The sequence below is a fragment of the Eretmochelys imbricata genome, chromosome 7, assembly GCF_965152235.1.
Source record: "Eretmochelys imbricata isolate rEreImb1 chromosome 7, rEreImb1.hap1, whole genome shotgun sequence".
Taxonomy (NCBI): Eukaryota; Metazoa; Chordata; order Testudines; family Cheloniidae; genus Eretmochelys; species Eretmochelys imbricata.
In genome coordinates this window covers 23,208,828-23,497,185 of record NC_135578.1, presented here as the reverse complement: position 1 = coordinate 23,497,185, position 288,358 = coordinate 23,208,828, and the positions used below count along the sequence as shown (strand labels likewise).

Sequence of the window (288,358 nt, the reverse complement as noted above, 5' to 3'; positions counted from 1 at the left end):
TAAATAAAATAAATAAATACATAATAAACAACTTACTCTTGAGTTGTAAGCATGTTCTGTTTGGGCTAGAAGGCCAGCAGCAAAGACTTTACAAAACTGTTCGATATATGCACCTGCTTACGAGTGGATATTTTGTCCCATATTTCTGTAGTAGGAAAAGAAACCAGAGGTTTTACCTGACAGCTTTTTACAATCCAGCCAGTGTAAGGTATAATACAGTCTTTTTTTTCTCCGGGCTTCTCAGATCTCAGAAGCATGTGCCAAAAGACTGTCAACTTGTTAAAAGTACATTAATGCAAATTCCAGAGCTTTCAGTTATGTTTATGCTAATAGAAAGCCTCCCGCTCTGTGACAGGCCCAAGTGAAGAGTCAGTAACAGGAAAATTAATTCCAGCTGTTGAAATTGATTTAAAACTAACTTATTCATAATAAAAAATAAAGCATTCCTGAAATAAAAAATAATTTAAGAAAAGCACAAAATCATGTTTACTGCATGAGAGCTGAATAGGTTCTCCTGTTGGGAAGAAATCTTCCAAATTTAATCAACCCTGGTTAGAAGAAAGCTCAGACTTGTTATCGGGTTGTAAGTGTAGATTAACATGAAAAGAATTAGCTACGTGTGCAGCCAGATTTTGCAAAGGAAATGCAGGGCTTTTTGTCTATGTATTTTTGTTTTAGATTCCTTGTGTCTAATCCATAGGCAGGGAAACCAAATCCTGTCGACTGTGGGACAGGTAATATTTCAGAAAGATAATTGTTGTGTATTGGGGAATACCAGGGTTCCTGAATGACAAGATCATTTGCATCCTGACCAATATATATGCTCAATACCTTTACATTAATTTTGGCTGTTTATTTCACTTTGAACCATTTTTAATGTTTAGATAAACCAAATCCTGAGACCAAACATCCCCAAACTCTGGTGGGGTTCAGGATCCAAATCTAGATCTAAATTTCTTGTCTGGCCTGTAATCACCAAAATGGGCCAAATGTTCACCCCCTGCATCTAAACATCACAGCTCTTCTTTGTAGGGGTGGGGGAAGGGGCCTTCAAGCTCTGAAGCAGGATGCACATTCTTCAGATGGGGCGATGGCCAGTTTTGGTGCATTTCATTCATAAGATCTTCAGTGGATGGCTTTCTGGGGTGGCCAATGAGCACTGTAAATTCAGACGATGTTCTTCAGTGAGCACCTCCGTTCACCACTTCAGTGAAATGCGAGAGCTGCTCCATCAGGGGAAGAGCTGTCTTTGCATTAACCTGCTAGCACTGTCCTTAATGCTGACTTTGACCTGTCAGTTTATAAGGCTCAATTATGTAAGGTGCTGGTCTTATTCCTGCTGCCATCAAAAGGAGTTGCCAAATTGAGCATTCAGCACCCAGAATTGGGGAAAGACTTTCAAAGGAGCTGAGCTCCCATTTAGGCACCTACATATGGGGCAGATTTTCTGAAGTACTCAGCTCCCAGCAGCTCCCACCATGACCCTCCTGGCTAGCTTTAAAAAGAACTCAGCAACCACCAGGCTGAGCACTTGTGAAAAACGGAGTCCTTATTTAGGTGCCTAAATAAGATGAGCTCCTTTGAAAGTCTGGCCCATCATGCATGTCTACCACCATGGCATCTAGCTGCCAGTATAAGAATCATTAGCAGCAATTCAATTATGTCACCTAGGTAGGACCACATGCTCTGCTCTTCCCTAGGAGACTGACCCAAAGCCCTTTGAAGTCAATGCAAGTCTCTCCATTGACTTTGATGAGCCTTGGATCAGGCACTAGCGGAAGATCTTGTTTTTAATTATGAAAGGACCTAGTAGCCTTGAGCCGTCTATTTCTTTGCAGCTTTCATCCTGTTGGGAAGCTTCAGAACTGAAGCTTTTTGTAAACATTTGCTTTTTGCCTGCATTTACAAGTCTGCATATTTTCATGGGGGGAAGGGGGTGAGTCACGGATTCTATGATTTACATGGTTTTTAAACAATATTCCTGACTTATGACACTGAGGAATTTTTGCGTGTGGGTGGATATGATGGTAAAGAGATGGACCAATTTCACTGAGAATTCTGAGAGCAGCCAAGTCAAACCCAGGGTTGCATGGGAGGCTAATAGAGAGCAGGAGCGCAGCCATAACATTGCAGGGAAGAGAAGGCTAAGGAATTTGTACTGTGGGCTTTAATTCCCTCTAGGGAAGAGAAAGTTTCTTTGGAGCGCTAGGTTGAATTTCCAAACTTCAACCCTTGAATGTCAACTACTTATGTTCCAGACTACCTATTTAGCACACCACAAGCCCGGTTACTTAGAATAAAACAAGGAAATAAATGTTATTCAGGGATGAAACAATGCCCATGACACTTGGCTTTTAAAAAATACATTTACGATATTTCCATGAGCACCCCATGACTCTTCCTATGACATACCATGACACAAGGGCCCTGTTCATTTTTAATTGAAGAAATTGTGGCTAGGACTGTCAAGTGGACTTCAAAAGGACGATTCACAGTTGTATCTATCATCTAGAGTTCTTCACACAATGCACAGTCAACCTGTGGAACTCCTCACCAGAGGATGTTGTGAAGGCCAAGACTATAACTGGATTAAAAAAAGAACAAATAAGTTCATGGAGGATAGGTCCATCAATGGCTATTAGCAGGGATGGGCAGGGATGTAAAACTGTGCTCTGAAGTGTTCCTAGCCTCTGTTTGCCAGATGCTGGGAATGGGCGACAGGGGATGGATCACATGATCATTATCTGTCCTGTTCTTTCCCTCTGGGGCACCTGGCATTGGTCACTATCAGAAGACAGGATACTGGGGTAGATGGACCATTAGTCTGACCCAGTATGGCCATTTTAATGTTCTAGAGTTAATTTATGTGGGTAGCATTACAAATTAAGCATTTATGTGGGAAGCATTACAAATTAAATACAAACTTGATTAGTGGGGGTGGAGGAAAAAATATTACCCTTTGCAAGACCAAAACGTCCCCATCTAGCAAAGGGAAATTTTACTGGCCTAGACTAGGAAGGACTTGTGTGTAAAGGCTGCAGTGTAAATAAAAAAGAATATTCTCCTTTGGGACTATAATGTCACTCTTGTTGGTCCTTATATAGGCAGACACCCACTGAAGTTAATGGGCCTTAGCCTTTTTGAGAATGAGCCGAAGGGAGTTAGGTTGGAAAACCAGAGGGAGCTGGATTGCTAGCTGCCTGAGGCTCCTCTGGAAATCCCAGCCCAAACCCAGTATTGCAAATCCAAGCATTCCAATCTCCTGTGTTGGGCCTCCCAAAAATCAAGAGATTGGCTTAAAAATCATGAGATTTTAAATAATAATACATGTTGGGTTCTTTTTCTTTGCCTTCTGATTTCAGAACCTTCCAGATGTGCTCAGGACACATTTCCACACTTCACTCCACAACCATGAGGGCTAGAAACTTACTTTTTATTTTTAATGCAACTCAGATTCTCATGCAATCACTTACCTCTCGGAGGTGGGGCCTTAAGAAAAACTCCAAATATCACTAGACTGCCGATAAAATCATGACAGTTGGCAGTACTGCAAATCTTCAAGTCCTAAATGAGTTTATATTCATTTAGTGGGAGTTTGACTGGGGTAAGAACAGAGTGAAAATCAACCTCAGGATTTGGCCTAATGTGTTTATCTGCAATATCTTCCTTTCGTTCTTAATGTCACTTTAGCATCAGATTGTTGGCTGGCTTGGAGGACACTGATTTTAGACCTGTCAAACTTTTCAGATATGGAACCCTCTAAGCACCAGCCCATTCGAGCCTCTACAGAGACACAGGGATACATCAGATATACGGCTGGGAGACGTACTCCCACAGGAACTAAGGAGACACTGCAAACTTCACCACCTTTTGTTCCAAATACAAGGCACATTTCTTCAATCTTGCCTTCACGTAGGTAAACGAACCGCACAGTGTACATATAATTTTAAAACAAGCTCACCAAAATAAAGCATTATACTAATTTTTCCCCTGGGGAAAAGATGGGGGAAAAAACGAGTCCCATGTAACAAGTATTAGTTAAGCCATTTAATGCTCTACTGGAAGGTGCTCAAATACCACATCCTCACAACCACCATAGTAAGAACCAGAACAGAACAATGACTATGTAACATCACGTGTGCTGTGAAGTCAGTGCATATCAGCCTATCTTTTAAAGAGAAAACCAATCTTATGCCCTCATTTCATTTTATACTTCCAAGCAGATGGTCTCCAAAATAGGAGATGCCCCTGAATGGACAAGAAGCTCACAGGAAAACACCCTTGCCATTTAAGTGTCTTTTTGTCTGCGCTTGGATAGTTTGCAGATACATTGAACACCAGGTTCCCTGTGAGCTGACTCTGCAAGAAGCACATGCTATCTCACTACTCTGACCAGGTCAAATCCCACCCACTCAGCCACTTTCATTAATTTCCATTTATTCAATTTCCTCACCCACAAACCTGGCATAATCTCACCACCCCCTCAAAGCTCCACCCTCCCTTCCTTCCTCCCCAGTCCTCTCTCCGACTACAGACCCCTCCCTCAGCATTGTAACTGCTCTCATAATTACTCTGCAATGTCAATTATTTTTAACTAAAGGCCATTATAATTCCCAGAGCTGTCCGAATGTCCTCAAAATAGAGAGAGGTACAGTCCCTAATTCTGATCTCAGATTAGCACATTATGATTTTTGACATAACAAGGAGTGATCTTTTACAAACATGCCTAATTATAGTTGGCATTGTATGGAAGCAGCATGTTTCATCAGACAGGTACTGGACTGGGAGTCAGGAGACATGGTTTCTATTACCAGCTCCAATACTGACTCACCAGGTGGCCTTAAGCAATTCACGCAACCATTCTGTGCCTCAGTTTCCCCACCTGTAGATTAAGATTAATCTAATCATACCTAAACACCATGTAATGTGCTTTGGAGGAAAGTGCTATAAGAGAATCTAGTATTATCATATTTAATGCAAAAAACTTCATTTCTGCAACATCCGGGTTAGGAATGTAACTAAACAAGAGTAAGGAAACAAAACAAAAGTTAAAGTTCTCACAGTAACAATTTATCCACACACACTACACCTCAATAATATTTTCAGTTACTACAAATTGTAGGCCAAAGCTTATCAGGCCAAATCCTGAGGCTCTTATTTCATTTTTATTCAGCCCTTCCCTCAGGTCCAACTCCCACTAAAGTTTGTCTGAGGACGGTCTGAGTTACACAGGTGTAAGGCCCTCAAGATTTAGTCCATGGAGCATATGCAGTGTGGGCAGATTAAAAGAACTTTTCCATTTACAATTCCCCTTCCATGGCTGTTAAACAAAACACTTTGATAGTCAGTGTGCTGGAGGTGTGCACGTTGTTTGATAACTTACAGAGAAGGAGAAATTTTATTACCTCTGTGAACTCTTCACCACCGCTGCAAAGTCTGAGTAGATGCTTAAAATCACAGGGAGGACAGGAGTGGGCAGGATGCCAAGCACACAATGCCATGCCTCAGTCAAATCAGCCTTGCTCTACACTGCAGGATATTCCACTTCAGAAGCTTGGGGGCGGGTGGGGGCTAGGGGGGAAATAGGGTGAACGTTAAAACCAACATCAGTGTCCCCCACAGCTGATTGGCAGCTGAACACTTGAAAGTGTTAAATATTCAATCTGTGCAGCACACTTACACCTCCTACTGGATTAGGCCTTCATTTCAAAATGCTCTAGTCTTGGAAGGGAAAAGAGCTGAACTCTTTTACAAGGCATTAAGTTTCATTTGCAATTACTCTAGATTTTATTGCTCTATTGAATATAACAGGTTCTCCAACTTGGCCAGTAACATTGTATCCATTTCCCTTTTTAATGGAGCTGTTTTGTTATTCTTGCCTTATTAGTCTTTTCCCTTTTGCAGCCTCTAACTGGATTTTGCTGGTGTCCCAGCTTTTCATTAGGCTCCAGGTGGCTACCAAGGAATGTGATGTATTTGATTGCTGAAATGGTGTACCGGGAATGAAGTAAATCTTTGATCAGAAGCCCAAGACATTACTTCACTATCAGTGACAACAAGCCAGAGAAAGACTCCTGAGTGAGACCTCTGGCTGAAGCAGTACCTGACCAGTTCATCCTGGATGATGAAGAGGAGAGATATTCTTAGCTAACAGAACTACTTCCCTCTGCAACTAACAGTGACCTTGATTCTCACCAAATCCTATGGCAGAAGCCATAACAAAGAATTTTTTACCATTGTGAGCTGAGCCGGATACATGGAAAGGAGCAGAGCTGAGAAAACATCCACCCTGCAGTGGGCCTGATACAATTGCTAATGAATAAGATGGTGGATTGAACATCCCCCATTGTAATTTGTCACAGTTCAATTAGTTACTGGGTGTCTAAGTGTGCCCAGCGTCGCACACAAGCAGAGAAAAATATGGCTCCGTCTCCAAGGATCGTAGAAGGGAGATTAGGATGTTGAGCCCCTTGCAGGATGTACTCAGTAACTCAGAGAACTGTGCCCTAAATAAGACAAACAATACAGTTTAGACACATAAGGCCAGATTTTTAAGTGCCCACTCCCTAGCATTGGAGCTGGATTGTCAAAAGCATTCAGCATGCAGCAGTTCCCATGGGATACTTATGATCAGCTTTTAACAAGAGTTCAGCACCCAAGGTGCTGAGCTCTTTTGAAAATCTAGGCCCAAACATGATTTTGGAAAATCTGGTGTCCATGCACTAAATACCAACAGGTGAAAGTTAAAATTTGAAGGGCATGCAGAATTCTCTCTCTCTCTCTCGGTCAAATAATGAATTTCTTTCTACGATGGGTCAGCACTGAAATGCTTTATGAGAGAAGTACATCTGAAGAAGGGATTGCACTATTGGACTAGAGAGAGAGGATAGTTGTTAGGTGGAAAAGGAGGGAGCTCGAAATGGATCTGGTTGGGAATATTCCTTCCCCAGAAAACGTCAACTGGTCAAAACCAAAACTGTTTGTAGGAAAGGATCATTTTCGATGAATGTCCTGATTTGAGAGGGAAAAAGTTGACAAAAAACTTTCATTTTTCAGTCTGAAATGGACTTTTTATTTTGAAATCTTAGTTAATTTTATCCTCGAAAAAGACTAAAAAAATTAAAACTTTGAAATCAAAATGAAATGTTTCAACTGACCTGACCAGATGTTCTCCCCCGCCACATTATCAGTTCATGAAAATTTTCAAGATTTTGAGTCTTCATCCCAGTTCAGAACAGGAAAAATGTTCAAAAACCCAAAAATTCTCATGGAACAGGAAAACCATTCCCCATCCAACTCGTTTCAAGTACAGGGGATGGCAAGGGGGTAGGAGTTTTGAACGTGTATACCATCAATTATGACAGATAGAGCAGAACCACAGACTCACAGTGGCCTTACAGGCTGACCCAATCAAATACAGGCGTATACAGGCCTCCTGCTGATCTCCCTACAAAGCATGCCTCATGCAGATTACTTGACTCAGAATGGGATGAGGAGGAATGCATTATAGATAAGCCACAACACAGCTAAGATGTCTTTTCTTCTCTGCACTCTCCTTTTATTTCATTAAGTTTTTGTCAGGGGTTCCTATGCCTTCATGCTATGTCATAGGTAACCATGAAACAAAAAGCAGATTCAACCCCAGAGTCTCCTATTCGGGTAATCCACTGAGGTCCTAACACCCAAACTCCTTCATATAGCCCATTGTCTCTGTCATTTTTAGAATCCATCTTACCTCCAGTTATACCTCCAGGTATCTAAGGACACTTGAAGCAGCTGGGGCATCTGAACATGCCATCTGTCTCCAAGTCTGAATCTTTCAGATGCATTCTGGAGCACACAGAGCTGTCTTCTGAATCCCAAACAAATACATTAATTGCTTTCAATTTATCAGTCTCAAATCATTCTGTCTAATTACCATTCATCTAGGGTTTGTTTTTTTTAATGGTTTATGGGTATTGTTGGTAATCTTTTAATTTCTCATTAAAAACAATATCTTGTACGCACCATGTGTGAAAAGCCCTAATCCGATAAATCAAGCAAGAGTAACACAGTTAAAAGGAAATCAGTGGAACAATATTTGGGTTTATATATTTCTGCCAGTCAATTTGTAATTAAAAGTTGCTACTCTAAAAAACACAGTTGTTGCTGTGAAAGCCATTATCAGTCGGCATTTTCATATGAATACTCCTTTAATTAATTAGCAAAAGTAAATACGTTATATATCAAAAACGCTTTCCCACTGAACCCATGTGTTCCAGAACAAAAGGCTTAATAAACCACACAAAAGAGGGACAAAAATTAGCTGATCCCATCCTCTCCCCGCTTTTTAGGTGTAGAGACTTTTAAAGTTCTCCAAGATTTCCCCACTCTTATTTTGAGAGAGAGAGTTTGTTTTTCTTTTGGGAGGGAGGGGTCTAGACAAACACAAAACACACACCATTCAAATTAAATGATTTGGAAATTAGTTTTGCTGGTTTTTAGAAAACAAGAGTGTTTATGATTATTAAAAAGCAAGTGTAGTTAGGATCACGTACAACACGGTCCCTCTGGAACAAGTTATTTACTGAAGATGGAGGGCTTGATTCACAAAGGGAAATGATGTGTCTGAAAAATTCTCAGGGGTTGAGGGTACTTTCCGGGGACTGGAGAAAATGCTCCTCTTACCGCAATAGACTTCGGAGGCAGGCAGGAGTAATGTCACCACAGGCAGAGAGCTACTTAAGAACTTAAAATGGATATACTGCATCTCCTCTCAGTGGATCCTGCAACAAGGCACAAAGGCGCATCCTTCACGCTGCTAAAACACGAGGTTCACCTCAGCTCAGATTTCCCCTGCCCCTTGAACATGTGTTCGTGGAAAGAGCTGCGAACAGTGTCCACTTGTGAGGCAGGATGGGGGGAGAGAAGTGAACAGCTTAAGGAAGGTCGGGCTCCACGTTCAATGCCCTGGGGACTGTGCTGAACAGCCAGAAGATGCCCTAACTTACACTGCTGGAAGGCACTGTAATACCACAGTGATGAGTGTAGGACAAGCATCTGAATAGACAGACCGTATTGAATGGGACTCCAGTCTGTTTGTCTGTCTGCTGAGTCATTCCACCAATTTCCGTATCCCAAACCTTTGTGTAGACTTATTAACAAGTGCCTTTCACCCAGCAATGAAATGCAGCCACCGCAGTGGGCTCAAACTCAGCATCTCTTAAACAGCAACAATTCAGGACAGGAAGTGAAGAATACCATATAGCTGGGATTAATTTTGTTGACAAATTGCCTGAGCTAGAATTTGGCTTTTACTTGTCCTTTCCATGGCAATACTGACATTTCATCCCTAAGGTAAAGGTAAAGACCAACAGTGGAGGTTGGAATCAGTTTAGTTGGACCGAGTAATTGTTTGGCCATTAACAACAGGTGGAGACATACAAACAATGATAATTAGACAGGAATCAAACCTTGCACATTCAACCAAACCTTTCTACAGCTATCTCTTCCTGCCCTCCCCTCTCTTCACACCACTCCATTTGTCTCTTCCACCTAATCCTGGCACCATGCCATTTTCCAGCCCAGCCCATATGCCCAGCAGATCTCCTCCAAAGATAAATGCCAAACTTCAAACATCTCCCCTCCTTGAACCTTTCTCTATTCTGGAATGCATGCAAAGCTCTCATAGCCACATCCCACTCTGTCTCTCTGCTGCCCTTTTTTTTTTTTTCATACTCTCTCTTTTCCCTTGTGTTTTTAGACTATCTTCGCTTTGGAGAAGGGACCTCATTCTTTTGACTCTGACCCATCAATGTGAAGTACCATGCTCATCAACGGTGCTACATACATTATTGATCCCACCAGTTCAAGGTTGAGCTAACCATCCAAATATTTCACCTCCACTCATATAGCAATCCATCCATTGCGAATGCAGTTCCCTTGCTTTCTGGGAGTGAATTTCTTCAGGCTCCTTGCATTTCATCCAAGAGATTCCATGTGACCCATTTGTCACCTCACCAGGTGCAGACCCCCCGCACCCCCTCAAGCAATGACCTTGTCTGAGCTCACATACTAAATACATCTGGATCACTCACTATTTGAAGGGAGACCCACCTCCTGCAGGAAATTACATTTGTATTTCATTAAGTGGACTCTCTCTTCCAAGTCCCTGCATGGTTTGGGAGGCCACAATTCTACTACCTTTCAGACAAGGCAAGGAGTTCCAAATCACGTGTGACCATAAAAGATCCCATGGTGCTTTTCACCAGTTGAGATGTTAGCTCCTGTTATTCTAGTTTTACTTGGGGAGCTAGTTATATCCTGGTGACAAATCTCCTCCGGTAGTTTTAACTGGAGATTGTATTATTCCCCACTTCCTGAGGTAAAGTGTTGTATGGTGTTGCTGTGCATGGTTTAGCACCAGCTGTGTTCCTCCCCAGTGGTGGCTGCATTTCAGCAGTAGATGAAGGGATTTCTGTAAGCAAAGCTGTGAAGTACATTGGGCTGAAAGGCGCTGTATGATCTCATTATTAATAGCCCCGATGAGTGGCGTTTTAGCGGCAAAGGACTGTTTGCCTGATGCAGTCCTTCAGTGCAGACATTCCTTTTCCCTTCACATGACTGCACTGATTTTTATCATTGCTATATTTGGTTCAGCCGCCCATCTGGAAAGTTCTCGCCTCCCCCGCCCTCCATAAATAACTGAACCCAGTTCCAACCAAAGGCAGTTCACGGAGTCAGCTCCATTGGCCTTTGGCAGTTCTTCCAGGAATTGTTAGGGTTTTCACCAGTCAGGAAAAGGCTTTGATGCTTTGGAATCAGGATTTTATGAAGATCATGTTGTAGGGTTCAGCCAACTCCTGAAGTGTCAGACATGGGGCACCCTTTCATCTCATCTGTGGAGTGGGGGAAAGAGGATCCTCCCACTGACCAGAATGAAGGTTGGGGTGGGGGCAGCATCTCAGAGATGAAGGTTCATCCTGGAGGGGAGGGTTTCTTTTTGTCTTGGTACAGTCCACTCCCACATTCCCATCATACTGGCTGCTAGCGTCCTATCTGTCTGCTCTCTAGACTACATCAGATAAGAGGCCAGAGAACAGCATACTCACTCACTCTGGTTTCAATACTCTGCTGCAGGGGCCCCCCGGGCTCCTCTTCTTCACCCTCCCTTCCTAGCTGGCTTTGGCAGAGCTGAGCAAGTGAGTGTTGTGGTAGGAGGGAAACCTGCTGCTTCAGAGGACTAGGGACTAGTCCTAACACAAAAAAATCAGACCACTGTGAAGAGTTTCATATTTCACAGTGTGCCTCCAGTGCCCCCTAGGGAGTGGGGAAGGAAACCCTCCAGATTTTCATAAGGATGTGGGAATTCCTATATACAGAACAGATCAACAGTCCGTGTAGTCCAGCACCCTGTAACTGACAATGGCCAATGACGGGTACTTCAGAGGAAGGTACAAATCCCTAGAGACCAGTAGCATATGATGGGGGGAGAATATTTTCCTGCCCCGGCTAGTGGTCTGCTTAAGCCCTCGGAGCCCTATTGGGGTTGCCATCCTAGCTAGTATCATGGCAGATGATAGTCATATACTGTGACTAGTCCTTTCCTGAAATGGGTTTATCTATTTGCCTCAATAAATCAGTCACTTGAAACCAGCTAATGGGATATTTGCTGAACTCTGAAGTGCTGATCTGGGGTGACAGGCAACTACAAGACATTTCAACCAATTACTAGGTAGCCTTGAAGTCTTCTCACATGGGCTTGAAAAAGTTGAGAGCATAGCCATGTTTTCTCTCTCACTCGCTGTCTCAAAGGTGAAGGCAGCTGTGGTATGTTCTCACCTGAATGTGAACATTAGCTACTGTTGGTCTGTTCTTTGTACTTCACCAGTCCCTATCTACTCATGAACCATCCAGAGTCCTTTGCAGAGTGTCCAATTCACTCAGTTTTGCTATTCTCAGTTTCTCTGCAGAGCCTTAATCATGTTCTTCCACTGGGATTTGCATGGGGTTGCACCATTAATCACACCCATCTCTCCCCTGCACTGAACCCCACATGGATTGTTCTAACCAATGCCAGTGCTCAGAGACTGCTGCTGCTGACTCAGTCTATGAGATGGCAAGCCCGACTAATGGACCCAAAATTTAGCCCACAATGTAGCATAGATGTCTATGGCATACGCAATTAGACGGCAGTAGGAGAAGACCTGCATAAGCCTACGTCTTGATGCTGTCCAAATTTTCCCATTATCTGGCTGAAATATCAACTGGATCAGGGTAGCTAAACTCAAACTAACAGAAAGAAGAGGATGCATCTGATGAAGTGGGCTGTAGCTCACGAAAGCTTATGCTCAAATAAATTTGTTAGTCTCTAAGGTGCCACAAGTCCTCCTTTTCTTTTTGCGGATATAGACTAACACGGCTGCTACTCTGAAACCTGTCAATCTAACAGGTTTGTGTAAGCAGGCAGCGTTCCCACCCCGCTCCTAACAGATGTTGCCAGGGTGTCTCCCTGAAGGACTTCTCTGCCCTTGCCTCTCCCCATAGTGCGCTCAGCCGCAAAAAAGGCTCGAACTCATAATACTCCTGATTTAAAGCTAATAGGACCCACTTGATCTGGTTGCCAGGGTGAGTCAGCAGAATCTCTCTGCCTCTCTGTGCAAAATCCTAGCACCTGACACCCTGTCACAGTCTCCTCTCTCTCTCCGTCACAGAATATAGGCCATTCCACACTATGACAGAGGACATGTCGGATACTGAACTGATATTATGCTTGGTTCCATCCAGAAGGCCAAGAAACAGCTGATGCCACAGCACTCTGGTGATAGCATATAGAATAATTACTGAATGCCATTCTTCAGATAGAGAATGATTCTGTGCTCCAAAAGGAGCAAAAATAGGGGGGAGAAACATATCCATGGCCTCAGCTGCTGAAAAGAGCACAAGCTTAATAGCAACAATAGCACAAAATGAAGTTACATGCTAAAGGGGAAAGGCTGCCCTCGAACTTCCCATGCCAATGTGCCTCACATTGCATCATTCATAGTAGCCACAGCCAAACACGAACGAAGGCCAGCTTGAGGCTGACTGAACGTTTGACCCAGTGTGCGTGATACATGCGAATAGCATGTGCAAGGGGGTTCTGGGTTCTATGGCGGGGAAATGTGGGTGCCGGTGCTGGTGTGGCAGGTGTATGAAGAGATGTTATGGGTGAGTATTTTATGATGATGGTCATGCACATTTAACATCTCTTTCCTTTGTCGGATGTTTTCCTTTGTCAGTCTTCAATACGTTTCGTGCACAGTATCAGTATCATCTCTGTGGACCATGTGGATGATGAACCAGTCTCCAAGGGACCTGGACTGGGCTATGTTCTACTCATTTCTGTACACCAGATTTTGCATGTGCACCTGACAGGACACATTCTGTGCATATAAAACCCTCTGTGCATTCAAATTGGGTGCCTACTTTCATATGCACAGTCACAAGCCTTTACTGCTTTGGTCAAGCACAAGTTACTGGGATCAATAAAGGGGTAACTGGATGAAATGTAATGGCCTGTGATATAGAAGAGGTTAGAACAGATGATCTAATGGTAACTTCTGGCCTCAAAAATCTATGCCTATATGCCATGCTGGGGGAGGGGGGCGGGGGAAGAGGCCAGGGCTGAAAATTTGCCCTGAGGGTGTTTGCAGAATTCACCCTAATGGGGAATAAGAGGGGGGCTTGATTATCCTTAAAACATAGTTGTGACAGGTTCCCCCCAGAGTGCCACTTGGAACTGGGGTACCACTGAGCCCTCTGACCCACCAGCCTGGGCTCCCTCTTACACTGTGCTGCTGTGACAAGCTGAAAAGCCCTTCAAGCCTGCACTTTCACCAGCATTCCCACAGGTAGGGACACACCTAGCTGTAGTTACATGCAGGCTCTCTAACCACCAGCCTCGGACCCCAGAGCAGTACTGTCCTGCCCTGGTCAAATCTGGCCAGTATATAGGTTTAATACCCGGTCAGCCTCTCCCTCAATGTGAAGAGGACCATGCACACTTGTAGTAACCAAGCTGAGATTTTCCCCAGACACCTTAGTCAAACACACACTGGTTTGGATTAAAACATAAAATAAGTTTATTAACTACAAAAGGGTAGATTCTAAGTGATTATAAGAGATAGCAAACAGATCAAACCAGATTACCTAGTAAATAAACAAAACCGCAAACTGAGCTTAACATACTAGATAGGTAGGAGATAAATTAGCAAATTCTCACCCTCGTGATAAACAGGCTGGTAGATTCTTAAGGCACAAGCTGCCTTTGCTTCGCAGCTTGGGTTTCCCAGGTTTTCATACACAGGCTAGAAATCCCTTTAGCCTGGGACCATCATATCCCCCCAGTTCAGTCTTTGTTCCTCAGGGTTTTCCAGGTGTGGTATTGTACGGGGAGTGATGTAGCATCATGGTATCATTGCTCCCTTTTATATCTTTTCCCCACTTGCTGGAAAGCTCTTTTCCTGTGACCTGGGTCAAACAGTTCCCACTATGTAGTGCTATCTCTGAGAGGTTTCTGTTGTACACAGTTCCTGGGCTAATCCTTGTGCTTTTGTGCATTTCCTCAATAAGCCACTAACATTGTTTGGCCTTTTTGCTGTTGTACCTGAAAGGCTGCCTGTGGGTGTTATCAACTTCACATGTTTCAGTAATACATACATAGCCAAACTTCATAACTTCACATACGACGATAGCACATACAATCCAACGAGCTATTAATGTCTAACAGATCAAGACTTTTAGAATGAGACCTGACAAGGCATACTTTGTGCAAAACATAACCTAATTACAGAATAGTGGTGAATAAAGGGGTGCCAGGGTGTCACAGTGGCATTGTCAGTTTATGGGAATCCCATTTCTCTCTATGCATGACACAAACAGAATACGAAATATAGTAGACACCAGGAACCCACCCCGCCCATCCACTCTCCCACCAACTAGTCAATGTTTGGTGCCACTGAGTGTTATAATGGAATTTCTGCACAGCTGCTGCTATGTCTAGACTTGTGAGGCTTTGTGGGCCTGTTATTTAAATTGAGAGGAAGGAGGGTTATGGCACTGGACTGGGACTCGAGATACCGAGTTCCATTCCCAGCTCTGCCACATACTTCCTCCCCGTGTGACCTGGAGAAAGTCACTGAACCCCTCTGTGCCACACTTCCTCAACCGTAGAAAAGGGACAGTACAACTTCTTTTGTCCATCTTATCTATTCCGTTTGTAAGCTCTTCGGGGCAGGGACTACATGTATGTACACTGCCTACGTGTGTGTACACAGGGATCCAGATCTCAGCTGGGGCTGCTAAGCACAACATTCCCCAAATAATTAATAATAAAGTTCTGGCAATTCCAAACACTGATCCACAACTGCTCACTGGTTTTCGTTGCAGGTTGGGATGTTATTCTTCACTGCAGACTGTGAACGTGGGGAAGGGAGGAGATTCCCTATAATTCAAAAAAACTGCATAAAAGACAGTTTGAGTCCTTGTGGTTGTATATTTCCTTTAATTAGTTTATGCACAGTGCATTTGCATGGAGGATGCACAGCATGTGGACGGACTTAATTAGGAGAACAATGCATTCCTTTTAAGATAATGACTTGAGGATTAGGAAAATTATTATTCCAGATCCATCCATGGGTCATTTGAGGTTCAGTATCCGATGAACTTTTAAAATACATTAAGGTCAGCAGTTTGGATACAGTTAGTAAGTCACTTGATTTTACTCTTGCTTAAATAAGTAATTATAAATAGTGACTGCATCTGTCAACCAAATTACAAAACAGCTTGGGTCATGATAGCATCAGAGAGAGACAGAGAAATATGCTACCACACAAATATGCAAAGAGACAGACCTGCTAAATTGATCTACTGGACCGGCAGACGTGACATTTATTTAAACTTGCACCTGCACTTTCAGAAGTACGTCACCTGCTGCTGTGGTGACCAGGGAGGAGAGAGATCACTTGGTCCTGTCCCCTCCACTGGGCTTTCGTCTCAGATGTGCAACTTCTCCTTTGTAGAGATGTCCAGTCCCGTGGTACTGAAAGAGAATTAGATAAGCCATTAGGAGGCTGTTTGATTGTCTACGTGAAATGAGAGTTGATGGCTCGCAAGTCCATTTCCTAGTGAACAGGTGCCCTCTTTCCAAGGTACAAGTGCTAACCAACAGCCTTGTTAGCAGACTCAGTAGAGAGGACAAGGAATGAATGGGCACAACCTTACCCCTCCTTCCATCAGGTGAGCAACCTAGATCAATGCTGAGTCACAATGGGAGGTGACAGAGCTCACCCTGCTGCTGCCCATGCTGTACCTGTTCTTGGGATGGGCAGAGGACTTCAGGCCCTGGGGCTGTGGTGGCTAAAAGAACACTGGGATCACAATTGGGCTTGTAAGGTCAAACACTAATCCAGACATGGAGTAACTACAAATGACAGCAGTACCCAAACCTGCGTAAAACAGTAAATGGTGCAAAATACATCATTAAAATAAAACCAGTGAAGCAAATGCTGCAATAACCATCCAGACAGGCAAGATGGAGGCCACTCTGAAACCCTCCCCCCAGCTTTACCACTATAGGTTTCTGTGGATGTCAGATGAAAGCAATTTTCCATTGTCTCCCACTTAATATCACTCTGCTCTCATGGGCATGGGAGATCTTGTTTATAGAGGAACTCAGACTGCTCCTATTTCTCAGCATGCCCCAGCCAGGGAAAGAGGCCCCTGGTATAATGACCATCTTTACAAGGACTGATTTTCCCAGCCTGCCTTGAGCTACAGCTTAACTAGCAGTAGTCTGGGAGCAAGTCCTGTCCCAAGCTCCAAGTAACAGTTTCCCCACCACAGGTGAGCTCCATGTGTGGAGTGACTCTTCTCCCTCAAACTCCCAGAGGAGCTGGATGTGAAGGCCACATCCAAAGATGACAGGTGGGAAATTCAGGATACTTTTGTTGCTTGCAGCACACGGTGACTACAGCAGCTCTTCAAGTCTTGACCACAGTGAGGAGCGTTGACCCTTCAGATGATATGAGAAGAGGGGAGATAAGCCCCATCCTGGGTCTTAAAAGCAGAGCTGTACCACATTTGCCAGAGACCACCCTCTCCCTGTCAGCGAGGGCCTCCCAGTCAGCTCTCAGCAGCATAAACCTTCACTTTAAAAGGAGAGAACCAATTTGGAAGGAGGACGAGGTTGGCTCTTTCGACAGCTTTAAATGGATCCTGTTTAACAAACATGGTATTGCTTCTCTTCACTTGCCCTAGAATGATAAGGAAGTTTTCTATTCAAATGCAATGAGTGTGAATTAAGCAGGGTGTTTCAGAAACACGGACAACAAAGGCTTGGTGAAACCATCACATACAATATTACTGTTAAAGTTGAGTAAAGAGCAGTTTTGGAGGAAGGCAGACAGGGCTGCTTCCTCACATACCTCCCATTAAAAGCCTTTGGCTTGGGGCAGCCATCTGTTCACGTGCACAAAAATCTGCATTTTACATGCAGGAAAAGAACAGGAGAGAGAAGGAACTTCAAAGCAGTGTTCCGTGGTTTTAGGCAACTCTGCCCAAATCGTCCAACTAAGTGAAAGGAAATGACATCAGCACTGACTGAACTTCATGTTGGCAGCAAGGAAGTGTCACACAGGTGAAAGGAAGGGGCTTTGGCTGGACCTAGAGGGTTCATAGGTTTGATGGAAGGGGAGAGAATACTCACATCCGTGGATTTAGGCTCCATTGGAGCCACTGTGATAAGAAGCACTGGCTTTTAGATGAGATACAGAACCCCAACCACCTGCAGCTGATGAAAGGCAGCATGGTAATTTTTGCATGAGCCAGAGCATCAGCCCAGGTTTCTCTGTGTGGCCGAATTCTGACTTGAGTAGTTATGAGCTAACATCCTAAGTTCCCCCTGTTGTTTTAGTTGAAGATGCTGTCCCCTGTTTCAATCCAATGAATGAGCAATAATGCTTGTGCAAAACGGCTGCCCCACTCTGGCCCTCAAGTGGCTACATTTCAGCAATGGGTAAATGAACTCCGTATATGGTGTATTATAGACTCATCTATATAGGTTCTCATACAGACTCATCACTGTAGCACTCCCCTCTTAGAAAGGAAGGGGGAGTGACATGGGGTCTTCTCCAACCCACAGGAGTAGCAACAAGGCCTCCTAACCCTCAGGGGCAGCAGAGGTCCCCTGTAATCCCAAGAGAGGCAGGGATGGCAGCGCATGGCTTCTCTTTACTTACCCCAGCAGCCAGTGTTGATGGTGGGGGATGCTCACTTCACTCTTCAACTGTGGTCACACAAAGACCCTGGTAGTATTGGTGTCCCTGGGACCCCACAGAGCAGTTGGCCCCTGGAGGAGTTCATAGTTAACACCCTATGGAGGTTCCTAGAGGAGTTCACATATCTCAGAGCAATTGTTTCGGGTTCTCTGTGGACTCAGGCAGACAGTGCACCAATTACGCCCAGTTCACATACACTTGTGAAAGGATGCCATGAGATCAACTAGTAAGCACGAGTGGGTAGGGCCTCTGTCTTATGACTCATCTAAAAATGGCACTTCCACTAACATAGCACCAAAACGCCATAAGTGGGCTATCAGACAGTGTAAAGTGTGTGACCTACTGAACACTCCCTCATGCAGCACCTGGTCCCAGCACTGCTTAACTTACAAGATCCAATAATCTCACAGCCTGAGATAGGACAAGATGCAGAGATAACAGGCTAGCAGTCTGCACAGTATATTAATGTGTGTGTCTCGTTACTACCAGGGAACATCTGACAACATCATGCCAATTTTCTGCAAAGTGCAAAACTGGTCCATGGACAAACGTGGGTTTGGGAATAACCAGGGACTGGTGCAGAGAGGTAGTTTGGTTGTGCCATCCATCACTTCTACTACCAGGAGCTGCAGCTTTGATTATTAACTGGGCCAGTCAGCTAGCTATTTAAATGATTCCCAAAAGTCATTAAGAGCCCAATCAGATATGCAGAGCCTGACTAGCATAGGAATGCAGAGAGGGAATTATTTGCATAAACTATACTTTAGAGGAAAAACTCTATATATTTCATGTTTCAGGCTACGAGGGTACCTGGATTTAATGGAGTATTTCAACAAGCAGAGCCTGAGCAATGCTAGGCAGCACATTAAACATGGAATGGAGTAAAAAAACAAAATGCCAAACAAGTCAATACAGGGAGGAGGGAAAACACAGCCATCCCATAGCTGTCAGACTGCAGTTGGGTTCTCAGCAAGTGAATCCCATCTCAGCAGCCAGACTCCCTACTGAAGAAGTGTAGCCAAGAGACTTACTTTACATACCATAGTAATCTCCTGTCCTTATTCATAGCTTGCAAAGATGAGCTAATGAAACAAGTAAAGATGCGGATACACACAACTGTCAGAATGTGTCTGCACCCAGCAAGGCACATGGCAAGCTCCGCTCACAAACACATAGCCCTTGGATACACAACCATGCATATACTTTGAACACAAACATCTGCTTTAGCTCATAAAGCATGAGGAACAGAACTCTCAACTTTCTGCTCTAAATCACTGACTCGTCCCTTAGTTATCATGAGTAAGACATCATATTATCTCTTTTGTACACTGCAACTATTGGAGGGCAAGAACACTAGAGAGTTAAGCAGGTCTGAGTCCATTCAGTAGAGGGCAGTGCTGTGTGCACATACCCCAAAATGGTACATCATGACAGATCTGTCTTATTGGTGCATTTGTGGCAGTCACAGAGGGGTCTTGACTTGATGCCTTCCATGCAGTACTGCAGCTGTCTCATGAACAATACCATGTAAGATCCTGAGTCCTGGTATGGAATTTGACCCCACAATTACAGTTGTCTACCATCATGCAGGTTAGGTCATGGTGGATCAGGGGGTGGGATTATTTGAGGGGTCTCACCCAAGAATCTAACTCCCCCCAACCCCTCTGCAGGTTTAAGTAGACCCGCAACAACTGAATTCTGACAAACTGTAAATCCCTCCCCAATACCCACAACCAGGAGCGCTGGAACAATTTGTACAGTGGGGGTGCAGACAGCTATTGCACCAAACTGTAAACTCTGTATATGATGGAAACCACTTCTAGCCAGGGGTGCTGCCGTATCCCCAGCACCTCTAGTTCCAGCACCTATGCCCACAACTCAACCATGGTTTCCCCAAAAGTGGGCCAGGATTCACGACAACTAGAAATCTGAGCTTAATAACAGAATATGAAGGCAGGTGGACGTGATCTCTCGTCATGCTTCGTGGAGAGCTACACAGGACCTGGTGGGTTCAGAGGTGAGAGCTATCAGTTCTGTCACACTGACTTTATGGCCTTATGGTTAAGACTAGGAGCCCTCCTAACCTGACTAGGAACCAGTAGCCAAGGTATCTTGGGGCTAGTCACTGAAGCTTTTTATGCCTCAGTTTCCCTGTCTGTAAAATGTGGAGAACGTATAAGTGATCTATTTCATATGGGGGATGAGATTAGCTCGTTCATGTTTGTAAAGCACATGGAGATCCTCAGAGGGAAGGTGGTATAAGGAGGGCAAAGTACTATTATTACTGAAAACTCAGCTCCTCCTGGGAAGTTATTTAATTAAAACAATAATGCCACTGGGCAAGTGTCTAATGAGCCAGCTCTATACAGTACGTTTATATTCTTTTAAAAAGAACGATGCTTAAACTAGTCGCAAAATACCCCTCCTTTCTGCTAGCCCGGCCCTCTGTGCAACCACGCATCAGGCTGCACAGTAGTTTGCTGACAAATTGGTTCATGTTATAAAGACAATAAAGGCATCAAGTTACTTTGCACTCCTTCCCCCTGGAAGCAGCGAAGCTCTTGCAAAGAGCGATTGCAGGGTTTTGGGTGTGTGTGTGTGGAAAGACAAGCCCCAGAGACCTATCAGCCAAGGCACGGATGGCTCTAGCCCCCGCTTCCTGGCAAGTTCAAATTGCTGCACTGACCTCATCACTATGCTCTCGTCAGTTTTTTTATGGCAGGTGGCTATGGTGAGACCCCCCGTGGGTCCTGCAAAGTGTTGTCTTCCTCTACCTGGAACTTTATCACTACACTGTGCTGCCAGGCACCATGAAAGAGAGGCACTGAAATGTACCCATGGTTCTGTATGGTCTGACGTTCAAAGTGTAACAAATGGAGATGAAGGCACCCTCAGAAACCCATGTGCATAGGGTAGATAGGGAAGAAGGAGCCAGTGAGTGGCCTTTACTACAGAGGGGCTCAGACTGCAAACTCTGGATCAGACCTTGATTTCTAAGACCCCAGCATCAGTGAGTGTTTGGATCTGGGATTTGGCTCCATAAAAATGGAGACCACTCACAAAACTCAAATCTAGACCTACCATTAGCTCTTATTTCCATTCCACTCTGCTCAAGTTTTTGTCGTGTGTCCACCACTGAAATATCTGAGCAACTCCCAATAGTTAAACGCCATTCAAGGTGACTTACGTCAGTCAAATTTCCTCTCCACTCCACCCCACGGGGGAAATGAGGTACGTGAGATTGTGTTTGTTCCTGAGGTGACAACAGACTATTAGCTGCTGTGTAGGAAAGCGAGGTCAATGGCGTGGGATTGACTTTTAAACCTGAGGGTGGAGAGCTCTGTGATTGTTCTGAGCTCCAATACAAGTAAATGACAAAGCCTCAAGAGAGCCCCATGTCCTGCCCACAAAGCTCCATCTTGGAAGCAGACAGTCTCATTGTTCCCAGGTAACAGAGCTAACACAGGCAGTTGAGGTTGTGGAGTGCAAGACAGCCCTATAGACATGCTGAATCCAAACCACTGGGGCCTTAAAAATAAGTATAAAAACCTTAAATCTGACTCAGTATTCAACAAGGAGACAGAGGAGTGAGCAGAGAACAGCAGTGATGTGCTCTTAGTAACTTGTGTTACTGACGGGGCACTGCTGCATTCTTTCCGAGGTGTGTGCTGTCAAGCCAAAGCCTCTCCCTCACACTAACCAAGGCTGGAGGTAATGAAAGTGTGTGTGACTGAGGTCATACTGTCACTGGATATGATGGGCCACAGTTGCCATACTTGCTGTCAGTGGCAGACTGATTGCTTTGTAGCTGATGGCTGGGTGAGCATCCTTTTCCAAAGAGAGTCCAGAAGGATTCCTAGACTGACTGCAGGCTAACCTGACAACTATGGGCACATACGTCCTGGATTGATGGAGATTTCAGCAGCATGGCAAGTCCTTCAAACTCTTTCCCCTCTACCTAAAACACAAAACCTCCATCATGCTTGGATCTTACTTCAGCCAAAACTCTTTCATTCCTGAGCTGGTTTCAGCCAGACACTGTCATAGCTGGGTGACAGTGGTGTTTATGCTGGATATGAAGAATAAACTGAGTGCTGTCTACATATTTTTGGCCTTTGAGCCCATGGGTTGCGCATTTTCCCCTACCAGTTGCATGCAGATATTGAACAACACAGGAGAGAAAACTGAACCCTCTAGAACGCCAAAGGTGAGAGCAGAAGAAAAGTTCCTCATCGCAACCTTCTGGGAATGGCCCCAGAGGAAGGATTAAACCCATTTCCCTTTACCCCTGCCACATCTCTTAAGCCAGACACTGGAACTGATGTTGCAATGCATGCATAGAGGACCAGCACTGACATTCAAGCTCATCATCACCATTTCTGAATGCACGGAGGTGTGTGGACGTTACAGGAGGGCTTTTGGTTTGGCCCACTTGCACAACTCAGACCTAGATGATGGTGCAGACTTTGACCATCCCCCGTGTTTGGGGAGTTTTGAATCTGGGGTTTGGTTTCAGCCTCTCCTCATTAAAGGACTACGGATTTCAGACACGTGTCTGCTGGTTCAACACACCGAAAAGCACTGTGGGCCTTCTTGCTTCAAGTGCCACAAGTTTGGATCCTAAAAGAGACTTGCTTAAGACTGATGCCCCTGAGCTTCCTAACTGCCCGTTTCCAAGGTGGTCAACAGTGAGTGACTCTGCGCACACCAACCCCTAGGCACAAATACTAAGGTTTGACCCAACAAAGCACTTAACCATCTGCTTGATGTCAGTGGTGCTACTCATGTGCTTTGCTGGATTGTGGCATTTGTGGGCAACAGCTGTTTGGGAGTTTGCAATTGTCCCTTGCCTGTTCCTCTGGGGATAAAGGGGGTGTAATTCCTTCCCAGGAGGTGACTCCAGAAACCTAGGGGTAGAAGAATAATCAAGAGAGAAAATATTTCCTCCCAAAGCAGTTATCAATCATTACATGATCATTCATAAATAATATATTCGGAGCAGGTCAGATTTTAATATACTGGATCCAAACAGCATTTTTAAAGTCCCTCCAGCCCCTGTGAGCTTCAACAAGCCCAGCAAAGCTCTTTAGTGATCGTAACAAATGTGTCAGGCTCTACCCTGCTATTGACTCGCTTTCGGAAACATAAGTTAAGCTTTAAATCTATATTTTATATATAATCAAGCAGCCAAATCAGCCTTTTGATATAGAACCCAAAATAGCCGCCATGTCTTTATCTTGGAAAGCAGCAGGGCCAACAAAGCGACCGCCAGGGAAATGACAGTTCTTCTTTATTATCCTCCCTGATAGGGGAGATGAGGAGATGGGCGCTATCAAAATTTCTGGGCCTTTTTGATAAAAAATAATTTAAGAGAGAGCTCTGCAGGAAGTGCAGGAAGGTTACAGATTGAGCAATCGCCCCTTGAACCCCTCCTTAAAAGGTGCACTGGAGACAGCATCTGAAAACAGAGCACATGTGTCAGTCGTGCATGTGCAATACGAAAGGGACCCTATCGGGTTAAATATCACATGAAAAATTCCCTTCCCCTGGTGACTAACAATATCTCAGACCATTAGAACTGAAAGGGGTTGCTTTTGTCTGTATAAGTCCGCGTGTAAGATCTCTGGAGGTGCAAATGTGTCTAACTATAAATGCAAAGCAAAAGTAAAGGCACGGTCTTCTGAGCCATCCAGAGTTTTGGTTCAGCCCATTATAGAGTTTGGGATCCAGATCTGAGCTTCTCCAAAATATAGAGAGGTTTAATTTTGGGGTTGCGGCTTGGCTCCATCTTATAGCCAGCTACAGAAATAAAGAAAACGATATCAAAACTAATTAAAGGTAAAATGGATTTATGTTTAACTTTCACCATTTAGCCTGGTATGAATGCCCCACGAATCAATGCGTTTTTCTCTGGTATGAATATCCCACAAATCAACAAGAGACAGGAAATTTAAAGTTGAGGCTGGCACCTCCATCCATAATTCACGCTGTCATGGAGCGAGAATGGGAGGGAAAGACCCAAAGGGCACATTCTAAGTATTTGGAAAAATTGGGGCAGAAAGGGTGATGCTAAAATTTTTGCCATAGTCTCTGGTCACCTTATCCCACATGGACTCTGGCAATGTTACAGACCAACACCTCACTATGCTCACTCTCAATGGACTTTACACTAGCTCCTAGCTCTCTCTTTATGCCAGAGTCCTGGAAACCAGATCAGCAGGAAGACAAAGGTTTTTATGTTTATCTGCTGCTTCTTATGCCAGTCTCCCATTACTGCAAGTTGCTTCCAAGCCATATGGTTGTCACTTTGGAAACTTTTTACCTTTAAGGTCTGATCTCAACATCACACTCAGTCACTGGGTACCAGAAACAATGTCATAAGACTGTCATGTCCCCATCTCTGTATCACAATGTCATGATGAGAGCACATGAGGGAAGCTAGTTGGGGGTGACCTAATTAATTATCACAAGGTTTCATTCAGAAAAGCCCTGTTACACTGACTGCAAGGAGTTTAACCTGGTTTCTCCACTTAAGTTAACTCATAAAAATGTAACAGCTTCACCGCCATGCCTGCCCCAAGCAATTCCCCAAACTTTATATTCAGAAAGAACAGGGTTTGTTTGGTTGTTTTTTTAAAACATGTCTCTTGGTTCTGTCTGGGAGTTGAAGAGGAAATATCATGCAGAAGGATAATCTGGCTGAGTGGAAATAGCTAAACCACTTGCACAATAGACTGTTCTGCTGAGATTTCTCCAATTTGGATAAATTCCAAAAGAGATAAAGCCCTGGTCAGTATGAGAGTAGGAAGCTGAAGACTGAGGCCAACATTTTTCTACTTCAGTTTTTGGGTCCCCAACTCTCATTTTCAGAGGGCAGGTATAATATAGTAATTTTTTTTTTTTTTTTTTTTTGCAAATCAGTCCTCTTTACGATGTCTCAAGTAGGGCCCACAAAAATCACAGCCTAGAGAGAGAGCATTTACAGAACACATTTGATCATAACTCCTATTTCCATAGCCCTGCTATTTCAGCTCGGGGTACCCCTGCACAGCTCAGCCAGTGCACCTCAGTCCTGACTCCACAGCACATTCTATTCTTCCAGCCCCCAGATTCTCCCTCGCTGTACCAACACTATTCCAGGCCATGAAGAGTCATGAAAAAAAGGCCACCAGTTGTCTTGACTGGTGCCCTGGTTTTGTGATGTGCCCAACAGGGACTATTAGCATATGAGACCGTGAAACTCACTTCAGCAGAGATTAAACAAAAATAAAGATTTTGACCCCCGGGCCATGCCTCCTGACCATGAAAACAGAGGTCATCAGAAGAAAAGAAACTAGAACTAAAGGACACCTATTTGGTCTTGTTCACCCCTGTCCATTACAGGATTGTCCTGCACAGTGCTTCACCCAAATCAGTCTATAATAGTATTTGTGCACCAGGCACATCACCACATTTTGTCCATCATTTACCCCTCCAGTGTGCATTGTTAAAAGTCACAAAGGCTGGTTAATTAGCCCCTCATGTCTCTCTTCGTAACCCATTGCCTGTCTGGTAGCAAGCAAGGCCAGCTACACACACGCGCACGTCCTCCCCTCTGCAAAAATAACAGAGAGGTTCCTCCTATGCAATTATAGCTGGGCGCCCCCTAATTCTGATCTCGAGCATTTAATGCTCTCTCTCTAGGGTCTACACAATCCTGCTCTAATTTTGCCAGAGGCCTTTGTATCAAAGGCCAGAGCTGTGTGAAAGGTGATTTAGCAGAGATGGAGTTGGTGATTATTTTCAAAGGAACTGCTGCGGCCCCACCACGAGGGACACTGCAGCGCCTAGATAGGGGGCCCTTATCATAGTTTCTATTCTCAGATAAGATTATGTTTCCTTTTTTCATCCTCCTTCCTGAATCTTCTTGATAATAATTGGGGGCCGGTTTAATCAAGGAGGTTGAAATAACCAAAAGGGTTACGAAGGTGGTGGTGGGGTGGACAAGAAAGGGGGCCAGAAAAATGGGGAAGGGTTTGGGGGGGGAAGGTTTCTGGTCTGGAAAGTTGGGTCAGAGTAACTAAAACAGAAATCAAGCTAGCAGAAACAGGGTTATTTTGATGGGAACAGCTGTTAAACTGCAACCAAACAAAAAGCACATGCAGCCAATGTTCTTGTGGTCAATTGTCAACAACAAAAACAAAGCAAATTGTTCACATGCCTGGGCCGCGGCCTAACCAAATTAGAGCAAAAACTGGACAAGGATAAGGTGACATTCCACCTCACAACAATGGGCTAGCCCTTTTGTGAACCTGTCCTTTATTTTATTTTATTTTTTTAAACAAAAATCATTTCTATGAGATAAGCAATATCAAATTAGGTGAGGGGGTGGATTTGGTGGCAGGGAGTCAGGGAGACTCCATTATGGGTTTAGTTGATTTGGATAAGACATCAAACTAAGAAGAAACGGGAGGTGAATGATGATCTCTCTGCCTCTCACACAGAGGCAGGCCTGAACTGGGAAGCTCAGATCTGGGAACATGGGAGCAGTGGATTCAGCTTGGTGCTTCAGTTGAGCCATTCATTAATGCTCACTACATGTATAATTTCTATGTGGCCATGTTATACCATACCCAGTAGTGTGTGCCACCATGGCCTGCAATCGCCTCAGCTTTCATAGACTAATCAGGATCAAGCGTGATCAGTATTTGGATGGGAAACTCTCAAAGAAAACCCAGTCTTGGCTATGCCACAGGCAGTACTCTTTCCTCAGAGCCAGCACTGCACCAGTGCCCCAAACATTGTGTTAGAGAATGCTGGGCTTTTTGTCGCGGGGGAACCAGATTTCAGACAGGATGTAAATCCAAGGTCTTGGTCATCTGTTGTCATTACGTCTCTCTCAAGAGCAGGGGTGCTAATCCCAAGAACCTAGTCAAATTCAGCCTTGTGTAAGCAAGAGTCCACCTCTCTACAATTACCTCATGGGCCTCACTTCCCCTCAGACCACCTCACTGTGTCGGGCCACTGTTGCTAACACTCCCATATGCCACCCCAGAGCTTGCTGCACGAGTGATCTCTATATATCCCAGGCCATTGTACAGCATTTTGGGATCCTTTCTGCTGAAAGGCACCACGTAAATCCAGTCTTTAGAACAGTACGGAAATCTCACTGGGGTGCCCTTCTCCAGCAACGGTTTGTAAAACAGGGGGATGAAACCCTGCTCACCCCAAGCTTCTCCTTCACTGCTCTGGCCTAGGCAGCCCCCACTGAAATTTAACATAGAAGATTATGGGGGCTAGAACTGAGGCCTGTACTTCCATGGCCAAAAAACAGCACATACTGGGAATCCTCAACCTCACTACTGGGGAGGGCGGGGAATCAGCTCACTCACAGGGGCAACACAGTGTGAGTGCATTGTCTGCGAGAGTCCCCAGACCAAGGAAGGTTGCTGCCTAAATCACAAGTAAACCCTCACCTCTCTTCTACAGTATGTGCTCAAAAGAAAAGGCTTGTGACATGAGTGGGCTGGAGCTGAGGGTGGATTGTGAATGTTTGTCAGGCTACTTTTGGCCACTGTTGCTCAAGTCCTCATTTTCTGCTTAGCCTCTCAAGATCGAGCCAGACCAGTGAAATGGTGACCCACCTCCTTCACAGAGAGAGAGTCCACACAGAGCCACCAGAGAAGAACTCGTGCCCTGCAAGGCACCAGCGCGTGGAGTTCAAAGCCAGGCCTGTCTGACTGGAAGACAGTGGACGGCAGCTTAGCACAGAGCTCGTGGTAATAAAGTCTATTTGAAGACTCTCAGTGAAAAGTGTGTTCCTAATAAAGGATAACATTTCATGGTCATTATGCGATACACTTAACTTTAAAAGGAACAAAAATGCTGAGAAAGTCATTTTCTGAAAAGGGCTCTCGGATTTCATTACTGTGGGTCAAGAGCCTGGGGAGAAGAATTAAAGAAAAACACGAACTTGTGCACAAATTAATTAAAGATATTTCCACTAATAAATTGTCCCTGTATCCCAAGGCAGAGCCTTCAGTTTGCAAAATGTGGTAATATTCAAGTTGTGGTTTTCTCCACCAGGCGAACAGTTCAGCAACATTTAAAATCAAATGAACACAGCCTTGTGATTCAGGGTTTGGGGGTTTACTTCCTCCCTTCTTCAGCCCATAGAAAATTTCTGGTATTTGAACATATTTCTAAGAAAGAAAGACAAATGCCCTGTTAACCCCTGAGAGAATGAAACTGTTATGAACTTTTCTTCCCCTCCCCCACTCCAAGCCTCGATGCAGTCTGTTTCTCCAAGCAAGTTCTCTTTCCCTCCATTCCCACCAAAAATGTGAAAGATTCAGTTCCCTTGTGATGCAAGGATAGTGCCAATTGCTGTAACTTGAGTCAATCTGCGCTACAAGTCAGGGGGGAGCGGAGGGGGAATGACAAACAAAGGAACGAAAATAGAATTATTGAAAGCAGCCTTGCTAGGACTGGGCAGTGGGACAGAGACAGTCATATGCCGAGGGCCCCTGTTTAGGAAGGGACAGCTGAGGCAGAGGGAGCACACTTTAATAGTTAGAAAAGAAGGACTCCTAGTCAGAACACCTAGGTCTTGGTCCCCGTCCTGTCATTAACTTGCTGCGTGACTTTGGAAAAGTCCATGTCAACTCTTTGTACCACACTGGCCCCATTTATAAACTCGGGATAATGCTTACCCCACCTCATCGGGACTGACCCTAAAACACTTTGAGATCCTCTGCTGAAGAGCAAGCATGATAGATACAAGGGACTGTGATTAGAAGCTGGGTTCTTTTTCTTTGCTCATTTGTTTCTATAAAGAGGTGGGGCTGGATGGCTCAGGGGATTGGTACCTGGCTACAGAGCCTTCTAGCTATATATCACAGGATCAGAGCAAATGAGAGTTGTTGCTACCATCAGTGGCTGTTTGGTGGCTTGTGAGAGGAGTGAGGTGGGGCTCAAGTGGGCCACGGAGACTGAAACACACTCTTATCCCGCAAAGACGACCCCCTTCCTGGTTGTTGGGGGATGGTCAAAGTTTGCGCTGCCACTGCCCATGCTGTACCTGTTCTGTGGCCATCTAGAAACATTCCGTTTCCAGGGCTGTCACTCCAGTGTCTTTCGCCAGGAGGAAAGTCACAGAGTACATGCAGGTTTCAGAGTAACAGCCGTGTTAGTCTGTATTCGCAAAAAGAAAAGGAGTACTTGTGGCACCTTAGAGACTAACCAATTTATTTGAGCATGAGCTTTCGTGAGCTACAGCTCACTTCATCGGATGCATACCGTGGAAACTGCAGCAGACTTTATATACACACAGAGAATATGAAACAATACCTCCTCCCACCCCACTGTCCTGCTGGTAATAGCTTATCTAAAGTGATCATCAAGTTGGGCCATTTCCAGCACAAATCCAGGTTTTCTCACCCTCCACCCCCCCACACAAATTCACTCTCCTGCTGGTGATAGCCCATCCAAAGTGACAACTCTCTACACAATGTGCATGATAATCAAGTTGGGCCATTTCCTGCACAAATCCAGGTTCTCTCACCCCCTCACCCCCTCCCAAAAACCACACACACAAACTCACTATCCTGCTGGTAATAGAAGGGCCTGTTTCAGTTTGGTATGTATTGACCTGATCCCATTTGGCCATCAGTGGTTCTCACACTGATGAGAGGCTGAAAAGGAAGGAAACTGCTTAAAGCAGTTCTTTTCCTTTATTTTTTTACCCCCTCCCCCCACTTAAATTTCACAGGCACCTGAATCTGATCATGGCTTTCTCCGTCCAGTGTAAAGTTTAGTCTGAGAAAGCGCGCATACCACAATGAGTTGGGATAATATTAATGTATAGTATTCGAAGCCCCAGGGCCTGTATGTTTCATTAATTTCCTCCCCATTAAAGTAAAACGAGGATATCCTGTAGAGAATTGCAGTGAACCATTCTGACTGCAAAACTCGTCCTGACCTTGCTAAGAAAAACAGACAGAAGGAGAAGGAGCAGCTGATCACAATATACAGACACCCAAATGAAATACACTAGCTCAGCTCCCTTTGCACTAGTACTACTGTGCAAATATTTAGCTTAACAGGATGTGAAGAGATGGACAGCGAGCATTACAAAAATCAGTTTTTTTATGTGAAACATTTCCCATAAATTCTTTGCAGAGCGGTAACCTTGGGTGAACTTCCACTCCAGGATTGAGTAGCCAAGAGGTTTGGGTTGCACACGAGTCATTCACATGGCTGCCTCTCTCTTTATGGTTGGGGCAAATATGCCAGCCAGCCAGCTCCATCTCAACTCAACCAGCCCTACATGGCTTGGGTCCCAAGAGATTGCCTTTCTCCACTCATGGTCCATCATGGTGGATGATGTCTGCTAGGACACTCTAGGGAATAATCCATTGATCTAACTGATAGAAATCTCACAAAAGGCCAGTCACTTCTGGAATTTGCTTCCCTTGATGGCCTAGCAGAATCCAGGGACTTTAAAGTGCAGTGCTGTGGCCTTCACAACATTTCTGTAGGCCTCCCACTTCTTTTCTGTCCCAGCAGTGAAACAGCTTGTTTGTGGCCTCATATCTCACCTAGACCACTGCAACTTTCTCCTCCTTGTATGTCACCATGTACTCAAGTCACCCTCCCTCTCCCAGCCCTTGCTCCTAACTTTGGAGTCAATCCACTGGGTTCACATTGTCCTGAACATCAAGTTCAAATCAAACACCTTCTTTGTGTTTCCCAGGCCCTTCATCATGCAGCTCCTGCCTGCACCTCAGATTTGGTTTCTTTGCATTACCCCCTGCCCACCCTTCCTTCTCTGGCAGTGATACCAGCTTTGATCCCCTACATCTCTTCCTCTCACAGAAGAGGGGGTCTCTGTGCCCCTTGTATTTGGTGCACTCTGCCCTGAATCTGTCCTCCAAGCTCTCTCCCTTCTCACATTCAAATCCCTCCTAAAAAACTCACTTCTGCCATTTGGCTGCCCAGAAGAGGAGGGAAGGTGGGTGGGTAATTAAAGCTAATAGAATCACCAAGATGTGCGCACACCTTACTGAATAACCAGGTGGCCATCTTATCATCCCCTTCTGCAGCTCTGGCCTGTGACCTGAATTGGTGCCAGACAAACTTTGCAAGCTAATCCAAGGGTTCCTCCCTACAAAATCCATTCAGCTGGAGCCCTCCCCAACCAGTCCATCCATGAACTTTTTAGAGTCACAGCTTGATGGGGCTCCCTTTGAACTCTGTGTCCCTTGATTTGGCAGCCTCAGCTGACCCTGACTCAAGTGCACCTTCCCTATTGCTCCAGGGCGCTCAGCGTGCACCAGAGAGAGAGGGACTGAAGAGATTTAAAAGGGGTCCACATCTGCCAAACTCTGAACAACATAGCAAAACATCATTGCAAAATTCAGGCAAGCTGCCTGCAGTCCTGCCTCTTTCTGCCTCTACTGGGGCTACAGTAAATCATTTCAGGCAATTGTTGCCTACTTTACTCTGCTAGTTCTTCAATTCTATTTGCCCTACATTCTTGAAGTCCCATCTGATGTGTTCCAGGGCAAGGCAGGGGAAAGGGCAGAGAGCCTGGGAGCTATTCTTGCCTGGTGCCACTGCCAGCAAATCAGCCATAGCAGGAAACTGTGCACCCAGGCTGAAAAGGGCTAAAAGGCCCTTCCAAGGCTTCCCTGTGCTAATTGCTTATTTGCATGACAATGTGTTTGTTGGGAGAAGCATGACAGCTGGATGGGTCTAACCAGTCACGTGAACCAAGAGCCACGTTCTAACAACAGCCGAGAAACAATTTTCTCCCTAGGTGGTCGCCACCAGAACTGCCTTAGTGGAGACCCAATTTTGATCCTCAGAAGTAACTGTCACTTGCTTCTGAGTCAGCAGGAGAAAAGGGAACTGGGGAGGCTTGCAGCATGTCCAACCTCTGGAAATAAGGGGCAGCTCAGATAGCTCTGCACTGGTCCCCTTCGCACTGTTAGCTGACCTGCACAGCCAGACTCCAGAGGAGACCCCACCCTCAGCTGCAAACATAGCAGCTGTGTGATGCGAGGTAAGTGGGAGAAGGGAATGGGAAATACTCAGCTGGACTGTGGAGGTCTCCTCCACCCCAGGTATGGGAGAATGTTTATTCACTGCTTTTTCCCTACTCACTGTTTTGGCATCAGCAGGTCTATAGAGGCAGCGAGTGACACACCAGAGCAGTGGTTACTGCTGAAGGTATTAGGACCTTGGTATCTGCTCAGTGAGATGGCAGCCAAGGAGGATCACACAAATTATAGCCTTACAAGCCTAAACAGGATGAGTGCTAGTTAAATTATTCCTTAGCGTACAAACCCCTTGGGATAAAATCACAACTGACCTGGATCTAATGATCAAAACAGTTCAGTTAACTGCCCCCCAGAACCCTGAACTGAATCCCTGAGACTTCAACCCCAAATCAAGCCCCCAGCCTTCACCCCAAAACTCTGACTAACCCTCCTCCCCCCCAAAGCTTCACCTGCACCTTCACCCATTACTTTTTTATTTGAGGGTCAAAAATTACTCAGTTTAAATACAACAAAATTCCCCCATCGTCACAGCTACCTCTGAGCTTCCTGGCTTCAGTTTCTATTTCTTATTCCTCCCTGGCCTGCTCCCTACCCTTCCCCTGCTTTCAGCTTCATGCTTCCCTTAGTCTGGGCCTCCCTCCCTTTCCCCTTGGGCCAGACACTCCCCACCTCACATATACACACTTAATTCACACTGCCCACCCCGTTTAAAACTAGAGACGGGCCTGAATTGTGAAGTTCCGATTCAGACATCCCAACATTTCAGTGGATTCGGGACTGGGCGTGTCTCTGCTTTAAATGCCCCAATTGCAAGAGGAATATGACGTCTGAGCATTACAGTAATATATATGATCATTAATAATGAAAGGCTCTCGGTATATGCCAACGTTTACATTAGCACCGCTTAGATTGGAGCACGACCGTCATCCTCATATTCACCTGTAAACTACCTAGCCCTCATTTGGGACTATCTAAATATTTTCTCTGTCTCCATAGATCTTTGCCTCCAGCCAGCTCTGGGTTGGGGAGGGGGTCAGGACATGCTTGTGATATGAGACACCCTAGATACAACTGTCTGATGCTGCTAACATTTCTCAATAAAAAACAGCCCTCAGCTCTTGATTTGAAAAAGGGGGAGGGAAGAAGGTGTGTGGGGGAAATTGTCTTAATTAAAATTCTCCCTTTCATCCCAGTAATTACATTCAAACAGGCGACAGCAGCATCGCCGCTTGTCACTGCGCCAAAAAAAAAAATAATTTGATTTGATCGCCAGGACATCGTGTTGCATAGAAAATAAATTTAAAAAAAAAAACCTGCCAGCAATTAAAAAAATGTAATTATTTCTGAAACACTGCAAAGAAGGGAAAAAACAGAGAGAAAAGAGAGAAAGAGGAGGACGACAAGGAAGGGGACCCACTGGCAGATAATGTGCAACTAAGGATGGAAACACCTGTAAGCCAGTGGAGATCTAGCAGCTATCAGCTCTGGCTGCATTCCATATCCATTAGCTACAGGAGGCTGCTTGGGTTTCTGGAAAGGAGAGTGTTAGCTCTGACAGCCGGTGAAAAGCTGATGAAAACGTACCAAAGGGGCAGTCACGGAGCTGCCATTTGATAAAGGGGTGGGGGGGGGGGGGAGAACAGAGAGGAAAGGGAGAGAGAAAAAAGCCAGGAGTAAATCAGTCTAATTAATGGCTTTGCTCATTTATCGGGGGCAAATGCTAATTATTCTTTTTAATCACTTTTCTGCCACAGTTGCTCACTCTTTCTCTCTCTCTCTTTTCTTTTTTTAATCCAGCTCTGCTTAGCGTGAGGCGCTGGTGGAAAAGGAATTGAAGCTCCAGGCCTATAAATAAGAAAACTACAGAGAGAGAATGAAAGACAGTGAGAGAGGGGGAGAGAGAGTGAAAGCGCCCCATTGAACACAATCAGATCTCTCCCCACTATGTGTCTCAGCAGTAACGGCAGTGCAAGAGGTGAGGACTTCAGCTGACTCCTCGACCCTACCCCCATATGCTGTCTGCATGCAGGGAAAGCATTGCACAGTGTCGCCTATAGGGGAGAGAGCAGGGGAAGTGTTCACCCCTGGAAAGCAGAGGCCCAAACCCTTTGTCAGGAGCAGATCTCAGCAAACGCTGCTAGACAGTGCTTGAGAGAACTTCCCTTCGAACTCCAAACTGCTGCTCTAGTCGACAAGGTTTATGCCCCTTGTTATTCACTATCATTTGCATGAACGGGCTTCTGTTGAAGCAAATGTTTAGGGAATGGCTGCTCTTTCCAGGAAAATCCAGATTTACATACATACAAGAGCTTCTGTGCGTGGACATGAGTGTTTATCATTTCCCTGTTTAAAAGGCTCAGGCCAAGAGTGTCAAAAACAATGAGTGAGTTTGGATGCCCATCTGAAAACACCTTAAAGGAGCCTGATTTTCAGAAAGAGGGCACCCACCCTCTTCTTAGATCCCTTTATGTTGGGCACCCAAAATCATAATTACTCCTGAAAATCCTGTCCTCATTCACCAAGTGGGGAGCAAAAAATGTACCAAATGACTTTGGTGACCAAGGAGACAATGAACAGAATGACTGAACAATCCACAGACAGCCCCATAGACTCTCAGTGATTCAACAAAACCACCAAGCAAGTCCTAATGAAGAACAAATCCACATGCAGAAGTCAATGTCAATTTGCAAAATAATCACCAATAGAAAAAAGGGCTCAGTTCATGACAGATATTATTTGTAGCAAGTAATTTGAACAGCATTAGTCAGGAGAAAGAGACAGACTGGAAAGAACTGCCCAAGCTATGTAGAAGCAAATATTATTACAGATTGGACAGAACTGGTTTGGGGAGTGGAGTACAAACCAAGCTGCTCTACAAACAAAACCCATAACAGCATGCAAAGTCCAATGTTGCCCTCTTCCTGGGGTTTGGTTTAATTTAAGAAAGAAAACAACAGTAAGGTAACAAGGGTTCATCCTTCAGGACTGCTCAGCCCACATCTTAGATCCTCTCTCAGTAAAGAGCCCTTGTACTTGGATGAGATAATAAGCCTCCGACCTCAGAGAGTCAACAGAACCAATTTAACCCTTTCCCACCAGGCTAAACACCTGTTACCAAGGTGAGGTGTTTCAGGCAACCATGGGAATCCTCTTACAGGGTATTCTGGTCGCACAGCAGCATTCTTAGGTCACAGATTAAAGGTCTCACATAAGAATGTAATTGAACAATCCAGTTACTGCACAATAAATCCCCTGAGCATTAGAATTGTGTCCATAATAGCTGCTAAACTTTAGTAAATGAGCCCTTAATCATTCATTGGTAATTAATTAATAAATAATTGCAGCTAGATAACTGTCTGAAGAAATCTCAAAAGCTATATTATATTAATTAAATACAGAAGTCTGAATTACACAACTTCTCACCAAACACATTCAGATTTTTAAATTTATTTTGTTTCAGCTTCGAGTTCACTTTCTGCAAACATTCCAGTGACTGAGACTCACTGGTGAAAGTGTCAGAGTAACAGCCATGTTAGTCTGTATTAGCAAAAAGAAAAGGAGTACTTGTGGCACCTTAGAGACTAACCAATTTATTTGAGCATAAGCTTTTGTGAGCTACAGCTCACTTCATCGGATGCATACTGTGGAAAGTGTAGAAGATCTTTTTATACACACAAAGCATGAAAAAATACCTCCCCCCCACCCCACTCTCCTGCTGGTAATAGCTTATCTAAAGTGATCACTCTCCTTACAATGTGTATGATAATCAAGGTGGGCCATTTCCAGCACAAATCCAGGTTTTCTCACCCCCCGCTCCCCCCACACACAAACCCACTCAAAGCATGTTTCAGAGTAGCAAGTAATTGCAGGAACTGGATTTGTAATTTACACACTCAAGTGCTTCCACACTCATCCAGTGTAGGAACAGAAAGGACCTGCTGTGACTTTTCTGACTAATCCTAACTAAGAATATTCAAAACTCAAGAAGTCAACTCAGGGAGCCTGAGCTTCAACAAGAGATTCATCATATAAATAAAAACAACAGATACATACAAGTTGGGAGGGGTTGCAAGCACTTTGGAGGACAGGTTTAAAATTCAAAATGACCTTGACAAATTGGAGAATTGGTCTGAATTCAACCAGATGAAATTCAATAAAGACAAGTGCAAAGTACTTCACTTAGGAAGGACAAATCCAATGTGTAACTACAAAATGGGGAATAACTGTCAAGTTGGCAGTAGTGCTGAAAAGGATTGGTGAGTTACAGCAAATCACAAACAGAATATGAGCTGTCAAAGTGCTGCAACTGCAAAAAAAGTCAAATATGATTCTGGGCTGTATGAACAGGAATGTTGTATGTAAGACACGGGAGGTAATTGTCCCGCTCTACTTGGCACTGGTGAGGCCCCAGCCAATTCTGGGCACCACACTTCAGGAAAGATTTGGACATACTGGAGAGAGCAACAAAAGTTTAATTGGAAACTTTAAAAAACAAGTTTGGCAAACACCTGTCAGGGATGGTCTAGGTTTAGTTGGCCCTGTCACAGCGCAGGGGGTTGGACTTGCTGACCTCTCAACTTTCCCTTTCTAGAGGTGTTTTCTCACATGACAGAGGGTTGGTTTGAATCAGAGTTTCTCAGACCTGCAAACCCTTTTGTGTATCCTGTCACAAAACACGTATATCCTCAAAGAACCAGGAACTTGACTTCAAAGTTGACACCACTTGTAGCCCTTTCCAGGCAACTGTAACCAACATGACATTAATAAATTGGCACCCTAGCACCAATTTATACAGGTGTTTTATATAATGTCAGATAAGGATACTGCAGATGTATCTGACTATAGGAGTCACAGGGTTGCAACTGAAGGGGAAGTAGCTGGATGTCTGCAAGAGACGGTGTTTCTGGTCTCAATAGTCCTGATCCAGTCTAGTTTGCAAAACTATTCAGTTTGGGTCTTGATTCATGCTTAGATGGATGACAACCTGCTTTTCTAGGCTTCATCCTTCTTCGTGATAGACATGGCAGTTCTAAATGAGTTTATGAGTTTTTTGGGAGATCTGAGTCTCAGCCCTTCCCTCCTGAAACAAAACAGTTGTGCAGTTTCACCAGAAAAAAGAAAACATCATGCCAAGGTTGAAAAAGAAGGTTAAAGGAAGTAATATTTGGGGGGAAGGGAGAAAGCAAAATGAAAGAAGATGAGAGTTAGAGGGTTGGATGAGACCTGTTCTGCAGCACTTACTCCTTATCACCTTAGCCCTGTCCTGCTCAGAGGCGTTCAGGCCAGAAGGGATCATCACCATCCTCTAGTCTGACCTCCTGCACATCGCAAGCCACAGAACCCACCAACTCCTGGACTAGACCCAGGGCCTCTGGCTGAGTTACTGAAGTCCTCAAATCATGATTTAAAGACTTCAAGTTACAGAGACTGCACCATTTACTCTAGTTCAGACCAGCAAGTGACCCTTCCCCATGCGACAGAGGAAGGTGAACCCCCCCAGCCTCAGCCAATCTGACTTGGGGGAAAATTCCTTCCCAACCCCAAATATGGTGATCAGTTAGACCCTGAGCATGTTAGCGTGACCCAGGGACCTGGGAAAGAACTCACTGTAGTAACTCAGAGCCCTCCCCGTGTAGTGTCTCATCTCCGGCCATTGGCAAGATTTGCTGCACCTACACGAGCTCCCCTGCACTGTGCTCCCTAGGTCAGGCTCATACTTTCATAGATTCATAGATATTTAGGTCAGAAGGGACCATTATGATCATCTAGTCTGACCTCCTGCACAACGCAGGCCACAGAATTTCACCCACCACTCCTGCGAAAAACCTCTCACCTATGTCTGAGCTATTGAAGTCCTCAAATCGTGGTTTAAAGACTTCAAGGAGCAGAGAATCCTCCAGCAAGTGCCCCGTGCCCCATGCTACAGAGGAAGGCGAAAAACCTCCAGGGCCTCTTCCAATCTGCCCTGGAGGAAAATTCCTTCCCGACCCCAAATATGGCGATCAGCTAAACACTGAGCATACGGGCAAGATTCACCAGCCAGATACTACAGATACTGCAGCACTGCACAAGCTCGCCTGCGGTGCTAAGGTATTTCTTCCTCCTTCACCTCATGCCTGCCTTGCAACATTACAGAAGCCTCATAGCTTTTCCCTTCCCTCCCTATGCTTTTCTCCACAGCACAGACCTGCCCTACACTGTTATATTTGCCTCCCCTACCTTACAGCCTGGAGGGGCTCCATACCCAATCTTGGGTCTGTGCTGCAGTATTAGACGACTACCCCCTTCTGTGCTATCCCCTCGACCAGCAATGCAGAATTACAAGGCTTCCCCACCTCCCTGCCATGACATGCTGCGTAGCTTAGATGGCAGAAGCCGCGGCGCAGAAGCTCACAGGTAGGGAGGATAACGCAGGGGAATATGCCTGGGGCTTGAGGGGGGATGAGAGGAGACTCAAGGAGGAGTAAGATGTGACAATTGTAATTTAGAGGTACTGCTTAAAAACAACCAGAAAACCATCAGCGACCCAGGAAAATGGTGCCATAGCTCAGCAGTTTTCTTGGGCTGCACAGATACTGTACTACGCACCGTAGTGAGATAATTTCATCCAAATGTGCAAATATGCAAAACAGATCACGCAACGGGCTCAAGCTGAAACGCAGTCAGTAAAGCGACGTCCAAAACTCCCCCTCTAGGCTAAACGAACAGCAAGACTTTGCTGCCCAAACTCTTCCAGCAGCTGGCTCACAACTCGTCTCCAGTCAGGGCAGGGGGGTGGGAATCTATGCTGCATTGCAACCTTGGTTCGCATTTACCCACCTCGACACTGACTGGACTTGAGCAGAACTGGAGGGAGAAAGGGTTAGATTTTTTCATCCCAACTGGCAGACAACAGCAGATTTCATTTCAACTGGCTGTCTCTTACACAGGCTACGCACATTGTGTGCCTGTTTACAAACACACAATGTATATACAGTACATATATAAACCACCCGCATGCCACATGCAGGGAGAGAGATTTAAAAAGAAAAAATGTCTCTCTCCCCAGATACTGTAGGTTCCCCTGGCCTCTCATTTTTATTCTGCTTTATCTATCAAAAATATATTAACCCAAAAGCCTGTTTCCATCAAAGTCTCGATTCCATGAACATTTAAAGATAAGCCTTATCTTATTACTGGTGCATTAACAACAGAAATCTAAAGGGCTACTGCCAATCATCCGCTTTTCTCTTTTCTTCTTCTTCTTCTTCTTCTTCTTCTTCTCAGAAGCCGCTTTGCAGACAGCTTGGCTGGAACCTCACAGGAATTCAGGCAGCGCCAGACACACACACACGCCAAGAAACCCTAAAGGCACAAAATACATGGTGGCAACCTCATGGGGATTCAGGCAGGGCCTGGCACACACCCCCATAACTCCCCCAAAGGCACAGAGAAGCTAAGAGAGCTTACAGAGATTTAGGCAGTGCCAGGCAGGCATGCCCAAAGAGACAGAGAGCACCTGGCTGGAACCCCAGAGGGATACAGGCAGGACTGGGCACACATTCCCTTACAAGCACCGAAAGGGCAGCTGGCACCTCACAGGAATTCACATATACACACACCCTACTTCTACAGGGTATGGTCTTTTAACAGATGATCTCAAAGCACGTTTCAAAAGGGAAGGATGAGGAGGCAGCCACAGGGAGAGTAAGCAGCTCCTCCAAGTTCACGCAGTTGATCAGGGGCTGAGAGTGGGAAATATAACCCTAGTCTGCTTTCATTGCATCTATCTTCTATTACTACCTTTTCCTCACTGCCCATATTTCTTCTTTTCCCCTGTACCCAACCCCTTCCATGTCTTCTGTTTAAATGGTAAGAGGATTTTTTTTAGTAGAATGATTGTCTAAAGTTGTGCACCATCCAAGTGTTTGGCAGGGATGTTTGGTTGAGTTTTTAAAAAAATCTAGATATTGTAAGGAAAGTCCTAGCTGTAATGCAGGAGTCTTAATGGGCAGAGCTAAGATTGTGGTGGGAATCCTTAAATCTGAATTCTCTGCTTTGTTCACAATTAAATTATCCACCTTAACTTTGCAGCGATGTGGCTTTTGCTGTTTAATTAGAAGTTTTAATTCTGCAAGGAGTGTCACTGGGAACCCAAGCCAAAAATAACACAGACAGTTCCAAAGGCCCTTTGAAAAGCTTTTATATAAAAAAACAGAGCAAACAGCTGATCCAAGAGTGATAAACCTAGGTCTTCTGAAAAGAGTCGAGTGCACCTGGAGTGCAAGGAGTCAAGGCTACGGATGAACAAAAGGCATGATGCAGCCCATATCAAAACAAAACAAACAAACAGCGTCTCGTGGACAGGGCTGGACTCTGCACACAGAAGTTTCTGCTGGACACATTACTGGATACCTCTACTAATGTATTGTGAAATGGTCACCATCAGGGAACACAAGGCCCAGAAGCTGACCTTTTCTGTACTTTCTCTAATCTCAGCGTCTCCTGAGTTAGGCTGTTTGCCACCTATCTGGATAGCTCCAGGATTGCAGAAGCTTTGAAGTGCCTATTTAATTTGGGCCAGCACACGTCATCCTATAACAAGACTGTGTTGTGCCTGGACATGGTGGCATTACAATGCAACGTCACAACATTGCACCGAGATGAAACAAGGCAATCTTCACAACGGTGGTTATCATGTGGCCAACCAGACCTCCCAACACTATATATCTGCTTTATTTTTAAGGAGGTAGCAAAGAGGCCACACAGGGCTTCACGCTTGCCTCTTTCCTGCCCAGCATGCCATTGCGAACATCAGGGATGGTTCAGGAGTTTTGGATCAAGCCCAAAACTAAAATGAAACCTTCCAACCTACGACATCTTTTGGAGACACTGCTACACCTCACTCAGCATCTCTTATTGCTTGTTCTTCCGGGATTTCCTGAGATGCTCTGGTCTTCAAGTCATAATCTTAATGCAGGAGAGCCTGTCACAGAGATGCTAGAAATAGAACAGATATAATACACTAGGCAATCTTGTCTTTTCGCACGTCTGGCCAATGCAAGCTTGTTCCCCATTGTGTACATTTAAATAGTTAGTGCAGTCTGATCATAACCTCCCAAATGACCAGTGCTTCCACCTCTCTCTCTTCCACAGTCTGAGAGGACATTGGTCGGAACCCATTACTGAGTAAGTGGACGGCAGAGCAATCACAGCCTATGTCCAACTGAATTTTTACAGATGATAAAAAGGGCATCTATCCACACATGCCTTAAAAAAATCAACAACCATTAATCCACAAAACAGGACTAAACTGCAGCAGCACAAATAAGCATAACCCACTACCAGCAAACAAGACAACTCAAAGTTCAAACCCCATTCCCCCCTCCCACAATTCCACATTTGCAGATGCCTGTGAAAAGAGATGAGCTGTGCAGCATACACCAGGGTGGATAAAAATCAATGATTTAAAAAAAATAAATAAAAAAAATGGATCTTTTTGGATAAAATGCTTTTTGAGGAAAAAGCCTATCTAAAGATAGTTTTAATTAAGATACATTATAGCTCAAAGATATCTCATCATGGAATAGGGATTATAAATTCTAATTCTATAGTATGAGACAATATAGTCATGTAACGTTTAAGAAAAGTTTTGTAAATGAGTTCCAATAGTTCATGGATTAGGGACCCAATCTTATGAAGTTCCATGGGCTTCTGTATAGATTATTTAGGTTAATCTTTCTATCTACCCAATGGGACTCAGTGCTCAGTCTAGAAAATACCATCAGAGATGCTTAGTTTTGCAGTTCTCAAACTGTGGATTTGGGTCTTCAGAGACAACATGCTTGTTAACAGCAAAAATGTTTTTAAATAAATAAATAATATATAGAGGTGAGAAATAACAGACCTCAACCCTACTGTCCCGCTGCAAATTTGTGTACACAGAGTCAATCCCTTACCTCTCTCTAAAAGTGAAAAGTTTCAAAAAGTTCAATGAATAGAAGATTGTTGGGGGTGGAATAGATCTGGACAAAGAGAAGAAGTCTGGAGATAAATGTAAGAAGGGATAGACAGGCAGTAGAAACAAAAGTAAACCAGTAGTCTTGAGGTCTTTCTGAGAGTAGCCTTCATTGATTTGAGATCTACCATACCATTCTCTCACCAGAAGGGAAAACCTATAATGGCAGCAGGCTGTAAAAGAGACCCAGTTTGGGAATAAGAACCATTCAAGAAATATATGTTTGCTGATGATGTTTTAAAGAAAGTCATACCAGTGAACTGCTGGAAATCAATTAAGCACTTGGATTCAGAGACTGTTGAAGTGATAATCTGACTTTTAACAGCAGTAACTTCTTCTGCCGGCGTAGAAAGAATATTTTCTTCCTTTGGACTAATTTATTACAAATTGAGAAATCATTTGGGACCTGAAAAAGCAGGAAAGCTTCTTTTTCTTTTCCAGATTATGAACAAACAGGAATATGGAGGTGAAGACGACTGAGTTAGCTGCAGAAGCCAGTATTTTAAATTTCTCATGTTGACCTGGTGACATAGTCAATTTAATTTTTGTTTTTTTTAAAAAATATATTTCATTTAACTATTTTAATTAAAAACAATTTTAACAAAAACAAACCTGATTTTAAAAATCTTGAATTTTAAAAATCTTTGTTGTTTAAATTCAAAAATTCATATGTTTGTTTTGTTAAAATATTATGTTTGCTGTTGAATAATAAATCCAGAATACATAACGTTGTTGTTTTAGTTAAATAAAACAATTTAAATGTCTGTCTGATGATGTTCTCCTCCTAATACAGCACGTCAAGAAAATCCTCCAAATATTAATGATTAACGTGTTGAATTGGAGATAGTTCACCTCCCAGTGACTTCATAAATATCTGCTTCAATTACCTTTGGTCAATGAAATAACCAAACAATCATTCATTTACTGATATAGCTGTAAAACTAATCTGAAAAGTTTTCAAAATAAATCACTTTAAAAATGAATAGTGTGTACCTTCTAAATATGAAACCTACATCTATCTCTGAGTTGTGAAGAATATGTATTAAGGTTATAACAACCAACAAAAACACACTTTTATGTAGAAATCCATGGTTAAATTGAGTCTTCCTGACTAGTGATTTAAATCAAATCCACCCTGGCATACCCTGAAGGACCTCAGACTCTGGCTGGTTTGGACCACCATGGGGAGTGAATTCCAAAGCTGAGGGGCCTCCAGAGGATACCCTGGAAACAACCCCTTCTCATGTGTGCCACAGGGGGCTTCAGCTTAAGCATCTCTGATCTCAGCTGTGGCAGCACTGCAAGGAGAAAGAGGGGTAGGGTGGGGGGGGAGTGTCTCTGAGGTAGGCAGATGCAAAGCATGTAGGGCTTTATAGCTCAAACCATCTGTAAAATGGGGGTAAACACTCAGCTCTCTCAGGTGCTGCTGCCAAGCTTAAAGTCTGTAATATGCTTCAAAAGCAGGAGCTGCTAGAGAAGGAAAAAATCGTTACCCTGGATGATCACACTTTGTTAACATCAGACCACCTCAGTTCAAGGTAAATTCATTTTCAGTTGACAACAAGACCAAGCCACCAGCCGGAAGCAGAATTCAAAATAGGCTGAGTTTTATGGCTGGGGGGAGAATGTAGAAATAAACTGTAGCACTTGAAAAAATATACCGTAGGGATGTGAAATTAACCAGTAAAACACTATAGATGTTTGTGCATGTTGGGTGTTTATTTTTCAATCAAGTGCACATGTCCAGATAACGACAGGATGTTTGAACTGTGCACATCAGGTCTTTACTCTCTGCTTATATTAATGTCATTCACCATCAGACCCTAGTGGAAGATAAATAGATTGAAGGGAGATGGGGAGGTATCCGAGTTTGACATCGCTTCCTCCTCATTCTGTTATTGATGCCTTAAGAAACAAAATCCATTGACCTCACCATCAGGGGAGAGAGACAGACAGACAGATTCAAACCCACAACAGAAGGTGCAGAACAGAGTGATTCAGAAGCAGCCCCAAGATGCTTGGAGATGGGCACTCTTGAGACTGTGGAAGAATTAATGCAATTTCTTGTAGTCTGAAAATGACAAGCATACAAAGTAACTGAAGCTGCTCAAGCCAAAAGGGAAGAGATGAGCCACTCACCTATCATGCAGCATGCGTTCCAGAGAATCTTAAAGGGATTGCCGGTCTGCCAAATCCTTCCTAATGTTCACATCACTGGACTTCTTCACCACTCAGACACCTTGGAAAACTCTGAAGCCACAGTGCCAGGTGGTAGCCATGGGCCAAGCACACAATGCAGGGAGAGGGGTTTACAAGTAGAAAGGTGGATTCAAGCAATAACAAACATTCTGAAGTCAATCAAGCAAAAAGCACCTGTAATATCTCCTCCTCTTGCCCCTCCTTTAGATTCTTGGCCAGGACTCTAGAACAGGGGTGGGCAAACTATGGCCCTACGTTTTAATCCAGTCCTCGAGCTCTGGCTGGGGAGCAGGGTCCGGAGCTTGTCCCACTCTGTGTGTACAATGGCTCCCAGAAGCAGCAGCATGTGGGGCAGCCAGGGGGCTCCACACACTGGGGCAGCCAGGGGGCTCCACACACTGGGGCAGCCAGGGGGCTCCACACACTGGGGCAGCCCTAAGCGCCACTCCCACAGCTCCCATTGGCTGCTTCTGGCAGCTGCTTGAGGTAAGCGCTTCCCAGAGCCTGCACCCCTGGCCCCCTCCTGCACCCCAACCCCCTGCCCCAGCCTGGAGCACTCTTCCACCCTCAGTCCCAGCCCAGAGCACTCTCCTGCACCCCCAATCCCGCATCCTCAGCCCCATCCCACAGCCCGTATCCCAGCCTGGAGCCCTCCCCTCCCCCCCACCCCAACCCCCTTCCCCAGCCCGGAGCCCCCTCCTGCACCCCAAATTCATTTTTGGCCCCACCCCAGAGCCCACATCCCCAGCCGGAGCCCGCACCCCCTCCCACACCCCAACCACCAATTTTGGGAGCATTCATGGCCCGCTATACAATTTCCATACCCAGATGTGGCCCTCGGGCCAAAAAGTTTGCCCACCCCTGCTCTAGAACCACCAAAGGAAAGACCAGTCCCCAAAGAATCCTTTTTAGGTGCCAAGTCCTCTCCCAGCCTGCACAGCACCCATTGCAGCTGAGGACAGGATTTGGGAGTAGCCAAGTCTTCTGCTTTTGGTTATATTTTGCCATACAACTGATTCATAATGCCACAGGTCCTCCCCCTGAAGAGATGCACACTACTGCTCAATTTGAAAGCCTCTCGCTGCAGATTATCCAGAGATCTGGGACACAACATAACACCATGACAAAGGTGCCATGAACACTGGGGCTTAGGCTACAATCCATTAGCATTTCTTGTGGATTCCTCCTCCTTTCTGTTTCTCATGCAATTGTAATTAACGGGCAATAGAAACAGCCCCATGCAAAGGGTGTGGCTGTGTGAAAGGATTGGGCAACATTTATCATCCTCATTCAGCCTGCTCCCCTTTCTGTTCACTCCCACAGGGACACTACTGTTATTTAGCAATGTTAGTCGCTAGATGCCCCATGGATTTGAGCTGGGATTCCCAAAAGTGCTCAGCATTGCCCTAAATTCTGTTTAATCGAAGTCAGTATTAAAACTCCCATTGACCTCAGTGGAAGCAAAATTAGGGCTATACTGAACACTTGTGAAAACCCATCCTAAAAATATAAGTTACTGCCAAAAAGGTAGGACATTCCTGCCCTGCTTCCATTAAGTTGATTGGGGGCTTGTGGGGAATTCCATAGGTGTCAACGGTCTTAAAGCATGTCTCTTGTGCCACTCACTGTAGGTCAAGAGATTTAGTCAGCATGATCTGTTGTGGGAGAGAGCTCCATAATCCTGGGGGCTACACTGAGACTGTCCAGCCCCCAACTGTCACAAGTTCAAACTTGGGCTCCAACAGTTTAAGTGCCTCTGTTGCATGTAGCTAACCAGGACAGGAGTGGATAGAGAACAGCTATTGAAACAGCTCGGTCCTGAACCATTCAGGGCTTAGGAGGACCAGAAATAGGCCTGACATTTGATTGGTACCTAACGTAGGGTGCAAAAGAAAAAAGTTACAGTGTCTTTGTGCTGCTCAGTTCTACTCTCAAGCCTTTGTGACATAACAAACCACTGTCCTGATTGCTATTGGGAGATCACTCACCATGACTAGAAACTCCATTAAAGGAACCAAGAAGCAGGAGGAGGTTGGTTAGGAAGGAGTCACTATTTACACACAGAGTACCTTGGTAAATCAGCTGTGATTGAGGAAGAAAAAAAGATTATGCACAAGTCCCAAGGATATCCCCAAAACCTAGGGTTGCTTTAAAACAGCCCACATGTGACCCAGACAGTTGCGGTACTGTATGGCAATCAAAGAGAAGAGATGTCCAAGACTCTCAAAGAAAGTGGCAAATTACGATTAAATTATATCACTGGGTCAGTGTACAAAACATGGCCTCAAGGTATCCGAGACATGGCAACTCACTGGCTGCCCCACGTGCTAAACTATTGATTATACACCCAGTACGTGGAACAAAGGGATAGCGTAGCAGTGAGCAGAACAGAGGTGTAACTGCAGCTGAATTCTTGCTAGGTCAGGGTCTCCCCAGCCAGCCACCTCCCTCACATTAACAGACACACACACACACAAGATTGATATTTGAATTTTAAACTCAAAAGCCCCTTCATTTTATTTTACCGAGAGATGCGCCTTGGTTCATCAGAACTAACATAGCTATAATTTGGATAGTCTGAATATTTGCCAGCAAACTCCTCCTGGACCTAGACTCTTCGGGGTTGAAGGACATTTGAAAGGCCACTTACCCTGGATTTGCAATAATAATAATAATAAGTGTATTGGGTTTGGCTTTAGCACTCTGATATCACAAGGTCTTAATGAACTTAATGTAGAGAACACACAGATACACAAACATGACAGTTGTCCAATTGCTAGAATATTACTTATATACAAGGATAAACTCAAAGCCTTTCACTTCTAAAATTTAGTCATTGATGTGGATTATTCAGGCTTCTCAACAATTCAAATAATTAACAGCTCCCCACTAGAAACATATATAGTTCCTTTCTGTTTGGCAGCTACAGGGTTAAAGAATCAGATAAGATAATGAACAGTCACCTGTCTTTCTGACAGAACAGGTCTGTTCATTTTAATGACAATCTTCACTGCAAGAGGGTGCATGGGGGTTGGTGGGGAGGGGGGAGAGGAAGAGGATTAATTCCTTTTCTTTTAAGACTTTGAAAGGAATTAATCCATGGACATAGCTGAAGGGGTGGGGGCAGCATAGGTTACTGTCCCCATGTCCTCCATGTTTGTAACTAGAGCAGCAATTCCCAGGGTTCTACAATGTAGACACTCATGGCTCCCTAATTTCTGATCATCAGCCAGGGCGGGGGAAAGAGCTATGCATGCTCATCCCCATCAGTACCCAAAGGTTAGCCCTGACCCAGGCTTAATGCAGTGCTCTCAAACGAGTTTCCCACCGCTAGGCCCCTGAAAAGCAACCTTGTGTCTCCACTCCTCACCAGTACAACAGGTGCAGGGTACGAGCCAGGAGTCCTCGATTCAAGCTTTTTGTTTCAGTCTCATCATTTCCCATCGCAAGCCGGGTGGGGAGAGATAAAGGCCGTCAGTCTGTCTGCAGAACAGGCTGGCTCTGTTTGCCTTGCGCCCCAGCGAATAGAAGCTGCTAAGCTTTAATGGAGCACTCAGGTTTCCATCGATGCCAGCTGCAGATAGAGCGGCCCAGTGGCAAACAAATTCAGGTCCCCGGGGGCTGCTCAGATTCTCCCCTCATTTGTTAGTTTATGTGTAAAGTACAGTCAAGCTAATTCCTGCTTGCGTGGCTGGAAAGATACATTTTCCTGCTCTTTGGGTTCACTAAAAAAAAAAAAAAAAAATGAACAAGTGCAGGAGGGCTAATGGAGTAAGAGCATTTCCCAGGGCTCAAGCAGCAGCAAACACCTTCCGCTGGGGATTCTCTGAGGAACACTCCATGCGAAGGTGAAGTTGTGCAGCTCTCTGTAATAACCAAGAACCATTTGTTACACAAAGGGGCAGGAGCTGTCTTAATAGCTACATGTTCAGATGGGCTTAAATCCAATAGCTTCTTGTGGCATCAGCTGTTGGATTTCTTATATGCTTAATAACGTGCCAGTAAAAAAGGAAGGCATAAGTGGTACTGGTAAGGGCATTATTTGCATACAAAATATTAATGAAGCCATTTAAATTGGGGCTGTAGGCATCACATCAGGGAAAAGGGTCAGACTCACCATCACTTCAAATCCCAGCTTAGAATTCATGTGAAAATGATGCCCAGCAACACGCCACCACAGCTTTGCACGGAGATACCACATCTAGTTGAAATTGCGGGGGGAAATTTAAGTATGTAGATGGCAATGTAGCTGAATTGAACTGCAATTGTATCTGTCCATCTAAATACTCATGTGGCCCGCGTCACCAGAGTATCTGAATGCCTCAAAATCATATAAATCCCTAGGAGGCAATCGCCCAAATCAACAAAACTTCATGCAGTTTAGATGTAAAATGTGGATCCAAATCCAAGCTGTAAACCCCTCTACCCCACTTAAAAAAATGTTCAGGGTTGTTTTGATTTAGGCTTGATAATAGAGACAGCAGAGATGAAATTTGGGTCCAGAATGGGGTTCAGATTCCAGTCACCCCAGAATATGGGGATGTTTGGGTTTAGGGTTGTAGTTAGTGAGAGGGACAACCCACTGGAATGGCAAAGGGTGCTTCTTGGATGGTAAGCCATCGAAAACCCAGAGTGTGGCCAGGAGTGGTAATGGGGGTGCAATAGGTGGCATTCTTCCATCTGATTCAGTAATCATGAGGCATGATGTTTGGTCTAAGATACCAAGTGTCATCTTCCAGATATAGCATTAAACTGAGCTTTGCTTGGGAACATTAAAAATCTCAGGATACCTTCAAGACAGTGTGGGAGTTATCACTTGTGTCAGACGAAATTCCATCCCTCAAGGAGGAGGATGGTCCAGGGCACTGGATAGGACTTGAAAACCTAGGTTCATGTTCCATGGCAGCCAGAGACTCCCTGCATGACCTTGGGCAAATCACTTCTTCCAACCTGTGACTCATTTCCCGCTCGTAAAATAGGGATAATACTTCCCTCCTTCATGGGGGTGTTGTAAGGATAATATCCATTAATGATTTTGAGGCACTCAGATACTCATGTGGCCTGTGTCACCAGAGTATCTAGATAGACAGATACAATTGCAGTTCAATTCAGCTACATTGCCGTCTACGTACTTGAATTTCCCCCTGCAATTTCAGCTGGATGTGGTATCTCCGTGCAAAGCTGTGGTGCAGTGTTGCTGGGCATCATAGCATGATGGGCATTTTCTACTCCGGGGGCAGGGGCGGAGCTGCATTTCGGTGCAAGCTGCATTTCGGTGATCAGTGAGGGGATTCCGTTGCTCCACATCGCCACATGGCTTTACCTGGATTTTATTTTTATGAGTTCAGGATGATGAGGCACTCCAAACCACTAAATACCTACATATGACAGAGCACTGTCAGAATTTACAGGCAGGAGCCACCAGGTATTTACATTAGAGCATTCCCAACAAGAACATTTAAGTATCAGTCCACTTTTCAATTGTGGTTTATTTTCTACATCACAGTTCATTTTCTATTTGTTGCAAACAAATGAACACTGCTATCTCCAGTTCTCCAGGGAATAAAGGCAGCAATTAAAGAGAATAAGGAAATTATGGAGAAGTTTAAAGATTTTGCTGAGGCAGTCTTACCACAGAGGATGTTGGCGAGATACCTACCCAAGCCCTATTGTTTCAGGTAAGAAGATAATATACTGTCAGCGACTGAGGTGTCAAACCAAACTAAAGAATTAGAAGAGCAGTAAGTCACCACAAATGGTCTATATCCAAAAGACTAAAGGAATGAGCTGCTAACAAAAATATGCACTCTCATTAAAATCAGCTACTATACTGGCAGATAGCAAATGTTGTGCCTATCTTTAAAAACAGGGCTATGAGTGATCCTCGGAATTACAGACCAGCAAGCTTTATTTCAGTGCCAGGTAAACTGGTTGAAGCAATAATTAAAACCAGAAAAATAGAAAACCTAGATAAACATGATCTGAGGAGTGCCAAACCGGCAAAGTTTCTGCAAAAGAAAATTGTGTCTCGGTCTACTGGAATTCTTCCAACAAAGCTGCAAAATAATGGATAACTGAGGACCTGCTGACAATTTGGGCTTTCAAGTGCCTCACAAGAGACTAAGGAACAAAATAAGTAGTCACAGGGTGAGTTGTATAGTCATGTCATGGATTAAAAATTGGCTAAGAATCAGAAAACAAAGGGTAGGAATAAATGGTCCAGTTTCAACATGATGAAAGGTTAACACTGGGGTTGCTCCATGAGTCCATACTAGCACTGGTATTGCTTACTGTATTAAGGATCTGAAGTGAGGAACAGTGATGTGGTAAAATTTGCAGAGGACACAAAATTAAGTTCATTGAGGCTCAGAAGATGAGGAGGAACTTCAGAGAGACCCAACAAAGCAAGGTGAGTGGGCTAGGGTAAGGAAAACAAAATTCACCGTTGACAAAAGCAAGATAAATCACATAGAAAGAATAATTTAAATGGTCAAACAAATTGTTGAGTTCTAAATTAACTGTAATGACTCAGGATAAAAGATCTGGGCAGCACTGTGGACAGCTCAACAAAATGTGATCAATCCACAGCAGGAGTCAGAAAAGGTAAACAAAATATTATGATGCATAGGGAATGGTTAGATAATAGCCAAGTATTATAGAGCTATTATATAATTAGTGGTACATCCCTTTACTCGAAGTATTGTGATCTGGTTTGGCCATCCTATTTTTAAAGAGATATTTTGATTGAAAATTATTAGAAGCACAGAAAAACTTGCCTATGAAGAACAAGTTAAAAGATTTGCAATGTTCAGAAAGGAGATGAGAAAGAGGGGATGTGGTAAAGGTAAACAAAATAATGAATGGTATAAAGAAGGCAAATCAGATGTTCCTGTTTACCCTCTCATAATGCAAGAATTATGAAACTGAAAGGCAGAAAATGTAAAAAACTGATGCATTTTACATAGTTGCATAATTAACCTGTAATATTCCATGTTACCAAATATCTTTGAGTCTCTGTGTTTAGCAGGATTTTTTAAAGGATTGGATATTTGTGTGGGTAATGAGAACATCCACAGTTACATTAGAGGCGATATGAATCCTCAAGCTTCAGGACATAAGTCAACCAACAATTGACTGGAGTTTGGCAGAAACTTCCCCAATGAGAAGGTTTATTCCATAATTTTCCACTATGGGTTTTTTTTGTACCTTTCATGGAAGCACCTGACACTGTCCCCTGTCAGAGACCAGATACTGGACTAGATGGACCACTGATCTGATCTTCTCTGGCAATTCTTATCTTCCTGTGAATCTGTATTGAAGCAGCAGGAAGGAAGGCAAATGAAGAAAGAAGGGAGCCTGAGGAATATGTAAAGCACATCTACCCTCAAGGGATGTTCACACCAAACATGCACGTCATGTGCTTTGCACAGTGTGTAATAGATGGCTGACATCAGCAGATAAAAGAGAACAAGAACTCCCCACGCAACTCTCTTCTATATTGCTAGGCAGGATTGAAAACTGGAACTGATGTAAACTGCAAATATAGCAACTGACTCCAAAGATAGGAAGGGATTCCTGTCCTGCCTGGAAGTAAAACATAACAGCGTTAATCAGCCAAAGGGAAGGCTGATCCAGAGCCAGAGTGAAATCAACACTTCCCCCCATCTGCCATTTAATTCTGAACCCTGGTCTTTCCAATCTGTAGATTTTCATAGGTTTCATTTAAAATGGAAAGAGAAACCCACGCACCCTGGAAGTGACAAGGGCCAACCAGAAAGATGCATGTTATTTAGCAGAATGTTTCTGATGACCTGGCACAACAAGCAAAAGATAGCTGCAGGCAGAAGGGTGCGAGCTAATCCCTGCTGTGTGGCTGCCCTGTAGAGACAGTTGATCCTTCTGCAATTCTGAACTGCCAGTCACAGCTTCAACATCTTAATACATAGCATGTAGTAATTAAAATTTCCAATTAAGAAGAAAACTAACTAGCAAAACGAATGTTGTAAATTAGCAAGCTTTAGGTACAAATTGAAGAAGGTTTTTGTTGCTCCTTAAAAGAGCATGTTATGTTAGCATTTGAAGTAAATGATTCTGGACAAAGCTATTGTGACATCCCTTGTACCCATTTTAGTAATGTGATACAAGTAATGTTCTCCCAACACGTCTCCTTTGTTAGGGAGCATGGCCTCCAATAAAGAATTCATCTCATCATCTGCCTATGAAATCAAACAAGAACCGAGCATAACTGGACAGATTCTTTATGCATTGTCCCAGCAAAAGGGGATGCCACTTCAGACTTGCTTCTACTTTCATCCCAGGAAAGAAACTAAGAGACTTTGACGGAATCTGTAGGTACAACCCTTAAATTCGGTAACAGTGAACACGAACCTGGGCTTGAGTGTAACAGGTAAATGAAGGGACCCCTGCACAAAGGAGGGAGGATGAGACTTGAGGTCAGAAGACTCATTCCCAAATTCCCACCTGACCCATTGAGTAACTTTGGGCAACTCACTCAGCTAACACTGGTCTTTGCCTTCATTTCCCCATTTCTACAATGAGAATAGACTCACCTGTAGAACATGGATTTTGTGAAGTTAAATTCCTATACGTTTTGTAAAATACTTTTGAGTTTCTTGGATAGAAAGTGCACGCCTGCTGGAAGGTCGTTCAAGTCTAATCACATAACACATTGTATTTAAAGGCATTTTTCACATTAAAAGACTATTCTGCTGCTTAAATGTTTGTGTCTAATATGTGTTTGTTATTAAAATAGCATTACTTTATTAGATATATATATGAGCTTGTGTGTGTGCGTGCATGTGTGAAGGCTGGGTAATTTTCTTCAACTTTCAAAATTTTTGATGCTCATAAAAGCAAAGGATTCATAGCCCTGGCTAGAACCAGGCAGAGCAAAGTCAGATGCTCTTAAAGATTCTTCTACACAGCTCAGCCAATGTATTTCAATCCTACACTGCAGATACCTCTGTTATTTCAATCTTGGGCCGCAGCAGGTCTACAAATGCATCTCAGGCTAGGCCTGCACCATCCTCATTTATCAGCTCTGCTAGTGCACCTCATCCCTGACCTGTAAGACCACTTAGCCAGTCATTATTCTAGTCCTACACTTCTGCCTCAGACTGCCAGTCATGCTGTGCTTTGGCAATCGGTGTGGTAGTTCTGGGGGATGGAACTAGACTGCGTCCAAATAATTCACTTGTTCAGATAGGCTATAATAGAGATCAGACCTCTGGAGTTTAAAAGGCTACTGCAACAACTGAGATATGTAGCACCCTGGGGTTCCCTCCTCCCACAAAGGTTGCTTTCCCTTGACAGAGCTTCTGGACTGCAACATTTTAGGGAAGGCAGAAATCATCTTAATAGCAGCTCAAAACCACTTAAAATACCTTTGAAGAGAGAGAACATTTTTAACAGAATAATTCTCTTTTGCATAATAACAAACACATGAAACACATTGGAGCTCTCCCAAATAAACATCCCTTCAAATCCATCCTGAATACTTAACTCTTTTGCTCCACTTCCCAAAGCCAACCTCCACCTTTCCTGTCCTCTAACACAACATGGACTCTCTGCTGTCTAGTTTCTCCCTTGCACATTTATCAACAGCTTAAACTAATCTTAATTCACACAAAAATTATATTTAAAAAGGAGTCGAGATGCTTGTATGACAAAATGTGTGTCTTGTGATCCATCACTGTAACTTCCATCCTTCCCATACAGCCAGCCCTTGTGTTTCTCACCCTTCACTTTCCTTTGGCTAATTTAGGCCTCATTTTTATGAATTGCTGAGTACCTTCAGCTCCGATTGATTTCTGTGAGACTGGTAGTCTTAATATGTTATGAGGTATCATACACACTTCCGGCGCTATATAAATTATGAACAACAAACAGTATTGTTAATTCAACATCACATCACTCCAATATTAGAAATCTGATGAGTCATTGCTTTAACTTTGATACATTACCCTTACAGGAAGTTGCAGCAGGGTACAATAATCATTGTAATTAACAGACACGCCCCCGCCCCCACCCCCATCACCTACATTTAGATACAAAGCAAAGGATGGTGGGAAAAGCTTTCCATTCAGATCTCCCCTTCCGTCCAGTATTCACAAGCCTCTCATGAGGACACCACAAAACTGCATAAGTAGCTTCTTCAGAGAGCATCCAGGTATGGGATGTAAGCAGTGCAGGTCCCATTGCAATGAGTTATTATTGTCTAGGGAGTTTAATTATTTTCCCATTCTTTTTAAATAAACTCTTCACTGTTTTCTAATCGTGTTAGAGAGATAAAGAAGAAACTGAATAGAGAAATGACGAGATGGCAACGTGGGCTCCATTTGCCTCGGAGATGGATAGGTGCATTATACAGAATAATCCCCAGGACGTGGCTTCTGATCTAATTAGACAAACATTAGCTCAGCTCAATATACAGAACCCACAGATGTACACAAGCTCAGGGAATGGACATGTCACCTGATCGGAACTTCTCCATCATCCCAATGGGGATGTCGGGAGAAGATTTTGACAGCACAGTACAGCTATAACATGGAAACATAAGGATAAATTACAACTCAATGATCCATTCCTGTTTGTTAATAATAGGCAATAAGGGCTGGAATGTAAAATTTGGACAGAGGGTCTCTGTGAGACCAAAAACAGTTATATGCTAGAACCACGTTCATTGGGACACCACTCCCCTATCACTGTGGTACTGATCATCCCGGCATTTGGGCTTTGGAAATGTTTAGTTCAAAAGTGCCAGAGCAGTAAGAGACATCAGCATACAACTTGATCCCCCTGCCCTTCCACTCTCATTTCACTGTGGAAAGCCCCATCCCAAAATATTAGACATAACCACAACAACATCCTATTGGTTAAATCTGAACTTGGTAACCTCTGTTGGACCATCTCACTCTGGAGAAAAGATAAAATCAAAATTACTCAGTATTCACTTACAGACTCAATGCCACGTGAAACTGACTGACACCAAAGTTCCTGAATGTTGGTGAGCTAAAGATGAAATTTCACAAAAACTGACAGCATATAAAAATTCCGCCCCCCCCCACCCAAAAAAAAAAAACAAAAAACCAAGAACACACACATACATTCAGGACATGCAATATTTTTAGATGTGATACTGCTGGGAAATTCACTGGCAGACTGCACACAGATGAACACTTTTTCAGGTCTCTCACACACCTAACTCAGCCTCAAGAGGAAGTGGCCTACTAGGCACAGCAAGCATCTGGTTCAAAGAAGGTTACACACCACTGAACCATTACTACGTCATCTTTTATAAGAGGATTTTTATGCTTTGGGTGATAGACAATATACACATCTTAAACAGGGTCCTGATATAAGCTGTTTGCCTTTTTGCAGGGGCATTATACTTAAATCTGAAGATTAAAATCTATTTCCTTTCCAAAAGACAATGGCTTCTCAAATAGTTAAAGCAGAGCTGAGGTTTCTTATACTCACTTTTGCTTTGGATACATGTGATATCTTCATATCAGATCAAGGAAACTAAACCTCAAACTCAGGTCTCAGATGAGCAAATGAAGAAGGAACGGTTACTTACTCTACAGTAACTGATTCCTTGAGATATGTCATCCACATAGAATCATAGGACTGGAAGGGACCTTGAGAGGTCATCTAGTCCTGTCCCCTGCACTCATGGCAGGACTAAGTATTATCTAGACCATTCCTGACAGGTGTTTGTCTAACCTGCCCTTAAAAACCTCCAATGATGGAGATTTCAATACCTGCCTAGACAATTTATTCCAGGGCTTAACCAGCCTGACAGTTAGGAAGTTTTTCCTAATGTCCAGCCTAAACCTCCCTTGCTGCAATTTAATCCCATTGCTTCTTGTCCTATTCTCAGAAGTTAAGAACAATTTTTCTCCCTCTTTGTAACAACCTTTTATGTACTTGAAAACTGTTATGTCCCCTCTCTCTTCTCTTCTCCAGACTAAACAAACCCAGTTTTTTCAATCCTCCCTCACAGGTCATGTTTTCTAGACCTTTAATCATTTTTGTTTCTCTTCTCTGAATTTTCTCCAATTTGTCCACGTTTTTCTGAAATGTGGTGTGACAAAGTTCCTCCTCTACCTTGGTGGGTCCTGCGCTTATTGGTGGATTTTGCTCACCTCAGAGATTCACGGCAGCCCTCAGTTTGGCCACTTTCATGGCTCAAATCTGCCGTTCACTCAGATAACCTCATCACTGTCCAGCATGGGGAAAAAAGAGTAAGAACAATCCCCGCAGTTTCTGCTGATCCACCATGTGGGTTGGGGACCAGCTCAGAGACCTTCACTTCTGGTGGAAGCTCCTGTGTTGGGTCAGGAGTTGGGAGGTTTGGGGGAACCCGGGCCTGACCTCTACCCCGGGTTCCAGCCCAGGGCCCTGTGGACTGCAGCTATCTAGAGTGACTTCTGGAATAGCTGCACAACAGCTACGATTCCCTGGGCTACTTCCCCTTGGCCTCCTCCCAACACCTTCTTTGTCCTCACCACAGAACCTTCCTCCTGACAGCTGTTAACGCTTGTACTCCTCAGTCCTCCAGCAGCACATCCTTTCACTCCCAGCTCCTTATGCGCACACCTCACTAACTGGAGTGACAGCCTTTTTAAACCAGGTGTCCTGATTAGCCTTACTTAATTCTAGCAGCTTCCCAGTTGGCTACAGGTGTCCTAATTAGCCTGCCTACCTTAATTAGTTCTAGAAAGTTCCTGAGTGTTCTGGAATAGGCCCTGTTATCTTACCCAGGGAAAAGGGACCTGCTTAACCTGGAACTAATGTATCTACCTTCGATCACCCTCTTGTAGCCATCTGGCCTGACCCTCTCACAGTGGCGCCCAGAACTCGACACAATACTCCAACTGAGGCCTAATCAATGCGGAGTAGAGCAGAAGAATTACTTCTCATGTCTTACTTACAACACTCCTGCTAATACACCCCAGAATGATGTTTGCTTTTTTTGCGACAGTGTTACACTGTTGACTCATATTGACATGTATTCCACTTCTGGCGTGTATTCACCCCACAAGTGCAAAATGGGATTGTTTTGGCCAGCAGTGTCTGTTGGGGCAGTGCCTGTGCCCTGGATGATCCCTGCCTCCCCATATGAAAGAAATAAAGGGCAGAGCAGGCCCAACTATCCCTTAGTTCCTCAGAAGCCAGGTGTTATGGGACTCAGTAGTAGGGATCATAGAGTACACATGGATAACATATCTCGAAGTTACTGTAGAGTAAGTCACTGCTCTTTCTTCCTTGAGTGATTGTCCACATGTATTCCACTTCTGGTGATTCACAAGCAGTGATCCCATAGTCAGGAAGTATGTGCTCAGAGTCTATTTAAACAATGATCGCAGGACAGAAAGAATGTGAAAGAAAGCGTAGAATCAAATAAAGCAGTGGTTCTCAAACTTTTGGACTGGTGACCCCTTTCACATAGCAAGCCTTTGAGTGCGACCCGCCCCCCCCCATAAATTAAAAATACTTAAATATATTTAACACCATTATAAATGCTGGATGCAAAGCAGGGTTTGGGGTGGAGGCAGACAGCTTGCGACCCCCCCCCCCCCATGTAATAACCTCTTGACTCCCTGAGAGGTCCCAACCCACAGTTTGAGAACCCTTGAAATAAAGTAAAAATCTTCAATGAACCAAACCGTACTATAGAATCTCTATGGATAGTAATTCCATGCTGATAATAAGAATATAGCAATAGGGATATATTACAGACTACCTGACCAGGATGGGGATAATTACTGTGAAATGCTCAGGGAGATTAGAGAGGCTATTAAAATAAAAAACTCAATAATAATGGGGGATTTCAACTATCCCCATATGACTGGGTGCATATCACCTCAGGAAGGGATGCAGAGAGAAAGTTTCTTGACTCCTTAAATGACTGCTTCTCAGAGCAGTTAGTCCTGGAACCCACAAGATGAGAGGCGATTCTAGATTTAGTCTTAAGTGGAGCACAGGATCAGGTCCAAGAGGTGAATATAGTTGGATCACTTTGTAATAATGACCATAATATGATTAAATTTAACATCCTTGTGGCGGGGAAAACGCCACAGCAGCCCAAAACTGTCACATTTGATTTCAGAAAGGGGAACTACACAAAAATGGGGAGGTTAGTGAAATAGAAATTTAAAGTATCAGAGGGGTAGCTGTGTTAGTCTGGATCTGTAAAAGCGGCAAAGAGTCCTGTGGCACCTGATAGACTAACAGACGTATTGGAGCATAAGCTTTTGTGGGTGAATACCCACTTCGTCAGATGCATGTAATGGACATTTCCAGAGGCATCTTGCTTGCATATTTATACCTGCCTCTGGAAATTTCCACTACATGCATCTGACGAAGTGGGTATTCACCCACGAACACTTATGCTCCAATACGTCTGTTAGTCTATCAGGTGCCACAGGACTCTCTGCCGCTTTTACAGAAATTAAAAGGTACAGTACCAAAAGTAAAATCCCTGAAAGCTGCATGAAAACTTTTTAAAGACACCATAATAGAGGCTCAACTTAAATGTATACCTCAAATTAAAAAACATAGTAAGAGAACCAAAAAAGAACCACTGTGGCTAAACAACCAGGTAAAAGAAGCAGTGAGAGGCAAAAAGGCATCCTTTAAAAAGTGGAAGTTAAATTCTAATGAGGAAAATAGAAAGGAGCATAAACTCTGGCAAATCATGTGTAAAAATACAGTTAGGAAGGCCAAAAAATAATTTGAAGAACAGCTAACCAAAGACTCAAAAAGTAATAGCAAAAACATTTTAAAGTACATCAGAAGCAGGAAGCCTGCTAAACAACCAGTGGGGCCACTGGTCGATCGAGATGATAAAGAAGCACTCAAGGATGATAAGGCCATTACAGAGAAACTAAATGAATTCTTTGCATCGGTCTTCACGGTTGAGGATGTGAGGGAGATTCCCAAATCTGAGCCATTCTTTTTAAGTGACAAATCTGAGGAACTGTCCCAGATTGAGGTGTTATTAGAGGAGGGTTTAGAACAAATTGATAAACTAAACAGTAATAAGTCATCAGGACCAGGTAGTATTCACCCAACAGTTCTGAAGGAACTCAATTGTGAAATTGCAGGACTACTTACTGTAGTCTATAATCTATAATTTAAATCATCTTCTGTACCAAATGACAAGAGGATAGGTAATGTGACGCCAATTTTTAAAAAGGGCTCGAGATGTGACCCTGGCAGTTACAGGCCTGTAAGCCTGACTTCAGTACCAGGCAAACTGGTTGAAACTATAGTAAAGAACAAAATTGTCAGACACATAGATGAACATAATTTGTTGGGGAATAGTCAACATGGTTTTTGTAAAGGGAAATCATGCCTCACCAATCTACTAGAATTCTTTGAGTGGGTCAACAAGCATGTGGACAAGGGGGATTCAGTGGACATAGTGTATTTAGATTTTCAGAAAGCCTTTGACAAGGTCCCTCATCAAAGGCTCTTACACAAAGTAAGCTGCCATGGGATAAGAGGGAAGGTGCTCTCATGGATTGGTAACTGGTTAAAAGATAGGAAACAAAGGGTAGGAATAAATGGTCAGTTTTTAGAATGGAGAGAGATAAATAGTGGTGTCCCCCAGGGGTCTGTACTGGGACCAGTCCTATTTAACCTATTCATAAATGATCTGGAAAAAGGGGTGAACAGTGAGGTGGCAAAATTTGCAGATGATACAAAACTACTCAAGATAGTTAAGTCCCAGGCAGGCTGCGAAGAGCTACAAAAGGATCTCTTAAAACTGGGTGACTGGGCAACAAAATGGCAGATGAAATTCAATGTTGATAAATGCAAAGTAATGCACATTGGAAAACATAATCCCAACTATACATATAAAATGAGGGGTCTAAATTAGCTGTTACCACTCAAGAAAGAGATCTTGGAGTCATTGTGGATAGTCCTCCGAAAACATCCACTCAATGTGCAGCGGCAGTCAAAAAAGCGAATAGAACATTGGGAATCATTAAGAAAGTGATAGATAATAAGACAGAAAATATCATATTGCCTCTATATAAATCCATGGTACACCCACATCTTGAATTCTGCATGCAGATGTGGTCACCCCCATCTCAAAAAAGATATTGGAATTGGAGAAAGTTCAGAAAAGGGCAACAAAAATTATTAGGGATATGGAACAGCTGCCGTATGAGGAGAGATTAATAAGACTGGGACTTTTCAGCTTGGAAAAGAGATGATTATCGGGGGATATGATAGAGGTCTATAAAATCATGACTGGTGTGAAGAAAGTAAATAAGAAAGTGTTATTTACTCCTTCTCATAACACAAGAACTAGGGGCCACCAAATGAAATTAATAGGCAACAGGTTTAAAACAAACAAAAGGAAATATTTTTTTCCACACAACGCACAGTCAACCTGTGGAACTCCATGCCAGAGGATGTTGTGAAGACCAAGACTATAACAGGGTTCAAAAAAGAACTAGATAAATTCATCCACCAATGGCTATTAGCCAGGATGGGCAGGGATGGTGTCCCTAGCCTCTGTTTGCCAGAAGATGGGAATGGGCGACAGGTGATGGATCACTTGATGACTGCCTGTTCTGTTCATTCCCTCTGGGGCACCTGGCATTGGCCACTGTCGGAAGACAGGATACTGGGCTAGGTGGACCTTTGGTCTGACCCAGTATGGCCGTTCTTATGACAGCTCTACCAAAGCAGGGATCAGGTTTGGAGGCTCCACTAAACAGTAGTGCTAGGTGAAAGTGGGGATTGAACTCCAGATAACTGCACTACATATCTAAGAAACTGGAATTCCTTTTAGAAACATTGCCGAGGTTGTCTGGACCCCAGTGAAATGGGCTCTAATCTGCAGAACAGATCTGAGAGAGCCATTTGGACAGTCTTTGGGTGGATACAAGTTGACCTTTCACCCTGTCAGCAAACACTAGAAACAGACTGGAAGAATTTCCGAAAGATCTTGTCCTGCTCAGATAGCAGGAGAGGGCTCTAATGACCTCAAAAGCGTGAAGTTTAACCTCTCCTTTATTATAATGGAGGCACAGCAAAGAAAACTATAACACGGACCACTTGGTTCAAAAATTTTGGCTGAGGTCTTAGTGGCACGTCCTGATGGACTACTGTATAAGGCGGTCCCGCTATGAGGGCTTAGATCTCTCCTACTTGTCAAGCTGAATTTATAGCCATAAAAAGGCAATCTTCAAAGACGTGTGTGTGACCCTAAGATCCCCTCAATGCCTACTGGCAAAGGGTTCACTGTCATGTAACAGCAACTTCTATCAGGCCACAAACTCACTACACCTAACACATTGCTGTTGTGGTATTTATCTGTGAAGAATGCTGTGTAAGGTACCAAAGGAAAACTTGTGTCATAATTGTCAGCATAATCATTGTGTAATGTATGTTTGGATAACAATTAAAAGGTTGTATGTTTATGCCGAAAAGACGTTTAAACCAAGCAATCCAGGCAGGGGTGATAAACAAGGTTTTCCTAGATGAAGGAATCTTGATTTACTTGTCTGCCTAGGCCTCTATCATAAACTGAGAATTGTGCAAGTCAAAGCAAGCTTCATTTGCATAGTAAATCCACAAATTAGCAGAAGGATGAGAAAACAGCATCAGCAGCACAGCGTTTGCACACCAGCAGGGGTGAAGGACTTTGTCTTGGGGTACACATCAAAAGAATACAGTTCAAAGGTTAACTGGACTATAACAGGGGGAAAAGACACTGGACCAAAGAACAGAGGTTTTTGCATGAATGAAAGCTGGATCCTGGCCCGGGGGAAAGGGCTTGTGACATTGAGCGGAAGCTTTAGGTGAGAAACTGCCTTAGATAAGGATTGAGCCTAAATTAAGTTTTAGTTACCAGAAAGCATGTTATACTTTTGTTGTGTTTATAATCATTTGTTTCTATTATCTTTGCTTAGTATCACTTACATCTCTGTCCTTTATTAATAAACTTATTCTTGGTTTTACTATTAAGTTCATCCCAGTGAGATATGTAAAGTGTGAATTCACTGCTGAGCTAACAGGCTGGTGCGTATACTTTCTCTTTGGAGACAGCAGACTTGGTAATTTCTGTGAACGTCCAGTGACAGGGACTCAATACTACAGAAGAATGGTCTTAAAGGAGGTTCGGGGACTAGGAAGTATTAAGCATTACCTGCAAGGCAAAGAAGGCTGGCAGATTCCTAGGGAATTTGGGTGGCTAACAAACTGTGATGACAGGGAGCTATCACTCAGTTTAATACCAACAAATCTCTCTTTTGCTAAGGCAACAAGATCATCAGAGAAAGTGTCACAACACAGTATAAAGGTTGCTAGATGTTCCAAGGGGGATCCAATAAGCATGATAACACAGCACTGAAGTTGCAGAACGGTGAGGTGTTTCTGACTGGAGGAAAGTCATGAATGAGTGCTTGAGAAATCTAGCAACTGTTGGGTATGAGAAGACTCTGCCCTGTGACAGGAGGGTGAGGAGCAGATAATTGAACTCTTATCAAGCTAATGGATAGCTCAGAGTGTTTTAGGGCTAACAGGGATTCCAGCATAGCTGCTATAGAGGTTTCTAAAAGAGGTATGTATTTTTTTATAGAGCCCAAATAAAGAACTATTTCCATTTTACTCCACAAGTCACTCTAGTGGAGTCTTACCTGCTACAAGCCTAAAGGTTACAGACTTTAGCAGAGCAGGATCTGTCTGTGCAGGTTAGACAGCCAGTTTCTAGGCTGTCAAGTACAATAAAAACAGGCCCAGGAGCAGGATCTCTCGCCCAGTCTGAGTGATCACATTGTGCTGACCTTGAAACATGACAGAAGGTCAGTGTTGACAGATTCATCAGAACTGAATACAAGAACTGCCTGGGTCATGCTGAGGCTGCCTTCTGCCAAAGTTTCCTTAGGCCCATTGGAATCAGCGCAATAGATGGGTAAACATACATAAATACTGGTATTCAAGGGATGAGGAAGGTGTCCGACAGACAGCCTGGACTTGATCCCCCCCGGAGTAAAACAACCAGCAAGTTCTGGTCTACAGCAAACAGCTCTGTCCTTGAATATTTCCCCTTGCAGAAGATGGTCTGCAGAACTGAGTCCTTGACAGACCACTTGTGATTGTCTGAGAACTGTCTATTTAGTCGATCTACAATGGACGATGCAAAGGCACATGACTAATATGATGTGACGATGAATGCACCAGTCCAAGAGATGGATTGATTCCTGGAAGAGTAGAATTGATTGTGCCCCAGAAGCCTAAGTGAGGCTCTGACTGATGTGGTTTTGGGTAAAACTTGAGTTGACTGATAAGGGTCAATATAGTGTGGGGCCTATCCGGGGGGAGGTAAATTCTTGATGCTGTGGAATCCAACACTGTTCCTACAAACTTTGAATAGGAGTGAGATTGGATTTCTCTCTGTTGACTTTGAGACTAAGTGAAGGAAAGAGTCCCAGTTACTTGGATGGAATTGTTCATTTGTTGAGGTGATTGTCCCTGAGTTAGCCAGTCATCAGGGTACAGGCTGATATGTATCCTTTGTCTCCTTAAGTGAGCTGACAAAACTACTAGACACTTGGTGAACACTCTTGGAGCTGTGGAGAGACCTAAGGGAAGCAGTCACTTTCCCACTAGGAATTTGAACTATTTTCTTTGGGTTGGGTGAACTGCTATATGGAAACAGGCATCCTGAAAACTGAAAGCCACAAATCAGTCTTGAGTATCTAATATGAGGATTATGAAAGCTAGGGTCACCATCGTGAACTTGTAACAATGGAAGAATTTGTTGAGATGTCAAAGGTCCAGGATGGGGCGTCAACCGCCTTTTCTTCTTTGGAATTAGGATATAATTAGACTAAACCCCCTGCCCTGAAACTCCACGGGGCATCAGGGTTCGAGGTGCAGCCCAAATGGACACTGCTATTCAAAAGAATCCAATCTCATGCACATGGGGTATATGCACACCAGAAGTGGAATACATGTGGCCACTAGTCAAAGAAGAACTGATTTTCCAATATTTTGCTTTAAAATTTATTCTGGGTCTTGGCTCCACACAGACTAATATTTACATAGATTTCCTTCTTTCCCTCTCCCAGGTTCAGTAGCTTAGAATATTGTGTTCATATGTATTTGAAAATTTTGAGTCTACTTATATAGCCTTAATGATTTCAGATCTTAAACTCATTTAACATTAACAGGCAACTGAAAGGCTTTTTATTTAAAAACGAAGATAAAAATAGCTTAGAATACTATTAATAAAAATCAGTTTCTCTGCTGTCTTTCATCCTTCATTTCACAAGATCCCACATTTCTTTACATAATGTAAATATAGGGACTGACCTCTCAGCACTGAAATGCAGCCATCTCTGGAGTGGAACATGGCTACTGTAGGGTAATGCAGCATCCTTACAAATTCCTGTAGTGTTATGTTTTCATTTTTAGTCTGCCACCCTGTGATTACTCAATGTTACTACACTAATGTACATGTAATGTGCTTAGTGCTAACAGATGAACACACACATTGCTCAAACGTCTCCATACTGCAGCAATGTGGATGGTTCTTTTTTTCCTGCAGTCACCTAGCTCCACTAAATTAACACCACAGACAAGGGGTGAAGAAAAAAACTATATCCAAAAGAGACTCTACAGAGAACTTAGGTAGGCAGAACATAATTATCTATGTTGGAATTTGGCCACAATACCAGGGTTAGTATCTCTACTCGAGTGAAAAGTACAGCAGGATCTTCGATGGTCACATAGTTAGTCAGGACCTGGGGTTAAGTCTCATCTAAAAGTCAGGACATTCAATACCAGAGCACATCCCATCACTGGGCTGGGACACAAGTTTAATCTTAACTCCGAGTGAAGGATGCCACCTACTGAATCATTAATATCACATCTTGCAGTGTTTGACCCCATTACAGTAAGGGAACTGATAGGATCACAGTCCAGACTGGGACGGGTACAGTTTGACACTAAAATAAAATCTAAAAATAGACAGAATACATTTAAAATATAAGGCTGTTCGCTCTTGAACACAACTTTATGCACCTCCTTCACTCCCACAATCCAAGTAGGCTGCATTAAACGTTGAACACCAGCATGAATGTAATATTTTCTGGATTTTCTCAGCCTCTATCACAATCTCAGCAATTTCTTAAAACCTCCCTTTATTTGTATTTGATTTTTGGGTTAATTATAGCACATTGTCTCCTATAATATGTACTAGTATGGTACATTCTGCAACATTTAACCCCTTTTCCCAGTTGTCATTCGTTAGCTTCACAGCTTAATGACACAGTCAGAAGATCACACTATGACCCTGTTAAAAAAATTTTAATGCCATTTTTACAAATTACAGCATAATGCACCGATTACCAGGATGAAAGCAAAGTCTCGGCGTATGTCTGGAGACCAAATAAAAGAACGTTTGAACATCTGTTCATCCTACAAATGCCTTTAAATGCTTTGATTTTCCCATAATCATTTTGTTCCACCATTTCACCCTTTTCTGAATGTGTATCCAACAGCCTCAGGACAGCAGCCAGAGATCTGCAGTAACAGCACGTTATAATCAAAGTTCCTGGGCACACTTAAGTTTTTCTCTTCGAGTTACAAGGGGGAAAAAAACAAGTTCTCAGCATATATTACCAACTCTTGGTCCTATAAAATACAGTGCTCTGCTAGATGAGCAAAGTGAAAGGACAACACTCTCTTCAAAAGGGGTTTAAAATACAGAATTATAAAGCACTAGAATACTGTTCAGCTGAAGAGAGGGTTATATTGACTCAGTAAGTATTCCAAATCTGAAGAGGAGTACTTGTGGCACCTTAGAAACTAACCAATTTATTTGAGCACGAGCTTTCGTGAGCTACAGCTCACTTCATCGGATGCATACCGTGGAAACTGCAGCAGACTTTATATATACACAGAGAATATGAAACAATACCTCCTCCCACCCCACTGTCCTGCTGGTAATAGCTTATCTAAAGTGATCATCAGGTTGGGCCATTTCCAGCACAAATCCAGGTTTTCTCACCCTCCACCCCCCACACACAAATTCACTCTCCTACTGGTGATAGCCCATCCAAAGTGACAACTCTTCACACAATGTGCATGATAATCAAGTTGGGCCATTTCCTGCACAAATCCAGGTTCTCTCACCCCCCTCCCAAAAACCACACACACAAACTCACTATCCTGCTGGTAATAGCTCATCCAAAGTGACCATTCTCGCTACAATGTGCATGATAATCAAGGTGGGCCATTTCCAGCACAAATCCAGGTTTTCTCACATCCCCCCCACCCCCATACACACACAAACTCACTCTCCTGCTGGTAATAGCTCATCCAAACTGACCACTCTCCAAGTTTAAATCCAAGTTAAACCAGAACATCTGGGGGGGGGGGGGTAGGAAAAAACAAGAGGTAGCCTATTTCCTCTTGTTTTTTCCTACCCTCCCCCCCCCCCCCCGATGTTCTGGTTTAACTTGGATTTAAATTTGGAGAGTGGTCAGTTTGGATGAGCTATTACCAGCAGGAGAGTGAGTTTGTGTGTGTATGGGGGTGGGGGGGATGTGAGAAAACCTGGATTTGTGCTGGAAATGGCCCACCTTGATTATCATGCACATTGTAGCGAGAATGGTCACTTTGGATGAGCTATTACCAGCAGGATAGTGAGTTTGTGTGTGTGGTTTTTGGGAGGGGGGTGAGAGAACCTGGATTTGTGCAGGAAATGGCCCAACTTGATTATCATGCACATTGTGTAAAGAGTTGTCACTTTGGATGGGCTATCACCAGCAGGAGAGTGAATTTGTGTGGGGGGGTGGAGGGTGAGAAAACTTGGATTTGTGCTGGAAATGGCCCAACCTGATGATCACTTTAGATAAGCTATTACCAGCAGGACAGTGGGGTGGGAGGAGGTATTGTTTCATATTCTCTGTGTCTATATAAAGTCTGCTGCAGTTTCCACGGTATGCATCCGATGAAGTGAGCTGTAGCTCACGAAAGCTCGTGCTCAAATAAATTGGTTAGTCTCTAAGGTGCCACAAGTACTCCTTTTCTTTTTGCGAATACAGACTAACATGGCTGTTACTCTGAAACCTATTCCAAATCTGTATGTTTTCAGATGGATCAAGTTCCAGAACAACTGACTGGCCCATTCAGACTGCCCTGAAGAATACAAGAAGAACTGGGTGGAAACCAAGAAGGAATTCAAAAAGCTAAACAGAAAATGCTATGTAACAATACATACCTTGCACTGACTGGCTGACTTCCATCCAGAAGTATCAAAAAGTCCTTTACAAAGTGTACAGTCAAGAATCACTTACCCATCACCAAAATGCTACTACCTCTGGTGTGGAACCCAGCGGCCAGCAACATTAGTACACAGCAGAGTTTAGGATAACACACACAGACTACCATGTCTTATTGAAACTCATAAGGGTATTTTAGGATTGGCAGTTAATAACCCAGTTCGGTATTTGTTGAGGACACCAGAGCCAAAACCTCTGCACTTCTAAACAAAACAAAAAAACCCAAACAAAAACATTCTTAAACGTACTAAAAATTCTTTAGTAATTGCAAGTGATCAAAACTTCACTTTTGAGTTTCCCTGAAATTATACTAGTAATTCTTAGATTAAGCTGATATAATACATAGGCATTCCCTCTGTGTCATCTATTTTACAGTTTTCTAAAATACGCATCACCATAGTATCTAAGTGCTAAACAGGAGTGCAATATTGAGTAAAGGATGCAATATAGGATTTGATAATGACTTAACAGAAAGAGAATGCAATAAATATTCTTATGGAAGATTGTCTTGGGGGGTGTATATGAGAGAGGAGGGTGGTAGAGAGGACACATTTTCCTTATAGGAGGATACATTTTCCAGCAGGGCTGGCAGCACAAGTCATATTAAGCCGTAACTGGAGTTGCCTGCCTAATTCCTCATGGATCACACTGAAAGTGTACCCCATCATCTTAAAGGATGTGCTAAAGCTTTGGCTGGGACTCACTCACTCAGCAGAAACTGTTTGGGATTATTCCACAAAGCACTTCCTCTGATCTGATTTAAAGGGACACTGTGTCAAGCTAGTTTAGGCACCAAATTTGCCCTGCCGCAAGAATGTTTAGCGGGAAATGTCCTCTGGATATCAAGTTTTTTGCTCCCTCCAGTTCATCCCTGTCACCAAATAAATAAATTCTACAATATTTTGCTCTGCTGAAAAAAAGCCACCAAGCCAGCAGAAAGGGCACAAGCTAACCAACAACCCCTATTCCCATTACTGGATGGCTGATTAATAATGCTTTGGAAAACAAGAGAGCAAATGATCTGTTATGGTTATTTATTTATCATCAAAGAAATACACTTGCTTGGTGCATGTGGCTCCATCTCATTCTCATGGCTGGTCCCAGCAACCACACTACTTACTGACAGCAAATACAGTTACTCCTTTTGATCAAATGGCAGGGGTGAATGTTTTGGCATTGTAAAACCTTAGTTCAAGCCCTGCTCAAGAGTGTAGCATCTGAATGTGTACAGCCATTGTTAGTATCAGAGTTAGGGTGGCTTATGCTCTACAAGAAACAAATAAGGGACACTGGAGAACTGTTATCCCCAGCTTTTATGAGGTTGGGGCAAGAAATCAGAAGTACCACCTATGAGAGCCCTTCTAAACAGCTAATAGTTTCTAAAGCGCCTTAGAGATCTCTAGTTTAAAAGGCCTTATAACTGTAATCTGCTATTTTAATTTTAATGAAATGAAGCCAGTCACTATTTCCACAGGCAACTTTCTGTTTCATTCTCACAAAACAAGCACTTTGGTTACAAAAATTAAAGCAGTTCCAGGGCATATTTTCTTAGCAAGGACCCAGAATGTTTTAGCCTCCCAATTTCCTAAAGAATCAAGTAAATAGCTAGCAGACTCACAAAAGCTGTGTGAAATATTGTAGAAAAGCAGTTCTGAACTGACAGACTAGCAAACATAACAATACAGGCCATGAAATTATGTGCGTACGAGGATGTTCTAACAGTGCAGACTGTCAAGATATAAATCATTTTTCCAAAACTTCCATACCTGTCTCTTAGACAGCATCACACATTATTAGATCTGAAAATCTAAAACATCTATTTTAATTTTACCATTTAACCAGTAGACTGGTTAATTTCATTTACTAGTTACCATAAAATTTCCCAAATGCGACTGGGTTTGGATTTTCCACCTTGCTGCAGAATGCTTAAATTAAAAGAAATTTAAAACATTTCACGAAAACATTTCTATCAACCGTAAAACACAATAGTACAAATTGGCAGGTGATACGTGCCAAGAGGGACAGCAGGGAAATTCAAATAGCAAAATCAGAATGAACAAAGATTTTAGAGGCTAAGCGCAGTCATGGGGATAGGAGGACTTTCCAGCTTCAATCCAGGGAGAAGGCACCCTTAACGGATGTTACTGAGATAAAAAAATCTTTCAAAGTCCAAGGTTTTCAGACAAGAAATATGTTCCACCTGAATTCATTCTGGTGTGTAAGCCTTTTAAGGACACTTCAGACATCAGCTAGAAGGCCTCTTCCGGCTTCTCAAGATTGAACCATTTTCTTCTGTGTATCAAAGACATATCTTTTAAAGAGAAGGTTGATAGTAACAGGTTGGGCTGAGTCAACCTTGCTGCTTTCATCCTCTTTGGCTGTATCTCCCTTCCCTGCCTTGGATTTCTTCTTGGAGGTGACAGTGAGAAGCACCTTTGTATCTGGCTTGAGTCCATCTGAAAAAATCAAGAACATACATGACAAAAAACTCTGGCAGCATTTCAATATTACAAGTGAACATCTGAAAACAATGAATATATGAGTTCATCATTGCAACATACCTCATTTCAAGGATTTATTGGCTAAAACTAAAATTATGACAATCATTCAAAAGTCCAGATCAGAATAGTTATTCCCCACAATCCAAAACAGTCTCCTGCATCCTCATTCCCAGATCCATATTCTTTGCAAGCCCTAATACAGTTACCCCCAAACCATCTCCTTCCGAAGTTCTGAGGGGATAAACCGTGGTGGATTTTTAACAAATCAGATCAAATTGCCTGATCTAGGCCTTTAAAACTCTGCAGACTTCCCTCTTTATCCTGCATGGATGCTTTCCAGCAGCCTCTTCTTTCTTGTGAGTGGATTTGTGGCCTAGCATTTTTAAAAAATCAAAAAGAGTCACATTTAACCTTGCTCTATTTCTGAGATGCAAAACCAACTTGTCAAAAAAAAATTCATACAGACAGCTCCCAAGAACATAAGTGACAAATCAAAAAATTAAAATCCTGAAAAAGTGTAGCTCCATAGGCACCAGAGGTCTTGAATACCTTTGGTCCATTACCTAGACTGGCCAAAAGTACACTGCTCAATACACCACAAGTAAAGCAGTGTTGTTTCTGGCCAAAGCACCATATATGTTAACGGGTTACAATTTTTTTTTTTTTTTTAACATGGTCAATCCTTAAGAAGATCAGAATTTGGGGGAGCAGAAAAGCATGTCTGGAAGTTTAAATACTATGCTTGAAAACGATTTAAACCGTCTGTGTTCTAACAGGAATATCTGCCCTTTTCTACCTAAACAGCAGGGGTTTTATTTACTATTTTAATGTGTCACATTGGTGACATTTCAGATAAGAGATACAAAGAAGTCAAGTCCAAATAAATGCTGCAAGACAGGGGAGATACTGCTCCTTGGAGTCTTGAAGCCTTTTCTTTCTTAAAGCAGATGACAGAGAACCTCTGAGAAGCATACTCAATGCCACCTATCTGCATGCTCCAAAACGTAGCTCTCTGGCATTTGGCCAGTTTCAGTTCAGGTGTTTTTAACCTGTGGTGTCACGTAACCTTATCTCAAACACTTAATCAGCTTCTCCCACCTCATTCTGAAATTCAGAGACGGAGTCTCATATCATGGCCTGACAAAAAGATTGAGATGCTTATGATTTACTGGAGACAGGAGGTCTACAAGCACATGTGATTTGCTCCGTTACAGACACATCTAGTGGGCATTTACAGCTAATTGTGGGGACTCAGCACCAGAGCCACCTTCTCTTCTTGATAAATTGCTCCAAGAGGCATTCACAATGTGCTGCAAAAGCGGGGAAGAGTGAGGGGAAATCACAGCAGTAAGAGAATAGGAAATAAGCAGGTGCTGCAGCAAAACCATGACACTGTCAACTATCCCCCTTCAATTCCTGTAACTGGGGTTCTGAAAACACTGCCAAATCCTTGATACATGGTGCTCTAACATGCAGACCACTCAAATGCTCCAAGTTGTGGGGAAGTGAGGAGAGTCAGGTGCTCTCTCCAAACACAAAGGGATGTGGGAGTATGGGAGAAAAGGAGCACATTATATAGGTACATAATTTAAAAAATACATGGCCTAGCGTAGGGGAAGTCAAATGTCAGGGAGCATTAACTTTTCATACATTCTACAAGACCTCCTAAAATATACATGAATGACCAGTAAAAAGTTTTCTTCTTCTATCTTCAGATATCGGAATAAAAAAAGCAACACTTATTTCATGTGAAAGTGACTAGGTTAGTTTCTCCCCAGTGGCTGAGAAGTTTGATGATAATTATCCTTGCATGTGTGAGATACAATTAATAAAGTTAGATAATACAGTAAAACCCGACCTCAAACTCGTACTACACTGTATAATTGTTTTTGTTGTTGCTGATTTTTATAAAACCCAAACCCAAGTGCTGTCCACGTAAAACCTATTTTAAAAAGTTTTTACTTGCATTATGACCACCTTTCATCATTAAAAATGAAAATTTCATCATTTCATAGAAAATATCTTTTTACATTTGGAAAGTACCTAGCACATTTTGAATGCTGGAAACAGCAGCAATAACAACAGAGATGGAAAAAAACTATTAGCTGATCCAGCGTAGCTCCCTGCCTTTGCAGGATTTGTTCCCTATTGTACATTTCCATTCTTTTGACCAATCTCATTGCAAATGTCCCTAACTTACAAGGCTTCCTGTACTTCTCCCAGGGAGCCTATTTACTTTTCAGACTTCACTCAGTTTAGACAAGGAAGCTATGCTGTTTAGTTTCACTTCGGTTACTAGTCAGTTTCCCTTTCTTGGTCTCATCATGAGTATTATGTTGCTGCAGCTGGAACATTGCTGCTACCCGTATTAGGAAGATGTTTAAATCCCAATCTTCTCAGAAAGACCCATTTTCATTAGTTAAAAAAGATCATGAAATATTTCAAGTCATATTACTAGGTTGTGCAAGAAGCATTTTACTTTAAAAAAATATTTAATTTGGGAGGTTAAAACTTGACAACAGTGGCCAACATTTTCTATCTTGGGTGTCAGAAGCTAGCTACCTAATTCCATACTCAGGAACCCTTCCTCTTGGTTGAAACAGAGTTTAGCACAATAATGCCCCCAATCCTGATCATGGCCTCTGGGTGCAATCACAATATTTAATATTAAACAACAGGAATAGGTAACTGGCTTGAGTTTCAAAGGTGCAGTACAATCACAGTTCCAAATGAGCAGAGCATCCATAACTCCCATAGAAGCCACTGAGAGCCTGGGGTGCTCAGCACCTTTGAAAGTCAGGCCATTCATACAGGCCACTGCCTAAATTTAAGCACCTACATTTGAAAATTTTTATTTCAAGTAAAAATGATGAAAAAAGGAAAATGGAACCGCACAAAGTGTAAAGAACTACGGGGGGGGGGCTTTTTTTTTTAAGCAACCTCCTCCCCTATCCATCCAGAAAAACTAAAAAAGAAAGAGAGAGGCAAAACTTTACCTCCTCTGTAGTCTCCACACCCATTCAGATTCAAACAAGGCATTATGTGCAAGAAGAGTTAGCAGGAGAGATGGAAGAATGTGGCAGTTCCTACAAGTGAAATCATGGGCTGCCAGCCAAATGCAGCTCAGGTATTATTAAACTTGCAAGGTATCTAAATTACTTAATCAGATCCCATGGCCCTCATTTTGCAAACAGATTAGGTGGCTGGCATCATACCCTGACAAATGGCAGTTGCTGTTTTTTTCACTCTGGTGCCAGGAGGTCTATGGCTGAAGAGGCTCTATGATACAGAGCAGCACAAAGGAGCAAGCAGAGGGAGACAGGCAGAGAGGCACAATCTAGGTTTCATCTACCTCCGTGGATTTCTCGCGTTACACACAATGCATACTTTACATTTTACAAAACCCAGGAAATGAAGGGAAATATATCTGTCACCGAAGAAGACATCAGCCCTTTAATAGCTGAAATGACGGATATTTTTAGATGAAACTCTAGTTTAACTTACTTACATTAGGGGTCTAATCTCTCCTGAACAATGACTATGTTAGCTTGAATACATAGTGAGAAATCTGTTCCATTAATTAAGTGCTGCCTGTACTAGGATTTGTAGCAAATGTTAATAGATTTTTTTCCTTCCTCTGTTGGACCATTACTTTATTTTGCCAAGTTGCTAATGGATTAAATTGAAAAGGTCTGTGTGTTAAAAAAGACTTTAGCTTCAAAGTTCTAACAAGCACCTTGCCCACATTGCTGGGAAACACCTACATATTAATATTATTAACGGGCAGTCCTCAGAGGCATAATAGATAGCTGAAAGCTTAGCGAATTCATTCCCACCCATCAACCTGCCTTCATCACTAAGTCTATAACATAACTCTCCAAGCCAGACCTTATTTAAAATGTATTTATACTGTAGACTAACCTAGGTTAGAGAAGGAAATGTAAATATACAATAGCTCCTATTATTATTCTGTTGTAAATACTATGTCAGGACTCACATACTAACTATAAGATTCTTCTATTTTAGTGAGGACTAAAGGATTCATCCCAGATTGTATATTTCACAATTCCAGAAAATGGAAACTTTGCAAGCAAACAAATGCGGAAAAAAATCCCACCAGGAAAATTAATTTCAAAGCCTCAGAATGGCTTTATACAGCAGAAAGATAACGATTTTTTGGAACAATTTAATATTTCAACAATAAAATTTGGTTTTGCCCTAATTTGCATTACATTAGTTTTAGTATATAAAACGTTATTATAACCCAGATTTTTACAATTGCACAGGCAAAATTCTTGTCTAGTTTTCAACAAACGTGCTAATCACAACAATTTGGTACACAGATAACATGCAACGAAATTCTGGGCTTGTATTTCTTCTTCCTCTTCTCCTATCAAATTCCTGATACTTAGTATCTACCCAGTCAGATCTGGCCATAATTCAAAGGCTGTGCCAGATGGAGTTTAAGGTTCCCCTGATGCTTCATCATGGCATGATCATTTTCTTCTTCATACTGTGGCAGAGCTCTGACCTTGTCTCAGTGGGTCCTGTGCTTCCTGGCAGATTACGCGAGCCTCAGAGGCTCACTGTGACCCTCTACATAGCCCTTCTCCCTCTCGAGGCAAGGGTCACAGCCTACTGAGCCATTTTCATCATAAGCCAGCAAGGAGGTTGGTGAGAGAACTCCCACAGTCTCTGTTGTCCCTACGGGCTTATTCCAGAACAGTTTAGCCTCCTGTCCTGATAGGGGCCTGTCTTCCCCTCCCAGGAGGTGTTTCTGTAGTGGCGAGCTGGGGGAAACCCAGGCCCGCCCTCTACTCTGGGTTCCAGCCCAAGGACCCTAATGGCAGCAGCTGTTGGCAGCCGATCTTTCACTGCCAGAGTTGCTACATTTCCCTGGGCCACTTCCCCACAGCTCTCCCGCTTCTCTCTCTCAACGCCTTCTTCTCTTAACCCTTACCTTAGGGCTCCCTTTCCAGTGGCTTGAGGGTGTCTTCATTACCCAGCCCTTCAGCTGCACTTCCTCTCCTCTAGCTCCCTGGCTCTCCTCAGCCTGACTGGACTGAGCCCTTTTATAGTATCAGAGGGGCCTTAATTAGAGTCAGGTGTTCACATTAGCTTAACAGCCTCACCTGACTCTTTGCAGGTTAATTGGAGTCAGGTGTTCTCATTAGCCTAACAGCTTCAACTGACTCTTTGCAGGCTAATTGGAGTCATGTGTCCACCTTAGCCTGGAAAAGTCAGGGAACAGAAAACTGCTTATCCAGTGGCCAGTATATCTGCCTTCTACGACTCTGCTGTACCCAAGTGGCCTGGGTCGATCACAATACCTACCTGATCCCTCTAATAGGGTCTGATCCAAAGCCCAGTCACATTGATGGACCTTTTCCCATTATCTTCAATGGTCTTTAGATCAGGCCTATAGGGAAGAGATGACTTCATTGCTCCTAGCCAGTAGCCAGGATAGCAGATGAGCATTTTCCCACAATACTGCTCTGCAAGTGGACCAATTAAGAGGTGTTGGAAAATTCAAATAGAAATACCATTAAGTAAAAACAAAACAAAAGTAATCCTCTGCTGCATACAAAATTTTATGAATGATTCTTCATATGTTCATTTATGATTTAGGTGCTGGCTAATACAGGTCAAACAGGTGGCAGACTCCCTCCAGAACTCACGTGCTGAGAAGATACGTGAGGAATGAATGCCAATTCCTCTATGCAAGTGATCCTCCCTCTGCCTCATCAGATCCTCTTTCCAGCTTGACCCACTGCCTAACTCAAATCAATTGCTTCACTTCCACTTGATTGTATTCACTCCTCCATCTCCTATCCCCACTGTTGTATATTTTTAACCTACTACCTGTAAAAGACAATTACCTGTTCCATAACTGGTTTTGTTCGAGAGGTGTTGCTCATGTCTATTCCATATTAGGTGTGTGTGCATGCCACATGCACCAATGCCGGAAGTTTTTCCCTCAGTGGTATCCGTAGGGGACCGGTTCTTGCGCCCTCTTGAGTGGCATGCCCATGCCGCAGTATAAGGGGCACCACCGGCTCCCCGCACCCTCAAACTCCGACAGTGGGGAAGGAGGGTGGGTCATGGAATGGACATGGGCAACACATCTTGAAGAACACCAGTTACGGACAGGTAACTGTCTTTTCTTCTTTGAGTGCTTGCTCATGTCCATTCCATATTAGGTGACTCCCAAGCAGTACCAACGAAGGTGGGTAGGAGCTCATGGATGTGTAGATTGCAACACAGCTCTGCCGAACCCAGCGTCATCTTTGGCCTCCTGAGTGATGGCATAATGTGCCATGAACATGTGAACCGAAGACCACGTCACGGATCTGCAAATGTCCTGGATAGGAATGTGCACCAAGAAGGCTGCCGAGGATGCCTGGGCTCTGGTCAAATGGGCCTTTACGTTCGGCAGCAGTGGGACCTGTGCCAGCTTGTAACAGGTCTGGACGCAGGAGGTGATCCAGTTGGAAATCCTCTTTGAGGACACCGGAAGGCCCTTCATCTTGTCTGCTGTCATGATGAAGAGCTGGGTCGAGCTGCAGAAGGGCTTGGTACACTCCAGGTAAAACGCCAGGGCACGTCTGACATCCAAGGCATGCAGCCTCCTTTCCTTGCTAGTGGTGTGCAGCTTGGGACAAAACACTGGGAGGAAGATGTCCTGGTTGACATGGAAGGAAGACATCACTTCTGGCAGAAAGGCCAGATAGGGTCGCAGTTGAACTTTGTCCTTGCAGAACACGGTATACGGTGACTCCGAGGTCAAGGCTTTAATCTCCAACACTCATCTCGCCAATGTTATCGCCACAAAGAAAGCAACCTTCCATACAGGTGGGAAAGGGAGCAGGAGCCCACAGGCTCAAAGGGCAGGCCCATAAGCCAAGAAAGAACCAAGTTAAGGTCCCACTATGGGACAGAAGCCCGGACCAGTGGGAAAAGCCTCCCAAGGCCTCTCAGGAATCTGCTCAACATGTCATGTGAAAACACTGTCTGACCTTGGATCAGTGGGTGGAAAGTGGAGATGGCTGCAAGGTGCACCCTGGTGGAAGAGAGGGCCAGCCCTTGGTTCTTAAAATGAAGCAGGTAATCTAAGATAGATTGTAAGGAGGAGTGTGACGGAGAGATGCTATACTCAGACACCCAGTGGGAGAACCTCATCCACTTGGCCAGGTAGGTTGCTCTGGGGGCTGGGGAAGATACTGAGGCCAATGGCTTGTCTGAGGCCCCCACCACTGACCTGAGCCCTTGAGAAGGCTGAATAAAGCTCCATGGGTACAAGGCAGCTGGCCAGTGGCCCTGGGGCCATGGGTTAGATGGCGGTACTGCCGACACTGAGGGTACTGCCGGTGCCAGGTTTTGGCCAGCCAGCTACAACTCCTGTCTAGTGCCAGAGCTCAAGGCCAAGTGGTTGCTCTCAGGCGACCATGAGTGAGTAGATCGGCGATCCCGGTCACTGCAGTGCCAATTGCTGTGCCTGGATGGGGAGCTCTCCACTCAGGATGAGTCCCTTCTGCGGGTCCTCAGAAACCGGCGGCATTCAGCGACGGTGTTCCAATGATCCACACCTCATGCTGCTCGACTGGTACCGGGATGTGGAGCGGGAGCTGGAGTGGGTCAGTTTCCAAGAAGACTCTCTCTCCGATCTAGGAGATCAGTGACACATACCGAAGAGCTGTGGACCGATGATTCCACTCCTGAGACAGACTGTCCCGGGCCTATGACCGGTGACGAGCCATGGGTGAAGCACTGGGCTGGGTCTGGTGCTGTTAATGCTAGGAAGGGTGGAACTCTGCAGGCCTGTACTAGGTCACCGGCGTGGCATGCCTCGAGCCCTGCGGGTGGTGCCCCAAGTCCAGAGACCAGCGAGGGCTTTGCCAAGTCTGCCTCTCTGCCTTCGAGGACTGGTAGCTCCATTTGGGTAAGTGCTGGCGGGACGTCCCCCATGATGGGGAGCAGTGCTGCTGAGATGGGGACCTACAGAAAGGACTCAAGGAGGGTTTACCCCTAGACCGGGGTACTGCCACAGCAGGTGTGGGCGGCACTGGTAGCACCAGGATATCCTGAACTGCTTGCAAGGCCTGGGATGTTGACGGGACCTCTAGCTGGCAAAGGCTCCCATCACTGTCCGGCATGGCAAGTATGGGTTGGGGTGGGCTGGACCACTCGACCAGAGCTGGTGCCTGACTCCTAGAAGGAGGTATTGAGATGTCCTCCTGGGGCCTTGGCTTCCCTCCTGCCCTCTCCTTCCCCTTGCAGGATGTAGGAGATCTTCCTCTCCCTATCTTCTTTAGCCCCTTGGCAGGTGCCAGGGAGGGGGATTGGCGCCGGTGGGATGCTGCACACCGATGCTGCAGTGCTCGGGACAGATTCAGACCTTGACTGCTCCGGTGCCGAAGTTAGCACCAACTCCTTAGGACCACCTTGAGACGGAAGTCCCTCTCTTTCTTAGTCCGAGGTTTGACAGACTTGCAAATATGGCACTTGTCGCTTATATGCGACTCGCCAAGACACCTTAAACAACTATTATGCGGATCGCTAATGGGCATTGGTTTCTTGCAGCGATCATATGGCTTAAAGCCTGGGGACCGGGGCATGCCCCATCCCTAGGCTAAGTCCCGTTTGGGACCAACCAAGTAAAAACACTCTAACATACTAAGGGAAACCGTTAACTATGAACAACTGTTTTACAAGAAAAGTTCAAAATACTGAACAAAGCAAAAAAAGGCTAGCCGAAGCAGTAGATGCTCCAGCACCGTCACTGGTGGCAACAATGAACTGAGGGTGGGGGGAGCCAGCAGCGCCCCTTATACCGTGACATGCGCACACCACTCTAGACGGCACCAGAGCCGGTCCCCTACAGATACCACTAAGGGAAAAACTTCCAGCACTGGTGAATGTGGGGAGCACACCCTCCCAATATGGAATGGACATGAGCAGGCACTCGAAGAAGCCTTGCTTCTTCTTGTTCTTGTGGATCCCAGTCCACACCTTCAAATAATCCTTTATCCCATTTATTACTCCATTCCTCCTATCTACATAGTCTATTGTTCTCCTGTGTTTTCTGTCCTTTTGTTTTGCTGTCTTCCACTACTCACCATTTTCTCTGACCCTGAAAAGGTCTCCTAAGATGGACTTGGCTATTTCCCCTGAAGTCTAACCCGGTGGTTCTCAACCTGTGGTCTAAGACTTCCAAAGGGGTCTGCACGTCCAATTGAAATTTTTAGGGGTCCACAAATGAAAAAAGGTTGAGAAGCTCTTCCCCCTCCAGCTCTCCTCTGCTTCCTTTTCTCTTTCCACCTGGCCATTTCTCTCTACCTCATTCCCTGCTCCAGCTTTCCCTCCTTCTTTTCCAGGTTTCCTCTGCCTCCTCATTCCTACTCCAATCTCAGAGGTCTCCTTTACCTCCAGGAATGGCTCGTCTCCTTTCGAAGACTAATAAAATGCTGAGTGCCTGGAAAACTGTAAAAGGCTTAATGCTACATACTTTGCGGAAAGAAGTAAAACAATGGAATAACTCCTTTGTGCCTAGCCAGAGAAGGGAGTAACAGCCAAGGCACTGACTAATCACAATATTGTGAACATGAGGAATGATATACATATGGGGCATGCCTTCTAACCCAGCCAAAAGAGAGGAAAATGTATACGGCTGAACTTCAAACCCACCTCCCTGAAAGAGGCCTGGGTGCTCCCTGCATCAAGTAGCTGTTCCATTCTTTACTGCAATGACAATTACAATGACACCTAGACCTGATATCACAAATTTCAATAGCTCTTTTCATACTTAAAGATCCCAACATGCTTTATATACTGCATACTACCTAGTACAGTTACTGGGGACCCATAAATATTTCAGTATCACTAATTTCTGCTGGAACTGGAACATAGCTGCCTCCAGACTAACGTGCAACAAGGTGGACAGCCAGCAGGCTCTATTACTGGGTGGGGTTGAATAGTGTGAAATTTGAACCAAAGAGACATGGGCAAACTTTTACATTTATGTTTTGTGGGAATTTTAAATCTAATCAAATACCTGCACACGTTAGAATTGTCTACTTTAGAAAAATCAGTTACCATATTATCGGAACTATGACCAATGCTGCAACTGCACAAGCGATACTATAGATATGCCTCAGGCGTTTTTAACACCATGTCATAGAAGCCTGCTCTAAGCCAGAGCCCTGTCTACACTAGTGGCTTAATACTAGTGCATCTGCAACATGACTGGCTGTTACTGGAAGATGGGTAGTACTTACTCTGGTGCAGGTGCATTTATCGGTGCTAGAGCCTATCCTTGATTTGTTGCTGGCATCTGCAAACGCATTATGTGACTCCCTTCTGGAATTCACAGCATCACTTGTGAAGAGATTCAGGAGGATGAGAGACAGCTTTTTCTGTTGAGTAGATCTACCAATATCACCTTGTGCTGTGGCCCCACAGATCTCACAAACTAAACAAGATAGGGCAAGAAAAGTCCCTGGATGGGAGACCTCCAAGGAAAGCACAGGAGCTGCAGAAAGGCATCCTGGTAATTTAGTGAGTGTCAGTCTTCCCTTGGAATCAATATTGAATGAATGCCACAACATAGTAGTAGGGTCTACATGCTGCTAGGCAGGACCTGTCTTTTAGAAACATAAAACCAAGGTCCTAACTGCCTGTGGTGATGAAAAATCTCACAGCACTTTTCACAAGAATAGGCTGCCCCAGTGTCCTCACCAAATCATGACTTGGATAATTATATTCTGCCTACAGCAGCTAAATTACTCCTTGAAGTTCCAACTAGATACAGTATCACGACATGTCCCCAACTACTATATAGTTTTGCTAGGCACTGCTGAACAGCTGTTGTGTTCCACCCCTGAGCATGCTGCATTTCAGTGGTGAGTGAACTGAGCGCTTGTGTGCAGGCTTCTGGAATGAAAGGCATTATTATAAGAGTTGTTATACTGGAACTGGAATTATCAAGTGGATTTCATTATGGTCTTCTGATTATTAGGAAAGAGCTGCTCTTTCTTGGTGAGGAAGAAAGAAGCTGTTTTAATTCTGGAGAATGACATAGGTGAAGTTCAGGCCAAAGCTGTATTTGGAAAACTCTCACATAAAGCTGGACACAACCCTTTCATGCACGGTGCCAATTCTACACAATGGCTTGAACTGCACTCTCCGGCGGTCCTTAAAGGCACATTCTGTATCTTGGCTTTCACTGCTAGCAATCAAGAAAGAATTCAAGAAAACAAAACTGTTTCCCAAGCACTGTTTGCTGGTGCCATAATTAATATAATCAAACAATTCCACAAATTGCTTCCAATTGCTGGCGTCACTTTTATGTTCAGAACCAGACTTTCAAAGAAGGGCCCTTCTTGTCCTACACCCCTACAGAGGTAACTCGTGGTTCACACAGTGGTAACAAGGCCTCACTAAATAGTATAGAGTAATTTGTACTGTAATAGGTCCCTAAGGCACCATGGACACAATTTGAAATGCCATCTAATTTTTCTTTTTTAATTAAAAAGCAGTTACTATATTTAAATGACAACACAAAAAAGTTCAGAGGGGACAATTTGAAGGTTCCCACAGCTTGCTGGGGGTCTTCTCAAGGTCAGGAAGAGTTTTATGGGATCAATTGTACAAAGTAGGACTATTTCTTTAATTAGCTCAGCATCCCCTCTGCATAAAGTCAGCATTTTGATTCATACTGATAAATGGAGCTCAGGCCCTAGTACTGCAATGCCCAGACCAGAAACATTTACAATATTTACTAATACCTCTATGATTTCTGGCTTCTCTTCCCCCTTTCCCCCCAACAGAGTCCTTAATTTACCACCTAGATCAAGCAGAGTGTATCAAGTGTGCATTCAGTGCGCCACTCATCCACAGGTTTACTGGTCCACCCCATAGCCAGCAAGCTGAACATGCAGAATGGTCGAAGTGTGCAACTCAAACTTCCAAAATCAGTGTAGCATCATCATGATGCCGATCATCAAAATATAATATAAATGCCAAGATCCAGCATCAAAATGTGATTTGTATGGAAGGATGTTTACATTCTGGTGACCCGTGTAAGCACGTGGAGTCTCTGCTGCCCGAAGCACTGAGATGGGACAGATTTTTCCATTTATCCACTCCATTGTGCATTGTAATTTTGCTCCTTAAACCCTACATAAACCACTTGAACAAGCCACATGTTATCCACAGCCAGTGAGACAATCTAAACACTCTCTACAAGGCCATCTGTGGCTACCAAAATGATATTCCAAAGGACAGCCTTATCCTCAGCGCCCACCCAGCCTCTTCTCCAGCCCAGACCCCTGGTCTGAAGCAACAAGTCAGAGCTCTTCTGTATTTCTCAGTCAGTCATACAGGTTAGCACACACTTTTAGAATACAAAACAGGGTCATGTTTTTTATACACTAAAAAATCCATGGCCGTCTCTTACTTCACAACTGTCCATGTGCCGCACACTGTGCCTATTTGTTGATAGTGGGACAGAGCTTGGATCCTCTTGTTCCAGAATTAGGCCAGGTTAACTTTTGGGAACATGGAGAGGCAAAGAAGAGAGTTTATGGTGGTTTATGCCTGGCCCATTGACCGTGCACTATTTACTTGTCTATTCTTGTACTGTAAGCTCCTCAGAGCAAGAGCCATCCATCTTGAATGTTTGCATATGTTGAGTATTACTGGAATAAAAAATAAAATAAAAAAAAAATAAAAAAAATAAAAAAACCAACAAGGACAATACTATTAATTTGAAGGGTGAAGCTGCAGCTTGATGTCTACAGGGACTCTTGATAGAGTTTGGCAGCAGAGAAATTATTGGCTGACCAGCTCTAGCTTCACCATCATACTGGGAAACATCCCAAGTTATTCAAAACAGCCAGCCTGGGAACACAGTATTTTAAAAGAATTATTTTTCAGAAGCAATTGGTCACTATTATTTCAACCGCTAATGTGCATTTGTTCCCGCTCTCCATAGACCTGCCTGGTGATCAGAGCACTCCTGCTAAAGTAAGGCTGACCTTGTGTTGGTTTCCTTTAATCAAAGATCACTGCGGTCTCATATAGCTCTAGCCAAAAGGATTTAATTAGCAAGATAAATATTGATAGTAAAACAATGACAATGAGCCACAACTTGAACTTTGCTGTTTGCTTAACTATTCAGCATAGTCCTTCTGCAATTTAACAGATTTTGTGCACTCTTGTGATGGCTCTGGTACTGGAACTGGTTTTGAAACTTGAAAAATCCATGCTACTTAAGGACCATGCATCAGTCATGGAGCTAAAAGTCTCCCCTTCACCCCAACCCCATCCCCACCCCCTGCACAAGTTCTGCCTCCCATATTGTCACAATCCCATTACTTATCTTCGTTCAAGAAAATGAAAAGTGAACAAGAGCCAGAAAACGTTCTTTCTGGTTGAACTGTTCTTATGAATACAAGGAAGAGCAACTTCTGGCCAGAACACCAAGCACAGTTTAGGCAGGAGGGCAAGCATATCACACAATTCCAACTTTGCCAATACACTTCAATCCTGACTGGCAACACTCCCCCAGTTCTATTCTGTGCACGCAGCTCTGTCAACGTCCTCTTTCTTGTCCCTTAAGTCCCACTGCTATTCCTAGCCCTGGGATAGGCACATCTTTGTCACTGGACCTCAAACCATATCTAAGAGCCTGTCTTGCATAAACTAAAATCTACTTTCTTATGAGTGTGTAGGCAAACTGAATTCAGTACGGACAGGGATATTTGGGACAGTCTCTTAAAACAGGAGGTTTACTTAATAAGGATGGACTCTTGCCCAGGTTTCACTATAGTAGGGTCCGTAATGTTTAAACTCTCATATCTGTAGGGAAGCAGTTGCCTCCCATGTTCTGAATAGCATAACTCAAATTTCCGTGCTGATTAAGGGATACAGTATAATTCCAACCCAGTGAATGGGGACTTTATCTGTGAGAGTTCATAATTCTAAATCCCTGGTTGCACTGAGTTGGGACCATCTTTATCTCCTATGCCGGTGTTTTGAAGCTAAAGCACACACTGGTATGGGCCAACAGATGCCTCAGTTGACATAAGGTCAACCCCAATACCATCAAGAAATCAGTATCTCTGCTCTGCACTAGGATGAGCAGCAGTACAACAGGAAATCTGGTTTGAATTCAACACAAGGGGCTAAAATTTCATCAGGGAAGCCTAATGAAAAGCAAAAAAGTACAAATACACAATCTTACACCAGCCTTTCAGAAATGCATAAGAGGCAGAAAAAGTTCTGGTTAGCAGATCTGACACAGAACCAAAGGCAATTCATAACAAAGCCGCTTCAAATCAAAGTGCTAGATCCATGGACCCATAATCCTCCCATCTTGCTTGCAACTCTTGATGTGGCGTATGCACCACAAAAGCCAGTTAAGCTGACCTAACTCAACTGACTTATACCGGGCATCTGTTACTTAGTGCTGGCCCAGAGTCTAAGTTGGGCGATATTCATCTTCCCATGGGCTGCCTTTTTAAAGCAATCCTGAACAATGGGACTTCAGAAAAAAGACTAAAACAGTTATTTTTAAAAAAACTTGTAGGCAAAGGCCTTTAATGCTATTAGTAAGGGGAGGAGGATAGAGTAGCAGCTTTTTCTTTTTTATGTTATGTATATTGTGTGTAAACAAAAATGCAATTTGCTTTAAAAAGATAAGGTGATTAAATTTTTATCAGGTTTGTATTCTGTTGTCACCACAACAAAGAGAATTAGGAAGAGGAAAGAAAGGCCTTTTTATTTGAATTATGCTCTTACCAGAGGTTCTCCACAGCACAGCTGAAAGCCACTCAATGTTCTCTAAACAGGCCCTTTGATTGCATTTTATTCAACTTGTTTGCATTTGGAGCAATCGAAAGGAAAAGAACGCTCCACATTTTGATGTCTTAATGTTCCTTAATACCTTCTTTAATTTATATTAAGCTTCTTAACTAGGGTGATGAATTCTTCAAAAACAATAAAGACCTAGTATAGAAATCTTTCACACACCATGAAAATTGAAATTATAATGTATTCACAGCTTTTTTTGTTCCAAAAAAATATTTAGAAGAAAGATTTAAAGCATACACACAAAAATCCTGAAAGTTGTATGAAAATGACTTGATCCATAGAACTAGATGAAAGTTCAAACTAATTATTACAAGGAAAAGAAAATGGTTGTGGGGGGGAAGGGGTTCTAATGGAGAAAACTATTACAGAATGTTTTGTTACTATAAAGTTTTCAGTCTTTTAATATCCTATAAAGTCCTTCTCTATCACTTTCTATAAAAAAAGGACTGTGGAAATCTGCATTTTTGTTTTACACAGAGTAAATCTGAATGTTTGCCATACCTCCCTCGCCCTCGGCCCCCCCCACCCCCACATTACTATTATTCGTAGTCTTATTTCCTAAAATGGCTTTTAAAGTTTAAGCTTCCACAATATATTTCCATCTATTTCTATCTTTTACAGAGGGCCAAAACTAACAATGCACATTTAATTGGTGGACTTCTTAATAATGCCTCAAAATGCCAACACACGCAACAGTTTTGCAGCTGCCTGGGTAAAGTTTCCCAGACTGAGTTGTCATTCACAGGTGGATCTCAGTCAGATGGCAGACCGGGTTTATGAGAAAAGCAAAGATAATGTAATAAACATGGTACTAAAACAGGCCACCCAAAGGACAAGACTCAATGGGTTTGTTCTTGCATGTACTGTATATTTTCCAATCATAGTTAAAGAAACATTCTAAAATTTCTTAGCCTACAACACTGATTATTTGCCCCATGTTGTTAGTTTTACCCCACAGGGCCGCAATAATTTTTTAAAAAAATCTTTACAGCAGCAATCCATCATAGTCCATATGTTCCTAGCAAGAAACCATTAGGTTGGCATAATCTCAATTTAGCTCTTTTTCCACAATCTGTCTACTGGTTTGCACTTAGTTTTCCGATGAAGTGAGCTGTAGCTCACGAAAGCTCATGCTCAAATAAATTGGTTAGTCTCTAAGGTGCCACAAGTACTCCTTTTCTTTTTGCGAATACAGACTAACACGGCTGTTACTCTGAAACCTGTCATTAGTTTTTTCAGTATTTATTGAGAACTACAAATATATATACAAATAGTTTTTTCAGTATTTATTGAGAACTACAAATATATATATGTGTGTGTGTATATATATATATATAAAATAAAAATACACACACATACACACACCAGCCTATTCATTGCTCCCACTCCACAAAGAAACCCCCCAAAACAAGCAAGCAAGCAAACATTTCATGGTATTGTCCTATTATAAGTCAAAACAATACCCAGATATTGCACTACACTGATTTGGTGCATTAGAAATACAGTAGGAGAGACAAACTTCCAAATACTCCCTACCCCTGAAGTACATCAAATCACCCTAGAAATCCCTCTGAAAGAAGTATGTTTGAAAAGAAGCATGGATTTGTTATTTTCTGTGAACATTCACTGATAGCTCACCTCCCTTGTGTGAGTTACACTTTTATTTTAGCTTCCAGGAAAGCTAAAATTAAAACCTTATGACAAAGCTTCCCCCACTTATTGAGTGCTTGTGAAAAAGCTCACTGAGCTGCTACAGCAGTCAACTGGTCACAGTAATGAAAACAAGACTGGGTAGATTTAAAAATCTGTACACTGTATGTTTTTGCAATTTTAAAGTTAAACAATACTGACCTTAATCCAATAAAGTGGGATTGTGCCATGCAATCTGTGTACTGTCTGGAGTGAAATGACACATCACCCCTTCCTAAACTGAATCAGACACATGCAAGTACAGTAGCATCAAACTCATGGCCCAAGGCTACATGTGGTCCATTGCACCAAAACTTACAGCCTTCCCTGAATGGTTCTACTGAAGTCAGAGTGAGTGTTTATGAGAAGGCACAAAATAGCTTTTCAGTCAGAGAAGGTGCCACAGGCCAGCTCCCTACCCTGGTATCCTGTCTGCTCCATATTTGTCTGGCAATTCTAATCTCTGTTTTTTCAGGAGACACTAGAGAGGAGAGAGAAAGAGAGTACACTATTAAAGCAAAAAGATGTTCAAGCACAACAATCAGTTTTGAACCAATGAAGCCTACAGTACATATCTGTCCAAATTTTCATTATTGAGTAAGCATATAATTTGCATGCACAATCATAGTAAGTGTGCATGTAATCAACTAGTTAAAAATCTTAACTGGTCGCATGCAATTACAAAAGTTTGGGCCTATAAGTATCAGTGATACATGAATTTTTATTAAAGGCATTTTGTTTAAAAAACCCATTCAAGGAAACTGATTCAATAAGTCATTGAAAGATCAAGGAATTTGCTCTATTTGCATCTCAGATAATTTAAAACCCAGAAGTCCACAGGTATCATGATGGTCCACAGATTTTACCATGGCTGTGTGGTATTTTTCAATAGCTAATTTTCCTGCATTGTATTTTCGAAAAGTCAGCCACTCTGCTTCACCCTTCCAGCACTCACCAACTATCCAAGAATCCTTTCTTCATTCTTGCTTAATTCTCTTTGTGTACCCAGCAAATATAAGTTCAAATCAATATTATAATAAGAAAGAATCTACAAAAGACAATAGGAATCTGCAAAATTGGCCCCTTGATTATTTGAAAACCTTTCCCACAATGCTGGTTCAGTATTGCCAATTTCAAATGTCCAAAAATCACGAGACTTAAAAGAAATAAAAAACGTTGGGTTCTTTTTGTCTTCTGCATTTTGGAGCCCCAGAGTTCACTTTTTCAATCTTTCCTTCATATCAGGGTAGACGTTTCCTTTTCTCTCTCTCTCTCTCTCTTTTAATCAAAGGTGAGATTCTCACAGAGTAACATGACTCCAATAGTTGGGGCTTTAAGGAAAAATCACCTTATATTGTGAAACTCTTGATAAAATCTCAAGAGACAGCAACACTAAAGGTTGTGCTTCCTTCCCTTACCACATTGTTCCTGGCTCCTGGAGGCACTGATGGTTCTACAATTAGTCGAGTACATCATCAGAGAATACAGTACTATCTCCTTTATCTGATACTGCATTTGCAGAAGATTGGTCATGTTCTCCAAGGATAACTTCCACTAAGCATTGGTCCCAAAGCATCTTTCACTTCCTGAAGTTTCCAAGTTCCAAAATACTTTAAGAAACACAAGGTCTGTGGTGTGCATAATTTGGGAGCACTAACTGACTGTAAACTATTCAAAACTATTCAAAATTATTCTAACATTATGGTGCCTGGTATGAGAGGTCTATGCACAATAAAGAACCCACTCCTGCAAGATTTCCATAATTGATGTCAAAGAAAGTTCCCTGAATGGGACGCCTGTGGATTTAGACCTCCATTTGTTAATTAGAGGAACAATGTAAAGGCTAATGCACTGGCATGCTGGTACCGTCAAGTTCTAATGAATGAACTAGTGACCTTCTGAACCTCACTTGTATTGAGAGTGTCTCTGGGCAGTTCCAAACAACAAGCCCAGTCAGAATGGCATTGCAAAAGACACAAATTAGACTGGTATTTTGAGTGAGCTCAGCTGAAGGTAGCACTGAAGGAAAGAGAAAATTAGATTATGGGGGATGTAACATGACCAGCCAAAATATACAAACATGTTAAAAATAAATTAGTCTCATTACCAAAACCACAAGGGCAGCATCTCGTATGGCTCTCACTCAAACCATCTAAATCTTTGTTTATTTAAGTTTGGGTCCTAGTATGATCCACTTCAAGAGCAAGGGTTCCAATGTCTTAAGATTTATTTTCTTGCTGGATAATTCTCTAACATTTATCTTGTGCTAGCACTTCAATGTTTGTGGCACCTTAGCCTATTGAAAAAGTCAACAGATGAATACAGTCCAATATTTCACCCAGAAACGCCCAACCTATCCGTCAGTCATACCTGACACCACACACACCTCATCTGACAATTAGTCCCTGCCATTAAGTGCCATTAAGTGTAGGGAAACTATTTGGCAGCGGCTGAGTTTCTACCTTTTGGAAAGGAAAGAAAGTTCCAAACAAAATCTAGAAACCTGTTCTTAATTCAGTGAAAAAAACTGGGGTCTTGCACTTTCGGGAGAGGAGAATCATCAACAGGATGAAAACAGTTTCCGTTGCAACAGAATTAGACACCTCAGCAAAGTAACAAATATCTTCCTACTTGGTCATTTATCTTTCATTGGGAATGCTGCAGAGGGAATGTGTTCACAGTGGCAGAGGTTGAGAGAGGAGTTACATCACTTATAAGCATTTCCCTTCAACTGGCCCAAGAAAGGAATGGTGCACACCTGTTCCGACATATTCTTGGTTAAGTTTTGCCAGGATATGAGACCTCTGAGAAAGGGAAGGAAATGAAGAGGAAAAGCAAAGTTTCCTGGCTTAAGCAATGTTCGCATTCTTTTTTGGCTTCTCTCATTCACTGAATGATAGCGCTTCAGTCACCTTTATACTCCATAAAATCACCTAAAACACTTCCAATAAAAAACACAACATCCCTTCAAATATCAGCTTGTGGCTGTGTTCACTATTTAGATCCCTGCCATAGGGTTTTAATTCCCTCACCCCCAGTTTGGCTTAGTTGTCCTGATGTCTCACTTATTGTTGAGAGCAGGGCTGATCAACTGCAGGCTCCTCTGCCTCCCAACTCAACCAAGGAGTGACTTACAATTCCAACAGCTGTTGCTGATTTTATAGCAGAACCCTGGGAGTTTTGTGCATTTGAGGTCCACTCTCCCTCCATCCACTCTTCTGTAGGGGAAAGTGAAACTGAGGAGAGTGGCTACTGACACAGCCCCAAGTGATAAGAGCTTTCCCCCGGCAGATATAACAACAAAGGAACTGCTATACTTGATCAGACCTGGGGTTCATCTACTCTTGTATACTGGCGCTCGCAGTGGCCAGTACCAACTGTTTTGAAAGGAAGGTTTAAGAACCCTGTGTTAGACAGATGTGAAATAATCTACCCCTCACCTTAGGTCTGATCTTGATGACTGGAGATTCGCGTAAGCCCTGAAGCATGAGGTTTTACTATCCCTTCCAAAATTGCTATAGTCATTAATTATGATACTCCTGTATATTCTTGATATTCTTTTTGAAACAACCTTTAATCCAGTGGAATACATCCAATCCCAGCCCAAAAAATTTTCCTTAGCTGACATTTGGCAACAAGAGGTGAGAGAGCCAAAGTTTAGTTGCATTGGTGGAGCAATATGGCAGAACATCAACAGTCACTGCCATGGAAAGGCACCTGAATTCAACTGTTGCCCCCCAGCTTCTTCTTCCCTAAACGGCAAAAGATTGCAGGAGTGCACTTAGACCCTGGGAGAAGGTACTGCTTCATGGCACTCATCAGTGACTCCTGCAGCTTGTGAAGAGGAAATGACTCTAAAGTAGAGTGGCAACCATCTCTCCTAAGCAGAAAAGTGGCAGGTGACTTGAGTAGCCATAAAGCCAGAGAAAACGGTGGACTCTGAGACTTTAACAAAAAATTCCAGGGGTAACTTATACTCACAACCCATCATCATGGAAGGTCTCAGCCTTAGTTTATCTAAATCATGAAAAGAACCCTATTTTAGCCGTCCAAGATTATCATGAAGGAACAAGACGCACACAATGCTCCATACCACAATGAAGATGAGAAAATATACATAAATTTTTGTTCATTAAAAAATATATATTTGTCACTTTGGGTGAGTGGAATTCTGCAAAGCTATTGGTCCCAGACAGACTACTTTCAATTATTTTATTAAAATCTACATTGTTAAAATTGTATTTCTAGAAAAACATGACGCTAAGAATAGCAATGAGTGCTTGGATCGTTACAAGATATGGAAACCACAAAATACACTCCCTTGCCTATAAGCTGAAAAGATCTGGAGAAACAGGCCTAAACAATATTGTCTGAGAACATTTTCTTGAGGAAAGAATGTGTGTAAGGGTGGGGCTGAGCTGTGGGAAATGAAGAAGGCAAGCGAGAGGTTAGTTTAACTACCAAAGGGAGAGGGGGAAATGAAAAAAGACTGCCTTCAATTCCTTGCCTCAAAAAAAAAAAAAAAATTGGTCCCCATCTCCCAACACAATAAATACGATAATTTGACTTCTTCAATGGGTGTAAAAATACAAATCAGTTCATAGACAGCAATGAATGGGTCTTTTAATTACTGTATTTGGCACATAATAAATATCTAAAATTGTTTCTGTAATGAGTAACTCAAGCAAGAGGCATGTAGCAAATGTGAGTTTTATGTTTAGAGCAACTATTCTTTGAACCACTGTATATATTTTACAAAACAGGCAACAGATCTCATATGAGAAATACTTGTAAGATTCATGCTGAACTTGTGAATCACAAAGTATTCTTTCTGTTAATTTCCTCAGTACAAAAAAACCCCTTAACATTAGAAGAACCTATAGGTCAGCTTTGCTGACTTTTAATGAAGGTTAGTTTGTGCTCTGAAATCTAAAATTATAATGGTCAGACAGCAAAATTCCCACCTTTTAATGAGTCCTATTTTAATATTCCAAATATATATTACCTAAATTTGTATACTCTTTAACAGTAGTTAATCTTCAATTAAAATACCTAGAGCAGAAACTAAGATAACTGGTTTAAAAGGCAAAAGCTTATTGACAAAAAACGGTATTCTTCATATTGCCTTTTTTTAATTCTGCATATTAAAAATGCCATTTTTACGAGTTGAGAAAAAAACTTCAAGAATAATGAAGGCTAACAAAAGACTGAAGAGCAGTAATTTAAAAAGCTCCATATGTAGCATCCTGATTACTGTATCAGTCCCATTTCCATAACGAAGGGAGGTCACTGAACTGCCGCCTGTCCTTTCTGATGGCAAAGAAAGGACAAAGAGGACAGAATATTTTCAAAGCACCATCCCTCAAGAACTAAAGGAAGAACAAGAAGTCTTCTGCAGTACAATATGTGGGTGTCAATGTCTGCACTTTTCTGGAGTACGGTAACCCCAGCACTGGTGGTCCCTGCACATGCACTTAATTTGGAAACAGCTGGGTTCAAAAGTTTATCCTCACTTTTTGACCTGCAAGGGTTTAGTGTGTGGGAGTGCACACGGGTGTATACATCATACCACACAAGCTGAGGATGGGCAGCCACAAGATACACTGTGTGTGCATATGTACATGCAGAACACTTTGTATATTTACTAATGCTATGTGTATATATATTATCCAATATACATCAGGCACATACCACGCATTGTGTAGGCATTCAACATACAGCCAGCCAAGAAAAGGTTGCATTTTAGAGTTCAGTAAGTCACTAGAGTCTGCATTTATTTGCAGTTACTTTTTTCAAAAGAAAACCCATAATAGTCAGCATATGCTGCTAATTACAATACCACATATTTGGAAATAGCATATTTCCTGGAAAGCATGCCAGCACAACTTCTGTAACTGACTAGACTAGCATCATATCCATGTCTACTTTAAATATACCATAATGATGTATGAATTAGCAACAGATCTATCAATCTATCAAGTTATTTACAACATGCACAGTATCTGAGCACCTTTGACAGATGCAGAGAGATGCAAATGCAAGTACTCTCTATATAACAGCTAATTAATGTAGCATTGTAGATGCAGTGAGGCTGGGTGATGTAAGGTATTAAGTAGGGCATGGTTCAGGGAGCACTAGGTAGGGATCACAGAATCTCAGAGGCTCAGAGAACAGTAGTTTTACTTACAGCATGAGTGAGAAAGTTAGCAGTCACAGACCTGACGAAAGAGTCAGATCTTGCAACTCCTTTATAAAAGTGTTGATGTTACCATCAACACTCCCAGCAAACCATTTTCTTGTACTGCTTTAAGGCATTAGTGATATCTTAAGCTCTTGGACAGAATTCAGGTCTTGGAAAGTAAGCAAAGGACGAACCAATTTCCAATTAGTTTGTTCTTTCTTTCTTTCTTTGACTTGTATAACAATTGTGTCATTTTGGAATCTGAAGCAAGTTTGATTACAAAAGCTTTCCATTTGTAACGCTGAAGGTTCTAACTAACATTGAACTTTTAATAATTTGTAACATGCAGTAAGTATAAATAGTGTTGTAGTAAAAACACACAGCACATATAATGTATAATGTATAAACAGAGGGTGATGAATAATGGAGAAAGGGAACTAGGACTCAAATCTCATTGTGACTGGAAAAAGAAAAATGTGTAAATGAAACAAGCACATTCTGTCATTGGTAAATTTGTGCCACTTCAGTTACACAGAAATGCATGATTATTTAGGGGTTTCAAATATAACAAGAAAGGGGGGAAACACTAAGAACACAAGGCAAATCAAACAACATATGTAGATGTTGCACAGATATAATGGTGTAGAAAAGTTAACAGAACAGCCCATACATTAGCTACTGAAAATGGGAGTTGAAACACAACTCAATGCCCTGGGGGAACATTCTGCACAAAGACATTACAGAAGGCAAATCTATGAAGACCAGACTATTTGACTGATGCCAAAATAGGAGAGTCCCACTCCTTCGAAAGTCTCAGGGATACAAAGTGAAGTTATCAGTCATAGCCATTGTATATTTTAAACCCAAAAGTCCGAGCTAAGTGCAAGAGTTTCCCAGAGGAAATGTTTTACTTTTGCATTAACTTCCAATCTGAACTCTCAAGAGTTGCAACACTTTAAAAAAAACAAAAAACACAGGATAGTGTTTATGCCTTTTCTGAAAGCTGAAAACAAATGGTAGAGGTTTGGAATGGGGGCATCAGAGTAATCCACAAAACAGAATTATGTGGCTTGGTGGTAATGTAATAATTGCAACGCCCAATACAATAGCTGGAGGAAGCATTTCTAGCATAATATCAGCCAACAAGCAGTTTCAATGCTACCCAGTGGTAGTATGGGGAACAGCACTTTTAAGCCTTCTCTGAAGAACAAAGATGATGCTGGCCTAATGGTGAGGAAAAGAGATGGTCATGATGCTTTTTGGGTGGTACCCAGACAAGACGATAACACAGAGTCCTCACACTTCAGGGAGGCCACTGGGCTGAAAGCAGTGTGCAGGTGATTCCATCAGTTTCTGTCGAGGGTTAGCAGGAAGTGGGAACACTGCATTTACACTCAACAGTGAGCCAGATTCTGTACTCATTATACTAATGTAAAACTGGAGTAACTCTATTACCTTCAATGAAGTAACTTCAGATTTTCAATGAATCTGACCCATTAACTGCAGGGACATAACTAACTTTTTATCATTATGAGAGGGAATGGGTGCTATCGTTTAGCATCTCTCCCTCTGTAGCCCAATTTGCTCTCACTAAAGGAATGGACTGGGACTCAGAAGACCTGGGTTCAATTCCTGACTCTGCCACTGGTTTGCTGGGTGACCTTGAGGAATTCACAGCCCCCTGGTGCCTTGGTTTCCCCATCTGCAAAATGGGGATGATACTGACCTCCTTTGTAAAATGCTTTGAGATGGATAAAAAGTATTATATAAGGGCTTATCCACACAGTGGCGTCGTGCACTCTACAGGAGTGTGATTTCTGAAATGCACTAATGTGGTGTGCATTAACTGGCCTGTGCAGATGCTTCTGGTGTGCATTACAGGTTCCCTACTGTCATCTTTAAAGTGTACACCAGCAGGGTCCACATGGACCAATTAATACCCAACACATTAGTGTGTTTTAGAAATCAGCCTCCAAGGATGCATCACTCCACCATATAGACAAGCCTAAGTTAGGTATTACAGTATACTCCCAATTATCTGAATAGCATGGGGTACACAGATTTTATTCGGATAACTGGGAGCTTCAATAATCGAGACGGCAGGAGCCATTCAGCAACAAGGTGGCCTACCCCGCAATCAGGGGCTCATTCTCCCAATCCTCCTTCCAGTCCTGGCTGGGGAAATCTGCTCTGCCCTGCTCACTCACTCCCATAACAGCAAGGCTACAGAGGGCTTCCTGTACTGGCACGAACCATTCACCAGCAGAGCAGCCTCCCTGCAACAGGGAGTTCCTCCTCCTCCCAGTCCTGGCTGGGGGTCTCTGCTCTATTATCTGAACCTTCACATTACCCAAATCTCTTCCTTGTCCCCCAGCACAAGAGACACGGGGGAGAAGGAAGGGATTCCGATCAGGAAGGGATTTCTGTAGCTCAGATAATAGGGTTTCAGATAAATAGGAGTACACTATATTACTATTACAAATCCATTTTTAAAATGTGTAAAGTGTCATGGCTAGGGCAGGAACATGCGTCTCTGCAGTGCATTTTTTATTTTTATATTTAAATACATCAACAGCAAACGTAGGTAGAGTGATCTGGATTAATTTCTGATTTTGCTAATTTAAAAAATATTTAGCTTTTTCTTGGAGGAGAATGGGATTTGGGAGTTTAATGTTTCATCAAATATGCTTTTGTTAAGTGCTGTTGAACAGGAACATTGCTTAAGGTCACAACAAACTTTTAAGTCAAATCACAGGCAACTAAGGAGCTCCTGTCCTCTTTCCACGACCTCCACGTCTACCACAGAAGGCCAATTATTTTAGAACAAAATGTGAGAAGTACATTCTCTCCCCTAGAGCAATATTTGTTCATTGTTTCACTTCCATTTATGCTTCCACAATATGAGTTCATGTCTGCAGTTCCCATCTTCCCAACGGGAAAACGGTGCTTGGTCAGCATCCCCATCACCACCACTTTTTTCTTCCCCACGTTGAAAGGCTTATGATGCTTCAGATGCTTTAGCCTATGGTCAAGGCCAAATTCAGTCTACGTATTAAAGCAAGTTTAGACATACAGAGTTCAAAGGTCTACTGTATTCATTAGTGTTTGGGGTTTGTACAACTTTCTCAATTTACCTGACCTCTGTCTTCCAAAGTTCCCTAAAAGTAATTCAGAATTGTTTCACCAGCTTACTTAATTTTCTATATTCTTGACATTATCAAGCAAAATGAAAATTCTTTATCAACTTTTTCTCCTGAGTTCTAATCCTGGCTTAGACACTGACTCTTTCTGCAGCCTTGGGCAAGTTATTCAACCACCCTGTGCCACATTCTGAGAGAAATTTACCAGCCTGTTTCAGGTTTGCTATTTTGGGAAACATGCTGAAAGAAACTCTGCTATGTGCATTGCTGTAAAATTTTGTATTTCCCCCCAGGGATTTTAAAGAAGAGGCTGAAATCTTGCTACTAGCTTTGTTTTTGTTTATTTTAATCTTAAACAAATTACTAAGAAAAAATGTATATAACACCAAATATCCATTACATAATATACAGAATTACAGAGGCACTGAGCATGATAAGCCCAGCCTCTCAACTACTCAGACCTCTATAGTGGGATGGTCAAAGACTAGCCTAAATTATTTACAATTTTTAAAACTACACTTAAATCTACTTCTAATTCATGCCAATGTATCATGTGCAATATAATTTTATCACCATTAACACATTTACAGAAAAACAGTTTTTCCAAAAGAAAATAACTTCCTCATCTAAACTGTAATAGAATAACACAATTATACCTGGGGAACTAGATGACTAAGGATTGGGAATGGGTAGGGCTACAATTATGTGTCATCCATTTTTAGGTCAAGTCCCTAAGGTGCTGGCATACAAGGTAGAAGTCTTGGAAGTACAGAAAACAAGTCTCTGGCAATATTTTGTACCCAAAGTAACCACAATTTTTCTCTGTTTAGCACAAACAAGAAGAACAGCGCATGTGCTATTGAACAGTTAGTGGTTTAGAAGAAGAGGTCCCAGACTGCAGCTGAGTTGCCAATCTCACCCAAATGTTTTTTCAAAAGATGGGTTGCTTGTTTGTTTTGTTTTTTAAAAACAGAGGTGGACACCCATGACTCTTTGGGGAATTAAAGCTTCTACTGTCTGTTCAGGTTCTTTGTGTTGTCCTAAAGCTCCTGTTCTGCATTAGCCACCCATGCAGTCTAGGTTTGTTTTCACTTTGAAGCTCTCTATGAAGTTTGTTGAATAGTTTCCCATCACACATCCACATGCTCACAGAAATACCACTAGGTCAAAAATCCTGGCTATTCTTTAAAAATGTGAAAGTCATAAAAGAAATCCAGGACTTACGATGATTGTGACAAAACTCCACCTTTGGCAATGGGTTTCATAATATCTACTGCTACTTTTGTTATTTCTGTTCTGTGCATAAGACAGAACTTCAGGCTCCATCTCCACAGATCCAGAACCTAAGAACTACGTCATTGGTTCAGATTTAACCAAATCAGTAATGACCAAGTCTTTCCGATAGAGCTGTTCGGTAGCCTATATGAAGTGAGTCAAGCATTATAATTCAGCTCCAGGTAGAGAGATGCCATATGACCAGGATACCCACAAAAGTGACTGGAATTGACACTAAATTTGGCCTATTTGCTGGTAATTAGGAAAGAGGACAAGGATTGACTCTAGGAAACGATATGTTGTCCCTCCAAAGCGGTATCTACACTAGAATTTTCAGTCACATCAAACATGGTCCACTAGCATAGACAAGGTCAGCAGAGTTGAATATGCCATGCTGTATTGAAAAGGGGCTGAATGATGCACATTGTCCCACTATTAGCTGCACAGATGAAGTGGACAAAAGTGTCTTGTGGGACAAGGTTGAACCTGTGCATATTCTAATATGTGCTGGCAAGAGTGACCCCTAGTTGACACAAAATAATCCTCTATCTGCCACAGGTTCCATTCAACTGGAAAAGTCTGAAACAACACAGGAGTCCAGGAATTGGCTCACTCCAGCTACGCCCCAGCCTATAAAATACCACGAGTAGCTCAGTGATTCTGCACTAGGCAGAAGCTCAGAACTGCAGAGTACCAAGTCACCAGTTTCACTTCCTGGTTGGAAACAACTGCTCTGTTCATTCTGCAGAAAAAGCCTCCCCTTCCCATAAAGATTTAGGAATGTCAATGGTTTCCACAGACACTCCAATGTGACAATAGATTACTGCTGGGGAAATGTGTGATCAAAAATAATCGTGTGTGTGTGTGTGTGTGAGTGAGTAACACTATACATTCCTTCTAGCCCCTAAAATCACCCTGACAAGAAGCAGGAGAATGTGTGGAAACTAGGATATGGGGAATAAGTGGCACAAACCATTGACTGGTGGGGGAAAAAACTCTACATTCAACTCTTGGACCCACTAAATACCCCAAGTTGCTCCCTCAGGACAGACAGGGTGCACTTACCCTCTTGGCCCAGGGGATAGCCAGGGGAGAGAAAGCTGATGAAGTTCATGAAACCACTTCAGTTGCAAAATGATGAGATGAAAAAGTGTGGACATTCGAACCATTGTTCCCATTCCTCTCTGAGTTTTACATACAGCATTCCTTTGTATCACCCTGGCTGCAAGCCACTGGTCTCACCACTGATTGCAGAGACACACTGTCATGATTTTATGTTTGTACGAATACATTGAGACATAGCATGGAAATTGCCCCACAACAAGCCCAAAGTGGCACCAATCTATAGTAGGATTTTTAACTAAATATGTTAACAGTAAAAATATGTAAACACACACAATTAAGATGCTAATAAATTAGACTCTCTCATATGATAATGGAAACTGGAATAAAATTATACTCATCTTAATCTTTTTTTCCCCATCATGATGACCAGACATGCAACACTGGGTCAACTTACAACCCTGAATAAGAGCTGGGGTGGAGAGAGGATTATTTAACAGTTGGTTCCATTATTGTTTCAAGAGTGAAGGAGGGTTAAAGGGCAATAGTTTAGTAATGAAGAAACTCCAAGGACCTAGAAAGCATGGCAGCCTCCAGAAGTGGATATGCCAAAAGACTGTAAAAAAGCTACAAAGCTGCTATTAAGATCCAAACCCTAAAACAAGCCCATAAAGTCAGAAAATATTTATCTGGAAGGGTGGTAGCCCAATAAAAGTTTTATGAATGTTTTACAACTGCCCTGTCAAGAGGCTGGCCGCTCAGTCACCTCCCGCCCCTTCTAAAAAACAACACATGCAAAAAACCTTCCCCATTGTGTCAGGTTCCAAAGTGGGAATGACAAGGCTGTTTGAAAAATGGAACTACTTCTCTCCCTCTTGTAAAAGCTAGCAGAATGTGCATTCCTTTGCTCCCACTCCCACTGTGTGTTATGTATAGGCAAGGAGTGAGGGCAATGGCCGCAGCTTTCAGCCTCAAAAAAGGAAATGGGAATCTCTATAAGCTATCACCTGCCTCCACTATTTTTTTTTTTTTTTTTTTGCCAGGGTTCCTTTCCTGCCCACTAAGCTCTCCTACCTGTTTGGGGGAAGATTTATATGCACAAGTACTAGAGATGACTGGAACTCAGCAAAAGACAGTCAGTTCTTATAAAAAGAAATATTTGATTTGCAGGTTACATTTTAAGATGTTCAGCACTGATGCTTGTGAGCACTGGAAGGGAAAGTTGATGGCAGGAGAACACAAAGCAGAAAAAGAAGCTTTTGGATGGACGACATGGTGTCCTGGGTGGATCATAAGGACTATTTATCCACTATGAGATTAGCAAAGGATCATACAGAATGGGCTACCTGGGTTGCAAACCTCCAGTAATGGAGATGCCTAAGAAGACGACGACGACGATAAGGACATTATCCTCATTTTACCGATTTAATAGCTCATTCATTAATTTTCACCTTCTAAGGACAAACCCACCCAAAACAATCCTGCATAGTTTAGCGGTGGACAATGTGACCTAAGGAGTTACACTATTTCATCTTCAATTTTCATGATTCTCATCTCTAGTAACATTTTAGGACCTTCTGCTTTAAAAAATTCAAAGCAATACAGACAAACACTGTACATTTCAGTTACATTAAAGGATATTTATTCCTTTCATTACACACGGAGAGAAATCTGGAAATTCAAAAAGGTAAGATGGCCGCTACTTCATTCTCCATCCATGCCACTGTGTCTTCCCCGTCAATCTCCTCCCCGACTCTCAAATCTCACCCCAAAACAACAGAGCAAAGGAAGGGGAACCCCTTCTGAATGGGGAATAATCACAATATAGTGAAATCAAACTAGTTAGGGATGGAAAAGACCCAGCACTTTATCAGCCCCCAGCCAGTGTGAGATTGTTTGCTACTGATGTCTGAAGTACTTCATCCATCATTTTTAAATGACCTAACCAATCAGGCTTCCATCAATTCCCTTTGGATTCTTTTCCATGCTCTATCAGGTCTGACCACTAGGAAACATTTCCAGAAAATTAATCCAAATTTTAATTTAAGATCATCCTATTACTCCTAGGTATGGCCACCCTAAATGATTCTTCTCGTGCTGCAACAAGCAAAATGGACGCTGGATTTCTTTTAAAAGATCATCATAGTGGAAAAGCACCACCCACTCTTGTGACTGAGTAACTGACATTCAATGATGTAACACAGCTTACACATGACTCCTCCCTCGCCCCGGTGAAGAAGTATTGCCGAGCCATTCCAGTGAACTGCTGGAAAGACAGATGTTTCCCATCAGCCATGTCATGTTTGTGTTAAACAACAGATATTTTTAACATATTGTGTTACTCCATCCATCTTAGTGAATTGCCCGTCTTGTAAAATTCTTTTAATTATGTTATTTTCTCTCCACTATCTTCATCATCTACAATTATTTATAGTATTATTGTCTTGGTTTCAAACACTAGTTATAAACATTGTTGCAACAGTTCCTAACTGGGGGGTTTATTTATTTATTTGTCTGTGTGTGTGCGCGCGTGGGCACAAGAATAAAATAATTATTTGAAATATTTCGATGGGTTTCTTGCTCTCACACGCACCCCTCCCAAAAGGAAAATTTTAAGGTAATATTGAGCAGATCAAGTTTGTTTTTTCATTGGGGATCTCAAAGAATCAATCTTCCGGAGGATGGCACAGCTCCGTCCTGGGCCTGAAGCTCCGCCAGCCACTTACTTCTGGGGGAGCACAGCAACCTCTGAGCAGAGTTTGGCAGGAGTAAGTGCTTTGCTGGATTAAGTTTCAGCATAATGTTCTCGATAGGAATCAGAGCAGCATCCCTAAAGTGCACTGGGAGGCTAAAACGCCAACCATCAAGATGGATGGTTTGTTTTTATTTTTATAGAGATTTTCTAAACCTCAACTTTCACCCCTCACCCCCCTCTCTCTCCCCCCTCCCATTCCCAGCCACCTCCAAAGGCCCATCTGTCTATTTCATTTAATAGAAACCTATATTTCCTAGCTAATGGATGCACTTGGCTAAGAAGAGATAATCTCTTTGTGTTCGCTTCAGTTGTCTCACTCCTATTATCATATTAATACTGATTAAATATGAAACCCAACACTTAAGACAGACCCCACGCATTATTTAAAAGGGGCAAAAAACCCATGAATTTGTACTTGCACATGCTAATCTACATGGAATGTGGTCCCCACTGGAAAGACTCTCCTTCATGTTTGGATGCCACCCTTATTGATTTTCACAGGACAGTCCTGCTTTATTGGAGCTGTCCTATATGGGATCACAGGACATCAGAGGTTTCCTGAAATAGCTGTGGGGTTGAAACAGCCCTACATTAAAAGAGTGGTCCTGTTGTCATATCATTATAATCCAAGTAGCAGGGAAGTTTAAGGTCAATCCCTGGCTCTGTCAGGAACTTCCTGTGGGCACTTGGGCAAATCACACTTTTTCACTCAGTTTCCCTATCTGCAAACAAAGACAATAGCTATGTCAAAGTGGGGTTGTGAGGCCAATTCATTAATGACTGTAAGGTGCTTCACATTGTATCTTCAGATTGGAGCTCTAAAGACAACTGAAGTATAATCATCAAATAAGCAAAACTCATTCTACAAGTTTTAGGATTCAAGCTATTTTTTAAAATGGGCCACATTTTTTAAGGAGAGGGGAAGGGCTCCAGTCATATCTTATGAGAAGAATAAGATTTTATCATAACACTGAAAGGAAAAAATCCACCTTCAAATTCCAAAAAACAATGACACATGCCCTACTGCAAGGAAAAATCAGGAGAAATTTTCAAGAAATCATTAATGAGTTAATATGTCAAGTGTACCATCCTACACCTGTTCGGAGGGGAACAGAGTGGGAGAGGACAGTTGTGGAGGAAATTCACTATTCAAAGATAAATTAACAAATTAATAGAATAATGTGTCTCTTCTGTTACAACTGCCTGTGAAAACTAGCAGCCAGGCAGGTGGTTGAGGAAGGAAACAAGTAATACTTAAACTTCACACACAACTTATTCTATTCTGGTTTTTATATTACACCCTTCACTGTGGTATTTTATATTACATCCTTCACTGTGGTCCCATTCTTTTTACTCAGTTCTTTCTTTGAAAACTCTGTTGAATAGTATGTGAAAAATGTGACAAACCTTTAAGAATTATCTGCTGTGGTACATTGTCTTTGGATTTTTGATATTGTCTGTTTAAATACATGACAATCACCACTTTTTGAGAAAGTGATTAACACTGCCACCTATTTTTGTAGGACCTATTGTATTATGTTTATTGCTGTGCTACACCAAGTCTGCAGAGGGAGTGCAAATTAATCAGATTTATTCCCAGAGGTGTGCTGACATCAAGTACATTGGTTTATGAATATGGAGGTAATCAATTAGAGCATTGTTAGCACCCACTCCATTACAAAACAAAACCAAAACCACCACACATAAACAGACCAATATCCTCTACCCAAACATTTGCTATGCATTATTAAAGTTAGTCCCTTAAAGTAATTGGAAGTGTCCACTCAAGCTACATCCACATTCTTTAGAGACTGAAGACTGGTCAGAGAATTCCGGGCATCCCCATTCTTGTGGTACCTCTTCTGAAAAGGGATGCTACGTGTCCTGCACAACTTTGGAGGAGATGAGGTTACACTATGGTCAGAAAAGCTCTCTTGAGATGTCAAGAAGGCTAACCTAACCTTGTGAGATCCATATAAACAAACAACTGAACATGGAGAGCCTTGAACTGAGGGACTGCTGTTTACCTAACCCCTGAACTGCAAAAGACATTAATCCCTGCCTTATTAAAGAAATGCATACACTAGTTTGGCATGCCTGCTCGAGCAGCTCTCTCATATTCACAGCTTCCCAGGGGTTGAAGGAAGTTCTGACGGTCCCTGTCCCATAAATAAAATCCTTCTGGCTTGCGATAGCTAAATTTGTATTAAGACAGGCTGAGACAGCTCCAGTTAGAAGCCACAGGTGGGGAGTGGATTGAAGTGCCCTATATAAGTTCACTTAGTGGGTTTTTTCCCTTTTCCATTCCAAGTCAGCTCTAACTACCTGGTAAAATGAAACTAGCATGGAACCCAAAACTTCCCTCCATCAGCAGTATAAATATAGTAGAGCTGTATTCAAAAAACAGAAACTTGCCTACATAACCTGCGAGCATACATTTTAAATACAGAGAGATGGAGGCTACATCTACAGTATGGAGACTATAACAGCATAGCTATGTTGGTATAATCCCGTAGTATAGTAGCTAAAGAAACAAAGCATTTCAACAGAATTTAATTCTGCCTTTGCAGAAATGTTTCTGCAAGTGATTTGTTTAAAGCCATGGGAGAAAACCATGTATCAAGCAAACAAGTTTTTCTTGTGGGGAAAAAGTCCCAAATTGAGGAATTACTGACCTAAAAAAAAAGAGCCAGTTCCCATTTGAACTCCAGAGGAACTATAATCTATGTACATCTTCAGAGGAGAAACTTGTTAGAACAATTGCTTGTTAATAGCAATGAGATATGAAAAAGAAAATCCATACTTCATGATACCCAGCTCTATTCTGTCAGCAGAAACTTTTGTGCTTTGGCACATTTCCAGTTCTTTAAAAATGTCCTCTCCCCTGCACTAATAGGGGTACCCTGCATCCATTCTAACTTCTCCTCATTTATATCTCTCTTTGCATAGGCTGTATCACCATTATGCTAGGTTAAGAGAGAATTAATTATTCCTAATCATAGTGATTATGACTGGAGGAACAGGATCAAGGCTTTACAACAACAAAGACCAAATCTGTATATTTTCTGGTAATATTTTTATTATGGTAGCAACTATAACGTGCTGGGTGTTGTACTGATAAACAGGAAGAGAATCCATACCGCAAAGAGTTTACGCTCTAAATAGACAAGACAAAGGGAGTATTCTTTTCTATAATTTATAGATGGAGAACTGAGGCAATGAGAGATTAATTGATTTACTCAAAATGTATAAGAAATCTGTGGTGGAGCCAAGAATTAAATGAAAATCCCTGAATGCCCAGCATAAGAACATAAGAATGGCCATACTGGCTCAGACCAAAGGTCCATTTAGCCCAGTATCCTGTCTTCCAACAGTGGCCAATGCCAGGTGCCCTAGAGGGAGTGAACAGAACAGGTAATCATCAGGCGATCTATCCTGTCGCCCATTCCTAGCTTCTGGCAAACAGAGGCTGGGGACACCATGCCCATCCTGGTTAATAGCTATTGATGGACCTATCCTCCCGTGAATTTATCTAGTTCTTTCTTGAACCCTGTTATCATCTTGGCCTTCACAATATTGACCTCAACCACAAGACCATTCCTCCTCATTTACATTCTAAAAAGACCAAAGCAGATGAAAGATGCAGCAACAGGCAAAGTGATGAAGGGGATGGTAGGCATCCAGCTCGTTTGTTCAGTATTTAATATCAGTTTTATTTACTTTATTAAAAGCAGTTGTTTGGGGAAGAGGACAGGATTTGAAGCAAGCAAGAGTAATTGGCAGAGAAAGGGACTATGGGAGTAAGAAAGGTGAATGACTAAAGGGAGAGGGAAGTGTGAAGGTGAGAGGTGAAAAGGGAGGGAAGTGTAATGCACAGGGGGAATGAAGTTGAGGAACTGAAAGGTGGCAAAGAGTGAAAGCAGATTCCTGAAATTGTTTAAAACGTTACTGTCCAGCAGCGCTTCTTGACAACCAATTCCAGAACAAATTAAAAAGGGGGATTATAAACTCAAAAGAGGCAAAAAAAACCACATTATGTTAAAATCCACAGCATATGACTATGTGCAAAAAGTACTCACCTGGGAATAGAGATCCTATGGCCAAGATTATAAACTCAACCATTATATTAAGAAAATAATTTAATTATCAGGATGGTTTGTTTGTTTTCTCCTTTTTGACAATAACCGTTATTTCACAGAAATATGGGCTATGCTTCCTGCAGCCATTTTTATGAAGTTTGGCTATTAATCACAGCTGTTATACTGTATTCATATACAGGAAATGCTTTAGTTACTTACGTACAATATTGCAACAGAAGATATACTGTAACAGAGAGCCATCATTACAGGTCTATAGAAGCTCTGTTTATGATCTATTCTTTGCTAAGCATTGAAACTATGATGAGTTCTGTATAAGATGCAATCTACGTAATATAGGCCTGACACACAAGAGTACTGTTAGGAAACAAACTATTTCGATGTCCTATACACATAGCCTGGGTCAAGGTTCCAAAGGTGAGTATCCCTGTCACATGACAGGGGTTAATCCCCATGAAGCAGTGATTACTGTTACAGTCAATGTTCCAAACAGCTTACAATTAAAACCACAAAGAAATGTGCCCCAAGGAAGTCCTAATGACATACACCTCTAAAATGTGCCCAGACTTTAAAAAGACATCAGAATAAATGTTAGTGGAAAGGGAAGGTGAAATGGGGGAACAATCAAAATCAAGGGAGCATAAAAGACTTCTTTACGGGAAATAGAAATATTTAATTTCCATTGCTCACCAGGCCTATCCTTATGGCATTTAAATTCTGAATGCAATATCTGTATTGCTAAGCTTCTATTTAAATATTTTACAATCACCACTTCTACCTGTGCATATGTGTAAGTCACAAGTAATTTTTAAAAAAAATTATTGAACATTACTAAAGAAAGTTCTCTCTTGGCCATCATCTGACCTAGGCCCCAGGCCAGCAATTTGATCCACATAAGTAGACCCTTGCACACACGTGCAGCCCCACTGAAGCCAATGAGGGCCTGTGCAGCCACAAGGGTCCTTCCTTCCCAACTATGCAGCATTTATACAAATGAGAGACGCTGAAGATTTTCAAGGCTGTTTAAGATTATTATAAAAATTATAACTTAAGACTAGTTTTATGAGAAAAATACATATTGTTATATTTCTGTAGAATCCTTCTTTGCCCTATCATGATCTTTTAAGGAGCACTGAATGAGTTACATATAGTATAAATTATATAGGATCTCATGCTGAATTATACTGAATATCACAGAATACCATAGAATTGTAGGACTGGAAGGGACCTTGAGAGGTCATCCAGCCAGTCCCCTGCACTCATGGCAGGACTAAGTATTATCTACACCACCCCTGACAGTCATTTGTCTAACTTGCTCTTAAAAATCTCAAATGATGGAGATTCCACAACCTCCCTAGGCAATTTTTCACATGCTTAACCACCCTGACAGTTAGGAAGTTTTTCCTAATGTCCAACCTAAACTGTCCTTGCTGCAATTTAAGCCTATTGCTTCTTGTCCTATCCTCAGAGGTTAAGGAGAACAAGTTTTTTCCCTCCTCCTTGTAACAACCTTTTATGTACTTGAAAACTGTTATCAGCGCTGAGCAGAGCGGAAGAATTACTTCTTGTGTCTTGCTTACAACACTCCTGGTAATACATCGCAGAATGTTTGTTTTTTTTTCTTTTTTCTTTTTTTGTAATAGCGTTACACTGTTGACTCATATTTACCTTGTGATCCACTATGACACCCGGATCCCCTTCTGCAGTACTCCTTCCTAGGCACTCATTTCCCATTTTGTATGTGTGTAACTGATTGTTCCTTCCTAAGTGAAGTACTTTGCATTTGTCCTTATTGAATTTCATCTGATTTACTTCAGACTATGTCTCCAGTTTATCCAGATTGTTTTGAATTTCAATCCTGTCCTCCAAAGCACTTGCAGCCTCTCCCAGCTTGGTATTGTTCACAAACTTTATAAGTCTACTCTCCATGCCATTATCTAAATCATTGATGAAGACATTGAACAGAACTGGACCCAGAATTGATCCCTACAGGACCCCACTCGATATGCCCTTCCAGCTTGACTGAGAACCACTGATGATTACTCTCTGGGAATGGTTTTCCAACCAATTACACACCCACCTTATAGTAGCTCCATCGAGGTTGTATTTCCCTAGTTTGTTTATGAGACATTTCTCTGAGACAGTATCAAAAGTATGAAAATCCCTTTTCTTTCAATTGGATATTGTAAGGTTGGACATATGACCAGGGAAGAGTATAAAAATATTGCTCGGGCATGTAGGAATGAAATCAGGAGGGCCAAATCGCACCTGGAGCTGCAGCTAGCGAGAGATGTCAAGAGTAACAAGAAGGGTTTCTTCAGGTATGTTGGCAACAAGAAGAAAGCCAAGGAAAGTGTGGGACCCTTACTGAATGAGGGAGGCAACCTAGTGACAGAGGATGTGGAAAAAGCTAATGTACTCAATGCTTTTTTTGCCTCTGTTTTCACTAACAAGGTCAGCTCCCAGACTGCTACGCTGGGCATCACAAAATGGGGAAGAGATGGCCAGCCCTCTGTGGAGATAGAGGTGGTTAGGGACTATTTAGAAAAGCTGGACGTGCACAAGTCCATGGGGCCGGACGAGTTGCATCCGAGAGTGCTGAAGGAATTGGCGGCTGTGATTGCAGAGCCATTGGCCATTATCTTTGAAAACTCGTGGCAAACCGGGGAAGTCCCGGATGACTGGAAAAAGGCTAATGTAGTGCCAATCTTTAAAAAAGGGAAGAAGGAGGATCCTGGGAACTACAGGCCAGTCAGCCTCACCTCAGTCCCTGGAAAAATCATGGAGCAGGTCCTCAAAGAATCAATCTTGAAGTACTTGCATGAGAGGAAAGTGATCAGGAACAGCCAGCATGGATTCACCAAGGGAAGGTCATGCCTGACTAATCTAATCGCCTTTTATCATGAGATTACTGGTTCTGTGGATGAAGGGAAAGCAGTGGATGTATTGTTTCTTGACTTTAGCAAAGCTTTTGACACGGTCTCCCACAGTATTCTTGTCAGCAAGTTAAAGAAGTATGGGCTGGATGAATGCACTATAGGGTGGGTAGAAAGCTGGCTAGATTGTCGGGCTCAACGGGTAGTGATCAATGGCTCCATGTCTAGTTGGCAGCCGGTGTCAAGTGGAGTGCCCCAGGGGTCGGTCCTGGGGCCGGTTTTGTTCAATATCTTCATAAATGATCTGGAGGATGGTGTGGATTGCACTCTCAGCAAATTTGCGGACGATACTAAACTGGGAGGAGTGGTAGATACGCTGGAGGGGAGGGATAGGATACAGAAGGACCTAGACAAATTGGAGGATTGGGCCAAAAGAAATCTGATGAGGTTCAATAAGGATAAGTGCAGGGTCCTGCACTTAGGACGGAAGAATCCAATGCACCGCTACAGACTAGGGACCGAATGGCTAGGCAGCAGTTCTGCGGAAAAGGACCTAGGGGTGACAGTGGACGAGAAGCTGGATATGAGTCAGCAGTGTGCCCTTGTTGCCAAGAAGGCCAATGGCATTTTGGGATGTATACGTAGGGGCATAGCGAGCAGATCGAGGGACGTGATCGTCCCCCTCTATTCAACATTGGTGAGGCCTCATCTGGAGTACTGTGTCCAGTTTTGGGCCCCACACTACAAGAAGGATGTGGATAAATTGGAGAGAGTCCAGCGAAGGGCAACAAAAATGATTAGGGGTCTAGAACACATGACTTATGAGGAGAGGCTGAGGGAGCTGGGATTGTTTAGCCTGCAGAAGAGAAGAATGAGGGGGGATTTGATAGCTGCTTTCAACTACCTGAAAGGGGGTTCCAAAGAGGATGGCTCTAGACTGTTCTCAATGGTAGCAGATGACAGAACGAGGAGTAATGGCCTCAAGTTGCAGTGGGGGAGGTTTAGATTGGATATTAGGAAAAACTTTTTCACTAAGAGGGTGGTGAAACACTGGAATGCGTTGCCTAGGGAGGTGGTGGAATCTCCTTCCTTGGAAGTTTTTAAGGTCAGGCTTGACAAAGCCCTGGCTGGGATGATTTAACTGGGAATTGGTCCTGCTTCGAGCAGGGGGTTGGACTAGATGACCTTCAGGGGTCCCTTCCAACCCTGATATTCTATGATTCTATGAAGAGGCACAGAAACCATTTTGGTGTTTTCATACAATTTAGCCAAACTGCCTAGGCAAATAATGAAGACACCGCTGTTTACTTTTTTTCTCTAAAATAGTAAATTCCACACAAGAAACTACAGAAGAGTGTTAAATTTTCCAAGTGGAACACCTGAAAGTCAGGAAATGCCAAAAGCAAGGTTGCATGTGCAACCTTCGTCTGCTCTTCTGCATATGTGTTATCATATGGTTTTAATTACATAACATTATTTCTATGAATAAAATAATAATTAATAATAATAATAATAATGTAGTGAATTAAAGAGAGGTTCTGTAGATCCCTGTCACGTTCTAGTCCAAACCCCGTTTGCAAATACAGCAGTATAAATCCAAAATAAAACCACTGAAGCCAATAATAATGTGTAGAATTTGTCCTTTAGTGCACAGGATATATAGGTGAAATAAGAATGCCCACTTACCTTACCTTTTTGAGCTAAATGGAAAATCACTTCTTCTCCCAAGCTTTTCTTTGATTGTGCCTTACTCTCATGATCACACTCCCATTTTCATATCTAAATACCGCCCGCCCCAACCCTGCCCTTTGCCAACCAAGAGGGAGGACAGAATTAATTGGTGCCATTTTTGCTTTTCAGAGGTGCTATGGTACTATGATGATGGGGGTTATAAGTGCCTAAATAGGTAGATTAAAAACCCCAGGAATCTTTACTTAGTGTCCTGCTCTAACCTTTATAGTTCATCACCACATCAAATAAGTGTAGCTGGAAAGCCAAAGCTAGACTCAAACTGCAACATGTCTAAAAAAGGCTGCTGCCCCACTTCCTATTTCTAAATTCAGCTGATCTTTACTGTCTTAAGCGTTTCACTCTCTCTTCTAGCCTTGCCCAGTTTAATGCAACCATCCTGCATTGTGAAAGCAGTTCACTAAACTGTTACCTGCAGAAACTTGTTAAATGAATAAAATTGTCATATACCATTTTTACTCTGTTAATGAGTTTATTCCATCATCTGGTATTTTTTCAGGAAGGCTTTGCTGTTAGAGAAAATGAAGTTTGGAATGGCATTGAGAAACAGCTTCTTGGGGACAACCCAGTCCCGCATAGCCTCCACGAGCATAGAGGAACCTCTTGGAGCAAAATCAGCGTGGTTGCTCTGTGTAAGTGAGGGGAAGAACCTAAAAAGGGTTGCACACCTCAGTGCAACAGACCCCAGCTCTGGGCCTCTTCATAACCTGATGCACAGCAAAAATGGTTCAGCTGTTTCTGAAAATGAGATTAGGGGAAAATATATTGTTTTGCCCGTATTAAAAAGATCTTACAACCATTTTGTGGGGAAGCTCTACTGCTTTGGAGAAAGCACTTCAGATACAGCAAGGGGGGTGGCCTTTGTGTCAGGGATATGTCCTTTGCTGTCCCAGTGAAAATCCACAAAATTTGGCCAAGTTACAAGCCTTTGAATAATATCAGTTCACATACTTTCAGTAGAGACTTGTTAAGATTTTGGAAGCTAGATTCCCTGAAGATTACATCTGCTCTGGGTATGCTCTAGCCTTGGGCCGAGTGGACTTTTCCTGTAATTGTTGCTCCAAACTGTTGCAGGCTGCTGTGGTGCTGGGCATCAGAACTAAGAGCAAGGATATTATCTATCTGTGCCCTCTGTACTCCCCCTGCTGGTGCCAGGCCTGAGAGAAAGAGGAGAGATGGCAGCCACAGAGGGAGTACGTTGTGACAAGGAGCCCTGGGGAACTAGGGAGCAGAAGGGGACTGGAAACTGGCCTGAGTCAGGAAGACAAATTGGGACTCATTGGACAGAGCCAGGGAGCCAAAAGAGGGGAAGAAGACTTAGACAAGAAGCCTCCTTGGAAGCTATTCTGTTAGTTCAAATAGGAGAATTCTGTGCTATGAATCTTAAAATTTGGTTCGAGAATGAGTACATGCATATTTTAGCTTGCACCAATAGGATGCTTTCACTCTCTCGGGGGGAAAAAGGGTTCAGCGTGTTTTGCTCTTTAGCACCACCTAACAGCTGCTGACGGAGCAGTATTTTTTCCCCAGAAACCACCCAGATTCATAAGTCCAAGCGGAGTGCACCGACTACCACAGATATACGGGGGAGAGTAGGGGAGAAGCGTTAGAATTGTACAAGATGACCCAGGAACAGTAGCGAGAGGAAATCTATAGAGCCTCCAGTTAGACTGGCTAACTCTTCCTTGTAAGAAGGGGATTATCTTTATGGGGATGATTTATACGTTTTTGCTGGAGGTGGATAACACTATGATGTCTGGGGTTCCTTTCCCACAAAAAGGAGTATAAGGGGAGAAGGGAAGGTGGCTTTATCTAATTCTGTGCAACTGTTCAAAGAAATGTCTGTTCACCTGCAGAAAAAGCAGCAGGCATTCTGTCGCACACACTACAGTAGTCTACACAGTACATAGCTTGTGGGCCTACCTAGGAGTTCGGTTGTTGGGCACATTTTTCAGAAGCACGGGTATGCACTCAATGCATACTATATGTCTCCTGGTGCTTTATATTTCCACCCTCAGTGTTCGCTCAGTCCTAGAACAGCAGACGGCTAAACAAATGTTCTAATTACAATCCAATACTTGAATAATGGTCCTAGAATCCGCACAAACAATATTAACTCTAGCCGCAATGACCAGCTGCCTGTCAAGCCAATCTGTAAAATCAATGCATCACTCTTCAGTGCTCCAAGTTTAGAGAGAACCTACTGCACTTCACTCATTACTGTCAAGAGGTAAGATCTTCCAGATACTAGCACAGAAGAGGAGGAGCACCAGATAAAAAATTATACATATTTGACTTCTGTTTTCAATCAAGAGGAAAGTGTATAAATCCTTGCTTTGTCTCAGCCAACAATACTCTCCAAGGTCAATAAATCTGGATATTCAGCTCTTCAAAGGTCAATGTGTGCTTACAAGGTAGACTAGACTCTTTCTGGCCAGCTTCTCCATGTAAATGCAATCCAGACTTCTAGCTCCTTTGTGGTCAACAGGACTTTTACATTGCCACAGTTTAATCCGCTCAAGAGAGGATCATAAAGGGAAGTGATGCTTCCCTGGCAACAATCCTCTCTCAGCCTCTGTCCATACTACACAAGCCAACTTTCACAAAGAGGAAAGGAGATTTATGCTTGAAGTATCCCTTAAGGATTTTAGGTTTTGTTTGTTTTAGAGGGTAGGGGAAGGAGGACTTTGAAAGAACAAGCAGAACTAATCTTCAGCTTTTAAATAAAATGCAACTTACACAGATTTCTTGCCCTTGGGTTTTGTGTTCTCCTCTCAACTGAAAAGCTACTCAGCCGCACCTGATGCTGACAGTAAAGGCAACCCACGAGGCTTAGAGACTTGCAATTTTTTATTTTATTTTAATAAAAAGGGACCCAGATTCGGCAGGCATGGATACAAAAAGTGCTTCAATTCCATTTGGCTTAGAGAGAAAGATTATCCTATTTTCATATAACACCACAAGAAAAGGATTCCAAAGGGTGGGAGCCCTCACAAAAAGTAAGCATGCTGGCTAGTTAAAGGCTCTCTAAAGCTATACTTCCATGTTCTCATGGTGTTAGATTTGTGGGGGTAAACATAAGAACATAAGAATGGCCATACTGGGTTAGACCAAAGGTCCATCCAGCCCAGTACCCTGTCTACCTACAGTGACCAGGTGCCCCAGTGGGAGTGAACCTTACAGGTAATGATCAGGTGCTCTCTCTCCTGCCATCCATCTCCACCCTCTGACAAACAGAGGCTAGGGACACCACTCCTTACCAATCCTGGCTAATAGCCATTAATGGACTTAACCTCCATGAATTTATCCAGTTCTCTTTTAAATCCTGTTATAGTCCTAGCCTTCACAACCTCCTCAGTCAAGGAGTTCCACAAGTTGACTGAACGCTGAATGAAGAAGAACTTTCTTTTATTTGTTTTAAACCTGCTACCCATTAATTTCATTTGGTGGCCCCTAATTCTTATATTATGGGAACAAGTAAATAACTTTTCCTTATTCACTTTCTCCACACAACTCATGATTTTATATACCCCTATCATATCCCCCCCTTTGTCTCCTCTTTCCAAGCTGAAGAGTCCTAGCCTCTTTAATCTCTCCTCATATGGGACCCGTTCCAAACACCTAATCATTTCAGTTGCCCTTTCCTGAACCTTTTCTAATATCAGTATATCTTTTTTCAGATGAGGGAACCACATCTGTACACAGTATCCATGATGTGGGCGTACCATGGATTTATATAAGGGCAATAAGATATTCTCCGTCTTATTCTCTATCCCTGTTTTAATGATTCCTAACATCCCGTTTGCTTTTTTGACTGCCGCTGCACACTGCGTGGACATCTTCAGAGAACAAGCCACAATGACTCCAAGACCTTTCTCCTGATTAGTTGTAACTAAATTAGCCCCCATCATATTGTATGTACAGTTGAGGTTATTTTTTTCCAATATGCATTACTTTACATTTATCCACATTAAATTTAATTTGCCATTTTGTTGCCCAATCACTTAGTTTTGTGAGATCTTTTTGAAGTTCTTCACATTCTGCTTTGGTCTTAACTATCTTGAGCAGTTTAGTATCATCTGCAAGAGCATTTTAGTATCATTCCATCTGGGGTGGAACATGAAAAGGTGTATACAAGATGTGGATATCTAACCTGTTGTTGGGATACCGGGATGATAACATTGAACAACATGGAAGGCAGCCTGACCCAGCACCTTGGGGTGCTCTCCACTTACTTTTTTTCCCATCTTTGTTTCTAATGGTCTTGTAAGGTTGTAAATATGCACAATGTAAGATTAAGTATAAACAATGCAGGAAACCACTTTACTGTATTTATCTTTTTCTTATACTAATGTATATTGATTTTTCTATTATTTCAATTATATTTGTCTCTATTTAATTAAAGCTCATAAAGTTTGTGTGTGTTTCACCAATATCATCTTAATTAACTCTAAGTATCCACCTGAATAAAGAACCTGTCACTTGTAACTCGTGCATGGTGCACGCCAACAAATAATTTTATAATTGCAATCAACAATCAGGCTACAATTGCCAAAGTAACGAAACGCAAGTAGTCCAAAAGTACCAACTATTAATAGTGTATGGGTGTCTGGGAGATCGGTAAAGAAACCTCCTGATATTTTAAGTAGGCATAGCATAGAGTAGACTAGATCTTCAATAAGCATCCTGGGTGAATCTGTATGGTATATAGACTATTTTTCCATTAAAATTTTTCTCACCTTACATTATTCTAGTCTCTATTATTATTATTATTATTTAAACTCTGCCCACTCTGATTCCCCTGTCTCCTAAGAAGAATGTCAACCAAACAACGACAGGTGTCCAACTTTCAGACACACAATGTTCATATGGGACTGAAATTAGACAAAACATGGTTGTGCCCATCCTTAGTTCTTAGTCACATCAACGACTTCTCGCTACATGGTAGGCAATTTTATGAATCAGCGTGGGAGGTCTATTCAACAAATGTGTGGCACCCTCTGCTGTCACAGGTGGCTACAGAAGTGTCAAAATGGGAAGGTAACATATTTTTGGTATGCAAGACACCAGGGCAGAATTAGACCAGGAATCCTACAATATCTAGCTTTGCACACCAGAATGTAAGATCTCTAGGACAAAGAACATCTGCTCGTTCTTATCACTCACATCATCCTCTACCAAAACAACAGTATGACAGACAGCATTCTAGGAAAACACACATTCTGTCCTCTTCGCCAAAGAGCAAGTACACAGCATCAGTCAATAGGGTGGGTATAAGTTAAATCTTTAACTTTTTATGCTAACTTATAGGTGGTTTAACCCTTCTACTAAAGGTATGGCTGCAGATGTGGAATATATTAGCTCTTTCATATGTGCCAATACTCGGAACTGGAAGATAAAAGAAAAAAAACGTAAGGCATGCCCACAAATAAATTTGGTTTTGTCTTCATCAGCTGTCAGAAAAGAGGAGCACAATCACCCTGAATTGGTACAAGTAATATCAAAGAAAAAACTCTTGCTTGTTTGTGTCTTCCTATAAAAAGTATGCATTTATATATTTAAATCCACTTGACTCACATAAACTCTTGTGAATTTATTGGATACGCACTGCTTCTTTTGCATTAAGAAACAATGTAGCTTTTTAACAACAAATATGAATAGTAATTTCTATTGTAATGAGAAGAGGGAAAAGAAGAACTGCAGTCAAATGTGCCACAGAGCAAGAGAAAGGATAAATCCTTTCCTAACAATTAGCTAATTAAGGCTGAGTCAGAAATGAGAATGAACTATGCCTGTGATATCAAGTGTGCTCAAATTAGATTAAAAAAGCCACCAAGTTTTAAGGCCAATACATGTGACAATAACTTTATACCAAGCCAGAAAGAATGGAATGGGCATACCTATAGCTAATCTACTGACTGGTGACCTGAGCCACACCAACCCACATCATGATATCACAAACTGTATGTGAATGAGAAACCTCTAAAAAAACAGAACAAAAAACAAACCCCAAAAGGCAGGTGATTCACATTCCTTTGAGTTGCTTATTGATTCCATAACCCACCGAGATCTGTACTGTTGGAATTACAGTCTTCCAGAGGAGATGAACACAAGGTCATTAAAGATTCAGTGGCACTTAGCTAGAGTAGGGCAATTGGTTAAATGCTTTCTCCTAAATTTGTTCAGAAGTTTCAATAAATACAGAATTCTTCACTTCCTTTACCCTAACTGAAGTGTAGTGTTACTGTGCACTATTAGAACAGTTGCCATGTGTCACTCCCTTAATGAGATGCAGTTCAGTGACAATTCTCACCACACACAGTGTACAGTTTGCAAAGCACTCTGGGATAACTTTGCATTTATAACGTTGCTTATTTTTCAGAAGCCCACTAAATGTATCTTATAGAAAAGTACTGTACATAGTACACATTTTAAGCATTTGAAGGACACAGCACGATAGTTGTGAAAAATATAAGTGCCACCGCATAGATTAGCATCTCCTATCATTTCTTCAACAGTTAAACCATTACATTTACTTGCTGCAAAATCCATCCGCACAGAATAAAAAAAAAATCTGTCAGCAAATGCATATCTATTTTTGCTTGAAACGCCATTACCACCAAGCAGGAATGCCATATCTTGCCATTCGGAATAAATTTTGGCCTGATATCATCACAGAAATCAGCGATGCAAAAGATTTTTTACGAGTGTCTTGTTCTTATACCTCCCACCACCCTGGTTTTTCCTTAAAGAGCATACACAAACATTTGGTCTAATCTATATTTGAATTAACTCGAGTGATCGAACATCCGCCACTTCATCTGCAGGGATGATTTTATGGTCCCATAAATCTATGGGAAGAAACTTTTATTGATAGTCAAGCTTCATTTTCCTTTGCTTCACTTCATACTATTATTTTTAGTCCTACCTACTTGGACCACCCGAAAAGATTCCTCTCCATCTTCAGTGTTTATGCTCTTCAAATATTTGTAGCTAATCATCTCTCCCACTTAGTCATCATTTAGCCAAGTTATACGTATTTCTTTTCATCTTCCTTCCCTCGTAAATCAATCCCTCCAGCCCCTTAATCGTTTTTGTTGCTCTTTTGTGAATTCCATCCAATTTGATGACATCTTTCCAGGACTGAGACACTCACAACTGCATGCAGTATTCTAGGTGTGGTCTTATCTAGAGGAAGGAAATAAATCCTCTTTGTACTTATATAGTGACATTAATCCACAGACCCCAAAACGATTTACCTCAGTAGATAATTACTATCTCCATTTTACAAAGGGGGAAACTGAGGTACAGAGAAAGGAAGCATCTTGCCCAGTGTTGCACATAAAGTCAGTGGCAGAATCAGAAGAACAGGTGTCCTGATTCCCAATGACTTAGTCAATCCAACAGAGAACATCTGCCCTTATCTCCCTCACTCTTCTCCCAGCTAGTTGAGCTACCAACCTCTGCTAGCTATATCTGAGGTATAACAACAAATCCCTGCACAACAAAACCAACCCAAAACTATCATAGGTTAACTATCCAACCAATCTGCCCATTTCCACAAATTACATTCCAGCAGTCAAGACTGGTTTTAAGTGATACAAAACTAACTGTTGTGCATGTTAGGTTGAAGCAGTTTTCATCTTGTAAGGTTTGTTTGTTTGTTTTTGGTTCAGATGTCTTTGTTAAGGAATCCTCAGTAAACTAACTAAAGAACTTCAGAAAGGTTGAAAATAATTCTTTATGGAAGGTTTCAGAGTAACAGCCGTGTTAGTCTGTATTCGCAAAAAGAAAAGGAGTACTTGTGGCACCTTAGAGACTAACCAATTTATTTGAGCATGAGCTTTCGTGAGCTACAGCTCAGAGCTGTAGCTCACGAAAGCTCATGCTCAAATAAATTGGTTAGTCTCTAAGGTGCCACAAGTACTCCTTTTCTTTATGGAAGGAATCTATAGGGGAAGTCTGTAAGGGAAAGCCAGGCTAAAGGCTGAGGGGGAGAAGAATCTGACCAGTTAAATTTAATTTAAAAAAAAAAAAAAACTTGGAAAACCCATAAACAGGATGCAGACACATTAAAAAAGCAACACTGACCTAACAAAGGAATGTGAACTGTAGTTGACTTAAACAGCATCATATCCATTACCCCTCCCTACACTCACAAATCTTGGAAACTCTTAAAGGAACCAAGTTATTTAAAATTTTTCAAACCTTCCATTTACTTTTCACTACACACACTTTTCACCTATGATACTGTCTTGCTTTGGCCACTGCCCCTTCTTTCTGGTTAGCAAAGCCCCCAAACTTGCTTCAAGATAAAGAAAACAATAGCTATAATATTCGCCCTTGTCTTGTAAAAATATTAAATTCTAACATGACCAGAACACAAAGACTCATCAGAAGAAGAACAGGAATTGAGAGGATTCTCTGTTCTATGATCTGATCTACTGTTCAACTTCAGAAAATATTAGCATGAGTAGATTGTAAGCATGAGTAGATTGTAAGCACCTTGGAGCAGAGACTATTTCTTCCTACTTTTGTTCAGAACTCAGCACTCTGTTAATACAGAATGAATAATTATAATGTTTGCAGAAATGGAGAACCCAGGGAGGTACTCATTTCTCACACTCTTACTTCCTAAAGGATGGCAAAGGCTCATTTGGCAAAGGGAACCTAGCAGGCTCCATCCTGTCCCATATGGGACTCGTTTTTTCCATCAAGAGTTTGATCATATTATAGACACAATTTTTCTGTTATCTGATAAACATAATCACCACTGACAACACTTAACAATGCTCACTAAGTTTTAATGCCTGAATTCATCTCTAAGTTTCCATCTGCATTAGCATTTTTATCTAAGAGGTCGAGTATTGGACTCATTCCCACGTGAGCAGCTGATCTATCCACCACTCAGGCTACCCTTTGATCCAAAAAAAAAAAAAAAAAAAGGCTACTGAAAGAAGGCACCAGGGCAGTGTTATTTACAAATACTTTGCCTCGGTCTTCTCTTTGGAAAGACCTATTCACACATTTTTTCACCTCCTACCTTAAGAAAACCTATGCTTGCAACACTATTTTTGCCAACAACCCAATGCTGTTCTTTAGCAGGGTTTCAAATTCAAAAAAGGGCAAAGAAAATTCATCTACCTCCGTGGCAAATCATTTTTAAGGTCTCCATTGTGTCTGCCAACTAGGGTCTCAGACCCATCAGCAGAGTTCCCAACTGGTGGCTAAACTGGAATTGTGAGTGTTCAACACATTACCTCACTCAAGACACAAATGGGGAGCTTTTTTTTCTAGTCATCACATTCACCAGGTAAGCCAAAAGGACAGAGCCTCCCACAGTCTAACCAGATAGGTAAAAGCTGCACTAAACTGGCGTTAGCTGTAAGTTGAGGGAGAGAGTGGTCAATCTTGAAAGAGGGACTGGAAATCAGAAGACTTCAAGTCTTTTCCCAGATCTGTCAATGAGTTGCTGTGTCCTTGTGCAATGTCACTTAACTTCATGGTAGCTTCCCCATTTGTATAACAGAAGTAAGCAATACTTACCTCATTGGGGGTAGTAAGAATTAACTAGTTAACATTTGCAAAATACTCATAGATCTTTGGACTGAAGACACTAGAGAAATGAAAAGTATTACTATTATTTTATTTTTATTCTTATTTTATTATTTGAATTTTAAATGCAGCACTTATTGGTGTCATGACCCAGAACAACTGTTGTCATAGTAGTATGCTTCCAAATGAGGGAAGCAAAAATCACAGTGACAACACAAATAAATCAAAATAAGCCATAATGCCCACCATCCAAAGTTCTGTGACATTAAAGGCGAAAAAACCCCTTTGTTGTGATTCACCAAGGATTAAAACTACTGTAGCATAAAATGTTATAAAAGTAGAAGATGCAAAAGCAGTTACAGAAGGTACGGATACACTCAAAAACTCTACAATCCACTTATCCAAGAGATTGCAGTTTGTATTTCAAGGCAGGTTAGATAATAATATGCATAATATGGAATATGGTTAAGGAAACTATATCCTGAATTTGTTGTATTTGATAAATAACTACAAGTAAAAATGAATGAGGAGACACTCTTTCTTGCTAACTTGTTTTAATTCCACATCACTAATCTTTTGCTCACTGTGATGCTGCCGGAAACTTTACAATGAAATCCACACACCCCAAAAGTACGTTCCAGGTTGCTGAGCACTAAAGGGGAAGGGACTTCAAGCCCTAAGTTTGTTGACAGACAGCAGGGGTGGCTGCATCCCACAGAGTTTGATAACATAACATCATGGCCTCTGCCACTTAATAATAGGAGGAGCAGCCCACTGAGAATAAAGGACCCACTAACTGTTGATACATCTGGATCTGAACTGATGCTGCAACTGGCTCCCTTTTGTGAAAATTAGGATCAGCCCTCATTTGGACAAAGTTTCGATGTCTTCTACACTTGAGATTTCTGTTAGCCGAAGGGATAAGCACTTACTTGGAATTCGGATTTTAAATTTGCCACTCTGCCCAAAGCCGCCCTCTATTACTCCATCCTCTCCTGTAGATAGTTTGACTTTTAACCCCACAAAAATCTGGATGTTGGTCTCCTTCTTAAACAATGAACGACCGATCACACTATAATCATCCAGCACCTGCAAAAGAAAAGAAAAAAATATATATATATATACACACACACACACACACACACGTGAGCCTAAATCATAGAATAACAAGAACAATTATACATATATGGAACACATTATAATTTGGTGTGCTTTAAAGCTTTCATCAGCATGAATTTGGGATGGCCACAACTCTCAGATGGCATAGTATGTACATAAATACTTATTCTAAGTGAGCACAGGACTGATAGCCAGGAACTACTGAGTTCTAATCCCAACTCTTTTCCAGAACTGCAAGGGAACTTCTGTAAGTCAATTTCTGTGCCTCAGACTCACCTACTGTAAACACAGGGGGAATAATACTCACCTACCTCATATAAGTGATGTGAAGATTAATTAGTTAGCATCTATTAAGTGCTCTGAAATCTTTCCATGAAAGGCAATGGAGAAGTGCAATTGTTATTAATGACCCTCACCACAAAGCAGTTTATTCCATCACTTACCCCAACATCATTTCCATAGATACTCCACTTCCTTCAACAACAGTTCTGTGCTCATGCCACCTTGGTTTCAGTCAAGCAGGTGATTACTTAGAATTCCTCAATACAACCCTTTAAATACTGTATGTAGAAGTGAATTTTTAATCATGTTGATTTGTTAAATCAAAACTCGAATAACAGTTGTACTGAATTTTAAATTCAAGGTTTGTAACCAAGTGGGAGGAACCATTCCAAGTTTGGATTCTTAATTAAGTGATCAGGCACAAGAACCAGCAAGCTTGGTGGGTAGGGTGAGATAAACAACCCTCCCTACCGCATTATGAAGCATAAGGTGCAGCCAACTGAGCCTAATCCCCAAGGTGTGAATATCTTTGGATGCTACTAACTCCTGGAGTTACTGTACCTCCCTCACTGCAGTAACAAGAGTCTTTATTTGTGGGAAGGAATTTGTTCCTTTATTACAGTGGAAGTTGCAGCTGGCTTCAGCAAAGGTTTCTTCATTGCACCTGAGTGGTCATTTTAGCCAAGCTATTAAGAAAAACGTTTTGAGAGCCACAAATTAGTCTGAATATTCCCTCAGTCCACAGTTTGATACTCCACAGCATTATGACCCATCAGTTACAAGCTACTCTGATTTCTTAGAAACTTCTCTTCCATAGGCAAACATTTGCAGAGCGTGAGGAATTACAAGCCACCAGTGTTCTTTTTCATGTTTTTAAATTAAGATGCTTAAAAAAAAATATACCACTTTATTCTAATTCCTGACATTTCTCAGGTGTCTACTTAAGCAATCTAACACGCCCTTTCTAAATTTTTAATTGTTTAAACACAAAAATGAGAAAGATCAATAGAACATCCCAGTGGAAAAAAAATCTAGAGTTCTTCAATCCTGTAGTCCTAGCTTTTAAATGCTATGTGAAGTACTTTAGAACCACTTCAGTGGAGTGAATGAAATTTCTGAAGTAGGCGTTTCAAAAGGTGACCACCACTATGCTACCTGGGCCCTTCTCACCCTTTTATTTTGAATACAGAGGGTCTCTCATGCCCCAGTGTAGAGGCTTCCATATACCAACTGTTTCATTGTAATTGCCCGTAAAGGGGAAGGGAGATCAGCTTTTTAAAAAATGTAAAATGATTATTTTAATGCATTTTAAGAATGTTCCAAAGTTATATTTCATTTAATTATTTACATAATTGAATTATAGGGTGAACATCCTGCTAGCGTGGTTTCGTTTCGACTCATTCAGTCTGGCAGGGCTGTCGGAACAGCTCAGAGTAATTTCTCTTTGTGAACACTGTTAGAGCACTATAATTCTGTTAAAGGGAATGGAGTGATTTCATATATTAATTATAGGTTTATTGGAAAAAACACTAACAATTCTGAAAGTGTAGCATTCACTTATTACAATTGTCCTGAAGTACATTTACCCTTTTAAAACAAGTCCTACTCTCGCACTCACTTGAGTGATAAGTTTGCAAGATAGCAACTTGAAATTGTAAGCACTGGGGCAAGGACTCAGTCTTCCAGACATTTACCGTGCTGAGCAACGATATTCAATACTCCTCCTCTTCTTCTAGTTATTACAAATATTCTGCAGATAGCAAACACCTTTTATGAGACGTCCCTAAAGCACTTTACAAAAAACTAAATACCACAACATCTCTTTGAGATGGGAAAGCAATACCCTCATTTTACAAATAGGAGAAATGTGGCACAGAGTGGGTCAGCACTTAGCTTAGAATCACATCAGTGGCAAAATTTGGAATAGTGCCCCCTAAGCTCCTGACTCTCAGTCCTCCACATTGACCATTCGACTGAGATTAGAAGAAATTAACTTCTCACGAATTTATCCTTGAAGACAGACAAACTTCTGAGAGGATGCCCAGCCTCAAGTAACAAGGTGAAAAGAATGCTGATCACACAATAAAATAAAATAGATGTGTAAAATAACATCAGCTTTTGAAAGAGATTTTCTTAAAAATGAACAATCATTTTTCAAGCCCTGGATCAATTATTGTATTAAAAAAAAAGTAAGACTATTTTACAGACTTTTTTTCTTTAAGAAGCTACAGAAATGCATGTTCTCTCCCACTGAAACTCAACACTTCCAATTACTTTAACAGCAATTTAGCTCCAATCACTGGATTTCACAGTAATCCCCTTTGAGTTCTCAGAACATCTACTATGGCAATCACTTTGCCGATTAGCTGAATAGCCTTTTGAGAGATCTCGCTCTCTTTTTTTTATGAAATATTATTAACTTAAAAAGCTGAACACTGCAAAGACAGTAAGGGATATGTAGTCTGTTCTGAAGCAGCAGCAAGGGGCCTAGCAATGAGGGCAGACTAATTTTATTAACTTCAGGGAAACTTCAAAAAGCTTTAGGGCTTTAATGCCAGACAGAGACGACCCCAAAAGTCAGTTTAAGTGCTGCATAAACAAAGGATTAGGGCAAGAAAAAGCTGAAGGCTCCTTGCATTTCTTGTTTATATTGTCATATGACCTAGTGGGAGTGGGAGAGGGCTGCCTCTCTGACTTTAATCCCCCATAGTGTACAGTGGCGTTTCAGTTCACTGACCTACATTACGATAATATTTTTTTTAAACTTATGGGCAGAGGTACAGCATCAAACTCACTTAAGGACTTTTTAAAAAAAAAGGGGGGGGGAGAGCGAGAGAGAGCAGAAGTGTTTCTGGTTGCTATATTCTCCCTCTCTTACTTCGGTTAGATCAGCAGCTTAGAAAGGGATTTCAAGTTCAAAGGGAACGTCTCTGTTACTCTTGTTTTTATGGCTTAGTCCAGAGGACACAATAGCATTGATTTTATGAAATATCCCCTCCTTCCTCTTGGCTTTTGTGTTTGCAGAAAAAAGTAAATAGTACTTTATCATCATAGGTGAAGTGTGTGTGTCACACACACACTCTCTCTCTAATACCAAATACACACCACACACACTCTTTGATATAAACGCTACAGTATTATGTCTTCAACTCTGTAGTTAGGGTTGTGTGTGCAGGCATTCAGTGCAAACACATAATTTAACTCCAGGAAAAATAACTGCTAGTTCCTCTCAAGAGGGGAATCTGGTAACTACACTGTCAAATCTGCCAAATCATCCTCATTTATAGGGTGACACAAACAAATTCACTGTCAGCTGAGCATCCTCTGAAACAACTCATCATGAACATTTGGAGGTCAAACACAGCCCATGCTCTTATCCCCCATCCCTAAAGAACCAAGGGGAGCAGGACAGAAATGGATGGAAGAAAAAACAAAGGGGGCTGTTGGAATAAGGGGAGGGAAATAATAAGAGAAAAGTTGGGACCAAGAGAAAGAGTGAGAGAGTGAAAACACTGAAGTTTCAGATAGCTAGAAGGAAACAGACATTTTTCTTTTCTGATTTAGCCAAACATGATTGAAAATGTGATAGAAAATTAGTCTGAGGGTTTCACAGATCCTGGAAAAGACTGAAGAAGGGATACATTGACAAGTTAGGAAAAATGGAGAATGAGAAATGAAAAGGGGAAAAAAACTAAATGAGGTACTAAAAATGGAAAGATTTATGATTAGAGTACATTTGTTATTTTACAGAAAGTTCACTTTAGACAACATTGTAATCTTGAAGTCAGTGGCAGTTTGGCTGTTTCTTGCAAAAAGTTTCAGAACATGTTCCCAGCTCTGGCGCAGAAAGAGAACAGGGAAGATGCTCCCCACAGCAAGTGACCCTCTATGGATGCTACAGATCCTCACCGTTTTCTTTTTTTAAAAGTTGACACATATGTATTGGAGGAAATAATCCTATACTGGCCCTTGAGAGGATGGAGGAGATGGGAATTGACATGGATTTCCAGATATAGAGTCTAATTTTTTTTATTCCCAATGTATGGTTTTGGTTTTATTATTGTGAACCAGAGGAATTACTCGGCAGAAAAAAAGTAATTTCAGTCAGCAAGGTCTTTTCCTCATGAGTTAAAGTCTATATCAAGGAACCAAAAATAAGTTAACATGGGCAGAAAAGGAAACAAAACTCACAGCTTAAGGATTCTCACCTGCTCTCTGAGCAATTTGTTTGAAGACCAACCTTTGCAAAAGTATTCTCCCCACTCTGTCTCCCAAGCAGACAGACAATTTAACCTTGCCAGTCCCCTTGTACCCTGCCAGAGTTGTTTTAGTAAATAGATGAACACATAAAAGTCTGAAATTGTGTTTTCAGGTGTCTCCCCTGTAACTCTGAGAAGATCTTCACCCTGATGCATATTTTTCACATCCCATTCTTTGCATTCCACACCCTACAGAGGACTAGCATCATGACACCCATCCTCCTGACTCTGTCCCAGTAAAGTTGGACAGGATTCCATTTGTTACCTAAACCAGCCTGAGGGTTGAGTGCTACTGGGCACTTCCTCCTAAGACAAGCACCTTGCCATGACAGTAGTCTGAGCTCATAAACTTTAAGGCCAGAAGAGACCACCACCATCATCATCTAGTCTGACCTACTGCACATCACAGGCCACAGAACCCACCCACTCCTGGAATAGGCCCAGAACCTCTGGCTGAGTTATGGAACTCCTCAAATTTTGATTTAAAGACTTCAAGTTACAGGAAATTCACCATTTATTCTAATTCAAACCAACAAGTGACTCATGCCCCACCCTGCCCCAACGTCTCTGGCAATTTGACATGGGGGAAAATTCCTTCCTGACCCCAAATATGACAATCAGTTAAGACCCTGGGCATGTGAACAAAACTCACCAGACACACATCTGAGAAAGAATTCTCTGTAGTAACTCAGAGCCCTGAACCAGTGAGAAACAAAGACGGAGAATCAAATAAGAGAAATAACATGATAATTATTTAAATTGCTTTGAATTTTAAAAACCAACAAACAAATTGGGATCTCCATGGCACATAAAGAGCCTACAGCACACTGGACCATTTATACTCATTTGTAACGCAGGATTTGTTCACCTCTACTTAAACTCAAGTCTTGAAAAGTCACAGAAAGCTACAGGTATTAAGTTCCTGACATATCCTGGTTAAGAAAGATATTTTTCACTCTTTGCAAAGAAAGTGGCCGAGGGCACAACTTTATTAATCTTTTGCTGTTCCTCTTCTGCTAAAAGAAAAAATTACATAAAAAGATATGGTAGGAGATCAGAAGGGGATATGGACTATTATTATCTGTATTACCATGGACCAAGATTCCATTGTCCTATGTGCCCAATGAACACAGAAAAAAAGATGGTCCCTACTACAAAAAGCTTACAATCTAAGTATAAAAGAAGAGACAACAGATGGATACAATGGGATGGGGGGAGTACAAAGAACCTGAGACAATATTGATCAGCATGATAGTCAGTGGTATCAGTGCATCAGCAGCCTAACTGTTAAGTTTTTTTGTAGCCATCACAGCAAAGGAGACTTGTTAGGAGGGATTTGGAGAAAAATAACGAGGTAGCTTTCTGGATGCTCACCGGAGCTCCTCTCAAGTATGAGGAGCAGCAGGAGAGAAAGCATGAAGATGCTTATTTGAAAATTTAACAAATGAGCGAAGGAAGCTGGCATCCTGGGCCTATCAGACGCAGGAATTGACAATTCGATAGTGATAAGTAGGGTGGGAACAGGCCATGAAGGGTCTTGAAAGTGAAGACTAGTAGATGATGTTTGACGTGAGAACGAAGGGGGAGCCAGTGTAGGGATGCAAAGATGGGGATGACAGTTAAAGTGATGGGTTAAGAGTGTTCTTTGCAGTAGCATTTTGAATGCACATAAAATGGCAAAGATTACATTTGTCAAAGCCAGAGAACAGGATGTTGCAGCCATGAGACCTTGGGGCATGTCTACACTTAAACCACTACAGCAGAGCCACAGCACCACTATAGTGCCTCAGCGTAGACACTACCTATGTCGATGAGGGATTCTCCCATTGGCACAGGCAATCCACCTCCCCAAGAGATGTGGATTTTTCCTGAGAGATGAAGCTATGCTGATGTAAATTCCTAGTATAGACCAGGCCTTTGTGCTCCCAGCAAGTGGTCAATAAAAGCAATGAATTTGTCATAATTCATATAAACGTATTTGGCCATTAGGACCTAGAAGTTTGAGACCCTGTAGTGTCACAGACGAGGATTCCTTCTGCCCAAAGAAGTCTAGCCTCTTGCAGTCTCCATCATAAGGGGTGGATCTGGAATGATGTTGCCTTCCCCATGCGTTAACCGCATCCACCACTATAGAAATAGGCTGAGGCTGGGTAAAGAGGAAGTCCGTCTCCTTAGGAGGCACGTAATACTTTTTATTGGCCCTTTTCTGTGTTGGTGCAACAGAGGCTGGTGTCTGCCATATGACCTTAGCTGTGTCCAGAAAAGCCTCGCAGATTGGGAAGGAGAGTCTAGAAGACGAGGAAGTGTGTAATGATGCGAGTCTTTCACCTCCTTACGGAGAACTGGTAGCACATCCAACATGCTCTTACTAAGGTCTTGGAATAGCTTGAAGCCATCAGCCAGTGATGGAGGAGGGGACACCACCACTTCGTCTGTTAAGGAGGAGGAGAAGTTTGCCATGGGGTAGTTTGCACCTCTAGTCTGACCTCCTGCTCCTTGAAAGTTTCTTCCTCTGGTTCTGGGGCCCTGGACACCAAAGCAATAAGGGAATGTCTAGTGGATCCCCTATGGGAGGTACTTGATGTCCGAGAAATGTGGGGCCTGTAGACTGCACACGGATCCCAGTATAGCCACTGGGAGGGAAAGGAATGGGTGGTGGTACACAGGGGTAGTGGCAGGGACAGGTGTAAGAGGAGGAGAAGGCAGGAAATAGAAAGAAGGACAGGGTGGGTCAAATATCACCAGAATTAAGGGGGATGTGCACGAGGGACCTAGATTTGTGCTGGAGGGTGGGGGAGATTGGGAAGAAGAGGAGAAGAGGAGTATGCAGAGGTGGAGGGAAATGCACAGGGATGAGGATAACCAGGAAAGGTAAATGGAGCCAGTGGAGAGAAGGGAGGAGGAACAGAAGAGATGCTTTGATGCAGAAGAGAGATGTGTAAGAGCCACGGATAAGCAGCAGATGGACAAGATTACCAACCCCGCCCCACCCCACAAAAGTTCTAACGGTATGTTTCCGGCCCTAAGGCTGAGCTGGCTGGGAAGACACTGCCCCATCATAAATGGGGCCTCACCAACAGCAGTCCCTAGTGGTGGTGAGGGGATGGGATCAGACTGAGATAATGGTATGTGCAGTTCCTGGCCCCAGTGTTGAGACCAAGCTGGCTCAGAAGGGCTCCCTATCACAGGCAAGACCACCCCCAAAGCAACCCCTGCTAACTGTCTCAGTGGGTTGGCTGGCAGCTTACGGTCATCATAAAAGAAACCTGATTTCTGCACTGACATTGGCAACTTTTCACTTGCTTTCTGGGTCAGTTGTGAAAGGAAACATGAGGTGACAATCTCTGTTTCTAAGGCAAGAAGAGGGCACTATCCAAGTCAATTTCCATCAGTCCCTAGCACTGCCGCATTGAGGGATGGGTTTGTTTGTACAGCACATCACATGCTTCTCTAGAAAGATATTTCTAAATACAGGATGCTTTTAAAGCATTTTATAGTTATTCCTAAAACTTCTCTGGCCTCTCTGCATCATTTAGAGCCACTGCATATTAACTACCATACATACAGGTACCACTGACCACATCAGTAATCTTAGACAATAGGATTCTCTAACACAAAGATTTAAAATGTTTCATACAGCTATGGATTCTATGCTCACTTTATACACACAGAACATCTTGTACATTCAATTTACTATGATAGGTCTTTGCCATGTACTATTATCTCTGGTGCTGTGATGTACTCAACTCAAGAGTGCCATATCAACTCTTCCTGGTTCTGCCTTCAAATCTGATCAGCAGCTTGTCTTAACCCCATGTAGTTAAAAGAGAATCCCTACCACACTTTTCATTCTTATCATTATAGGGAGAGCTGGTAGTGAACTGAACACTAAGAAGCTGCCAAAGCAGCTATCATTGGGACTGGGGACAAAAAGAGCGCTGGGCTCCCTTAATCTAACACTTGGCACCATTGGCCCATGCTCCCCTCTGGGAGCACCATGTGGGTCAGGAACAAAGCCAGATTTATCCCTTCCCTTAAGCCTTCTTGGTCCCAGCACCTAGGACCAACTGCCTGTACCTGCACCATCTGATGGGACTGGAGCTCCTCCAACTATGGAGGGGTGGGGAGTGGAGAGGGGAAGAGAGCTAGGCTTGACTGGTCCCCCTCATGATGACCACTCCAAACCCAATGTTCTATCACCTCTCTGGGATAACAAATTTCTCCTGTTGTTAGCTAATGTAATTTGTCCTGTACCTCAAGTGGTAGCAGTCTGTGCTACAATGCTGAGGATTTAAGGTTCAAATCCTGCTGATGCTATAGGATACAGGTGGCTGTAGCAGTTACACCTCAACAATAGAATGTGTCTGTTTTACTTTAAAAAAGACCTAGGAAATTACATTTAAAAATATGTAAAAGTATGTTATTTAGGTTGCAAATCTGACACTCAAAAGTTAAGAAATGTCAGGTATCCATGCAACCTTAATTTTAACCCCCTGCTGGATACACCCTACAATACATTCTTTAATTACATGATCACATACTATTTTCTCCACAGGTTGCCTGTCTTATTAAGTACAGAAGATGGAAGCCCAAGGTTGCACGGACATTTAAGATTTCATGGGCCACTGTAATTCTGGCATTTCCTAACTTTCAAGGGCTTTAATTTGCAACCTAAATAATGTTTTTGTACTATGCTTTTGTATTCAATGAATAAAATGCCTTATCGAATGCTTTACTCTCAAATTAATTCCTCCCCACACGTAACTCTGACACAACCTCAAAAATCAAGTGCAGCTGTCTATACTCTTGTAAGACCCCAAAACATGTCTGTATTTTAAATTTATTATAAAAAATAACCATAGGTGCTACACAAACCTTGTAAGATTCTACTGTCCAGTCATATGGAGCAAGTAATTTTTGTTGCATGAGTAAATTATCAGTTTTTTCATAAGAGCCAGTGACTTGATTTTGTGCCTCTGATGGTAAATTTGTCTCAAAAATTTACTAAGGCTGGGTTAATCCATATAGTGTAAAACATCATTCTTCCCCTTTATCAGTGATCATCACCACTTCCTCTCTGGCATTATTTAACAAAGATGGCTTTTCAATTTAGAGGTTTATTACCCCCACTAGCCCAACCTTCACAAAACTCCTCTTGCTCAAAAACAGAAAAAGAGCCAACAAATAAACATCTTTTATATTTATATTTTACGGTGCATTTTTACCACTGAATGCACTATGCATTTTTTATTCACCTGATTGCCTTCATCTCTGTGTTATTACTGTATTTAGCATACCATCAGCAGCCAAGCAGAACCAAACAACCCCATGTTCAGACTTCAAAGCAGGTGAAACATTAATTGTGGCGTCTGCATGTTTACAGTAGATGGAGTGACGTCTACCAGTTCTCCCAGCAAGAGTCACAGAAGGTTCTACAGACAGCTCAGGTCACTGCTGTGCTTGTAGACATCACACACCAATTATGCATCACCATACAGTTTGTTCTCATTACTTACTCTGTGTATACCCAGCCTTCATGCCATATTAGTCATCTGGATTTATTCTCCAAAGAGCATCACTACCAGACTGATGCCCCCATTTGCCGACTGACTAATAATCTATTGCTCAACTGTAGTCTAGTTGATCTCCAAAAGGAATATAGCATCCTGGGCATTAGCCTTAATAAGACCATAAAAAATCCTTAATTAGGAATAAGCAAGATGTGGGAATATCAGAGGGCACCTCCAAAGCATATTTCCCACGATTCTTGGGGGCACCACCTCCTTGAATCGCTTCCTACAAAAGACAATTTTGGAACCACCACCCCTATAGGAAACACTCTGTACACCCAATGCAGAAAACGGTGCTATGTCAAGCTGTTCTCTCATGATTGTCCATTCAAACCAGACAGCTCAGCTACCTTCTTTCCATACTGACCAACGGTGCCTTCAAATTAAGTCAAGTACTTCAGCATGCTGGGCATCAGAGCTGGTTAGGCAACACTGGATGTTACCCTGTCATTCATGGGTAAATTCATTTCCCTTTGCTCAGGTCCAGTTCTTCATATTTCCAACAGGCTACCTGCTGAAGCATATGGCTTAAATACTGTAAAATCTGAAACATTCACTGTCAATTAAATGTTGCTATTTTTATCAATTTAAAAATATAAACACTTACATGGGATACTTTGCTTGAAAATTAATACACACGAATCAAGTTTCAATCAGAAAGCACAAACTGCCATATGCATGATTTTTGCATTTCAAAATACCTGGTCAAGAATAGACTTCTTACAAGAGGAACTATCCCTTCCTATATTATACACTATTGGTATTCATCAAATTAACAATAAATTATACTATTTCCCCATTTCTATCTTTGCTTCTTAAGACTTTGCACTGGATCCTATCAATCACCATATTATATGAGCACCACCTCTTTGGAAAGGTCCTCAGGAGCTGTTAAATAAGGGATGCACACAGAAGCCTTCCAGGGACCCAAATGTCATTTTGAGGACATGTCTATTCAGCGAATGAGACTCCATTGTTTGGGTGCTGGCACAGCAGCAGTTTGAGTTGCTGCTGTACCATTGAGGGGAGAGAAGTAATTAAAAATCGTCGTTTCCTGCTCCATCCAAACCCCAACGAAGTGCACTGCATTTCTGAAGAAGTCCTAAGAATGCCTTCATCCATCCTCAAAGATCATATTTTTTCTGGCTGTGGACTGTTTCAAATCATGTCAACAATGCTCAAACCTCCAAAAAAAAAAAAGTGCTGCTTTCTCCTTCTTCCAGGGACTGAGCACGTTACCTACATGATATCCCCTTAAGCCCCCAGCAATATGCAAGTACAAAGCATTAGCCGGCCAGCAACCAGCCTAACTCAGGAGCAGCACACACAGTGAATAAAATTGGAATCTTCCATGACTATAAAGTTACATAAAAAGCTGCAGGAAGCAAATACCACTCAATGCTTACCACCAAGTCTAAAACCAACACAAATCATCAAGATGAAATATAAGGATAAGAACAGAAAATGCACACTAGAGAATGAATTCTCCTTTTGATTTTAGAGGACTACAGATAAGTAATGACTACCTAGCACCTTTGGGGCTGTGTAGGCAGGGTGAGTACCTTCTCATACAAAGGACTTTATATTATGGCTACATCAGGAAACTATCCCAGTTGAGATATGTGTTTATTTTCACTAAACAAGTCTGAAACAGCAAGAGGTGCAGCTTGTGCTTTGCAAACAAGGTGGAGGGTTTTCCCCTTTTGTTTCTTCCACTGAGTTCTGATTTACGAGCATTCTCCACAATGGACCCAGCAACCACCACCACGGGATAAATCCTGTTTGTGCAAACATTTTCAGAACAGACAGCATATCTGAGTCATGCAGAAAATCATAACTTGCTTCTACAGTTCACCTTTCACTCAAAACTCATTGCAATGAGTGCCTATGTCCATGGAAACCCACAAAGCAAAGAATGTGAGAGTTTTATCTCCAGGGCTAACTGTTTCATGCATCAAATTGGAATTGGCTAGAATGACTTTTACAGGGGAAATCCCAATAAAAAGGCATTCCGGTATAGGGACTCTGTACAGTTTGCCAGTTTCTCCAAGTGAGCGCTATTAAAGCAAGCAGATGCCATGGACAAAACTGACAAAATTATAGCAAGTATGACTCGTAGTTATATGACTGAATTGGAAATCTGTTGGACTCTGGGCCTGGCTCTATCACTGTCACTGTGGGACAGTGAGCAAATTACCTCTCTATCCTTCAGTTTCCACATTTGTAAAATGGGATTACTACTTTCCTACCTCACAGGAAGGTTGCAAAAATGAATGCCAGTTTCCTCACACCATGACCTGCACAGCTGGCATTAGGAGAGGGGATGTCACCTAAAGTACCAGATAATTGAGGACAGTCACTGCCAATCTTGATGCCTCAAATATATCAGACTTGATCGACAAATTGTCTGATCCAGCATAGTAAATTCATGTTCATCCAAAATATTTCATTAGGCATTGGTCATCACAGACTTATGAAAATAAGGAATCCAATAGAGAGGGACCAATCTCTCCCCGACCTAGCACTAAAGCCATAGTTTCATTCCCAGTTGTTTCATTACAGGTTCCTGCATCTTTCTTCATACCAAATGACCCTGGCAGTAACCGTGGCAAGATTTTCAGCTCCTGCTCCTACCTTTTTGTTTGTATAATTCACTTTGTTGTTGCCAGCCCAGCTCTTTTGCCTGCTAAAGGTGCCTTTGTCTAAAAGAACAGTCAGACAGCTTAACATGTATAGAAACAGTAGATCCTCCAGAAGAAGGGTCATTGTCCCTCCTTATATGTGTGTGTGTGTGTATGTATATATATATATATATGCGCAGAAAAAGACATTGATCCTAGAAACTGAAGACATCTTTTCACAGCATTTCTCCTGTCTCTTAGGCCTTATCTACATAAGAAAGTTGCACCGATAAATTTAAATAATTTTTAAACTGATTAAGTTCAACAGGTACAACCAACCCGAAGTCTAGACACACTTATTTCAGTTTAGGAGTGGTTTAGTTTGGTTTATCTTAAACAAATTCCTAACCAATTTAAAGTAAGCCAAAAAAAAACTGGTTTAAACCGAGAGTGTCCACATGCCCTTTTGCACCAATTTAAGCAAATCAGATTAAAACCACACCATAAAGTTAACATGGTGTGATTTTCTCATGTAGAAAAGGTCTGGGAGAAGCTACTATCTCAATGCTGATGAACTGAAAATTCTCCACTATGGCCAGAAGTCTCTCGGACACCCATCGCCCATGCATCTGAACATCAAAACACCACTGACTGACTCAGACAGGAGGTGGCCTTTTAGAAAAGAAGTTACCAAAATGTTCCTCTGAACTAGCTATAAGATACTATTGTGGTGAGTGCAGTACAGACCCTATAAGTAAATAAATTACCAAGAGTGGTGGGGGTATAGCTGAGGACACATTTCAGACATGTAACATTTACAGTTCACTCACTGATCACAGTAGAAAATCTTTAACCCTTTCACTTCAAGAGCTCTACTGTACTTGCTATGTTCCTCCTGCTTGTGGCATTAAATTGACACGATACCAAAGGATAGATAATGTAACCAGCACACTGAGCAGCACAACAGCAGCATTCAATACCTAGATGCGTATGCAATATTCACAACTCTGAAGCACTTAAGCAGAGCCAGTAACATTATGCAGGGATTTAAAGAAACATAGAATCATAGAATCATAGAATATCAGGGTTGGAAGGGACCCCTGAAGGTCATCTAGTCCAACCCCCTGCTTGAAGCAGGACCAATTCCCAGTTAAATCATCCCAGCCAGGGCTTTGTCAAGCCTGACCTTAAAAACTTCCAAGGAAGGAGATTCCACCACCTCCCTAGGCAACGCATTCCAGTGTTTCACCACCCTCTTAGTGAAAAAGTTTTTCCTAATATCCAATCTAAACCTCCCCCACTGCAACTTGAGACCATTACTCCTCGTTCTGTCATCTGCTACCATTGAGAACAGTCTAGAGCCATCCTCTTTGGAACCCCCTTTCAGGTAGTTGAAAGCAGCTATCAAATCCCCCGTCATTCTTCTCTTCTGCAGGCTAAGCAATCCCAGCTCCCTCAGCCTCTCCTCATAAGTCATGTGTTCTAGACCCCTAATCATTTTTGTTGCCCTTCGCTGGACTCTCTCCAATTTATCCACATCCTTCTTGTAGTGTGGGGCCCAAAACTGGACACAGTACTCCAGATGAGGCCTCACCAATGTCGAATAGAGGGGGACGAGTACACAAGCTAATTCAAAAGGCACTTTGGGGGAAGCGGGGAGGGGTTGTGTGACGTTTTTTGTTTTAACACAGTGTTCTCTCATTTGATGATTTCACCCTTTTTGAAGTGGCCAGAATGTCTCTCCTCTGCTGTCAGATAGCTTACAAGCTATAAGGAAGTATCACTATATCATTCAAAGAAACACCAAGCTAAATCCATTAAAAAATGAGTCTGAGGATGCTGAAGACTTAATTAATTTACAGTTCTTACTATTTCATAAGTGCTCTGAAATTAATCAGAGTAGAAACAAAGAGCAAAAGAATAAATACCTGATTTCTCCTGGGTTAAATGGTCATTAAACTGTTGGGGGATTTATTTTAATTCCAACAGCAAGCAGGGGGCTAGGAAGCATCCACATTAGATTAAATGAGTACAACATTTTACAAATGGATACCACTGAATTCCTGTAACAGTCTGGTTACGGTAATAGGTTCCCCCCACTACTGAAGAAAGAAAGCCAAACACTACATAACCCAGCCTTCCTCTCTCATTCCCAGCCCTTCAGGAAGTTATGAAGCCAATTTTCCCTAACAGTATTCTCAGGAGGGAAAGTTAACTTCCCATAAAGGTAAAATTATTATTTTTGTGCCTCCCCAGAAAAGGTGAGGGGGGGGCACCAACTTCCTTGCTTTAGCAGAGAGAATGAGATTTTCCTGCATCAATGCCAAGAACAGACACCCTAAATTCAATTATCCTAATCTCTAGCTATCCATCAGCAGCAGGGTGGGACCAACTGATTCAGAATTTCTATTAACTAGAGACTTTGTATACTAAAAAGAAACAAAACAAAAAGGCACTGCACCACCAATTGGTTCCTGCTGCTCTCCACTCACCAAAATCATCCATTTCATTCTACTCCCTCAATGTGAAGTCGTAAGTACTTCCCCAGCAGACCCATGATAATTGGCACCATCCTCTTCCCATCAACCCTCCTAAGGCCTGATGTACTCCTCTATCTTTACACTCAGCCTATACTAGAGTTACATGCGCTGCCGTACCTTTTTGGCATACACTGGGGGAAAATACTAACTCTGAATGAACCACAGTTCCCTGATAACCAGGGATCAGAATGAATTTTTTAAATATATGCCATTTAGTACATACAGGCCTAACACAGATGACAAGCTGATGACTTGACAGTAGATCCTCACTTGTAGAACCAATTGGTGTTAGTAAAGAGAATGATTAATGCCCCCACTTTCTAAAGCTTTTGTGACAGTTCCATGACTGGAAAAAGGTACGACATCTGCCACCCATCCTAGCCCACAGTAGTGCTGTTTTAAAAGTTACAGGGATATCGGCTACAATTCACGAAGGATATCCGTTTCAGAGATTACTACACTGGTCAACTGATTTTAAAAAAGTAGTCACTTGTCTGTTATTTGCCAGGAAAGAGAAAAAAAATGAATAATTTGATTAATATTATTCAATTTATTTACAGAGCTGTCTGGATAGTGCAATATATGGTAATAATTTTACAACTGATGGACAAAATTCAAAAAAGTTATTCATAAAAATTGAATGACCAGCGCTAAAAATTGCAAGATATCAGTTAATCAACGCATACCACAGATATTCACTGTAGCTTCTGTGAATATTATATAATTGTTCAAACTATTACCAAAGTATTCATAATTCTCTTTGTAATGTAAGGGGAAATAATAATAAATACTGAGCAAAGAAAGTTAATCTGAATCCAGATCATTTCAGTTTAAAAAAACCAACACAGTGTGGGCCCCTCTAGTTTGCTCCAACTCTTGTTCTCATTAGTCTTGCTAATATCCACATTCAAGCAGAAAAGTCACAGACAAGCCAGGTTTCTCTGGCAGTTACCAATGCTACCAGCAGTAGGAGCTTTGCATAAATTAAAAGTTCTAGTAGAGGTGAAGGAAGTAATTTTTAAAGTTGAGAAAAGGTGCCAGAACATAGGTGCCAATAGAGCATAAATGGAACAAGACAGAACAGAAAAACTGGTATTAAAATATACAGATGAAACAGAAACATGATCTATCAAATCCAAATGTCAGAAGGTAGGGTGCTCTAGTTTGGGACTGCCACTATCTACTGGAAAGGAAGACTAGCTATTTGAGAGGAATGAAATGCATATAAACCTCCAGGTCAAGATTTTGAATACTGACAAGTGATTCTGGGTTCCCAACTTAAGATGGCTCAAAAAGGACCTGATTTTCAGAAAGTGCTGAAAACTACATTCTTTGAAAACTACACTTCAAGGAATATCAAGTTGGGCACTCAAAAACTGAGGCATCCAAAAATCACTAGCCATTTTTGAAAATCTTGACCTCCAGATTTAGTAGCGAAAGCATGGGGGAGAAGCAAAGTGTCCCTGGAAAGCAGAAGCTACAACAAGGAAAATACCACAAAATACTTACTTTTACAGTGATATTTGATGTCTCAGGGCTTGTCTACACTACTGCCTAAGCTGATGTAATTTACATCACTCAGGGGTTTGAAAAGCGATGCAAGTTACATCGACCTAAGCGCTGTCCACACCAGTGCTAAATCGGTGGGAGAGCATAGCTTCTGCCTCTTGGCTGAGTTGGAGTAATTGTGCCTACAAGAGAGCAATCTCCCGCCAGCATAACACGTCTTCACCAGACGCACTACAGTGGCACAGCTGCATCGGTGCAGCTGTGCTGATGTAGCACGGAACTGTAGACTAGACCTCAGAGAGAAAAGGGAAGGAGAGAATTACAGATGAGTAGCAGTAATTGCTTGTCTGGATGTAATTAATAGTCAGTGCTTTAGAGAAAGAACCTCATTAATATGCATCTGTTGCAGATTACAAAGTAAACAACAATAAAAATCAAAAATTCGGTAACACAAAATGTACTGACACATCTATTTTCATTAGTGTTTAGCTCTTCATATAAAAATATGGAAAATGTATTGTACAACACCTCACTATAGCAGTGTGCTAAGAAACGGGGCTGAGACTGCTACAGATTGTTTTGTTAGAATGATTAGGTTTTTGTATTACGAGAATAAAATTAACAATTCTCTTCTATAGTATAAGTTAACAATATAATAATGCTTAGCAATTACATCACATTCTACATTTTCAAAGCACCATGTAAACACTACTGGTTAACATTTACATTAACATTGTTAATAAAAGGGTAACTGCTTAAAAATGTATATAATTACATTTCTAGAGCTCCTTTCACTACAAAGAATTCCAAAGTGTATTACAGGCACTATATACAAATGGTTATCCACCCATTACTGAAATGCAGCCACAACTTAGGTGGACCCCAAAGCAATACAGCAATAGTTTAATACAGAAAGTAAAGAAAAACAACACATAGGAAAATGAAGGGCCTGTAAAATAGTCACAATGTAATTACCCAAATTAAATCTCAGTCAGAACAAATTTCTTTACTCTTGCAAAAAGTCCCATGTATCTTTAATGACACGTTGTGTATGCACTGTGACATGGCTTACCATATGGTGTGTGTGACATGTGCATAATATATAATATTCAAGGCCCCATGTACTCAGTGACAGGCTTGATCTAAGTCCTGTGGCAATATTTCTGTATGCTGTAGCACTCCAGTGCAGGCAACAGGAGATTCTGTGGTATGTTGAGATAAATTTTAATCACTGAGGTTCTTATTTAATTTAATATGAAAATTAATAACACAATCAATAGTGTTCTTTAACCTGATATTAATTTCTACTTATTTTATGCTGCCTCTACATTTTTAATATTCAATGTACTGTACAATTTTGGTCTGAAACTACAGAATAACTGTACTATAGATGCCAGAGGAAGCAGAGGTTTTGGCAGCTGGGTAGAGGAGAGTTGGGGCTCCTGGGAAAGGATGGGAGGCTGTTTGAGTTTGCGGACAAACACACCAGCTAAATTGTTAAATTGATAAATTGTGAAATAGTTAATGCTGACAATGAAATTGAGACCATTAAATTTCTAACTTACATTCCCTCTTCCCCAAAAGGGATGGTGCTGTTCACACCCTTCTCAAAAGCGATAGTTTCTGAATGACTTCAAGCTGAGTCAGGAAATACTGCATCAGCTACGTACACATCTTTCACAGATTTTCTTTGCAAACAAAAGGAGTACAAAACTAAATTTTTAAAAAAAGGAAGCAGGAATTCTGGAGCATAATTTGGTGAAAAACTCCATAGCATCTTGGTATACTTGGGATCCAGATCAAAACACGGACTAATTTTTTTTTTTTTGCCTGCATAAAGTACTAAGAAATATAGCTTACCCTCTCCACTTGTCCTTCCTTATGCTTCAATTTGTACACTTTCAGCTTTGGAAGAAAAGTCTCAACATAGTTCTTGTCTTCCATCCCTTGAAGCAGTACCCCATGGAACGCCAACCTGCAGGTGTTTGCATGAATATCAGTATCCAGCTTGGAGCCAATCACAAGGCATAATTTAGGACAAGTCACAGGTTTTTCAAACTCCAGTAAAGCCCATTGTTGCCTCGGAAGCTGCCCTTCTCCTGTTTGGTCATTTTCCTTGTTTTCCTCTGAAGATTTTGATCCCTTAGATAAGTATTCCTCTTGATAAAGATATTCCTTTGCAAAATCAAAAGCATTCTCCAGGGGTTCTTCGCTGAAGTCAGCAGGAGCTGTGCTGAAGAACATCACTCTTCCCATGACTGTTTCATGACCAACTGTGATGTGAAACTTGGCCTTGGTCTGAAGAGCACCACGGAAATACTGGATTTTCTTCAAGGAGATGACAGCAGCATGTATGGTCTGGAGAGATTCTGGAGTACAGATTAGACCTCGTTCTAGCAGCTTGGGATCAAACTGGGTCACACAGACGCCAACTCTGTCACCCTGCATGGCATATGTTACAGGAGTATGGAACATCTGCATAGACTTGACTTTCTTTGTCACCTGTTTAGGAGGAAACAAAAATAAGAAAATTAACCGTATTTATATTTACCTGCATGGAATGAGCGTCAAATCATCGTGTATCAAGCTCTGGCTCTCTGCTGAAGATTCACATCATCCAGAAGAGACTGAAATTTTAAAAATGGAAAGCAATCAGATTAAGAATATATTCACAAAATTACCTAAAATGAACCCTGATATGATTCTCCCAAAGAGTTTTATTTTCGTCTTCTAGAATGTAAAATCATCAATGCTCGGACTATCTTGATGTGTGTGTCAACTCTGCGGATGTGCCTACCAGAAATCAGCAAACCAATGAAAATGTGGTTATGCATATGTCATGGAATAGCTGATTTTTCATCTTTCTATTTATTATAAAAAAGTAGTACCCTAAGATATCATCAAGATGTGTAACAGACACCTATGTAACTACATAATTTTATTTTCATTACCCTTTTTTTCCCTTACCCACCTCTTGTTTCTCACACTCATTTATTGTATCATATTAAATCAGATTGTAAGCTATCCAGGGGTAGGGGCCCTCTCTTACTATGTATTTGCACCAAGTCGAACACAGTGAGGTCTTAGAAGGTGCCACCACAATACAAACAATAAAAGCACAGTGCCAGGCATATTGTCTGCACTTATCTAATAATAAATATTAATCCCCACATTCATGCATAACAGTGTACAAAACCCCACATCAGTTTGAAATAAAAATATACATTCAACTGGACTAACTGCTGAACAATTCAAATAAGCCATAGCTCTATTTTTAAATATTAACATTTATTCTGACATGAACATGGACTGCTCTAGAACCCTGTGCAGGTAAGGAAATTTGCATGAGAATCTTATATTAACACATATGAGTAGCACTTGAAGACAGGCCCCTTTAAATAACCTCTGAAGTTTAACTGGAATCACTCTCAATTATAGTACATCCACATCCAAACTCTCTAACCATGTTTAGTCATGTGATAAATAAATTATAATAGCAGCAATCATATTCTCTTCTATCCAAGTTTTTGTGCATGTGTGCTCATGCATGTGCCTACTTTAGTAAAGATTCATCATTCTTCACAGCCTGCGTGAAGTATTATTACATCCATTTGATAGCTGGGGAAACTGAAGCACAGAGAGGTTACATGATTTGCAGAAGGTCATGACATGCCAGTGGCAGAATCCAAAATGGAACACAAGCTACTATGGACCTTATTAGAGTTTAGAAAACTATTCACTTGTTCTGACGCCATCCCATGCACCAAGCACTACACAATACTCTCTCTCTAATGTCCTCAAATTTCATACTTGATTCTGGTATGTTTTACTTTCATATTAACATACACATGTATATGCATATTAATATAATATTTAGTATTTTTAACATTGTTCAAATTTTCCCCAAATCCACAATGAAAAGCTACAAAAGAAGGTAGTGATTTGACTATATTTGGAAAGAAATGCTTCTTCAACAAATATATGAAGATGCTCATTTCAAGAGTTTAATGCAAGAAGATGCTGGAAGTTCCAGATTAGACTCTGCAGCTAAGACTTTCTTGAGTCTACAGCTTTAGCCCTCATATCAAAGAAGACACCCCTGGAAACATTTCTGAGAAATAAATGGTGGAGTTAGTTTTATTAAAAACATATTTCAAGTTCGGGGTGTTCCCCTCTACTCAGCTGATAACACCATCTTACTCACTGACATTCACACACAAAGGGGCTATCCCACTCACTGAGGGTTTTCCCTGAAATTGATAGAGGATACTATATCCCTTTATGTTTTAGTTAGTCTTTATTGATGTCCTTCACTGCTAACAAGCCATTAAACCACTGCCACCTATGTCTCAGAGGTAACATTTTTTTTCTGGTTCTATGACTGACTAGCAGCAGTGGACACCCAGATGACGTTCAGCAGATTCCATTTAATGTCTAGTACTTAGCCCAAACTCCAAATTACTAATGGATCATGTAAACAAGAGTATCATTTGTGACTCAAGTTTATGGGATCAAGTTGTCTGAAATATCAAATAATCCACAATTTAGGAAACTTCACATGTAGAAAGAAAGACAGAAAGACATAAAGAAAGAAAGAAAAAGAAAACAACCCTGCACAAAACAATCCAGCACAGACTTGTGTTTATTTAAAGTGAGCTTGGGGATATTGGCCCAATAATTTACAAATTAGGCATGGTGCCTGTTACATTTCATTTCCTTGATATTATTGATCTTGGGGAGCTCATGATGGTTCCCACCATTTATAGATACAGTTTATTTACCATTTCATTAGCTGTTTAAAAAATGTAAATAGAAAAAAAAATCACTATCAGAAGTTTGACATTCATAAGCTTATGGTTGTATCAGTAATTTCAATTCAGCGAGTTCTCAAACAGAAAAAAAGAATGAAATAAGCTTTTTAAGATCAGTCTTGATTCAGCCTGATCAGGCCAAACCAGTTTAATTTAATAATGTTTCATTTTGGCCTACTCTGTGTGTTTTCTAAATGATTGTTTAAGAATATATTTTTCCAGTTTATGCATTAACCCAGTATGTATCTGCTTCACACACTTACACAAACAGACAACAACAGATCTGGAATATCAATTAATTCTTTGCAAGTAACTCTCTGGTTTTGACACAGATTTAGATGCTGGAACACATATACAGTATAATAAAATAAACAATATTTCTCTCTTAGATACTACTCTTTGTCCTTAGAACTCAAAGTACTTATAAGTTATTATTCATTTTACCCTTTGTAGGGGGGTTACCTACCCAGAACATCAGAACACAGCTCTAAATTTTGACGCTTCCAAAGTCTGTGCTCTGAAAAGTAGATTATCTTTCCTCGGTATATAATGGATTGTATAATTAATGTGGCAACCAAAATCAGTACAACAGGCCTCCATTCTCATGATCTATTACTGCTTTTCTCCCCGTTCTCCTCTCTGTAGAGCTGCAACAGAGATGTCAGCATTTTCTTGCTTTGTACCAAATGCTACTTTGCTATTCACAGCATACATACTATTAGCACTCATCTATCATACTCTGTCATATTTATGTTCCTGTTCACTGCTCAACTCTGGCAAGCACATCAATAAGCTGCATCATCTTCCACCTGCCCATCCCACTGTCTTTTCTCTGATGGGACTCAGCAGACCTGGGTTCTATTTCCAGCTCTGTCACATACTTACTGCGTGACCTTGTTTGGGCAAGTCACTTCGGCTCAGATGTTCAAAGTAGCCTCGTGAACTCATCTTCATTAACTTTAATGGAAGAGGTGTCTAAATTCCATAAATGCCTTTGAAAATTGAACTTGAATCTCTGCCTCAGCTCCCATCTCTACAACAGGGATACCATTTCCATTTTTCATTCTTTGTCCTGTCTACTTAGATTTCAAGTTCTTTGGGACAGGGACTGTCTATGAGTATGTACAGCACCTAGCACAATGGGGTATCAACCTTGGTTATATACTAAATAATAATTCCACCCCTGCAAAATACCAGTAGTATACCCACCTAAGCAGTATAGTGGTCTGTATTATTTCTATGGTACAAAAGTAAGAAACCCACCTGACTAGGATCTGTAGATGTTTTTTTCAAATGGAGAGAGAGAATTCTTCAGTTGCCTCAATGTGTCCTCTTTATTTCAGCTACCTAATATCACACACTTAAGTTTCTGGATATTCCAAAATAATCTTAACACCACAAAAGTAGACCAAGTAGATAGGCATAGTTATGGTGCCTGCTCTGGGTGCACAAGTGCAGATTGCGTACACATAAATCAGTTGCCGAGTGCCTAAAAGAGAGGTCACGTCTGCAAATTTGGCTAACAGTCTGTATTGCAAGAGTGCAACAGGTGAAAGCTACTTCCAGACAACCACTCAAAGAGCAAAAATCTTCCAGACAGCGTTCCAGACTGTGCAGTGACACTGAGAATCCATTCCTACATTTGAAATCTATACAAAGCATCTGTCTAGCCACAATCAGAATCAATCATTCTGATGGGTCATCTATACGGCTCCATACAAAAAGAAGTCTTTTTTTTTTTTCCAGTTGAGTAAACAGGCAAAGCTAACAGTGAGGAGATTTTTCAAAACCAAAAGGAAAATAGAAACAATTCAGGGGGGAGGGATAGCTCAGTGGTTTGAGCACTGGCCTGCTAAACCCAGGGTTGAGAGTTCAATCCTTGAGGGGGCCATTTAGGGATCTGGAGAAAAAATTGGGGATTTGTCCTGCTTTGAGCAGAGGTTTGGACTAGATTATCTCCTGAGGTCCCTTCTAACCCTGATATTCTATGAATTCCCCATCAACCCCAAGGCCTCATCAGTTACTAAAGTGAACGGAGCAACTCAATCCGTCTAAGTCCCATTCCATAGGTAGGGTTTCAATCTCAACCTTAGACTGGCTGCTAATCTTGTCTGGAGTCCTTATTAATTGTTTACTTCTACTGGAAAGTGCTGAGTAAAGTAAAGAGGGCTGGGGGCATTGCAGAGGAGAAGGAAGAATGACTCACGTAGAGTAAAAGCGGAACTGTGGAAACTCAGACCAAAATAATGGAAAAGATGTAAGTCCTACAGCCCTAATTTTGTTTGGCCAAAATTTTCAGCTGCTGGGAAATAAGAACCCTCTTAAAATAGGTCAGTCATGAGTGAAAAAGGGAAATATTAGGATTTTATTCCTTTTTAAACAAAGCAAAAACAGAAAAAAATATAGCCGACACACAAGCTATTGGGAACCACATAAATTATGTATCCTCTCACCCTTGGTTGGAGTCATATTCATACACAGAAAGGCCATTTGCAAGCTGTACAAAGATTAATATTGTCTGGGTGCACTGGATGCCTGGCTTCTAATCAAAAACAAAAGAAACAGCCCTTTTCAGACTAGGAAAAGTTATTGTTGCAGCCCTTTTCAAATCAAATGTCACATCTATGCCTGTGTGTTTCACTGTACTACATAGGATGTGACAGGGAAGAGAGACCAGAGAGTATAAATATAAGTGAGAAACCCCTTCATTAAAAAGGCTAATGACCTTAACTGCTGTCTGCTGGAAACACTGTAAGTAGTGATATCAAAGCCCATGCTAAACTCTACCTACTATTTTGCTTTCAAACATTTTTGTGCACAAGACATGTGCATAGTATCCTTTCAGCCAAGCATCCCAGACAATGTTATCTATCTAGCTGGGCTGACAGGACAAGACCTAGCAATTATCTTCTACATCCTTCACTTAAGCAAGCATTTGATACATTTTCACCTATCCCACATCATTCCTGGCTGCTATCTGTACCCTCCTTTTCCCCTTACCCACCATCTCCCTCTTGTTCCCATCACAATCATATTTACAGCACAAATGCTGAGGACAAGTAATTGTGGGAAAGATGAGCAGAAATGTATACAGTTAGTGTCAGATAAAAAACAGAACAGTTTTTGAAGATGTAAGTTCAGAGCAATGAGTCCACAGAACAGAATTTGAAAATGGCACCTCATGTTACCAATTTATACTACCTTGGAAAGGAAAAGTCCTTCAATCTTTCATGTGGCAGCGCAGCCAGAAGACTTACTGACTTCCACAGCAGTGGTCAGAGCGAATGGACTTAAAAGAGCTAACCTGGTATTCTTTTATCCCTATCATTTCCTATGTTCCTCGACACAAAAATAGCAACTGAAGCTTGTAAAGAGAATCATATAACTACACAAATTTATGCACTGAATAAGCCACGATATATTAGAATATTCTTCATTGTTGAACATTCAGATTTTAAATATCCCACTTTAAAAAAAAAAAACTAAGCATTTAAAAGGACATTGACAAGGACTTTTTTTATTTTTTTTTTTCAGTTTCTGTAAAACTCTCTTACAAGTTCATCATCAGAAACATCTTGCAGGGGATTCCAAATAATACAGAATAAAAATTGCAGGAATGGGAAAAGATTACTATTTGCCTTTGTGTACATAAACTATATTAACTTGAGGTTAATTAATTAACTTTAGATCATCATCATATATACACACACACACACACACACGCTCTATATATTATACATACACCCCAAATAAACTTAAATGGTTAGGCTTAAAATGTCTGACACTCAGAAAACTAAGTATTTCATTACAAGAAGTAGAAGAAAGAGGTTTCTGTAATTTTTGTTTTATGCAATGTATTTAATATTTTCAAATTATTTTCCATTAGATCAGCAGTTCCCAAATTCTGGTCTGCAGTGAACTGGCTAGTCATATAGCGCTGGCTTCTCCTCTCTATTTCCAAATGTTACATTAGATTAAAAAGCTAAAAATACATTAAATACTTACTGGTACTTTTCAACTTAAGCAATTGCTGTAATTGCTACAACTATGTTTGAGAATCCCTGCATTAGACTATATACAATGGAGTAATTTTCAAACTGTTCCAGGAAGTTTTAACAGTATGGCTCCCATTAATCCATTTGCTGCTTGTCCTCTTCTCCGGTTTCTGTGCTATAATGGAAATAATATTTCATTGGAAAGTTAGCATCTCACATTGATAGACCAGGTATATAGAGTAGTCTGGTAGGTGGTTTAAGCCACCCCACCCCTCCATGTACCTGGTACTTACCCATATATTTTCTCCATTTATACTGGGTATCTACTTCCAAATACTAGGTTCTTATTTGTGTACCTGAGGGCAACAGTTAAGTCCATGATATCGCACACCTAAAACTGTGTCCATAACTTTACCTCCTAAAGTTCTCTTCTTCTTGGTATGGGGGTACATGGTAAATGGATCACGAAGGGGAGGAACTTAATTGAGCATAGCATCTCTGCCTGTCAGCTGGGCTCCAACACTGCAAGGATAGAGCACATGGGGATTGGTTTCTTGCAAAAAAAAAAAAAAAAAGAGGGGGGGTTCTGTTTGGTGATGAGGAGAACTAGAGTTACATCTCATTCTAAAGGTCAGAAGCTTTAAATCATTCTTTTTCTGTTGCCTGGGCAGAGCACAAATATCAATAAAGTATTTTGTTCCATCACACTCCTCTTCTTCTTCCATATAGCTTGGGTAGGTAGCAACAGCTACAAATTTATATCTAAGTTTGATATCCAGCACATTGCTGCAGCAGTGAGCTGGTGAATGTCCTTCAAGCCCCCAGCAAAAGAACAAAGGGGACATTCAAATATGGTGTGCTCTATTGTTTGTGCCTGGTGATCACAGTCACATACAGGTGTTTGCCTCATTTTCGATTTAAAGAGGGTTTGTCCACATCTCCCATGAGATGTCCTAATGAGATTCAATCTGCACCTGTCTTTCCGACATAAACCAAAACCCGGTGGTTCCTCAATAGGATCAACAACCAGCTGTTTGTTTTGAGCAGTCGAAGTGCTCCATGTGACTCTTCATTGAGCCTCAGCATCAAAATTGGGTGTAAGGATCTTAATATGGTTCCATAGAGGGTTGCGGGATTTTAATCTTGTGTTTGGTGGGATCCTCGTATTTGCATTGACATGATTAAGAAAGCAAGATGTGATTCGTAAGGTCCGTGGACTGGAGCCCCATGATGTTCCAACCAATCTTCTAATAAGCGCGACACAAGACCTAACCTTATTGCGGGTGTTCTTGAGGTGTTGTCGAAAGGTCAAACTGTGGTCCAGGGTTAAGGCCAAGATACTCTGAATTAGCTTCATGGCTAACACTCTCACCACAGAACTGCACATCAAGTTTGGCATTAGCCATTTTATTGTTCAGATGGAAAGCTGTTAGCATGGGGTTTTTTTGGATTAGGCCTAAGTTTCCAACATTGGAAATAATCAGCCATTGTGCTAGATCTCGGGTTAGGGTGCAGCTGATGGTATGGAGGCTCGTATGCTGAACAGCTAGGACAATATCATTCACATACATGAATTTCCTTGACTCCGTCACTGGTATATCCACAGTGTGTAGATTAAAAAGTACTAGGGCAAGGACAGAGCCCTGAGGGATGCCCGAGTTAAGAGTTCTTGGTCTACTGATCTGGCCATTAAGGTGTACCTTAAAGCAGTGGTCCCCAGTCATTGCTGCCAAGAGGCAGCATCTCACTCTGACCCGGACTGATAGAAACATTCTTTGTAGCTTAGAAATACCCCAACATTGTTTTGTTCAGGGACTGCAGTGAATGGCTAAATCTCATCTCTCTGTTTTGTCTGGCCCTTAAAATACAAACCTGGAAAATCTGAAAAGGACCTGATAGGCACTTAAGATTGGGATTTTGTTTTCCTAACACATATTCAGTTTCCCTACATAAGGGATCTCCAGAAATTATAATATAGCTCTAGACTTTTACATATTGTGCTGGGCTTTATTACCACAGAAATTACGAAAGGAAAAGATCTATTAGACCATCCTGTCCATCTTTCTACAAAGGAGATTGCATCGTACATTTTGGAGCATTTTGTCCAGCCCCCAATGGTTTGAAAGCCCTGAGCAATAGAACTTTGAATCATAAATTGCAGCCAATTTTTGGCAAAATCAATGGAATTTGTTTGGGATTTTATTTGTTTTCCTATTCCCAACTTTGAACCTTTACAAAAAGCATGATATGTTTTTAAGCAATGTCAGCCTCATGATCTTCATGACAGTAGCAGAGAGATGAGAAGTGGGGGGGTGGGGGGGGGGAAGGACAGTTCAATAGGTCCAATAAGTGGAAAGTTATTTTAATCCTCTCCCCTGGAATTCTAGATCTGTAGAAACATGAAAAAAAAAAAGGGAACAGTATTGGGTGTAACTTTAAAGTTAGCCTTTGCTGTATGCAAACAATATCTGTAAACATGGCTAACTTGGATACCATTATAATTGTTACTACAAACTTAGCTCATAATGTTTCTAAATGGTGGCACAGAGGGATTGATTGTATCTCTCACTTTGTAAATTAACAGGCATGTATTGAAATCTTACATCCCTTACAAAGAAAGGGTTTTTATTATTTTTTTAATTTAGATTATCCCATTAACATTCCTAAAGCGTTATGTAGAAGTTTATAAAAGGGGTTAAAAGGGAATTGGAGGAAACCCATGCATTCACATATAAATAAAAAATGCAAGGCAGAGAGACATTAAAAGCACCCAAACTGTTCAGCCCTTAAGATAAAAAATGTGTACAATATAAGAAAAGAACCTGTTATTTGAAGACCAAAGGAAAAATCCACTAAGATTTTCAAAGCAGTTTAACTAGAGACTAATAGGAAACAGGATAAAAAAAAATCCACTAATGACTTTTTCCCCTGATATGTCAGAGCTTCTTTTCCTTTATTTATCCAACTTTCATTAAGTTATCAGTGTTCCATATGTCATAGCTCTTAGCTTCTCTAGATAAGAACCACAGCATCCTGCTACCTCCCCCAGTGCTGTGACTGCATCTTACTGATACTACAGATATAGCAACCCAGCCCTCCTGTAACACAGGTGGAACCACAGAAGACACAGTAAATAATAAATACTAATTCATCAGATAAAAATCAATGGGTTATAAACATACCTAAAGTTCCTATGCATAAAAGGGTTAAAAACTACAAAAAGAAGATACCAATTTAATGCCCTGGGCTCCAGCCAAGGGGGAAGTAAGGAACAGGCACTAAAGACCCATGCCTACAGCAGCAGCAGCAGCTTCTGGAGCTATAGTTTTACATGCAAATTTGAGTTTTCTTTTTTCTTTTTTTTAAATGAGGGGAAGGGGAGATTTTTGAAGATATTTAGGCACCTAACTCCATAGGAGTTAGGTTTCTAGATACCTTTAAAAATCTGGCCCTAAATTCATAGGCCTCATGGCAGTGAAGAAAAGCTTGAAAATGTGACAAGAAATGATGTCTGCTTGAATCTGCAGACAACCTGAAACAATAACTTTGAGAAGTGAAAACTGTGCTACGCATCTCAATGGGGTATTTAATCCAAGAATCCCTGCTGTGGGGGACACTGACAACATCATCCCAGCAGAGGACTGCGTGTGTGGATGGAGGAGAGGAATGCATGAAGACCCAGCCCTTGCATCCAAGCACATCCACTCCAGTTGTTGGGGTAAGACCCGGAGGATCCCACTACCATTGCCTCTTTGAAAGAGGAGCGGCCCTCTGCCACCACCATTCCAAGTAGGAAGGAGGCCATGAAAAGCTTCTGCCATCAACCTGATGTCAGACCTCATTAAAAGCTCTGTAGCAGGAGCAGCATTCATGACCCCACTGTACATGCTGTATATTCAACATAAATAGCAAAAACTAGACTAAATGTAGATAACTTTCTCAAAAGTAATGTGAAAAGGGAAATTAAAAAAACCCCACACAATGCATACTTAACCTGTTGAACTCACTGACAAGAGTTTAGAAGGTTAAAAAATGATTTGACAATTAAAAGATAGAGAAAACATCCACCATTATGGATTTAACATTTTATAACTAATATAAATGCTCCTGCATTAGGGAATAAGCAAGGGGTTCTCAAACTGAGGGTCGGGAGCCCTCAGGGGATCGCAAAGTTATTACATGGAGGGTTGCAAGCAGTCAGCCTCCACCCCAAACCCCGCTTTGCCTCCAGCATTTATAATGGTGTTAAATATATAAACAAGTCTTTTTAATTTATAAGGCGGGGGGGGGGGTCGCACTAAGATGCTTGCTATGTGAAAGGGGTCACCAGTACAATAGTTTGAGAACCACTGGCATAAGCCAGCCACTAACTGACAGGAATTAGGATAAAATTTCCCCTATGGGCAGGTTATTTCATAACTTTCCATTGTGCAGTCTCTACAGCCTTCCTCTGAAGCATGTGGAATGGGTCATTGGTGGACACAGGTTGCCAGTCTAGATGAACCACTTGTGTGATCTGGTAATTTCTATTTTCCTATGAACTCTTGTCTAATCTCAAACATCTAATTTAAACTCTGATCACTTAACCAAATCCAGAACTGTACCTACCTTTAACCAGATCATTTCCTAAATCCTTCTCTAAACCTAAAATATGTGAGTTTCTCTCCTTTGGGACTAGAGGTGAAAATGTATGGATATCAGAGAAGATTTCTACAGATCCACAAATGATGATGCCATTTAGCAACAAAAACAAACAGTTCCTGGTTGAAGGCATCAAGGGACAACTGGAGCATGAATTCATGGGTGAGTCAGTCAGGCCATCCAAAAAATCATTAGGTTAGCTTAAAAACATGAGCTATTTTTAAAAAAATTAAAATTGGGTTCTTATTTACCTTCTATTTTTGAGCTTTTCAGGTTCATGTTTTCAAAAAAAAAAAAAAAAACAAACAAACACCCCCTCCCAAAAGCTGAGATTCTTACAACCACATAACTCACCTGATTAGCAACTTAAGAAAAGCACACAACTTGCAATAAAATCACAAGAGTTGGTAACACTATTTATAATACAACCACCATGTGATATAACCTCTTGCCCCAAAACCTAGATCAGAGAAGGCCATCTCTTCTCAGATAATCAAGGGCAAAATGGCAGGTGGGACCTACTACAGATTGGAGAGGTTATGATTGTGCTGCTGTGCCTCAATAACGCTTACTTTGTCTCCAGCTACCATGTATGGGGTGGAGAATATAATTGTGGATAAAATGTTGTCTGCCCCTCCTGAATTACAGGTAAATGAGCAGAAATAAGGAGGGAAGAGTTTCCAGTGTTCAGTAAAGTCACATTATGATTGCAGTGTTGTCAGTGTAATCCTATACCATAAAATCTTTTAGGAAATTCACCTCTTTTGATCAGATGTTTCAGATCCTGACAGCCCACATTGCAACAGTGGGATAAAACACCTGATAGACCACACACCATTAAAGGAGTTAGTTAAAATTCCCTTATCACAAGCACAGAATCAAAAAAAGCGCTGGTTGTCCAATAAGCTAATAGCATGTTCGTGATCTCACTTTAATGCTGCTCCGCTTTAAAGGTGTAGTTTCTGTTTAATGTCTCTATATTCTGTATTCATACACGCCGCATCATTGTACATACAGTGCTACACGAGTATAAATACATATTTCATAAAAAACATTCAGGTTGCAAAGTCAAACACTCAAGAATTAGGAAATGCCGGAATTACAGTTGCCCAGGCAACTTTAATTCACCCACTGTGTGCAGAAACATATGATATTATGATATAGTCTTTAATTCACAATCACATACTGTTTCTTTCCAGCAGAACCCCTGCCTTGTTCAGTACACAGTATGGATGGTGCTCACTGAATGGGCAGCTACTCAGTATTTCTTTTTATCCTCAGTATTCAAAGTGTGGACCCATTCATTATTTACCGCACATCATTCAAAACCCTATACTGAATTATTAATTTCCTCATGGGCTTTTCTAGAATGCTCCTATCATAGTACCTTAGTTCTTTACAAACGCTAATGAATTAGCATTCCCAACACCCCTGTGAAGTGAGGTGATATTATCCCCATTTTATACGTGGGGAACTGAGGCACAGAGGTTACAGGCAAAATTGTCAAAAAGTATCAATTAATACTGGGTTCCCCATCTGAGAAGCCTAAAGCCTGATTTTCAGAGTACATACCATTTTACATGTTCACAGCAGAGCTCCGACTGACCTCAGCTGCAGTTGAGAATGCTCAGCACTTCTGCAAATGAGATCCTAGATGTCTCAGGATGTATATCCAGAAAATGAGGAACACACAATTTGGTTTAACTGACCTGCCTAACTGGAGACTCCAGTTCTCCAGACAAGCATTCAACTGCCTCAGTCCTGAGGTCATCCTTTCTCTTCCACCAATCCCCTCATTCACTATATACATTCCAACTCCTGCAACAAATGAGGCTGGGATCCAAAACACAACAGCCTCCTTCACTATACAATCCTAATTTATTCCCAGAGCTCAGCTCACCCCGTGCACTCACGGAAGCACTTGTCCTGTGGAAAAAAGTCTTATATGACAATATCATTAAGGACTGTATGATAACGCATGCACACAAGAAGCGAATTAAAGTTGCCATTAATTCTGCCATTTCATAATTCTGAGTGCTTCACTTTGCATCTTTAGCATTCTTTAACGTATGTTGGCGTGTTTTTAATGTAATTTCCTATGTTTTTTTTTTTAAATCAATTGGAAAAAAAAGCCAACCTATGGAATTATATTGACCACCCACACAGGTCATCAGCAGGGTTTGGATCTTTAGATCCAACAGCACACTACTCTACCACTTGAGCTAAGAGTAACTGTTAGTGGACCTGCCACTAAAGCGTGATGGAAACAAATACTTTGCCAGTGGGTGTCACAACTATTTGGTAGTCAGCAACTGAATGCTGACACTCAGGAATAATGGATTCCATTCCAAGTTCTGTAGGTAAGCGTGTTCTAATGGTTACAGACTCTTCTTCCCTTGCCCCGTTCTGCTCCTATCTTCCCCTCCCCAGCTCCTGCCCCTGCCCCTCTGCTCCCCAACCTGGCTTCTGCCCTCTCCCACCGCTCCTGCCTCTCACCCCTCTCTTGCTCCTATCCATGTCCCCATCTTCTAAATCCTTCTCCTGTACCCTCTTCCCTCCCCAGTTCCTCCTCATCCCCTGCCTTCTCTTTTCCTCACATCCTATATTTCCTCCTCTTCCTTCTCCAGACTGCCTGGACATCTGCAGGGGAAGCACTGAGAATGTAGGAGAGTAAGTGTCCCTGATCTCAGTTCTGGTGCCTGGTGACAAACCAATGCCTAGCAGACCCATGCTGAAGCCTGTTCCATTGTTCTGTGGGGACAGGGCATGCACAGTCTGATCAGTACATAGAAGTTGGGAGGGGATGGTGCATACACAGTGCAGACATTCTTTGGAGAATTTATCTCTCAAACTTTAACTCTCTACTGATCACGTGCAAAGTGAGATTTTTCAGAGCCTTGTGGCTTGGCCAAATTCGGGCAGATTTTCACGGGGACAGCAAAAGGCACATTCCTGACAGTAAGATCCTCCCCATCTGTCAAATTCCTCATCTCTGTTCTAAAGCATAAAAGCACTAGACTTTCTCAACTAAATGATTACAAGAATGCTTTTTTAAATGTATTAAACTTTTTCCTTTAACTTGTTCTCGAACAGCTAAACCACTTCAGGTGAAAAAAATTCACTCTGAGGCACACACCCAGCATGGAAAATTTCAGTCCAGAGTCTTCTAATAGAAAATGTCAGGCAACCTTAACTATAAGCAGTGCTACTTTCACCACCTATAATTTCTTTGTAATAGAATGCTCTGTTTTGATAATCTACAATGTCAGTAAAAGCAGCTGAGATTAGTATTTTTTAAAGTAATGTATATAAAGCCATTGTATTTAATCAGTGATCAGCATGGAGAGTTCCTTGTACTCTGTATTTATTAGAGCTGTATTATAAATAAGCTTAACATTTAATACCAATTAAACCTCAATTTATCAAAATTGGTTTTCAAGCACATATTTCAGAAAGTCCCCCCAAAACAACACAAAGCCAATGCAGGATGATGGGTAGAAAACAATGACTGTGGAAATTTGTTCTTCCAATGAAATAAACAGAATTCCTCTTTTTCAACTGGACTTAGTTTTGGAACAACAACAAGACTTTCATCTGAAGACTTCAAAGTGATATACAAAAGAATATATCACAGCAAACACAGGGTTGAAAGGTTTATAAAGAAGAACTCTTCAACATGGATTTTTTTCCTCCTTCCTCTTTAAAGGAGATTTTTGTTTACTACCAGTTTTTGAAAAGAATCAAAAGGGAGAAATTACAAGCTAAAGAAGTAAAACTTTTATGTGTAAGCAACATTTAGAGCTTTGTAAGAAGGATGGTTTAGGTAGAATATGTGACATGTAGCCCAACGTGAGTAATATTATATCTCAAATAAAAATCAGCCCATGAATATACATAATCCAAAAGGTAATTCTCCCAATCTCTGAAATGTAATGGAGCCACTCTAGATCACTGAGGCATGAATATTTACCATATTCAGGCTTTACTGCTCTCGATCTGGGTTCAATTTTGCAAATTAAAATGAGGGCTGTGTGGATAGAGAGATTAAAGAAGAGCATCCCAAAGCCTGCCTGTTTCCTTGGTGTGGTAGCAGTGATCTGGTTACCCTTCTGTTAGGTTATTTCTTTTTACTTAATGGAGTAGGTCAGAACCAATTGAGAGTGGAGAGAGGAGGTCATTATTAGGTCATAACCTTGGAGTTAAAGGCTCACCAAGGAAAAACAAACACAGAGTGAACATAAAGCTGCATTTAAAAATAAAACCTCTAATGAAAAATAATATTTTCAGGTCTTTTCACTTCTATTTTGACAGGTCAGGGTTCTTGTACTCATTTTTTCTTCATGGGCCAAATTCCTCTATTCCGTCTTTAAAATAAACTTGCTATTAAAAGCTTTATATACGTAAAAAGATAAAAATTCTGAATAATTACAGAGCAATCACGTTGGCTTCATCAGCTGTGACAAATGTTAACATTTATCAGCGGCAATTTGTATGCAATTTAACAAAATATTGAACATATAAATACTGTACTACACAGCATTATAGTACGATGCAGCATCAAATACAATATACATTACTATGCACACAGGTGGACATCAATACATATCAAATTATACGGTGTTACATCTGTTATGTTCTTTCTGCTAATTCCAGCTAAACCAAATGCTAGGTCTTTGCTAACTTAAAGTACTGGAAAAAGGCATCAAGCACCATTTATGGAAATGTATACTTTCTGCAATAATCACTGCTAGTTTATGGAAGTAAAAACAATTGGTATACAAAATCTTCCTTCATAGCTCTTTGCTTCTGAGTGATTTTTTTTTTAAGTGGCAAACTCTGAAAAATGAGATTGAAAGTAAAATTTTCACGATTAGTAGATCATATAATGCAGATGGCGTAAATTAGCCATTTTTAAAATATAGGCAGCAGAGCCTGGAGTAAAGAACAAATGAATTTATCCCCTACCACCACTGCAAATACTAAACTGTAGGAAGTGCACAGAAGCACCGGAACAAAGTTTGACATAGCAACAAAAACAATTTACAAATGCACATATACCTGGTGGAAAAAATAGTCAGGCTTACAGTAGTAATTTTTCATGATTGCACACACATGGGGGGAAAAAGAAAGCAACATATTCGGGGTAAAGAAGAAATAATAAGCTACAACCTATAAAGAAGCTGGAAATAGCTGAAAGCCAAAATGTAATATTCATCTGCTAACAAAAAACAGCATTTACCATGGGGAGGCAGGATGTGATGTCTTACGAAATACAACAAATTCACACTTTTTTGCCTGTGAGTTACATCCTGGTACCAAAGGGTTACTGTGCTTTGAAAACCCTCAACAGCAGCCTTAGTAAACATTTAATATTTTTCTTTCTGCTTTCTTAAAGGCCCCAGATGTGCTCTTGCAGATCAAAAGAGACCAACTTATAAAGTTAAACAAAATCATAGGCTTTTGTTCCGAGGCATCGTTGCTGAACTAATTATTCCTGGATGTTGTTTAATGAAATAGCGGTGCCATATATTAAAACAGTTAACAGGATGAGTTGCATGAGTTATAGGAAAGGTCTGATCTGGGATTATAAATTTAACTTTTTCTTCAAAGGAGATGAAACAAACTACTCACAACTCCCCAGCACTTTCTGTCACTGGAAGACTAAAATAGAGGCACCAAAATGTAAGAAAGCTGGAACATAATTCTACATTTTTACCTTTCCCATTGATGATAGAGAACTGAAGAGGGGAAAATTCATAAACTCCCAAGATTTCTTCCCCTGACTCAAAGACCGTTTGCTTTGGTTCCACATCCCCCAAACTGACAATCTTTCAAAATGTCATTACAAACACGAGTCAGAATGAATGAAGCTATGGAAAAGTCCTGGGAGAAAACTATTTCTTTTTACACTAAAGGATTAGAAAAAAACTAGACAGGTTTTCTGTCCTCTTAAACAACCCATGGGAGGTAGTTATTGTCCCTATCAATAAGTATTTTTATTTTAATTACTCTACAAACAGATGGACAAGGAGATATGCATGCACTAAGTTCATTAATACAGTTGGCCCTTTTACAAAATATAGCAACGCTGAACCAGACATTTATAAAAACTGAATTATTTTTGTGAAACGTTTTTATCCTGCCAGGTTTACATGACAGACAAAAAGAAAGCCACTAGAGTTCTCCCATGGACTTCTAAAGACAGGAAGGGAACTGTTTAAAATGATGGCTTTCATATACCAAACAATACACACTTCACTTCCCCAGTTTTGTCTCTTCTGTGTTTGTGTTTTACAGCCTGACACCAACCGACCCAACACTTGCCACGTAATTAACAGACCTAAAAGCTGGAGATGCATACACTGATCATATTAGACTGGATTAGCCCAAAATAAAAAGTTCAGGGGGTCTTGACCAAACTGCACCACAGCTAAACTGTGACAGCTGCTATGAATTTGTATAGACAGTGCCCACACTTTTACTGAGAAAGGTCTAACACACAAAAACCTACAGTAACCTAGGAGATCATAAAGGTTCACCTAACAGTGTCAGGCTGTGTAACTGTATTGACTTGCTATGAAGAAAAAATCCTCTCAGTTGTTTGCATAGGCTTTTTTGATTAATTCACGAAAACAGTCATCCCTCTCCCTGTCGCCCCCGACCCCCAAGACAGTGAGTTGTGACTTCATTGCATCCAAAGTTATATCATATGATGGGGAGGGAGGGGTCCTTAAAAAGTAGAGTATAAAATAAATAGTTCATGCTATGTTGCACAGCATGTACATTCTGCCCATTATAGGAGCAACATACAAATGCTAGATGTGCAGTTCTACACTAGTATCTTAACACATCCTCTACTTGCTTAAATCTCTAAACAGTCATCAGAAGAACAAATTCTTCCATCCCCTCCTTTTTTGTAATCCTGTTGATTTAATTTTTTAAGTCTCAATCTGACCAAGATTCAAACAAATCAGAGCTGTGGCCAACCTGCTTCAGTATACTCCATGTTCTGTGCAAGACAGCAAGTTGCTTTCTTATTTAAAACAAAATCTGTCCTGTTTTCCAATATAAACTAAATGTTTTAAATTGAAATAAAATCCTTCTTCCCGGTTTTTCATGTTACGATGATGGACAGAGGGTATTTAGGATTAAACTGATCAGAGAATACAATGTATCATAGAAGCAAAACAAATCAGAGATGGAAAACACCTATTACACTGCCTCATTCTGAAGAGGGAGTCAAATTCCATTTTGAATTATGGTTGGTGAACCAAGGTATTCATTTAGGACTCCATACTCTAACAGCAGAACTCTCACTGATGGCAGAGAGAGATTTGCAAAAAGATCAAGAGTGGAATATGGCCAAAATATTGGGGAGGGGTTATACACAATAGCACCCACTATGTGCTAAGCACTTTCCAAATGCTTGAGGTTGGTCCCTACTACAATAAGTTCTGAGGACGAAGAAGTAGAAAGAGACCTAGGAAAAGGGGTGGAAAACAGTTGGCAATTTAGATAAAATGTGCATATAAATCAACTTGATTCATTATAAGTAGCATAACAGAAGTGGGTCTTTAAGAGGGACTTAAAGGCAGGCAGGCTAGGGGGTGTGCAAATAGACTCAGGGAGCTCATACCATTGTTCGGGGGCTACCTTGAAGAAGTCATGAAGGTCAGTGTGTGAAAGTATGACAATGCATGGATGAAGTTGAGAGCACTGACAGTGTGGAGATAAGGGGAAGGCTGGGGAGAGCAACACAAAGCATGACAAGGAACAATAGGTAGGAGTGGCAGTATTAGGTAGAGCTTTAAAGTTAGTTTATGTAGATTCGAACATTCCGTTCCTTGTTATAACACGAATAATTTTTCTGCCATTTGTTTCTCTCCCTTCCCTACCTGTATCTCCTCTATTCTTCCCTTTGTATTTCCTTCCTTGCAGCAATTCCCAACTCTCCCCATCCAGTAGACTTCACAACCATTCCCTATTCCAGCATCCAATGATCAGCATTGAAATTGCTAACACTGACATTTCAAGAATCATAATTAGGCTTCTTTGTTAACATTCCAAAGAGATTGTGGGTGGGAGAGCTGACATCTCCCAGCAACATTGCTTCAGGCTCTTTGCAGATTCAGACCCTTTGCAGATTCAGACCTACAACATTGCATCAGTTATATCTTCACAATCTAGAGGGCAAGTGACTTCTCTTTTTTCAATGAAAGCCAAGATTACGCAGAATCCAAATATGCCATGTAGGCCACTAAAATATATCAGGTAGGCTGAATCCAGTCCTCGGGACATTTCTGATCTAATCCATTACCTAACCAATGCAGAACTGTTCCTTACTCAGCACATTTTCTAATCCTTTGGATGTTTAAAACTACCCTGGACACAAGTGATGGAGCTTCCACCATACCTTTTAAGGTACCATTCCATGATCAAAAAGAACTAATTGCCAAAAAGTTTTTCAGTTTTATCCCATTGTCAATAGCTATTATAATCCTAAACAGCTCCTCTCCCTTTGCTTATACATTGATCTGGTTTACGTACTTGAAAAATGATGCAAAACGCATCAACATTTGTCTTTTGGTACATTACATGTGTTACAATTTTATGTACCATTTTTATAAGAAAATTATTCAAAAAAATGTCTGGCACAACAAACATTCTACAAAGGCAGGCGTATCTATGTGAGATGAGGTACAAAACTAAAGATACTCAACTAGCTTTGCTCACTCTGACAATTACACCGAAGGAAACATAATATCAGAAAGTGCCTTTAAAAAAAATAAAGACAGCAATGACAAAAGGCAACAGCAAGCAACTGAAAGCTTGCAACACTACAGAACTAATGAATTATTAGTGCCTCTCTCTTATGGTAGCTACATATAACAGACACCACTGCAGCAGCCATCATATCTCTGAACTTTTCCTCATTAGTTGAAAACAGTCCTCTTCTCAACAACCAAAATAGCATTTGATCTAGTCTTTGATAGTGGGGCTTATCTCAGTGCAAACCAATGCTGAAGACAGACTCACCATCCAAAGTAGTCTTTACATGCAGTAGCAAGACCACGGCATATCCCAGCTAGATTTTGAGAAGTATTACTATTACAGGCATTTATATAAGTACCCATCACAGTGGTGTCTGAGTGCACTTGCATGGCTTGAAATGAGGAACAGTTTTAATATAGGGGACTTGGCAATATCATTTGGGAAAACGTATTACATTATTGGAGACACTCACAAGGAAGTCAAGAGTGAATGTGGTTCATTAAAAAAAAAAAATTATTTATTTTTTAAATCAAGACGTAGGCCAGGTCTACACTAGGAACTTTTGCTCGCATAGCACAGTTGATTAGAGAAGTGATTTCTGGTGAAATTTCTATACCAGCAAAAGCCATAGTGTAGACAAAGTCATACAAGCACAGAAATGCTTTTGCCAGTATAGCTTATTTTCCTCACCAAACCAGTATAAACTATACTGTTGAAAGCACTTTTTTTGCAGTACGGTTGCATTTAAACTAGAAGGGTTTTGCTGGCACAGCTACACTGGCAAAAAATGTAAGTGCAGACTAGGCATTAGATAAACAGACAATTAAGAATGGCTTTTCATTTGGCCAGAAAGCCATGTCTCCACAGCCTGCCCAGGTAGTCAGCTGCTCATAAAAATAAGGAGATCTAACTTCAAGCCTCATCAGGATTAAAAGACAGATAAAAATATGGAAGGAAAGGAACTAGTGTGCACACTGTTTTCCTCACAGGACTTCATGAGTTGAACTGGGGAGGGAGAATGAATACAACTTTGTCAGAGTTTAATTAACTAAAACAGCTGCTGTTAGTCACCTTTCAAGTTATTCTCCAGCCTTTCTCAAAGGCAAAAAAGAGTTGTGCGCAACTGGAGTGTTCCCTGTTCTGTCTATACTATCATCAAATATTACATCCAAAGGGGATGCAAACAAAAGTGACACCTGTTTTTCTTCCTGAAAAACGTAGATACCACTTATTGCCGTCAGGGTTTTTTATTTTATTTTATTAAACTGGCATAAACAATATACAGTTCGGAAATAAACCCTTTTTATTTTCTCCTTTTAAAAAACATTTATTACTGTCAGATAACCCAAAAGATGTTAACACATGTAGCCAAAACTTAGGATTTGCCAAACTCAATTAAATCATTACGTCTGGTATGCTGCCTATGGCAAAGGCCAATACCTGTTGCTTCAGAGAAAGATGTAACACACCACTAATATACTTGACCAATTGTACAACAATGTAAATGGGGTGGTAGCTGTGATAGTCAAATCTCATCCCTGAAGAATGGATTCCGATTGCTCTTACCTTAGCATAACTACAGACGTTACTGGTCATAAAATAACATTCTTTTCTGATATCATGGTGATCGGCACTACAAAAAAAAAAAAAATGAAACAGACAGATAAATCCAGCCACATATCTGATGTTCTAACTTGAACCCATAAGGTAAGAAAATTCAGAGTTTAAGCTCAAGCTCTGTTACTCCCACTTTTGCTGGGGCTCTTCAAAACATCTGGGGTGAAACAGTCATTCTGCATGTGCACACCTTTGGATTAAGAATGCCATAAAGGAGCTTAGCATTATATTTGAATTGCCTGACTCTTAAGAATTTCAGTACAAACTCTTAGCTAACCTAATGATTTTTGTGCTATAGTACACATTCAGCACAAGCCATGTTTCTACAAGTCTTTGGCTCCATCTGCTGACTTTTAGCATTAGAAATAATTGACAAGGGCTCAAAACATTAATAGTTTTTGGAACATGTCAACTTTTTTTTTTTTTTAAATCTTCCACATTTTTATAAGTGAATTTCACAAAGTAAAACAACTTAACACACCGAGTGTGTTGTCTAATAACTGCCAAAAAAGGGTTGAAGCAACAGTGAAACAAACAGTTCTAAAAGGGAGGTATTTGAGGAAGTTTAGGGAAGAATAGTGGGTACATGGACCACACTTGGAAAGCTGGTTGAAATCTGGTTTATCTTACTGGCTCAATTTAATTCACAGAGTCACCCCACAATTGAGTATAAATGGCAACACGACTGGAACAATAATAGGAGCCACAAATCCATACTGTAGTGCATTGGCAGGGCTTGATGGAGGGTACTTTACTCAACACCTGACAACGCTGGGTTCAGCTTTTGCCATTTTTCTCAAGCTCTCTGCTTCATAAAAACTACAACTGAAGTATATTTATTGAAGACAAAGTCGTACAAATTGCTTTGGGGGCTCAGAAACCCTAATATTTGTCTTCTCCAGCAGTGCAATATATTTTTCATTCCCACAGATTTCTGATCATTATCAGAGCGCTAGGAACTCAAACTAGATAGTATTTCCAAAGAAAACGTACACATGAGAAATACATTTCATGAGCCCATAAATATAATAAGGGAGAAGCCTCTGACCAAACTTTACTTTAGGTGCTTTCACAAACCTGAAAGGGAAGGTTGTGAACTCTTTTTACAGTACAAGTGAGAAACAGAACTTCAGTATAATACAGACGAACATTTTCTAACTTTGATGCCTGAAGTTAGGCAACTGAAACTATTATTAAACAGAAGTGGCCTGATTGTCAAGGTGCTGAGCGCTCATGACTGCCAGTGACTTGAATGGGAACTGGGGCAATCAGCAGCTCTTAAAATCAGGCCACTTTCTTTTAGGAGCCTAATTTTATGCACCCAAGTTGCTAAATGTTGACCATACATTTTAACCCTTTCTGCATTTTATATCTGTGCACTCTGAAAACACATTCCCATGATCATCTTTGAGGACACAGGCGCACACAAGAACACACTTATACTGAATCACCTATGCAGGAATTGTTAAGATATGAGGGATCCTTATTCAACAAACATCATGAATGACTTCTACATCGGGCTGCAAAAGTCTTAAAAGAGTGGTTTCCTTGGCACAGGTCCCCCCCAGGGACCAAGAGGAGTTGTTTTTTGTTGGGGTTGGGCGGGAACCAAGATTAAACAGCATCTGATCCAGACTTGAAAGTTCACCCTTTCTTATCACAAAATAAGCATAAAACTCATTACAGATTTGAGAGTAAAGCTCTTTTGAAAGTAAAATACATAAAACCTCTTATAAGTAACATTACATGAAATGTATATTTTACTTTCTGGCACATATACAAAGGCACTGGACTGTAATTTTCTACAAATTTCTTACTAAAATCCATCAAAATTTTATGATCCACTCGTCATGATAGGGAATTGCTTGTGTTTTTTATAAACAGCTGAAACAATTGAAATAAAATATGAAATAATATAAATTCTGCAAAGAGGTTCACAAGATGTTGCTAGTTGTGCATAAAATCCAAAGAAATAACTGATCTGCGTTATTTCTCTTAAATGGGATATATCCCTAAAATATCTATGAGTGAAAATATTCTCAGATCAAGTGGGTACAGAAATACATTTGTGCACAGTTTCACTTGGAGAAAATTTCCACTGTAATCTGGTTTTGGATTTAAACAAACTTTTACATCAGGGAAAACCTCAAAATATAATCACATACAAATTTAATAATCTTTCATGTAATTTTCATAAATACAAAAAACTTCACAAAAACAAACATGCATGCTTTAATGGATCATGCACACTTATGACAATTATTATTTCTAGGGCACAACGCATTCTCTGTCAGAGCCTATCTAGCCCTGCAGTGAAGCTAAAAAGCAGATGTTTGTGACATCCCAGCCACTGGAATGACATCAAATAGGGGGGTAAAACTTCACTGCAGATTGGAGCAGAAAGAATCTAGGCTATAAGGGAGAAAGATTTTGAAAAAAATACAAATAGCAATAACCCAATCTTAAGACAGAGCAGTTAAATACACAAAATGTGACAGAATTTTAAACTGTGGTTCTAAAAGCAATGTTATGTCAGGCATAATGCACATCCTGGATGTTTTATGGTATGGGCTGGAAGAGAGAGACCAAGACAGAGAGAGCGTGCGTACTAAGTGACCCAAGACTTCCTCTTGTTAGTAGCAACACAACCTGAATCCCCTCCAAAAAAACCTCACTTTTCCTTTTTTCTTTCCTTTCTACTCACTTCTGAATGGGCTTGTCTCCTCTTCTTTTAAAAAAAAATGAATTAAAAACCAACATGTACTTTGTCCTTCTCTTAGTGTTTCTACTGGCATCTAACACCCTGGTATTTAGCACAGTATATTACTAACAAGTCAGTGGTCTGGCATCAGGAAAGTATTTTATATCCAATTTATTTGTCTGTGTTTATCTGCTGCTACTTCAACACGATCAGCAGTCCACATCTCCTCAGCAAATTCATTTCCTTCTAAAAGTAACTTAATACCTAAAATAGAATAGGGTATAATGGGATAGCTGGAATCCCGTCAACAGAGTTTCTGATACTGAACAGTCTTTGACAACTCTAGTGGCATGTTAGTCTGAGACCCCAAGCCAACCTAAATTTTTGTATACGTACAAAATCCCTGGCACCTCCTCAGAGAAGAACATAGCACTAAAGAGAGAAAAGACATGAGATACACATTCCAACATATCTGAAGGCACATGGTTCTCTTTAAGGTTCCTTCTCCCTGGCATACTGTTCTATGCTATACTCCAGGATATTCACGGGAAATTTTTATTTTACAAAAAACTTATGGACTCCAATCCATTTACATTAAAGTCTCCAGTGTTGCCTTGTGACAGGAGTGTTGTTTCACAGGCACAATTGGTCATTTCTTCTGGTCCTGGTAAAATACAATCTTCTATTTTCCCTACTCCTCATTCCAATGGTTTCATTTTGAGTGGCTGTGGTATATTTGCAGATTCCCTGTGTTCTAAAGACTTTAATTTATTGACTGCTACTCTCTACAAGAAGGACCAATCTCAACTGGAAAAAACACTCCCCTTACTGTCTCCTGAGAGCTTCATAGAATAAAACTGGAATGATTTGTAAGAGTATATTTTCTTTTCCTATTCACTATTTAAGTAATCTGCTGTTGTCTCATGTACTAACTACATATTGTACATCAGGACAAAAACCCACCTCCAGTGTTGCTCATTACACCAGATATGTCACACAGAGAACTCATTGGGCTCTAAAAAGAACATAAAAAAAACCACAACTACTACAGTGAAGAGCCAGCAGGGACATAGTTAGGGCCCTACCAAATTCACAGCCATGAAAAACACATCATGGACCGTGAAATCTGGTCTTTTGTGTGCTTTTATCCTTACTGTACAAATTTCACAGGGGAGACCAGCATTTGTCAAATTGGGGGTCCTGACCCAAAAGGGAGTTGCAGGGCAGTCACAAGGTTATTTTAGAGGGTTCACAGCATTGCCACCCTTACTTCTGCACTGCCCTCAGAAGCTGGATGGCCGGAGAATGGCGGCTGTTGGCCAGGCACCCATCTCTGAAGGCGGTGCCCCGCCAGCAGCAGCACAGAAGTAAGAGTGGCAATATCATACCAGGTCACCCCTTACTTCTGCTTTGCTGCCTTCAGAGCTGAGTGGCCAGAGAGTTGTGGCTGCTAACTGAGGGCCCAGCTCTGCAGACAGCAACGTAGAAGTAAGGGTGGCAGTACCATACCATGCCATCTTTACTTCTGTGCTGCTGCAGACAGTGGCTATGCCGTCAGAGCTGGGCTCCCAGCCAGCAGTTGCCACTCTCCAGGGAGTGCTGTCACCAGCAGTAGTGCAGATGTAAGGACAGCAGTCCCGCAACCCCTCCTACAATAGCCTTGCGACCCGCCCACAGCTCCTTTTGGAGTCATGACCCCTACAATTACACCACCATAAAATTTCATGTTTAAATAGCTGAAATCATGAAATTAACAACTTTTAAAATCCTATGACCGTGAAATTGACCAAAATGGACCCTGAATTTAACTATGTCTAGGCCCCACCAAACAAATATCAGGCACCAGAGTAAAAAAATTAGAGGTCCCAATGCCTCATGAAAAATTTGTTTAGAGACCATCCCATTTCTATCTCATTTTTCTGTATCTGTCTTCCCCATTGAAAAATAATTACTCCTGTCATCTGCTTGTAAACAGGATCTTCGTTTTCAAAGAGAAAATTTTCTCCTGTTGTTGATTTTTACCATGTGAGCACAGCAAGCAGAAAGGTCATCTCTTACACCGTTCTTTTGCATTGTCTATTGCATATCCTGTATTCAGAAGATATTAAAAACCAGGTGGACTCAGGTTCTAAAAATGGGCCCACTTTGTTCCATCAGTAAATATAAGATCAAAGGCAGGGCTACTAACAAGTCTGCAAAATTCACTAAATTTATATTACAAAATAAAGTAACTTACATATTTGTCCTGGATAAAGGACAAATAAAGTGTTAGACATTTATTCCTGTGACATCCCTTCATTAGGGTAAGAAAGAAAAATCCAACTTTCTTTTGTGGTATATGTTTCTATGCTAATTTTTGTGACTATGAAGAGCTTGGGAGTTTGCAGTTTCAGTTTAGTCAGTTGTAATGGAAAATCTCTATCTAGGCATTTTATATAATGGTTATCACTGTGCTATCTGGGCGAGCTTGCATATTATGCCAATGGGTATTCTAAAAACAGGCACTCTAGTACTGCTTTTTCTTTCCTTACATCATAAGGAGGTACTAATCATTATTAATACAGTATTATTACAGGAATGCTAAGGTGAAGAAATGAATCTTGCATAATATTCTGACAATACATGTTACTGTCACAGACAGAAGATGACAGATTCATGTGATGAGCTAGTTTTCATGCAAATTTACCTAGCAATAACAAGAAAGAATAAAATATACAAATAAAATATATTTGACCGCCTATTATTGTCAAATACTAAAATTCATCTTAATAGCTCTGTCTGAGCAAGGACTGAGTAGGAGCCTCAGCATTTGGATCATAGACTTTTCACCAATTCACAGGTGTGAGAGGAGCTTTACACTATGTAGGGTCAAGGGTCAACCAAGCAAAATGCAGTTTGTATTGCTTTGATTTTTAAAAGCGTGATCAAATGAAGGTTTCTACATGGATGACCAAGGAAGAACAAAAAGTGACATTCCCTTCCCTTATCCTGGTTACTGAAATCTTGCCAATGCCTTCAGCAGTTGAGCTTTACATATTAAAAATGTGATAGTAGCTCATTGCCCAACCAACCCATTTGTATTAATGTTACAGCCACAGCAAGAATGTACTGTGAAAGATACAGTTACCACATAGGTTACCTTTCCAATTACCATTCAACCATTTAAATAGGATTTCTGCTCAAATGTTATGTGTACGTGCATGTGGGTCTGCTCTCAATTGAATTATACTGAGAACAATTCTACCTGATAAATAAAAAGCAGATCAAAAATAACATTTGGAAAGCAAAATTTTTTTTTAAAAGCTAATGAACTGGCAGCAGTAATACTTAAGCAAACAAGTTCTGCAAACAGAAAACAGCCATCTTTTGCTTTCTAGTTACCATGAAGTTTAAAATGAAGGCACTTTGATAGAAGCTTGTAGCTCTTGTAACAGTGCCCAGCAGTTGATAACTAACATGGTTTCAATCTGACGTTGGATTGTGGTTTCCCCAGTCCCAAGAAAATGACACTTAGTCATTTCCCCAGACAACAGGTTCAATCTCCCCCTTGAGTGGGGAAAAAATTCATTAAACAAAATTAGTTAGGTTCCTTCCTTGATGGCCTAGGAGCAGCAGCAGAGTGGGCCCAACCTATACATTTGCCAAGGGACAGAGGGCATGCTAGATGGTTCAACACACAGTTATACATACATGGAAATGGAGAACAGTCCCACAGAAAGGACTTTTTGAATCCTCTGAAAACAGATTCTAGATAACTGGAGACAGAAGGTCTATTAACTACCTGACCAGAAAATCCTATATACCAATCACTTACCAACAACTCCAGCTGCAGACTAGGTCAGAACAAGTTTCACAATGCTAGCACAGACCGGCGTATTTCAGGCAAGATGCTGTACCACCATCCTTGGCCCTTCGTCCCTCACCCACATATACAAACAACTCAACTAAAGTAACTCCATTCTGATCTGAAACATTGCCTACCTAGAGTTTTTATTCCATGGTCACTTTGATATCTCCTAATATTCCAGGTCTCTCATGCCTCTTCCAAGCAGAGACCAACATACTACCAAATTGTTTCAAGTTGCAAATTGGTCTCACCAACATGGAAAAATGTTCACTAGAAATTAAGTTTAGATGATCCCATGTTTCACTTTCAACTGAAACCCAATTGAAATTTGATCCCAGATCTCCAAAAGTCCAAAGCTATGGTAATGCTTTGCACCACCTAGCTCCAAAGACCACATTATTTTGGGTCAACTGCACCACAGAAGTACTTCAAGATGTCAAATGAATTAATCTCAGAGTGTTAACCCATCAGATAAACTGGAAGAAAGCAGATGGGCATGGAAGTACTGTTGACGTTAAAACCAATCCCGGAGAACTGTCCTCTCTCCAGCCAGAAAGCACCTATCCGTGGAGCAGAGCTCCTGCATAATTCTTTTATTATATTCTAAGTGGATAGAAGCATTGCAGAAATGAGGCACTTATCCCTAAACTGGGGGTAAGGAAGGAATTCACATCTTCTGAATAACCCTTTCTGGCCAAGGGGCTTTGAAGGAGTTTATGTCCAGTCTTCCTTGGCTGGAACTGGGTACCCAGAATATGTATCACCTCAAAAAATTGCAAATGAGTTTTCAAATTTAGCATTTGAAGAGTTAATTAAATGGCACTAGGCAAGCCACTTTCCCCTCATAAAGGATCACATTAAACACATATAAGCTCCAGATATGTAACGTATGGTTTGTATTAGCGATGCTCAGGTTGGCTGCTCTCCCTCTGGCTTTCTTCCCTTCCCCTCTACCAAGGGGTGGGGTGGGAGCGGGGGTGGGGGAATAAACATACTTATATACATCTCGCTCCCTCTCTTCTGTGTCTTTTCCCTGGTCCTGAATAAAATGAACCCTAAAATTCTGAGCCCTATCTCACCCAAATCGCACCTGTTCTGTAAGAACACTTCATACAAACAACTGCCAATAGGAACAGAAATGCTGTATATTAGTTATTAGGTACAGATGTTGCAGAGAACAGGAAAAAATATAGAGGTTTTCCAGTGCCAATTCAAAGTCGAAGGCATTAATCTAAAATTGTTTTTTCAAAAATTAAAGAGAGACTATAGGAATGGCAACTACGTTAAGCTTGAAAAAAATGAACTGAAACATCTGAGATATTAAGATTCAGAATCAGTAACATTAAATACATGTAAAAAAATAGTGGAACTGATTTCTAAAGAAGCTGAGCACCTGCTGTTCCTACTAATATGAACGTGATTTGTGGGTGCTCAGCCCTTTTAAAAGATCAGGCCAAATATATTTGAAGAGCCATCTGAAGGTGTCAAGGGTCCTTCCCCACTCTGAACTCTAGGGTACAGATGCATGGACCCACATGAAAGACCCCCTAAGCTTATTCTTACCAGCTTAGGTTAAAACTTCCCCAAGGCACAGATTTCTTTCTTGCCTTGGGAACCAGCTTAGGTTAAAAACCTGGTACACTGCCACCACCAAGTGATTTAACAACAAATCCGGGAAGAGACCACTTGGAGATGTCTTCCCCCAAAATATTCCCCCAAGCCCTACACCCTCTTTCCTGGGGAGGTTGAGAATAAACAAGGTGAGCACAAACTAGCGTTGGATTTTTAAGAACCAAAAAACCCAGTCAGATTCTTAAAAAACAGAACTTATGACAGGTTTCAGAGTAGCAGCCGTGTTAGTCTGTATTCGCAAAAAGAAAAGGAGTACTTGTGGCACCTTAGAGACTAACAAATGTATTTGAGCATAAGCTCCGCTGAATGCATCTGATGAAGTGAGCTGTAGCTCACGAAAGCTTATGCTCAAATAAATTGGTTAGTCTCTAAGGTGCCACAAGTACTCCTTTTCTTTTTTTGAGAACTTTATTAGAAGAACAAAACAAAGATAAAAGAAACACTCTATAAGATTAGAATGGAAGATCATCTCACAGGCAGTCAGATTCAAAACATAGCGAATCCCTCCAGGCAAAACCTTAAGTTACAAAATGACACAAAAACAAGAATACACATTTCCTCCAGCACAGCGAATTTACAAACCAAAACAAAGAAAACCTAATGCATTTTCTAGCTAGATTACTTACTAACTTTACAGGAGTTGGAGAGCTTGCATCCTTGACCTGTTCCCAGCAAAGGTATCTCACAGACTGACCAAAGCCTTTTTCCCCCTCTCCAGATTTGAAAGTATCTTGTCCCCTCATTGGTCATTTTGGGTCAGGTGCCAGCGAGGTTACCATAGCTTCTTAACCCTTTACAGGTGAAAGGATTTTGCCTCTGGCCAGGAGGGATTTTATAGCACTGTATACAGAAATGTGGTTACCCTTCCCTTTATATTTATGACGGAAAGTCTTAAGGTCAAGCCCTTACTCCACTACTTAACCACACAAAAATAGAGCTCATAAGCCCTTTTCACATTCAACAACTGATGGTATCCTAAGCCACTGAAGTAGAATATTTACCATCACAGGCCAAACCATACACATTTTACTTACACAAGTAATCCCCCCAGCACACGTAAAGCAAGCAGGATATGACCTGATGTGAGCAATTCTTTTCAGAAAGGGCGTGAAGGAAAAAACTCTTAGAAACCCTGCGTCAGTAAGTGACCAATACAAATATTTAAGCTTAAGTGTATTTGTAATTTTAAAGCATATGTTTGAGTTACTGACTTGGGATTTAAAGATTAAAAAAAAAATTATATAAGCTACCCGTAGGATGGTCACCAAGACACAATTATAGTCATCTACTAAATTCACCTCACTAAAATGTTGTGGGTTTTTTTTAGATTTTCTGAATTATCCTATTTCTGTTTATAGCATTTCAATTAAAAAAAGAAGGTTGCCTGAAATTTACATTAAAATGTTATAATGAGGCGTTCTAGCAAAACTTCAAAGAAAAAAGAAACCCAGCAGGCTCTACAAACAAGGCACATCAAGAAAACATCATTTGCCCTCTAAATAGGACATCTCAGACTAATTATACTTTTATTTTTTTATTAATAGTTTCATTTTTAAAGCAGGTAAATAGCTTTTCTTATGACTGTAAGCTCTCTGGGGCAGGGAACACGTCTAGTTTTGATCTTCCACCGCACCTATCACATTGATTATTCTGATCAGGCTCTCTAGCAACTATGATAATATAAACACACAATTATAAAAGCTAGGCTAAGAGAACATCAAGGTTGCAAAGTCAAGCACTCAAAAGATCGGAAATGCCAGAATTAAAGTTGCACTTTGGGAGAAAGGATTAAAATTCAAAATGATCTTGACAAACTAGAAAAATGGTCTGTAACTAAATAGGATGAAATTCAATAAGGACAAATGCAAAGTACTCCACTTAGGAAAGAACAATCAACTGCACAAATACAAAATGGGAAATGACTGCCTAGGAAGGAATATTGCAGCAAGGATTTGGGGGTTATAGTGAATTACAAACTAAATACGAATCATCAATGTAATACTGTTTCAAAAAAATGAAAATCATTCTGATATGTATTAGCAATAGTGTTGTTAGCAAGACACAAGGAGTACTCTAATCAGCACTTCTAAGGCCTCAACTGGAGTAGTGTGTCCAGTTCAGGGAAAGATGTGGACAAACTAGGGAAAGTCTGGAGGAGAGCAACAAAAACAATTAAAAGGTCTAGAAAACAAGACCGATGTGGAAAGGCCAGTACATAAAAGATTGTTATAAGAGAGGAGGGTGATAATTTGTTCTTCTTAACCACTGAGGACAGGACAAGAAGTAAGGGGCTTAAATTGCAGCAAGGAAGATTTAGGTAAGACATTAGGAAAAACTTCCTAACTGTAAGGATAGTTAAGCACTGGAACAAACTGCCTATGGAGGTTGTGGACTCTCCATTATTGGAGGTTTTAAAGAACAAGTTAGACAGATACCAGTCAGGGACGGTTGAGATAATACTTACTCCTGCCTCAGTGCAGTGGAGTGGACTAGATGACCTATCAAGGTCCCTTCCAGACCTACATTTCTATGATTCTGTGATTAATGTTTGTGAAGCACTCAGATACTATACTGATGAGCGCCACAGAAAAGCCCCTGAGGAAATTCATCATTTCAGAGAAGGGTCTGAATAGTGCCCAGTAAAGTAAGACTTACGGCCTTTAGATCCATAACAAAGATCTCTGCCACTTGAACTAAAGTAGTAAATAACAGCAATAGTCAACCTTCATGTGGACAAGCCATGAGAGGGAGATGAGACACACACTTTGCTAGTGGATTTCACGGTTATTTGCTAACAGCAGAGGAATGGCGAGACTCAAGAACTTTGGTTTCCATCCTAGGTTCTGAAAGGGAATGTGTTCTAGTGATCACAGATCCTTCTGCCCCTGTCCCCTTCAGTCTGTCCCAGTGCTGTCTCTTACACACCATTCCCCCCAGCTTCTCATCTCCCATCCCAATCCCAGTGATTTTGCACAGCCAGTTCCAATCTCTGCCAACTTGCCCAGGTCCCACACCCCACCCATCCAGACTTCTTGTCCAGACTCCTTGTCCCAATCTCTCCCAAAAGCTGTCAAGGAGACTCAAGAACATGCTTAAAATTAAGTACATGCTTAAATGCTTTTCTGAATCAAGGTCCTAGTTCTGGCCTCATCTGTGTCCCTCTGCATTACCTCACTGCTGTTGGTCCAAGAGCCTTCTCATCAAATGGAACTACTCCGGTAGCAAGGGTCTACTCAACGCTTATAAGAAGAGTTAGACAAGGAATAAGAAAAGTAATAAAGAAAAAAGAAGAAAAGAAAAGCACCAGTCTACTGTCAGCAGAATACGTAATGTCTTGCTGAGTGCGCAGCTCTATTAAGAGAGAAGTCTGGGACATTTCTCCCTCACTTGCATTTCTCGTAAAAGCAGCTCTCACTATTTAAACCCATAACATACTTTTTACATGGTTACCCCCACGGCCTCTGGTTTACTCAGTGTGCCTTATCTTTTTGGATACCCTTTTTCATTTTTTTTTTTTTAGACTCCAGACTTTCTAGTACTTCATACCAGGCACGTTGCTGAGGTTTCACAAACAGAAAATAAAATGTTCTCATACTGGTGTACAAGCATTGGTAAATAATTAAATTGATCAGTTAAATTAACATTTCAAAGCATTTCAAGATCCAGAGATGAAAAACACCACAGAATGGCAAAGTATTATAAATTTAATACATACACTCTAATGGAGGTACTAAGGTCTCAGGTATTCAGTTTGCATTGATAGTCACCAATAACCCCATAAAATGGCAGTGGTTTAGCAAAGCAGACATTTAGCAGGACTAAGATGATGCATGATGTGGTTTCACAAGGAGCATAAATGTTACTGATTGTTTGAGACCAAACCCACTTTGCTTGGGACTAACACTCTCCATGAATTCACCTCGTCTTACCTCTTTGACCTTGTATCCACTTCCTGTACACTCCCTTGTCTACCCACTGCACTCCTGACTTGTCCTCCTCTCTTGCCCTTTGTGGGGGCTCTTCACAACTTAGGGGCAAAGGGAGAGAAAGTGGTTCATAATGCCTTTACTGGAACACCTCCCTGCCTCCAACCAAGTTCACTTTAAAAGGGATATTAAAACAGTATCTTCCTTATCTTGACAAATTACCTTATCTATGTTACTTTCTCAGCAGGATTTCCATTGAGCCTGTAACTGTTGAATCTAACCAAAGCCTTAAGATTAACAACACTGAAAAAAATTAAAAACCAAAATAATTTGCAAAATTTCTCTGTTTTCTTTTTGCCTTTAGTTTAGCTTAAACATTGAAATTAGACTCATCAGTGCTTACAGTTTAGACAGCTCATAGTAATTTTCACTTTCTAATTCTCCTGAACTAACCCACTGCTACATGGGGAAGTTTCAAAAAAAGAAAAATATTTCCATTAAATTTAAATAATTATGAAATACAAAGCTAAAAGTTGGGCCTAAACTATTTGACAGTGTTCTTTCAAAAGACTGCTGAAGACAGCTGAGGTCCAAGGCCCAGAGATGGAAAACAAGAGATGTGAGTTCTTTTCCTGGGTCTGCTCTTCCTCACGTTTGACCCTGGGCACATAAAAACCACAGCATGCCTCAGTTTTCCCATCAGTACAGTGAGGCTAAGGATACTCACCCACCTTCATAAAAGCACTTCACAATTTATTAACTAGAATATGCTAAACAAAGACTAAGGACTTTTCTATATCAACATTTAGGTTGCACATGGCAGGCTAGTGAAGGGTTGAGTCACACACCAGCTTGCTGCGAACTAAATGAAATGGTTCTGTACACCAGTGGTTTTCAAACTTTTTTTTCTGAAGACCCAGTTGAAGAAAATTGTTGATGCCCATGACCCAACTGAGCTGGGGGTGAGGGTTTTGGGGTGTGGGAAGGGCTCAGGGCTGAGGCAGAGAGTTGAGGTGCAAGGGTGAGGGCTGCAGGGTGGGGCCAGGAATGACTGGTTCAGGATGTGGGAGGGAGCTTTGGGCTGGGGAAGGGGGTTGGGGTGTGGGAGGGGGTCAGGGTTCTGGGATGTGCTGTGCCCTGGACGCAGTCAGCAGCAGGTCCGGCTCCTAGGCAGAGGCACACAAATGGTTCCATGAGACTCGTCCGCAGGCACCACGCCCCTCTCGCTCACCTCCCAATGGCCGGGAGTGCAGAGCCAGTGCTTGGGGCGAAGGCAGCGCACAGAGCCTCATGGCGCCCCCGCCTAGGAGCCAAACCTGCTGCTGGCTGCTTCCAGGGCACAGTGCAGTGTCGGAACAGGGAGGGACTAGCCTGCTTTAGCCGGGAAGCACTGCCGACAGGACTTTTAACAGCCCAGTCAGCAGTGCTGACCAGAGCCGCCGTGACCCAGTGCCTTACATTCCGTGACACGGTACTGGGTTGTGACCTGCAGTTTGAAAACCACTGCTGTACACAAGCCTAAGTATTAGTAGTATTGAAATCTTGAATTTGTAACCATCCCTTCGCTTTAACCTAAATTCTCATAGTAAAGTATACTTACAACAATATGTCAAAACATATGTTTTACTGACTGACATCAGTCCTAAAGTGAATGGATAATTACAAATAAGAACCTCACTACCCAGCCCCAGAACCTGTTTTTATAAAGGTAGTAGCAGAAATGTCACATTATATAAACAAATGCAATTTGTAAACCGGGAGGAGGTGGATTTTAGAGACCACTGGAGTAATCCCAAAGGATTCAGAATCAGCATTCTGCCAATATTATGTTTTCACAGCAGAAATCCTAGGTTCATGCTCTTCAAAGTGAATCAAATGCTATAAAACAAATGGTACTAAATTGCCTGGATAGAGAATAGTTTGCTGTGTCAAAGCTTTTTGCCAAACACATACATATAATTTTTCTCTTTGCGGTATAATCAACCCCAGATGGCAATTTACATAGGCACTTTAGTAGGTAAAGGAATCCATACGCTGTTGGCATTCTCAGCCTCAATCAGAGAAAGCATGGGCGTTGGAGAATGTCACTGTTTATTTTTAATTGCTGTGTCCCTCCTTTGTGCAGGTTCAAGCGGTCAGAGATGTCGAAGTCCATTAGTAGAATTAGAAAGTGATGCCACTTTTTTTGGTGAGAGGGTTCCTCAAATTTAAAAAAGCAGCTGGTTTGCAATGTCCCCAAATGCCCAGTGGGCACCAACTGTCAATCTCAGTTATCATAGGGTCGGGGCAAAGAAAGGTCAGTAAACCACAGTGTGCTGTGAAATGTGCTTCCTCCATTACCTTGTAGGCCTGCGAAAGTTTTCACCTTTAGTAGGGATACTAGCCCAACTCTGTGTGGGACAAGCAAGGCACAGGATGAGTTGCCTCTCTTTTCTGTGTCTCAGTTCCCCTCTCTGTAAAATGCAAATAACATCACTGACTTACCTCATGACCTTCGATGGTACGATATGAGTTCCAACACTGCCCATTACTTTACAGAATAAGAAGAGAGAGGTTCTGCCTTCATGAAGCTTTACCTAAGCAAGCTAGTAAGAGGATTAATTCATCAGTGTTCGTAAAGTGCTAAGCCTAATATGTACTTTGCTATATGCCATATATGCAAACTGTTTTGTCTTTTCCTTCCCTAACTTCATTTTCTCCCCACAATCTCACCATAGTTGGTGCAAAAGCCACCTCCTCTGCAGCTCCTCATGTGTGGAAAAGATTCCTTCCCCTTACATCCCTGCAGAACAGACTTCATCTCTTTCCAAATCTCATTTTAAATGATCTCTTTCCTATTTCACCTAATAAATATGAGGAAAATAATCTGCAATACTTAAATTATTCAATACACTTTGCCTTTTTTGTTTACATATTGTCACACACAGAGCACATAATTCTCAAATGCCTTCATCCAAAATTATTCTCAAGATTCTTGAGCCAATAATTCTTGGCCTGTAGTTCATCCAAATTGCAAGTCTTACAATCAAATATATCAATGTGTATATTCAATTGTAAAATTTGTAATTTGAACTGTTCTTCAATCAGCACAGCACAAATTGTAAATTTAAGGAAAAATATACAATTCAACATTCATTTTTGACAAATAGCCAAACTATGTATAAATTCTTAGCAAGCATTTGGACTAGAAAAAGATTGTGCAGTAAAATATGCCAAGTAAATGTGAAAGGGTCACTAACAAATTACGTTTCATTTCTGAACATGAAGAAATAATTTGTGGAATTATTTCCTCCTACTATTCACTCAGCTCCCCCTCTTAATAGCTCACTCTCTCTGTGTTATTTATTATATCCCTATAACTCTATTGCATAACTAGGTTAGCAGAGACAGTTTATAGGAAAGATACTATTTAAAATAGTGTTCTGGTCTACCACTAAAGATCAGAACTCCTTGCCCAGTCCCTCACTGGACCAGAATGCCTGGGGAGAACTGAGAAAGCAGCATGCTCCGTCTGTGCAGGTCTGAGCTCCTCATAGCACTTCTGCAGTGATATCCTCTAACCTAGGAGTTGTGTTGATGACCTCCAAAAGGAGTCCCATTCCAGGTTTCTTCAGCCAAAGGAAGGCTGTTGTTAATGTGCAACTAGATAGGTCCATTTAAATCAGCAGCTGCAGAATGCTTAAGTCCTGGCTCACTTCTCTTAGTTAACTATAAGACCAGAGGCAGAGCATTCTAACCAACATCTGTGAATTGGAACTTGGAAGAGGTTGTGGGGGAAGAGGTTTCCACTCTTTTTGGCTGCCCAGTCTATTTAAAACTTCTCTTTCCAGGGCCTCCTCTCTTTAAGTCTCACCTTCAGGTTTCCATTTCCCTTGCTAATGACATTCTATAAGCCACTGGACAATGCCATGTTACAAGTTACGCTCTATCCCAAATGACTGAGTTTCTATCATCCTTGCCTGCTCAGCTTGGGCTAAAGCAGCACAACAGGAAAATAAAGAAGTTAACAAATAAATCAACAAACTAAGAAACAGAGAAGAATATGTTGTTCCTTGTTGAGTCTCTCAATCTCATGGGGCTGGGTGACAGAGAAAACTCACCTTCAGGGCAGGAATCTCCACATTATCACCTAGGCTCACAGAGCCAGAAAGAACAGTCCCTGTCATCACTGTGCCTTGACCCTTGATGGAGAAACAGTGGTCGATGGCCATAAGGAAGGGTCCCGTGGGGTCTCTTGTTGGCAGGTAAGCCTGAGCCTTCAGGACCTGAAAGATAGACAAAAGAAGTACCGTGTCTTGGTGAAAATGTCATGACAGGTGTGATGCAAAAAGAGATGATTGATTCAATAAACTTGTAGTTTTACTGACTTCAAGAGTCCCACAACAAGCTTGAAATAGACCAATGTCAAATAAACTGTAAACGTTACAGAGGAGATGTACACTTAGCAGCAGCAAGAGGGGATTGATTTTCTGCCATAGAAAGATTTGGTACTGCACACTCAGCTTGGCTAGCAAAACTGTGCTAGAGATAAAACTCCTGTGAAACTAAACAGAAACACTGTGGCAAAAGAGAATGAAAAACCCTGCACTCCTTAGATTAAAAATAAATGCCAGTGCCATTTTAAAGCGCATTTTACCACTATAGCTTCTCAGATTTGAAGGAGGAGATTTCGCTATATATGTAATCTTAAAATGCCTCAGAAAACTCATCCCTGCCTCTATCTCATAAGAAATATTGTATTGGAATAAGACAAGAGAATTTAAATGAGACTGACTTAGGATTTATGTTGACATTTCTTGAAGGAATAAACTATTTTCATCGCTCTCTCTCTCTCAAAAGCACCATCTTTATTAAGCTTAGGACAAGCTTACCCAGGCTAGGATTTCATTGCATTTTGTTTGTTAAAATACGACAGCAAGATGAAAAAACCTTAATTATCATGGGCTGCAGTAGTGTGGCCAGCAGTGGGTCAGGGACCTGGTTCACATCTCAATCCTAGTCCCCAGTTGAGAGAATTACAAAAATACCCTTTCAATTTGGTACAACTGTCAGTGTCTGCTCATAAAAAGGCATAGGACAGGAACAGCGGGTCAAGACTGAGATGCTATGGTAGAAGAATGGGAGATAGGTCCAGAACTAAAATTGTAGGGATGAAATACTGAGGAACAATGGCAGTGTTTGCACAGAACTTGTGTACTCTTACAGTACTGGGATTCCCTTGAGCAGAAACTGAAAGTTGTGCTAAATTATAGAATTGTTTTGACGTGTAGATATGTGTCCTAGCAACAAGGATTTAACATCAAACCCACTGTCTCTTGTTACCCAGTATTTGAACCAGATATCCACAGTGAGCAACCCAATGTACTGCATACCCCACACTCTGACATGATAAGAATCTAGTAACACACTAAAATAACAGTCCAGTTTATTGTAGATGGGTGGTAGAACCACCTATAAAGATTGTCCGACACTTCCCATTACAATATGATGTGTTCAGTTGCTTCCAACTTTGCCAAATTAACTGTTTGGGCTGAAATTTTACATGCTGGGTGTCTGCCTCAGGCTGAATTTCTTTGGAAAGTTTCAGCTAAAACAGTTCAGCCATTTCCAAGAATTAGGTTAGGAAAAACTATATTGTTTTGCCATTTAAAAAAATCCTGGCAACATTTTCTTTGAAAAGTTTTAACATCTCCCACTTGGGAGCAGGGATGTGAAATTTGGCAGGGGGTAGCCTATATGCCAGGGATGTGCCTTTTGTTGTCCATGTGAAAATCCATTCATATTTGGTCACATTATAAGCTTCAAAAATATGCTGAGAAGACTTTAGAGTTTAGCAGCTAAAATTCCCCTCACAGCTCCTACATATGCCTGGACTGCGCACGTGTCATGCCCCCAGAGTAAATGAGCATGCTCAAGCCTAGGCCTACAGGGGCAAAGCTGGACTCTCCTGTAATTGCAACTCCCTGCTAGGGTATAGGCAGGCACCAGAACTGCCAGAAAGAAGCCTGACTCTTCTGTACTATTAATAATGCCCTCCTGGCATCCAGCCAGCATGGAGGAGAAAACCACCTGACCCAAATACAGAGGGGACAAAAACTGGGGTGGGGAGAGGGAAAAACAGATTGGGACACGGAACCTAGTGAGACTAGAACTGGAAGGGTTAGGGGGCACTAGGACATATTGGGTAAAGAGACTGGGATTGTGCACCAGTGAATGAGGGAAAGGGGCAGAAGAGAAAGGATAAGGACCCAGATATGACAAGAAGCAAGAGGGCTTGGGTGAGAAGAAGACTGGGACGAGGGATGGGAAACAGACAGAGAGAAACTGGGGGAAGGGTGAGATTGGGACTTGGCTGTAAAGAGCCTGGAGAAGGAAACTAAGACTAGCTGCTCAAGGAGACCAGAACTAGGATGAGAAGCCTGAGGACTTAAGACTGGGAACACAAAGAGAACACGACTGGAATGAGGAGCAAGGGGAAAGGAAGAGACGGGATTAGGATGGAAACAGGCAACAGGTTAAAGGGGATGGAGGAACTCAAAATTCCCAAGGCTCACCATTCCTCTGCCGTCAGCAAATAGCTGGGAAACCCACTGGCAAAATGGGTGCCTTATTTCCACAGGGCTGGTCCACATAAAATGACAACCTATTATTGCTACCAGTTACTCCATTAGGTCAAGTGGCAGAAATCTGTGAGATGGATCAAAGGGTTCCAAACACTGCTGATGACCCATGTAGATTACAATATATAATGGAATTTGGGTTTTTTAGTCTGCTTTTTTAAAAACCTGGGAAACTTCACAAAAAGTAATGTCAAAAAACATTATTAAGGTTGCAAAGTCAAGCACTCAAAAGTTAGAAAAATGACAAAACTAAGGTTTCCTGTGCAGCCTTAAATTCAGCCCCCTTCTGCATATCCATTATACACAGTCTTTAACTGCATGATCAAATATTTTTATAATAGAACCCCTGCCTCATTCAGTGCCATACGAAGGACCGTGCTGTGGGAATGAATTAGCATGGTGTAGCGAAGGAGGCTGTTGTCTGTATGACCCCAGCTTCATTTGTTGAAGAAGTTGGAAAGTGTTTAGTAAAGGAGGCAGGGGAGTGCAGGAAGAGAAAGGATGGTCTCATGGTTAAGGCAGTTTTATGTTGCCCTGGACAACTGGATTCTATCCCTGCCTCTGTCATAGAGTTCCTATGTAATACTAGGCAAGTCTCTTTAACCAAGCTTTCCACAGCTGGGGGGGGGTGCGCGCGTGTATGTGTGTGCACGAGACAGAGAGAGATCGAATGATATGAACATATGAAATGTTATATAATGCTAAGTACTCTGAAAAATCAGGTTATAGACATCTCAAATTGGGCACCCAAAATCAGCAGACAGTTAATCTCTCTAAACCTCAGCTCCCCATATATAAAATGGGAATAATACTACCCCCTCATCTCACAAAGGTGTTGTGAAAATAAATTCATTAATGTCTGTGAAGCACTCAAATGCTAGAGTGATAAGTGCCTTGAAAAATCCATGAGGAAATGAATAATTCTGTAGTCAGAACAAAGTTTGAATAATGCCCAGTAAATAAGGAACATGGAACAATGATGAGAAAATAAAATATTCAAATGCTGCTCGTTAACTGAGTACCATCCATCCTGCACACTGAACGAGGCAGTGCTCATGTGGAAAAAAAAATTGATCATGTAATTAATGACTGTATCATAATGGATACACCAAAGGGAGCCAAACTAAGATTGTCTAAATTTCCTAACTTCTGAGTGATTGAGTTTACAACCTAAATGTTTGGGGGTGGGGGGGAGAGGGTGTTAAACTTAGTTGTTTCTGTAATTATAAAAAGATACTCTCCAGGGATATGGCAGAATTTTAAAACTAATTTTACTGACTACTCCTAACAATCCCTCACAATTTTACAAGAAACTTCTTTGCTTAACCGTAACAAAAATCTTCCACCACTGAACATGTACTAGTTTCTTAGTGGCTGGTTACTGCCACTGTGGCTGAGCATGTTAGTTCTTTACGGCAGTTCTTCACTCATGGGCACTGGGCTGCTGAAAAAAATCTGATACAACAATTCACCTTTTGGGACAAGCAGCCTTGACTTGTTTGTTCAATTAGAATGGATTCCTAAAGAAGTGCTTAGAACGCCCCACATTAATATCACATAAACTCATTAGAATTAAACATTATTACAGAAACACCAAAGAACTTAAGAAACTGGGCCATATTTTACAGTGTTTTGCTTTTTCATTACATTTACCTCAATTAGTTCAGAAACACCTAGTGGATTCACAGTCTCTGGGGCTTCTGGTCCACCAGGCTTAGCTGCAACAGCAGCAATAGGACACCCTTGGAACCTAAAAGAGAAAAAGAGCTTCCCACCATAAGACCACAAGTCCCCTGCACTTGCAAGTAGAACATGGTAATAAAAGCTCATCTGACAATCCATATGAGGAAATGGCCTTTGATATTGATTTATCTAGTCCTGCAATAATGAATTATTGACAGCTTCTAGAATGTACTATTATTTGTGCCTCTGAATTTACTACTGAATCTTTAACAGTTAATTTTACTTCATTGTAGTTTCTGGTCTGACTTCCCTAATAATAAGATTACAGCTTGCCTCAGAAGGCTATAGTTTAAGCAGGAGTCAAACTGGGCCAGCTTGTGGAGGGCTCAGTAAGCTGGACCTTTCTTCCTGGAGGGTTCCCATCTTGTGCTCCAGATTCTAAACTTTCGTTAAAAAAAAAAAAAAAAAAAAAAAAAAAAACCTCTAGCTGTCATAACTGCAAGGACAACCTTCAAAATGTGAATCAAATGTAACACAGTGCAGTGATGTCTGACTGAGTCTACAGAAACCGCGAAACCATAGTGTTGAGATTTGTCTCTACTCATATATGGGGATGTGAACTCTGAAGCCTAATGATTATAATGGAAATGTCAACAGTATTAACTATTTAACTGGTAATCAAAGCATACTAGAAAGAAGAGTTTCAGAGTAGCAGCCGTGTTAGTCTGTATTCGCAAAAAGAAAAGGAGTACTTGTGGCACCTTAGAGACTAACAAATTTATTTGAGCATAAGCTTTCATGAGCTACAGCTCACTTCATCGGATGCATTCAGTGGAAAATACAGTGGGGAAATTTATATATAGAAGAGAACATGAAACAATGGGTGTTACCACACACACTGTAACAAGAGTGATCACTTAAGGTGAGCTATTACCAGCAGGAGAGCCGGGGGACGGGGGAGGAGAGAGAAAAACTTTTTGTAGTGATAATCAAGGTGGACCATTTCCAGCAGTTGACAAGAACGTCTTAGAAACGGGGGGTGGGGGTGGGGAATAAACAAGGGGAAATAGTTTTACTTTGTGTAATGACCCATCCCCTCCCAGTCTTTATTCAAGCCCAAGTTAATTGTATCCAGTTTGCAAATTAATTCCAATTCGGCAGTCTCTCGTTGGAGTCTGTTTTTGAAGTTTTTTTGTTGAAGAATTGCAACTTTTAGGTCTGTAATCGAGTGACCAAAGAGATTGAAGTGTTCTCCGACTGGTTTTTGAATGTTATAATTCTTGACGTCTGATTTGTGTCCATTTATTCTTTTTCGCAAAGACTGTCCAGTTTGACCAATGTACATGGCAGAGGGGCATTGCTGGCACATGATGATATATATCACATTGGTAGATGTGCAGGTGAACGAGCCTCTGACAGTGTGGCTTATGTGATTAGGCCCTATGATGGTGTCCCCTGAATAGATATGTATTTGCAAATACTCACCAGCAACCACACAACAGAACCACTAACCCAGGAACCTATCCTTGCAACAAAGCCCATTGCCAACTGTGTCCACATATCTATGCATCCGATGAAGTGAGCTGTAGCTCACGAAAGCTTGTGCTCAAATAAATGTGTTAGTCTCTAAGGTGCCACAAGTACTCCTTTTCTTTTGCAAATACAGACTAACACAGCTGCTACTCTAAAACTCTCGTTACAGTGTGTATGGTAATACCCACTGTTTCATGTTCTCTATGTATATAAATCTCCCCACTGTATTTTCCACTGAATGCATCCGATGAAGTGAGCTGTAGCTCACGAAAGCTTATGCTCAAATAAATTTGTTAGTATCTAAGGTGCCACAAGTACTCCTTTTCTTTTTAGAAAGAAGAGGTAAGTGGTTGTTTAACAGGCACCTTGTTTTGCCATCTCAAGTGAGAAAAGCTTAAAAGACGACCACTAAGTCACCCAGTTCAATCCTGGAGTTTAAGACTTCCTTTTGTAACCAATTTTATTCTTTGACCCTGTAACGTATAGAGCTCTTCTTAACAGCTAAAAGAATCTGTAATATTATACCTTTTGTGAGATGCAAAGTATTGGTTTATCTCATCTAATAACTCATTTTGACAATTAATTTTTTTTAAAACTTCTGAAAGGAACCAAAATTAAAACCTGCCTGCCTAAGGACTAGGGCCTTAAATAGGCCAGAGTCTTTTTAAAAAGCCAAAACAACCCCCACACAGTCACAATGGCCAGTAAAATATGATAAAAGCAGAAGAGCAGGAAAAAACCTTCACATACTGGAAGTGTTCAGTTCTTATAAATACTCAATTACTGTACAATTGAGACAGGTCACAAAATCAGAGTGAATGGGATCCCTTTTGCTCTCCTCCTCTCCCAACTTAAACTTTTAGATTTTCATCTCAAAAGGCAAGAACTAGGGGGGAAAAGACAGCTCACTGATACAGAGAGAACGATCACTAAATGTGCTCCCTCTGCAGAAGTCATCAAACACTAATCCAGTATACAAGGTACTTTCTCTGTTTATGTGCCATACGCCTGAGGCTCCCAGGGACAAAGGATGATCAAATTATGCACCGAGAATTCCAGCCATTAACCATAAAGCTTTTGGAAATTCAGTTATTTTTATCCAAACACTTTTGGGCAATAAACAAATTAATGCTGAACCAGGTGTCTCATTCTTTCCACAAGAACACCATGTAACATAAGCTAGAGGCGTCACATGCTGCTTTTAGAAATACATTCAAATATAAGGAGACCCTATTAGAACTACTTTACTCCACCACAAATAACGTATTGCAAGTGGTGTCTTAGTCTCCACCAAACAAAGAGAAAAGCTAGTGCGGACAAGGAACCTAGACAAAAAACACAACACTAATTTTGATTTCTGGTGTGAAATATTTTTGCTTTGATTGATTTTAGGTGCCAATCTGCAGAACGGTCAACTGTAAATGAGGCCAAATTCTGAAAGCACCAAACCTGCAGAAGGATGACAGAGCTATTCTTACCATCCCTCTTCTCTTTCTCCATTGCACTGAAGTCATATGGCAGCAGCTGTAATCTGTTGTTGTCAGGGTCTATAGCACTGTCCCCTCTATAGTTGCAACCTTACTAGCAACCACACTTTATATTTGGTTGTTGATACAGGGCTTTACCCATAGCATGGACAGAACCACTATTTTAGTAACTGAGGTTTCCCCCAGTAACTATAGATGAGTATGTGAGGTAGAAGGCAGGCTGCCAAATGGTCTCAGTGGTGTCCCATAAGTAAGAGTCATTTGGAAATGCAAAACCAGCTTAAATTGTCTGCGTTTGATAGCACAGAGTTGATGATGGGAAAGAGGCTGTCAGGAAATAAAGTATGTCTGCTGCACAGTGGGGCTGGCACTTTAGGACAAGCCCAGGTCAGCAATGCTTTTAAAAATTCACAAACAACAGATCTGATGTCCGAATGCTGAATCTTTTATGGGTGGGAAAGACAACAGACATCTGATATACGAGCATCCCTGGGATCTGAAGTTCAAATGACTTCAACTAAAACATTATGAAAGACCATCTATCTCCATGGAGAACCAGAGCAGTTCAGATCAGCTGAGAGGACCTTTTCTTAAATAGCAAGGGGGTGGAGACAGAGCATCTGCAGGTAAGAGGTTTCACTCTAGAACTCAGTTCCCCCTTAGTTTGATAATATCAGCCAACTTTCAGGGTATGCTCTGCAAGGCCTATTTGTGTTCCCCAGCTCTTAAGAAAGGATTGGGTTCAGAGGGTATATGTGCGTTCAGTGCAGAGAAGAACCCATGAGAAGACACTCTAGTTTCCTTCCAATATATTTATAATTTTAGCTTTCTGAATATAGGTATGACCACAACCAAACTCCACAGACAATTAGGTGTTGATCCTCATACAATAGGTCACTATAAAAGTATTTTTTCCTCTTTATTTGCAGTATGTTCTCAAACTTTAACCTATGACCAGAGTGCCATGCAGGAGTAATGATCTCCATTCAGGCAAAATAAAATGAACCTCTATTTTGCCATTTTGCTAGCCTTTGACTAGTTTGCAAAGATGGGTTTCAGAGTAACAGCCGGGTTAATCTGTATTCTCAAAAAGAAAAGGAGTACTTGTGGCACCTTAGAGACTAACCAATTTATTTGAGCATAAGCTTTCGTGAGCTACAGCTCACTTCATCGGATGCATACTGTGGAAAGTGTAGAAGATCTTTTTATATACACACAAAGCATGAAAAAATACCTCCTCCCACCCCACTCTCCTGCTATCTTTAGATAAGCTATTACCAGCAGGAGAGTGGGATGGGAGGAGGTATTTTTTCACGCTTTGTGTGTATATAAAAAGATCTTCTACACATTCCACAGTATGCATCCGATGAAGTGAGCTGTAGCTCACGAAAGCTTATGCTCAAATAAATTGGTTAATCTCTAAGGTGCCACAAGTACTCCTTTTCTTTTTGCAAAGATGAACGATTATAAATCATTACTTTCTCAAAATTTAACTTATTTGTACCAAATAGAACTGTTTCTCCGATAAGAAATATGTAAAAATTGAAATATTATTTTCATTTCTGTTTCAAGATAAGAGATGTGCAGTGGGTCAACCTTTCCAGCAAGTAAATAAAATTGTAGAAAAACTATGAGATAAAATTAAACCTTTATGTTTAAGTTGTTCATTTTTGCAGTCTGATGGCCACTTCAGCTGTGAATAACAAATCTGAATTCTTATGGAACAGCCATGTAAGTGTGATCATTTTATCTGATGAATGAATTTTATTAACTAAAAGGCACAGCTAAATAAAACCTCATATATATATTTGGTGTGATCAGAGATGGGGATTTAAAAAGTTTAAGCAATCTCAGACCAAGTTACAGGTATCTGCACTCATAAAAAGTAATAAAAATGGAGAGTTTCTCAATCTACATGACAGGGGAAAACAAGTTGCTTTATATTCCTTGGCTCTCCATCAACAACTATGAAGGAGAGTCACAAGTTGCAGAATTTTGTCTCTGTACTATGTACACAAGAGGAAACTTCACTCTAGTGAACTCTATGCTGTACTGATCAAAAGGAAACAAACTAAAGAACAGAGAAGTTGATAAAAAGTAAGATTTTCAGATTGTTCAGCTGCACGGGGCCACTAATCTGCCATTAAAAATAACTTAAATATGAGGTGACTTACACAACGAAGCTCCACTGGCTCCTCTAGCACTGGTAAAATCCTCACCTTCAAATGCCCACTCTACTTCTGCTCTTACGCCTGCCGTTGGGAACAAATGTGATTTAGCAGCTAGGTAAGTATCAGTCAGAATTCTTTCCACAGCATGACCCTGGACAAAACACTTCACCCATCTGTACTTCAATTTCCTAATCTATAAAAAGGAGATAGTATCTTGCAGCCTTACCCCTAGGGGAGTTGAGAGGCTGCACTTGTATTCGAGGATCTCAAAACACTCAACACACGTTACTTAATTCAAAAGTATTATTTTTATTGTACCAAACTGACAATCCCAATCTCAAATGCATCTTCCATATTCTCAATTAAGCCATCCATCACACTGTTCTTTTCCCATTAAGACCAATCACACTTCTCACCTTCAATTCAGGAAAAACCCTAATTTCTCCTCCCTCTCTCTGCAGCTGACAAGATTCCCGGATTGCAGGAAGTGTTACAACCCCATAAACCAAAGGGCAGATTTTTTTTTTTTTTTTTAAACCAGGAGATTTCACTTCTGTTGTTTCATCTGAGCTGAATTCGAAGGGAGCCTTTAAATTGATTAAGTATCTTAATTCTGGTTTGCTTCTCACAGCACTACACTGAACCTGACTCTACAATTAAAATTTAGAGCAAGGTAGCTTATAGTGCCCAGGGGTGTGAAAAATCCACACATCTGAGCAATGTAGTTATGCCGACCTGACCCCATTGTAGATGCAGCTAGGTCAACAGATGAATGCGTCCATCAAAGTATCTACCATCACTCAAAGGCATCATTGCCAACTTTCACGTGGTAAATAAGCACCCTGACTTTAACAACAAGCCAAAAATCAAGCTAATCCCATTTCAAAATAAGGCCAAAACAAGCCAATCCCTAAGAACCCCAACACTCTATGTGACTAGATCCCCACAGCGTGCAGTCTGGGACTGTGGGTGGGCCCGCTGTGCACCCCTGGCTCTCTCCCCACCTTACCTCTGACTTGCCGGGAGCCGATAAAAAAAAAAGATGCAACAACCTACAACCAACAACAAGCTACAAGGCAAAAACTAGCCAACAAGCAACACGCAAGCCAATTAAGCCAAAAACAAGCCCAATTTCTGAGCTTTTTTTCCGGGTTTGGCATGTCTGCTCAAAGGTTGTGTTCCTACAGCAACAGAAAAATCCTTTTTGTCCTAGTAGTCTGAGGGTATGTCTACATTGCCCATGTTACAGCGCGGATGCAACAGCACTGTGACATGGGCAGTGTAGTCATGCTTTATTGCCGGGGGAGAGCTCTCCCGGTGATAAAAAAAATAACCACCCCAAATGGGCACAGCTCCCAGAGATAAAGCGCTGTCTACACAGGCACTTTTCAGCGCTAAAACTTTTGCCGCTCAGGGAGATGTTTTTTCACACCCTTGAACAACTAAAGTTTTAGCACTGAAAATGGCAGTGTAGGCTCAGCCTAAATCTACACTATGGGGTTAGGCCAGCATAACTACAGCACCTTAGCTATGCTTCTATAGTCCCCTTATCGTTGACATGGCCTTAGGAACAAAGCAGCCACCATGAGACCTTTAATGACTACAGTGAGCAGCTGGAGCACACAGCAGGGGAGTGCAGCAAATTAACACAAAAGAATAGCACAGAACTCACAAAGTTCTTGTCTACACCGAGAAACTGAGGTGTGTCAACTAACATACGTCAAATGGCACATTTTAAAACACCACTTAGCACCTAGTGTAGATAGAAACAGTTGTATTTAAAAATATGTCAACTAGCTATGATCAGTGCTAGCCACTTGAGCAACTACCCTCTGGAGTTGTCTCAAACTGGGCACCAAAAATCACAGCAACCGAAAGTCACTTTTAAAAATCTTGCTCAGGGATCAGATACAAAATTTAAGACAGGGTTTGAATTTCTTGGGGGTCGGGGGGGGTGGAGGGGAGGAAGGAGGGGGACACACCTTTACCCCTTTCTATGCATCCGTACATAGATCTCTTTATGCCAGTGTCTGGTCTAACCAAGGTGTATGTGAAAGCATCTCTGAGAGGTAGGTAGGTGTACAAAAAGCTTTGTTACATTAGAAGAACATCTTTGGTAACTTACTTTGTATTTTCCAGAGTCTTCTGCATTTTCTTCGTCATCTTCTCAATGGCAGCTCGTCTCTTTCCCTCTGGAAGAAGATCTATTTTGTTCAGAACCACCACCATCTTCTGGCAGGCAATTTGCCCAATCACCAAGCACTCTGCTGACTGAGTCTGCATCCCTTTTGTCACGTCTATTACGAGCATCATCAAATCAATAATCTGGGCACCTGGAAGAAAAGTCAATGTCGGTATCATACCTGTATGAAAGAGTTAGAGACCCTCTTTCTAAAGTGTGTTTCTGTAAACACTGTCCATAATGTGTATACACTCACACAAATAAAACATGAAGCCAAGGTGAAAAGCCAAAGCATGTTTATGGTCAATGCCATTTGAAAACTCAAGGAATTGCAAGATACAGTAGAATTACACAAAGAAATCCAAAGTTGTTAGAATAAAAAGTTACCTTTTGTACTATAGTGACAGTCTCACATTAAGGACTTGGGCAATATATTTGTTATAGAACTGATCTTTACTGTAGCACAGACATAAGACACACATCTCAGCTAATTCAGTAACACACTGTAAACAGACATTAATATGCTACAATGAGATCATATATACACTGTTTACACGGGGTCACACACCACAGTGAGGGCAACAGGGTTAGACATTTCATGCTGCTGCAAAGGTAAACAGATTTTACTGCAGGAGTATAATACTGAGTCTTTATTAGATCTTTCCATAATTACTAACATGATTATTTCTCAGTATCCTCTTTTGATTGTAATCTATGTTTCATTATTTGTTTGAAGACAAAACCAAAGAGCTGAAACTCTCTTTGCAGAGCTATATTAACATTTTTAAGGATGCTGTTACATAAAGAAGAAAATGAAGTCACAGTGTTTTTACTGTGATTCTTATGGAGCCTAGACCAAAGTAGTAAAATGAAGTTTAAACGTCACAGAACAAAACCACTGAGGAAAGAAATGTTTCATGCTCCTAAGTGTGCACAAACAAATGGAAAGTTCAGAAATACTTGACAGTATTCATTTAAAAGTGCAGAAAAATATATCTGCCACCTTCCCCTCATGACATCTTTAAAGGTTTGAAATAAAAATACTGGCTTGGGACATTTAAACAGTGATATCAAGGGAGCTGCATGTGTGCTCAGAACCTTTGAAAATCAAACCACTTTTATTTAAGTATGGATTTAGAAGCCTAACTTTAAGCACCAAGGTTTGAAATTTTGGTCAAAATCTATAAAATGAGCAAAAGGTTCAATGCAAGTGTGAAGGGAGAACACCAGCAAATAAACCAGTGAAAATATTCTATCAGTGATGGCCAAAAACTATTACAACGGTAACAAGGATAAACTGGGATCCTTCAAATAGGTTAATTTTCCCTTTTCAAGATCTCCTTTGGAACTTTATGGAGCAACATTCTGGGAAGCATCAGCCAAAAGAGGAATGTGCAGGATTCACTGTAAGAACAGAAGAGAATGAAAAGATGATGAAGAATTGCATCTACCTTACTACTAAGGTGAAGAAATAACCCCTGCTGGAACAGTAATCTTGTTCGTTCCCTCTTCCACGTGCTGACGTTAACAGTTTTGTGTTTGGATGTTAAGCAGCAAAAAAGGAGAGGAGGGGAAGATGAAAGAGTTACACGATTTGACAAAGATTATGGTTACACAGTTTTCGGTGCTCTATGGTAAGACTGGCTAATAGTTTTTGACTGGTGTGCAGGAATATCTGCATTAACAGGATACTTCAGAACAAGAGAGAGATTTAGGAAACATTCTGCCCTTCAGTTAGCGAGCTGAGCTTTGTCCTCTTCTGCCGGCATCCAAAACTTGGCATAGAAGGAAGTGCTTTTCCAAGAATACCAACATTCAAACCGCCAAATGGTCATTTTAATCAATTCTAAATATATTAAAACAAGTTTTTCAAGTCACTTGATTTATATACTTTTCTGATGTTGAGGCAATTGACTAAACACCACAGTATATTGTCATTCTGCCTTGAATTAAAGCATGTACAGTATGTGCACTTCAGATCTCTGCAACAGCTGAACAAATACAGGCAGATTTCCCACATCCCTACTCCTTCACTGAGAGGAATATAATTCACTTTGAGTCTAAATTTATCTAGAGTTCTCGTGGCCTCATTTTTCCTCCAATTTTTATTAGTAGTAGTATCACAAGTTCTAAATATCATTAAGTGAAGATTCCCATTATTGACTAAACTGGTTTTCAGATAAGGTTCTGACGGCTGGACTGCTCTGGACCATACTACGCACACATTCAGGACCCTTCTATCTCTTTCCTGCTAGGATATCGATACACATAACTGATCGTCAAGCAGACAAAGATGTGCATCAATGCCACTCACATACTCAGAAGCTATTTCAGAGGAGCATGTTGTAAATGAAGCACTAGAAAGCCATGTGCAACAGACCTTAATATAGCAAAGCTCAATCTAAAAAGGTAAAGGTCTAAAGCTGAACTAGTAGAGAGTTGCAGTGATCTACAAAACGTCTTTCAAGAATAACAAAATGCTAAAAGAAACTAATGTGACAAATCTAGCATCACTATTTACAGTACCCAGGACTCCAGTTTCTAGTGTTTCTAATATTTTCCTGAAACTTTTGTTAAGAATAAGAAATTGACAAAATTGTTCCTTTTCTGTCTCCTCCTCTCACCCACACTTTTTTGCTTAATTTTCATCATAAGCCATCACATGGAAACAGACAGCCTTGTTTGTAATTCCCATGAACTCAGGATAGGAAATCATTCTGAGAGTGGATTTCATGGGTGAGTGAGTGGGTGGGAATTGCAGCAGCAAAAATTAACAGTTATAAATGACTACTTTCAACCTATCAAAGCTTTTCATCTTGTAATACTGCATGAAGACCCCTTTTAAGCTACAGCAGGATCATTATCATAGCAGTGTAGTTAGCACAGCATTTTCTCATGCAGTATCTTAATCATTTAAAAAATGGCATGAGGCAAGCTTAGCGTATGTTATCCCTCCAAATGCATTTTCTGGTTTTGTTATTGCAGAAATTGTTTTACTCCTTTAAGCAGTTTTTAATTACAGTATAAAATAGCATTAAACTGCATTTTTGAGGGAACAGGAGGGGGCTTGGAGGCACTAAACTCCATGCCAAAATGGCTTAAATCTAACAATAAGAAAAAGTGTGCAGATAGTTCTGAATGTGAACAAGTGTCAGTACTTTAAGCAAGGTAAAAATATTTTAAATTAGTTAATATTTGACAATTAAAAACACTAGTTCTAAGCACACACAGCAGGGGGAGGTTGGTTTGTTTTTACAACTGTAATGAAAGGATGTTTTGTACGAAGCTTTATTGCACACATACTCTTCCTACATTGCTGATACCTGTTCGAATGAATGTGAATGAACCATTAACCTTAACTTCTTGGCTGATTTTAACATTATTAGCTATCATTATATTTAAGACATATAACCATTAACATAATGATGGTTGCACAGTATGCTTTAGCTCACCCTCTTCCAACTAATTACTATGACAAGGTAAATATGGGTCTCTAGAGACACTCTAGGCCAAATTTTGATCTCAGTTAGTCCAGATTTAAACCAGAGTAACTGAGATCAGAATCTTGCCTTTGAGAACAGCGGCTAATTTGACACCATATGTTCTACAATATCTAAGCCCACTGACAAAAGATAAAGATTGCACTGCAGCCTTCATGTGCAGTGTATATACAAATGTTAATTTATGTTGTAACCCTAATGACATTTTATTGCAGTTTATTTCAATAACTTTAAGTAAACATTACATATGCCACTAATTGTGATATTTATCTATTAGCTAATTATTAATATTAATAAAATTAATCTATTAGCACCTCCAGACAATTTTTTTTAACATATGAAACCCTTAAAATGTAAGACTCACTAGGGTTTCTGTTGCGGTTTATTTAAGAAACCAAAAGCAGCACCACAGTCAAAATATGAAATTATGAAATAAAAATAATTACATCAAATATAAACCAACAACTTTCATGGGAACGAGTACGAACATTAAATATGTAAAGGTTGGCCAGATGACAGCTGAAGGGTGTAAACACCAAGGTACAAGAAGAATTGTTTCGGCTGACTATTGCGAAACACCAAAATGTTAAATTCATTAGGTCCCTGTTGCATAATCTTTGCATCACAGAAGGTCCAAAGGCCACTAACCAGGTCCAAAGGCCAAACCTGTATACAATATTTTTATATAAGATTTTAATCAGAGATAAATGCACACAATTTTTTTCTGTTTGTTTAGAGAATGCTGTACGTATAAACAGCACTTTAACCTCTTGATATCTGGCTTTACCCTGGAGGTGGCCACAACAAAGCTCTTTGGGACAGGAACTGTCTTTTCATCGCATACATGAGCAGCACCTAGCACAATGCAGCCCTGATTGGGATGCCTAGCCACTACAACAATACAAATAACAAAACATTAATAATAATGAAATGATTGACAAGAGCAGTCCAGATTAGGGAAGCAGGTGCAGAATGTCTACCAGGAACAACTTAAAGGCAAAGAGAAGACAGAGAGAGAGAGAGAGAGAGAGAAGAGGGACAAGTGAATAACCCAAGGAGACAGCTCATATAGGGCATCCAAGAAATGACATATTGATCCAAGACTTCCTGACAAAAATATAATTATACACACATGGTAAAAATGTGTTAGTCTCATTATACTGTAAGCTCTCTGGAGCAGGGACCTTGCCTCCTCTATGTTCTATACAGTGGTTAGCATGCTGATTGGGCTCAATTAATAAAATAAATAATGTTATATAATAATAGTAATAATGTATAAGAGAAGGTATCCCGTGAACAAAGGACAGTTCACACTTTTTGGGAGAGTACCTAGATAGAATGGCAAGCATCAACATCTTCATAGCAATCATGGAACAAAGGTGAAGATGAACAGGGCTCCAACATACTTATTTAGACTGCAGACTCCTCAAGGCATTGACCATGTCTTCACATGTCTTTGTGCAGTCCTTATCACAACATGGTTCCTAAGGCTGATGGGCCCATTGGGCACTATCATATTATAACTAAAGAAATAATAAACAAACAAACAAACAACAACAGTAGTTTTCCAATTTTCCCCACCCTTTGGATGACTTCAAAAGGGACAGATCTTCTCACTGACCCACCTCTCTTATCTATTCCCTAGTGCTCCTCTGCTTAATTCTCAAATTGGTTTCATTCTGTGGAAGGGCTACTTATACCACTTGCAATCCGTGGATCATAAATGTAGAGCTACTGGAGTAGAGTAATCTGGAAAAGTCAGCTAAGATGCACAGGAGGTGAATATAACAGCCAGACTTCTCATGAAAATCAGAAGCTCACTTGGAGCAAAAATGGCAAAGCTGCATATACTGGAAAGATGCAATCTCACTGAATTTCAGTATTGCTTTAAAAATATCTTACAGGTAAGAAAGGAGATGTTAGAAACTAACAGCCTCATGTTTACAGGTTAAATGGTCTTCAAAACACCAAGCAACCAACTCACTACAATGTTGTATTTCAGTCAACAAAAAGAACTGAAACATGTCTGTGTTATTTTCCTCTGTATCTCAGGACTTCAGGAATAGGGAAAGCATAAGTAAGGATGAACCTATATAAATGTACTACTATGTATAGAATCTCACTTGAAGAAAGCTTTTAATTCAGGTATTGAGAACATTATCACTGCAATAGCTCAGACGTTTGAGCATTGGCCTGCTAAACCCAGGGTTGTGAGTTCAATCCTTGAGGGGGCCATTTAGGGATCTGGGGCAAAAATTGGGGATTGGTCTTGCTTTGAGCAGGGGGTTGGACTAGATGAGGTCCCTTCCACCCCTGATATTCTATGATACAGCAGTATGGACATCAAAAACAATTACAGAAATAAACAAGGTGATGATATCTCACCCAAAACCAGGGTGGACAAAAATCTATTTTTTTTTAAATAAAAAAAAATCGGATTTTTTTTTATTTAAATCGGATTTTTTTTATAAAATGCTTTTTGAGGAAAAACCTATCTAAAGATAGTTTTAATTAAGATACATTATAGCTCAAAGATATCTCATCATGGAATAGGGATTATAAATTCTAATCCTATAGTATGAGACAATATAGTCATGTACTGTTTAAGAAAAGTTTTGTAAATGAGTTCCAATAGTTCATGGATTAGGGACCCAATCTTATGGAGTTCCATGGGCTTCTTCATAGATTATTTAGGTTAATCTTTCTATCTACCCAATGGGACTCAGTGCTCAGTCTAGAAAATACCATCAGAGATGCTTAGTTTTGCAGTTCTCAAACTGTGGATTTGGGTCTTCAGAGACAACATGCTTGTTAACAGCAAAAATGTTTTTAAATAAATAAATATCTAGAGGTAAGAAATAACAGACCTCAACCCTACAGTCCCTCTGCAAATTTGTGTACACAGAGTCAATCCCTTACCTCTCTCTAAAAGTGTCAAGTTTCAAAAAGTTCAATGAATAGAAGATTGTTGGGGGTGGAATAGATCTGGACAAGGAGAAGAAGTCTGGAGATAAACGTGAGAAGGGAGGGACAGGCAGCAGAAACAAAAGTGAAACTGTTTGAGTAGCATATTCCAGAAGTCTTGAGGTCTTTCTGAGAGTAGCCTTCATTGATTTGAGATCTACCATACCATTCTCTCACCAGAAGGGAAAACCTATAATGGCAGCAGGCTGTAAAAGAGACCCAGTTTGGGAATAAGAACCATTCAAGAAATATATGTTTGCTGATGATGTTTTAAAGAAAGTCATACCAGTGAACTGCTGGAAATCAATTAAGCACTTGGATTCAGAGACTGTTGAAGTGATAATCTCACTTTTAACAGCAGTAACTTCTTCTGTCGGCGTAGAAAGAATATTTTCTTCCTTTGGACTAATTCATTCCAAATTGAGAAATCATTTGGGACCTGAAAAAACAGGAAAGCTTCTTTTTCTTTTTCAGATTATGAAAATTTTTTCAGATTATGAACAAACAGGAATATGAAGGTGAAGATCACTGAGTTAGCTGCAGAAGCCAGTATTTTAAATTTCTCATGTTGACCTGGTGACACAGTCAATTTAATTTTTGTTTTTTTAAAAAATATATTTCATTTAACTATTTTAATTAAAAACAATTTTAACAAAAACAAACCTGATTTTAAAAATCTTGAATGTTTAAATTCAAAAATTCATATGCTTGTTTTGTTAAAATATTATATGTTTGCTGTTGAAGAAAAAAAAATCCAGAATACATAACGTTGTTGTTTTAGTTAAATAAAACAATTTAAATGTCTGTCTGGTGATGTTCTCCTCCTAATACAGCATGGCAAGAATATCCTCCAAATATTTATGATTAATACGTTGAACTGGAGATAGTTCACCAACCAGTGACTTCATAAATATCTGCTTCAATTACCTTTGGTCAATGAAATAACCAAAACAATCATTCATTTTCTGATATAGCTGTAAAACTAATCTGAAAAGTTTTCAGAATAATCACTTTAAAAATGAATAGTGTGTACCTTCTAAAAATGAAACCTACATCTTTCTCTGAGTTGTGAAGAATATGTATTAAGGTTATAACAACAAACAAGAATGCACTTTTATGTAGAAATCCTTGATTAAATGAGTCTTCCTTAATTCAATTTGATTTAAACCAAATCCAACCTGCCCAAAACCTGCATCATTTTTTGAGAGAACATCTTCCACAGGCTCTGTGGGGAAAAGGAATAAAGAGTAGCTGAACTGTTTTCGTTTTTGAGAGGATATTGTCGTACATAGAGAAGTGATCTAAAAGAGAGGAGAGTTCTTCAGAACCACATACGAAGACAAATGGTACTTGAAATTAATCTGAATGAAGCTGATACATGCAGAAGACCAAGACATATGGAAGCAGCAGTGACTATTACATCCATACTGAGGGAATCAATTATAAAATTAAGCCGAGGAAATCAAGAGATCCCCTCCAGAACAAGTACGCAGCCTTCCATTTACTGTTTCATCCATTACTTTCTGAAAGAAATGTTGAAGCACATTCAGAAAGAATATCAAAAAGGCTTCCTGAAGTAATTTCCCACTTAGCCTGAAAATGGTAAATCAACTATTAGAGAGTGTATCCTTCTGGTGATGACACACTGCTCAAAGACACGGCCCTCTAATAAGAGAAATTAAATAGAAACTAGTTGTCACCTAAAGACATACGGGGGCGGGAGGAGGGTTGACGAAAGATGGGAATTATGTTGCAAGATAAGAAACAACAAACGAGAACAATAAAATAAAGCAACAGACATTTACTAAGTCAGAAAAAATAACTGACAATGAAGATAACTAGTGAAAAAAGTCTCTGTGATGACAGCCAGAGATAAGAAAAAGCAACTAGGCTAGCAACAAAGTATCAGAGAAGAAAAAATAGTAAAACGGTGTAAGCTAAATTTGGAGGCAGCAGCATTCATCCATAATCAGCAGATTGACAGGAGATCAGCTATTTAAAGATGCTCTTAAAATGAGGACTTTAGTTAGGGATACACATTATCTGATTCCTACTTTAAAAACCCAAATCCAAGACATCCCTAGCAAAGTAAAGTTACTTTAGAACTTTGGGGAAACCTGAATAGCTGGCAAAAAAAAGTAATAATTTATTATTGCCATTACTTGGAGCTTGTAGAATGAGCACTTAGCCAAAGATATCAGCCAGGGAGACCCTGAAGCCAGCAGTGTGTGTCCAGCCAACTAGCGACCAGATATTAGAGTGGACTCCACAAGTCAGCAGAGACCTTTATCTAATAACTTGATTTATTTGTGCATCCCACACATTACCCAAGCTAAGACTCTTATCTGTCTAGTTCTTATATCTTGCCCATCATGATAGTATTTCAATGCCTCACCAGAAAGACATCCTCATGACGACCTATAGGCAGCAGCATTACTTGGTAAACCACAATAAAATTTCCACTAGCTGAGCTGGTAGGAGATGTGCTTAGCCCATATAAGACAGAAGCAACTCTGTGTCACGTATGTCTCTTAACGGGACAATGTCAAGGTTAGTAAGCCAAATATGTGACCTACTTTAAAAATGACAATGTCTCCAAAAAAACCTCATTGTGTTTTTTTTAGATTTTTTTTAAAAAATTAGTGATCTTAAAAACCAAATTGAATTTCTCTCTTCCAGTTCCTCTATTAATTTATTTTGTTTATTGTCATTTCTTTGGATGTATAGTATGAATAAAAAGGAAATCCCATTTAGGGTTCTAAGCATAAGAGACCAGAAAAGAAATAGAATTAAATAGTAATTTAACCCAGCAGCCAGGAGAATCCACCCCCAATAAAACACATTTTCAAACTCATTAAGTTTTAAAATAATACACTGGACTTGATTCCAACCCTACTATAACAAAACAATGTGTTGTTGATTTTTTGTACTGCAGTTTAAAGAAAGTGGAAGGCTGAAGGCTAGTCCCTACAACTGCTATATGCTGGTGTCTTGCATTCCTAGGCAAAGGTGCTAGAGCAGAAATAAAACTAAATTTCTTAAATACACATTTGTTGTAGAATGCTGCTACGATCCAGTCTATTGTAAAAATACTCTGTTATCTGCACACAACACATGGATCAGTCTTTATGACTTCTATTGCAGTACAGAGGGAACAGCCCATCTCTCACAAGAAGCAAATCCATCCAGGTCTTGACCACATATGCTGTTATAGATCTCCATATAAGCCACGGGTACTCAAACTGGGGGTCGCAAGGTTATTTCATGGAGGGTCACAAGCAGTCAGCCTCCACCCCAAACCCTGCTTTGCCTCCAGCATTTATAATGGTGTTAAATATATAAACAAGTGTTTTTAATTTTTAAAGGGGGGGGGGTCGCACTCAGAGGCTTCCTATGTGAAACGGGTCACCAGTACAATAGTTTGAGAACCACGGATATAAACAAACTCACAGATTAAGGCTCTGCTCATACAGTTTGTTGCATGTTGATGGTCCATGCTCAAAGACCTCAGTGAAATCAATGGGGTTCTGTAAAGACGCAGCTGTTCACCCATGCACAACTAATTGTGGGATCAGGACCTAAGAAAGTCAATTCTCTCCACTGCACGTCAGTTGTATGTCATTCTAAATAGGGTAGCAAGGACAGGGTTATGTCTAGAAAAATCATTTAGGCCAGGGGTTTTCAAACTGGGGGTTGGGACCCCTCAGGGGGTCGCAAGGTTACTACATGGAGGGTCATGAGTTGTCAGCCTCCACCCCAAACCCCGCTTCACTGCCACCATTGAAATGGTGTTAAATATACTTTAAAGTGTTTTTAATTTATAAGGGGGTCACACTCGGAGACCTGCTATGTGAAAGGAGTCACCCGTACAAAAGTTTGAGAACCACTGATTTAGGCCTCTCTTTTTAACGTCTCAATTCCAAGAGTTGATTACCATTTTATTACATACACAGTACACATTTTTAGAACAACTGGATTATAAACTCTACACACTAATCTGATTTGCAATTTTAGTATGGGTGAAAAGGGTGAACCAAAAAGTATCTCCAGCTACTAATTGGGAGAATCTGAGCTATTTTTTTTTTCAAATGGGTGAAAAACAAGAAAATTAGAGGTTTATTTTATTTTATTTTGGCAGGCAGCAACTTAATATGGCGCCAAATCAGATTTTTGCTACAATCACTATCAATGTAAAGCTGCAGATCACTTGGCCCCAAACATAGTAAAAATGTCACTAATCTGCACTAATCTCCTGGGGAGGGAGAAAAAAGGAAAAAGGCCTGGGTCCGAGTATGAACCAGTGAAGAGATTTTGCATGCCACTTGAGCACAGAGCATAAGTATGGATTCTGACTCCTTGCTTCTTTAAGTTACTGTGTCCTTTTTTCTGTTTGTGGTAATCTTTTTAGCTGACTTTGCGCAAACAGTACAACTCCTGTTCACAGGCAGCGAAAGGAAGCAGAAATGCCAAAATAAAATAATTGTAGGCCATGGGCTATAATTTGATTTCATGCTTACAAGGAAATGAAAGCGGACTTCCTTAAACATATTTTTTTAAATATGCTTTTTACCATGTTAGGATTTCCTCTAGCACAGAAGAGAAAATGGGATTGCAGAAAATGTGCCGTTCTCAAGTATCATTGCTACTCAGGGGCAAAGCTCTGTTTTAATGTGCACTTCCCATTCTGTGGAAGAGGAAATTCTTCAATTAATAAACCGGGTGGACTGAGGCGAGTTTTTAAGGTTTAATCAATTTCATCTGCACTTAGAATAAAAAGACTGACTATTCTACTATATTTTCTCCCCTTTTCAAAAAATAATAAAATGAATGTTTTATTTTAAATTCTTTGAGGTTAGTATCTCCTGTTTCAGGAAATATTGTCTATTTCATGCAGCGAGTATGAAACTTCCCCCTCTCACCAACCAACCCTCATTTTTCTTTGTTAAGAATCCTTATTCAAAAAAACACTCAATGATTCTCTGTTTTCATATACAGTAACACCTGGGGAGATGCTATGAGTTATACAGGATTTTGGTAGGTACCTTGGGGGGAGGTAGTGGGGTTAGTGAGGAAGATGTTTTGCAGGATATGGAATCTTTCAGAAGCCAATGTTAAAGGGAGGGGGGACTGGAGTGCATGAATTACTCATGAAGAAACGCTCTGTAAAGCAATTCAAATCATGTACCAAAACGGATACCAGAGCTTTGGTTAGACAACACTTTGAAAAGTACAGGAACTCTCACTAAAGTTCAAGGATCCCACCACTGTTTTCCAGGGATGCCAGTCCAGATGGTTTACCAGCTGGAAGTCATGAACAGGGAACTGCATGAGAGCCTTGCACTCAGAAATTGATTTATATGATGTTTCTAGGTACCCAGGGACAGCTCAACTTTGCAAAACGTATGGTCACATTGCCAATACATCAAAGGATGCCCCAAATTTCTCTAAAGATGTATTAAAACTTACAAAATATAATACAATCATCCTTGATCAACAGAGATTGCTTGTTGCCTGAATTTACCACCAATAAAAACTTGTGGTTGGATAAGCTCTTTTCTAACCCTACAACTATAAAGAGAGGGCAGTAGTTGCCTTAAGCCCCCGCACTTCCAGGGAATCCACATCTGATCCACCAAATAGAGTTCTGTCCTTCGGTTACCCATCCATGTTCCTGGATTACTCTGGCACCAGTTCCCATCCTCCTGTTCTATGTAGAGAGGTTTCCAGAAGCCAATGCACATCAGAAATAGGTGTAACAAAGGGTGTAGTTGCTACAACCAAAGAGAATTTCAAGAAAAGAGCTGGTGGCCAGAGATGGGAGAATCTGTTCATAGGTGGTGAGAGCGCTAGCCAGAGCTCTTCATATATTATTTTGCAGAAGGCTTCACAAAACAAGACCAAGACCTGGCACATATTTGAGGGCTTGCGGGCTGTACAATGTGCACCTCTGCTCTAAAGACAAAAATAGAGACTAATGTGGGACCCTTTGTGAATGCGTTTTCTCTTACTATAAAGTTATCCAAAGCCCTTCTTGTTTAAACATGCACATAGTAAACGTCAGCAGCTGAAGGCAAATGGCACTGGGTAAGGTCTGGGCTTTGTACAGATGCATGTAAGGAACAGAATAGATCTCCTGAGGGCTTGCTATTGCTTTTGCAAAAGCACCTGCAGGAATTCTTAAATAACTGTATAAAGTTTTTATAAGATCATTTTTCAGTTTTGACGGCTGACTTCAAGCCTACAAAAAGAAAAGGAGTACTTGTGGCACCTTAGAGACTAACAAATTTATTAGAGCATAAGCTTTCGTGAGCTACAGCTCACTTCATCGGATGCATACAGTGGAAAATACAGTGGGGAGATTTATATACACACAGAACATGAAACAATGGGTGTTACCACACACACTGTAATGAGAGTGATCACTTAAGGTGAGCTATTATTATTTTTGCAAATACAGACTAACACAGCTGCTACTCTGAAACTTGTTCAAACCTACAGTGGTCTTGTCATAGTAACTAACCTTGTAAGAGAGAGAAATTATTTTTGAAAGAGTTCAGGCCTGAAGGGTCATTTCAGGGGCACAAAAGCTATACCATCCACAACCAATCAAGAATTATAGGTATGAACCACAGAACTTTCTACGCCAGCATGATCAGCACGAACTACAAAAGGTCATGTGTTTAGATCCACAGAGGAGGATTAATGTTACACTGCTCAATGTGACACCAATTGGCCAGTCAGAAGCAGCATGAACAGCACTCTAATGGGAACTCCAAAAGCGCCAAGGTGTGATGGATTTGAAGTTATCCTTTAATAATTCACTAACACTGTATGCTGACCTGGTTATTAGCTCGTTTGCTATATGAATACATTAGTTTAGTTTAACAGGAGGGGCTGTTTGGAAAAACAAGCAGGAAAGGAAAGAATGGCTCATGATAAACACTTAATGCCAGGAAAGGAAAAGGCCCAGGAACATAAGAAAGCAAAGGAACTATATAGTTTGGTTTTAAAAGAGACTCTCTCTCAAGAGAGGGGGTAGTTTTTTGATGGAACCAGATAGACAAAGGCACCTGCAGGGGTTGACTAAAGAACTTAGGCTTGCGTAGGATACCACCAGGGAATGGTAGGCCTTTAGGTAATAGACACATATGCAGACAGTTAGTTGTTTTCAAATTCTTTCTTTAAATGCTTTGCTCCTACTGCAAAATAAACACCACTTTGGTTTTAAGAAAGCTGTCTTGTCCCCGTATACTACTGGTCACCAAATCCCAAAGGGAAGAATTGCAGGTGCTTGAACTCAGATTGACCTGTTGGGTACAAATGCTTGATACACAGGGTGCTGTAGCCGAGGGCCCATTCTAAGAGCTAGTCTGCACTAGAAGTGCTACATCTGCGCAGCTGCATCAGAGAGGCAGAAGCTATGTCGGCGGGAGAGCATCTCCCACCAACATAGCACCAGTGTAGACAGCACTTAGGTTGCTGTACCTTGTGTCTCTCGGGGGGGAGGGGTGGCTTTTTCACACCCCAAGCGACATAAATTATATCAGCATAAGCAGTCGTGTAGACCTGCCCTAAGATGGGGAGAGAATTGTGGAGTTCACCATGAGATAGCTAAAGGCATGAGGCCTGACAGCTGAGAAAGTGCATTCAGAGACAAGAAGGGGGAGAGACATGAAGCTAGTCCTGTAACCATGATATGAAGCTTTAAAATTAAACCTTAGACTTAATCTCTCTATTCACATTACTTTAGAACAGCAGTTCTCAAACTCTGGGTCAGGACCCCGTTTCAACAGGGTCGCCAGGGCTGGCGTTAGACTTGCTGATGCCTGGGGCTGAGGATGAAGCTGAAGCCCAAGGCCCACCGCCTAGGGCCGAAGCCTGAGGGCTTCAGGCCCCCTGCCTGGGGCTGAAACTCTTGGGATTCGGCTTTGGCCGGCTTAGGCTTCGGTCCCCCCTTCTGGAGTTGCATAATAATTTTTGTTATCAGAAGGGGGTTGCAGTACAATGAAGTTTGAGAACCCCTGCTTTAGACGCCTCAGTGATGAACAGTAGTCAAAAAAGCATTCAGAGCCCAGATAGGTAACCCAGTGATGGCGGTTAGCAAAGCTTTTAGGATTCCCAATCCTGATATCTTTTGATCAGCAAAAACAAGTGCGCATGCAAGCCTATTTAGGTACCTACAGGGCCTCTAACACCAAAGTATCCAAGTACCCTCTAAGTATTAAAAAAATATATAATGTATATCTTCCTTCTCAACCTGTATGGGCAATAGCTTATTTATTTTATAGGATTTTCTTGTTTATGTCTGTTTGCATGTGAAGAACTTATGAAGGGAAGGTAAATTGGAGAACAGAATTTTGCATTTGTAAGTAAGGTCCACCGTCAATTTTAAGTCCTATAGGAGTGAGTTTCACAGTCCAGGTTCTATAGCCTGTGAGGAAGAATAAAGGAAGGAACAGGACCATAGTCAGGGCTCCAACAAAAATGCAAAACACCGTCTAGTAAGAGAAAAAAAGGTTTTTGTAATCAGAGAGGCTGCCATCTATTTTATTTTGATCCTGCAAGTTAGTGCTTTATCTTACTTTTTATCATAATGCTTAGTGTTATTTCATCTCCTTCTTATAGAGAAGGGAGTCTTGCAGTAGAGAGGACGCAATGTATTGTAGACGAGTCCAAATTCTAAAGCTACCTGGCAAGGTTCAGGAAGGTGGCATTATGATAATCTGAAGAGACTCATAGATCACAAATGTGTTAAAAATTATGAAGGGAAGGAGAACCAGGAAAGCTATTCACGCTCATGAAAGGCTCCCAAAAAGAAGTCACCATCTAAAAAATGAAAGAAAACTAAAAGTAAACTCAGCAGAATTCCTTCATGAAAAGAGTAAAATTAGCATATTGAATAAGCTGCCAACTAAGGCCATTGAGGCAAGTCATGAAAATGACCTCAGGATACAATCAGACGTTTTTCTGCGTAGAGAGAGAAAGAGGTTGAAGGATATAGAGCAGGTCACATTTCAGTTCAGAAGCAACAGGAAATAATTCCACTATGTAGTGGCACTGAAAACAGCTGCCCCAAAACCAGCATGCCAAGAAACTCTGAACTTCACTAAATGTGATACAGTAGCAGTTCTAGTTCTGTTTTGAAAAAAGCAAGGAGGTAAGTTTAGAGGTTAAAGATAAGCCAAAGTACACTTGTACTTTTTGGCTGTAATGGACTTTCCTTCCCATCCTCACCCCACTCCTTCAATTCCATGCACAAATCTCTGTTCATATTGCCTCAGTCTGTGTATCATGAGTCACATAGGAAATCTGTTTTGATTTCTTGAAGTTGAAGTAGGGAAGAAGTGTTTTTCAAAACAAAAATTTAAAGTTACAACAGAAATCGTTTTAGAAAACAAAACAAGCCACCATAAAACTATAAAGCACAGCTGGAATTCTGATGAACTGAGCTCATGATGAAAAGGAGGGGCCAAATTTACAGGAACAAATCAAACACTGAATATTACAAATAGGATGCTCAGAGATTATTACAAAGACACATTTGGTGGCCCTTGAAACCAACCTTGCATGCATCCTGAAAGCAATTAAATCTCAGTGTTTCCAAGTTATGTCTGGTGTCTCCGTAGATTTATCAGAAACTATATATAACCTATTGCTTCTTTCTCAACACTGTCAAAAATAATACATGGCATAATATTTCTCATTTCCCGTGGAATTGTATTCTGTCTATGGGTCAAATCCCGCAGTCCTTATCAGGAGAAATGCTCACTGCCTTATCAGGAAAAACTCACCACAGTAAGCACTGCACACTCAGGCCCTATCCCTGTATCGCTACTCAGGATGATTATAATGTGAATAACTTTTAGTTTAAAATGTTCTTGTGCACATGAATTAAGTCAGGAACCACTAGATTTTCTAAAACTATCTGTTCAAATTGCTAATTTGTCTGCATTAGATTATTTGCAATACCCACTTAGAAGATCAAGAAATCATTTCTCTTTATTGGCTTTGTCTTTTCTATTTAAAGATTTTCTTCCTCCATCTTGTTTTTCTACTGGGATAAAAGCTAAGTGCAACTGCTTTTTGTTTACTTCTGCTTGTGCAAGAGCAACACTAATGAGGGGAACAGCAATATGCAAAGCTAAGAAAATAATATTCCTTAGTTAATGTTTTGCTGTTTATTAGAGCAAAGGAAATTTTTTTTTTAAGTGTGTCAGACCGAGGTAGTTACTCTTTTTTCCTCCACTCCAATTGTTGGAATGGAGGATTTATTAAAAAAAGATTTTTAGGCTCTGTGTAGCTTGAAAAAACTTGTCTCTCTCGCTAACAGAAGCTGGTCCAACAAATTATATTACTTTGCCCAACTTCTCTCTCTAATATCCTGGGACCGACATGCCTACAAAAACACTGCATACTTAGACTCAAAGACATTTCCACCTAGATATTTTTAAGTCCTAAATTTTTGCTGTTGTATAATAGTTGCATATTCATCAATTATCCAGAAAAGGTAGTAAATAGTCAGATGGCAAAATTTGCAAAGAATATAATATATTTAGATTAGTAAAGACAAGAGAGGATTATGAGGAACTTCACAAGGACCTTGGAGAGCTGAGTGACTGGGCAACGTGATGGCAAATGAAATTCAGTATTGTCAAGGTAATGTTTACTTTATTTTTTCCGTGTACTATTTGTGCACACTGGTTTCTAAATTAACCATAATCGCTAGGGAAAGAGACTTGTGGGCAGTTCAATGAAAACCACGGCACAATGTTCAGCCGCAGTCCAAAAATCAAACAAAATGTTAGAATGTATGAGTGGTGAGACAGAAAATACTGAAAGTATTCAATAAATGGTACATCCTCAACTGTGGAACTCATTCCCACTCGACGTCGAGGCCAATAATTTAGTGAAATGGGTTAGATATTTATATGAATAATAGAAACATTCACAGTTAAATGAAGCAGGATAAAACATTTCAGACAAGATAAAACCACTCATACTTCAGGGCATGAACTAAACACTAACTGGTGGGCCTTAGGAAGAAACCGACACTATGGTTAGTTATTCTACAGTTGTCCATTATTGGGTTTCTTGTACCTTCCTCGGAGGCATGTGATTTCGGCCCCTGCCAGAGACAGGATACTGAACTAAATAAATCATTACTTTGATCTAGTATTCCAATTCCAGTGAGATACTCCAAGGGGCTCCTAGGCGCTAGTGCAATACAAATAATAAATAATTAACAAGCTTTTATCAATCTCCGACATCTAGATTCACATTCAGGGCATGAAAAATTGTCAACAATTCTCTGTGCAGTTTGACCTGAGACAAACCACCTGTGGGGAAGTGGGGATTTGCAATAGATTTGCCTCCCCTTTCCCTTGAACAATAGGGTTTTTTAAGCCCAGAAGCGTGGTTTTATGAAGTATATAGTGATCAGCTGCAGTGTACTCAAGAGCTGTTTATTCCCATTGCAGCTGGATTGAAGGTGCAAAGAATGAACATATACTCCGATTTTGCCTTCTCCCATAGAAGATATTCCATATCCAGTATCCCCAGGAGTTGTCCTGTGACCTGTTGAATTGGTATTGAATATTCAAAATGCAGTGTGATTAGTTCAAGTGTTGATCTTTTTGTTGGGAAATATTTTGCTTTGGTATCAAGGCCGCTTGTGCCTTGCATTGGAGAATTAAATGTAATCCAGTATTTAAACTTGGGCCTTACACGGCTTAGCATAAATGGTCCCTGCAACTCAGTAAAGTTTTAATAATAAATTCTGAAATGAAACAGGTTGGAAAGACTAGATTTAAGAAATTTTATGGTCTTGAATTATATCAGCTTTCTGCATAAGTTTGCACAGGGCAAAAAAGGTAAGTTATTATATGTATACCATCAAGAGTACTAAGATGTTTTACAGAGAGATACAAAAATAAGGCCCATGACCTAAATTGATTACAGTGTAGACAGACTATATAAATAGGCAGGCCAGAGACAATCAGGACCTAGGCATGTGTTTTCATGGTGAAAATGGATAAGCATGGATGGATAGATTTTAGAAGACAATCCAGAGGGATTTCATAATGGCATTAATGTGGGAGGTGGGGAAAAAGAGTAACCAATGACACCAAGGCGCTACGCCTAAGAAACAGGGAGGACACAAGAGTTGCCAACAATAGAAAAAAGATCTAGCATCCAAAAGAGATTTGAGAAACAATGGTCTTGAATTTAAGGCACTGTACTGGCATGCATGAGACCAGGGTTCCTTTCCTAGCTCTTCCACAGACTTCATATGTAACCTCAGGCTAACTGCTTGATCTCAGAGACTCAGTTCATCATCTGTAAAATGGAGATAATACTTCCCCCTACCTCACAGAAATGTTATAAGAATAAATTAAGTTAAGGTTTCTGAGGTGCTCTGCTAATAATATCAGCAGCACCACAGAGAAGTCTATATATGTATACAATAAAAAGCCCCTGCACACAGCTACAACCATAACCCAACCCCAACCCCCTCCAGCAAGGTCTTGGTTTTGCTGTTGGTAAGTTACCTTGCTGAGAAGCTAGGATCTCAGGGCTGCAACCCAAAGAATAACTCGTACTTCATAAAGAACTATAACCATTAAAAAAGAGAGAGAAAAGAGGAGCTTTTAAGGTAAGTGAAATAATGGGCCCATCACTATGGATATCGTTTCTACGGTCATTTTAGGGAAAGAAGGGAGTGGTATGCGAACTGGACACCTTGTGTGTGCATGCACACATCTTCTCTCAGCTCAGCAGTTAGTTGTCCCTGCTAGTGATTTGTAATTTCGGCTGTTTCTACTTAACATTGTGTGTTTTTCATGACAGCATAAGTGCAAAAGAGGCTTTCCCCAATCTAAGGTGTTTTTTTTTTAATCTGCATACTTCTATAATTATTTAAACCAACTATTATGAATCTATATAATTCCACTATGTGGACTCTGGGAGGGGAACGGACAGGCACCTGCTTTACCCATGTAAAGAGGTTCAGGACATGGCATCCTCTACCAATGTATTTCATACGTTTTGTCTCTATTTTTACAAAAAGAACAGGAGTACTTGTTGCACCTTAGAGACTAACAAATTTATTAGAGCATAAGCTTTCGTGGGTGACAGCCCACTTCATCAGATTCATAGAATGGAACATATAGTAAGAAGATATATATATACATACAGAGAAGGTGGAAGTTGCCATACAAACTGTAAGAGGCTAATTAATTAAGATGAGCTATTATCAGCAGGAGAAAAAAAAACTTTTGTAGTGATAATCAAGATGGCCCATTTAGACAGTTGACAAGAAGGTATGAGGATACTTAAGATAGGGAAATATATTCAATATGTGTAATGACCCAGCCACTCCCAGTCTCTATTCAAATCCAAGTTAATGGTATTTAGTTTGCATATTAATTCCAGCTCAGTAAAATGAAAGTGACTTGTATGACAAGTAGACTCTTCATAGCTTTCCAGTTAGCACCTCAAGTTCTCAGCACATGCTAAATGGTGCAAAGTTCCGCATCACCAAAAGGATGGCCAGCAAACTGGCAGTAGAAACTGAAAGTGGCTTTTGGCTCATTCTGCCCCCACCCCCCGAAAAGTTCACCCCATAAATAAGTTTCAGGGAGTCAACATATGGACTTAACGTTAGTGACACAGTATTAGCTACATGAATGAAAGACACTGTATTACGATGCATTTAAAAGCACAAATCTCACAATGCTACTTATAAATAGTACTTTGCATACAATATGAAAAGATAAACAGGTATACACTTTTAATAGTATCTTAAGGAATCTGTTTAAAAGACTTGAAATCCGTCTCCATGTCTCTATTGGACCCTTATTTTTTCTCCTCTTGCATACACTTTATACCACCACACTCAAGGCCAACCTTGAGGAATTCCAACTGAGGAATGTATGGGACTCTTATGGAAAAACGTGAACATAACTTGCTAATCCAAAGGATTCATTGTTGAGCCCTCTCCTGTCTAGCCCCACATGGGTTCAAGCACATTGACTGCACATCATTTCCAGCCCTTAATAGCTCAGGGAAGAGGAAACATGGAGAAGGAACTGAATTCAGATTTCATACAGGGTAATGTAGAGTATTTTCACTGGGCTGTCAAAAATGAATTCTCCTAGAGAACTTTACAACCTAGTCATCAGAGGCAAACATCTTCTATACAAGGGATTCGGAATCATTCACAACATTTCCTCAACTGAGGTCTCAGTTTCTATGTAAACATGGGAAATATCAAACATTTGTTCAATTCACCTCTTAAGCATCAGCACAGAATTCATGGGCCACCTAGTATCTGTCTTTGGAACAGACCAGCCCCAGGGCCATGGTCCCCAGATTGGGAAGCCCTGCTTTGTATTAAACCCCACTGCTTTGCATCTTTTTAAAACCACAAAAAATATGTTGTCCCCAAGGAACAGTCATGAGAGGCCACTGGAAGATCCACACTAGTGCTCACAGATCTTTTTGATCAGAGGGCAGTTGAAATGGATTTTAAAAGACCCAAAATAATTAAGAGTTTATGTAAAAATAAAGATTTTTTTAAAAACCAAAATGATTGCTAGAGGCAAAGAGAAAAGCATTCTCTAGTTTTCTCCCCACCATCCAGAACACTGAAAAAACATCAGTCAGGGTTATAAACATCTGTAATTGCCGGGGGAATGTACAATACTTTCAGAAACTCCAGGCCCACGTATCCTGTAGCTCTGCACTTCACAAACAAAAGGTTGGGGGAAGAATGAGGGGGTGGGATACAGGGAATAAAGGCTTAAAGATTAAAGTCACAGGCAGAGACAGACGGCTCCGTTTTTTAATAACTGAAAACACGAGTTGTGCCTGAATGTGCTCATTGTTTTATGGCGGGAGGGAGAGTCTACGCATGCAGGACTGACTGGCGACAGAGCTGCCTTTCCATCAAAAATAAGATTTATTAAAAGAAAAAGACATCAGCCCAATACCCTAATTTCCCCTCTTGTAATGTTTAATGGTGCAGTCAGGTAGTTATCAACAAGTTACCCCACCTCCCCTTTCATTAAGTTGAGGAAACCTGTTATAGAAGAGCTATTCCTGATTTTGACAGCTTAACACACAAATGAAGAAGGCTTTCAAGACTGTATGTTATGGAGAATGTAATATTAATATATTCATACACAAACATGCATAACATTTTATATATCACACATGCTGCATATACATTCCCATCTATCTACTTGCATACAATACTAGTACATACGCATATATGAACACACATACCTGAATGATTTTTTTATATTTGTACAAGCACATTTTAATCAATAAAAATGAATAAAAATTAATTATATTTTACTATACACACAACTCAACTAGAGGACACTAACAACTTAAGTTACATGTTGTAAATAAATGTCTAAACCTAGTTTATTAATGACATCTTAAATTTTTAGAAGTGAAAACATTTTAAAAATCCAATTTACTTAATATTTATATTCTCAGTGTGGACAATGACAATGAAGTCCATTTCACTTTTGTTTAAAGTCATTTTCAATTTGAATTTTTAGCACTGGGATATTTGGATTTTAAGCACTGCTGTGGAGCACACATTTGTTTTGAAATGTAATTGGTTTCAATGGAGTATAAAGAAAACTGGTCATTTCTATGTCTTAGATTTTATAAAAACTGATTTTCACAACATTCAACTGTTGAACTATGTCCATATTACTTAAAACTATTATAAAAGACCAAAACACATATTTTGTACTTAAAAAAAGTTTTGCAAAATCTAAGAATACAGATGTTTTTGTGATTTCTTTCAATGAAAATATTTTTATTTTGTTTGTTTGTCTAGATTTAAATAGCATTTGAGAACCAGGAGGTGATTCCGTTGTCCAACTAAGCAACTATACTTGCAACAGGTAAACAAACAGTAAATTAGATTCTTATAATTCCTTCCGTTTTATTAAAGTGCTAGCAAAACAAGGTTTTTAAAAATACATATATATTTTTTAATTATCAGTGTCACTTAAGAAACAGTAGGGCTAGGGAAGGAGATAATTTAATGAGACAACAAGCTCTTTCATCTAAAGCCATGAGACGCTCAGTCATAACGAGAATGCCTTCAATGGTGAGTGTGGGGGAACAGAGAAGACACACCAAGAGGCTATGGAATGCAGTCTCCTAGGCAAGCATGCTGTGCGGGGGAAGAACCAGTGGCCACAATATAGGGTATTTTGGCCAAGAATGTCAGGTCTGGAAATCCTCTGGCTATGAGGAAAGCCTTTTCCCCCTTCCTCTGTTGGTGCAACACTGGCACATCATGGGCCACTGGACGTCTTGCTTAGATTAAAAATACTCTGTAGAGGTCCCGTCTGTTTGATGAAGGAAAAATAGTCCATAGCAGAACAGAGGAGGAAGAAAAAACCGAAACATGAGCTTGTGAGCCTGGTACAGAGGATAAATACAGGCTTTGTTTTATTTTGTTCAAACCAAGTATGAATAAGAGACTCATCCCTGTATTGCAGTTGGTCTCCAAAATCGATTCTCTATGCAGTACAACAAATGGCTCTTATTTACATAAATATACTATGCCCCCTTTCCCAAAAAATAGTATTTGCTGACTCTGAAATCTAACATTAAAGTGAAATCTATATGGTGACAGAAATCACTTTGTCTTAGCTAGAGATTATCGGAATTCAGCAATGAACATATTCCTAATTATCAATTAGCCATCACAGAAGCAAATGTGAAAACATTCTTGTGTAGAGAGAATAATCCTGCAGCTACTATGGTCTCCATACTGCAGGTCTCATGTGTGCATAATTTAATGAAGTCAGTGGCTGTGTGGGGTGATTAATATTTCTAGATGGGAAGCACTTAAATGTTTATATTTTTAAGCTAAAGTATATATCATTATAAATGTAACCAAGAATATCAGTAAACCTGGGGATAAACCTTCCTAGTCAAGGATCATGTGGACATACATAACCCCAAGCATACTTACCAATATATTAGTCAGAGTTAAACAATCCTGCACAAACTAAACATAAAAAAACTTTCAATTATGTTTGGAGGATGGGGTAGAAGATCTAACCACAGCCAGCAGAGGGAGCCAATGGTTATGAGAAGTTGGAGAGATCTCATGAGCCAAAAATACAAATTCTTTCTAACAAATCTGGAATTCACAAGTCAGGACTGAAGCTCCAAATTAATGTCAAGATCAAAACAGACAGTGTTCAAGAGGTAAAAAAGCTAGTAGAAAAGTCACTCCCTAAGACAGAAACCGTAGCTAACTCTGCTGTCTTTAAAAAGAGCTCAAGGGCAACACAGCAAAAGACAGGGAAGCACAAAGTCTGGACTCTGTTGTTTCTTACTCTGAGAAAATGTGAAAATTTACTTTGTACAACCAAATTGTATATGAAAATTTAGAAACGGTCAATTAAATGTAACATTATGGAATGAGACTCGAGGTCCGAGTAGAACACTTTAGATACGCATTCCAAATAATGGATACAAGAATTATTCTTCAAGACAGAGTCTGTCAACTTCCAGTACACAAGATCAACAGCTTCTCCTACATGGGCAACCCCATCTTTGCCCAAGAGCCACGTTGGCAACTTGCCAGGAAGCTGAACACCAAATCTAATCTGCAGATTGAACCACCCATTTCTTGAATATGGAGGAGCAGCATATGAAGACTACAGATCCAAATACAATATGCTCAGTCTTTATCTGTGTGCATGGGATGTTCTGGCTAAAGATGGTACTGATCAAATCTCTCTCAGCCAAGGGAGAACACAACCTGACTGAGCTGAAGAATCACAAACAAGGAAGGAGATATTTACAAGAAATATTGGTGAATAAAGCATTCCTGCTATGGTAGAATTAAACTTGTTGTATACTTGGTTACAACTTCACTTCTACTCTTTGCCATGTGTAACGACAACCTAGGAGAACAACTAAGCAAGAACAACAAGTTCAGCTAAGAGACAGCTAGACCAGAAGAAAAGCAATTATAGCAAGTTAAATATGTTCCATGTTGTACACAATCTCAAATACTCTGCAGCATGATCAACCTACATTTTGATGAAAGCCCTTCTAATTCCTGTGGTAAAGTGCTGCAGAATCCTGCAGCACGTTGATGTTTTTGCAGCAGTTTCAAATACATAAGAGTTTATTAATTAAATGTGAAAACTAAAATACCTATGTTATTCCTTGTTCTCTATTTTGATGTTCAATTCAGTTTAACTCGGGATTTTTTTCAATTTCATGCGGTCCACAAATTATCAGCATGCTGTAGAATTTAGCACTGATATCATATAAATACATTGCAGAAGTTGTTTCAGGAGCAGGAAAAGGGGACAGGAGAAGCCTGAAGTTGTGGCAGCTGTGTAAAAGGCAGTTGGCTCTCTCGGCACTCAAAAAGCATGGAGGACGGTTTGGATTTTTGACACCCAGTACGTCGATTTTTTTCCTTTAGATTTATGCATAACCAGTACAAGGAGCTTCTATCCCTAACTCCAGATGCCCTGACAATTATATGAGAAGACAGTTATAAAATAAACTTCTGCAATTCTCACCTCATACAACAGCCCAACAACAGAAAGCAACCATCAGTAGTTTTAACCACCCAGATTTCCACCACTATAGCTACACAGGACTCACAAACCTTCCCCCTCCCCAAATGCCAAGGAGAAGAGAAGTGCCTTACAACATGCTCGAAGCATCATCAACAGATTCAGGCTGTTTTGGACCAAGGAGGAAACAAGTTACAACATTACGTTGCCCTCTGGGAAGATGCTTTGCAAGCAGTCCTCTCTTCTTTTAAAGTCCAATCCAAGCACCTTTCCTGTCATACCACTGCAGCAGTATGGCCTGGGAAAAGAGGCGGTATCTCATATAGATCTCGGAACACTGAGACTACTGGCACTTGGGAGAGGATACATCTTCTCTCACTCCCTAGATTGTGTAGATGGGGTCTGGGCCAAGGCGACAGTTTTTGAGGGCTTGAACTTTTATTGCCTTACCCCATCACCTTACTTGCCATCCCTACTCCCCCACACCCCATATCAACCACTGCATCCAAAAACAGATACACACACTAGCTGCAATTGAAATTGAAATTGCAACGTTTTAGAATTAACATCTCCACCCCCACAGGCAGTTTACAGCTCTCAAAACCATTCTTTCAAGTTCTCCATTTGCAAACTTAAAGGGACGTCAACATACAGATTTACACTCTTCACTTTTATAAGGTTTTCTTTGCACCTGGGAAGGCTAGAAATTTGATTTAATTGAAAAGAAAGACTACATTCACCACCAAAATTCTGTAGCAAGACCTGAATTTCATAGTCACTTCTAAAGCCTTAGGGTCATGGCAGACACAAGGTCCTACTTACAGTATTTAGTAGTAAACCATAAAATAATCATCATCCTACATATTTTATCACTCCACTAAGACGTTACACTGTGTCATAGAATCTTCTCCAAAGAAATCATTAACCACCATATGGCACTATTTCAGGCTTTCTGCAAGGACAAATATAAAGGTTTGACAGTGTATTTATTTTTATTTAAATTTTTGCTGACTAGGATTGCCTCCTGAGATACACATCTCTTTTCAGAACAGTTCCAAGGGGTCAACAGTCATGTAAATTTCATATTCCAGTATTTCAGGACAAAAGAAACTATATAATGCTGCACACACTATCTAAATTGCCAACATCCCGGTATCGTAAGCTGTACAGTATTTGCGTTTCACAATATAGTGTCCTCATAATTAATAAAAGCCCGAATGTAACAGAAAGGGCGAGGTTCATTGTAAAGGAGGAAATCGATGCAGAGCTGATTACTGAATAAAGCTACATTACAATACTTGCCAACATTAGAAGGGTTGGAATTTAAATTTAATGATATATAGTATAGAAAAAAGGTGATAAGGGACAGTTAGCTGTAACACTGAATAAATATTTAAAAGACATTAATAAGAGAGAGGAAGCAGCAGGTTTCTCTAGTGGCGGGAGGGGCTGAAAAAAGCATAATTATCTAAAAGCTAAAAAAGTAAAGTCTTATTAAGGACAATTTGGCAGTGGGATCCGCAGTCTAATAAGACAGTTGTGTTGCCATAAGTAGTAATTTTCAGAAAAAAAATGCTAATGGGATCCATGCTCAAATGCAAGGGGGTGACAATTATTCACCCATGGACTTTTTATTATTAATTATTATTATTATAGTGCCACTAGCGTGAATGGGTAAAGCCCTGCATGGATACAAAATTTGTATCCACATCTGATCCGTGATCTGCAAACACAGTCTACAGATATCCACAGCTGTGAAGGTGGATATCCGCAGATAAAGCAGATATCCGCAGATTTGCAGGGCTCTACATATAAAATTTGGATCCACATCCATTCACGATCCGCAAACGTGGTCTGCAGATCTCCACAGATTTGCAGGGCTCTTTGAATGAGGTTTCACAGAAAACTAAGGGGAAAAATAAACTCTTGCTCCAACATCCTTACAATTTAGGCCCTAATCCTGCAGCTCTTTACTCACATGACTAATCCAAGTGCAACTGAATATGTAAGGGTTGCAACACTGGGTGCTAGATTCTTTATTTCTACAGTGTCGTAAATGTGAACAGCACCTCACAGACAAATGTGAAACAAGGGCCCTGCCCACAGGCTATATTTAGACTGAGTACCTCCTTTGATAATTAAAAGGCTTTCACCCCAGAACTGTCAAATGAACTTATTGCTTCAATTTATACACGTTGGGAAACACAGACCACTCAAGGTCAACATATAAGAATCGTAAAAGAACATTTTTCATACATATCCCTAACAAAAAAAAATTAAACAGAAAATAATGTGAGGTGGTGACTTGACCTATAAAATTTGATTGTTGATTAAATCCCTACTCCACAATTCTATAGCATAGTTCAAAAACTCCATAGAAACTCTCTCATTCACTACTAAATTCTAAAGGTTTTTAGAATAATTTCTATAGAATTCTGTTTTATGCTGGTTAAATTTTATAACATTTTTCCATAATATGTGTATGAACAACTTTGAACAAAATTAGAGGAAGTTACTTAAGAGCAATACTAAAGGGTCTGCGGGGGGGGGTGTAAAAGGGTGTTTTACATGGTTCTGGTCCCAGGCCTAATTTATGTATGCCAGTCTGTTTGTGACTACCAATATCTATTGGTTACATAAAATATCAATCAAGATCAAAATCCTCAGCAAGGTCAAAATTGTGGCTTTGACTAAGGAAGATCTTTGAAAGGTGAAAGTACTTTGGGACTTTCATCTCTCTCCCCGCCTACTGTCTTCTACGAGTTCTACTTTTAGTTTATAATCAAGGAAACTTCTCCTCCCCCAAATTTAAATTTGGGCACTAAAACAGGGGTTGGCAACATCCCCAGAGAACTGAAAAACTGCACAGAAGACAAAGTCTACTCAAGATACACATTGTTTTGCCAAGTACAAGTGTTTGACTCTAAGGAATGCTGGCATTGCTCAAGTTATTTGATGGGAAAACACAGTAAATAGACAAACCGAAGAGTCCTAGATAAGCAGGGAAATAATATGGAGTGTAAACAAACAATACTCATTATACAAAGTATTTTATACTTCAAATTTAGAATTTCAGTGTTCACAACTGAGTAACACTGAAACACCAGGATGTTTCAAGGCTTGGAGAATACACCACCAGTGGACACATTCAGCCTCTCCAGTCTATGAATCTTAAACATCACAACTGGAAGTAAAGCACCCAAAACCCAACCAATTATCCAGAAGACACACTTCACAGGCTAAAGTGACCTCCAAGACGTTATTCCTCAGGTGAATTTGAAGAGAAAAAGTGTCCTAGAAAACAAGACAGATATAAATAAGAATCAAAACTACACCAAGAATTCCCAGAGGATACATACTTCACTCTTTATAAGAACCCACTCACAGATACTTTACTTCTGCAATATATTTGCATATCTTTAACTGTCACTTTTCATATTTCATTATTTTCCCCTTTTACAAAAACTCAGATTTACAGAGAACAATGAGATTCTAAATTAAACAAGTTTTGAGGCTAAACAGATAAAATTCTAGACCAACAGATGGAAGGATTTTTTCATAGAATATAAATTTAATTTAAAATGAACACATTCTTTTTGTTTTAATACCTAAAAGCTCTAGTCAGGCCACCAAGTGATGGAGTCCACTGGTAATGAGTTAAAGAATAAGCCATGTTACAGTAATAATGCAACAGAACTACACTGGGGAAATTCTGAAATTGAAGACAGACAGGCAACTTATTTTAGGCTCCGAAATCATTTTTTTGTTAAAATAGAAGCTTTCAAAAACTTTTATATAACTGTTTTCATGAATGGTTTCAGAGTAGCAGCCGTGTTAGTCTGTATCCGCAAAAAGAAAAGGAGTACCAGTGGCACCTTAGAGACTAACAAATTTATTGGAGCATAAGCTTTCGTGAGCTACAGCTCACGTCATCGGATGCATTCAGTGGAAAATACAATGAGGAGATTTATATACACACCAGAACATGAAAAAATGGGTGTTATCATACACACTGTAAGGAGAGTGATCACTTAAGCTGAGCTATTTCCAGCAGGAGACCCGGGGGGACCCAACATTTCAGTTGAGGCAGGTTTGTTTAGGTTTAGAGAGAACAGACAAAAATTCCCATATAGTATTAAACAGAACACCACTAGACTGTACTGTATAAAAAGAAGACAATTAAATAGTCTAGAAACTGAAAGTGAAACTGACATTACTGGCCAGTCTAGTTAAGAAGCCCAAAGCTAAGTGGATGTAAAAAATTAGACAGGTATTATCTAAATTAGATTTCTATTTTTTCCACATTTAATAGAGTGGTGTCAACAAAAGGTTAGGATTTTTTAAAATATATTTATTTTTATCTGACAGATTCGTTAAGCAAAAGAAAAATGCTAACCAAAAAAGAAAAAACCCACTCTGTCACAAGCCTGTTCAGTTGGTAACTGATTTGTTTTTTAAAAATAATACACTTCGAAGCTGAGAAAAATAACCACAAAGAAAGTTATGTGCACAACAGGAAGATTCATTTTTCTCCACAAGGACTGGCATTAGCGATTCTGCTGGGCCAAGTGAAACTGAATCACAGCACCCCACAGAAAGTCTGAGAAGGGAGACATTAGCAAGAGTTTTACCAGCAAAATGACAGCATAGGAATGTCCACTTCTCACAAAAGATAGTAAAAGAAATCTATCCCCTCTGTGCCAGCATCAGGCAGGCAAAGAACCTACTAACATCACTGAAATAGAATAAACCAGAGGCCCAGAATATGAGTTTTTGTGCGGTTAAACCTGTAAACAGCTTGGCTATTTAAAATTTAAGGAAGCAAGAGTATATCCCATCCCCCGCACAAAAAAAGGATCATTATTCAAGACCATGAAACTACTCGCTTTGTGAACATGGGAATACACTGGATTGACCACAAAATTCCAACAACTTGTAAACTTCAACACCTGCCTGCCATACAGTTTTCTTGCACTGGTGGAGGAAGGTGTATTGTATGTCCATTATGTTTAGCTGACCAAAATAAAAAATTCAAGATATGGATCTCAAGGTTTTTCAAAAGCTCCTTCTAGAATAAGTCTGGTACATTTTAGATTCTCTCCAAAGAAACAGGTGAGATTTTGATTAAAAAACCACTAACAAGGCAATGCCCCATTTACTTGAATATTCTTGCATAATAATAGATTTCAGACAAAGAGATCTGCTGAAATTGCTAAGCATGGGCCAAATTCAATAAACCAACAACATTCCCGAACTGCAAATTCTTCACTGAGATAAACTTATGTATAATTGAAGAGTACTAATCACTTTTTAATGAAATGCTGAAGCAACAAAGTGAGCACACGACCTTGAAGATGAAAGACCAAGCAGTGGTTTAAATTTAGTTTTTTGGTTGCTGGGAGTTAGTGGGTTGCAGAGGAGAGAGAGATGTTACAGCTCAGACATTTAAACTATTTCAAAATAAATACACTATCTCCATACAGCAGCAAAACAGACAAGTTTCTGAATTTAATTTACTTTTGGAAAATTAGTCGGTTGATTATTTTATCTGCTGTGAGGCAAAGTAATGTTTGCCACCTATCTTTTACTATATTAGCTCTTGAGATTTCACCAGGATGGTTTACATATAATGTTCTATATCATATGACAAATTCTTATGGTTGTGCTATTTCAGCTGAATTACCTTGGCTGCTTTGTGTGTGTGCACGTGCGCACATGCAATGCTCTGCATTTGACCCCTAAAATTTAGTTTAAGTAGTTCTGCAAACACCACTCCTACTCTTACCTCCTCCCCCAACACAGCATCTCACATTTCTCATTCACTGAAGGCATTTTGTCCTCTTTGGAAGTGGCAACTAGGCATATGGAAAGTTTAGCAGGGACTGGATAAGAAATAAATTCTATTCAGTTGTTGGTTTTTTTTTTCTAATAAATAACACAAAGTCTCCCGCAGTACCCACCCCCTCAAAAAATCAAATCCAAGACATATAAGAGTTAAGGACTGTCAATTCCATCTGCTTAGGAATCCTGGGAACTGTTATAGCCCACTGTGTGAACACATACATTGGCAGCACACATTCTATGAAATTGTTTTCAAATAAAGGGGGAGGTGTTTTGCATTTTTTTTTTAAGTTCAGTACACCTTAGGCACTACAATAATATAAATAAATAATAAAAATCAGCAACACTATATTATAGACTAATGACAATCATTTCCTAAATTTTTCAAAATGCCACTGCATAAATCCAAAAGGGGTCTGCAAAAAGACTTATTGCTATATTTGCAAACTTTAAAAGGATATTGTCCACTTTTTAAAAATCAGTGTCTGAATTTTTTTTAACCTAAACGTTAACTGTAACAATCCTAAGATTACACATTGAAAAATTAGAGAAAAATAGTTCTGTTTGTTCAATTTATTTCATTCATTTCACAGAACTTTTTACATTATCTCACAGTTTCCCCCATACAGTCAGCCAGCTTCCCTGGTTTGTGTGGGTCTTAATGCGACTGAAAAATAACAAAATTAGGAACAGAAGGGGACAGGTGCAATAGCCAAAACAACTATTTTTTTAAGTTGACTAGAGTTCAAGAGAACAGTGCTCCTTTAAAAGCAAGTAAGGGTTGTATTTTATTTTGTTGGGAGGTATCTAATTTGGGAGTGGATATCTAATTTCAAAGGAAAATTAAAGCTGAATCTCCATATTCTAACTTTTACTCAGGAACAACAGTTTGCTTGGGTTTTTTTTTTAAAGAGTCAAGAGCTTACACTTTTGAAAATACGGTAAAACCTCAGAGTTACTAGTGGACCAGGTAAAGGAAAGAGTAAGCACAATTACAGATATACAGTTAAAGTGTTGATAACTCATGATTTTACTATAGGTCTTGTAATAATGCCCTAGTTCCTGGAGATGTGAATATAAGCAAATCTCAGCTTTTATTTAAAAACAAGTTTCTAGTCCCCATGGTTGCAGAGAAAAGCATGAAAATTTGATCCCAGTGTACTGTAAAGACTCAAAAACCAAAAGGCAGACAAAAAAATCCAAAACATTTTTTTAAACTTCTAATTTTGTGGGGTCTGACTCATGATTATTGAATGTTTGGCACTGGCAATATCACAGTTATGCAGATACTCAGGCATGTATACGTATATCATGATCATTTTAAGTGTTTATTTTCTTAGTGAAAACACGAAGATGTACGTTGTATTATCGGGGGGAGGTTTTTTTTCATGCTCTAAAAAAACTTCAGCTACTTGGTGGAAGTGGAGGAGGGGACAGTCTAATAAATCCAAAAACTACAATATTGTCAGACATAGGCCAAACTTGTGTGCCCAAAGTTAGTCACCTAAATAAGCAGTATTATTTTCAGAAATGTTAAGCACTTGTCACTCCCACTGAAATCAGTGGAAGATACTGAAGCTCAGTGCCTTTGGGGAAAAAATATCAAGTCACTTAAGTAAGTGTCTAAATACAGACTTGGGTACTTAGTTTGAAGTATCCAAAGTTTGGATGTTTTTCCCTTAATCCCTAGTGAAATCTGTGAGTCAAAATCCTTTGACATGATCTAGAAATAATTTAAAAATCATATAGTATTCATGCATACTATATGATTTCCCAGTAAATGTTCAGAGTATGCATATATCAAGAGAGCCATAGTTAGCTATGCATTATCAATATGTTGAATGTGATAAAGTTAGTTTAAAAAAAATGCAGTGTTTATCTGAATCGCAATTCACAAAATGAAATAAGTGTTACACTGTTCAATGTGTAATCACAGATTTTCCCCTCATACTGCCATAAAAACAAGGAAATCAATGCAAAAAGTTAATCTTATTTGTAGTTTAAAAACAAAAAAAAAAAGTCAGAAAATTCAAAGATAAAATTCCCAGAGTAACTGTTACTGAACCACACTGTATAAATACATTAAGGCAGAAATGTAGTATAAGTCAGGATCTTATCCCAAAAGGAGATGAGAATCTTCAATTCGCACTGACTTTGCAGGGTTGGGCTAATTAACTCTACAAAATACTATACTACATGTGCTTAAGAAGACCAAATTATAGTTGTTGTAAGAAGCAAAACTTAATTTTTGACAACTGTTTAAATTCTTCACTGTAACAATGCATCAGAGATTTCTGTATCAATTATGGTTTCCATTAATATACGCATTCAAAACAGTAAAGTATTTTCTCTACTCCACAACTGCTGCCTCCAACCGAGGCACTGTAACTCTGGTGTAATCTTGCAAGATACTGAGTAACTCCAGTGAATACTGAAAACAAAGAGTTGACAGCACTCACATTTCACAAGAAGCACTTAGCATTTTGCAGTTATCAGGCCTTTACTATGGGCACAGCACCCAGCAAACTTTCTTGTAATACCACACTGATTCCTGTTAAATACCCCATTACATAACTGTACCACCTTGGGACATTACTCTTTCCCCACTCCATTCACAACAAACCTATCCTATTCCACATCCACTTGCTTCTTCCTCCACTTTTGCTCAGACTGTGCTCTGATCATTTACTGTCATCACCTCTATCACTACCCTTCCACTGAATGGAATCAATAATCCAGTAATGATTTATATCTTATAACAGCATGTAAACCCAAAGCAGACTGAGGCATGCCTCTATTATTTTATATATACGATTTTTTTAAGCCACGCTTTAAATCATTTCAACATACTAGAATGTGAAGGTGGATAACCACTGCCAGAACACCACATAGAATCCCCTAAAGTCAACCGCAGGTTCAGGTAATCGTGACCTCATTTTTACAACATAAATGCATAATTTCCGTACCGGTCTTTGATGACGGGACCACAGACTTGAAAAGAGGAAACAATTACAGTCATTAGAATTTCACCCAAGCATGAGATTTAATCTCAGGGCACGGACTTGCCAATGGCTGTGGGGGTCTCAATGGAGACAAAATTGCTCTGTAGGGGAAAAAACCCCACCAATGATGACATTAGTCAGCAAGAGAGACTGGGCTTTGTCTTCTGTCCAGCGTAACAGCAAAGTACAAGGAATCTATTTTCCCTGCCCCCTCTTCTTAATCACAAAAAAATACAATAATTTTGTTTCTTTGCAAAGCAGCTTTTGCATACTCTGGAAACTTTCTTTCCAGTGCGATAATGCTGACTGCAGTAGCAGGAAGGGAAAGGGGGGGGGGGTGGCTTTTTATAACAAAAGTAGACTTTAAGAATGAATACGTATCTGGGACAAAAAGTCATTTCTCCCCTGCCCACCCAGCTCAATTTAAATTGGACGGTGTTATTAAAAACATCAATCTCTTACATTTCCCTAGCTTTTTTCCATCTCAGAAGTTCTCAAAGCACTTTTCAAATTTTATACATGCAGGAATCACTTCACTATTGAAATATGGCCACCTGGTACACAACACATTGCACAGCACTGGGAGAAGGAGAAACTTTAAGCAAACAAATCAAGGTAAACGCCTGCTCTTATGAAAAAAGTGCCACAAGATCCACACAGAGCAGACACAATCTCAGCTTTTATTTCTTGATTGCCAAAGATGTGCTGGTTACTGCACAACACATAACAGGAAGGCTGAAAAGCATACCATCGAAGAAAAAGAAGCCTGAACATGCCAGGAAGTCCATAGGAAGGAATAACTTGGGACTTCAGGGGTGGGTGAAGAAGTGTCAAGATTCACTTTTTCCACAATGCCAAGAAGTGGATAAAAAGACAAAAAAAATTCAAGTTTTGTACAAAAACAAAACACACCTCAACAAACAGTTAGCTGATGGAAACTCATCTCTTTCAGAAAAAAATTGATGGGAAGTTGACCCTACTAGGATTCAAATGCAAGTATTTCAAATCTGATGCTTATACCCCTGAGAAACCCCTCTCCCCAAATATAAAAGCATGCTCAACACCACTGTTTTTAAAACCTTCCTCTTTCATCTATTCCTTTTCCTTCACTATTCACCTACTCTTCTTGTGTTGTCACATTCACACATATATAGGAGTTTGTCTGGTCACAACCACCCCGATGCTGGTAATGCTGATAATTATTATCTAATGCAGAACTAGTCAGGTTGGTTTTGAAACAGAGATCATAATTCAAATTGGGAGCTGACACTAATCATTTGATGTTCACTTGACGAGATTAGATAGGCTGTGCAAGAACATTTTGGTAGAAGTACTGATAAGAAGATGGGAAATAAGAATTATTGGTATTTACTCTGCCTGCAATGCTTATGGAAGCTAACTGTTTAAAGGGAGCACTTCAAAATGGCTATTTAATCTGAATTTTACAGAAAGCACTGAAAACATTTTCTAACAGAATGCACAGTATCTTTCTCATCATATCTATCCTATGGGTTGTTCAAATCTTTCTTTGCAGGAATTCTCACTCAGTTTTGCTCCATTATGAGCTGTGACCCACAGTACATAATGCATTCAAGAATCCAGCTGGAAATTACCACTGAAGAACATCTGTCCTTGCTCTTCAGCTTGCCAGGCCTGCCTCAGGGATCCAAGATAGAAAACAACTAGCTGCCACACACAAAAACAACTTTTTATTCTATTTATGGGCTTTAACTCCAATGGAAATTTGGGAGTTTGGGTTTGTTTTCTTTATTAGATGACATTTTTGGAAGACATGTTGCACATCTTATTTAAAACTATGTTCTCTTATTTTACCATCCATGATCTTGTTTAAAAAATAAGCACTTCTAACAAAGGATACCATGAGGAGACATGATTATTTGTAAGGCTAAAAAAAAAAAAAAAAAAAAAAACCCCACCACACAGGAGAAAAGGAGAAACACACTCAGGAAAGTAGGCCCATGCCTTCTCCAAGTGAAACTAGTCGCACTTGTATATAAAATCCCAACTTGTTTTCTAATAAAAGTACTGTATCATATAGACTATAACTATATCTAGCAGCTTCTAATTGAGGGCAGTCTCCAAACCAAGCTACAGGATGTCTCTGCATGAATACAGCAGAAACTTGCTAATTCACAATGATGACTGGGAGACTATTGTGAATTACTAAATTGTGCCGTTTAGCAAATGAACACATTCACCACCACCAAAAATGCAACATTGAAAAATGTATTTGTTAATTTGTTTTGATAACTGCAATTTTAATTATTAAAATATTTTATATTGTAAATAAAATGTACTAGATTTTAAGAAAGTAACAAGCTCTTAACATAAGACATCACTATATTGTTGTTTATCTTAACAGCACCTAATAGATAAAAATCTTGATCACTGCCCCAAACTGCCTACAAACTAATTTCAGACGAGCAGCAAAAAGGGGCAGGGGTGACAGATTATGTAGTTATTCTGTGAATGCTAGTACACAGCAAGATGGAACAAAGAAATTTTGTTTTTTAACTCAACAGAATGAATGAACAAGTAGCAGTCTTAGTTGGCAAGTCTATAGTGCTTGGTTATTAAATGTTTCCTGAGAAGTTTTGTATTTTTGTGGCAAATAGCAAAGTGTGGTTTTGCTGTACATCAGCAAGTATGTACAAACACACAAAACAGCTCTTGATTAGTAGTAGCACATCTGACATGTAAATCAGAGAAAGTAATTTAATAAAACCACTCTAGTTTAGAATTTACATTTAAGATGTACATTAAATCATAACAGAAACCACAACTTCAAAATCAAGATGTACAGTATATTGAGATTAATTGTGCAATGCTCATTTTATATATAAATCATATTTCTGATAGTGTTCTATCTATACCCAGAAAAGCATGTGATTACACAGTATAACTCCAAAGATCAAGAGTTCCTGGTCTTATCTTTTGTCATATCCATAAACCCTTAAAAAATAAGGAAAAATCTTCTGGATTTACTCTCTACTATTATTTCCAAGTTAAAGCACAGAGTTTAGGATTTTGTTGGATCTGTAGCTCCTCATAGGAAAACCATAAACTCCAAGTCTATAAACTGACAGCAACAGACTTCAGACCATAAGACCTGCAGGCACACAAAACTGGTCAGATAGTCAAACCAAGGTATTTTATATACATACATTAAAATGAAAATGAAACTAATGCACAACAAAATTTTATGTTCAAACACTGAAATTATGATACAATTGAAAACACCAGGCAAATTCCATGTCAAGGCCACTGCTCTATTTTTAAAATCTCCCACTATACCAGTGTAACAGAGAAGCCTCGTGATTATCCCAACCCTCATGTTGCAATTCCTAGGCAACACAGGAGGAGTTTGGAATGGACTTAGGAGTAACATGCAATTTCCTTGCTTTTGCTTATTTGTTATATGACCTTAAGGTAAAAATGCAGGTGTGCACGTGTTAATACCCAGTACCAGGGCTTCCACATCTTTAATTCATTTACGAGTCAAGTCAGATAGTATTTACGTAAACATAAAAAATCCACACACAACATTTGACCCTTTTTTGGGGGGAGGGTGGGGTGGGAAGAATCCTCACAATCACATTGCTTTTAATTGAAAAGCAGTTGTTTTGCCTCAGTTATAGATGCTACTTAGCCTCTGCCATGTAATGTACAAGACAACAGACCAAACTGCTTACTGTTTAAGAAGTACAAACACTATCAAGGTCGTAGACATCAAAATGTCTACAAAGACATCTAAAGAAGAATGAATCATTGGAGGGAGGGGGGAGAAGAGTTAGCCTATGTTTGAGTTCTGAGTGATTATGGACCCTATGCATTGTCTCATTTTAAAATTGGGGTCACTACATTTAGGCTGACCCTATACATTTATCATAAAGATCCTGCATTGCAAGCAAACACTGCCCTCTTGTGCACTATAATGTCCAGTAGAGAAGGCTGCATTTTGTTTCTTTTTAAAAGCAAGCAACAGTTTTATACCAGCAACCTCCTTTACCTCTTCTTTATACATTCATATCTGTACTCAAAAACCAAACAAACCATACACTTTGTTTCATTTAAAAATTCAGTAAAGTTACTCCTCCAAGTTGTCATACAAATGTTAGGCACTAGAAGAATACTGTAAAATTATTTTTTTTAATCTAAATTTTAGTTTTGAGAGAGAAGGGATTTAGTTTAAAAAATAAAGTTGAAACTGTATTAGACAGTTTCTGGAGTGCAACTATATTGCACATGTAAGCCATTTATACGCATGCTGGATATAAGAACCTTGGTGTGCGTTTCAGAAAACACTTAAAGTACTAGCAACTTAAAAGAAATGTTTGAACCCTTTCAGACCAGTAGAATATTTCAAAAGTTCCAACCACTATGCAGCTTCAGAAAATAAACTACCCCTCCCTCACCCAGAGTCCTAGGTCTTCCATTTTATACTTTCACACCACCCACAAGGCTCATTACAACCACTACCCTCAACTCAAGCTGGTGGCCAAGGGTCCTCCCAGAGCTTACCGCACTGCTTGTTTAACTGACCAGAATGGTTGCTATTGAGCAATGAAAGGCACTCTTTTCAACAAGGAAGAACACGTTGCTCCCATAGCATTCCTAACCTCTACAAGTCCAAGGAGCAAACGGCCTACTTTCAAATTTAGGTCTCTCACATGGCTTGGGAAGAACTCTGCCATTAGGCTACCGGAGTAATACCCTCTGGCATATGTGCAAATGTAATCAGAAATACTCATTTAGACAGGAGAAAGCTTTTACGACAGCTACACAGAACTACTTTCCCTGTTCACTAACTGGACTTTTATGTAACAGTATTCAAACAGCCAATCTCATTATAACAGTCGGTGGAGAGTTACAATTAAGTACTGTTCCACATTAAGCCGGGGTAAAAAATATGGTAGATGGATTGCAGCACATGTAAGTAGATTTAGGACAATCTGCTCAGTAACTATAACAAACTTATTACATGGACATTTGTACTATTATTAAAAAAAAAGCTAAAAACAATATTGAGTATGTATTCTTAAAAGAAACATCTTTCCCTCCCAAGCAGGCTCTAGTTCCCCTGATGGGGGTAGCAGATCCACCCTATTTTCCCTCCTAAAATACTCCCACTGAAGGCCAATTGTTCCAGCCTCTATCATCTTGAGGAAGTACTACTGGATAGCTCTTTCAGGGTGCATCAGTGCCACACCTTACTCTGCCAAACAGCAGTCTGCTAAAGGGGATGCCGTAGAGCAGCAAAGGCTCGCCTTCCTTTCCTGGTCTTCATCCCCATAGGGATTGAGCATCTTTTGCTATCTTTGCAGCCCATATGGTCTCCGCTCCCTATGGAGCATGTGTGAGAACAGCAGAACCAGAGATCAAATCTTTGATGATAGCAGTCTTGCAAAATTCTACTTGTCCATTAATCTGCAGTAAAACAAGTATCAATTTTATCATCATCAAAGATGGGCAAGTAGATTTTGTACTAATAGGTCAGCATATTTTCACTGCAATTTTGCAAGGTTGGTGTACCTTATGTGCATAGATATTAATTATATCTTACAACAAACTAATCAAAATAAACATTTTGTAACAACAACAAAAGTACTGCTACATTAATCTTACAAATAATCTCTAGCTGACCAAATCTGAACCTTGGTACCAGGCCCATGTTTCCCTTGATCTCCCTAGACTATTTTCATTGTAGTCATTTGCATCTGCAAGACATGCTTTTGCTATGCTCATTTCCCCGTCCCCAAGCTCTTGTGAGAGTTCAAAAGTCCTGGCCCCTTCAGTGTATCAGGTATGAATTAATACCCTTCCTTAAGAGAACACAGCAGCAAAGTGGAAACAGACACTTGCAAGGCAGGCTTTTTTGAAAGGAACTTTGAAAGGGACAAATGGTGACAATGAACCTCTGGTTATGAAGTAAACAGGTCAAAGGTTCAGACAGGCATAAGGATTATGAAACTACAAGTTTGTCAAAATTTCCCCTGCAGGTTTAGACAACCAGGGTCAAGCAGTAACTTTCTGATTAAAACTCTAAGACTACTCTGTCCTTTAAACTTCAGAGGAAAAAATCCCCAACAAAATCTATTTTTTAAAATGTTCTTTGAGAAGTCATCTCAGTTCATTCAAAATCAAGTAGATAAAGGGCATCTGAAAACTACTTACCTAAAATAAACAATTCACTATCCCTCACTGTATGCATGCAGGGTTAAAGGGGAGCTAGGGTGAGGTAATCATGTTCTTCTGTGTTAGTGTGCTGACCCTTTGTAGGGCATGAAATTAACCAACAGCAAGTAAGAAATCTGCTACTGGTTAAACTACATTGCTACACAAAGTGGTCTTAAAATGAAATATGGGGATTGAATGTCTTCTGGAAGATTAACTTCTGTAACCTCTCTGCAGGTTTCCCCTACTGCTGAACTCATTTGAAAAACCATTCAGCACCCTACCGGATGCATAGGCCTTTTAGAGTACAACACAAACGTACGAGTCCCACTCCTTTGAGGAAGATAATGACAGCTTCATGAAAATCTATAAAGCTCATTGTCAATACCAAAACAAAATCTCAAAACAAGCAGCAGCATCACACAGACTCGCCCACATGGAGTAAAATCCCTCAACAGCCTAAACCTGCGTATTAACCTTTAAAAAAATCACTCCATATCCCACCACCACGTCTGTCAAATGGCATAGCCTCAGTATGAAAACAAGCATGAGGTGGTCAAGGAGAGAGTGAATTACTCCTGGAATTACCCTCTCATTCCAGTCACAGGGCCCTTTTGCTGTATGTGAACCTGGCAAGGAAATAGATGCTGCAATTATAGAGAAAAACAGACAATGTGTAAAATGACAGAGAATTGCTCAATTACTTATGTGAGATGGAATTTTAGTCATGTAATTGTGATGAGCTTTTTGCTGTTTGTGATACAAGCTAAAGAATGCACCTCAAGACTAAGTTTTTCAGGGCTTTGATTCTTTGTTTAGTAACCCTCATCTACTCCAAATTACCCTATATGCTTTTCCAGTGCTACACGAATAAAAAAGAGACCATTATCAAGCATCTTTACCACTAAGTGGCCAAACAGCAGTGGTGGTCTTGGTTATATGACAAGCAACCTTCCCACTACAGAAAAAAAGTGGAACTATACAAATCAGTCTTATTGTAAGCAAAAATCAGTTTTAACCATATTCATGTACTGTTTTCAAAAGTAAAGGCTAAGCAGTGGTTGTACAATGACTGAGCACGTAATTGTAGCAGCCATTCTGTGCTCAACAACTCAAAGGCAGCCTAAGACTTTACTGCTCATAGGGGAGCCCTGACAAGCATATCATTTGTCTCCCTTCTCTGTCATATATAACTGTGTGTTGTAATGTAGATGTGAAGTTCCACTTTTACCATGACACCCACAAGAAGTATGTCAAAGACATTTTTAAAATATATATTTAAACTGTGCATTTTAATATATACTGAATCCCGTGCATGTCTTCACAGAGTAATAACATGACCATATTGCTGTAACTCACCTAGCATCCTCAAACTATTGTATTTGTTGCCTTTTAGTTCCACCATTGTCTGAAATTAGATAGTAATTATTTTTCAGTGCAGAGATTATTTCTTATTTATAATGTGAGGCACCTAGCACACAAGTGGGCACTGGAAGATAAGTTATAACACTTGCAGCTGCACTGTACAGGAGAATAATGAAACTAAGTGAAATCCATGGTATATTCCTCAGCATGCAGTTACTCAGAATGCCTTACCGCTTCACTGCTGGTGTCTATGGTCTGAGAACAAACTGATATTGTTGGGGCATAAGTGAAATTAAGAACTAAAAAGTAATTAAGAAGTCTAACTGGAAAAAGTTATACCCACCATTTCATTCCAACCTTGACTATAACCTTCCAACTAAAACCTTAAGAATGCAACATGACTGGAATTAACGATTTCTATTCCTAGCATGTAGGTAAAATATTCTTTGATTTAAAACTTGATATGTTTTGCTCTCAAGGGCAAGCTTTATAAGAAGAAAGATGCAACCACACAGAATGAAATATGACTTCCATCTTCCATTTTTCTTCTTATTTGGTTACTGCTCAAATATTCTGCATTCATTTAAACCAAGGTTTCATCTCCAGTGACACTTCTTTTATGTTGTCATGAAAAGTATTTGCAAGGTCAACACTACCCTGCATAACAGGAGGAATAGGCAAGAATACAGGATTCAGCTGAAAACTCCCTTTCAAATAATTAACAAGATACAACATGATTTTAAAGGATGGGTTGTTTCAATCATCCCTTTAAAGAGGAGCTGCCACCCAGAGAAAACTTTCAAATAGAATATACTAAATAATAAAACAAATAATATTTTGGGCCCACATAACACCTTTCATCTAGGAATCTCTACATAGTTTACAAACAGTAAGCTTCGCAACCTCCATGTGAGATTATTGTCTGTAGAACGGGTATAACAATATCTATATCTATTTACCTGTCCTATGTCTGATGTATTTAAAGATATTTGCATTTAAACTGGTCTTTTCTCCTCCTACCTAATCCTACGGTGAGGTCATTTTTTGAAGTATATGATGTTTTATAAAGCACTCGCACAAAAGTACCTTAGTATTTCCAACAATCATGATTTTATAACAAGTCTCACAATAGTCAATGTTTTACTTAAAGCATGGAGTCCCACATTTACAAGAGAATCTCAGCTTTAATTTAAAAAAAAAAAAATAAGTCACTACGCTCCATGGCTGGAGGGAAAAGATGGAAAGATTGAACTCTAAAGGCACAACACTAAAGGCAGATAAAAACAAACAAAAATGTATTATTTTTAAAATCTCAGGATTTGGTGGCCTGATTTCTGAACAGATGGAATTGGCAATACTGGTACCTATGGACTGAACCATTTTAAACATGGATTACAAAATAAATCAGGTGTTATTTGGGCCCAGATCCACTAGGGTTACGCACAGGTCAGATTACAGAAATTGTAATTGTTATATTTGGCCAATATTGACAGTCGGGATCAAACAATCACAGTTTCTTTTAAAAACCAATAGAAAAGAAACAAATGACAACTCCATGCTATCAATTAATAGGTAAGGGAGTGTGATTTTCGAACTCTGCACAGATTATGAAAACTATTTTTTTCTAGTGCCCTCCTAAGTATTCCTCCCAGAGATAACAGTTCCAGAGAAAGTTTGGCTCTCTCAGATCTTAGTAGTTTCCCCACAGAGAGCAAAGCCTAAACGAAAGTTTCTACACAGAGACCTCAACAAGAACTGTCCTGTTCACAAGAACAACTTAGTTCCCTATAAAGTAAATAATCAGTATTTCTGTAAATCATCAGGCACCTTTGCTGTGAAACAAAGCACAACTGTGGGCTAAATGCAGCCAATAGTCGCCCTCCCCCTGTAACTGCAGAATAACAAAACAGCTGAACTGAACTGCAGAGGGTTTTACTGCTGATGAACTCAAGCAATAAATAATTTCTATTCATCTATCCAGGATGATATACATACAAGTCAGTATTATGGTTGTGCTCATCACTGGCATCATTTGCAAGCAGCACATCTGTCAAAAAAGTGTTTTTCCAGTGGACTATATGAAATTAGTTGGTAGGTCCCAATCCAGCTCCCAGGAAACGGGTGACCACGTCGTAAAACTGCCCCACTAACTGGTTCTCTGTCTGGCAATTTGAAAAGAGACTAAGGACAGAAAAGGCATGAGAAATGTACTAATCTCCCCTCTAAAGAAGGTCCCTATAGATTAGCAATAAGGATCATCAACTGGGTCACTGTGTGATAAGCTAGCGCTACGGCTGCTCATGTTGTACCTTATATCCACAGAATAGCAGTCTTCAGGGCTGGCACCTTTCATGAGCACTAAAATCACTTTTTAAAAGTGTGTATGTTTGTTTTTAGGGGGTTCCTTTTTCATATGCTAGCATCACCTTGCCACATAATTGAGTGATTCCTCAGGACAGAATATTTTGTTCCTGTGCCAATTTCTTTTAAAAGCTTTGTGTCTCAAAGAGCATCAACTTAAGCTGCATAACTATGTAACATGAAACAAGAGATTAAAAAACACACCAATATTTACAAATATTAAAGGAACAACAATATACAAGAAAATATAGAAACAGCTAAACAATACATGCAAAAATAAACCTAACACTAATCTAAACCTCAAAAGAACTTCTCTCCAGCACTTACTGATAAATGTTTGGGTTTACAATAATCTGGATCTTTGAAAAAAGAAAAGGAGTACTTGTGGCACCTTAGAGACTAACAAATTTATTTGAGCATAAGCTTTCGTGAGCTACAGCTCACTTCATCGGATGCTGTAGCTCACGAAAGCTTATGCTCAAATAAATCGGTTAGTCTCTAAGGTGCCACAAGTACTCCTTTTCTTTTTGTGGATACAGACTAACACGACTGCTACTCTGAAACCTGGATCTTTTGAGTTATTTCAACCACAAACTTCCAAATCAGGTTTTCTTCAATATGTTTTTGCATCACTGAAGTTCTACAATGGTTAGAAGATGCAGTGATCTCAAATTCCTTTACTTCAGAGTTCACTCACTGAGCTGAAGTCAAAATCCCCCAAAAAACAATGTGAGTTTATTTTAAAATGTGCTGCTGGAATAAGTCAGTCTCCTTTACCTCAAATTTGCTTTCAAGGAAAACATTTTAAAAGAACTGAAATGTACACAGTATTTCTAACACTATAGTCTGACAAATGTTAAGAACATCTCAATCTAGGTAGGAGTTTTGCATCTGAATTTCTAGCAAGTTATATATGAACACTTCAGCAGCAGGACTGCCAACCTCTGACAATTTAAATGAGGGAGAGTTCAAGAAATTTGAGAGAGAAATTGTAACTATATCCATGAATACTCTCACATCCTTTCCATCAATAAAGAAATGTTTAAAAAACAAACACATTACTATAAACAAAACTGACTGGTTTACATGCAGTTTTTGTATCAATAAAAATATTTTGGTTAGGGGTGTGAATTTTTACAGAAAGTTATACCAATATGAACCCTGGTATGGAGTAGTTACATCAGTGTGAACTTGTCTTTAGCATAGCTTATTCCTTTTCCACTACAGGAATAAGCTCTTTTGACTCCACATAAGGCAGGGCTAAACTTTTGCTAGCATAGTAACATTGGTTAGGGGTGTAACTTTTCATGATATTGTTATACTGGCAAAAGCCCTAATATAGACAGTTATAACAACAAAAACGTAATTTTGCCGGTATAAACCATGTCTCCACTAGAAGGATTTGGCACCTGTTTAGGTAGTTTTAACCCTTCCCTCCCCTGGCAGGAGGCAACTCCCAGCTCTTCAAACCCTCCCACCGCACACAAGACAAACTTTACTTTTTTACATTTCCAGCTCCCCCCACCCGACCCGCTCTCTGCATCCTCGGAAAGGATACCCACATGTACACAGTGGAGGCGAGACCCCCAAACACACACACACAGGATTCACTTCTCCCTACAGAGCAGATCCTCTGACACGGGCGGGGGAGAAGCCCCCGCCCCTCCAGAGTCACAATCTCGCTCACGGGCCTGTCGCGCCCCCCCCGCGCTTACCGCCAATGATGGTCCGGATGAGGGAGGCGTGTCCCGGACAGTCCACCAGGGTGAGCTGGAGCTCGCCAGGGCCGGGGCCCAGGTGCGGCGGCAGCGGGGTGCGGAGGCAGGAGAAGCCCAGGTCCAGGGTGATGCCCCGAGCGCGGCTCTGCGGGGCCCGGTCGAAGGCGGCGGTGGAACCGGTCGTGCTGAGCGCCCGGGCCAACGCTGTCTTGCCGCTGTCGATGTGCCCCAGGACCCCCACGTTCACATTCAGCCTCCGGGGGGCGCTGGGCCCCGGGGCAGCGACAGCCGCGGAACCGGCCATGACTACCCTGTTCCCTTCGCACACCCCCGGTCCGTTCCCAATAGCGCCCCGCGGCAACACGGATTCCGCGGCAACCGTTCCGGGCTCTCTCCGCGTTCCGGCCTCTCTGGGGAGAAAGGGAACGTCTGACACCCGGGCGGTAGTTGGGGTCATCCACATTAGCTATATGACAGGGTCCGGGGCTGGCTCAGGATATGTCCCGCAGAGAGCAGAGGGAGCCCAAGGTTTGTTCTTTGTTAAAGCTGATAGTGGGCTGAGCTCTGTACCGGACTCAGAAAACCTGGCTGCTGCTCCACAGAGTTTGCAATCAAAACCAAACAACTCCCAGAAGAACTCATGGGGAACCTCCAGTACACTATAAGTATTACACCTACGTGCAAAATACATACCCACTACATGTAGAGACACAGTATACATTGCACACAATACACACCTGTACATACACAGATCCACACAACGCATACAGCAGCATGAACACATGCACACAACACAGTACAAATCGGAAAGGCTGTTAAGAGGGTGCCACAAAAAACAAAATCAGACTCATGGTTAGTGGTGTAAACAACGTACATCTATGATAATAAAAATAAATAAATAACAGGCCCAGGACTCATCCATATTCTCTGTATTCATTTGTTTGTACGTTAAATCCCCAGCATCAACCTTCCATATTTGTCTCTTGGATTATTAGCCCTCCAGGGCAGGAATTGTCTCATGTTTTTACGGCACCAAACACACTGTGCTGGACTCTTTGGACACTACCATTGTATCAGTGCTTTTTAATAACAACAGCATTAACATCCTCTACTCCAGGGGCTGCCCAAATGCTTCAAGCAGCTGTTTCTTCTCTGTGTTAGATAGTACCACTACCTCCCATTCAATTGTTCATGCTCTATCCTGCAGCGATGACTGAGCTGCATTCATAAAGTTTGGAGCAAGCTCTATTGTGTTTTATAATGTATAAAACTGAATGGGAGGCGAGTCATGCTAGTGCACCAAGACCGGCCAGAGAAACTCATCATTAAGGTAGAGAAGGGAAGTTAAGAGTATCAGATACCAATGCCTCCAGGGAATTATTTATAATAATCCCTAGGGTGCTGAAATTCTTTCATAATTTAAATTTTCTTTCATCATACACCCATGCTAATGTGTTACTACAAGACTGTTGATGGGAACTGAGCTGCACACATTGATTTGCTATCTAAACTATTTTTAAAGAACCTCTCACTGTGATGTATCTAAGAGTCTCAGGCTGATGACATTTAATGCTTTTTTTTTTTTTAAGAATAAAATATGGATAGATTTGTTTTGAAAAAAATCCATATTTTGAAAAAAAGCAAGCCAATTTTTGAGCAAATCAATCTCACCAGACTCCTTTTATTCTGTATTACTCATTTGTGGATTTTTACAAAGGTTCCTAGTGGAAAATAATTTATATAGAATGTATCTTACTTAACTAGTTAGAAACATACCTGTAAGCAGTCAAGAGTAAACAGTGATGAGAAGTTCTCCATACAGCACTTCACAAAAGAAAATAAACTTCCCGCATGAAGGAAAAGGGCTGGATAAGCATCCAAAATACAATATGTCAAAGAAAAGAGACCAATGTATCCCCTGTGCAAGTCCATGACAGAGATACCCTTTGGCAAGATGTCCTCTGTTTTTCTTTGCAAGTATTTCTCACCTCAGCCCTGACAAATGCACTACACCAAACACATCGTAGAGAATATTTATTCATAACGAGTAGTGTAAGTGTAAGTGTAGGTGTAAGGAACCTACAGAAAGCTCATAACTTGTCAAGACTCAATCATTGCAAGATGTGTATATGGGTAATATTTAAGGAATATTGTATTGATACTTTTTTCAGAGTAACAGCCGTGTTAGTCTGTATTCGCAGAAAGAAAAGGAGTACTTGTGGCACCTTAGAGACTAACGAATTTATTTGAGCATGAGCTTTCGTGAGCTACAGCTCACTTCATCAGATGCATACCGTGGAAACTGCAGCAGACTCTATATATACACAGAGAATATGAGAATATGTATTGATACTGAAAGTGTGCTTTATGGACTTGGAGTAGAAATTAGTCACCAGGACGTAATGTGTCTTGGGGATGCCCATTTGAGCAAGGAGTTGTCACCACTCCCTAGTCAGCGGTGAGGTAATGTGCGGTTCTATTGTCTACCCTTGCCATAACCCAGAACGGTCAATGGAAAACCATCAAAGAATTGCAAACACTCACAATGCTTGCAGGTGAAAAGGAACATTATAGAAGGCAGGAGAGCACCCTGGCTATGAATAAAGACAAAAGATTGTTTCAGTATAATAGAGTGTAGAGAAAGGTATTCTGTACCATTCACTGAGAAAACCCATTAGGGAGCAAGGAGCTTTCATGAATGTGTGGATCCTCATTCCTGTGAAATCAGTCAGCTGTTCAACAAACTAAATTTGGGGAGAAAGCCTATCTTAGTATATAGGAAAGGTAACTTGATAAGTGTGGACCCACATTTGTGTTTTATAAGCAGTTGTTTCCACCACTTCCTCTCATGTCTAGTTACATCTTTATTTTCTTTTTTGTTTTATTAGAAGTGCTCACAAATGCTGTGTGGTTTATGGGAGCAATGGTTTAAGGAAAAACTGGGGTACACTGCACTGTTGGGTGCAGAGGATCTGGAACCTCTGTGAACAGCCAGTGTCAGGGGATGGATATCACAGGAGAAAGGGAGTTGAGGATTAGGATGCACCTATTATTAACACGCAAGGCCAAGTTAGGGCTTGCACAGCCCACAGGAGAGTGCCTGAATGGCTGAACAGGTGGTGGTGTTAGGGATCTGACATCCAGCTACCACACAAAAAACTCCCTCTCACTGGAGACAAGGGATAACAAGCTGACACACAGCACTGGATATGCTGAGAACTGTCAAAAAGTCCTTTGCCTTCAATGAAGTTACAGAAGGTATGTTGGTACCAGTATGTTTAACATAATAAAAGATCCACAAATGTATTTCCAAATGACAATGTATCTGAATCATGTAATGACTGAAAATGAGAAGTATGTTAATGTTCTGAAATGATGGAAGATGGCAACAAATTGAATAAATCAGTCAACTTTAGGACTATATGTCAAAGACATCTCATCTCACAAGTTTCTAAGTAAACTGGCCTTACGTGATATACTGCTATTACCTCTGTGTTACAGGATTTTTCCAATATTCTGCACATTTTTTCCAAGAGAAGCAATATCAGTTACATTTAAACTACCTTATGCAATAATACACATTGTTAATAATAATACTTAGCAGTTAATAGTGCATTATAAGTTCAAAGTGATGTAAAACATTAATTGATTGATTAAGTCTTACAACAGCATTATGCCCATATTACAAATGGGAAAACTGAGGAAAATATGTGAAGTGACTTGCCCAAGGTCATATATGGCAAGACTGAGATTTAAATTTAGAATTTTGACTCACAACTGTATGCTTATTCTTCCAGAGCACATTGCCTCATATTTTTAATATTATATATTTCCTTTCATCCAAAGATCTTATGATGCTTTACAAAATTAGGTAAAAATCAGCTCTATTTTATGGGTACAAAGAATTTAAGTGACTTGCCAAGATCACACAATGATTCAGTGGCAGAGTCAGGAACCGAAGACAGTCCCAGTCCCCTGCTCGATTTATGAGAGACCATCGCCTCCCTAGAGAAAATAAACAAACAATCTCACACAGGCCAGTAAAGGCAGTGAGCCTGGTTATTCAGTATACTCAAAGAAATAGCCCTTGCTCCCATTGCCATCAATGGGAGTTTTGACAAGGGAGCTGGATTAGGCATAATATGTCACATTTCTAACCAAGTGCCCAAGCGTTGAATTGTTTTATGTCAAATCATCATTCTTCAAAGCTCACATACACTTTACTACCCTGAACTCCTCAACCAATCAATACATACATTCATACACACACACACACACAATTAACTGCAAATGTACATCTATCCCCATAAGGATACAAGAAAAATGCCTGTATAATTCACACAGCTAGATTACTAGATCACATTACACACCATTCATATTATAAATATACTGAATACTTCATATTAGTATTAATGATAAGACTTCTGTGGATTTACAATTTTATTTGAATTACTATGCAAGAGACATGCATTTCTGTTTCATCTTCAACTTTTATTATCTTAAAGGTGACCTGCAAAGGAATAAAACATGGATTTGTGCTCCCTTTTGCTTCCTTGAGATGTATAACTACAGCTTGAAACTTTCCAGGGGTTTTTTTTGTTTGTTTGTTTGTTAGGGGAGGCAGTGTTTTCTTCCATTTGTTTTTACATAAGAAATTTAAGTTGTCAGGATATTATGCTACAAGGCTCAGAGTTATGCTAGATGCCTCAAAGTACTTATACATTGCATGAGGTCCCTGCCTCAAACAGTTTGCAGAATTGGGGCCTTCGACCATAAAGTGCCTCAAAGAGGTAGGTCCCTTTGCAGGATGAGGGTCTAAAATAAAACCTATTTTTCCTAGAAAACTATTATATTTATGATGTCACAGATACCAAGGATGTGAAACCTGGTGAATTGAGAAAGGAATGATTTTTATTCATATTATTTTAAAAAATATCTTTTTTCCCCCTTTTGGTTTTACTACCTCAAATCCCTTAGAAAGAGTTAGAAGAAAAGATACCTTTGTTAAAGATTCAACAGCCTCCTTTGATGAAGGGTTGAGGAAACTCCCAATCCAATTCTCTCCAAAAGAGACCTCTAGCAATATGGTAAACAAGACTTTATATTCCTGATATTTCGTTAGAAAATAAACTTCCAGCCTTCTCTATATAATATAAAGAAACAAATGATGGCATAAACGCATTTTTGCTCCCCTGAATATAATATCCCCTTTTCTACACTGAATTCTTGCTTCAGAAGTGTTCACTTTGTTTGCTAAAGTTTTCCAAGACTCATGGGAGAGAAGGTAGGAAGTCAGACTTTTGGGAAGGGCTAAATGTGTAAAGGTCATTCTCTTCTCTCACACACATACACATACACACACACATTCTTTCTCTCCAAAAATAATACACTATTTGACAGTTTCCGGATTTGGCATGTCCCACTGAAATTTGAAAACTTATGTGAAACTAGGCCATGTCCTGTAACCTCAAACATTTAGTCTAAGAAAACAGCTCTCAAGTCTCCAGCTCCCACCTCAGGTATCACATGACGTCTGTACCAAAGAGGAGACCTATAGGAGGGCTGGGGGTGGAGGGCAGAAGAGAAACTGAAGTGAAATCAGTTTGTTAAACCTGGGGAATAACAAATCAGACTATGTGAACGGAAGGTATTATTTTTCTGGTTAAATGATTAGTGAAATATTGGATTATGCTCAAAGCGTTTATAATGTGAGAGGGACAGCAAGGTCTCAAAACCGTCTCAAATTCTGCTAAAAAACACCACTGATATAGAGGAAAGAGATGAATGACGCATGCTTAACGTCTAGAGTGAATTTAACCTCCTCCACTTTCTCCTAAAATAAATGCCTTGTTCAGCCAAGGTCAAGAAATTCGTGTTAAGTTCAATATTTCTCATGTTGATGTATCATAATAACACATGCTCATTCACATCAGACATCAGTTACAACAGATCCCCTAAGCTGTTTAAGTTCAGCCTTAAGACTTTACTGTAGTACCACTTTTACTCTGCCCTTTCTGAGGAACATACAATTAATCCTGTGTGGTCTGACCAGCTGTGATTCTTTGGCTCGGTTTTCCCCCCATATAAATTGTCTCCATTTTAAAAAGAACAAATACAGTGCAATACTCAAAACAAAGACAACACAAAATTAAATAAAACAGGCCAATCCCTTCTCATCTTGTGGATGAGAGTAATCCTGTTGAAGTTATAGGTCTATTCAGATGACCAAGAGGTGGAAGAGTTAGCTACACCAAGTAAAAAATTGTGGTGGTCGCTTGACCTAAATTTTGCTGCATATGGCAAAAACCAAGATGACTTTAATTTAATTAATGTACTCTCTACAGGTAGTCATTGAAATTCAATCCTCAGCGTGGGATGGAGTTTTATCCACTGAACAGAGCAGAGCATAGCAACCAAAACTCCTGTGTTCTATTCTCAGATCTGCCATTGACTCACTGTATCGCCTTAGGCCAGTGGTTCCCAAACTTTAACAGCCCGTGAACCCCTTTCACTAAATTGTGCAATCTCATGAACCCCCTCCTAAAAATGAATATTTCCAGGGATTTAAGTTTAAATTTCCTCCGCACTCCGTGGGGCTCCTGCTGCTGGACCCAGTTGACCACCCCGGTCAACTGAGCTCGGGCTGCAGGTCCCACTGCCCACCAGGGCTCAGGCTGCCCCCACTGCCCGGCCCCACTCTCCCTGGGGCTCAGGCTGCCAGCCCCACATGAAGCGCTGGGGTTCAAGCTGCCGGCTCCCCCACTGACAGGAGCAGGGTTCGGGCTGCCAGCCCCAACTGCCTGGCCCCGCTCTCCCTGGTGCTCTGACTGCCAGCCCCGCAACCAGGTCCCACCTGCTGCCTCCAATGCCCAGGGTCCTCTGGCCGCCATTAGTGAAATTTTTCTGGCGAACCCCTGTAACGTTCTACAAACCCCCAAGGGTTTGCGAACCCCAGTTTGGGAACCACTGCCTTAGGCAAACAATTTAACCTCTCTGTGTGTCCATATACAAAAGAGAGATAATAATGTCTATCTCACAGGGATTGTTATGTATTGTTTAAAAAGCTTCTCAAGATCCTACAGAAGTAGAATATTGTTATCCACCCTCTGGCTCCACATTAAAAAATTAATGTTGATTTTCCCCAAAAAATGTTTGCACACTACCACAGAGAAATAAGTAAGTAATTGTCAGGTGTTATACAATAGATTACTCAAACTATCCCCTGCAGTTTCAGAAGGGATATCAGGTTTTATATGTTGATTGGGCAGATTTTAGTACAAGCTAAAAATTGATATATGGTTCACTCACTGGTTCTTTCTGGTTTCTCCATTGATAAGATTTTACCTATAGCCTTGACTTCCTGTTAGTTATGTCATTGTCTTTAAAATTCTTAGAGAACTTGATGATTGTTTTCCCAGAACTGCAAGATGCTTGAAACAGGACTATACCAGCTAATAACATTTTACTCCTGGGGGAATTCTGCACCACGGGGCATGTGCAGAATTTATGTCCCCCACAGATTTCCTTGCTTCCCCGCAGAAAAATGATTTTCTGAGGTGGAAGCAAGGGGAAGCCACAAGCGTGGCCATCTGACCCTCCCCAGCAGTATGTTTTGGGTGCCTGGGGCAATTGGCAGAGAGGTAAATAACTGTGGGGTGGGGGCAGGAGTGGGGAAGACCTGGCTGGTGGCTCCTACCCTGCGCCAGACTCAGCTGCTAGTCTGGTTGGGCTGGGGAGGATGGGACTGCCTCTTCCCCTGCACAGCATCTAGGGCTGGGTCAGACAAACCCCCAGATTTCTCCCCAGGCTGCAGGAAACTCTGCAAACTTACACACACACACCCCGCCCCGCCCCAATTGCTCCTCAGCTGCAGGGGAGGGATCACTGTACAGGGAGCTGATCCCCCATCCACCCAACCTCCATGCATCCAGACCCCCTCATATCCAGACCCTCCTGCCGAGCTCACCCCCTGCACTCAGACCTCCACGCCGCCAAGCCCCACTCCCCCTGCACCTGGATCATCCTGATGAGTCACCCAGATCCCCAGCCCACCGAGACCCAACCAGCTGCACCTGGATCTCCGACCTCACTAAGCCCCACTCCCCTAGCATCTGGACCCCCACGCTGAACCCCCAACACCCAGACCCCCATGCGGAGCTCTGTCCCTCCCCACATCCAGATCCTCCCCCCAACTAAGCTCCAACCACCTTCACCTGGACCCCCCTGCATTACTTGTAAAAGAGGAGGGGAAAGCTGAACTGGAGATATCACTTTATTTACCAGGTAATGTCCCCTGCACATCATCATGCTATTTAAAATATTACAAATTTCTCTAGTGTTTGGTATTTTAAATACACAGAACACCAAAGTAGTTTAAGATTATAAAGTTTTCCTATTTTTCCTAGTATTTTAAATAGTCACAAAATACTCAAAAACTGCTACAATAAATAGTAGCAGACTATAACAGGATAGTTACATTTTAGGACCCTGCATAGGAATGCAAAGTTCTTTTGCTGAGTCATCCTACATAAAGATGCAGGGTAGTTTTTGTACAGTTAGAGTGACAGGTGCATCTTGTTAGGTACAGCCAGAATACAAGACGTGTATAGAATATAGCTCTGCACAGCAAAGAAGTGAGGTAAAGGAAATTCCAGGGACACTCCAAAAACAGCCATATGCAGGATGGAGGGAATCTTATTTTGATTGTAAGTAATGTCAAACCCCATAAAGGGGGTATGCTTATGTATATACAGAGTATGTATATTGTTCAGAGCCATATCAGAACTCAGCTGCTTACACAAACACTTTGTATAGAAAAACTACTTTTCCATGTACACGGCTAATACGGGTTTCAGAGTAGCAGCTGTGTTAGTCTGTATCTGCAAAAAGAAAAGGAGTACTTGTGGCACCTTAGAGACTAACCAATTTATTTGAGCATAAGCTTTCGTGAGCTACAGCTCACTTCATCGGATGCTGTAGCTCACGCTCAAATAAATTGGTTAGTCTCTAAGGTGCCACAAGTCCTCCTTTTCTTTTTGCGGCTAATATAAAACATTATAAAATGTTAATGAAGGAAATTACAAGACAAGACAGCTGGAAGATAAAAGGTTAATTTTGCTACCTCTATTAGAAGTATTTAGAGCATTATTTCTTTAAAAGGGAAGTGTTAGCTAAAAAGGAAATGTTAGTGGGACCAAAGTATAGATTTTTAAGGAGTATTTTCTTCAAGCTATCACTATTTCACTGATGGTTATACCCTCTTACAAACCAGTGCAAAATCAATGGGCCACCTGAGCACAAGGGCAAGAGACCCCATGCCTCTCCCATACCTGCACAGAGAGTCCTTTACCAGTCAGTTCCAGCAAAACAATCAGGCTCAATTAGAGGCAGCACATGAACGAGATAGGGCTGCATGCTTCAGGAGATCTCTAGAGCAAGCAAATGCTTGTGCCCTTTGTCATTTTGACACAGCCACTATCACAGAAAATAAATCTAGTTATTTCTGTTCATTAGAAGCAAGCAGTCCTCGCTCCCCTCCATTTGCCAGAGGCACATAAGGCTGTAACCTGAGCAGCCCAAGATTCCCCAGGCACCTGACCTGGGAGGGGAGTCTCCTAAGCCTGGGAATCCCCCTATCACACCTCCTCCCATGCCCCACGCGGATCCTGTAATTCCTTTTCCTAGCCTCTGTAAACCCTCCTCTGCAAGACTTGACTGGGCCCTACAGAGGCTGCCTTATCCCGGCCCAATAGCTCCAGAGCAAGCGGGCGAAGCCGGAACCTCTATTAAGAGCGCAAGTGGAAGTGGATGGGCGGGCTGTCTCAAGCCTTCCCAGTAACAGACACATGCCCTCTCCAATAAGCAGTGAGGATCGTGCGGCGCTGGCCAATGGCAAGGTAGAGGGCGGGATTAGCTAGCCAGGCGCCGGGAGCCTTGGTAACGCGCGGGCCGCATGTTACCCGCGCCTGTCTGGAGCGGAGGGAGTTGCCGCCCAGTGTCTGCCCCGCAGCCCCGAGCCCGTTGCCGCCGGGATGAAGATCGAGGAGGTGAAGAGCACGTCGAAGACGCAGCGCATCGCCGCGCACAGCCACGTGAAGGGGCTGGGGCTGGATGAGAGCGGCGCGGCCAAGCCGGCGGGGGCCGGGCTGGTGGGGCAGGAGAACGCCCGGGAGGTGAGAGGCCCCGACCCACAGGAGGCCGGGATGGGAGCGGGGGTGCCCAGAAGGCAGAAAGGGCCCCCGTGGCTGAGCGGCGAGGCCGTTGTTGCGGGGGGCTCTGCTGCCCGTTTGCGCATCCCGCCCCCTCGCGCAGGGCCCCATCCCTTACCCGCGCTGGCGCCGAAACAACCAGCTGGGCGTTGAAATGTCCGGCCCGGCTGCTTCGTGGGGCCCCTGCCGGGCCTACTTGTTCGGCCCCCTCCCGCGGCCACCTGGGGGGGCCAGAGTCCAGCTACTTAAACCTTTGTCTCTCCTGTGGGCCCGCTGGTAAAACTCCAGTTCCATGCGCCCTGCAGGCTCCTCAGTCTAACCTCCGTTGTGGCAGCTCACCCGTATAGCACTACGCATCCACAGATGTCAAAGCACTTTAACAACAGAAGATTGGTGCCGTCATCTGTTTCTTCTGGTGGGGAAACGGAGGCACAGAGAGGCACAGTGACTTGCCCAAGGTCCCACGGCAGCTCATTAGCATAACTTGGGTGGAACCCAGATCTGCTAACTCTGAGACCCATGTCTTATCCACTGGACCACGCTCTCATGTGTCTTTCTTTATACCCTAAATGTTTTAAGAGCCACTCCAGTCTCAAACGCTTATAGGTACATGTAAGAAGTTTGCGTTTACAGTAAAATGTCAGAACTCCTGGGCTCTGTTTGTACTTCTGCCACAGATTTTAATTGATTTGGGGAAATCACTTCTGTCTCTGCCTGAGTTTCCCCATTTATTACTGAGATCACACTTAATGGTGTTATGAGTGGTAATTCTTATTAAGCACGGTGGGTTCCTCTGGAATGAAAGGTGCTCTGGCAGTGTAAAAGTATTATTGTGTCTAAACTGGTTGAGAATGCTCCTTTAGTAATCTTTAGGTGTTCTGATAAATATCTAAATTAATTTCTTTAATTTATAGGCTTGTGGTGTTATAGTGGAATTGATCAAAAGCAAGAAAATGGCTGGTAGAGCTGTGCTGTTGGCAGGACCTCCTGGAACTGGCAAGGTATTGTCTTTCTTCTCAGTGCTGAAGCTGTTCTCTACCACTCTATCTTAAATATAGTGGGGTCAAATATTTCCTAGTAATAATTTCAACAGATACCTTCTCCAGTTACTGGAACTTTTTTTAAGTATAAACTTGAGCCAAAGTTGAGCCAGTATTGATCCTTGCTCCAAATTGTATTTTGCCATGTTATGAGCATGCGGTGGCAGTGTCCCATTCTAGTGCCAACATTGTAAAAACCACTTTGCGTACATGAGTGAATGAAAAGGTAATATGAAGTGTGTGATTTTTAAAGAAAGATCTTCTTAAACATATAAATTTGGGGTTTTAAAAGCATTTAAACTTTTGTTTTTTGCACTTTACAAGTCTTAACACCTTTCATACTGAATGTTAAAAAGACACGGCCCAATACTACTAAACTGTTTTATGACTAGCTTGAAGTGTTTTTTGGCAGTGCTTTATAATCCTTGGATAAAAGCCATGATGTAAGGGGAAAGTGCTACAGTTGTATATGAGAAAGTAGAGTGGGTAAGAACATAGGACCTGGGAGTCAGGATTCCTAGGTTCCACTTCTCATTCTTCCATCATCTCATTGGAGGCACTTGTAGTGCTCTATTTGTAAAATTGAGCACTGTGCGGCTTAAAAGAATATTTTTAAAGCACTTACAGATTCTTGGACAAAAGGTGATTTAATGAGCAAAGTATTTTAACCTTCTGGAGTGGCAATCGTCTTTTCCACAAGATCTTTTAGTCATTATACATTTATTTCTCATGAGAATTTTTAAGTGTGTAATAGTTCAGTCTCTCGAATTTTTATAGACTGCTTTGGCTCTAGCTATTGCTCAAGAGTTGGGAAGCAAGGTTCCGTTTTGTCCTATGGTTGGAAGTGAGGTATACTCCACCGAGATCAAGAAGACAGAAGTCCTGATGGAAAATTTCAGAAGAGCCATAGGTAAGTGTTAAAATAGAAGAAGAGTAAAGTGTTTATGTTTGGGTTTTTAAAAAAAGAAAAAAAAAATTGAACAACAGAACACTAGCTTTTTTCCGTAGTTCTGGTGAGGGGCCATGTTTTCATGCTCCAGTTTTCAATGTTCTTCTAGCCATGTTTCATTTGGTCTTGTTCCTCATCTTAGCTGAGTCAGTATGGGTTTTCTGCACTTTGAAACTTAATGCAGTGTTCATGTCTTTGTCACCTCAGTTATTCCAGTTCATCTCCCTTCCAAGGTTGTGGCGGGGAAAACTTTTCCATTCTCTTGCCTTGTCCTCCAGGATGTTCTCCTGTTCCTGCATATTGTTGCTGGACAAAGTTAGAAAAAAATTCTCTTTAGAATCTGTCAACATGAGTCTTAGGTCTGGAGCGTTTTGTAGAGAGGGAAATGCTCCTCTTTTTCTCTTGACAACATTCTCAATCCTTGCTAGCCAAAAACTTAAACCTAAGTCTCCTACATATCAGTACTTTGCCTGACATTTTATTCTAAGTGAGCACAAGAAAATGTTCCATGCTAGTAAGATGAGTATCTTATTAAGTGGTAAATGCATTCTAGAATTAAAGAGGAAATTAACTTGAATTGTCTGGGTTTCATTTTATCTGAAAGAACAAAGTTAAATTTGCAACAAAAGATCATTGAGTCTTTAAATTAATCTTCTTATATTACTTTTATATGATTGCTACTGACAACTGATAAAGTCAGTCAAAAATTTCCCTTGGATGCATTTGGATTACATAAAGATAGCCTAATTGTTTTCAGTCTGAACACAGCATCAGTTAATTTCCATGGCTTCTATGTAGTGATTCACCATGGACTTCAGCTAGGTATTTGGTGAAGAATCTCTCTCAAGCCTGCAACCAAACAAAAGTGTCCCATTGATTTCTATAAAAAAGCAATTTTCAGTAGTCTAATCTGTAAGTTACCGTTAGGTTGGCAGAGTTTGCGAGGAGGGAGATCAGAGATGAGAGAGAGCAGTCTACAGTATTTCCTTGATGTGATGAAATTCCTTGTCAGAGCTTTGGAAACTTGAACCAGCAGATGAAACCTGTCTCCATATTGTCATTCCTAGAGATAGCAGTAATTTAACTCCCTCTAGTTAACAGCCAACCACATTGTTGGTGCTTCACATTCCCTGCGGGTCAGCACACGGATGCTTTTAAACAAAGAGTGGTGCTAGTGAAAGACTGAGATTCTTCTATTCCCTTTTGTTGAATTCCATGTCAGATTTACCTAATGCAAGTTATTATAAAACATTCCTTGGGGGAGATTTGTTTCTTTTAACACCACTTACAAAAAATCCAAACATATTTTAAAGGACTAATAATAAGCCCCTGTTTTACATGAAGTAAACACTTTTCAGTCATGCTCAGATCTAATTTTTTACTTTCATTGTCATAAAAAGGAATTTCTAGTGCATGTTTTCAGAAAAGGGTTTTGTTTTCTAATTGGAATAACCCCAATGCAAGGCATGTGATGACTGTAAGATAACACTTCTTATGTGTAGGAGCAACTTGTCTCAAGTCTCACTGTGATCCTGATACTTACTGTGTGCTATGTCATGTGATTCTTCACATGGCAGGTCACAACATGTGTGGCCTGTTATACATCTCATGCATAGCACTTTCAGTTGGTTTAGCCACTGCAGTATTATTGAAATGATTCTGACTAACAGTCAAATACCCGAGTCTCATTCACAGGGTTTCTTATTCTTGGATGCAGCAAGAGTCTGCTGTGTTTGGGGACAGTACCCGTACGGACAGCCACTAGTGCATCAGATTCTCCAATTGTTCTGGGCCCTGCTCATTGACATGCTTCCTAACAATGTACCCAGTGTGGGTCCCATCTCTCGTTTAGATTGTTTTCTTTGCCATATTGAAGGTGCTCTCTGTCAGAATTATTATTGTCAGGATTCCTTAATACTAGAGTTATTATCAGGGTCTGACATGTGCTTGGTGCTGTTCAGGACTCATCAAGACAGGCAGTCTCTGCTGTGGAGAGCTTATGGTTCATAAAAGACATAAAAAGACAAGATGTACTGGGACTAGAAGATTATAGGGCAATTCTGTCCTCTGATTTAAAAAAAAAAAAAGTAGCACAGATGTTAATCCTGTACAGAGCTTATTAGCATTTGGCAAAGATATTGACAGAATATGTTAAAGCACAGTTACAGTCAAAAATCTCTCTTAAAATAGCCACTGCTTAAACAGTATATTTATTCCTTATGTCTCCAACCTATACTTGCTTACGTGGCAAACAAAATTTTACTCCTCTTAGTACTGTTAAGCCAATAAATACAGGACCCCATAAGTTCCATTTCTGGAATCATGTATCTGAATATAACCGCGGGAAATACCTCCATTAGAGAGCTCTTTGACCTAGATCATCTTCATATCTAAACTCCAAATTTGCCTCTTGCCTAAAATAAACCTTGCTCCTACTACAACCAATTAAAATCTCTAACAACTAAGGAGCAATAATAAACAATTCATACCATTGGCTAGAGCAACCACCATTAGCTGTAAATTTCTGTGATATGCTATCTTCCCTGCATCATTTCATGTTACTTAAATAATAAGGTGTTCAAAGCAGAGACTTGTTAATTTCTCTGTTAAGGCACACCCAAGACACTATATAGAAATGTTAAATTTCTGAAATTATATTCTATGTGATGTGTATTGCAGCGTATTTCACAACAAAGATAAACTAACAATTCCACTGAAAATTATCAAACTCTTTAATTCACATTTATGTCTTACTTTAAAAATCCCATTCTTAATACGAGACCAGCAGGGGGAGACAGACCCATATTATTTTTGTCAAAATTATATCCCCCGCCATCAGCAACTCAAGATTACTGGTGAAGTGTCTGATCCATGTATTTATTTCAAAGCAAAATGTAAAGCTGCAAAATATAAAGCTACAAAACAAGGGAACTTTTATAGGGTTCTGGTGACCTCCAGTCCTGTACAGAATGAGTTCCCTTGTATCTCAATATAGTCCACTTGTTGTTTTTGGGATGGTGTATGAACCTCATAACATATGTATTTTACAGTGCCTGTTGAGGAGTGGATTCTTTGAACTTTCATGTAGTTGGAACCTTTGCACAATAGTAGTAGTGGTGTTTATTCTTAGGATAATCTGACCATAAAACTCTCTCCACCCCATATTTAGAAATTTAAAATATAAATTAAAGATTTGATTATAGATGGCCATAGAGGGAGTACAGTAACCCCTCACTTAACGTCCTCTTGCTTAACATTGTTTCAGTGTTACATCCCTGCTCCATTACAGAACATGCCCATTGAAAGTTGTACAATGCTCCCCTATAATGAGCTGGCAACAGGCCCCCTCCCCCGCACCGCATCCCCCCCGCTGGCAGACCCCGCAGATCAGCGCCTTCCCCCTGCTCCCCCCGCCTCCTACCCATGACAGTCAGCTGACTTGCTGCCTTCAGGAGGCTGGGGGGAGGAGCAAGGGGGCTGCGCGCAGCCTCCCCCTTGCCTCCTGAATGCCACAAACCAGCTGATTGCAGGAGACAGGGGAGGGAGGGGGAAGGCTGCGCACCGCATCCTCTCTCCTCCCCCCAGCCTGAATGCTGCAAGACAGCTGATTGCTGCGGGCAGGAGACGGGGGAGCAAGAGGAAGGTGCTGATCCATGGGGTGCGCCGGCAGGCGGGAGGCACTGGGGGCGGTGTGTAGGGGAGCTGATGGGGGGCTGCCAGCCTGTTTGATACCTACATTAAATGGATTATTTAAAATGTATATAATGCCTTTTGTCTGGCAATAAATTTTCCCTGGAACCTAACCCCCCCTATTTACATTAATTCTTATGGGGAAATTGGATTTGCTTAACATCGTTTCACTTAAAGTCACATTTTTCAGGAACATAACTACAACGTTAAGTGAGGAGTTACTGTAATAGATACTATGGTAATGGGAGTCCTAGAGAAGTACACAGACTAGAAAAGTCTGCATATCTCTAAAGGGGCTCTACTGTCAGAAATCCAGGAGTGGTTTGAATTTTGCACACCACCAGAGGTCTCTTAATTATATATGTGGTCCATATATATATAATATATTAATTTAAAAAACAAACACTTTAAATGTTAAACATTAACCTCTGTCAGAATCTCTTTAAAAGAAAATAGTTAACATGCATTTTTATCTTTAACTTTGTTACATCTGATGAAGTGAGCTCACGAAAGCTTATGCTCAAATAAATTTGTTAGTCTCTAAGGTGCCACAAGTACTCCTTTTCTTTTTGTTACTAGAATCTCTAAAGTTACATGAAGGCATTGGTTTTTAAAATCTCAGTGTCCCTAATACCATCACTGTTGGTCAGGATTTTGGCTTAAACTGCATGAATGTCCTTAGCTTTCCGATTAAGTGACCTGGGGATCAATTTTCTTTCCTACTAATATTAAAAAAAAAACCCCAAGGTATTCATTTTATTTTCTAGTTTCCAAAGTAGGGAATTACCATGAAGTACATTGTAGTATGTAAACACCCTCAATGCTCTCAAGTTTATAGACATTGGCCAGAATGACTTCTAGATGGTGAGAGTCAAGAATAATTAAATGTAAATGGCCACTCATTTAAACACTGCAATTCATCTAAACTATTTCTTGTAGGATTGAGGATAAAAGAGACCAAGGAAGTTTATGAAGGTGAAGTTACAGAATTAACTCCATGCGAGACTGAGAACCCGATGGGTGGATATGGCAAAACTATTAGCCATGTAATTATAGGACTCAAAACAGCAAAAGGAACAAAGCAGCTGAAGGTATATATGATAAATTCTCTGGCATGTCATTCCGTGTCCCAGATATGCATCCTTGCACCTTTTGTTCCCATGTTACCTAATTTTGTTATCTGTAGCCCAGTACCAAATAAAGTTAAAAATAGCCCATTTCTTCCCCCTGTCACCTGCGTACTGGTAGTAAACAAGTTGACCTGTTCATATTATATAGAAATATTACTCTTGGGTCTCTTACTAGTACTTTAAAGACTTAACTTCAGATAACCTTCTGTGTTCAGCTACAGGGGGATTTGTTGATCCAGGGGTCCTCTGAAAACTGCCATTTCCCCCTAACTTTCCCCACCAAACACACACCTTCAGACAGCTCAAAGGATAGCTCAGACTGCAAGAAATGCCTGAGTGTGTCACTTTGATAGCATTACCAGCCCCATGGAATAAAGGACTGAACTCAGGAGCCAAATGGATCTGCCTCTCCAGGGCAGCACATTTTTCTGGTATGCGATGCTGAGCTTGACCCCAACTACAGCTCCATATTTATAACAACAATTAAATACACAAGAAAACACTTTTTTAAAAAAAAATTGGTACTCCACCTGAATATTGGAAGATAGCTTCTTGAAATCTTGCCTGTATTAGTGTATATTATTTCATATGTTCCTTGCCTCCTTTTTATGTTAAGGAGGAAGGTCCAGTGGTCTGAACATGTGGCTGGGAGCCAAAAACCCAGTTCTGTTCCTAAGTCAGACCCTGACTCCCTTTGTTTCTGTAGACAAGTCACTTAATCTGTACCTCAGTTTTCCTTCCCTATACAGTATATAAAATGGCGATAAGAGAATTTACAGCAGCATCTCTGCTGTTTAGCACGTATTGTCTTCTCTTTGTTCATTTTGAAGATGCAAAATAAGAGAATCCTTAGTGGAAGTAAATGAACCATCCACGCAAAAAAACCAAAAGCACATGCCATGTTCTGGCTTCCACCTTGCTCATTTAGTAACTGCATGTAGGAAAGAGAACAAAAGGTCAGTAATCGCGATGGTCCTTTCTGACCTTAAAGTCTGAGACTATGAATAAAAGGGTCACATCACTCCATAAAAACATAAAAAGACTTTTGAGTGGTCAACAGGTGCAGTTTATTCCAGAACTAACAGCTAGCCCTTTATAGGGTTTGACTAGCAGCCAAGAAAAGCACTGCACCCTGAGAACAAAGAGTATATCAGTATGAAATGTAAGGCATCCTCTTCCTGATATATACCAGCATCCTCACAACTTGTCATAATGCAATTTGTATTATAACATTAATTCATCAGAAAAACAGAGTAGGCAAGAAAAGTTTAAATACCCTCTGTAAATAAAAGTTAAGTAAAATAGTAAATATGGCTTAGTCAAAAAGCCTCTTGCTCAAATAGCAGGGGAAGTGAATAAGGAAATTTTACAATACCCTTTGTGCAGCCTGTTCTAGGTCTTGCCCTAAAGATTGAATTGAACCTCAGAATTTTCAACTTTGTGAAATGTTAACTTATTTTGTCTGACTGTCTAACAAGCTTTGGTTTAAATCTCTTGTTTCATGCTCATTCTGCAATACAATGGAACTGTCTAATCTCCCATGTTGTTTGTCTCCAGTTGGACCCCAGCATCTTTGAAAGTTTACAGAAGGAGCGAGTGGAAGCCGGGGATGTGATTTACATTGAAGCAAACAGTGGAGCTGTCAAGGTAAAGCCAAAACATGACTTGACTGTTACCCTGCTTTGTGTACTCAAAGAACTTCCAGTGTCCCTCTGCCAAAGGCCCTGTGACCTATTAACCTTATTTGGCTTGGGCAAGCTGGATAAGACTGTGTAAAAGAAAGGCCCAGGACTTCGCTGCTGTGGAGGGAGACATTCCTCCTGCCTCAAGACAGGGTGGTCATCCAGTTCACAATTAAGGTCATCTTGGCAAGGAAGCCATCCCTGCAGCTGTCTGAGATGAGCTTTCTTTCCTTTAACCTTTAAGACCAAGACATCTTTTCAAAAGGGAGGGAATAAACCCAAACAACTTTAGTCATTCTCAAACTGAAATATGCAGTGTATTTAATCTTTCTTTTATCTCTGATATTTTCTCCACAAGATGTATGCATGTAGAAGGGAATACTGCATTAGTTAGCATTCTTTTTATATCTGATTTAAAATGTAGTGTACAGTGATACTTGCTGTTTAATGGATGAGCATAATATTTCGTATCGTATAATAAATCACCCACCTACAAAGAAGTCTTGAACAGTTCTCCCAATCTCTAGTTAATCTGCTGGATTTGTCCTTTAGCAGAAATTGCATACAGTTAAAAGAAGAGCAGAGGGAGGTGGAATATTCAGTGGGAAAATATCAGGTGTTTTTAAATAGGGTTTTTGAGCCTTGATCAGTAGATAGGATATGCATGTTGCTAAGCGGGGAACAAGGCATATTCTGAAGTGTCAACCAAAGCTTGTCAGGACTGGAATTGTGAACCAAGCCCTTTATCAACTGTATGTCACTCAAAGTCTTGGCAATGAAACTAACTGTATACGTGTGTTTCTCTTCCCCCTCTACCTCTCTTCTCCTCCTCCACTCCTCCACCAACCCTTTTCCACAGAGGCAAGGCAGATGTGATACTTATGCCACAGAATTTGACCTTGAAGCTGAAGAGTACGTCCCCTTGCCAAAGGGTGATGTACACAAGAAAAAAGAAATTATTCAGGATGTCACCCTTCATGACCTGGATGTGGCCAATGCTAGACCTCAGGTACTTGACTCTAGAGACTAAATCTGTGCAAAAAACTGTTTTAGCCTGAGGATGGGTACCAGACTAACCCAAGGGCATGTGGGGAAAGGATGAGAAGCAGTGAGGATGGGGCATGCTGCAGGCTGTGGGTTCTGCTCACTCCACTGAAAACATGCCACTATTGAAAAAACAGTAGGTAGCACCTTGAAACCCATCTTCTCTCCCTTTTCCTGCAGTTCCTGGCCACAGAACCAGTTCCATAAACGTTCAGGGAGCAATTTGCTTGCTCAGTCTTTGTGTATCTGCTCTTGAAACTCTTGGCAGCAAGAGTACATTTCACAGCCCCACAGACACATTGGTAGATGCTCTTCATCCCATCCAGCAAGTAGCTTTCTGGTGAGTGAAGGAATAGCCAGGGGCCACAAAAAACAAGAAAAAATGAGAACATGAACAAAGGACAGAAAGAAAAAAGAATAGCAGCAAGTGAGAAAGGGGGCAAAGCAAAAGAGGTACAAGAATGAGCAATTGTAGAAAAAAGTGTCAGAGCATAGTACCAGAGAATACCAGGAGAAGGGGGTACCAACCAAATACATCACAAGGATGGCTTCCTCAAAAGACGTCGGGGAACCGCTGCACTAGAAGCTAAAGCATAATCTGTGCCAAAAAAGACCCTAACTAACCAAAAAACCTAGGGGCTGAAGCTAATACGAGGTTTTTATATGGAGCTATTCCCATCACCACATGAAGAGTAGGTTACTTTCCATCCTCAATACTTAAAGACATGAACTGGCAGCAACCAGCAGGTCTGCATTGTTTTTATTTTTTAAAATGTTCTGGATACACATTAACTTCCTTTGCTCTGTAGTTTATTGTTTCATCGGCCATGAAATGGGAACTGCGAACACTTTGATAAATGATCTTTGCTTGTCTGACTTCAGTGTAATTTCTGTAAGTGCCCCTGTATCCTTTAGAAATGTTTAGTAACTTAATATACTCCCTAGTTACTTGCAGTAGCACCTTAAGCTTTCTACAGTAGCAAACTTTTTGTATAGGGAGTGTTTTTTCCTCTTTTCCCCAGTATTGGGAGGTCACCACTTTGTCAAGCTGTGCTGTATACGGACAGTGACTTTAAAAAAAATAAAAATAAAAATTCATATAGGTTCTATACGTGAAGCAACACTCCCAAGATTGACATACCCACAATTTTCAGAGTAACAGCCGTGTTAGTCTGTATTCGCAAAAAGAAAAGGAGTCCTTGTGGCACCTTAGAGACTAACCAATTTATTTGTATATAAATAAATTGGTTAGTCTCTAAGGTGCCACAAGGACTCCTTTTCTTTATACCCACAATTTGACACTCCAGCCCCTTGATCTACTTATTTCAAAATAATCTCCCTTATAAACAAAAAAAACCCCACTAGACTCACCCTACAAAAATAAGGGAGTAAAAGTCCAATAGATGGATGGTTGTGTTGGGATTTTAAGAAAGTTGAATACTCACAGTCCAAACAGGCAGCTCCAGCCTTTCTGCTCTCTGATCAGTTCCATTTGTGTGAGGAGGGAAATTGACAATGCTGTAGGAAAGGGTGTTAAACTTTGAGCTCTCTCAGGGTTCTCTCTCAAGTCCAGACCTAAAAAGGGAGTGAAGAGGCATTCTTTTAACTAAAAAAGGATAAATTTGGAATCCCAAGGCAGTGACGTGATAATGAGTTGGACAGTTGGATTAGAAACAGAATCGGCCATTGTTGGAGCTAAAATATTACAAAGGACCCCAAATAAATGATTATTCAACTTTGTATCCTAACGGTGTAAAACCCTACCGTCTATAATAGCCTGGTCCATATCAAACCTGGTGCATTGAGCAACAGCACAGGAAGGAGAAATTGTTGATCTCTAACTTTGCTTTTTCTAGGGTGGGCAGGACATCCTTTCCATGATGGGACAATTGATGAAGCCTAAAAAAACTGAAATTACAGGTATAAAAATTGCTTGCACCACATCTTAACCCTCAACATAAGCTATACATATGCCTACTAGACAAGGAGTTGAAAGAACTGAATTTATGTAGCAACTCTAATGGTGAATTATTTCAGAATACTTCAGAAAGTCACAAGTTAGGAGCCAGCAGTGCAGTGACTGGAATCAAATGCAGCACCGTTGTCCAAATAAGAATATCGCATATGTTGCTTAAGACATTGGAGCCCATTTTATTGAGAGTGAAAGTCAGGACACTAGGATTTATCTCCCTGTTCTTTCAAAATGGTGCTACTTGATATGGTAGGGGACCCAAACATTCCATGAAGGAACAAACCAATACAATTCTAGAACTAAATTCTTCTTTCACCTTTGAGTGTGCTACCTTTCTCATATTATGCAACTGTACAATAGTTTTGCAAAGTAGCAAAATGGCTGTGAAAGGATCACTGTTGAGTGGTTCTGTGTGGCACTGATTCACCTATAGCAACAGCCCATGGACTTTAATATGGGTGTTATAAGTGGAACTGATTCTCTTCTTACCTACAAATCACAGAAGGAAAAATACCTACAGTAAAAATCTTCTGTCCTTTTTGCTTTGAAAGAAAAGATGCTTCAACAAGTATCTTACTTAAATTCAGGTCAAAGTCTGTTTCAATACTAAAATTGAATGATGCTCTTTTGAAGTATTCTACCTCTTGCAGAGATCACCTTCCATATTCTAAAGTCAGACTATATGTAACATCTTGCACAGCTTTGAGATCCATACGTTCAAAAAGCTAAGGAATTATATTTTTGCTTATATTCAAATGTTACGTTAAAATAAACCAGCAGTATTTAGTTTTCCTTCCAGTCACGCTTGGGAACATGGTCAGAGTTCCTCACAAGCTATGCAAGTAGGAGAACTATCCTAGTTGAAAGTACTAAGAACTTGGCCTTCATGCAGATGATGATGCTTATACTTAGATGAATAACAGAATTCTTCTCGCACTCTCACAGTCTGATGCCTCAGTGTATTTTCACGTGTTTTAACTGTGGAATGTATAAATGTGAGATAGAAAACAATGGGTATTGTGGAAACATTGAAATTGGGAAGAGAGCAATTTTATACTGGATCAGACCTGAGGTCTTGTTTAGTTTTTTTTTTTCCCCACTAAAGATTGGGCAGAGATCTTTGGTCTGTCCATGACAACACCCAGGTCCCTTTCCTGAGTTGATAAAAGTGAATTTAAAAACGTTGTAAAGCATAAAGTAGTTCAAATTTTTCCCTACAATGTCCATTGCTTTGCATTTATGGACATTGAACTTTTCTTACCATCATGTTGCCCATTCTCCTAGCTTGGTTAGGTCCTCAGAAGTTCCTCCTAGTCCTCTCTGGACTTTGTCATCTGCAAATTTTGTTACCTCATTACTCACCACCCCCTCTCCAGATCATTAATTATTTTAAATGCTGAACCTAGTACAAAAGTTTAATCTTTTGCCATGATGAACTTTGACCATTTAACCTTATTCTTTGGTTTGTGTGTCCTAGCCAGTTTTTGATTCTTGACAATACTTTGCCTGTCACCCCATGGCTAATTGGCTTCTTGTGTGGGATCTTGTCAAAAGCTTTTTGGTGGGTAATCAGCTGAACTTGAGACCCCAGTGTGACCCTCGGGGCAAAAGGGCTGATGTGATCCTTGGATGCATAAACAGGAATCTCAAGTAGGGGTAGAGAGGTTATTTTATCTCTGTATTTGGCACTGGTGCGACTGCTGCTGGAGTATTGTGTCCAGTCCTAGTTTTTATAAATCGAGAAGAATATTGATAAATTGGAAAGGGTTCAGAGAAGAGTCACAGGAACGGTCAAATGATTGGAAAACATGCTTTATAATGATAGACTCAAGGAGCTCAGTCTGGTTAGCTTAGCAAAGAGAAGATTGAGTGGTGACTTGAGCATAGGCAATAAGTACTGACATGGAGACAAATACTTGATAATGGGTCCTTCAGTGTAGCAGACAAAGATATAACGAGATCCAACAGCTGGAAGTTGAAGCTAGACAAATTCAGACTAGAAATAAGGCATTTTTAAAACAGTGAGAGTCGTTTATCATTGGAGCAACTTACCTGGGGTTGTGGTGGATTCTCCATCACTGACAATTTTCAAATCAAATATTTTTCTAAAAGATCTGCTTTAGGAATTATTTTGGGGAAGTTCCGTGGTGTGAGGTATGCATGAGGGCAGGCTAGATGAGCACAGTGGTCCCTTCTGGCCTAGAATCCATCAATAGAGAAAAAGAAGTGTAAGACTAGTGAGACATAATTTTCTGTTGCAGAATCCATGCTGTGTTTTAATTTTGTTTTTCAAGTTGCTTTTTACACCATTGATGAGGGGTTGTGCTTACAAAATGGCCAGCTTTGTATACAAGTTCCAAGAACTGAAAGTGAGAAACAGTAACTCCCCCAGAACATGACTATATCATACTTTCATCTCTCTCTTACGCATATGAGAAAACATGGGAACTTGGGTCAATCTGACTCAAATCCCACAGAGACTTTGCATCACAATTACTCACCCATTCATGATAGGATATCAGTTTAGAATCAAGATGCTAGGAAAGTGGCATCCCCCACTTTAGTGTCTTAGGGTCCTTCCCATAGCTGCAGAGAGCGCTAACAGAACTACTAAAATAGTTTTCTTTCCTGTCTCTTAGACAAGCTTCGAGGGGAGATAAACAAGGTGGTGAATAAATACATTGATCAAGGCATTGCAGAGCTGGTCCCAGGTGTGCTCTTTGTAGATGAGGTTCACATGCTGGATATTGAATGTTTCACATATCTGCATCGCGCACTAGAATCTTCTATTGCTCCCATCGTCATCTTTGCTTCCAACCGAGGAAACTGCATCATCAGGTACAGTTTTTAAAATTGAATTATACATAAGAGTTAGAATTAGCTGTCTCCATACCAAGAACTATGATCTTTGAATGCTTTCATCTTTGGTGCTGACACACCTCTGATGATCATCTGGATGGATCATGAGCCACATTGAATGCTCGAGGGCTGCACCCCAGGGAAAGAAAGATGACTGGGTTAGAGAGTTAGATGGAAGTATCGTTTCTTCATCTCGTGTTTCCAGGGACCCACCTTTCGATCCCTTCAGCAGCTGCCACTGGCAAGTTTGTTTCCTTGTTCTACTATAACTGCCCTCTTCTTTGGCTTCCTTTAATGTACACATCTCCTGCCTGCCCCCCATCTACATTCAAAACACTGCTGCTAAGATCATCTTCCTGGACCTTGTTTCCCCCGTCCTCGTTGAGTCTTTTCTCTGGCTCTCGTTTCTGCACTGCAACAACTTTTAGCTTATTGTTCTCCCCTTTAAAGCCCTTCTCAGCTTACTCCCTCCCCCACTTTGCACTTTTCTGTTCTATTGCATTGACTAGGCCCCTTGTGCTCCTCCAGCAATGCCAGCCAGTCCATCTCTCTCACAAGTGCACTCACTCTATCACATACTCACACTCTGAACTAGTCAATAAAATCACTCTGTTTTCCCTCAGATCTCTCCAAGAAGCACTTCTACCATGTTGCCTGTGGTAAATTGCTAGCGGATAATTTCTAGATAAATTGCCAGTAGGGATTGATACTGATTTTGTTTTAATTGATTGAACCTGCAAACAGCTACTCTGTGTAATCAGATAATCTCACCCTTGTCCTCCCTTCCCCAGTCCCCTGTGTTTGGTACATCCACTTGATGCATCTGGTCTTCAACTGGAAAGCTCTTTTGAGGAGGGACCATATCTTTCTGTGTGATGGTCTGTACCTAGCACACTTTGACCTCTGGACACTACTGTATTACAAATATTAAAATAAACTGTGCAAAGAACAGCAGCCCTGGAGTGGGAGACCTAGAGAAATGGTACCACCATATGGCTTTTAGAATCACATAGCTGATTCTTACCCTATGTTTGAACAGTTGTTACTAACCGGGTTCAAGCATGGCTTCCCTCACCAGGAATTAGGTAAGGATTGGTATTGTATCTCCTTTGGACCCTGCAAAATACAAGGAAGACCTGTTTAAAGGATTGAATTCCCAAGCACCAGGACACAACTGCAGATACTGTTAAATAATTGACCTGGTAGTAGGGTATGTTAGTGACGGTATCTGTCATGTGGAAAGTCACAAAGTGAATGTCTTTCCTCTTGCCTTAAAAACGGATCATAGATTACTGTGGCAATACCTGAAAATCCATTGGCTTTAGTGTTTAACAGATCATACTACTAACCCAAGTATTTTAAATTGCTTTCCCATTTATATCTGCCTGCAGATGGCCCTTAACAGGATCAAGAGGTGTATCTAGACATTTGTATAATACAATTGGCTCTGTATCCTAATATGACTAGGAATAGCATTATATGAAAGCAGCGTGCCATCTACTGGTGAACATAGTGAGAGATGTTTTCAGAAATTTACTTTCTTGCTGACCCTTTGAATAGCTTCCTTTAGGGGTCGTGAGCGGAGCCTGAAGCATTCAAATACTGGTACCGAGTCTGGAAATTGAAAGGTCGTCATAGTTAGCTAAGGAGTTCGTAGATCTAGAATCCTTGGTGTCACTTTTCCCTGGTAAAAGAAGAGTTCTAGGGACTATACTGTACGCTTAATGCACAGTCTTGCCCTTGCACCTCTGTCTGCTGGATCACTAACGTGGAATATAAACAACTACAATACTAGGTGAGGGGAATAAAGGAGATAGTATGGAAAACTGAGCAGTGTGATGGCTGGTTTAAGCAAAGAAGATGCTCTCAATGTTCAGTACTGCATATAATTTCTGCTTTATTGGTTAAACACTACAGCAAAAATAATTTGCTCCTTGCTGGAACGTGTACAATATACTTGGGAATATCAGACAGGTGTAGTATGCATGTTCTTTAGGGACTGACTAGCACTATGAGAACAAGCTATAAAGAAGCTGGCACCAGCTAATTCCCACCTTTCCGAATTGCTGTGTGAAATGATTAAGAGTGCAGGGGAAAGAATATTTTCATTTTAGGCTGTTTCAGGTTTAGCGTACAAACTCTGGAGTCTGTTCCCCCTTGTCATGGACATAGTTCCTGTTAGTATGTCTTGTGTGAGTGTGCCTGGTGGGAGAATAAACCCTTCTGTCCACAGCTTGTTTTATCATAGCCTGACTCGGTTGCCAATATCTAAACCAGGGGTCGGCAACCTATGGCATGCGTGCCCTGCTCAGCCCACTGCCGAACCCAGGCCGGGACCCTGGCACGCAGGAGCTTGCCATTAAAAATCCTGCCCAACCCGGCCCACTCTTCTCCGCCGCGCCCCCCCCCCCTCCCCCGCGCCCCCCCCCCCCCCCGGCAGGCACAGGGTGAAGAATCTTGGTCCTGCCAGTTGCTGCTGCAGGGCAGGCAAGTTCCCCCCTCCCCCACCTCTTCTCCCAGCATGCTGGATTCCTGCCCCTCCTCCTTTCCCTCCCTGCCACCGATCAGCAGATGGCTCTTGCGAGGGAGGGGAGAAGCGGAACCGCAGCGCGCTGGCTGCTCTGGGGAGGAGGCGGAGAAGAGTTGGGGAAGGGGGGTGGAATCATGGCATATCCCCTCCAGCCCCCTGCCGTGAGCCTCTCTGGACAGGGGGCTGGAGCAACCCCACAACCCTAGCCCACACCCCCAGCCTTCTGCCCTGACCCTTACACCCCCCAGCCTCCTGCCCTGACCTTACACCCCCACACACACACCCAGCCCCCCCACCCTATGCCCTGACTCCTGCACGCTCCTCACACACACCCAGCCCTGACTGCTGCACCCCACACACATACCCAGCCCCGCCACCCTATGCCCTGATTTTTGCACCCCCCCACATTCCCACCTCCACCCTGGGCACCAAATGGGAGCTCCTGCACCCCCACCCCACATTCCCACCTGCACCAAATAGGAGCTGCCCAGGTAAGCACTCCACACCCAAACCTCCTACCCCAACCCTGAGCCCCCTCCCTCATTCTAGCTCCTGGCCAGACCCTACACCCCAACCCCCAGCCTGCTCCTTCACCCCCAGCCCTGTGCTCAGTGCACTCCCACCCTCAGCTCAGTGCAAAGAGAGAGAGAGAGAAAGAGAATGGGCTAGAACCAGGGAGAAGGTAGGTACCTACTCTATGCGGCCAGGGCTGGGATCCCAGACTGGCAGTGGGCTGAACATGGCCCTGGCTGGCAGGAGCCGGCGGACGGAACCCCAGACCGGCAGTAGGCTGAGCCACTCAGCCCACTGCTGGTCTGGGGTCCCAGCTGCCGGCCCTGTTCAGCCCGCTGCCGGTCTGGGGTTCTGGCTGCCAGCCCTTTGCCAGCCAGGGTCCCGGCCACAGGCCCCACTCAGCCTGCTGCTGGCCTAGGTGAATGGAACCCCAGGCTGGCAGCGAGGTGAGCAGGCCGGCGGTGTAAGATCAGCATTTTCATTTAATTTTAAATGAAGCTTCTCAAACATTTTGAAAACCTTGTTTACTTTACATATGACAATAGTTTAGTTATTTAATATATAGACTTATAGAGAGAGACCTTCTAAAAAATGTCAAAATGTATTACTGGTACGCGAAACCTTAAATTAAAGTGAATAAATGAAGACTTGACACTCCACTTCTGAAAGGTTGCTGGCCCATGATCTAAACCAAGCCCATGTGTTGAACTCTGAATGAGGAGTCTGACCTCTCGTGTATCTCTTTCAGAGGCACAGAGGATATAGTGTCCCCTCACGGAATACCACTGGATCTTCTGGACCGGGTGATGATTATTCGAACCATGCTGTATACACCTCAGGAAATGAAACAGGTGAGGGCTGTATTAAATACTACTTTAAAAGTCTCTGGAATTCCAGCCTATAGAGAGATAAGAGCTAGCACTTGCCTAGGTGTGATGTTACATTGTAGCTATTTGATCTCTGCTTGGGCAGCAGGATTTACTCCCAGAACCATCTCTGTGCCATGAAGTCTCCTGGGGACATGGTGCCTAACTTGCCTTTCTGGGTTGGTTTTTTGGTGTGTGTGTGTGTTTGACCAGTATGATGAACTAGAGTGGTAGAGTCTGAATTTTGCCCACGAAAGGGCTGCATTGGTAAATTGGCTGAGGCTTGAAAGGCAAACCTTATCTCACAAGAAAAGGAGTGGATTGTTGTTGCCCTTATCTCTAATACAGAGGTGCTATTTACACAATCTGTAGGTTCCAAAGTGCAGTGCTTTTTTGCTTAATATGAAATGGGGCATTATGGGTTGGGACCTTTGGTCTCTGCAGGCTGCACCTCTATGTTAAAGATGAGGGCGGTTGTGTTGTAGAACTCTATAGACTGCTCTTCTGCAACTCCTGCCCTAGATGTACTTTCTCTATCTTTATCCTACTTCTGTCTCTAAACTTCACAAAACCATACAGTACCTTTTTTTCCCCCCACACTCCTAGGCGGAGTTCAGGAAGAGTTGTAGTGATACATTACTCAATGCCTCAAGACTTTCATGTGGGCCAGCACAATGTATTGTGTATTGATTATAATCCTTGGGTGCCATTATGATGCATCATGTCAAAGATCTTCCTCATTAGCGTCTCAATAGCGTGAACTGACATGATACAGGAGCCATTACAGTTTATCCTGTCAATTCTTTGTATTATTTAGGAGATAGTGTCAATGGCAGGGAGCATTGTCACAAGATAATGGGCTCATGCTGCTGGATAAGTGCCAAGGTGAAGCTGAGGCATTTATCGAACATAAATGTAGAGGCAAAACCTCATTTCATTTGGTGTGAGGAGGCTTTTGTGAATTGCTGTTTCGAGGCATGCTCAGGATAGTTTTTGTGCACCTGAAAGGACAGCTGAAGCACTGTAGTGCAGATTACAATGGAAGTGGCTAGAGGGTACAGTAATACAATTGGGTTTTGTCTGTCTATAAAGCCAGTTTTAAAGTTCTGACTTGCTCTCAAAGCCTGGAGATTCAGTGAGGGTTGCCACTCTGTCCTGGATTTCTTCCTATTGTGCTTACATTTTCCTAGGATATGTTATGGTAGCAGCAGCATGTATTTTGAATTGCCTTTTGTAGAGTTGAACTATATTAAAATGTTAATTGACTTTGATAAAATATAAACTGGTGTGTGCTGTGCCATCACATTGGACACCCTCAAATGATCCCTGTAACCTATTAAATGATTAAAGATATAATATATGAACTGTCCACTCTCAGAAGTGTAGAGCAGGAACTGTGTGATTGCCATGACCTGCTTGTGTGGGGGAAAGACCACAACAGTGCTGTTCCTAAAGCCATATACAGAGTCTTGCTGATTATGCCCAATAAACCATGGCACTCGGTGTTTAATGTGTCCATACTTAAACAATTCTACCTTAAGGACTGACCTCCACCTCAGGAGGTTGGGAGCTGACGCAACTGAGTTTCATTCATGACCAAATCGAGCTGTTTAAGTTTAAAAAAAAAAATCTCACAAGCCTTGGTTGGGGGTGGAGGGAATCACTTTGTTTTTAAATTAAATTTTATATGGGTTTTCTCCCCCTTTTGTATCTCTTTTTTTGGCTAGGAAAAAGCAGTTTTCAGAGGCAATGTGCATTTAAAAAAAAAAATTTTTGCCCTTGCAGGGGGTCATATGAGAACTTTGAGCTCATTTTTTGAAAATAGTGAAACTTCACTTTTGACTGATTCAGAAATGGTCCGTGCAAAACTTTCACTTATGCCTGGGTAGTTTATAGTATATGTAAAATGCTTCTTAAATTTCTGTTGAGTGATGTAAGTTAGCAGCTTGTATTCAAATTCCATTATCCAGCATTAGTCTGAGAGCAAAGGAATCCCATATATCTTAATCCTACAATGATGTGGAAGAAACGTGCTTTACAATAAAATACCAACCCTCATTTAATATTAAACTCATATGTATTGTCACACCTGTACTTGCATAATTGGGGCTTCTGTTCTTGAACTCTCTCACCGGAACGCGTCTTCCATTTTACAGCAGTTTTATATGTCTTTGCTGGGTTTAGTGTGCTGATCTTATGTTCTTGTCACAGAGCAGTGCCTCTCACAAGCTAAAAAGTTATAAAAGTTGCTTTTTAATGTGGCATTAACTGACACCTCAAGGTGTATTTCTGGAGCGTAGCAATAGCTGGAAGCTTGGAAAAGTGAAGTTGATTTTACAAGTTTTTTTTTTTTTTTTAATCTCAAATCTAACATTAATTTGTAACATTCTAAAAGCTGCTTCAAAATGTAATGTTTTTAGAGCAACTTCCTGCTGTGTCAAACCCCTCTCTCTTTCTTACTCTCTCTTCCCCCACTCCTGACTCCCCTGCTGCATTTTTATGGCTTTAATTTAAACGAGTTCTTCTTGATATCTTGTTTACAAAACTGCCAAAGTGAAAAATACCTGTATTATATGAGGCTCGCAGTTCCAGAGTTATCTCAGCACTACAACACAACATCATTATCCAGGCTGCCCCTTATCACTCAGCTGGTAATACGGACTGCTGGGAGACTTGTCCCACTTTTGTTACAGCTTTATACACTCAGGCTTATTGGTATTATCTTGCTCTCCAACTTTACAAAGATCTTCAAACTGGTACAAGCTTGCCACCGTTCTTGAAAGATTAGATTTTTCTTAGTGATTTTAAGGAGGGGCAGGTTTGAACCCCTATAAAGTAACTTTTTGATTTATTTTACCATCTTACTTATCAAGCGACTAAAAACTGTACGGTGTGGAGTGAGCAGCTGAGGGGAAAGCAGGGTTTGTAGGAGTGGGCTGTATAGCAGTGACTTAGAGTATGCATGATTGAGACTGGGGCATCTCTGTGCTTCTGTGTACACAGGACTCAGACTGCTGTTGTCAATAACTATGTGGTTGTAGTGATTTTCGCCTATAAGCTTTATACTAGGCTTCTAATTACTGAGTAGGCTTAACCAGCCTTGCAACATCACCATGAAACTTTACCAATCCATGCAGTCCCTCCCCTGCCCTTCACAATGATGATTAATGAAGTCCAGAGGTATTCAGGATGATTTAGGATTTTGCAGGGGGTGGGAGGGGGGTGTCTTTTGTTTTAAAGGATGCTGTGGATGTTTGAAATGAAAATCACATTTTTGTTTCATGTCTTATCTCTAAACAAGATATCCTGTCTGCCATTGTGTGCGTGTGTGTGTATTTAATTAACAAGCACGGTATCTGCTACTGTCCAGACTGTTACATGACTGCTGCAGCTTCACTTCTCCACCTTATATCTCCACAGATCATAAAACTTCGAGCCCAGATAGAGGGAATTAATATTAGTGAGGAAGCCCTAAACCATTTAGGGGAAATTGGTAACAAGACAACCTTAAGGTAAGTAGAGCCCATTGGAATTTTCTCACACCCTGCAAGGATTAGATCTGGAGGTGCTGTGGGATAGTACACAACACCCTTCCCAGGGTAAGAGTGAGCCTTAGTTGCTGGACAATGACCTCTAGCCCCCCGAGGAATGGCTTTTAAACACTATCCAAAAGTGATAGTCCTCCCATTTTGAGGTACACTGGGCACTCCCTGGAATCCTGCTGCTCTTTTGTGCTTCTGGTACAGAGCTGTTTGGTAGGAATCTGACAAGGTTACTTGTACCCTTTTAGGAGTTTGTGCTGACGTGCTGGATTGTAACAGTTAATTCAGCCTATTCTCTTTGATCGCAGGTATGCTGTGCAGTTACTGACACCAGCTAACCTGCTAGCCAAGATTAATGGGAAAGACAGCATTGAGAAGGAGCACATTGAAGAAATAAATGAACTTTTCTATGATGCCAAATCATCTGCAAAAATCTTGGCTGATCAACAAGAAAAGTACATGAAGTAAAGCAGCTTGTTGCACATCATGTGCTTTGGAGTAACTTTTAACCCTTCCAAGGGGTGGCTTAATTATTGAAAGAGAAATAGGCAAGAGAAATGTTAATGGTTAATCGCCATTGGGACTGAGAAGTATTTAAATGGTAAGATGCTTCAAGACATGAAGCATAACAGCCCAATCTTCCTACTTTGCTGGCAAGCAATAAGATGCTCCCTGATGCCTGTAACATTTTATTGTCCCTTCTATTGAGTGTACATGAAATGGATACACGGACCCATCATTTTTGCTTGTCCTTTAGATTTGGTTACAAAAATGCTCTAGGCTCAGGAAAAGCCTCGTGATTTCTTTGAAGCTGATGCTTAAGAATAGTCTGTTTTCTTTATGAACTTTGTTTGAATTTGTCTGAACAAGAGTTCTTCCTTCTAAAAATTTTGCAGTGATGTTTGTCTGAAGTGCTTTTTAATAAAATATTTCAAATAATGCCTCTTGTGCTGCTTTCATTCTGCATGCTGATCTGCCTGAAGAAATGGCCTCTTGTTTCTTCTGACTGCAGAGCCATTGGCCATTATCTCTGAAAACTCATGGTGATCGGGGGAAGTCCCGGATGACTGGAAAAAGGCTAATGTAGTGCCCATCTTTAAAAAATGGAAGGAGGAGGATCCAGGGAACTACAGGCCAGTCAGCCTCACCTCAGTCCCTGGAAAAATCATGGAGCAGGTCCTCAAGGAATCAATTCTGAAGCACTTAGAGGAGAGGAAAGTGATCAGGTACAGTCAGCATGGATTCACCAAGGGCAAGTCATGCCTGACTAATCTAATTGCCTTCTATGACGAGATAACTGGCTCTGTGGATGAGGGGAAAGCACTGGACGTGTTGTTCCTTGAGGCTTTTGACACTGTCTCCCACAGTATTCTTGCCAGTAAGTTAAAGAAGTATGGGCTGGATGAATGGACTATAAGGTGCATAGAAAGCTGGCTAGATTGTCGGGCTCAACGGGTAGCGATCAATGGCTCCATATTTAGTTGGCAGCCGGTATCAAGCGGAGTGCCCCAAGGGTTGGTCCTGGGGCCAGTTTTGGTCACTATCTTCATTAATGATCTGGAGGATGGTGTGGATTGCACCCTCAGCAAGTTTGCAGATGACACTAAACTGGGAGGCGTGGTAGATACGCTGGAGGATACAGAGGGACCTAGACAAATTAGAGGATTGGGCCAAAAGAAATCTGATGAGATTCAACAAGGACAAGTGCAGAGTCCTGCACTTAGGACAGAAGAATCCCATGAACCGCTACAGACTAGGGACCAAGTGGCTCGACAGCAGTTCTGCAGAAAAGGATCTACGGGTTACAGTGGACGAGAAGCTGAATATGAGTCAACAGTGTGCCCTTGTTGCCAAGAAGGCTAATGGCAATTTGGGCTGTATAAGTAGGGGCATTGCCAGCAGATCAACGGATGTGATCATTCCCCTCTATTTGACATTGGTGAGGCCTCATCTGGAGTACTGGGTCCAGTTTTGGGACCCACACTACAAGAAGGATATGGAAAAATTGGAAAGCGTCCAGCGGAGGGCAACAAAAATGATTAGGGGACTGGAACACATGATTTATGAGGAGAGGCTGAGGGAACTGGGATTGTTTAGTCTGCAGAAGAGAAGAATGAGGGGGATTTGATAGCTGCTTTCAACTACCTGAAAGGGGGTTCCAAAGAGGATGGATCTAGACTGTTCTCAGTTATAGCAGCTGACAGAACAAGGAGTAATGGTCTCAAGTTGTAGTAGGGGAGGTTAAGGTTGGATTTTAGGAACAAAAACTTCTTCACTAGCAGGGTGGTGAAGCACTGGAATGGGTTACCTAGGGAGGTGGTGGAATCTCCTTCCTTTGAGGTTTTTAAGGTCAGGCTTGACAAAGCCCTGGCTGGGATGATTTAGTTGGGTATGGGTCTTGCTTTGAGCAGGGGGTTGGACTAGATCAGTGCTTCTCAAGCTACCTGATGTGGGGGACCGGCAATTCCGCCCCTCAAATGTGTGCGCAGACCAGCAGCTGGTGGCTCGTGGACCAGCACTGGTCCGTGGACAACCACTTTGAGTAGCACTGGACTAGAGGACCTCCTGAGGTCCCTTCCAACCCGGATATTCTATGACGACTTTTAAGGTAAGGATGAGTGAAAGAAAAATAAAAGAGAATTTATATCTTGTTTGCTGCTTCATGACATAATTGTTTATCAGGATCTGATGTCTCTTTGCGGGGATGGGGGTGTTACTGCTTTGGGGGAACCAGAGATGTGGAGTGGAAGCTCTCTCAGTCCTGTCCAAAACCCTGGATCCTGTGAAGAGGCAGGGTATAATCTCTTTAACAAAGATCTCTTATTCTAGTTGTTAGGGTTTTTTTGGTTGTAACTCAATTGTTTTAAAACATCCTGATTAAAAATCACTTCCCTTACCAAGGAATACTCTGATGTGTCGTCCTACTAGTTCTCTAGTCAACCATATTTTCTCCCAGGAATATAAGGGTACACAAGACACTAAATTTCTAACAAGAGGAAGAATTATCCAATGGCTCGGGTGCTAACTTGAAACTCAGTGGACCTGTGTTTTAATTCTCTGCTCTGTCTTAAAACTTCCTGACTGATTATAGGTAAGTCACTGACTCTCTGCCACTGTGTTAAGTGCAGATAACACTTAAGGGTGTTGTGAGGGCAAATGCAGTAAAGATCAAAGCTCTCAAGTATTATGGTAATGGAGGCCAGATAAGTACTTAAGATAAATAGAATGGGGAAAAAATTTAGAAAATTGTAAAAGCAAGCAAAAAGCAGTATTTTTTTTTGCAAGTTGCCCTTTAAAATAATGGATTTGGCCACTTCATGTGCATTTGTTCAAATGTGTGGTTTACTCTGACACAAAGGAAGCTTGCTCAGCACAGAACATGTCAGCTACTGCACCTCATTTGAGCCTTTAAGCAGAGATTACTGGTTGTGCTATACATGTAATAGTTTCATAGTGAAAAAATAGGCCAAGTCAACCAGACTTCTTAGATTTCACCTAATTCAAACTTAAACCCACAGTTCTGAAAGTGAGAAACTGTTTTACTTCCAACCATCCAACAAATACCCCACTAATAAATCCTATATTAACCCTTGGCTGAAAGTCAAAGGATTTCCCTGTACAATTGTCAAATATAATACCAGTGGGATTCTTCCTGAATATGGCAATTCCCAAGGCCCTATTTTTAAAAAACAAAATGCAAAAAACAAACCAACTCATTAGTCTAGCTTCCTTGAGAATTTCTTCTATTTTAAGTGTTCTAGGTCTTGCAGGAGAACCTAAGATTAGTGGTGCCTTTAGAACAGTTGGAGTTTCCTGTTCAAGTCCATACAGACTAATACAATACATATAGTAGTTCAGTAGCACTGTGGGTAATAGGAACTTTTACATAGATTAGAACTTAATCCATAGGTGACAGTCTGGTATTGTGCACTGCCAATTCCTGAAGAGATTTAAACTAGTTTCTAAACAAAAAGTAACCTACCATCGTTATCAAAGTCATGTACTTTGGTTTTGTCGAAACAAAATTATTGTTCCTCTTTCCATTTTTCCTTATGTGCACATGTATGCATTTTGTTCACAGCTTACAGTTGCCAGGGCAGGGTCAGAAGCTTCCTTGTAAAGCTACCTTGCACTTTAAATCTAAAACAGTCAGGCATTGCCTCACTCTTCTCTCTTCTGGCAAGGAATTCCATAGCTAGACTCCTGCCACTGGGAAGCCTCTGCCGCCAGCACCCGATATTATAGAAGATGCATCTTCTATAATCTCATCCCTGTGGTGAAGCACTGTTGTGGAAGATGAAGGATCTTTGGCGTAGTCATGTCCCCATCTATTAAGGGGCTTTGCAGCTCAAGCCTAGGACTTAGAATTCTGTTCTGTCTCTGCTACAAAGAGTGGACAAGCATTCACTGAAGACAAGTTGCTCAGGGTGAAGAGACGCTGAATGGTTTGGATTTAATACCTCTAACAAATGGTGCGTGGGTTTACTAATGAATTTCCTGTAATATAGGCCCTATGGAAAGTTCTAGCAAATTAAACTGCCTTGTGGTCAAAAGTACACTTGACCGTTTGCCCCGATTGGGAAGTCCCTCTTTATGGCAGTGGTAAACAACTATTTTGTAGGAATAAAGGTGTTATTTGTCAGATATTTCTGAAAACTTTATGATGTTTCCTTGTGTGAACAGGTCAAGGACTGGCTAAAACCAGTCCTGAATAACCCTGAACTTCAAGGATGTTCTAAATTCACATCAGAACTTGATGGCAGGCAACCGTGACTGATAAATTTTGCTGTCCCCTCAGCATGGCATCAAGAGCCCTACAGATGTATCAGAGATTGATGCCTAATGGGAATACTGACGCCGTCTCCCGTGTTCTATTTCTAGGAAACGGCTCAGGAATTCACCTGGTCTTGCAGACTGATTATTTTTAACTTATAAAATGCACCTTTCTATAAAATATTCAAGCTGCAAAACTGGGAAGAAAAATAGTTTACTACAACTTTTAAAAACAGGCATTCTCTCAGCCTGAATTAATAGTCCACCAGTCCTTAAACATCAGGCAAAAACCCTGAAAAGAGAAGACAAACCTTTGTACCACACCCTAAAAATCAACAGCTTCACGCTCTGTTGGACTAGCAGAAGAATTTAGCTTCACGGCTAATTTCTACTGCTGGTGGTACATCATTGGTGATTGACTCCTTAAAAAATAGGCACAAATAAAGCTTTTTAGATCTGGTTTTCTTGCAAATGTCCTTAAATATGTAAGTGGGAGAAGAAAGCAGCAGCTTTGGGAGAAATAGGAATCATTATCGTATCACAGAAGATCATCACCAGACCTGACAAGTGATCTATGTAGTCCAGTATCCTGTCTGACTAGATACATCAGAGGAAGAAGATGCAAGAATCCTTGTAATGGATAGTTATGGGATTGCCTACACAACCTTTTCAGTAAAGCTCTTATTACCAATTGCTACATAGCCAGTAAAGTCCCTCAGTTACAAATAAAACCTGGATATATTCTGCATCTGATAATGACATTAAACAGTAGAATGACATCAAATAAGCATGTACCTTTTCTCTTATTATGCACAAATTCTGGAAAACTATCTCAATACAGTGGCATCTCTCTTATGGCCAGAAAGTGTTCGAGAAAGACATAAGCCGGAGATAAAAGGGAAGATCTTTGCACACTAAACGGTAAGTGAATGTTTATCTGGCCTATTAAGTGATGTCCACCAGACTTACTGGTGTCAAAGCTTTGCTCATGAAAATAGTCTTCATATTACTGATAAAAACAGTTCTGCTGAAAGAATAATTGTAGCAGATACAAAGACATTGAAGAGTTTAACAAAATAAAAAAATCAATAATCAAAACAAGATTGTTTTGTATTAGAGAGGAGGGATGATCTAGCAAAAAATACTCCCCCCACAGCAGGTTGGGTTTTGTTATTAAATGTGGAAAAAACAAAACATTATTTTAATTCTATTCTTCCCATTTCCCAGAAGGGCTGCACTTACTGCATTAATCTTCCGAGCGAAGTTTTTACGACCGATTGCCTGCAGACTATGAGAAGTTTCTCCATCCATTACACACAGGGAAACGGGTCCTGCTGGGTAGGAAAATATTTGTTACATCTTATCAGGGTGACACATAATCTAACAACAATTACAGCAGGCCCATATTTTGTCCTATTTCGGTTTCAATGTGAAAAATAGTTCTATATTAAACCTAGGATGGGGGGTGGGGTGGTTATAGTAACCTGTTGAATATTATAAGCTCTGCAGCTGTGATTTCCTTTGACACAGAATAGTGCCACAATGGGATCCTGCTCTGAGCAAGCGAATACACATAAATCCAGCATACGTGCCTCCTCTGCAAATGACACAATGTGTATGTCACTGGGAAGGGAACTTGAAAGATGATCCCCTCCTTGCACATACTGAGTTTTGAAATTACCTTCTTCCCATGTCTTATATTTTCTTTAATGTAAATGCTCCCCTGGCCAGGTCAGGTCAGGTCAGCCTCCTTCAGATTTACTTGCTTCCCCCTATTTCCCCCCCACCCCAAGGTCAACTGCATCTGAGCAGTGAACAGCAGAGAGGCTAACAGAGGGAGTTTGGCTGGGATCTGTCTGAGAGGAGGTACGCTAAGGGCTGCATTAGGGAGGTTGTGTTGGTGAGTATCTGAGTGTCTGTTGTGGGGACAGTTTGTGTGCTTGATTGGTTGTTTGAAAAGTGTGAATTGGGAATGCTTTGTTCCAGGTGAGCCTTGAGTGGGCCTGACTGACTGTTATAAAAGTCCAGTGAGCTGAGAACTAGCTGAGCGGCGAACAGCAGAAAGGCTAACAGAGGGAGTTCGCCTCGGGGGAGCCCACTGAGGCTTACATCTTGCCGACCTCTCTGAGTAGTCCCTACAACTCCTGAGGAAGCTCACAGAAGGAAGGTAATATGGATGGTAAAGGTTCAGCTGTTGTGACCTGCACTGGATGTGCCATGTTTGTCTTTCTTCCACAGGACAGAAGCGACTTTGTCTGTACAAAGTGAAAGCTGGTCTCCGTACCGGAAGAGAAGGTTCAAGGTCTGGAGAAACAAATATCGACCCTGCGTTGCATAAGAGAAACTGAAGATTTCCTGGACAGACGTCAGGATATGCTTTTACGGACACAATGTTCTGAAGATTCAGAGCAGGCTGCGCAGCGGGGACAGGAGGACGGTGAAGAAATTTGGCAGCATGTGACCTCCAGAAGAAGAAAGGGGAGCGTCCCTGTACCAGCAACGCAGATACAGGTAAGCAACCATTTTCATGTTCTCTCCACAGGTACTAATGCGGAGAGTGGACTAGATGATACCTCTGAGGGAAGGGAACAGAAGGAGATTCCGCCGATTGGAAGGCATGAGATGCACTGTCTTAAGGATGGGGGTTCCATGACCACCACTCCCAAGAGAAGGAGGCAGGTGGTGGTGGTCGGGAACTCTCTCCTCAGGGGGACTGAGTCATCTATCTGCTGCCCTGACCGGGAAAACCGAGAAGTCTGCTGCTTGCCAGGAGCTAGGATTCACGATGTGATGGAGAGACTGCCGAGACTCATCAAGCCCTTGGATCGCTACCCCTTCCTGCTTCTCCACGTGGGCACCAGTGATACTGCCAAGAATGACCTTGAGTGGATCACTGCAGACTACGTGGCTCTGGGAAGAAGGATGAAGGAGTTTGAGGCGCAAGTGGTGTTCTCATCCATCCTCCCCGTGGAAGGAAAAGGCCTGGGTAGAGACCGTCGAATTGTAGAAGTCAATGAATGGCTACTCAGGTGGTGTCGGAGAGAAGGTTTTGGATTCTTTGACCATGGGATGGTGCTCCAAGAAGGAGTGCTAGGCAGAGATGGGCTCCACCTAATGAAGAGAGGGAAGAGCATCTTTGCAAGCAGGCTGGCTAACCTAGTGAGGAGGGCTTTAAACTAGGTTCACTGGGGGAAGAAAAGCAAAGCCCTGAGGTAAGTGGGGAAGTGGGATACTGGGAGGAAGCACAAGCAGAAGAGCGCGAGAGGGGAGGGCTCCTGCCTCATACTAAGAAAGCAGGACAAACAGCAAGTTATCTCAAGTGCCTATACACTAATGCAAGAAGCCTGGGAAACAAGCAGGGAGAAATGGAAGTCCTCACACAGTCAAGGAATTATGATGTGATTGGAACAACAGAGACTTGGCGGGATAACTCACATGACTGGAGTACTGTCATGGATGGATATAAACTCTTCAGGAAGGACAGGCAGGGCAGAAAAGGTGAGGGAGTTGCATTGTATGTAAGGGAGCAGTATGACTGCTCAGAGCTCCAGTATGAAACTGCAGAAAAACCTGAGAGTCTCTGGACTAAGTTTAGAAGCATGAGCAACAAGGGTGATGTCATGGTGGGAGTCTGCTATAGATCACCGGACCAGGGGGATGAGGTGGACAAGGCTTTCTTCCAGCAACTCACGGAAGTTACTAGATCGCAGGCCCTGGTTCTCATGGGAGACTTCAATCACTCTGATATCTGCTGGGATAGCAATACAGCAGTGCACAGACAATCCAGGAAGTTTTTGGAAAGTGTAGGGGACAATTTCCAGGTGCAAGTGCTGGAGGAACCAATTAGGGGCAGAGCTCTTCCTGACCTGCTGCTCACAAACCAGGAAGAATTAGTAGGGGAAGCTAAAGTGGATGGGAATCTGGGAGTCAGTGACCATGAGACGGTCGAGTTCAGGATCCTGACACAGGGAAGAAAGGAGAGCAGCAGAATACGGACCCTGGACTTCAGAAAAGCAGACTTTGACAACCTCAGGGAACTGATGGGCAGGATCCCCTGGGAGAATAACATGAAGGGGAAAGGAGTCTAGGAGAGCTGACTGTATTTTAAAGAATCCTTATTGAGGTTACAGGGACAAACCATCCCGATGTGTAGAAAGAATAGTAAATATGGCAGGCTACCAGCTTGGATTAACAGTGAAATCCTTGCTGATCTTAAACACAAAAAAGAAGCTTACAAGAAGTGGAAGATTGGACAAATGACCAGGGAGGAGTATAAAAATATTGCTCAGGCATGCAGGAGTGAAATCGGGAAGGCCAAATTACACCTGGAGTTGCAGCTAGCAAGAGATGTTAAGAGTAACAAGAAGAGTTTCTTCAGGTATGTGAGCAACAAGAAGAAAGTCAAGGAAAGTGTGGGCCCCTTACTGAATGAGGGAGGCAACCTAGTGACAGAGGATGTGGAAAAAGCTAAAGTACTCTATGCTTTTTTTGCCTCTGTCTTCACGAACAAGGTCAGCTCCCAAGCTACTGCACTGGGCAGCACAGCATGGGGAGGAGGTGACCAGCCCTCTGTGGAGAAAGAAGTGGCTTGGGACTATTTAGAAAAGCTGGACGAGCACAAGTCCACGGGGCCGGAGGTGCTGCATCCGAGAGTGCTAAAGGAGTTGGCGGATGCGATTGCAGAGCCATTGGCCATTATCTTTGAAAACTCATGGCGATTGGGGGAGGTCCAGATGACTGGAAAAAGGCTAACGTAGTGCCCATCTTTAAAAAAGGGAAGGAGGAGGATCCTGGGAACTACAGGCCAGTCAGCCTCACCTCAGTCCCTGGAAAAATCATGGAGCAGGTCCTCTAGGAATCAATTCTGAAGCACTTAGAGGAGAGGAAAGTGATCAGGTACAGTCAGCATGGATTCAACAAGGGCAAGTCATGCCTGACTAATCTAATTGCCTTCTGTGACGAGATAACTGGCTCTGTGGATGAGGGGAAAGCACTGGACATGTTGTTCCTTGAGGCTTTTGACACTGTCTCCCACAGTATTCTTGCCAGTAAGTTAAAGAAGTACGGGCTGGACGAATGGACTATAAGGTGGATAGAAAGCTGGCTAGATTGTCGGGCTCAACGGGTAGCGATCAATGGCTCCATATCTAGTTGGCAGCCGGTATCAAGCGGAGTGCCCCAAGGGTCGGTCCTGGGGCCAGTTTTGGTCAATATCTTCATTAATGATCTGGAGGATGGTGTGGACTGCACCCTCAGCAAGTTTGCAGATGACACTAAACTGGGAGGCGTGGTAGATACGCTGGAGGGTAGGGATAGGATACAGAGGGACCTAGACAAGTTAGAGGATTGGGCCAAAAGAAATCTGACGAGGTTCAACAAGGACAAGTGCAGAGTCCTGCATTTAGGACGGAAGTATCCCATGCACCGCTACAGACTAGAGACTGAGTGGCTAGGCAGCAGTTCTGCAGAAAAGGACCTAGGGGTTACAATGGACAAGAAGCTGAATATGAGTCAACAGTGTGCCCTTGTTGCCAAGAAGGCCAATGGCATTTTGGGATGTATAAGTAGGGACATTGCCAGCAGATCGAGGGACGTGATCGTTCCCCTCTATTCGACATTGGTGAGGCCTCATCTGGAGTACTGGGTCCAGTTTTGGGCCCCACACTACAAGAAGGAGGTGGAAAAATTAGAAAGTGTCCAGCGGAGGGCAACAAAAATGATTAGGGGACTGGAAAACATGACTTATGAGGAGAGGCTGAGGGAACTGGGATTGTTTAGTCTGCAGAAGAGAAGAATGAGGGGGATTTGATAGCTGCTTTCAACTACCTGAAAGGGGGTTCCAAAGAGGATGGATCTAGACTGTTCTCAGTGGTGGCAGATGATGGAACAAGAAGCAATGGTCTCAAGTTGTAGTGGGGGAGGTTTAGGTTGGATTTTAGGAACAAAAACTTTTTCACTAGGAGGGTGGTGAAGCACTGGAATGCGTTACCTAGGGAGGTGGTGGAATCTCCTTCCTTAGAGGTTTTTAAGGTCAGGCTTCACAAAGCCCTGGCTGGGATCATTTAGTTGGGGATTAGTCCTGCTTTGAGCAGGGGGTTGGACTAGATGACCTCCTGAAGTCCCTTCCAACCTTGATATTCTATGATTAGCCACTTTAAATAAAAAAGCCTTTTAAAAAGTGCACTTTGCCATTCCCAAGGAGCTTTGTTGTGCCTTAAAAAGACAAATTTTGCTCAATATTTCCTATTTGGTACAGAATAGGTTATAAAAATCTGAACAGATTACAATAGTATTTCATTCCAGCCTTTCTACAGGATTATTTTATATCACACTTCAAAACACTTTACGGACATTAATTCATTTTCATTTCACTCTGGTAAGGTAGATCAGTAACATCCCTGTTTTATGTGATGAGGAAAGCTTTGGAGTAGAGAGGTGAAATTAATTGGGCACAGCCACGCACAAAATCATTATCAGAAGCAGAATTAGAACTCAGGAGTTTCTGACTCACAGCCCTGTGGCTCAGATGTGATAATGCTGATAAATGCAAAGTAGTGCACATTGGAAAAACAATCCCAACTGTACATATAAAATGATGGAGTCTAAATTTGCTGTTACCACTCAGGAAAGAGATCGTGGAGTCATTGTGGATAGTTCTCTGAAAACATCTGCTCAATGTGCAGCGGTGGTCAAAAAAGCTAATAATGTTAGGAACCATTAGGGAAGGGATAGATAATAAGACAGAAAATATCATAATGCCCCTACAGAAATTCATGGTACGCCCACACATGCAATTCTGGTCACCCCATCTCACAAATAGATGTATTAGACCTGGAAAAAGTGCAGAGAAATGCCTAATCCTATTTTGTTGCCTATGGAACAGCTTCCAGATGAGAAGAGATTAAAAAGACTGGGAACGTTCATCTCAGACAAGAGACAACTTGGGGAGATACCATCGAGGTCTCTAAAATCAGGACTGGTGTGGAGAAAGCAAATAAGGGAGTGTTATTTACCCTTTCACATAACACTTGAACCAGGGGGTCACCCAATGAAATTAATAGGCAGCAGGATACTGGCCTAGATGGACAATTGGCCTGACCCAGTGTAACTATTCTTATGTGACCCATATGAAATGTGTTTTATTTCAGTTTTCTAAAATATCTTCTGCTCTGAGCATCTATTCCAAACATTAAAAAAAAAAAAATCACAAAATAAAGCACTGCCCATAAATACACCACCTCAAACCATTCCTTCCTCAACAGCATTAGAGAACACAGAAGAAAAAGTTCTATAGAAAAGAAGGGGCGGAGGGGGAATACACCTGTTCCCATTGCTTGTATGCACATACACACCAGTCCACTGTGAAGAATATTATATTTGCATGAAGAGCACTATATAAATAATGAGGTATACAGCATTTCCTTAGGGACCTGCTATGCTGATGATGACATGGGATTGTTACTTCAATCCCATCTTATGGTTACTGTGTCCTCACCGGCTCTGGCAAAATAGACTACTTTCTTTTGGAAAATATGCATCTACAATTACCCCTACCTATAGTGTGCAAAACTCTTTGGGATCCTTCAGGTTGAAAGCCACTCTATAAAAGGCTTAAGATGGTGATGTTATTCATTCCACCTGCTGACAAATTTTTCCTTAAATTCAAAGCCATTACTAGCCGTGGCTAACTTCATTTTAAACTTAAGCAGGACTTTGCCCCCGTGAGCAGTTTGACAATCACACATTCTGTGTTGAATTTCTCAAATATTCCCCCCGCTTCCACATCTCCAGGTGCATTTACATCCCTTTGGCAAGAAATCCCAAACATTTTTCTATTTGGTTTTTCACAAAAATGGAAAAATAAATCCAGGTTTACAGAAAAAACAGATTGGAAACAAGGTCTTCAAGCCAACTCCAGATAATAAAGCTGATGCTAAACTAATTAACTTCAAAGCCTGTTGGCAGTGTGTACAGTTTATATTTTGTCACTGGAGAAGTTTATAGGAGGGGGAACATTTAGAAATATAGAACCATGCCTCTCCCATTTCCTGCTGTGATAAACTTCTTAGTTACTCTTAGTGGGAAGGCTGGTGTAGACCACAGGCCTCTACCTTGCCCTGGTAACTCCTGGCAATTCAAAACACCCTCTTGCACACCACACATATCTAGCCTGGGGGAGCTTCAAGCAAGCAAACTTTTCTCCTGTCTGTGTGTAATATTTCTATACATTTAAGTGGAACAAATGGATGAGATTGGCTCCATGTTGGTTCTGGAAGTCAACTATAAAGAGACACTTTGGGCTCAGTGCATCATCCCTATTGCCTTAGCTGATTGATAGCCTGGGAGTCTATGCATTATTTTATGTGTTTTAATCATGCATGTCCAAGCGAATGACTAGCCCCTTGCAAAGAGGGAGCACTAACATTCCAGGAGTGGATGAGGTTATTAAGCAAGATACACCCCACCCCAAATAGCATCAGCTAGCTCTTGGAATAATGCAGGTTTCACCCCCACACAGCTCTGATGATGCACCTCAGTCGTGACTGACAGGCCCATTTTCTACAGTGTTCATTGTTCCATCTTTTTAAAAGTGGTGGCAAATGTCAGTTATCAATAAACATGTTCTCTTTTGATTCTGTTGGATACATGCAATAAAAGTGTTTCTGCTTCCACCGAGATCAATGACTTCCACAGGAGCATGACTGGATCCAACACAGTGGTTGAGATTGTGTCTAACATTAGTAGAGGACAAAATATTCTAGACCCACTTGGGAAACTGCGAAGATTGTAGTTCCCCCTGGATCAAAACAAAACCAGAAGCTTAAGAACAAAGATAATTGAACTTTATCCTCCAAACTACTGCAGGAAAGCACGTGTTTATGCCAACATTTTCAAAACTGTCCACTAGTTTTGTATGACTCAATTTTTGGGTAACTAGCTTGCGCCCGATTTTCAGAGGTGCCAAGCACTCGTTAATATTTTAGTTTGTATTACACTAGCACCTTGAGCCCCCAAATCAAGATTAGGGCCCCATTATGGCAGGCACTGGACACATACGTAACAGGAGACAATTGCTCCCCTGAAACATTTCCAGTCTAAATAACCAAGACAGTTCCTACTTATTTCAACCGGAGTTCTGGGTGCTTAGCACTTCTTGGGCCTGACCTTCCAGTTCCAAGTTGGGCACTCACAATCTGAGGGATTCAAAATGAAAAGCCATCTTTGACTTGGGCTACATTGTCTGAAGCATCTAGGTCCCAAGTTTTCAGACAGAGCAATGTTTCCCCAACGCCAGGCCTAGGTGCTGGAACTAGGGGTGCTGCCGCACCCCCAGCTTGAAGTGGTTTCTACCATATACAGGGTTTACAGTTTGGTTCAATGGATCTCAGTACCCCCACCATAAAAATTGTTCCAGCACCCGACTCCAGCTGCATGTCCCGGAACTGGTACTTCAGGCTTTTTTAAATGGAGCTTACCAATAAGTCAGTCACTCACTCACTCTTTTTATATTTATATGTATTTGCTCTAACCCAGGATGGCATTTGGGCTGCTCTTCTGACATGAACCCTTGGGGTTTGGAGCAGTTTAAGCTCTATGCTAAGTTAGTTGACCTCCCCTGGAATGACAGGCAGGGGACACGTACAGCTATGCTCTTAATCTGGTAAACTGCTACAGTTGCACTAAAAGTTGGGCACAAATTTCTCGTTAGCAGAGGTAGCTCAGACATCTATAGTGTAGGAGGAAAACAGCAAATATAGCTGCTTCCTTTTCAGTCTCATGAAAACGATGGAGGGCAGGCACCGCTGCATAACTCAGCCGTTAAGGGCAATTTCAGTCTGTGGAGCACAGCCACAACAGTCCTGGGGATGCAGCCGCTCCACTTTTTGGGTCACAATTTGTGCATGTGCATGCTCTTAGGCACCAGTGCTACAGCAATAGGGGAAGTAGTTCTTTTCTTGCCTACCTATTGTAGTGCTGCCATGCTCCATACAAACTGCAAGGAAGTTGATAAGTGGGAGAAGAGGGGAAATCTTATTAGATTATGCAAACTCATAGCTCAGACCCAAAACTCTGCTTCCCCTGGGGAAGTACTGAGCCTCTTTTGCTTCCAAAGTCCATCCTGAGAGCGCAGAGCAGAAAGCTTGTTAGTCTAGCAGTGCTGTTGAACCAGAGAGGGATCCATTAGACTCCAGATAGTTCCTGGTGCGGAGTGCGGTATAAGACTTATGAGTTACCTTTTCCCAGCATTTGAAACCACCTCTGTTATCCTGCATATCCTCAGGTCCCTAAACTGCAGCCTGGGACAGTTCCTACTTCTGGTTTTCAAAGCTATAGATAATATGCAATCTACATCCTCCACCCACCCTCCCTCCCTGCCACACAGTGCAGTAGCTGTGGTGTTTGTGGACAACTCCAGCAATCAAAAAAAGTCCAGGTTGTGGGGGAGAAATCATGTAACAGGTTGTTTTCACATGGGATGTCATTTTGCATCTTTGGTGCTTTCTGTAAAATGTCATAGGAGCTTATATATTAAGAATATACTCTGGCCATTAGAGCAGGGGACTGGAGTCAGGATTCCTAGGTCCTATATCCAGCTATGCCCCATAGGTTTTGTTTACACTGCAAATTCTGTCATGCTGCTTTGTCCCCCCACTGTTTTAGAACAGGTTTCAATCTCTGGGAAATCAGACCAAGTTAGTTATACCATGTTAATGGAATGGTGCTCCAGCCTTCAGGCTTACAACACAATTCCTGTGGCAGGGTGTCATCCCAGAGCAAACTCCCTCATGGCCTGGGGTGGTCCTGTGGGCACCCTGTCTTAATTTCCTTTCTGGTTCTCCCAATAACTTAGTCACAGCCCAGAATACTTACAGTAACATTCCCCTTCCTGGGGTCTCATGTATTATGTTTTGTTATATAATTTCCTTTGTCCCTTCAGGCCCAACCCCTTCCCTCTTGTGGCTTCCAAATCACCCTTGTTCCAGGGCTTCAGTTTCCTGCTTCCCCTCCATTTTCCTCTGAGCCAGGGAGCTTTGTCAGTACCACTGCAGCCCTTGGCCTCTCTGCAGAACTTGTCCCACAGGTCACCTCCTGCCCTGATCCTTGGGCTCACAACTCTTCCCCTTGGTTAAGAGATTCCTTCATGGGGCTGTGCCATGATTCAGGCAGGCTGCCCCTGCTTACTAGTATCTCGGTTCCAGCCCTGCTCCACAGAGCATCCCTTGCTCCTTTGGCTCACAAACGTCTTCCCTTTAGTTCCACAACCCTCCTTCTGAGGAATGGGCTGTAATTCAGGCAGGCTTCTGTAGCCCACCAATCTCTCTTCTAGTTGTGGGTTCCCCTCCCAGGGACCCTTCCTTCATACTCAATGCTCCCCTGAAATTCTCCTCTCCCCTCTGGGCAGTCACCTTATCGCTGGTTTTAATCGTGTTCAGGAGGTAGCTACCTGATTAACATCTCTCCCCCACCCTCCCAGTCCCTGGCCTTTCTGCTGCTCCGTTGAATGCCTGTTTCCTTAGAAGGGCCAGAGCAGGGAACAGGGGTTGGCTGTTCCCAGTCCCCACTACTCCTTAAAGGGGGCAGAGCACCCTATTACAAATCTTTTAACATGAGTACAGTGTGATTTGGTCCCATCTATGCAGGAAAAAAAATACATATCCAGCTGCATTATAGCATGCTTGTGCCCCAAGACTGTTGTAGGATAGATGAGAAGTGACCATGGGCAAGACATACCCAGGGAAGGTAAGATGTGTAACAGTATGTCTACACTGCAGCTGGAATTGTGCCTCCCAGCCTGGGTAGACAGACTCATACTAGCTTTGCTCAGGCTAGCACCCTAAAAATAGCAGTGTGGACGTTGGGGCATCGGGTCAGGTTATCTGCCCCAGTCTAAGTCTGGCCCCCAGGTCCGAGCTTGGGTGGCTACACTGCTATTTTTAAGTGTACTAGCTCAAGGGAAGCCAGCATGAATCTGTCTACCTGGTCTGGGAAGCACACTCCCAGCTGCAGTGTAGACAGAACCTCTGTGTCTAAGTTTAGACTTTTATGATACGGGGATTATAGTTGGGTCACACCTGGTGTGAAGTTCATTCAGGGTTTACAAAGCACTTTGAGACTGAGTCTTGCACTGCAGGAGCCCCAGAGCATTGCCTTTATTAAAAGGTTCAAACCCACACAACTCAAATCCTCACGTTTTAAACAATGTTCACTGGGGAAAGGAGTTTCCCTCTTCCAAGGAAACCAGACACTGTGCATGTAAGCCCCAGCCCCATGTTAAAAGGACCATGGTGATTCTGTAGTAACAGACATTATGTCATGCCCAGTAATCACAGCACAAGGAGGCTGCCAATGGTGCTTCAGGCTAAATGTAGACCTGCTGACCATATATCTTCATTTAGCAACCTCGCTTCTCCTGAACAGAATTACTTCACATTGCTAGAGGAGTGAAAATTGCTATCGCTCCTTTCCCCTTCTGACGGCATGATAAAGATGTGATTGCTAAATGAGGGTGGCTTCTGAATGAAGATTTAACATACTTGGAACAAAATGCATGCACATTACACCAAAATAACGCATGCTAGATGGGACAGACCACCACACCCAGGAGGTATGTGGGTTACATGATCATTCCTCTGAGGTCACTGAGGAGACAATCAAACATGACAGTGGTTTCTGGGATGTGCACATTTCCCCCCCATACCAGAGACATGATTCAACTATAAAAGGGCAACCTCCTTTCCTCCCTGTACATCCCCCTCAGCTGCCAGGCACTCTCCTTTCAATGCAGGTCATCCAAGAGGATGCTCTGAACTGTGTCGAAGGCCAGCAAGGTTCAATGAGACCACCTCTAAGCCTGTCCGTCTGGTACAATGGCATGGAAGTTTTCGTAGATGCCAAGACCAGAAGGACCAATGTGATAAACTAGTCTAATCTCCTGTATAGCACAGGCCAAAGAACTTCCCCCCCCAAAAATTCCTGGAGCAGATCTGTTGGAAAAACATCCAATCTTGCTTTGTAAATGGCCAGCAATGAAGAATCCACCACAACCCTGGGTAAATTGTTCCAATGGTTAATTACCCTCACTGTTAAAAATGTACATCTTATCTCCAGTCTGAATTCGTCTAGCTTCATCTTCATGTTATACCCCTCTCTGCTAGATTGACAAGGCTATTATCAAATATTTGTTCCCCATGTAGGTAGACTATAATCAAATCACCCCTTAACACTCCTTGGTAAACTAAATAGACTTAAGGAGCTCAGTGTATCCTATAAGTCGTTTTCTAATCCTTGATATTCTCATAGCTCTTCTCTAAACCCTCTCCAATTTATCAACATCTCTTTTGAATTGTGGACACCAGCACTGGATGTGGAATTGCAGCAGGAGTCACACCCGTGACAAACACAGAGGTAAAATAATCTCTTTACTCCTACTCAAGACTCCCATTTATGCATCCAAAGATTGCATAAGTCCTTTCAGCCACAGCATTGTATTGTGAGCTCATCTTCATCTGATTATCCACCATGATCCCCAAATCTTTGTCAGACTCACTGCTTCCCATGATCAAATCTCCCATCCTGTAAGTATGGGTACATTCTTTTGTTCTCAGATGTATAACTATATTAAAACACATTGTTTACTTGCACCCATCTTACCAAGCAGTCCAGACCTCTCTCTCTGAGTGACCTGCCCTCTTTCTTATTTACCACTCCCCCAATTTGTGCGTCATCTGAAAACTTTATCAGTGATGATTTTGTTTTCTTCCAGGGCATTGATAAAATTATTAAATATCAGAGCCAAGAACCACTCCCTGTGTGAGCCCACTAGAAACACATTCACCTAACAATGATTGCTCATTTACAATTACAGTTTGACACCTGTCAGTTAGCCAGCTTTTAATCCATTTAATGAGTGCTATGTTAATTTTATATTGTTCACAGGGGCAGGGGTGGCATTAATTGGCCTGGTCCTTTCGCTCAAGAAATTGAAGCCCAGGCACTAAGACTGGAGAGTGGAACAGGCCAGTTTTACATCTGTAATGAAGCTTTCAGAGCTGGCATTGCCAGCTCAGGGACAGGGATGAGAGAGCTCCCCCAATGGAGAATCAGATAGATACATGATGGAAATCTGTTATAACAGCTTGGGGGCTGGAGAGGGTCAGGTACTTGTTTTCTGGGCTAACTCCTGGTTTGAATGGAAAGTCAAACTGGAATACATTCATGTGATGGAGCTCTGTTGCTAGTCATTTCCTCCTCCCCTAGGAGCTGCCATATCAAATGGGAGTCTCTATATACAAGGGGGCAGCCTGGGACATATTAATGCTAAAGATCAGCTGATTCTTCATGAAAAAAGCTTCCATAAAATGTTTAGCCTGGAAGCACTTGAGTTCCTATCTTGTACATATTCTGTACTTCTACAAAGAGTGTGGTCTAGGGGTAACAGCCAGCGACCAGGAATAAGGACAGAACTGCTAGATTCAATTCTTCCACTGAGTTTTAGTGTGGTCTTGAACAAGTACGTCACTCAGGCCAAAGTTTTTATGAGCATCCACTACACTGGGGCATTCAGTCGGATTTTCAGAAACACTGGGTTCTTTGTGACTTCAAAGTTGTAGGTGCTCAGCACCTCCAAAAAAAAAAAAAATCAAGCCCCATCTGTCGCAAGTTGGACACCCCTAAGCTGAGGCACCCGAAAGTCATGGAAACCTGAAAAACTAAATGGAACTTAGGAGCCTAAGGGCCAGAGAGCCTCAAAAGGTATCTAAGTGCTTGTAAAAGAGTGACTCACCAGCTGATGAGACCCATCATGCCTGGGCACAGTCTTGCACACCCTTCCCTTCAATCACTGCCTTCTGAGGGCCATTCAGGCCCTGTAGTGGTCAGGTTCTTTTAGTGATTCAGCCCTTCAGACTAATCACATGTAGTCAGTAGGATTAGTATCCCAAAGTCCACCACAGTACTAGTCATCAGTACAGCATCTTCCACCCCTCCTGGGCTCTTCTTCTACCCTGCTCTTCTTTCAGGGTAGCTGGTTCTCAGGCTTCTCCCCAGCAGAACTCAAGAAAATCTCAAACCAGCCCAAACTACTAAAGCCACCCTGGGCTGGAGCTTTTAGCCCTTCTGGGTTCTCCCCAGCTCTCTTTTCCTCTTCCAGAACACCAGCCCTTAGAATTACTTCCCAGGAGCCTCACCCCTAATGTCAGGGCCACCACAGGACAAGCTGTGCTTCTGGAGCTTCCTTATGGTTCCTTTTCCAGCAACAGAAAAGAGGGACCTAAATTTCTTCTGAATCTCTTCCTATCTTTCTGACCTCACTCCTTTATGAAGACCATCCAGCTGGTTCTGATAACTACTTGGCCCTAACACATCCTCCAGGTGCAACCAAGTAGACTAATTGAGCTCTGAAGCTTCTGTTAATCTTTTGTTAACCAATGTGGGGTTTATGCACCCATCATAGTAACTCCCATTCAATGAGACTTAGGTGCCTAAATACCTTTGAGGATCTAGGCTTAAATCACTTTTGAAAATGGGAGTTTGACCCCTTAGGCACTTGCACATTTTATTCTTAAAATTAGGGTAGAGATAGTCTATCTACTCAGCAAAATGGGTATATACTGCCTTCAAACTGGTGTGTAAATATTCATTCATTAATGTTCATGAAATGCCTGGATGGAAAGCACTGGAGAATTTCCCAGGATTATTAGCTCCTTCTCTTATGCTTTATTACCAAGGACATTTGCATGGAAACAGGATCTTCATTTCTCTGCCTTTGCCATTTTTCCTGTTTCTCCTTTTTCTATATGCATCTGTGGCTCTTTAAGGAGTATCTTCTCCACCAACCCTTATTCTTGATATATGGTGTATGTAACTCCCATTACTGTCTTCAGAAGTTATGTATGTTCATGGGAGGTGGATGAAAGTAATCCCCCTCTGATGTTTGGAAACAGCACACAACAGAACAGCTTCTAAGCATATTCCACGTAACCCCCTGTCACTAGAGCTCCTTCCCTAGGGCATCCCCTAGGCCCCAGCACTCACCCAGGCTGCTGCACTGTGATGGTCATTTGGTTTTCCCACTCCACTTCCAATCCTAAGAGGCTCAGCCCTCTGGCTAGGCCCTAGGTAGTCCACCCCTTCCCTGAAGGTCAGTGAATAGATAAAGGGAAATCAACATAAATGAATCATCCCGAAGTTGGGTTAGGCTCTCCTCCCTCAGAAGAGCACTCATCAGTCTATGGCTGTAAATTGAATCCACACATAGTAGAGAGGAACAGTCCCCTCTCAAAGTGAGTCAGGATCAGACCCTTCCCTCCTTCCTTCCTTCAAGGAGGGAACTATCAAGCAGTAGTGAACCAAGGAGCAGCCCTCTCTTCAGGTGCTGAAGGCCAGCTCTCCTGCCTGGTTTGCTATGAACCAAGCTGGGTTTCTCCCTCTTAAGCTCCTCCCTCCAATTCCAACATCACTCAAAGGTGTGATGGGTCAGGGCCACCTGAGCTCATGTTAGCTTGTTAACCCTGTGGTGTGATGAGGCAGGGCCACTTGAGCTCATGTGGGCTTGTTAACCCTGTGTTGCCCAGTGTGGCATTGGTATACCCCATCACACATCCCCTTCTGTCCTCATGAGCCTACAATATTTGAGACAATGAGCTAAAGGGCCTGGCTTCTCCAGCCTTTACAGACAAACTTACTTAAACCAGATCCACTTGCAATCCCCTCTTTTGTTGGGATTAAAACAAAAATAGATGCAGCTGAACAAATCAGCAGTAGGTACAAGACCAAGAATGAATAGAATAAGGGATTAGGCTGCCATACAGTGAAGCTAAAGAAATCCAGCCCGGGGGGGTTCTTCTGAGGGCACCATTAACCACATGAGCAGATCTGGGTACAGTGGAATGCT

The 288,358-nt window shown here is 41.2% G+C and overlaps 2 protein-coding genes and 1 long non-coding RNA gene across 4 annotated transcripts; 1 reads left to right on the top strand and 2 right to left on the bottom strand.

The window, feature by feature from the left end:
- Window positions 1-67,563: 67,563 nt before the first annotated feature.
- Window positions 67,564-234,983, bottom strand: EEFSEC (eukaryotic elongation factor, selenocysteine-tRNA specific). Of its 2 annotated transcripts, XR_013346683.1 has the most exons (8): window positions 234,664-234,983; window positions 189,083-189,290; window positions 181,737-181,833; window positions 177,564-177,728; window positions 139,382-140,023; window positions 120,554-120,710; window positions 116,995-117,254; window positions 70,230-70,326 (listed from the first exon to the last, which is right to left on the bottom strand). XR_013346683.1 is itself a non-coding variant. In XM_077822239.1 (7 exons), exons 1-7 carry the CDS (start codon window positions 234,968-234,970, stop codon window positions 70,142-70,144), a joined length of 1,761 nt encoding a protein of 586 aa, XP_077678365.1. In that variant the 5' UTR covers window positions 234,971-234,983; the 3' UTR covers window positions 67,564-70,141. The 2 variants fall into 2 exon arrangements, 1 of the variants encoding a protein (XP_077678365.1); XM_077822239.1 differs by lacking the exon at window positions 116,995-117,254 and having other exon boundaries at window positions 67,564-70,326.
- Window positions 234,984-244,596: 9,613 nt separating this feature from the next.
- On the top strand, window positions 244,597-267,632 carry RUVBL1 (RuvB like AAA ATPase 1). The gene is made up of 11 exons (XM_077822364.1): window positions 244,597-244,838; window positions 245,789-245,875; window positions 246,692-246,824; window positions 251,493-251,644; window positions 253,241-253,330; window positions 254,225-254,374; window positions 256,266-256,329; window positions 259,021-259,219; window positions 263,032-263,134; window positions 266,570-266,661; window positions 267,000-267,632. Exons 1-11 carry the CDS (start codon window positions 244,698-244,700, stop codon window positions 267,157-267,159), a joined length of 1,371 nt encoding a protein of 456 aa, XP_077678490.1. The 5' UTR covers window positions 244,597-244,697; the 3' UTR covers window positions 267,160-267,632.
- Window positions 246,819-258,643, bottom strand: LOC144267923 (uncharacterized). Its single transcript, XR_013346686.1, has 3 exons — window positions 258,434-258,643; window positions 255,855-255,984; window positions 246,819-247,169 (listed from the first exon to the last, which is right to left on the bottom strand). It is a non-coding gene; the product is annotated as an uncharacterized LOC144267923 (long non-coding RNA).
- Window positions 267,633-288,358: the final 20,726 nt, after the last annotated feature.

Excerpts from the sequence above, each read along its gene's own strand:
- EEFSEC (XM_077822239.1), bottom strand. The coding sequence starts at position 234,970 with ATGGCCGGTTCCGCGGCTGTCGCTGCCCCGGGGCCCAGCGCCCCCCGG. Across the intron at positions 177,729-181,736 it reads GTGTTTCTGAACTAATTGAG|GTCCTGAAGGCTCAGGCTTA; the intron begins GTAAATGTAATG and ends TCTATCTTTCAG. Across the intron at positions 70,327-120,553 it reads ATTTAAAATCCGAATTCCAA|ATGGACTCAAGCCAGATACA; the intron begins GTAAGTGCTTAT and ends TGATTTTTTCAG.
- RUVBL1 (XM_077822364.1), top strand. The coding sequence starts at position 244,698 with ATGAAGATCGAGGAGGTGAAGAGCACGTCGAAGACGCAGCGCATCGCC. Across the intron at positions 253,331-254,224 it reads CAAACAGTGGAGCTGTCAAG|AGGCAAGGCAGATGTGATAC; the intron begins GTAAAGCCAAAA and ends CCTTTTCCACAG. Across the intron at positions 266,662-266,999 it reads GGTAACAAGACAACCTTAAG|GTATGCTGTGCAGTTACTGA; the intron begins GTAAGTAGAGCC and ends CTTTGATCGCAG.